The sequence below is a fragment of the Meriones unguiculatus genome, chromosome 5 (genome assembly GCF_030254825.1).
Source record: "Meriones unguiculatus strain TT.TT164.6M chromosome 5, Bangor_MerUng_6.1, whole genome shotgun sequence".
Taxonomy (NCBI): domain Eukaryota; kingdom Metazoa; phylum Chordata; class Mammalia; order Rodentia; family Muridae; genus Meriones; species Meriones unguiculatus.
Window position 1 is genome coordinate 109,810,022 of NC_083353.1, and position 242,733 is coordinate 110,052,754.

Genomic DNA, 242,733 nt, shown 5'->3' on the forward strand with positions numbered 1-242,733 from the left:
GCTCACAATAGCCAGTTAATGGAAACCTACCTAGATGTCCATCAATGGACAAATGGACAGTTTGAATGTGGTGCTTTAAAACATAGCATGTTTTCTCTCTTATGAGGATGTCAGGCGTGTATGTGTGGTGATTTGAATGAAAAATGTGACACACAGACTCAGGCATGTGAACTTGGTCTCAGTGTGTGGCACTGTGTGGGCTGATATGGAAGGCGTAACCTTGCTAGAGGAAGTAGTCACTGGGGTTGGGCTCTGAGGGTTTATAGTCTTGCCCCTGCCACCATACCTGCTGGCCGCCACCATGGATTTCGGTCATGATGGACTCTCAGCCTCTGGAATTGTAAGCCAAAACAAACTCTTTGTTCCATAAGTCACCTTTCGTCGTGGTGTTTTATTCGAAATATCTATAGCGGTCAGGAAATTAGTGAGGAACAACAATGAGGGGATGTTTCCAAGGAGGGGAGCTAGAACACAGTGATATAAATGAGTAACGGCAAATAAACAGAACTGGAACGGGAAGACAGAATAGAGGAGAGAATGTGGGAGGGATTCCTGGAAATAAAGACTTTCTGAAAACTTCAAAACATGGAACATGGAAACTTCCTGCTCTAGAAGCTTCCTAAAATCTATGCGTGCACACATATAAAATGAGTTTGAGTTGAGTTACCCTATAATGAAGCAACAATGCCCTCCAAGACACCAGAGGTTAACAAATCAAAGGGTCTTTTGAGGTTGTTGGCCAATCAGATCTCACAGACTCACAAACCTCACAGGCTATGGCCATTGTTCTGGGCTAACCTCTAACCTAGCCTATTGCTGAGTATAGCACATCCTTGAGTAATAGGGTGTAAGCGAATCGAGCTGGTACCCACTCTCCTGGAAACCTCATCCCTGCTAGCTCGCTTTCAAGGCGCTGGGAGGTGCTGTGCACAATAATGGAGGAGAAAAGTTATCCTCAGGCTCACCCAGCTGTGAAGCCTGAGGACTACAATAATGATTGGCCTGACAAGACATCCCCAGTGGTGTAATATTTCCATAAGTGTCATGGGAGTAAACAACCACCCTCTAATTGAATTTAAGGCCTGACCCACCAATGTCAGGACCAAGAAGAATCTATAGTTAAGAACAGGTCGCGGGCCCTAAGGGCATAATATGAAACCAGCTTTTAATGGCTTATTGTTATACCCATTTCTAAGCGAATCTATCAACCCTCACCACAGAAGCCTCTTGTAGTATTGGCAATTAATACAAAGGCCCGTAACTGGTCAAGATGTAGAGAATAAAAAGGTATGGAATGCTCAGCCTTAAAGGAGCTGTCTACATCACACTCTCCCTTCAAAGGCCCGGGGATCCATTGTAGGAGAGGTGGAGAAAGATTTTACGAGCCAGAGGAAGCGGACGACCGTAAGGAAACTGTTTTCAACGCACAGCAGAACAATTGGGACACCTGAATCCATAATAATGGTGCCAGCATGGACGAGACCTGAGAGTTATGAGAGTCATGAGAGCTAGCTTAGGGGTGAGGAGCACTTGGTCTTGAAGAGAATCCTAATTCTGTTCCTTGTACCTACACCTGAAGGTTTATAAGTGCTACTCCAGTTCCAGGAGATCCAACCTCTTCCTTCTGGCCCCCTAGAAAACCAACACACCCGTAGCAGACACAAAGACATATATGCACATAAACATCGATAAAAAGAAATCTTACAAAGAAAACGAAGTCACTCATTTCCCAACTTTTAAAAGGCAAAGGAAATCCTTTTGAAGGAAGTACACTGTCTTCCACTGCACCAACGGCCTCCTTGGATGATATTGGTGGAAAGAGCCTTTCAGGGGGCTGGAGAGATGGCTCAGAGGCTGAGAGCACTGGCTGGTCTTCCAAAGGTCCTGAGTTCAAAATTCCCAGCAACCACATGATCACTCATAACTATCTATAATGAGATCTGGTGCCCTCTTCTGGCATGCAGGTGTATATGCAGACAATATTGTATAAATAATTTTTTTTTTTTTTTAAGGATTAAGGAAAGAGCCTTTCGGAGAAGATATGATATGTGGAGTCCAACCCTGTATGCCGTTGCCCCGTAACAAGAGCCAGTCACTTGTTTGCAAAGCGGGTCCGTTGTGCTTTACTTGTAATCTTCTAGTCAACCTTCCACCATAACCTTGTAGGCATTATAAATAACCTCATCCCGTGGAGAAGGAAGCGGCAGTTGATGCACACACAGGAGTTGCTCCATTTCCGTCCACAGCCCCAGAGCTCAACGCAGCTCTTGACCCAGAGGCTACCATACATGCTGTCCGGCGGGGGGCTCTGCTTCCAGGCTGTGCGCAGTTAGAATCCCACAGAATTTTGCCGACCTCCGAGTCTGACTGATTTCGCTCTGCCAGCTGTGGTCCTTGGCACTTCTTTGCAAAGGCCTTCGAGCAGCTCCGGCGTGTGGGCAGAGACGGGAGGTTTGGCTCCGAGTCTCTCTACTCCACCCTAACGGGAGCACCTGCAAGCTGCTTCAAAGTGCTGGTTTCCTCCCTACAAAGAGTGGCTGAAACCTCTTAGCTTAGCCGTAGTTCTAGCCTGAGCGTCTGAAAATTCTTCCTATTCCTCCTCTGCCCCAGCCACGGGTCCAAGAAAACAGGGGACTCCCGGAGCCCCATACGCGGCTTGTCAAGAGTTTGCCTGGACTTTTCGGCCTCAAAAAAAGAAGACTTGGAGCTGTAAGAACCTAACGCTGTTTCATTTGTGATGTACACTAACAGAAACAAACGTCACATCACTCCTTCGCTAGCCAAGAACTAAGTATGGCTCCATAGACATATGCCTTGTTGGTTCCACTGGATGGGACAGAGGGTACCAGACGCAGCTGGCCCTTTCTAGGCTGACCTATGTTTCTGCCGCTCCTTTGGAGTGTGAAGAAGCAGTCATTCCGGTCTGCTATCTTAAGAAAGGAGCAAGAGAAAGCTAGGCAAGTGACACCGTAGGCCGTTCAAGCAGGCTGGACACTTGGTCCAGACCTGCAGTCTCTGAGTGGATCGCCCTAATTCTGGATGCTTTTAAGGTGCTCTTTCCTAGTCTTGTACGCCCCCGTGCCAGTGGGGGCCAAGGTGGCTTTAAGATGACACCTATGACCTTACTCAGTCAAGTCTATAGATCCTTTAAGAGGCCTCCATCCCAAACCAGACGAGAAGAGTCTGATGTAGAAGAATAAGCAGGACCAGCCTGTGGCTATCAGGGCCACTCTGCTCTGGTCTGGGTACAAAGACAGGATGCAGCGTCTTCATTTTGTCACATTACGGTAATTCATTTAAAGCATCTAAAGCCTATCGTTGAACTTCTGTTCCTCTACTAGAGTACCCCAGACTTTTGAAAAAGCCATCTCCTCGCATTATCCTCATCACCTGTTCACATCTAAAGAGGTGCTAAGCCACAAGAGGGCAGGGGTGTACCTGTGTCACTCACAGAAGTACTCCCGATTCCAAGCCAAGCATCCTTCCCAACACAAAGCCATAACAAGCATACATGGGGCAAGTAGGCAATTAAACCTCAAGGTTATCTGGCATACAAGAAACACAGTAGTACTTCCTCTTTCACAGGGGAATTGCCAGGATGGGCTAATCTCCCCATTTATATTAAACATGGCTCACTTGTATTAAAAAAAAAAAAAGAAAAAAGGATATTCACCTTTCTGACAGCTCCTTGTCTTCTTTTATAAGTCCATACCATTCTTAATAAAAACAAATAAACCAAAAGAGCAATTTTTTTAATTATTTGATAGGTACCTTGATGCTAGAGATTCTAGCGACAGCCCCGCCAGGATCCTGGGATATGGAGTGGAGTTCTAGTCACCGTACTTGGGGGTCTCCATTACACAGCCAGGGTCAACACGCTAGAGAAGACCTGCTTATTAGCACCTGGAAATGTGAAAAACTCTCTGCCCTTTCATCCTTAAACCAACACACACACAAAAAGACCAATACTACATCAGTCCTCATCCATGCAGAACCTGCTTTGAAAGCCTTGTGTTTTATGATTATATCAAAACACTTAAACTCTCTTTCAGAAATTCTCACAATAGCCACAAAAATAAATGTTGTTATCTTATCACAGATAAGAACTGATGCAGTCTCTGCGTTCTTCTCATACCAGCAGAGACAAAAACTCCGGAGGCTGACTCCTCGTCACCAGCCATACCTCCAAAGTCATCTGCTACCATCCCTGAAAATGCCAGAATCTTGCAGCAACTTATCCAGGCAGATCATTATTTGAACTTTTTGCATCGTGCTCCCTGACCCGGCTTACCTAAGAACATCGCAGAGATACAGCAGAGCCTGGTGATGTGGTTATATAAAATCACAGCCAATAGTAAACAAAAAACGAGGAACAGCGCCTCTGCAAACTGCCTTTTTACATTTCAAATACTATACAACAAGCTGCTAAACTTTTGTTCTGGAAACCACGCTGCCCTCTTGTCCATGATCTAAATGTTGCCATGAAGCAGGAAACGGTTAAACAGCTAAATGCGTGTGGAGACCCATCTTCCTAACGGGCGCTTAATATTCTAAACACTTCACAGGCATTGTGCCTCTCAGTTCTCATGACAGCTCACGAGGTTGGCTCTCTTTTTTTGGCTTTGTTTAGTCATTTATTTATTTTATTCATTTTACATCCTTGTAGCCCCTTCTCTCCTCCCTTCCCAGTCTCACCTTCTTTTCCATCCTTCTCTTCACTCTCCTCCTCTTTTCCTCAGAAAAGGGAAGCTCCCTTTCCCGTCTACCCCAGCTCATCAAATTGCTTCAGGACTGACACATTCTCTTCCCTGGTGGCCTGTCAAGGCAGTCCCGCCAAAGGAAAGTGATCTGCAAACTAGCAAGTGAATCCATGTCCAATGCAGTCTCCATGAGGTTGGCTCTGTTAATAGCTCTGTCTTATACTGAAGAAACTGAGGGCCAGTGTTTCCAGAGACCTCCTAGGGCCACACAACTAGGAGACAGAGCCAAGATTTAGAAATGGGTTTGAAGATCATTTATGGAGATTGTCTCCATGGAAGAACATTAAACTCTATGGGTAAATTTTCTGTATTTTTGGTAGATTGAAGGAATTCCAAATCCCAGAAAAGTCAATCAAATGAAGTTACTCAGAAATATTTCTGGTCAGTAAGGTATCTCCTAATCACAAGACCAAAAATAACAGTGACTTAAATGGTACTGGAGTAGAAATACAGGACAGGTAGATTCCAGCGTCTCTCCAGGGTTTCTCCAGCGTCTCTCTAGACTCTTCTTGTCCTGGAAATTCATCATGCCAAATACAACCTTCTCTTTCCACCAAGGGTATCTCTGTCCCCACTTTCCTCCTCCAAATTCTAGTACTTGCCCATATACCAAGCTAAATTCATAATTATATTGTGTATGTGTGGGGGTGGTTCTTGTTGTTTTACATGTGTGCTAGTCTTTGTCATATCGTTTAGATTTTTGCTTCCTTGAGAATAGAAACTGGGGATATGTTTTGTCACCCTTCCTAATCTAGTGTGTGTTCACAATACACACAAATTGTATGTCCACTGGGAAGGTACGATACTATCTGCATAATGTCTTCCTTAATTTGTTTAAATGATATAGACCAAAAACTTCATCTGTAAAGGCCCAGATAGCAAACACTTTAGGCTCAGCACATCATATGATTTCTGTTGCTGCTGCTCAGTGCCATTGTTGTGAGTGCCATGTGCTGTGGCTGTGTCCTAGTAAAATTTGCTTTACAAGACAGATAAAAACCAGATTTGGCCCAGTGGGCTCTCAGAGATGATCCCAACACGGACCATTGATAATGAGCTGAGAAGACTAATCAGGTAAATAGTCTCCACCCTGATTTTGGCAAACAGCTTCTTTACCTGTCCCTTTTCCCTTTGGTCCCCCAGTTCTCAATGTTTTCAGGCTCTAACTTTTGACTGAATCACGTCGTTTTCGAAAGCCTCTCACTTTGGACTTTAAGTCAGTTCCGTATAATCTTTCTACCTCCTCTTCTGGAGAGAAGCCTGAGCCCTGAGGGAAGAGGGTGGTAAAGATGATCCATTTAAGGGTGGGTACCCCAAAGTCTCTCTCTGCACACAGTCTACTTGTGAATCTCTTTGTTAATTACCACCTAATGCAAGAAGAAGCTGCTCTTGTTGAGGGCTGAGCAATGATCTGATCTGTGGGTATAGGAAGGTATCATCAGGAGTCGTTTTATTGTTATGCTTCTTTCGTAGAATAGTAGGAGGAGGTTTTTGCCTAGGCCCATGACCCATCTAGTTCCAGGATTTCAACTCCTTTAGTAGTGCAAGGTATGTGTTCTATCTTACAAAGCACACCTTAAATCCAATCAAAAGTGGCTGGTTAGCGTCCATCACATCTGTGCCACTATTGTAATGGTGTATCTTTCAGGCGGGTCTCTGTTGTGGGTTCAGGGTTTATATGTGAAAGAGGAGACAGAAAGATCATAAGAGCTAGAGACAGTAGAGGACTCCAGGGTAACAGTGTCTTCCAGACTCCACAGTGCTGACACACATATGAACTCACACAGACAGTGACAGAATGAACAAGGTCTGTGCAAGGTCAAAACAGACAAAATGTCAGCACCGAGAAGAGAAAGTAAACACAAAGGTCCTAACTAATAAGCTATTTGCAATTGATATATGCTAGAAAAATTAGTCTTCTACTATGGAGCGTTACTGTGTATCAGTTACACTCTAGGGTACCTGTGCCCAGGAGTAGTTGGCTAATACAAAACAAACTCAATGTTCTTTCTGGGGTTTTTTCTTATTATTATTATTGTTTTGTTTTATTTTATGTGTGTGTGTTGTTTTGATTTAGTATGTTGTCTTATTAATCTTTATGTTTTTTGCCTGACTTTTTTTTGGGTTTTAGGTTTGGTTTTTTTTAAGAAATACAACATAAGCTTGAGTGGGAAGGGAGATGGGAAAGATCTAGGAGGAGTTGGAGGACAGGAAAATATAAAATATATACAAAGAACATTTAAATAAAAATGTCTTTTAAAGTTCAGCTCTGTGCATAAGATACTACAAGTTCAATTTCCTTCAGGTTTTATACATCCTTTTAGAAAAAGAAAAAAAAAATCAAGCCTAAGTGAAAGCTAGCACGGTAGGCTGTTACTACACGTGGTAGTTAGAAAACTCTCCCACAGTCCCCGATACTCTTTCCTATTGTGCTCATGGACTGAAAGCCAACTGGCATATGTGCTCACCTGGTTAGACAATCTGGAAGGAAGGTGGTTCTCCCTGGTAGTCAGCCACTCAGTAAGTGGCAAAAGTAAACATTTTTTTTCTTTCCACAGTAACTCTTTTCCTTGAGAATAAGGAAACACAAAAAGAAAGAAAGAAAGAAAGAAAGAAAGAAAGAAAGAAAGAAAGAAAGAAAGAAAGAAAGAAAGAAAGAAAGTCTTTTCTTGTCCAAAGCTCACAGCCTCAGTTCTGCATGACAGTAAGACATCTTTAATGGGCTGCCGCCCTAACCTAATTTCACTCTGTGAAAAGATCGTTCAGCTTTGTTTCTAGACTAAGCTACATGTCTGTAAAAAGTTGATATGCTCAGATGGCATGCAATAGGAACCACTGAATTGGAAGCTGGAAGCAAACATCTGACTCCTTTACTCCACACAGAAGCTAGCTGACGTGCCCAGAATGGTATTTGCTCAAACCAGACAGTCAATGAGAATAAATCAATGTAAAGAATGGTCTAGTAACAACCCTCCCCCTCCCCTCTGCCCGGGACAGGACTCCTGCATGCAACCACAACAATGAGCAGCGTGGCGTGGTAACACTAATGGCATGATAGTGCCATACATTCCGTGGGCAGTAACCAACAGCTCTCTAACTGGACTCAAGAACCACCCAACAAGAGAGAAATCATGCTGAGTACCGGAATCCAGCCAACGTCCTGGAGCTAGTGATGTCATGAACCCATAACTGGCACTTTACTTAACCAGCACATCCTTAACTACATTCTAAATATGTGTCCTGTGCCCACAGAAAAGTGTAGTCCTCCCTCCTCATCAGGGAAACTTCTCCTAAGAGCATATAGAAGCCATTTCAGAAAACTACAACCAATCAGAATGAAGAGTTGTGGAGCCCAGTCTCATGGATTTACCTTCCAAACAACTCCTGCACATAAGGCTCAGGGATCATTGCCGAAGAGGGGGCAGAAATATTGAGAGAGTCAGAGGAACAGTAAGTTTGCTGTGAGATGGTGTCTCCTAAAAATGTCAGAGGCGCTAAACCCATGAAGCCTCACAAACATGGCTGCCTAAACAAGACCTGAACAGGGATGACATCAGTGGACATGCTGACGTGGAAAGGGGAAAGCTCATGGGCACTCAACCCTAAACGAAGAACTACTACAGGCAATTAAGGAATGTTAAGAGCAGGAGAAAGGCGCCTAGGAGCACACAGTGCAGCACGTGACACATGCGCTCTCCCAAAGTCGCCCCGGTTTGATGCACGTGGCACCAAACTGCTTGGCTTAATTTTGGATGAGATTATTCTTGCATCAAGATGTTAATAAGCCAAAATTTAGCCTTAGATTGCAAGCAAGAGAAATCAAGGTCAAGATCTGGAAGCAAGAAGAAAATGCTAACATTACCTCATGGTGCTGACGAGGTATACATCCTTCGATGCAGGTTTTGTGGCCTAGCCTTTCCGGGTCCACTGTCTGTTCAGGAAGACTGGATTAAGCACTTGCAACGACACACTGTACATGCGAATCTTCCACGGACTGGAGCTGGCATGGTGGAAGTCACCTCACTACTTAAAAAACCAGCCTCTATCACAGAAACTTCTTTTTCTTTGCTAATGGCAGAAGCAGCGTCATAGAATAAGGAGTCCCTTTAAATAGCAAGTTTAACTGGATGTAAATTAAAAATTTTTGTCTTTTTTTTTTTTTGTAAGCCACATGAAAGTATCCATTTATAGATACCAAAGTAGGAAAAAATGGGGGGATGTGAACCACAGTGACATGAGAATAAGACAGTAAGTAGCCTGTATTTTATATAGGATGGAAGGGTGTTCTCAAGGGTCACTAAGCTGTTGACTGAGCTGACTCAGCTAAAGATCTCACACCTGAGAGCCACTTGGCAAAGGCTGCACAAGGGTCCTCGTGGACAGATGTGCTGAAAGTGATGTTCTGCAGTGCTACACAATCAAGGCTCTGGTTTCCCCTCACTTGCATAGAAAATAAGATACTATATTTTGTTACTAGGTATTTGGTGTTTTGTCTTATACCAGCAACTGCTAACTAAACTTACTCAACGTAGGGCATTAAATATCATGTACTTCATAGTTTGAGACTGTTTACCCAAATAGGGCAGAGTACTATTCTATCTAGATGTGTAAATGTTTTTTTTTAATCACATGGAATGTTTTTTTTTATATACTAAAAAGTTGGAGGGAGATTTGTTTAAACAAGTATTTTTAAAAGAAATATGTACACAGTCCTGGAAATTATTTGTGGTAAGGAAGTTTTCTTTACTCCAGTTGCATTTCTCAGACAATGATGTGGTACATCCATGTGACCTACTTTGTCAACAAAGATGCTATTTACCCTTTCCATTTTTGTATCATAACAGATTTAAAAAAATCTAATGTTCTTTATTGCAAGACACACTTTTGTTAACAGACTTGTTTCTTCGTAACGTTTTGTGTACAGTTTGACATGCCTAAAGGACAGGATTGTCTCTTTATTTAGCATTGTAGAAATGTAATTAACAAAGCTCACTACACAATTTAGAATAGGCTTTCTCATTTATATCATCTTCCAAATTTAATCAGTTAGCAAATATTAATACTCAAAATATTTCTACATATGATGAGAATGTTTAGAATTTCAAGTTTAGAACTTGTTTTGGATGTGATTATATGTATGAAAATTGTGTAACACTTTGCTCATGCTAAGAGCATAATGGATATTCCGACATAATGGAGTTACTGAAATAAATGTGCTGTGAGGAATGGAAAAAAAAAAAAACAGCAGGAGAAATAGTGTTCCAGGAAAGAGCACATCAAATGGTTATCCAATACAAATGGTCAGTACTGAAAACAATTATACACGTGATGTCATACAGACTACACAGGTTGTATTTATATAGCTAGGAACATATGTACATCATATTAGCAGTTAAAAGAAAAGCAGCAGGAATGAATTTGAGATACAGCAAGGGGGTACATAGACAGAGAAAAGAGAAGGTAAGAAATGATATACTATAATCTCAATTTTCTTATAAAGAAGGAAAAGATTAAATCATTTTTTTTTCCTTTTGGGAGTAGATTGCTTTCTGCTGTCTTCAGCTGCCTAAGAAATAAGTGAGCCATGCATTGAAAACAACCAATACACATTTCTTCCAACTGTTTCTCTCCTAGGGGAGAGAGTTAATAATTTACTTTCTACTATTGTTTGAAATAAAATTCCCAGCAGGCAGGTTACAGTTACTTTCTAATATCCAGTCCTCAGAACAGTCTCAAAGCGACTCTTTTTCTGCTACAGTCTAACTTAGAGGTCAATTACGGCACAAAGAAGAAAGCAAGAGAGCAGATTACGCATTTGTATTTTTAAATTATTGTGAAAAATAAGTCCAGTTTTATTTGTGTGTAAACATTCATACATGATACAAAGAATCTTTTTCTATATTGTTGTGTTTTCAAGCAATTTTAGCATTTTACATTTACAATTACCTTGTTGAATTATGTGGCCAAATTTGTCCTATCATCACACTGGTATAAATATCCCAGACACAAACACTATCTTTTATCACTCCACGTACTTATTTTGAATTGTAGTATCTAACCTCGTAGAACAAAGTCCTGGCACATACTTAATCACATAATGACAATTACAGGCTAATAATGAAACCTGAAGGCACACTGTTAGCCTGCAGCCTCAGGCTGAGGACTGTGGAGACACAGTGGACTCCCGCAGCTCTGGGGAGCCGATGGAAGTGGAAGGGATGTGGATTCCAAGGTCTTTGTTTGAAGTGGGCCTACGCTGATCTCAAAACTACAGTGTAGACATGAGCGGTGATAAACTAATTCTAAAAACACAGATTATTCAAACAGGAAGTACACAGGCTCCTGGCACCGCCCTAGAAGACCAGACTTTGGGCATTTGGGAGAAACAAAGAAAAAGATGCTCTGTGGGCCAGGGAAATGAGCAACCTGCCAATGGTGCTGAAGACTTTTCAATGTCATTTGTGTTTTTCTTTTGCCAAACATGGCTTCTGATATTTAGGGCTTAAAAATTATTTGAAAAATTATAACCAAGATGAACAAAAACTCTTTCCATCTCTTCTTATATCCCTTATAGTTTAACTTGGAAAGCTCAGAATTCACTACCATGGGCTCCTTTATCTCAACTTGGATTTCAATGTTCTGTAAATCCGGGCCTCTTTAAAAACAGATACTTAATGTAGAAAGTCGGCTAATTCAGGTTTTGTTCAATAGAGTTAGCATTTTCTAAGCTTCCACTAAGCACAAGGTGTTAGACCGAGTGGTAGAGAGACAACAAAGGGCATAAAAAACAAACACGTATGAAATAAAAATGTTTTTGTATAAAATCTGTTTTTATTTGCTCTACTTACTTATTTGCAAAGAAACTCTAAGCTAGGTTTGTGCAAATGTGAAAACTGTTCTTAGGCTTTCTGTAGCAATTCTCTTTTATCATGGCAATCCATGTTACCCCTTTTAGAATTATGATTATATATATATCATATAAATACATTAATAGCTCTAATTCAGGGTCTACTAAGTTAAGCCCCACAAGAAAGGTGACAGGGGGGCACGTGGAGGTTTTAAAAGGCAGAGAGAGTTCCACGGAGAAAGTAGGCAGTGAGTGAGCATTCTGGGGAAAAGGTCATTCAAGGAGGAGACGAGGAAAACAGATGGCAATGTGAGAGGTAATCGGGTGAAAACTGCCAGGCACAGGGAGATGGAATAGAGGTGGGGGGCTTCCTTCATTAATTCCAGTAGCAAACAAAGACAAGACACAAATCCTTCACTGAGACTTGCCTGTGAATCTCTAAGCAGGTGGCGGGATGCTCTTTTTAGTGCTTATGAGGTCAAGCCTGAGAAGCGCCTGGTGTTGAACAAGTCATGGAGAAGGGATGAATAGATGTCATGCAGTGTATTCTCTGTAAGCGCCCAGTGGCTGTGGCTGTATTGGTTACTCAGGTAATAATACCTGGATGTTTTTATGAGTATTTCTGGTACTATAATGCTGCCTGCATGGCCTGACTTCTCTATTGAGCTCAAAGCAGCCTGTTCTTTGGAAAGCATGGTTAATTTATCTCACTTTAAACCGGGGAAAACTGAAAATTAAGAGAAAAATGGTCTGTGGGGACAATGGGAAAAAAAAGACTAGGAAAAAGTAAACAATGTCCTGCTATAAATGAGGCAAACACACAACAGAATCTGTGTGCTCTTGCCAAATGAACAAAAACAGAAAAGCTGAGGAAGGGCTAACCAGAAAATTCTACTTTACCCATAGGACAAAGTCAAGTTTGTTGCACAGTACTAGGCTCCAAGCAAAACAGCCATTATTTCCAAGAGTTTAGCTGTGCCTACCTGTGAGAGTTCACCAGAGCTGGGCCTGTGGACTATTGACATACCCTCCAGGAAGGAAGGGTAGGTCACTGGACCTTCACCTACCAGTATTCAGCCATTTATATGCAGTTTTGCAGTGATGCCATATGGTCTTGTGACGGGACTTATAACATGTAGGCTAGGAAAAGAAAAATAAGGGGGATTCATCTAGGTGACTATGAGGACACACTGCTATCACCAATGCTGTGTGGCAACTTTGCAGTGCTAATTCCTGCTTTAGGTTATCCTTGCTCTTTAAGTAAGCCCAATAAACTCATTGGTTCCCCATTGTGAACTCTGGTGGAATCAACCTTTGGTTTATAGTTAGGACCTTATGAGTAGGGTGTAGACATTGTTTTTCTCTTCAGGGTAGGAATTTTGTGACTTTGAGAAGCATGTGGCCAGGAGCACAGAGCTTTGTAGAGCCAGCAGTAAGTTAGTGGGCTAACACTGTCTAGTCAACTTTGATGGCCACTTGAGAGGAGTAGAAGGCCGTAAAGACTAAATGATATTTAGACAACATGGTTTTGTTCTGTTTCTCAAACTACAAGTCACATTCCTTCAGTGAATCATGAAATCAACTTTAAAGGGTCAGCATTTTTAAACAAAAACTGTGTGTGTCCCATTATCCAACTCTCTATCTACCTAAACAGTTAATATTTGTGACCACAACTTACCACAAATTACAATCACCTGAGTAGGGAGCCTCACCTCAAGAATTGTCCTGGTTGCCTTGATTGATTAATTGGTTGGCTGATATGGAAAGATCTACCCCAAGTATGAACATTGTCTTCTAAATGCAGCCCAGATAAGAGGGTGTGGCAGAAGGAATATTATTCACCTTTACTTGCTGGCCTTCCCTCTTGCTACAGGATTGATTTGCTGCTGATACTGATATGAGAACCCGTGTTTCTAGGCTTCTATTGTTGAATAGGGACCAGCAGCAGTTGCCCGAGTACCCAAGTTTTCAGTTCCATATTGGGACTCATGGGGCATTTAGCTTTATGTACTGAGCAACTACCAGACTCTCAATATCCCAAGTGTGAGACAACTGATATTATTGTTTTAATGTAAGATGCCTTAAGGAATCTCTCTCTCTCTCTCTCTCTCTCTCTCTCACACACACACACACACACACACACATCCTATCAGTTCTATCCCTCTAGAGAACCTATCCTAATATGATATTTCATGAAATTTTTAGTTAATAACTGATATCAGTCACCTTGGCTTCCTTTCCTGTTACTGCAACAAAAGAAACTCAAAAGGAAAAAAGTTTATTTCATCTCACAGCTCAAGGACAAGTGGTGGAATAATCAAGGCAGCAGAAGCCTGAAGCATTTGGTCACTGTGGACCCTTGCTGTTAAGCTTGGCATTTCTGGATAGCCTCTGAGCTCGGTACAAGGTGACAGACTCCCTTTCTCAGCTGGGTTCCCTCTCCGCCTGATCTGGGGAACCCCAAATCCTTTAAGGAGAGTCACATAGCTCTCAAGGAAAATACAAACTTGGCCCTTTCCTGATAAGAAACCCATTCAGTGTGCACTGAGGATTGCTGGAAACACCCACCCTATTCTAATAAGATGTCTTGTTGTCTTGGCTTGCAACCAATGACCTTTGACCGTACTTGGAGTTCTTTCCCCAACCATAGGATAATTAAGTACTGCTTTCCTCCTCTTACGATAGGACTGTTCTGTAACATATTGATGAGGTATCCCTGGAGCCCCTAGCCCCAGCAAATCAAACACATTCGCCCTCACAACCCCTCCCACTGACCATGGTTTATAATGTCCCTGATTCATGAACTAAACGCTCTCTCATTCCATTCCTCTACCTAAACCATCTGATATTCGTCACTTATTCTGGGGAATGAAGGGCTCCCCTCCTCCCTGAAAATATGTCATTGAACTCCCAGGACTTAGCTGCCGGCCATAACTGCCTAGGTCACCCCTGGAGCCTGCCTGTCCACCATGAGCCTGGTCTGACGGGCAGAGAAGCACACAATCACCAGGCCTGTGTTTCAGCTGCGAGATGACCAGGCATGGAAGTTCCGCACCCCTGCCGTTAATACATGGGCTTAACCAAAGTGCTGTAACACTGAAGCAGCATCCCATGCATTTGGAACCCCTGAGTTTCCACTGCCGTCTGATACCTGCAATCTCATTTAAAAGAGCTAACTGTAGCAACCAGGAGAAAACTAATTTCCAACTCCCTTGGTGAGACTGAAGCCTTGGCTATCACAGGGGCCTGGCCCTGAATGCTTTAGCTGTTCCTGAGAGAAACAGAACCTTTGATCTTGAGGTTCCTCTGTTCCTGCCCAGAAACTGACAGTTCCTGAACTGTCCTGCTGGAGGAAGGCACTTCTGGTGTGGTGCTCAGCCCAGCAGCAGACCATCAGGTCACATGGAATACAAAACCAGGAAGCAGAGAGCAAAGAGAGCAATGGTCTGGCTTACCTTCTCTATCTCATATAGTCCAGGATCTCAGCACAGAAAATGGTCCTGCCTGCCACTCGGGCTTCTCATCTCACCCCAACCAACCTCATCAAGATAATTTCCCATGAGCATGTCCGAAGACTAGCCTAGCTCATACTGCACAGGTGCGGCCCAGAAGCTCTAGGTGTTCTAGAGCCTGTCAAGTTGACAGTTCGCACTAACCTTTACACTAATATATGAATGTATGTCCCGGGTTAGACTGCTAATTAACCTCAGGCCCAGTTTTAAAACTTCTGGAAGGCCCTGCTCTACTCTTCTGCATTGGGGGCCTATGCTTATATTTTATAAAACCATTTAAAATGGAGTTTAACCAAAAAATGTCAATTAAAAAGAAAAGTGTAACTATGAAAATCATATTGTCTTTTTATTGCTTTGAGAGGCCACATATGCTCACCTTTCTGCCAGTTAGGTCAGAATTCATAAATGTGGGTTTAGGGTTCTCAACGCAAAGCAAACCGTTTCTATCACTGATTCTCAACCTGTTGGTCTAAAAGCTTCATAACTTATAAAGAATTCTTTCAAGAGACTTTCATTTACGTGACTTATGCCATTGTGTTGGAATTGAAGCCGACAGCTACAGAGGATTTATTCGCTTGTAATAGAAGTAAAACGAGTTGCTGAGATGGCCAGTGGATAAAGTGCTCATGAGACGACGTGGGGTACCTGAGTTCAGATCCCCAGAACCCACACAAAGCTGGATGTGACGGTGCCGATCTGCAATCCCAACACACTTGCAGTGAGATGGAAGGCAGAAGCAGAGGAATCTCAGAGGCTTGTGGGCGAGCTATCCTGGTACATCCTGGTATATACAGTGCTGAACAAGAGGTCTTGCCTCAAACAGCGTAAAAGGCAAGGACTGACCCTGAGGCAGTCCTTCAATCTACACACACAAGCCATGCACAGTCGAGAGTCTGTGCTCACATACATTTATGCATATATACGCTACCTACACATCAGACACAAACATACATAATTTTATCCTAAAGAGTTTTTAGTGTGAGTGTGTTTTTGTTTCACCTGTATGTATGTATGTGTGTATGTATGTTCCAAGCACATGCCTGGTGTTTGGAGGCCAGAAGAGGGCTTGAGATGCCCTGGGATTGGAGTTTCAGACCATTACAAACCTCCAAATGTAAATTATTGGAATAAAATCTAGGTCCTCTGCAAGAGCAGAAAGTGCTCTTAACTGCTAAGCCAGCTCCACATTTTTTGTTGTTGTTGTATTTTAGTTTTTTTTAAAAACAGGGTCTCACTATGTAGCCTGGCTTGCCTGGAACCCGCTATGAGAGACCAAAATGGCCTGAAACTCACAGAGATTCATGTGTCTCTGCAACCCAAGTGCTGGTATTAAAAAGCACGGCTGTAAATTTTTAAAAATAAAAATAAGGGCACTAGTGCAGAGATCTCCCATCTCAAAGGACAAGGTAGAGAGTACACAAGGAAGGTACCCAATGTCGACTTTTGCCTCCCCCACAAAGAGTCACATGTACCTGCTCACACATGTGAATACATACACACAAATGCATAATCACACATAAAGGAGCAAATGAAAACTAGTAAGCTGGGGGTAGTGTCGAACACCTGACACTTGCAAGATGGAGGCAGCAGGATCAAGAACGCAAGGTCAACATTAGCTATACAGCGAGTTAGAGTTAGCGACATGAGCCCATTTCACAATAAAAAAAAATAAACATAAAGCCCAAAATAGAAAAATAAGCATAAAGCTATTAAATATAGATAGGATTCATGAACATATTTTCTTATTAAAATGAGAAAAATAATATACATTTTAGAAAGTTTCTTTCATGTCGGCTTGGTAGACAGTGAGACTGTGTTTGTTCCTGCCTATAATCTACTGCCATATGTACGTCCTTTCACATACATGGAACAAGCCTTAGCCTCACAAACACAGTGTAATTGTATAAGGGATACATCTTTACTGCCTTTTTAATGTAACTATGAATATTCTCTGATGATATATCAAAAATTGACACCCTGGAATCCTATCAACTTTTCCTGTTTTGTGGGGCACTGAAGTCCATTGGTCCACCTTGACCCTCAGTGGATCTTTTACCTATGCATGAGTTTGTGACGCTATCTTATGTGAAAAGCGTGTCGCTGAGCTAAGGGAGTAATATCCTTCAAATGCTGACAGTTTCCATTTAGACTATATATATATATATATAAAGTGCTATCACCACAGATCTCATCTGAAAAGACCTAAGTATTGAGATGTTGTCAAGCTCATGGCCAATTTTTAAGAACTAATCTCAAAAATTATCCTTGGCAACAATAGTATCCCCTGTTTTCTTGAAAGCGACAGGAAAAATCTCAGATGTGAAAAAGCCTCTCCAGTATCTATCTGAATAACCAGTTTGTTCGTCTTCTTTCACGTTAAACTATTGCTCTGTGGAGGTAAAAACTAAACCCCCAGGGTTGGATGGGTGACAGAGCCGGATAATCCAAGCACTAGAGACCCAAGACAAAGCCATGACAGGTTGAAGCCCACCACAGAAATCTATCTCAAGAAACAACAACCCTCCTCCCCATAAAACCACAAATTCAGCCCGACTCAAGCACAGAACATTTTTTCCTAGAGGCAAATACGGCGTGCAACAACTCTGTTTAATCCATAATACTTTCTAGCCCCCCCCCCCCCCACACACACACCCCGGGAATATTTTTTAAAGTATATCCAGAGCTTGGATTTTAACAAAATTAGTAATTTTATCAAGTGACACCTGGCTTCAGCTGCATGTCAACTTTTCCAGAGAATGCACAGCAGCAAAACTACAGTGACTGGTGATATAGTTTGGGGTCTGCCTTGGTTTAGTACTGGTGCACCCGTCCTCAGTGTGCACACATCAGGCAAGTCTCAGCATTGCAGAGGACAGTCTTAACCCCGAAGGCCTCTTAGACTCTCCAGGAATCCCTCACAGCTATTGGAGAGCACCCTTTGAGAATCCTCAGAGTTCTTCTTGGAGTTGTTATTTTTGATTGGGTTTGCTCCTCGAAGAGCTAGGTCGAGGCGAGGGCCATATCCAAGAAGGAAATGCACGCAGCTCCTGAAAAAACCAGCGGATAAAATGGGCTTCGGAGAGCAGGCCTGGGCTTCCTGTTGCCAGGGCGACGATCCTCCGCGAGAGGGCCCGGGCGTCGATTGGCAAGCCTAGCCTGGGTCCCCAAGTGCCGGAAGGTCGCCCCGCTGCGGTCGCTCGTTCGGCAGTCGATTAAGGGGGCTTCCTGGAGGCCGGGCAAGAGGGCGGGTGGGAAGATGGCGGCCTCGGTGGTTGGTGGCCTGCCTGGGAAGGGGCATGGTATCAGCCTGGCAGCCCTGCGGCGCCACGACCCCTACATCAGTCGCATCGAGGACGTGGCCAGCCAGGTGGCTCTGTACACTTTCGGCCATCGGGCCAACGAGTGGGTGCGTGCGGACGCGGCGGCCGTGCGGACAGCGGGGAGGGGCGCTGGGGGAAGGATGCTGGGCATGGACAGGCGGGCGGGGAGCGGTCCTGGCGGAGGGCGGGCTGCGCGACCCACCGGTGGGTGGGGAAGATGGATACCGAAGGTGTGGCCGGTGCCGCTGAGGCCGGAAGACAGAAGCTCTCCGGCGGCGGAGGGCAGAGCGGAGCCCCTAGCTTAGATGGGTGCAGAGAAGTCCAGCCTCGCCGAGGGGGAGAAGCCAGAGTCAGAAATGCAGGGCAGGCACCCACTTAAGAGCAAGCTTGGGGGAATAAAGAGGAGATGGGTATGGGTGAGAAGCCCCAGACTTTGATGTAGGCATTCATAGTTGGTAGGCTAAACCGTCTCAGTGCATTTCACAAGAGCGAGCCCCAGCCTACAGTGACTGGATGAAGTTTGGTTTCCCTCACAACTAGAATAGAATTGGAATGAAAAAACAACTTAGTTTTGGCGTAGGCATTGATTCATATCATTTGTAAACCACCCCTTTGAATATAAAGGTGTCATTTCTCCCTCATTTGTAACTTTTGTCCAAATATTTATTCATCTGTATATAACCATCGGTCTTAATACGGTTCAATGGGATATGAAGAACAGTTTGCAAGGATTTCAAATGATTTTTTTTAATTTGGTGTGTTCACCAACTCTGAAACAAACATCAAAATTTATGCAAGGAAAACTTTAATTATTAAGCAGATTTATTATTAGGTAAGCCTCACTAAGAACGACATGAAAACCAAGAACACAAAAAGGATGAAGAAAGGAGTGGAGACGGAGCTTGGGGCTCCATCCCCAGCACCCTTGAAAAATGGTCGGGAATCAATTGCAATAGTTTTGTTCTAAGTTATTAACCGAGGCGAGGCAAAGGATTCTTGTCTCTTCTAGTAGCCAGACCGGAAGGGAAAATGTTCAGGGTTCTGACTGCTTCTGGCTCTGTTAACTGGGGCTGTTTTTTTCTGGTCACCAGAGGAAATGACCGTATGGGTGTTTATGTAAAGGGAGTTCCTTCACTAAAACATGCATCTGTGTGAAGATACTCCACACGTAGGTGCTTCTCTCTAAGGCAGTGGTTCTCAACCTTCCTGAGAGAAGGCCAGGACCTTTTTTAAATACAGTTCCTCATGTTATTTTCCTCACTACTTCATAACTGTAATTGTGCTGCTGTTAGGATTGTAATGTAAATATTTTGGGAAATAGAGGCCTGCCAAAGGGATTGTGCCCCACAGGTTGTAGTTACATGGAGGTGTAGATGGTGTAGGACCCAATAAGGGTTAGTGGTGTAAATTGACTGAGCAGGAGGCTCATGCTATACATCAGAAGCTGTTGAAATGTCCAGTGGAGCATTCCCTGCCTGAGTAGCAGGTTTCCTAGAGCCTCTTCCTAGCCCTGTGTGGCAGAGACCTTGTAGAAATCCCTACAGAGGCAAGGCCAGATAGCCAGTGAAGGCCAGTCACAAACACTGCATCCAAAGTGTGTCATGACGCATTATCTACAGGACTCTTGTTTTCCTGCTTCCTGGATTTGTTTTCTTCACATAGGGCATAATTCATTCAGTAAAAGGTCGTTCTTTCAAAGTACTAATCTTCTAGGCTGTGGTTGCCTGGCAAAGGAGAGAGGCCCTGTTGAACAACAGAGCAGTCACTGGGGGAAATCAAGTTGTCACTGCCGTTTTCCTGTGCTGTGTCAGTCAGATCTCTGGGTGGAAGCCTTTCAAATGTGAACCTAATAAGTATAAAGATATTCTTAGGAATGAAAGAGAAAGTATTTGCAAGAAGGTCAGTGGGGTCTAAGCAGGGGAGTCTGTGTTTTGTTGGACATCTACATCTGGTATTCAGAGGAGAAATGAAGGGTGCACAGAGCATGAGGATCAAGGGACTGCATGTGCTTAGCATGTAGATCATGTACTTAGCGTGTGTACAGCCCTTGTTTAGTCCCCAGAACACACACATAAAAGCACAAAGTATTAAGAGTTTTGCCCTAACTAGAATAGGAATTTTAGAACTAACTTTACTCCTTTTTGCCAAGAAAGACTCCTCCCCAGAAATACCCTGTTGGTCAATGAATATCTATAGGTAGTCAGACCATTTGTTCTCAGAGGATTTGATTCTCCCCACCCCCAGCTCTGGTGACATTTGACAGTGTCAGGAAACTTAGAGGATGAGGGTGCTGGCAGGATCTGCAGAGCAGAAGCAGAGGTGTTGCCAAATGCCCTGCAGTGAGCAGGCATCTATCTACATAGGAAGTCCAGAACATGAGCAAAGCAAAGCTGAAGGCATGTCTTAGAACCACAAGTGTCCCTTATTTCCAGTTAACAGTTCTGAGTTTCCTGTGCATCACAGTAGCTGAGTTCAGAGGTGCAATTCATCAGATCAGAGCTCTGGATGAGCCCTAGACGGCTGTGAAGTGCCAGAAGCTGCAAAGGTGGCTTTGCTGCTATGTGTGCAATGGACAGGGACAGCTTCAGAAAAATAAGGTGGACCCACTTTTGGTTATTTTAATTTAGAATGTTCAGAAAAATTGAGATTGCTTTCAATTGTTTCAGATGTCAGTGTATTTACTTCTAACAGTTTATGAAACAGCATTATTTATACTCTTCATTGTTTTTAGTAATGAACATGTGTGTGTGTGTTTCCACCTTTACTTTCAGAGTTTACACTAAAATACTTCAGAACTGTGAACTTATAACTTTAAGTCTGCCTTATCTAGAGGATCTGAGGAGAGCTAATAAAAGCCTGTTTTAACTATTGCCATGTCCTAAATTCACTGGTTTGTACAGAAAGAAAGAAAGAAAGAAAGAAAGAAAGAAAGAAAGAAAGAAAGAAAGAAAGAAAGAAAGAAAGGAAGGAAGGAAGGAAGGAAGGAAGGAAGGAAGGAAGACACCTGGCCACCTTTGAAAATCAGTTTGAGCCAACATGGCTCTAACAGCAATACAATACATTTCCAGAGCTCTTTTTAGCCAAGTATGGGCTCTTAAAATGCATTTTCTTAATTATTAAAAGATTTGAGTTGTGTAAGCCAGTTATCTTTTTAATGTAGAAGATGAGACAGAACAGTAAATGAATTATCCCAATGTGATCTGGCAGGAACTTCACTCCAGGCTCATATTGTGATTACTGTGCCTTCCCATGAATACCCATGTAATTCCTTCCCACGAGCAACTTCAAACAACACTCAAGTTTGAGAATTGTTTTTGAGTTATAGTTAAACTTCTGATTTTGGATTATTCTAAACTAAAGTCGTTAACTTTTTTTTTGCTTTTTAAGTAAAGAGAATCTTTGTTGCAAGGGAAGAAAAGCAATCAATTGGAAGCATTCAGCTTATGCGCGCAGATAATATGGAAGGTTTGATTTGCATTCCAAAGTGAGGAGGCCCAGGTCAGACACTGGGAAGCTGCTTTGATCTTGTAGGAGCCTAACAGTGCATGCACATAGCTCTCTATACCTGTCTCTGCTTCGGTTTCCCATCAGTGTAACTCATAGTACCAAAAAACTTGGCTCTTTCAATTTCCTCTTAAAGGTATTGTATATTGCCTAAACACTTGCTAGCTATGCCAGTTCAGCTCTGAATGGGTTTGCTCAGAGGCCTAAGAGTGTGTTTCTAACGGGCTCCGGGTAATGTAGCTGCTTCTCTTCTGGTGACCACTCTTCAAAACTCCCGGCACCAAGTCACCGAGAAAACAGCGGTACTCAAGTACATTGCTTGAAAAGATCATACTTTCAGTTCTGTGCCTTTAAAAAATTGTTATTCCAGTGTTACATGCAATTTTTAAAGAGTGTATCTTGCATCAGAATTATAGAGTACTTAGTTTTAAATGATTTGGGTAGTGAATGTTATAAAACATTGAGGCCTTAAATAGGATAATAGAATGCTTAAATTAAATTATGTAAATGCCAAAAGCACACGTTAAATTCCGAATTACAATAATCCCATCACTGGTTAAGCAAAAGAACTGCATTGTGCTGTGCTGATGAACAGGAGCCCAAGTAGCCAGAGTTCCTGTTGTCTTGGAGAAATGGAAGGAAAGCCAAAGAGCTCAAACTTTCTTTATAACTTCACCACCTCCCCCAGATTTCCCCTGGCAGCTCTTGAGTCCTAACTTGGTAGTATTTCTGTGTAATGTTATTTCAAGTCTTTGGCCAAAGTGACTGCAGTATTTCATGCCAAGAAGGTGTTTGTTCACTTGAAGACTCTAGCGTAGCCTCGTCCGTCTCACAATCAGAGTATAGTTATTGACATCATCTGTGCTCCTCGTGACAGGACACGGCAATGAACACAAGATAAAGTGGAGGGAATGCGGCACAGATCACAGCTTACTGTAACAGCTTGCTGGGCTCGCACGTAGGTGGCTGGAGGAGAGGGCGCACACTTGCCATCTCTTCCTTCTGGTTAAGTCTAGAGCACACTTTCTCTGTTGCAGGCGAGCCACTCACGGTGCTTGGGAAAGACAATAGTGACCAAGTAGTCCCCACAGGCCCTGGTCGCGTCAACCCATGCCTTCCCCTTCCTGGGGGCCCCTCTTGTTCTGTATTGCCAGGGTGTGGCTCCCTGGTGCTCTGTGAGTTCACACTCTCTGCCTTAGAATAAAGAGAACGTACAGATGGGATGTGTCTGCTTTGTTTCTAGGAGAAGACTGGAGTGGAAGGAACCTTATTTGTTTATACAAGGTAAGAGTATCCATTTTTAAAAAAAGAATACTTTTTGAAATATTTTAGCTTAATTTTGTCACTTCTTGAAAGGCAGTTTTCTTTCAAAGAAGTACAACAACCAAATCCATCTGAACTGACTGGTTGGCAAGGGGGAATAAAATAACACACAATGTCACCTGGCACACTGAGATGGTACTAATTTCAGGCTGTAATTCCAACCTAAACCGTAATACTTGGTTTAGCAGTACCTAGTCATCGTCTGATGCCAGCGACTTGCACACGCTTCGCTAACACGCTGCACTGCCAAGAGATTAGAGGTGCACTGTTAGGAAAGCTAAATTAGTCGGCGGTTGGAAAGGGCTTTGTGGCTCACCTTCCCTCACCTTTAACTGCCTAAAAAAGCACGCCCCAGAACTGAGTCTGTCTCTCAGTCTTCCACTGTCTAGTTAATGCTGTTTCAGAATTAATTTAATTAACAAGCTCGTGCTTTTAATCATTTCTTTTTTTATCAGATATCATTAACACCCCACATGCGTGCAGACACACAGTATGTAGATTGTCTTAATGACTACATTTTATCCATTCAAATTGCCACATAAATAACTTACCTGAACTCTGTCACCTAGTGGGAGCACATAGATTGAATACAAAACTAAACATAAATAAGCAGGGCACGAAAATAAACCCTAACCAATGCAACGGTTTCACTGAAGAAATAAATGTATATTTACATATATTCAAGTTTAAGATAAACACAATACGGGATACACCGTCCCAACAACTGGTTGCTGTATAAGCCGCACTGGGCTGCTGTGGCTGTGGAAGGCATTGTGCAATGACTGGCCTTACGTTGGGCTTCGTGACAGGAAGTCTCAACAGGAAGAAAGGCAAAAGTAGAGACACAGAGCTTCTTGTATAAAGGGACAGTAAGAGATTTATTCTGATATAGAAGGTTCCTATTACAGGAACTCCAAAAGGAGACCTACAGAGCCATAAAAACTGAGCCCTGGGGGCCCTGAAGAGAATGATACCCCAGCGGAAGACAATGCATGGAGAGGACCTAAAACTCCATCTCAGATGTAGTCCATAGACTCAGTCTCCAAGTGGGTCCCTAGTAAGGGGAGCAGGGACTTTCTCTGGCATGAACTTAGTGGCAGGCTCTCTGATCACCTTCCCCTGGGGATGGGGGGGGCATGCAGACTTGCCAGGCCACCGAGGAAGACAATGCAGCCAATCCTGATGAGACCTGATAGGTTAGGGTCAAATAGAAGGGGAGGAGCACCTCCCCTATCAGTAGACTAAGGGAGGGGCATAGGGGGAGAAGAGGGGGAAAGAGGGTGGGATTGGAAGGAGATGAGGGAGGGGGTCACAGCCAGGACACAAATTCAATAAATTGCAATAAAAAGGAAGGTTCATATTAGCATAAGTGATGCTATTAGACAGAATGGCGGACTAAGGGTTCTGAAGTTTATTTTTCTAGCAGTAGGGAGTAGCTGAAGGCTTATGGACACCAGGATTCTTAATAAGCTGTGAAAATGCATGGAGAGTCAATGTGTTAGCATCACAAGGAGGCACTTGTTCTAAAAGAAACTGGAGTTAGGCACGATGTTAAGAGGATGATTGCCTTGAAGTAGGTAGGGGATGCTAGAGTTGGGACCAGAATAGCTGTAGCTGAGATGAAAGTCTGTGTGAACAGAGGGTATGGTGACATTGAGAAATGGAGCCTCTAAGTAAATGGCAGCATTTGAACTGAATGACAGAATTGTTGGTAGAATTCGAACAGCCAGGGAGAGAAGGGGTTGGGTGTCACAGATCAGGGTCTACGTTTCTACTTCATCTCTGTGTATTTTGCAGAGCAGGGGATGTGAGGGCCTCAAGCTTACACACTCTTATCACTGAGCTATACCCCCAGCTTTTGGTCTTCAGGGTTTTGAAGTAGCACAACAGTGGTCTCAGTTCATTCAAATTCAGGAATCCAACCGCTTGGCATAGGGCAATTGTTGGAGAGGTTGACATTGTCTAAGAGGACTGTCAAAAGGGAAATGGGTATAAGTTGGGAACATAAAAAGCAGAACTAGGACAGCCTTAAGAGGCCATTTGGAGGCATAGTATAGGAACGGTGGGAGAGGGTGGCAGCTGCCCTGTCGTCCAGGGAGAGCAAGTGGACAAGAAGGAATGGCTAGCCAGGCTGCAGGCTGGGCAAGTCAGTTGTTTCAGGTCATGAATGCCCAAGAATTATTGGCATTTTAGTCCATGTTATATTCCAGAACATTCCATAAGCACCAAGTAGATTTGTTCGGCATGAATACTGTTAGGAATGTAAAGTGTAAAGAGAAAAACTAAAGCATTCAGTCTGTATTCTCTTTCATTTTGAGGAGGGTTATTTTGAAGGGAGAGAGTCATTAATATATATTGGTGATGATTTTAAGGACTTTTCTGCTGAATTATACAATTATTTTCTCCTTTGTGCCCAAACCAAGTATGTCTTTGCATTTTCAAGTCTTTTATTTTTGAGGTAGTGTCTCATGTAGACCAGGTGGGCCTCAAACTAACCGTGTAACCAAGGATAGCTTTGAACTTCTGATCCTCCCAAGTGCTGGAACTACAGCCATGTGCCAATTTTATGTAATACTGGAGATGGAACCAGGGCTTCGTGCATGGTAGGCAACTCTTCTGCCACTTGAACACAACCCATCACACAAATCAAACACGTCTTAGTATGCTCCATATTGCTAATGGAATGATAAGTTACACCATTAGGCTGAGAAAAATAAACCCTCCCTTCCCAAAACTATCTCTTTTTATGATGGAACCTACTCCTTTCACCCCTTCCCACGCGGGTGCCTGCCCATCCCGCGTGTGTGCTCATGCCTGGTCTGGAGAGGCCGTTACCTCGCTGCGAGGATGACAGCAGTTTGAGTTAAGGACATGATGCTGGCTGCGCTCCACCTTCACTTCTCTTCCAGGAGTGTTTTTAGTGCACCTGGCATCTTTGATTCTGGGCCTGTTGGATAAACTGTGGTATGGTTCCATGCCATTTATGCCATGAGACCTTTTGCTATTGAAATGCATGGAGATGGCTCATCCTACTTAAAAATCATATCTGCTTGTGATAGCGTTCATGCAGACACAGTCAGTGGGATTTCCGAATTTCACTGAAATTTCTGGAATTTTATGTGCATGGCCCCCTGTCAGGCTTGGGAGTTCATTTTTATCTATTCTTAAGTTTAAATAGAAATTTCTGGTTTTGGAATTGAGGCTGTACCTACCAGTGCTTTACCTCTTTGTAGAATAAAAGTGCATCAAAGATTGCCTTTCATCAATTAGAAGGTTGGGGGGGGGTTAAAAATAAAACCCTGTACGTGGCAAAGTAGCAATGTTGTACTTTATCGGTATAAAGTGGTTAAAATAAATAAAACTCATTCTCTCCCAGATTGTTGGTGATAACCCTAGCAGCCTCCTTAACTTGAATGGATGAGTGCTGCTTGCCTCTGTTAAATGTGGACATTGTGCTTATTTGTCACCAGAGGGTTCTTGGTTGAATTATGATATGGCTGTCACCCCAGCACAGGCAAAGGCACACATGATGTATAACGTGGGTCCTTGGTACCTTACTGAGGAGGTATTCAAGATTTATTGAATGAGTTGAAAAATAAGGTTATCTAAAGGTCACAGTTTTACTGAGAAAAGTTTTATAGTAGCTGGTCCAGACAGCCATTTGCTTTTTATCAAAGAGAACCTGTCTCCCAGGTTTGTTGACAGTTGCCTCATTTTCCTGAGGTTCTCAGTTTCAAACTAACATTTATACTTTCAATAAAAACTATCTTTTTGTAATGATGTACACTCATTTAGCTCTGAAACCCCTTGAAAGTATCTGTCAGTAGAAGTTTTTTGTTTTGTTTTTGTTTTTTTTTTAAGCAGTTATCATCTTTGTCTTAAAGGAATGTACAGCACAGGTAGGAAGATAAGTTACACATGCAAGATATACAGTCGCATATGTTAAAAATGATGACCCTAAGGGCAGTCTGTGGTACATAGATATATAGGTGTGTGTGTATATATATGGTGTAGGATCCCAGGAATAAAGAATGTTGCTTCCTGTGTGTGCAGCCTGGGAAACTGAATGCACACAGCAAAGGTGGTAGACGATGTCGGAATTTGGCTACCCTGCAGGTTTGGCATGCTTAGCAATTTGTCTTTCCCCCTGCTCCGTGATTTCCAGGTCTGCCTCTCCAAAACACGGATTCACCATTATGAATAGGCTCAGCATGGAAAACAGAACAGAACCCATTACTAAAGACCTGGACCTCCAGCTCCAGGACCCTTTCCTTCTCTACAGAAATGCCGCATGTGAGTCTCTTAATACAGTGGTCGTCTATTTCTGACATCTGGCCAATGCCGAGAGTCACGGTGTCCTCCTTATATTCTGCATTTAGTGTTAGTGACTAGGGGGTTAGCATTTGTTAGCTTGGAAGCAGCTTTTTTCTTAGAAAAGTTCAAGCGAGAGTTTTCCTAATCCCTGTCTTGAGCAGCTCTTTTGCCTGTAGAATGAACCAGTCATTGACCCTAATCTTAAGTAGGAATGGGGGATGTGGGTACTTGGTCAGGAGACAGTAGAGGGACACATACATAGCATCCCAGAATTAATGATTTGTTTGGTGGCAGTTTTCCCTTGTGTATCACCTCTGACCAAGAATAGTGAAAAGAGATTGAGAGAAAGACAGTCTTTTGAATATTTAATCATTGAAAAGTCAAAATCTAAAGAATTTTGGCCTTTCTGAGTTGTAACTATTTGTACTGGTGAGATTGCAGTAGGTAACAAAATGGTCCTTGATGGACTTGAGATGAAGTAGCAGTTGCCTGTATAGTGTTCTGTCCTCATTTCACGCTTGTGTCTTATCTGACACCTGTGTTGAACTAGAGAAAGACTAATGAAGCTGTGAGCTTCAAGCTCCTTCACTGTAGGAGCACACTGCTTGAAAGGTAAGTATGTGCGTGCTCTTAGGCTCTGTGGGTGACTGCCAAAGAGACTTCGCAATCTAGTAATGGCTTCTTCTCTTTGAATTTAAGATATAGGAAGCTGTTACTAGGAAGATGGCTCAATAGGTAAAGTACTTGCAACATGAGGACCTGAGTTCAGTACTAGCACGCATGAGCGTGTGTGCACGCACACACACACACACACACACACACACACACATACACACACCAGGGATGGCGGTGTGGGAAGACAAAGTGAGCTGGGTCCCCAGAGCTTGCGGCCTGCCAGTCTAGCTAAAAGAGAGAGATCCAGGATCAGCGGGAGACCCTGTCCTGAAAACTAAGGTAGCTGACAGAACGCTTCAGCAGATAAGGCCTTGCTGCCAAGCCTGAGAGCCGAGGTGTGATTCCTGGAGTCCACATAAAGGTAGGAGAGTGCCAGCTTCCACAAGTTGGACACACACACATATTGCATACCACACACATACAAAAAAGGTTGGGAAATGGCTTTGTGTTTAAAGTGCTTTCTCTGCAAGCATGGGGACCTGAGTCCTGATCGCTAGCACCCAAATCTAATCCAATGTGGTGGTCTGTGTCTGTCCATCAGCGATGGGGACAGAGACAGGCAGACCATTTAGTCTAGCCTAAATGGTTTGCTTGAGGTTCTGTGAGACACCCTGTCTTTAAAAAAAAAAAAAAAAAGAGGTGGAAAAGTGGTAGAGGAAGGCACGCTGACTGCTGCAGCCTCTGGCCTGTATACGTTGCTGCACTGGGGGTGCACCTGTGCACGCATGCACACACACAGCCTCTCAACATGCCTCCCAACACTCACAGAATTTGCCTACTGTGTATGATTCAGAATTTTAGTAATGTAATACAAGTAATATTTGACGATAATCCCAATGAATAGTTTAAAACTAAATGTAACATTTAATACATTAAATATGATGCTATATTTAATTGTACATAATTAGGTTGTCATGATAAATGCCCATTCCTTAATTTTTTATGAGAAAAGTTAGAGCTATTAAAACTGTAACATGACATACCAATGGTAGGTTCCATGAAAAGAAGGATTTTGCAATACTTTCAAAAATGGTTTATTGCTGTTTCTTTGCTGATGCTTATAGTTATGTTAGAATATTTAAAGGAGATTATATTCAGGCTAAGGAGCTAACTCATTAAAGTACTTGTGCAGATATTATCACCTGAGTTTGATTCCCCAGAACCCATGTGAAAAAGCTGGGTGTCATGGTATGTGTGCTTATAATCCTAGGAAGCAGGGACAGGAGGGATCCTGGGGCTCACTGGCCAGCCAGCCCAGCTTACTTGGTGAGCTCCAAGCCAGAGAGACTGTCTGAAAAACAAGGTGGACAGCACCTGAGAAGGAAGACACTGAAGTGCATGTCTGGCTTGTGCATCCAAAAAATACTGTGTTCTGTGTCAAATTAACATATTCAAATGCTAATAAAGAAGCCACAAAGATTAATGAAGAAGAGGAGCTGGGGAGATTCCTCAGCAGTTAAGAGCACTGGGCCACTCTACCAGGGGTCCAGGGTTTGATTCCCAGCAAGCACATGGTAGCTCACAAGTGTCTATAACTACAGTTTCAGGGGACCCAACACCCTCTTCTGCCTTCCACAGGCACCAGGCAATAAATGGTACGTGTGTGTGTGTGTGTAATAAAAATATTTAAATATTAATGTAGAATAAATGATACTAGTGATCTAACATAATCTTATTTATGTTAGTTGTCCTTATTTTGGACAAGTAATTGATCTAGTCACTATAAATATTTTGAATTCTTATATATTTCATTGCATCATAGATTATACCAAAAATTTACATTTCTTTAATGTGTTGATTTATAAAATAGCTTCCCTAAGCTTCCCAGGGCCTGTCTGACAAAAACTGCTGTGTGGAGGTAGTGAGCTCATAGCAAGCCTCACTCTAAGTTTGCTTGGGATGATAGTCAATGGTCCCGTGGGACTGTTGACCTAGAGTGTGGCTTGTCTGAAGGGACAGGACTGTGTGCTTAAAGCACACAGCGTGTTTCAGAGCCTTAGCAAAATAGATAGATAGATAGATAGATAGATAGATAGATAGATAGATAGATAGATACTTTAGAAACCTTATAATTTTATATTGGTTAATGTTGAAGTGATACAATTTTGGATAATTGGGCTAAATAAAGTATATGATTAGATTTACTTTTACCTTCTTTGTTATTTCTAATTTAAAATGTGAGGTATGGCCGGTACCTGTGGATCTTACACTTCTATTGATGAGCCTGCTCTGCTCTTACAGATGAGGAAGTTGAGGCTTGGGGGAGGTGAGAGCCCGCATGGTCACCCTGCTCCCGGGTGCTGTTCCCCACCCCTGCACTGCTCCCTCTGCTGTTACGCATGGGTACGAACGAGAGCAGTCTTCGGATGCCTGTGTGGCTGTTTCTAATTGGCCCCTATATACAAAAATCAAATCGGTTAAACAGAGATTTGAAGGCAATGTCTTCACTCTCCTGCATTTGTTTTTCTCCATTTTGTCTTCCTTAATATCTGATGCTTGGCTGCCTCTGACACAGTCGTTTGGTCGTAGTTTACTTCTCAAGGCTTCTCAGCCCCTGACATCCACGGTCCACAGAAGGTTTATCATGAGTTTGTCCCGTGTGGGTACCTCTCAGATGTTTCTTAAAGCTCAGATATTATGTAACTGTTGCTTTTGGCTTTCTAAGTCTCTGCTAATGCCCCTTTGGCCTGGGAGCCAGGCTTCATGCAGGGTGTTTTTCCTGATGACTTTCTCATTGGGGTCTGTACAGACCTCTAGAGGGCCTTGGGCTTTGCCTGCCCCACAGACATGTCTGCCGTTGCAGTAGAGCAAAGGCTGGAAGAGCTTCACGTGAGTTTTCTCACAGAATTGTTTAGGCTCATCGGATGAAGAAAAAAGGTAACTAGACGAATCTATAATAGCGAAATAAGAAAGCAGAAAATCCCAAACTCTCTTCGTTTAATTATTAAAGAAAAAAATTCATAGGTAAGTTTGAATTTTAATCAACACAAAATAGATTACTTCATTGTAGTAAAGGTTTTATAGTCAGAGCTTCACTGGAGTTATTGAAAAGAAATTTGACCTAAGTGAGCTTTAATTTATTGTTTGTTTGGGGGGGTGTATCATATACACATGGATGAACAAGGATGTGCACCTCTGTGTGCATGCAGAGACCAGAGGAATAGGTCAGAGGTCAGAAGTCCTCCTCTATTGCTTCCTTCCCTAGCCCTTTGAGACAGGGTCTCCCACTGTGCTGGAAGCGTGCTGTTTTCAGCAGGATGGCGAGGCTGCCAGCTCCTGGGATGGGCCTGTCTTTAATACCTCCCCTCCTCCTCCAGGGCCTGGATTCTAAAAATAAGATGTAGAAAGCAGATAAGGCAGTTATTACATCGGAGGTGAAGTTACATGCATTCATTTGTTCAACAGACATTTCCTGTCTGCCAGGCACTGTGTTGGACTTTGTGGGGACTATCCTATTAAATTCTTGTAACTTTTTGTTGGAAATGCTGTTTTCTCTTTTCTACCAATGAGGATACTGAATTTGGAAAAATAGTTCAGCAGTTAAGAGCACTGGCTGCTCTTCTAGAGGACCTGGTTCAATCCACAGCGCCCACACGGTGGCCCACAACTTCAGCTCCACGGACTCCAACCCCCTTTTCTGACCTCTGTGGGCACCAGGCATGCAAGTAGTATACGGACATACAGCAAAGCACCAGTACACATGAATTTAAAAAAATAGTAAAAAATCCAAAATATTTTAAGTGCTGAAGTGACAGCCCAAAGGTTTGGATTTGGGGTTTTCAATTGCTTCTCAACAGGGGTTAGATCAAGTGCAGGTTGTGGGTTTTCAGGTTAGAAATGAATTACAGGTGAAATCTATGCAAATATTCCAACATTAAAAAAAAAAACTGAAATCTGGAACTTTCTGGCTCAAGTATCTCCCATAAGGAGCATACAGCTGCACAGGCAGCTGAATTCAGTGTTGATCAGGAAACTAAAAAAGGATCTATATACTGAAAAATCTTTCCTTCCCTCTCTCTCCTTTTGATCCCTTCCTCTCCCTTCTCTGTCCTCCGTCCCCTCCTCTTACTTGGGCATGATGGACAAGACTGTACCACGCAGCCACACCTCAGTCCCCTGCTGGACATCTCTTGTATAACTGCCTACTAATACTCAGGTCAGGAGATTCAAGACTGAGTGAGACCTATCTGCATTGACTTTTTGTCTTTGTTTTTCTCACAAAATCAACTTTCCTTAAATTGTCAATTCTTTTTAGCAGAGATTTAATTTTCTAACATCTTTTCTGCATCCTTCACCTAAAACAGTATATAAGTAATAAGTAGTTTTAAAATATAATTTTAAGTATTTTCTTGTTGGTTATTAAAGTACATACTTTAATTTATCCCAGAGCTTCAGCTAAATTGTACCTGTATATATACCCACAATAAATAGCAGCAGTAAGAAAGTAAATTTACAAATAACGGGTGGGCATAATTTGGAAGGAGCTTTGCTCACTCGACTAAGAATGTGATCTGTGAAACCTTTGCTCTGCCATTATACTACCATAAATCATTTAGTTACTGTGTAGACATGAGTAACAAATTTCAAGTCCCTTGTAGACAGAGGCTATATCCTATATTTTAATTGGGTTCTGTGATTCCGCATGAGCCTGGAAAAGTGAATGAATCAGGATAAGAAATAGACATGCAGACTAAAAGTAATTCCCAAATCATTTGTGCCAATTTCATAATTGGGGTTTGGTGTGTGTATGTGTGTGACTTCTAGCATTCTAACCATCAGTGTACGTAAGACAAAGCTTTGAAGATGCCCTGCTTGGAGTGATTGGTTTGCAGTGGACCTTGCCCAGCTTTCAGAAGCTATTCCTCACTTGGTGTCAGAGTGACAATCCTGCCTCTGAGACCAACACAAAGCAGCAAGCAAGACTGAGCTGTGTGGTCCCCTCGTGGATTTGGGCTCCTGTTTGGGGTTTTGGTTTGCTTTGGTTTGCTTTGGTTTTTGAAATCGGATTTTGCTGTGTAGCCCTGGTTGTCCTGGAACTCACTCTGTAGCCATGCTCTCTTCAAATTCACAGAGATCCACTTGCTTCTGCCTCTCGATGGGATTTAGGCTTCTTCAGCCTTCTAGTTTCCAAGATATTTAGCAGAATAAAAGTCTTCCAGCTTAGCATATTCTGAGATTTGTCACCTCTCACCTTAGAATCACCCAGGCCATCTATATAAAAGCAGATAAAAAGGTTAAAAGCAAACCTTATGCAAATGTACTACAAAGAAAATGAAAGCCTCATTACCATCCCACAGACAGCTGGGCTTATTTTTTCCATTTTAGGATATTCAGTGGTGTATTGATATTCTCAAATAGTATTTTTTTTATTTTTAGAATTTTTAGTATTTTTTTAGTATTTTTATTTTATTTATTTTTTATTTTTTTCATTTATTTTAATGAGTATGAATTTTGCCTGCATGTATATCTGTATACCATGTGCATTTCTGGGTGCCTGTACCGGTGAGAAAAGGGCATTGGATTCTCTGGAATGGAGTTACAGATGGTTGTGAACCACCATAAGGGGTTTTGGAAAATGAACCTGTATCCTCTATAGGAGCAACAAGTGCTTTTAACCACTGAGCTATCTCTCCAGCTGTCTCAAGTTGTAATTTGTAATCTTGTTTGGGCCATGGAATCTGATTCCTCTTTTCTTTTCTTCTCTCCCTCCCACCATCCTCCTTCCCCCTCTTCAGATACGGTTTTGATTGCCTTCCATGAACCAGGCGTCCTTCTGAGATCCATGCTTTGTGCTTCAGTTATGCACACCATTTTACAGACTTAAACTCTAGGGGTGTAGTTGAGCTCCTGAAGCCATCTAAGGTCAACACACATCTTTAAAGTAATTAGCTAGAAGTCCTTGGATCCTTTTTAGACAGAAACTTGATATTTTCAAGAATAATAGTAGCATGCTTTTCTCTTCTAGATCTGCCTACTAATACAAGGTCCTCATGGGAAGCTCATCTCAATCACAAATAATGTGGAGCAGGAGACAAAGACCTTGACTTTTGGTATTCAGTCAGAATAGGAACCTGTACAGATCGAGACCCTCCCTTTATGTGGTAGGTGTGATTGCTGCCCTCAGCGACCTTTAAGGACTGCAGTGTATTTCTTAATAAGAGCAGAAGAAGGTCCGTGAGAGTTAAAACTTTCTATTTGTTCAGAGAATATCAGTTTGTGTCTTTAAGCCACCATTTCCATTCCATGAAGAGACCGGCCTCTTTATTATGGCCCTTTGTGCAGAGCGCTGATATGCTTTAGTAAGTGATTAAGGACTGCACATCTCCTATGACTTGAGTGATGAAACTTGTCACTCTAACCTTAAATCCAGAATCATCATTTATTCTGTCTGTACTGTGCTCATGCTGAAAGGATCAAAACTCTAAAGGAGACGATTTATGTAAAAAGCTGGCATTCTGTCAATTACAGAAAACTCTGGAAGAGTCAAATATGGCAATATTTCACTTTTGGGTACTGAGTGTCATAACTTTGGTTTCCATGCATTGGGAGGAAACACCTGATAGCTCCCAAAACAGGTTCCTGTCACCACCCCACACCACCTGGGCAGGCACTCAGCCTTAGGGGGCTGCGCTTCCACTGTAGAAGGTTAGGGGACTCGTGGGTGGGTCTTACATGAGTTTGGTGGGGAGATTATTATATATATATAGAAGCTCACTTGGCAGAATAGTAAGTCATGCTTGGGTGAAAAAGCATCTGTGGGGCAAAATCACATATTCCAGGTAATCTGCAGCTACTGCGGAGTGAAATCTAGATGAAGTCACTTCTGCTCTGTCCTCAGCCATGCAAATGCAGGACTCTTGGCGTTACACGGAAATAAGCGTCGCATAGTGAGGCTGCTTCAGTTCATATGCTGCGCCTGTAGCTTGTAGTTGTACAATATTTTATATTTTGTTTTAGAGAGCCAAATTTGATATATGATAAAAGCCTAAATCTTGGCAGAGAAAGGCTCTATTCCAAAACCTTCTCCTCCGTGTTTTATGAGAGAAGCATCTTTCACTTTTCCTGCCTCAGCATACAGAGAGTGGGCAGCAGGGCTCCAGAGTGTTGGTGTACATTTTGCATTCTATTTCTGTATTGCTGATTTTTGTTCAGAAATCACAAGATAATTTCAGATAATCATGTTCTAAAACCAAGGTTAGTAGATTCCAAAAGGATTCTTATATTTGCCCCACAATCTGAAGGGTCCAGGGGAAAGGAGGCAATTAGGCCCTGAGCCGGCTGGAATCATTGCATACACAAACCCTAGATCTTATCTCAGAACAGACCTGAAACACGACTTAATTGTTTTCAGCATAAAGGGCTTTGGGAACACTTGGTCTCCCCTGTGTCCACAGTAGATAAAGGTCAGAATGACAGTGCAGAGCCTCTGATTCACTCCTTCCATCGCTGGCTGTGTAGCCTCTGTGCCAAACCTTAGAAGCTTTCCGGTCATCAGGTGGTGTCTAGTTAAACTATTCCAGCAAAGCCATCCTGCCCTCATCAAAAACTTGATCAAAGCATCCAACTCAAGACATGAAAAAGTCTGTGCTTCTGGGATTCTTGTTTTGAAAACAATTTTTGACCTTTAGAAATATTGTTTTATGTTTAGCTTTAAGCGTCACAAACTCTAAGTATGAGACAGGATTTATTTCCTTTTGTTGATACTCATTTATGATAATAGCTTTTCAGAATATTATTGGAAATAATTAAGATAACTTAGGTGCATGTAAGCTCGGGGTTACTATCATAACACGTGGCTGGCATGTGAGTATCACAGTTGTTTGCTATACCACGTCCTAGTGATCATTTGTCTCTTAGTTGCCAGTGGGAGAAGTAGTCAGACAGGAAGATGATGGGGGATAGAACTGTTGCAGTCATAAACACACATAAAGTAAGTACATTAGTGTCTGCCCAGTGCCTCTCAATAGAACCGTATCTTCTCTGAAACTCACTTCTGAATGGTGAGGGCCTATCACCGTTACTTACAGTGATAAGAATGTGAAGTGCTTGAAGCAAAGTCAACTCTTGGCCGAGTTAGAAGATTCTCTGGGCCGTATGGGGAACAGCTGCCTGCTCTCTGGTAGAGCAGGTCGCTTGGCAGAGCACTCCAGCTGAGCTGGTTCACGATGCTTAATTAAGCCAGAATGGATATTCACCACGGTAAGGGTCATCGGTAGAATAAAGCCTTCGGCTGGCTTAACTGAGCAGACGCTTGTTGCCTGACTGTGCAGGCTGCTCACTGTGCTGCACTGCAGAAGTCCTCCAGGGCCTTGCGGTGTGTAAACACTTAAGGGAATACACTTAGGGAGGACTATTTCATAGGAAGGTACACAAAAAGACTGGGAGCAAGGAGAACCGTTCAAAGTTTGTCCCAGGAAGAGTGAAGAAGGATGGGGTTTTCAAGGATAAATAGGAGCTCAGAGACATAGGGAAATGGCATAAGAAATCCATTTGGTATTTGTGGCTCAGATTTTGAAATTTATCAGCAAAAATTATGAATAAAATGGAAACAAACTGTCAACAAAACAGTAAGTTGTTCCTATTTCTATTAGGATTTTTTAATCTAGGATTTTCCTGGTTCTTAATTTTCTTTACATGTTTCTTTACTCTGTTAAACTTCTTAGAGTAAAGTAACTTTCTCCTGAGAGAAATAAAGTGAGGAAGTTAGTGTATGGTGAAGATGGCCCTGCCCCTGGTAGAATGTTGTTTCTCCATTGAGGAGGGCAGGCATTCTGGGATGAGGAAGACTCATGACAGGTGTGACCTTTGTTACACATAAAACTCTTTAAAAGCTGAATACATCTTTTACCTTAAAGTAACAAGTTCTTATTGACAGTTGGAAATGCATATTAGTTCAGGTTATTATAATGCTTTAGGTGGAAGGTTTTTATTTAGTTTTAATAGTGTTTACTTCCTAAAACAGTTCGTTTACTTGGAAAGGGGAATTTGTTTTTGCAAGAGAGGTTTTCTGCTGTTTGTTCCAAATGCTCAATGGTGTTACTTGCCATTAAATAGCAACCGCTTCTCATCTGCTATGAACCTTCCCGTGTCCCAAGATCATGGGATTAGGACTGCTGATTTGTGAGTAGCAGTAAAACTATGTCATATGAGAAGAACCAGACCCAGAGCCAAAGATAACAATGCTATGTAGCTGCTCGAGGCCAGTGAAGATTTTGTTTTACAAGACGTGTCCGTGTTTGGTCAGTAAAGCCAGAGCGGAAGGTGAATGAAAGAACATTACTTTAAAGGCATTAAAGAGCATGCCAAAGGGAAACAGAGTTTAGTGCAGGCATTTTGACAGGAGTGACGCAGAGTCAGCCAGCCACAGCCTTGGTTTCCCATCTATGGAGCCAGGACACAGCCCTCAGGTGCCACTCTGCTTCCTATTGTAAACACCACAGCTGACAGAAGTCTCTCTGGCTTACCTCCCTCCCTCAGACGCTCTCGTTACATTCTTATTCTGAAAATCCTGGCCAACTCTGCTTTTACAAATCCCAGGTAATCCGCGATGTAAGATTGCCATGAGGTCAAGGCCAGCATGGACTACACAGTGAGTGACATTCCAGCACAGGCTACATAGCAAAACCCCGTGTTGGAGCAAAAGGCTGGTGAGATGGCTCAGCAGGTAAAGGTGCTCATTGCCAAGGCTGCTGAGCCGAGTCCGATCCCAGAGGACACCTGGCTGAAGGAGAGAACTGCCTCTGGCTGCTTGTCGTCTCACACACACAGATACACCCAAATAAACAGAATGTGACGCAGGTCAAAACAAACCCCAACACAGACTGGTTCCAGTCCTTCATCACCAAGCTTAGAAATCAAATCAAAGCAGGTAGAGGGCTGTGCAGGAGCATAGTTTAGAAAAGTAGGTAAAGCTGGGGAAAGTGCTTCAGCTGGCTTGGCTTGTGGAGCCGTGTGGAGGCTCTCATGAAAAGGAGTCCCTGAGCTGCACACTGCCGGTGGCTGCAGCTCCTTCATGACTGTCTTTCTCCTCTAAAGCGTGTTACGTCTTTGAGAAGGGTGGGTGCTGTGCGTGCGCTTGCCGCCAGCTTTGGTCAGACACACACGGCTTGAACTGAGTAAATGAGGCAGTAAATAAAAAATACTGTGTTTGAACAAAGTCCTTTGGACAGATGTTTACACCATTTATACATCTGGACTAGAGATTATTATTACACTCATTTGAGAAAGCCCAGAACGTAAGTGGGATGTGAAGAGATTTCAAAATTTTTTGAGTTATCCTCAGTCACCCATACAAGTTTACAGAACTGATTCCTGCCAGGTTCTCAGTAAAAAGAGAGCTGAAGGCTTTTGAAAGCAAACAAATGGCCTGACCTTTTATAGGAGTAAGTGAAGAAGGGAAAGAAAGAGAGAGAGAGAAAGAAAGAAAGAAAAAGAAAGAAAGAAAGAAAGAAAGAAAGAAAGAAAGAAAGAAGAAAGAAAGAAAAAGAGAGAAAGGAAGGAGGGAAAGAAGGAGGCTTCCAGGTGAGAAAGCATAATCAAATCAGAACCGCTATTTACATTTTTTATGCATCCCTTAACGTATTTATATACCACTTGGTAACTGTATGGGTACATCCTTTCTTTAAAAATTTTAGCCCAAATCTTTATTAAATGGTTTCAAGTTGAAAAGTACTTGGCATAAAACAGAGAACAAATGGTAAATTCCATATTAAATAGAAACATTCATTAGCATAAACAGGATTGGGCGAGGGGCCCTATCATCATTCAACCAAAATGAACTGTTGCACTGTATAATAGAAGTCAGAAGGCCCAAGTGAAAATGTATATTTAAGTGACACCTGACACTACCTCTAACAACCGTTTAATTGGCCCATTGAAACGTGATTGACTTTCAAGTTTCCTCCTGAAGAAACTGAAGAATTGCTGCATCCGCTAGCGCAGTCGGCTTGCTTACCCTTGCCTGTATGTGCCCACAAAACTCAAATACAGACTAGAATGCAGAAATATTGCTCTCCTAAATCTTTCCTAAGGAATTGGAAGGCCAGTGGAAGACAGGTATTTTACCGTGCAAAGGCTATTTTCTGTGGAGAATTGTCTACACGTGACATCTGGGACAGGGCAGTGCCAGGCAGCACTCCACACCAGTGCGATGGGAAGTCCCGGTTAGACTGCAGGGTAGACATGCAGGAGCACGTGTGGGGAGAACCGTCTGGGACCCTCCTTTCTCGGGTAGCTCTCAAGTCACTTGTCCTTTTCTCTAATCCGCTCTGGTTTTCTTACCTCCAGGAGAGATGTAGAAACAGTTGAGTTGAGCTTCATGCACCACCTTGCCCTTGAACTTCCCCTCTGTTTCCTCAGACAGGTGACTGGAAAGCGGCTGGTATGGGGGGGTGGATGGCTGAACGAAGGCTCGAATCATTGTGACTTCCAGTTGGGTACTGAAAGCTAGTTTCACAACTAAACAATTATCCCCCTTGTAATTTTTTTTTGTACCTTTTAAAAAATCAGAAATGATTTCTGTGGCCACATTTGAGGGCCATAAAATCTCACACAGCCCTATCACTCCTCTGGGAATCCGGGCTTTTGCTCTCAGATTTAGAATTCGGAAAGCACGCCTCCCTTCCTGGGTCCTTGCTGCTGTGTTCGGACCTGTGCAGAGACAAGCCCTTCCCCAGTGGAGCCCTGGATGTAAATGGGAAGCAAATGGCTTCTGTCAGCCTGACAGCTCGTCACCTGCTGAAGATGATGAGCTCTGGTCTTTGTATATCACCACAAGCTGTCTGGCACAGCCTTTTGTGTAGAAGGGTGATAGGCCCGGTGGGGAGGGGACCTGGGCCCTCGACACAGAGAACTGGAGCTGGAATGTGCACTCCCATGGATTCACAGTGCCGCTGAGCTGTGAAACTATTTTAAGGAGAGAAAGCACAGGCCCAGTCCTCTCTATCTGGCTCCTTTTAGTAGCCAGGAATGCTGGTAAATTTGTGTTTTATCTTTCCCTCTCCCTGCCTATTTAAACCGTATGTTCAAGCTAAATATTAACTAGATAAAAAGAGCTGTTTCAAATGATTCCATCTGAATGTTAAAAAATATGTTGCCTCATAGCTAAATCTTCATGAGGTCCTAAATAACAAACCCGGATTTCCTTCATTCTGCCTCAACATTTGATGGTTTTCCATTGCTTTTCTGCCCTAAACTCGTGTGTCAGCATCTCATGGTAATGAAGATGTCAAAAGGCTTTTGTTCCTGCCAACAGTTCCTTGGCATCCTCCCCTTATGGAACTCCTAGTTCCTTATGTCAGATGTCACACAGGAGGAAGAATGGCGCCCAGAATGCTTGTTTGTATGATTTACTGGTAAGACACCATTGCCATTTTTTCTGCAATCGGCTTTAGTTTCTGGTCGCACTGTGGGCTCTGGGCTTTCCTTTGGAAAACTTAATCTCCAAAGAAGGAAAGTTTTCACTGCAGCCGTGCAGCCCAACGCACCTACTGTAACTAAGACACAAAAAATTGGGCACGTAGATGCACGTAGATTCCTTACAACGGGGCTGAGTGCTGGGGATCCCTGGAGGTTCTTAGCGGGGCTGAGTGCTGGGGATCCAGCCTGACCTTACACGTGCAGAGGACAGCAGTCTGTGAAAGCTGAGTGGGAGTGACTGCTGGTGGACAGGAAGTAGCCTTGAATCCAAGTTCCCACAAACACATCTAGTCCTGATGCAAAGCTTTCGTTCTGATGTCAAAGTGCTCACAGCATATTGAGTTGTTCTCATTCATTTCCCTTAGATTTGTCAGAGTCGCTAGGACAGATGTGTGTGTGTTTCTGTCTGAGAGTAACCAGGTTGAAAAAGCCTGGGGTTTCATCTCCCTTTTCCATATATATATATATATATGGATCTGAAATACAGGTTCTGCATACAGGGCCTCTCAGGGCAAAGAGCATTTATTGCTTTTCCAGAGGAGCAAGGTTTGGCTCTCAGCACCCACATCTGGAGGCTGACCCTCCTGCAACTCCAGCTCAGATGTCCTTTCTCACTTGTGTGTGCACTGCACACACGGCACATGCACATGCTTGCTGTGTGTGCACACGCACAGACACACATAAAAAAAACTTTTTTTAAAGATTCTTCATACATTTGATCAGTACAGAAATGAAGTTTAAAATCTCAATGGTGACTTTTGGCAAGGTGGTGATTTAGATTCATAAAGCTTTTTTCTGCCTGCTTAAAATAGCACTAAAAAGACAGTTTCTGTTCCTTTGGATATTTATGTCATTATTGTCCCGAAGCAGAAAGTTCATTTCTGGGCATTGGCAAGAGGAGTGAGGAGAAAAAGATGTGCTTAGACTATCATAGCTGTCTTCATACAAAATAACTAAATGCTTTGAAAGTTTAAATTTTGTGTTTTCCTTTGCTGATTTCCATTGCTTTATCATAATATTGCTGTTGTTTTCAATGAAGTTTTGTTTAATGCCCATGTAGTTTACGTATTATTTACATGATTATTTGTATATATGACCAGGACCTAAAATAGGTACTTAGAAATGTAGCCTGCAACTATTCTAATGTCCACTACAAAGTGATGGAGCTAGATACATCCTAAATTTAATAGACAGCTTAGCTGAAAAATTATTAAGTGAATCAATCACAGTTATGTTATTTCTATTCATTGCTAAATAGCTACACTCTAGCCATACCTAATCTTCCAACACTTGTAAATTTTCTGTACAGACATTTTAAAGTGAAACTTATTATTAAAATATATTTCCTAGTTTCCTATCCTGATAACTCACAGCCAATTTTTCAGTTAACATATTCCTCGGAGAAGGAGAGGGAAGGAAATTTCTAGGCATAATTTGAGCATCAGGTTTGTGAATATTTAAAATAAAGATGAAATGTGTTTTGTGAAATGTACAAATGGAATATAGAAACAATGAAGTCTCAAAGCCAGGAAGTTTAGAAATCCTGGCCTCGTTTTTGCTCTATAGCCACTTATTTAAGAAGTGTCATTCAGCAGCTGCCTGTTGGGTTAGAGGCCGCACTGCCAAGGGCAGCCACTGCGGCGGACAACAGCGTGTCCTAAGAGTGGAGGTTTTTCCTTTTGACACAGACTGTCATGTAACCCTGGCTTTAACTCCGGTGACTGGCTTCATTTATTTAATAATTAATTGAATGAATTAACTCTGTAACTAATTATTATATATTTTCATCTAAGACAGAAAGGGAATTTCTTTCCATTGTGTGGCTTTGAAGATGCTTATGGTTTGTTTGATGTGTTTTTTTCCCAGTGTCCATTTATGGAATTTGGTTTTATGATACAGAAGAGTGCCAGAGAATTGCAAAACTGATGAAAAAGTAAGTATGAAAAAGCCACGTGTTTCCTAGGAGCTAGCACTTTGGTTCATATTTTCTGAGTGTGTGAAGCACACTAACTTTACCAGAAAGTGTCTCTGAGCCACCGACTTCAGCGTGATCCCCCAAACACTGGACACCGCTCAGACTGTGAGAGGAGTGAGAAATGGCTTTGCTGTGCTTTCTCTAGGTCTGCCCTAGAGAACTGTGGCGTGTTGTTCCACCCCGTGTGCTGTGAGCCATTCTGCATGGTGTTTTTCTTTGGTATTTTCCTCATTTGTGAATAAGTCACTTTCTCTGGAGAGTTATGTGTCCATCAGTAAAAGGAACATGCAGAGTCAACCTGAAAGGCTGCCACAGAGCTTTTCCTACCCTCCACTTCCTTCCTCCCCTTTAAGAGCTTTTCTTTTCAACCGTTTAACTCAGCATCCCCAGCACCTCAAACAGCAAGTGCTTAGAATCGTCTTTAGTTCTCAGTCCACACTCAGCCTCTCTGTCTCTCTGTCTCTCTCTCCGTCCCTCTCATTACTGGCCCTCTTAGTAGTGTCTCCCTCACATGCTGCTTCTGAGATGATTCCGTACTATCTTACTATCCGCGTTTTCTCCTCTTGGCTTCCCTAACTGCATCAACAGGAGGCCCAGGCGGGACTGGCACAATCTGGCCAGCTGTGGACTTGGCTGCCCAGTTTGGCTGCTGTTTATGCAAATAGCCAAGAGCCTCAGAATGCAGTTTACTAGTGAAGCTGGGTCCCTGCCTGGGTAGCTGTTCCCCACGTGGATGTGATGCTCTGTCTGCAAAGAAGCAGTGTTCATTTCCAAACCCCAGGGCAGTGAAATGAAAAAGTGACCCCCGCAAGGAAATGAAAACAAGGGAACACATTTTTATAAATAAAATTGACTCCTGAAATTCTCGCCTGTGAGAGCTAATTTTAGGCAACCAGCTCAAGTCACAGATGGTGATTAAGTGTGTTCAAACTGGTAGTTACCACCATAACAACCAGTTCTTAAACATTTCATGTTGTTGTAAATTGTGCAAGGGGTAATAATAGCAGGATTTCGTATGGGTTAAAAAGTACCCTAACCTCAGCCAAGCCATCATGGCAGAGCTGGTAGTGTTGTGCAGTGACTGCCTAAGAGCACAACAGGAAACTGGTGTAGAGCCATGTGGTCAGTGTTAGGATGGGACCTTTATGGTATCTCCAAATTTCCAGAGAACTGCAGGGTCTGAGGTTGTACAGTCCACCTTGCTGGACCTCAAGGCATTTCAGAAAGCGGCAAATCTCTGTGCCATGCTGACCATCCCTGTAGAGTGTTCTGTATGAGGATTCTCTTTTCTGCTATTGTCATGTAAAAGCAGCCGTGGCTGATGTGTCCAGCAATGAACAGGCCCGGATTTGTTATTCTCTTTATAAAGACAGGTGGGTCAGGCTGGAGTCTGAAGCCATAACTTGCTGACTCCTATCCTGGATTTATATGTGTGGCCAGTTGAGTCAAGGCCTCGTCTCTCATTTTCTGTTTCAAATGCCTGAGCAGTCTTTCTAAGATGGTTCTAAAGGGATGCAAACCGTTGGAAGAGAATTGGGGTGATAGCGTTGGTTTGACTTTAGTTTCCTGATGTGCGTCTTCCCTTGTTTTTCTAGACTCACTCAGTGCGAACAGTTGAAAGCCTGTCATGGAGCTGGAGCAGAGTGCTCCCCGGTGACCCCAAGTTTAGGAGAGAGCCGCGAAGTCGATATCCTACAGATGCTCACCAAAGCCAAAGATGAGTACACAAAGGTGAGTCTTGAGAAGCCGGCTAGGTGAAATCAAGGTAGTAGACTGGAGACTGTTTGCTTTTTAAGTAAATTAGAGGGTAGCCTAAGAAATTAATAGCTTTCATACAGACAAAGTGTATTCAGTCAGAGGACCTGCTAGATTTACAGTGGCAATGTATAAATAAAATTCATGTCTTTGTTGGTGGGGCAGACCTGTAATCCCAGCATTTGGGAAGCTAAAAGAGGAGGGTGGTGAGTTTCGGAATAGCCAGGATTACATGATGAGACTTCTCAAAAACTCAGAGCATGAGCCCCAGCAACATGGCTCAGTGGGTAAGAGCATCTGTCACCAGGCCTCATGACCTGAGTTTGATCCATGGGACCCACAAGTTGTCCTCTTCTGACCTCTACACATGTGCTGTGAAGAAATAAAAGGTGGTTTAAAAAATTGTAAATCAAAACAAAAACAATAAAAGTAGACTTGAATTTGAATATCCTCTAAGCTAAGGTTTAAGAAGATTGAATGTAAAGTTGTCAGTTCTCCTTTAGTCTAGAAATTTGAGGTGATTTCTAAATAAATGCCACTGTTTTCTTTTTCTCCTTTTCAGAGAACGGACAAGCTGACTATAGACAAGAAAGAGTAGTGGAGTAGGGGCGCTATAATATTGACCAGCAATACTGGCAGGAGCTAGAGTAGGGGTCCAGGAAGCAGGCTTTACTTGATGATAGAAACTGGTTATGAACATGTAGGCCACCGTGGATTGTTGGTACTCATACATAGTAGCCAGACAGGCCGACAGGATAGGTGACGCCAGAATTAAATGTGGTTACAGATCAAGTTTATGATATAATACACAACAGTTTCAGGCCAGTTATATGAATGGATTCTTAAATAAACTGTGTTGAGTCAACTGGTACCCATTTGGACAAGTACAGAATTCAAACTAAATGTATTAGAAAATTCAGGTTCCAGAAGAAAACTTACTTGGATCTCTTTGCAATCTAGGGGGAAAAAATAAATCTTCCTAACTGTGCCTTAAAACTCAAAACCAATTAATTTTAACTATATGAAAAATTACCATTTTGCAGATTTAAAAAAAAAACAAACAATAAAATTTTGTTACAAATGAGAATATTCATACCTAAAAATGAGGAAATGGGTTAAGTCCCCTAAAAATTGAAATGTTCTCTAGAAAAATGGGAAACATAAAATAAAATTAAGGAAAAAAAATCTTAGGATTTGGAAACTGAGTAAAAAAATAAGAAAATGTAACTGAATATTATATTATGGCATAATTAGAAAAATCATGACTTCAAGTCACGGTGTTTAAACTGAACAGTCTTAGTAAATTATTCTTTAAGGATAAAAAGAACAACAAATTAATTCAGCAGTCTTGTTATTAGTAGGAATATTGGTCTTATAATTTGTCAACTGTTTACAATAAATGAAAATTTACTTCAGTGTATAATAATGTATGATATTATAGTAATGAGGGGAGAGACCGCATGGACAAAATTCAACCAAAAATGAACTATTAGTATCTTTTCTTTTAAAGTACTCAGACACCAGTACCTGCCTCCAACACTGGTATTTAATTGGGGTGTGTGTGTGTGTGTGTGTGTGTGTGTGTGTGTGTGCGCGCGCGTGCACGCAGTCACAAACAAGCCACAGTTCACATGTGGAGGTCAGAGGGTGTCTTTCAGATGTCAGATCTCTCCTCCTGTCATGTGGGTTGTGGGTTCTAGGAACAAACTAAGGTCATTAAAGATCTCAGGGTTAAACTCAGGTTGCTAGACCCCTTTTTCCCCCCGCTATCCATCTCTTAGGCCTCACACTGATGGTCTTCCCTGTCTCCATTCTCGTTGGTTTATGAACTCTTGGACTCTTCAGGCTTTCCATAACATGGTCTTCAGGGTATTCTATAAATATTTGAAACTAACATCTGCTTCCTGAAAGTGCCTTCCCCACCCATCCAAACAAGACCAGCCCTTCAAAGTCCATTTCATATCCTTCCCACCATGAGTCGTGCCTGACCTCCCCTTGTTAATATCAGTTGCATTGCACAAACCTTGTCTTGGGGATGCTGTCACCTCTCATACGTGCATGGAGGCGTTCAGACATGCTCAGACAATGTACAGACCATCAGTAAAATGGGTCTGGTATGAAGAAGTGGGAAATGGAAACAGTCATAAAAAACACGGGATTCTTTCCCTTGAAGTTGTTCTTGTGAAGCACGTCTCCATTTTTGGACATGTTTAAGAAGACATAGAGGAGATGTTAGAAAAGAATTTCATGTTTCTTGATAAGAATTAAAGACTTTTCTGACTCTGGAATTTGGTGGGGAGTTCAGTTTTATTTTGAAATTATTTTTAATTTAATTGAAAAGTTAAAGTTCTTTAAATTAAGACATACAACATGATGTTTTGATACATGTATATTGTGGAATGGCTAAATCAAGCTAGTTAGCATATATATTACCTTATATAGTTAGCATTTTTTGTGGTGAGAGCACTTAAAGTCTCCTCTCAGCACCTTTCAGAGATGCTATTATTAGCTGCTAGTCACTGTGGTGTGCAGTGGATCCTTTGATCCACTGTTTAAGACACCCCCGTCCGGTGTCTTAAACATCCCCACAGTGGCCTGTCCCCCCAGGCCTCTGATAGCCACCATTCTCCCTCCCGTGTGAGTTCTGCTTTTCTAGATTCCACATAGAAGTGGATTTATGTCTGTTCTGGATTGGCCGAACACAGTATCCTTCAGTTTTATCCATGTGATCACAAGTCGTCAGACTACTTTTTTGAAAATTAAATATCCCATGTGTTTGCCTGCATGCATGTATGTGTGTGTTTGTGTGTGTGTTTTATTTATCCATCAATCTGTTGTCACACATTTTATTGATCCATGTCTTGCTTTTTATAAATGGTGCTGCAATAAGCACAAAAGTGCAGCCGTCTCTTGGACATAATGGTTTCATACCCTGTAGTTTATGCCCAGAATCTGATTGGTGGGTCTAGTAGTTACTTTAGATTTTGAGGAACTTGAATAGGAATGGTCTACACAGATTATCAGCAATATTGTACTAGGATTCCCTTTGCACCACAGCCCCAACAACACTTTGTTAGGTTTTGCCTTTTAAAAAAATTTTTTTTTTTATTTTAGGTATGTGCATCATCACATGTATGCCTCATGCCCACAGAAGTCAGAAGAGGGAGTCAGATTTCCTGGAAATAGGGTTGTGAGTGTGAGGAACCAAACCTGGGTCCTCTGGAAGAGCGAGTGACGGGTGCTCTTGGCCTTTGAGCCGGCTCTCCAGCCCTCTTTGGCCTTTTGAGCATACACACTCTAACTGGGGTGATATAGGGTCCCATTGTAACTTTGATTAGCATTTCCCTAACGATTAGAGTTGTCATTTTGAGTCCAGACTGAGCTATGTAGTAACACTCTGTCCAAAAAAGAAAAAGAAAAAAGGACTAAGGAGTGATGTATAATAAGAGGTGAAGTTACTTCTCAGTGCGTAGGAAAGGTAGTGGAAAGTCTATTTTTTTGTTTGTCTTGTTTTGTTTGTTTTGGGGTTTTTTTTTTTGGTTTTGTTTTGTTGTTGTTGTTGTTTCGTTGTTGTTGTTTTTTGCTTAAAATAAAGTCATTCTGTAGAATTAACATCCACCTTGTAAGTGGGAAGAAGGGTGAGGCCAGCACTTTCTAAGTCAACATCTTACTGTCCTTATGGCCTGGCCTGCTCTGAGGACGACAGCAGTTGGCCAGGGCAGCGCCACCACCCATCACTATCACTCACTTACGAAGAATGCAGAAATGACACTTTATGCCTTAAAAGCAAATCCACACTCTTTTCCGTACGAATACCTAATGGCCAAAAATTGGCAGAACTCTTGCAGAACATAGTTAGACTTTTGGGTGGTTGACCTAACAGACTGGTGCACATGAGCCCGTGCCCCAGAAGCTGGGAAGCCCGCTGAGAACTGTGGGCACTCAAGATGGGAAATGGTGCCTATCACTTGTGCTTAGTCAGATGCAGTGACAGTGTTTTCCGGCCTTAGGCCTTGACTGGGAAGCTGAAGCAAAAGCTACAGAGAGGCTGCAGTGGACACGGCCCTGTTGCATTGCATGTTTTAACAAAATAAACCCCAGCGTCGTCGCCAGGGGCTTTTGTAAAGAATCCTGCTGTTAGAGATGGCACGGTTGGTTAGAGTAACAGGTGATAATGAGCCAGTATTTGAAGTGATGAGGCTCGTCATTCTAGTTTGTAGTGAGCGGCTCAGAACACTTCGTTTAAATTATTCTGTCTATGCAAGAAGTCATCTTTTAAATAAAGATGGTGTTAGCAATTTTTTAAAGATTTAATTATTTATTATTTATACCGTGTTCTGCCTGCATGTGTGCCTGCGCACCAGAAGGAAGCACCAGATCTCACTGTGGATGGTTGTGAGCCACCATGTGGTTGCTGGGAATTGAACTCAGGACCTTTGGAAGAACAGGCAGTATTCTTAACCTCTGAGCCATCTCTCCAGCCATGTTAGCAATTTTTAAATCAGAGGTGTAAGGCAGCTTTTACTTTTTAGTTTGTAGCCCAAAGGTTTAGGTGCTTGGGTTGGATATTTTTAGTAGCCTCCCGTATTCTACTCTAGATGTGTTGATTCTATGAGTACTTTCTATTGAAACCTGTTAGAGTAGTTGTTTTAAAACTGTCTTCTTAAGCAAACACATAGCCTTCCAAATACCCAAGAGCATGTGGGTCCTCAGGGCTCGGTGACAATAGTGGTGGGATTTTAGGGCACTGAATTACACACACAAAATAAATTTGTGGTTGTTTTCTACCCAAATACAGTTCCCATCAGAAAGGAAGGAGAGATTATCCTTCATGCATGAAAACTTATTTTAAAATGGCCATTTGCCAGTTAGACAAGCAAGAGCCAATGTAAAGGCTCTAAAGCTTTTTTTCCATCAAAAATGAAATATTTGGGTTTTTCCATTTCAGTGTAAGACCTGTTCTGAGCCAAAACAGATAACCAGTTGTTCTGCCATCTGTGACAACCCTAAACTTATCAAACCCGTCCCTGTGAGACCCGGCAGCAGCCAGAGGCTACAAGAACCCATGCCCAGCAAGGTAGGAGTCCTCTGCATGTTTTGTTTACTTTTTAAAGACTTCTATTTTTTTGAAATTAAAACATAATTACATGATCCCTTCCCCCTTTTCTTTCTTCCCTCCACCCCCTTGCCTTCTCTCACTCATGGCCTCTTATTTCTTTATTTTCTAAATATTATATATTCCTAAACTGTATGACTACAACTTGTTCAGTCCAGGTTATTTGTTAAGTTCATGTGTACAATGTGACTCGCGTGTACATGCTTTCAGGACTAACCATTTGGTGTGGGTTAGCCACTTGGCGTGCTCTTCCCTGAGGAGGACTGTTTCTCCTGCCCTCAGCATCCCTTAGTCGCCTGTAGTTTTTGTCTAGGAGCAAGGCCCCGTGAGATCTCCCCTTCCACGTCAGCAAGCCTTCCATCGGGGTCGTGCCACTCTAGTCACAAAAGCTCGGAAATGGAAACATCTTAAGTGTCCTTCAGCTGAGGGATGGATAAGGAAAATGTGCTGCACACACACTATGGAGTGCCGGTCAGCTGTAAAGAAAAGTAAAATCATGAAAACTGCCGGCAAATGGCTAGAACTAGAAAAGAGAATACTGAGTGAGATAACCCAGACCCAGAAAGACATATGCCACGTGTTCTCTCCCATCTGAGGCTCCTACCTCCACATCTCCCGGTCTGAGTATGTAACCTGGAGTGACTACACAAGCCAGGAAGCCCTCTGCTCTTGTCTGTGGCCTCTCTGGGGTTCTCAACGAGCTATGCCCACCTACCACAGGGGAGGGCCTGGCACTGCTGAAGGACAGCAAAGGTCAACGGAGAAAAGCAGATTGGTTACACTGTGTACCTGTACTTTGTAGCACGAATAGTCTTCCTTGGAGACTGTAGCATTTACTATGCGTGCGTGTGTGTGTGTGTGTGTGTGTGTGTGTGTTGTGTGCTATTCAAAACAGTACAGCAGAGACAAAATCCACTGATTAGCAGGGCCCACTGTTGATTGTAAAGGAAGTGTGTTCTTTCCTTGTAGTCATTCCGAAGTAAGAGGTGTTTTTCAAGGAACCAGTTTAAATCAGTTCTGAAAATGGGCATGAGCCAAAGACATGAAATGACTGACTAACAAAAATCTTGTTTTGAATTTTTCAAAAATAATGTTTTCTAAATTAGCTTTTCAAGAGAATTTTTTATCTCATTTTAGTAGAAAAAAACAAGATACATTAGCTTTAGAATGGCACTTATGTTTTCAAGCAGAATGTGCAGGAGGAGGAAGGGCTTAGGGGCAGGAGGATGGGGCAGTGTGGCAGCCGGACCAAAGCACTGTGTAATGTCCTTGCACGTTAGATTGAAATACTCGTTTCTTTCTGGCCTTGGCTCTCTGTAACTCTGTGAAAAGCTACCAAGAACCTGGAGATCTTACATGCAGCTCATTTTCACTATGTCCTGTTCTCAGCATCCCTAGGTGGACCCTAGCCGTAGAGATGGGTTGCCATCAAGTATGTGCCATCTTCTCCTGTAGAGCATAATTTTGTACCCTAATCTGTGAGGTGCGGACCCCTCAAGGATCACACGCATGTCTTATCAAGTGACCAGATACTGTGGTGTAACAGCAGTCTTGGAGGCAGAGAGGGGAGAATGCTGTGAAGATATTAGACATCGCAAAGGCCTTAGGCTTTTCAAGTTAGCAAACTTCACCCCCTGTCACTGATCCTTTGTGAAGAGAAGAAACCATCAGTTAGCTGAGGTATGCTCCACAGCCGCCCCCTCCCCATAACCAAACTATGTGAACCTATTTTTGGTTATCTTTTTTTTTCCCTAGACCTTGGACCCCGAGCCCCAACACTTATCTTTGACAGCACTATTTGGGAAACAAGACAAAGATACCTGTCAGGAAACTGCGAAACCCTCTCGTACCTTCGCCCACCACCATCACCATCACCACCACCACCAGCAGCAAGAGAAGCTTCCCATTCATCACGGGCTTGCATGCTCCCTGTCCTGTAAGGAGCCCAGAAAGCTCTCACTCCCCGTGGAGAAGCAGCTCTGCCCAGCCATCCAGAAACTCATGGTCGGGAGCACAGGGCTGCACCCCCTGCCACAGCACCATGAACAGTGGCCCTGTCAAAGCGGCAGCCCCAGTCCTGCAGGAGGAATTCTTCCTGGTCCTGTCCAACTGGGGTCCCCCTGGAATGGCGGGACTGCCCACTGCACACAGAGCGCTTGCAGAAGCCACAAGCTTTTCGAGCAGCTTCAAGGTGCCCCTGGGGCAGCGCATAACCCCTGTGCACCTGCCAGCCCAGCTGTGGCCACTCAGGTGGCTCCAGACCAAAGCGTGGCCCAGTCACAGCTGGTGTATTTCAGTAGTCCCCTTCCGCCTCCTCCACCAGGACCTCAAGCGCTCAGGAAGGAGCAGTGTGCACCACCAGTACAAGCCCTGGCCCTCTCTGGCAGCCAGGAGAGCAGCCCCTGTCTGCTCCCCACTCAGGAGCTGCTAAGAAAGCTCCAGGTAGTCCAACAGGAGCAGCAGGTGGCCCCCCGGCCTGCCTTGGCAGCCAGGTTCCCCGTGTCAGCCCAGGGCTCAGGGACAGAAAAACCCTTGGAAGCCTGGGTCAGCCCGACAGCCAGCATGGAGAAACGGGCTCCTCTTCTGCAGGTAAATATGTCCTGGGGAGAGCACTGCCATAGTATTGCTGAGGAATCTGCAGCTGGCTGCTATGCTACAGGGAACGTGGGTCCCGCTGGGTTTCCATTTAGAACAGCTACCCAAAGGCCCCTCGGTGTGTCTCTTTGTCTTTCACCTTGCCTTTCTGCCTGGACAGAGAAGCTTCCCTCTGTTCACAGGCTGCCGCTCCTCCACCATTTAGAGGTAGTTTGTTTGTAGAGTTAAATCTTTAGCCTGTCATAGGCCTGAAGACCAGGCCAGATGTGGAAAAATACCTAGCCTTTGACTAGAAGACCCGTGGCAGTTGGCTCTGACATTTTGGGGTGTAATTACCTGGCTGATTCTTGGTTTCCACCCCATGGTTGATTGTTGCTTGCTCGTTGGCTCGTGTGTGATTTTGAGTACTTCTTACACGTCTGTGGCCACTTTACTGTACAGCAGTGAGAAAGCACACTCCGGATCTCTACACCCAGCAATCGTATAGGTTCTTGAAGTGAACAGAAATAACAGTAGAGACCCTGCTATTTTCATCATCTTCTAGGTGATCAATATTATGAAGACCAGGTAGGAACAAGTGTTCCACCCGCAGACTGCCAGAGAAGGGAACGTAGTGTCATTTCTAGAAACAGTGTATCTTTCTGGGAAGGCAGTCGTCTGTACCCATCAACAACTGGAACAGTGAGGAGCCAGGATCTGCTGACTGCCTGCCTGTGGTGGCATCTGAAGGTCCAAACAGGATAAGATCAGAAAGTTCCCCCTACTTATTTTATTTATATGTATAAAACTTGGTCTTTTGACATATTTTATCACATAGCTCACAGTAGGTCCTCAGAAATTGTTGCCACTTTCTAAAACACCTGGGCACACGTGAGATATGTTTGCGAGTGTGAACCAAGTCAGGGTGTTCTTTTTTTTTTTTTTATTAAATCCATTCTGATGCAAACTGAGGCTTTGTCCTCACTCTCCCTGCAATGCAGTACTGACCCCTTTTTAAATGTCCGCTTTTCATTTCTCTTTGATGATTTGGAGTCAGGAAGTCAGGGTTAATAATCAGACTTAATTTCTGCATACACAATTCTTTGTTTTTAGTTCTCACAAATGTCAGGAACCAAATAAGGAAAGTGTACATTCTGTCAGCCCACGCTGTGCTCTTCCTGACGCTGTGACTCCTCCCTTTGGGAGCCTTAGCTCTCAACACCTCTCCTTGGGATATCAAATAGGGAAAGCTAAAAGAAACAACCGCCTGTCTTCCTCTAGGCCATTTTCTGCCCCCAAAGATGCCAAGAGAGTGATGATAAAATTATAGCCACTTCTAAATTGCCACTTCCCTGTTCCTTCTCTCGAGTTTTGGAATGCTTTAAGGCTGAGGAATCAGATACCTTTTTGTTACCTGAGCCAGAGACACATGGCAGCTGTAGGAGTCAGTCAGACCCAGTTCAGAATGTCACTTGCATAATTGGGAAAGCCATTTGAAAACTTGGTTTTTAGACCTGCCAGCCAGGGGATTAGGTAGACTCAGCACACAGAAGGGTCACAGTGTCCCATGCCCATGTGCCCAGACCTTGCTCTTTATCCCATGATCTACCCCTCACCCATTCCCCACCCCACACCAGCCAGGAAAAGTGGAAAGCATGCTCTCTGTAGATAATCAGAGAAGGAATAGAAGGGGCAAAGGCATAAATCACAGTTCTTCCTAGTGACAGGGGAGGTGTCTCCTTGAAGAGCCAGGGTTGGGAGCTGTGCGTGCTTCTGACAAGCATACTGCCACTCCCACAGGTGACAGGACCTCAGGTCAGGGCAGTGGGCAGCTAGTGCTGAGTAAAGTCCGCAGTCCTAAGCGTGTGTTGCCTAAGAAACAAGTCCTCACCCACCCGGGGGCCTAGTTCCATACACAGAGATCATGGCATCAGCAGGTGGCTCCAGAGCTATGTAGTCACCACTGAGGAAAGCGCCGAGGGGGAAACAGGAACAGACTGTCAGCCTTCCCCACCCACGGGATCTGGGGGTGATTTCCACTGAGGACCCCTCTAGCACCATTGTGAACTTGGCCCTCGTTTTTGGAGCTCCATTGTGGGGGCCGCTTCCTAGCCCTGCCTCGTGTGCATGTCCTTGCTGTGAGCAGGCCGTCTCATTTCCGTGTGTCCCTGCTGCAGTGGCTCCCCTGCTCACGCCCCTGTGGTTTTCACGCAGTCCACCTGTGCCCCACTGAGGGAGGCTGACAATGGACTCATGCCCCTAGGAGGCCAAGAACTTCCTGCTGCCTCCTCCAGCCTCCTTCTGCCCCTGCAGAACTGGGAATCCTCCACCGTGGCCAGCAGGCCCCTCACCAGGCTGCAGCTCCAGGAGGCACTGCTGAACCTCATCCAGGTAAGACTGTTGCCTAATGGTGGGCACCATGGCAGACTGAGTTGACTGATGCCCTCTTTGGACTCCACAGAGTGCTACCCCGCTCCTCCAACAGCTTCTAAACTCACTTAACTGGATGATATTCAGACTACTACTGGTGGCCTGAGTTGTCTCAGCCTTCAAGGGGGAATGCGTAAGGCCTCCTAGCTCCAGAAGCCAGAAAAGAAGGGAGCATGTGATGAGTGGTTGGCTAGTCAGGACACTCGGGGAGCTCAGTATTGAGAACAGTCGTGGAGCCATTCGGGCAAGCTGCATTCTTAAGCCACACCAGCTGCGACTGCGGGGAACACAGGTCAGCTGTGGTTCTGCAACCTGCTGCTTAGAGCAGGGTGGAGTGAGGGGACGCCTTGTCAGCCCCGGCTTGAGTGCCTGTACCGTGGTAGTACAGGAAACCCTATTATATGGACCAACAAGATCAGGTAAAGGTCCTTGCCACCAAGCCTGATGACCCACGTAATGGAAGTAGATTCCCAAATGTTGTCTTCTGACCACATGGGCGTCATGGCATGTCCTCACCTGCACACATACTCACACACACTCACATCATACACATACACAAAGTAAATCTGTGTAAATAAATGAATAAGACCATCTTATTTGTATGACTCTACAGACAAGGAAACAGGCTTTTGTTTGGTCTGCTGTTAGCACTGAGCCAAGCTGCCCTGTTCCCGTCTCCTCTTGGACCATGTAAATTAATGTTCCAAGACTAGACCGCCCGTGTAGCAGAGCACTCTCCCGAGTGCTTTGGAAAGGGTAGTGCATGAAGCCACACGGGAACAGACACTTCAACTAACGTGTTTAGGACTCTTCTTAAGCCGTCATGAAAGTGTTAGTAGGCTGTGCATAGTCACATGACGGCTGCAGGAGAGCAGGCCAGCCTTCGGGGATGTCTGGTTCTCCAGTGTGTGTTTAATCCCTATTAGTGAGAACATTCTAAGATCACGTTTTAGAGAGAATGAAAAGGATGGGACTGGAACTGAGCATCTGCCAGAAAGTACAATGTCGGTCCGGTATGACTGAGCCTTCCTAATGTTCTTATGTCACTCATCTTAAATACACACTAAGATAGAAATATCCACAATAAGTTCATGAGAATTTAGAACAAATATCTGCAAATTTCTATAGCAGAACAATAAAAAATCTGAACGTAAGCTTAGATTTTAAAGATTCTTGCCTTTTCTGGCTCTTTCCACCCTGATCACATTACCCCAAGGCTGTATGCTGTGCCTTAGATGGCTCAGTCCTGTTCCCTCTACTTCCTGTGCTGTGGATTTTGTATTCCTGATATGATGCTAAAAGTTACTCCGGGCGCCTTTGTAGGAAAAGCTCTGTTCACGGTATGAGAATGCCGCTGACGGGTAGGGAGGGAGTGAATTGGGAGGGTGAGCGTGGGTGACTGCAGAGGCTCCGTTAGATCTGGGTAGGAGGGGAAAGCCTCGTGCATGAATCGAGAGGACCGCTGCTTAGATCCAGAGTTTGCCCCCCCACACACCCTAGTCAGACAGAAGAGCTCTGAGACCAGCTGTCCACTCTTCCTTGTCAAGGCCAGAGACTTCCCACAGGTCATGGGAAGGGCCGTGCTGACTTGGGTGGCTTTGGTAAGGTACCAAGGTGCCACGCTGTGGGTAAGATCCCAGGGAATGCCTGAAACAGAGCACAGACATCACCGCAACCTGGAGGATTTTTAGGAGGGACCAGCCGACGCCTCCACTGTTGCCAAGGCACTGTGACTCATCCCTCCCGGCCCAGCCTGCACACAGCACAGCTGGACTCCCAAGTGGTGGGCCTGCTGTCTGTGCCGGGAGCTGTGAGCGCAGGAACTTCACAGAGGGGCAGTGACACCGAGCAGCTCTGCCCAGCCTTGCCCCCAGCCCCTTGCCATCCACACTCACGGGGGCAGCCCTGCCAGCCGTCCACACAAACAGCAGTGGGAGGAAAGGCACCGAACCCAAGGCCAGTTCATCTTCAGGCAGGCAGGAAGTCTTGGTTCTGCTACTCAAGTAACAGTCCCCTGGGCCTATTGGCTTTATTTTCCAGAATGATGACAACTTCTTAAATATAATCTATGAAGCCTATCTCCTGAGTGTGACACAAGCAGCCGTGAGAAAAGCCACGTAACCAACGACATGAGAGCAAAGACTTTGAGAATTGATTTTCCACGTCCTTCATGTGGACTGGTGCAACCAAATGCATTTCTGCTTTTTTAACAAAGTATACTAATACAAAGTAAAATGTTTTGTACTGTCGAATATCTTGAGATGTTCCTTGTTTTCCTTGTTTCCGACAAATCACAGCTCCTGTATATGTGGCACTACAAATCAAGTAGGTAGATGGTTTTGACTCCGGTCACGTAAGATTAAATTTTTCCTACGTTCATGAGGCCATTTTAAAAAGAATCGGGCTCTCGTGGGAAGGGATGTTCTCGGATCTATTTATTAATAGCTAAGGTTAAAGAAGGCAATTTTCCAGTGTTGGGCGTTGTATGCCATGGTACCTGATAACCACCAGGGGGCAATGTTAGCCCACAAGATACCTACTAAGCAGTCGGACACTTGGAAGCAATGAGGACTTAAAGGAAAGTCAGCCTTTTATTTGTAGAGCTCCCTTTGGCATGTTTGGTCTGAGCCTCTGTTGGCATTTCTGTCCAGGTTCCATTAGAAGTGGCCCAGGCCTGAAGCAACACTCACACTTCTCAGTTCAGGTGACTTCCTGGGACCAAAACAGCAGGACCAGCCTGCCCTGGCTTTCAAACGACACATCTAGAAAATGTGCTAGAAGGGAGGTCACATGAGGATAGGGGCAGAAGGACAAAAATCCAAGCTCTGTAGCGGTCCTGATGCTGTGTCGTGTGCAGAGAGATAAGAAGCGCAGTCCTAGAGGGAGGCAGCAGAGCCCTGCACTCCCCAAACAGTGTCGTGTGGGCATCGGCTCCCGCTGAGCATGCACAGCGAAGAAAGCTTTGTGTTTTCACCGCGCTAGTTATTCCTGGATCATAAGAAGATCTTTGGGTTAGGGCTTTGTAGTCAAATCTTATCCTCTCCATGCAGAATTTTAAATGGAGGCTGGGGGTGAGGAATGGGGTAGGGGGCCGGTTTCCTTACAGCTCCTGGCCTTTGCTCATCCCTCCCAGCAGCAAGGGGCTGCTGGCCACCACCTCTGCTGTGGGAGGGCACACACCTTGCGGAGGAAAGGTGGGCCAAAGAAGATGGACCTCTGCTGCTTCTCACTGCGCACCGTGCTGTGGCCTGCATCTGCCGTGCCGGCCTCTGGAAGGGACGCCTCCCACGTCACCCAGCACAGTTATGAACCATCTGAACCTGTCAATTACTTGGCAGTAATTATGCACCTCTATAGTCTCGTGAGGAGAATGAGGCAAGAGAGACGGTCGCCGTTCTGTGGTCCCCAGTCAGGGAGAACAGCATCCCTTTGGCAACACGTCTACTAAAATTGGAGCAGTGTTAGGCTGGTGATGTGCCCTCATGGTAGAGCACTTGCTAACACACAGGGCTCTTGGTTGAACCCCTAGCACTTAAACACTGGGGTGGGCAATGTATTTGGCCAATGACCAGTCTTTAAAAATAATCTGTGAGGGCTGGAAATGTGGTTTGGTGATAAAAATAAATAAAAAGTAAAATAATGGAAAACATTTACAACTATAATTTCATCTATAAAGTTGCTTCTATAGCCAAGGAAAGATAAATTTCATTCTTAAAATTTTTAGCATATTTGCAACAATAAATAGCTTTATTTCATAAATTAGTTTCCCTTTTTTTTACATGAATAAGTAAAACAGAAGCAGCAGCAGAGTAAGCCAGGACCAGCAAAGTCAGAGGTCATGCAGCCTTTTTAGGCCAATGCTACAGTGATCTGGTTTGACAAAATGGTACATTCTCCATCATCCACTGTAGTAAGTCATCTTAAAGGCTGTTGCCAATTCATTTAGATCAAAGATGGCCACCTGCAGGACAGTCAGGATGGGGTGCATACCTCCTCGCCTTGGCAGGACAGAGTTGCCTTCCAGAGAGCTTCTCCGAGAACACAGGAAGAAACAGATCAGAAGGATTTTCTAGGCACCCACAGCTGAACTTCCTACGTAAATGTCCTCTTCCCATGCCCCTTCCAGAACTCAAATTCAGGGTGTCAGCCTGTACTTGAGGGTCTCTGCCCCAGCAGCAGTTTTAGTCTCCTGGATCTCAGGGAGAGCAGGGAATACTGTGGCTAAAAGCAGCTTCATCCAGTACCTGAGTGTTACCTTGCAGAGCCAAGGGAGTCAGGCTGCTGGGCGTAAAAGGTGGAGCATGAGTGGAGTCCCTCGACCCAGTTCAGCTCCTGGATAGATCTCTTTACAAGACACCTTATTTATGAATTGAGAGACCTCACAGAGTCCAGAGGGATAAATTGTCATGGTCCAGGGCTGCATGCCAGACCTTGGGAAGGACCAACTGCTGGAGCGGCTTCTTACCATCACCTCAACAGTCTTTGCCTGAGGGCCACCTTGCCATGCCCACCCCTTACCATCACCTCAACAGTCTTTGCCTGAGGGCCACCTTGCCGTGCCCACCCTACTTTATTGATGCAGTGGAAGCAGTCAGCCCCTTCTTTATGAAGGGGCTCCATGGGCTTCGGTGCTGATGTCACTGTAACCCTGGATAGAACTCCGCCTGCCCCTGACATGAGGTAAAGTGCTGTGTTAAGTTTCTGTCATTGTGAAGCCAACCTGAGGTGAACCCACTTAAAGGATAAACCGCTTTGCTTCAGCACACAGTTCCAAAGGTCTTAGTCTGCGCTTGGCTTTGCTCTGTTGCTGTGGAGCCCATTGATACGAGGCGGAAGGCTGTGGGGGAACAAAGCTGTTTGCCTTGTGGCAGCCAGGAGGCGAAGAGGAAGAGGAGGGAGGTCTGTGCTGGCAGGATGTCTGTCAGCTTACCACAAGCTAGAGTTACCTGAAAGAAGGAAAGCGCAACTGAAGAAAGGCCTCCATAAGATCCAGCCATAGGGCATTTTCTTAATTTGTGATTGGGGGGGGAGGGCCCAGTCTGTTGTAATTGGTAGGCTCTGGGAAAGGGTCGATTTTAGATATATGGCCACCGCTGAGCTGCCAGATTCCTACAGGTCAGATCTATGGGCACACAGATGTGTGATTTCACACATGGATAGGTGGGACCATGGATTTGTGCAGAAGAGGGTTGACAGGGATGGAGGAGGGTGGGGGTAAGGATGGCTGGTGTGCATTGCATACATGTGTGAAATAATCTAAAAAACATTTAATCCATAAAGAGAAAAAAATCCTAGTACGTAAAGTACAGAAAATTTAGCATTAAAAAGAGAGAAGGGCCCAGGGCAAAGCCGCACCAGGTTGAAGGACTCAAGGTTGGGTTGTTCTGCTTTCAGACACGGGTACACTTCCAGAGGCTGGTGTGAGTCCGAAGACAGTGTGGACAGTGTGCCTCTCTGTATGAGAATTGTGGAACTTTGGTTTCTTTTAAAAACAGAGAACTCTGGGAATGTTTTCGTTTTAATCCCGGATGCAGGGATTTGGAGCCGCCTTGCTAGAGCTCGAGAGCTGTGATTGCACCAGCTGCAAATAGTTTCTACAGCTCGGGGATTTGGGGAATTCTGGGTACTTTTCAGAGGGTATATAAATCCAAGGGCCCCACTAGGTGTGATTGTTGGTGGGTTGTTGGTTGCTGCTGGCCACAGTCTTCTTCCTTCATGAGTGAAGGAAGAAGAAAAGTAGTAGTGGTGGTGGTTAGATATTCTGACCCCAAAAATCAGACTTGCCCCAAGGAGTCTGATGCCCCTAATCAGCAGGAAGTAGTCTAATGGTAACTCCGCCCCTTTCTAATCCCTGACTTTATTCAGGGATCTCTTTCCTCTCTACCCATTTTTTTCTCTCTAGTGTTAGGAGGTTGAACGGGTGGAGAAGAGTAGAAGAAAGAAGAACCCACAAAGTAGCAAACGCCAGCTACACCTCCCTTCCTTGAGAAACCCCAGCCCGAGTACCTTAGCCCATCCTGCTCTCTCTCATGGGTGTTTAAGAGAAACACATAAAACAGCTAGGCTACTTGCCTGAGCCCTGTGAGTGGTACTGATGGGAAATGTACGCACAAATGAGCCCCCAGCCATCAGCCAGCTCAGGTGCAGAGGAGACGAGCCCAACTGGTGTGCTGGGGTGACGCAGAGGACTGAGGTCTCCAAGCCTCATGGACAAACCCGCTGCTCGCCCATGCTTCAGCATAGAGGCTTCCCCTCTGCCCTCCTCAAATGATGTCTGCTTCGTCTAGACACGGCCTCTTCCCCTGTTTTCAGAGGAGTCAGCTTGCTTCCCAGCTTTGGAGAATTGAGCCACGGTCAAGGTTAACTTACCGTGTGCAGCCAGCCGGTTGTAGCCATGCTTTGTCATGCAAAGTTGGCTGGCTACACACACTCAGTGCAGTGCTGAATACTTAACTTGCAGATTGCAAGCTTGGCACCCCAACCTTCTTACCGTTAGGGAATGAGAGGGCCGGTTACAGATCCTCGGTATGTTTACCCCAACCTGGCTTATCCAGACAGATTTTCACCAAATTTAGTTCTGAGTAATGTCTTCCAACAGCTTTGGGCTCCAAAGAAAAGTACACAAATAAAAACCGAGTGTGCAGACTCTGGTCTTAACACGCGAGCAGGGAGAGAAAAGCAGATCACTGTTGGTAATGAATGATCTCTCCAAGGGCCAGGCAGGCAGCATGGGGGGAGGGTGGCCCTGAGCCAGCTCTGAGTGCAGCTGAGACCGAGTTCCAGAGCTGCTGAAGATGGAAGCGAACAGAACTCAGAGCCCGGTAAGCTGGCTAGAGGCCTGGCAGGATGGAAGTAAAAGGGCATGAGAAGGGTTTATGAGCCAACGCCGACAGTTTCCCCAGAAGTGTGAGGGCTGAGAGGAGCCCCCTAAGTATTTGTGCAAAAGCCATGGTGAGCCTTTCAGTCATATGGTGAGAGTCGGGTTAACTGGAGTTAACGAGAGTCCAGCTTTACAGACACTGGGCAACCCAACTCCAGGCACTCTCTGCAGCTTGCCTAGCGGCTGTGCACACCTACCAGCCTCTCAACAGATCCAGCTCCTTCCGGAGATCTGCCCTAACTCCCCACCATCTGTCTGGTGTACCCGGCACACTGGCACCTACCCCGTTCCGGGGCTTGTGACCAAGATGGCAGGGCCAAGGTCTGGGCTGTCATGAGCTCCTTACCCCAAGTGAGGCTGTGCCAAGAGCTGCCCTGAGTGAGAATGACCTGGATTCCAGCCCCTCCCCCTTTCTCTTCCACCACATGAGGGGGGGGGAGGAGGAAGGAGGGGAGGGTCATGAGCCTGGAGTCCATGCAGCTTGAGCACAGGTGTTTCTACAACAGTGATCCTGTTCACAGCGGGTCTGCAATGTGCCTCACTCAGCCTCAAAGGGGAGGCATGGCCTAGCTTTCTCTTTATTGCCGCCCAGAGTCCTCTCTTAAATGCCCATGACGCTTTTCTAGGCTCCCGGGTTCCTTAGGTTCATCCCCCTACTGTGTTCTTCCAGTGCATCCAGAGACAGAGAACGGAGACTTGCACAATATCATTAATGACAGACCCTGGAAGGATAGGGGCCTCTTCTGTGGCAAGCCTCCTCGTGTTTATGGTCATGCACCATCGGATGCTGCCATCTTACCTAGGTCAGAATGTCATGCTAGCTGAGAGGTAGCTGCGTGTTTGGACCTGGCTGTTCCCACACAGCTGGGGCAAGGCCGTACTGGCAGCTAGGCAGAGGCAGGGGTGGGCAGAGATGTCCTCAGCACCCAGATTCCCTCTTTCTAGGTCCCAAGACAGAAAATAATGGAGGGAGTGGTAGCTGGGGCAGGTGAAAGGGCTACAGGACTTATAGCAATGCCTGCTGGGAAATGGAGAAATACACAAGCCTCCAGCAGAGGAAGCAGGGGCCTTCTGGAGAGAGCTTACTGAGTAGTGGGACCATCACAGGGCCCCCAGCACATAGCAGACATGTGCTCACAAAATGTCACGACTGGAGCCTGGGTGGTTGTCTGCCTGGGCCTGGGAACCCATCCCCTTCTGCCATCATCAGCTCTGGGGAGGCTCTGGGTCTTGGTGACACTTGTGTGGCCTCCTCTTAGTCCAGGCTAGCCTGTTTCCATGACAACTGGCACCGTGGGAAGAACATCTCTGCCTCTACGGAGCTTGAGGGCAAAGGTGCACAGAGGAGACATTGACTCTGATGCAGGTACCTGCTACTGCTCATTATCATTAGCTCTAGCCAGCATTACTTCACTTTGCCTCACTACCATGCTGATGAACATCTTCTTGACTCTACACACACACCTCAAGACATCAGTTTCTCCATTTGAAGAATAAGGTAGAGGACTTGATAATAAGTATGTCTCTACAGTTTGAGAGTTCAAGAGCCATGAACGAGGTAGTCTAATATGCCATGGATAATGACATTAGAAAACTGGAGGGTCAGAGAGATGGTCCTTGGCTTAGGAACCATGGGAGCCTTCTCCAGCTAGCTCAGCACCCTACTCTGATGAGGAGAGGAATGACTAGTCCATGTCATGGCTCCTGGTGAGGCCTGTAGTACCCCCTGGAGAATTCCCTACAGAGAGAGAGATGCTCCAAGTTAAGGATGCTGAAGAATGAAGCCGTCTCTCTTCCTGGGTACCATCCTGTCATCTACCAGAAGTGGCAAACATACCCTAACTGGAATGCTTCTAAATGTCAACCATTTAGGTCATGGCGCTAGATAGAACCTTGGACTGTCCTTGGAAAACAAGAACATTTTGGTCACTGAATAGACCACCATGGACACCCAGTCACACATTCAGCCCTGGGGACTGTTGTCACTCAGGCATGAAACTAACACCAGCCTGAAAGAACCCAGCCTACAGACAAGTGGTCCACCTCAGGTAGAGAGCCTGACTTCCAGCCAGGCCGAGTCTCTGCTTTTCTGTGGTGAAAGTCAGGTGGTGCAAACGCTGGGAGGCGCTTTTCTCTGCTGAAGGAAGGCTTAAACCACATGTGGCATTTTTCAGTCTCCGTATCCAGCCCCTCTCTGTTCAAGCCTATCTTTTTGGTTAAAGTGTAAGGTTAGAGAGGTCACTGCCAACAGTGGCCCCCAGTCCCCGGTGGAGAATGGCCATTGCTTTCTCCACAGTCACTCAGAGACAGCCTCTCCAGACCAAGGAATGGTCTCCTGGGGGTTCAGTGGGTGGCTTCCCAGTCCCGTCCGGCTCTGCCATGCACTGGAGTCGAGGACTGAGCCTCTTTTGGAAAGCCCAGCGTGGGTCCTCCATAAACAGGTTGCGTGGGGGCGGTTCTTAGCCAGCATAGAGCATCTGCACATGGGAGCCACTCACCAGCCCCTGCCCACTTCTCTCGGTGCCTTTCATGCTCAGCCTGGTGCAACTGTACCACCTTGGCCATAGGCGCTAGGTAGGATGTTGAGTGTCAGAAATGATGGCACAGACACCAGCTCAGAGGGGAGTGTAGGCTGTCCAAGGAGGCACCTTCAGGGTGCAGAACCAGGCCTTGGCATACCTCCAGCCCTCAGCAACCCACTTTGGGCTGGACCCTTCCCCAACAACACACACCTTTCTCCTCCAGCTAAGGGCTCAGGCATTAGTCAACTCTTAGAAGTCTGGGTTTATTTATAAAGCTGGTGTTCCTTCTTCTGGCATCTAAACTTACCCTACAGGCATTAATTAAGAAAGCAAGCCCAGGAGGAGAGAAGGAGGAAGTTGGGGATTCTTTAAAGGGCCAGTTCCCCATCTGGGCCCCTCTAATAGCTTTTTCTTTAAGTTCTCAACTTCTCCAGAACACAAATAGACAAAAATGATGATACAAACATTCAGGCCCATTGATACATGTACATACATGCACAATTACCCATATACTTATACACCCACACATGTACAAACACATACACAGAGAGAGAAAGAGAGTTCTTCAGGCTGTCCCCAGCATCCTTCACAAAAACCTTTACCATCTTTTCTGTGTGCATTCAAAGCTTTAGCACCACTGGGTTTGCACCAACCAGCTATTCCTAATGGATGCACAATCAGAGGGAGACACTCATCTTGCTTGACCCTTCTCCTCCTCTAAAAATCCCACTTCTTAATGCCCTATACACGCCATCCTTTCTGTAGAGAAGTGACTCTTTGCTTTTCCTCCCATGAAAATGGGATGTGTGCACAGAGGAAGGTTAGTACCAAGAAAGGTGATTTGGTACACTGCCTCTCTTTCTGGGAGCTTCCTTTAAAAAATGTCACAGACTGGGCCCCTTTAACAATAGAAACTTACTGTCTCACAGCTCTAGAGCCCAAAAAACCAGACCAAAGTAACGGTAGGGCTGTCTCTCTCCAAGGCCTGGAAGAAAACTCTGCTCTATGCCAGTTGGCAGCTGACAGCTGGCATTCTTTGCTTGCAAAAGCATCACATTGTCCCTGCCTCCATCTACACACGTTGCTTGCCTTGCTGTGTCCAAATTCCCCCATTCTGCAAAGCTATGAGCCATGTTGGGCCCTCCTTGAATCTCTCGCAGATGGGGAAATGGAATAGACAGTGGAAGAGGAGGCAGAGAGGGAACCGGATAGGAAAGAGTGTGAGAGGGAAGCCACAGGTGAGCTGATGTGGAGAGAGTAGAGAGAGGAAGTTCAAGGGCACAGAAAGAAAAGGGAAACTGAAGGTGGGGCATCATGGAGACATGTTATAGGGTAGGCTTAGGGAGGATATGGGGATGTCTCTAGCTGAGCCTCCTAGGGAGACACACGAGACGTGAGGAGGCTGTCTTCTAGCCAGGCAGGACCTATGTTGGTGAGAGGAGAACGCCAATCCACCTAGAAAAACTTCCAACTAAAGTTTACCCTACCCACAAGATGTGCAGAGATAAAGAGAGAGACAGACAGAGGGAATGACCAACCAATGCCTGAGATCCACCCCATGACACCATTAAGCCAACCCCTGACACCATTAAGGATACTCTGCTGTTTACAGACAGGAGTCTAACTTAACGGTTCTCTGAGAGCCCCTCCCTCCCCCAGCAGCTGATGGAATTTGATGCTGAGACTCACAGCCAAGCATCAGGCGCAGCTCGAAGAGTCCTGCGGAAGAGTGAGAAGGAAGAATAGAAGGACCTGAAGGGGACAAGAATGCTGCAAGAAGACCAACAGAGACAACTAACTAGGCCCGTGGGGGCTTACGGAGATGGAAGCACCAACCGAAGAACATGCATGGACTGGACCTAGGCCCCCTACACATATGTAACCGATGGGCAGTCTGACCTTCGTGTAGGTCTCCCTAGTAAGTTGAGTGGGTGCTGCCTATGAAATGGTCTCTGTTGCCTGCTTTTGATCACTTTGCCCTAGCGGGGCTGCCTAGCCTGACCTTAGTGGATGAGGAGGAGCTCAGTCCTGATGTGACATGATGGGCTACAGTGGGTTGGAGGGGTGTCTCCCCTTTTCTGAGGACAGGGACAGAGGGTATGGGGTGAATAGGGTGGGAGGAAGGTATTAAATTCAAAATAAACTTAAAAATAAAAGAAGAAGAGGGATCCACTCTACTACAAGAGCTTGCCTTGAACAACGGCAGTGGCCCTGTTTCCAAACAAGGACACACTCTGGTGTGCTGGAAGCCAGGACTGGAACATGTGCATCCAAGAGGGGACACCATTCGACTCAAAGCAACTGTGCTTATTGGCAGGTGACCTTCAGGGACTCACGATGACATAGCGGATGTTTCTGGGCAGAAACCAGGATTTTGGCCCATTGGCTATGCTAATTATATCTTCAGTTGGAGAACTCAAACCAAGTGCTCAAAGCGCAAGTTTCTCCAAGCTCGGGCCATGTGTGCAAGTACCTGGAATTCCCCAGCATGAGGTAGCCCGACTCATGCTGTCACGGATTCTTATCTTGAGCTTCATACTAGACATGTGATTGTGCAACTCTCTTCTTTATTATCCGACGGCTTCGCTCATCGCCGTGTTTATTTGCTTTGCTGTGTAGAATTCGCGTTTGAATTGTTGGACCTTGGTAGACCTTGGATGTTTCCAGACTTTTGACTTTTATGAGTAAAGCAACGAATACTTTTTACACAGAAGGTGTGGTGGCCCTCTCAGCCTATTTATTCCCTAGGACGGTAAGACACAGAGCTGCAGACCTTCGCCAGCCCCAAGACACTTCCTTGGGCCACACATGAACTCCAATGGCTACACATTCACATCACAGCAAGATATTACCCGCCCTTCCAGCCCCTCCAGACCATAGCTCATGGTCTGTGCCCCTGCTGCAGACGGAATGATGACCATTTGTAGATGATTGTGTGGGAAAAGCCTGACCAATGTACGCCCCCATTTTCCCGTGGCCCATTTGCTTTTCCACATTGGTTGTTCTTCATAAACTCTCACATGAATCGCTTGTCAACACTCTTCCCATTTGTTGTTTGCCGTTACCCTCTTAATAGCTTTTCTGGTACACATGCTCGTATTTTTAGTGAAATACGTTATAATTTTTCTATCAGTGATTTCTGCATTCTGAGCAATTGTTCCCTATATTTTTCATTTCTGTCAATGCTGTTGTGTTATAAGCTTGCCTTTGTTTTTCCCACCAAATGCTACATTGCTGCTTTCAGTCCTTGTTGCCATGCATGTATCTAATCAACCGCTTCTTGCCATTCTGTTCTAGGGCAGGCAGCTGTCCTTCCCCACCCCACCTCCATCCAAGCAAACCTATTTTTTTTAATTGCCTATGTGGCCCCAGCCCCATCCATGAAGGAACTGCGGCTGTTCTAACTTAGTCTTGGTGTCCTAATTCTTGGCTGCCCCCAGCATGGGTGGAGAATGCGCCTGCTCCTTTCAGACCAGACATACAGTGTTCCTCGTGACCTTGCCTCCACAAGCCAGCATCCTTCTATGAATCCGCTGTACAGGTGGCAAGAGGTTGTTCAACCCAGCCAACCCACAGGCATTTGAAAACCTTGGTCTCTACCATTGATAGCATCCCAATGCAGAAGCCCTGTCGCCCACATCTTGCCACCTACCTCGCCCTTTGCAGTGTTTCTCCAAAATGCCCACATCTCGGAGGTTGCACTCAGCAGGTCTAGCTTGTCCCTGGGGTGTCACTGACTTCCGTAAGGCCTAAGAAAGGGGTGCTCGCTAACTAGAGAAGAGGGAAGCCTAGTGTACATGCTGCAGATACCCTGAAAGGCTGGTGGCAGTAGCTTCCACATCCTGCCTCCATTTTAGATTTTTCTGGAATTGCCTGTGTGGTTACATTCCTTTGGTGGTGGCCCCAACCCCATCCAGGAGAGAACATGATTGCTCTAACTTGGTCTCGGTATCCTATTCCTTGGCCACCTCCAGCACAGTGGAGAATGCTGTCTGCCCAAAGACAGGTACATGGAAGTCTACTGGGCAGCTTCCACGGTATTGTATTTACCAAGCACAAGAGACCTACGGAAAAATTAGCCACTCTCCTTCATCAAGGTGTTATCGTGTGTACAGTGCCCGGAACAATGGCAACATCTGGACAATCCAAAATCCTGAGCATGACAGATGATGACAGCACAAGTAACTTGGGTCTTTGGTGACATTTTTGACCAGCATTAATCAATTCTGGGACCATCTGCCTCTAGCCTTCTGGTGAGCTATGGAATTCTCATTATTTCAGTAGCCTTGGCCATTATTTTTTATTACAACAGAAAAGAAACTAACGTAATGTCCATGTATATATAAAGGTTTGTATGTATTCATGTGTGTGTGCGCGTGTGTGTGTGTGTATGTACGTGCATCTACATGTAAATGTGTGTGAATGCATGTATCTTTGTGTTTGCATACACGCATGTATGCACTTGTGCTTGTGTGCACATGCAATTGTGCATGTGTGTGCATATCTGTGTGTGACTATCTATGTGTGTTCATTTGCGCTCAAGAGGTAGAAACAGGAGGATCAGGAGATCACAGTCACCCTCGGCTACATAGTGACTTCAAAGCCATCCTGGGAGGTTGGTCTCGCCTGAAAGATGGGACTCAGAAGTGATGGCTCTGATCAGATCGTCTCAGATTTCAAATCCCTGGTTAGAAATATTTAACTAGTATAACCACTGCAAATACACCCAAACTAGAGAAAAAGAAAAAAATCCTCTAAAAAGGAAGTAGACACAAAGTCCCAGCTCTGAAAGAAGCTATTTGCTGTTGATATCTGCTGAGATGGGGAAAATCATTTTTCTCCAATGGAACATCACTGGGCTTATCAACCCCACTCCAGGACACTCCCCATGCCCGGGAGTATTTATCTGGCCAGCACAAAATGGATTCCATTGTGGCATGTGCATGTGCACATGTGTTTTGGTTTGGTAACTTTTTGTCTGTGAGCCTCTCCTTCCCTTCGATTTGTGCAGTGAGAAAGGCAGCATGGGCCCACACCAAAACCCAGTGTCCTTTCTCCAGGACCATGGACAGAACCCACTGTCTCCATTTCACACCTGCTGTCACAGTAACAGAGCAAACTGCAAGATCCCGCTGAATGACAGCATTGTGAGCAGAGCCACTGAGCCGGCCACAGAGTCCCCGGTTGGAGGCCCTGAAGAAGAGCATATCCAAGGTGCCCAAGGAACAGCAGGGACCAGAGCAGGAAGGGCGACCAAAGCAGGGAGGTATGGGACCTTGTGACCTGCAGTTAAAAAGGTCTGATTCTTTAAGTCAGGTGGCAGCCACATGATCCCCTAAGCAGGGTGAGGACAAAAGACTTACATTCTCAGAGTCCCTGAGCCAAGGAGACCAGCTGTCAGACAAGAGCCACAGGAAGTACGGGGACTTCTTGAGGTAACCCGTGCACGGCTGATTGACAGGCATGCTTGTTGAGACCAGATACAAAGAAAGCAGGGAGGTCAGGCAGTGACTGAAGGATGCCAGCTGGAGCTGACATGGAAGTAAAGAGAGCTGACCACCCAAGGGCCACCACAGACCGAGGGCTGCAAGGTAGAGGGACATCTATATAGGGAGACAACTGTTTGCCAGCTTTCTGTGCAGGAATCCCATGGTGGATTCCTGATGGTGGATCCATGGATGGAAAAGAGTCCTGGATTCCAAGGGGTGGCTGTACCAATGAACCTCCAGAGGGGCCCATAAAGGGCAATCCAGAAGAACCCCCAAGTTAGGCCATGGAAGGTGACTGGCTTGTAACCTAGAGAGGAAAAAGATATACAGAGAATTTTGACTAATGTGATGGTTGACCAAATGTCTATTGGTCATGAGGGCTAAATAGTCAAGCAAAACATACATACTCATGGTAAAGGAATACAGCCTTAAAAAGAAAGCCGTCTGGTACATGTTACATGTGTGAACTAAGGACACTATGCTAAGTAAGGTAAGACAGTGATAAAAAGATGACAAGGACATTTCACTAAAATGAGGCAGTCAAAAAACAAAGACAGAAAGTGGAGCAGTGACTTCCAGGAGGGAATGGGGAAACTTTGTCTGATAGGTTTGTTGTTGTTGTTGTTTGTTTTTTTGTTTTTCAGCAGGTCAAAACTCTGGTGAGAAACACTGTTTATAGAGGGATGTGTGTGCACAGCATGGAAGTGCTTGGTTGCCAAATGCATTGTTAGAAAAGAGGGATATGTCCCTCCCGGGCAAGTGAAGCTCCAGGTTACTAAGGTTAGCTCTATGCTTGCCTGCCTCAATTGGCTGGCCCTAGAGCTCCAGGCCTGGAAACATGAGCCATACTGCCTCCTCCCCTCTCTCCCTCTCAGCACCCACAGAGCCTAGCCCCTACAGAGTGGGATGGCTGTGCTGTCCTAAGGATGCTTGGAGGATCCTTCAGGGCCTTGGCCTAGCACAGCTCTGAACAAACAGCTGCCAAAATGGGCAGACTCATTCCACTGAGTTCGGAGGATACAGGTTGGCCTCTTTGAAACAGAAGGACATGCTGGGCCAGCTGCTCGGAGCTGGAATCAGGGCAATCCTGCTGAGGTCACCCCACTCCTGCACCAGCCCCCTCCTCTGACAACAGAAAGGATTAGAGGAGAGGCTGATGGATTAGATGGGGGGGGGGTGCTTGCTCAGGGCCTCTCCCTCTGGACGGCCAACGGCAAAGCATCTGATCACCTGGGGTGGACCCTCTGCTGGCTGCAACTGGAGGCAGTTTCTTTTACTTGGGACTGGCCAGCAGGCAGAACACTTGCATGCCCGCCCAGGGACCTGGGTGGCAGCAAGCACACTCACTGCTGTGTCTTCTTCCCCTGCCCCATGCCTGGAGGAAGCACCATGCCAAGATGCCCCACAGCACCTTCCAGCCACCACCGGGACCACTGTGGACAGTGGACAGCAGCGTGGACCTTCCTGCCGAAGATGCCAGTCATCCTGTGGCTGCTGCTCTTGGACACCTCCCTGCCTGCTGTGAGGGGCCAGACCACAGTTCCTCTGGAAACGTGAGCCTCGAGTTTTGAGCCTACCCTGAAGACCCTTCTTGTAGCCTCCTCCCTCTGGCCAGCTGCTCTGCCTCTGAAACACCCTTTCCTCCCTATCTCCTGCCCTCCTCATACCCTTGCTGACTCTGGAGTCCACCTGCCCTTACCTTCTGGCTTTGTGTGGTTGATGGCAGGGCTGGATGAGGAGGCAGGCATCTAGCAGGGAGGATAGCTACAAGATAGTGTGGGGTTGAGCTGCAGTGTTTCTGGAAGTGACTACTGTGCCCCACCCCCACAGGACTCACTGACTGATCTCTGCTTGAACCCTGAGAAGGGGCAAAGTGTCTGTAAATGGACAGGCGGCTGTAAACGTACGGGCATGATGGTACCTACAGACACACCAGGGCCTTGTCTAGGAACTCAGGATGGGTTTCAATGGTCTCGTTCTTTCTATGCCTCTCTGCCTCCTTCAAGGCTTTGATTCTACACTGCAGAGTAAGGCTGGTGTTTGGGAAGAAATTGGCACCCATAATTTACACCTGATACAATTCTCTCCGGGGATTTGTTTTCAGTCAGGAGCATTCCAGATACTAAAGGGAGCTGAGCATCCTAGACCATATCTATGCAGCCCTCTCTGCTGACCACTGTCCACAATGGTCCCGGTGGTGGCTGGAAGGTGGTGTGGGGCCTGGTATTTCCACTGGGGATGGGGCAGGGTAAGAGGGCAGGGCCCCTGCTGTGAGTGCACTGTGAGCCTCGCTGTCAGGACAGGGGCCCGTGAAGTACCTGTGATTTGGGAAGAGTGGGCCTCCGTGACATGACGTGACCCTCCCCCCTTGCTTTGCTTAGCACTGTCACAGCGATGGCTCTGGGCCAGGCAATCTCTCGGTGAGGGAGGTACTACCGTTCTCCAAGCATGCAGGCCCCCAGATGAAAGTGCTGGAATCTGTCCTGCTGAGCCTGCCTGGCTTTTGAGACAAGCCCCTGCAGCCTCGCACAAGCTGAGCAGTTATCTCAGAAGGCAATGAGTGGCAGGGGGCCAAGAAAAGATGGCTGGCATCCAGGGTGGCCATCCACACAGAAACCTCAAGAGCAGCATGGGCTAGCCACCTCCACATAGCCCTGCTGCTGCCTTCCTTTCCCAGGAGGACAGAGCTCTGCCACTCCCACTCCTCCCTCTCTCACCAGGTCCTTTGCAGTCCTCTCCCCTCCCCCATCCTGTCCCGATGGGCCCTCAGCCACTGCCACTTGCCCTTTATACACAAGCCAAAAGCCTCCCGGTGACTGATCCTAGCGATCAGGGGTGCCCCCCATACCTGGCATTTTGGAGTGCTCCCCTTTTCTCTTGAACACAGGGACTGGCTTCTCGTGGTCTCCTGAGTGATTTCTCTGCCACCCTCAAGAGAACCTTAACATCTGCGTGTCCCTGAAACCACAAGATGCCCCACTGCCTGTCATCACAGATCAACCCATACTACACAGTTTCCTTGACGAGAGTCCATTTGCCTTCAGTGTCTCAGTCCTGTTCCTGTCCTGTGGCTCCACCCAGTCTCTTACCTGTCAAATTCCCATACTCAATGGGTATGCACACTTCCTCTTGAGCATCATGGGAGTTTGTCAATGTTTTGGTAGCTCCTAAGGCACACTCGGTGGCCTTGTGTCAGAGGTTCGCATTTAACATGGCCCAAGCTGCATGCATCACCTTCCCCAAGTCCTGATTCACTAAGGCGACCTTCCTTATCTTCTCAGCTACAGTCAACAAGCCAGGCTGGAGGCCTTGAAGTCACTTCCCACTCCTCCGAGCTCTCTATCCCAAACTCTCTTCCAAATCTCCTCACCAGGCTAACCTTTACTTCTCTTTAGATGCTGAACTCAGAGCCTGCCTCCTCCACCCCTTCCCTCTCCATGGTTACTATCCTCCGCCAAAGGAGTACCACACTACTCCATGGGAAAGGGTGTCCGTATGGGGCGTGGCCACTGTGGAGATAGTGTGACCTACAGTCACAGCTCAGTAAGTGCCGGTGTCAGTGTGTGCTGCTGACCTTAAAGGAACCACACTTGCTCTGGCTGCCTGTTCCCGAAAGACTGGGAGCCTACCTTCTAGGAAGGAAGGAGGGGACAAGGCCCCCACCAGTTTACCCTCCCAGCCTGCCCTACTCTTAGAGCCCAGACAAGCACTTTGAGCCATTCCACACCGCCCCCAGGGCCTGTGGGGGTTCAACAAGGCAGGGTCTTATGACCTCAATTAGACACACGGTATTGGCTTGGGAAGTTGCAGGCTGGTTCAGGGCTTTCCCCGCTCTGGTCCAGACCTTCACAGCCTTTCCCTCCTCCTTCCTGTCTCACCGAAAGGTCCTTGATACCATAAGGGCAGGATTCATTCTGAGCCCATTAGCTCTTTGGCCCTCTGAATCCAGGCAGAGTGTGCACGGTGCCCTGGAGCAGCCACAGACCCCCATGAGTCCTCTAGTTTCCCTCCTGGGCCAGGCTGCAACTTCGGGGGACAGGGTCTGTGCTAAGTTTACTTTCCGTCGCTGTGATAGACACCCTGACACAACTAGCTTAAGGTAGAAAGAGGTTGCTCGCCATTCTGGCTTACAGTCCGTGGTAGCAGGGAGCGCAACATAGCACAGAGAGGAGTGAATGCATGCTTCCTCGCTTGCTCCCTTGTGCTCAGCTCAGTTGCTCTAGTTTCACGCAGTTGGGGACTAGTGCCTAGGGAATGGTGCCATCCACAATGGGTTGGATCTTCCCAGATCAGTTAATTAAGACAGTCCCCCAAGAGGCATGTAATACAGACAGTCCCTCCTTGAGACTCTTCCTGGGTGGTTCAAGGTTGTGTCAAGTTGACAACTAAAGCTAACCATCACAGGAATGTTGGGCGTTGGTCAGTGTGTGTGTGTGTGTGTGTGTGTGTGTGTGTGTGCGCGCACATGGATGTCTGTGGGTCACAAGTGTGCCTATGTTTGAGACGCCTGCTTTGTATGTAGGCAATGAGGCTGTCACCTTTGAGGGTCTGGCATCCAATCCTCATGAGAATGTGCTCACGGGCTTCCCTATCTTGCAGAGTGAAGCTGTGGGCTGATGCCTTTGGCAGGAATCTGTACAAAACTGTGACCAGATACTCAGGCTCTCTCCTGCTGCAGAAGGTCAGTGCTCTTCTAGGAAGCTCGAGTATGGTCAGAGGGCCTCTCCCCAGGCAGGGATAGAACTCCCAACATCACAGCTCTAGGAGGCCTGAGAGACCATCTCTATCAATCTTCTCATATTCAGATGGGGCCCAGAGAGGCTCTACTCTGAGGGCTAACCAGCTTTGACAGTGGGGTCAGGAGCATTCTATCAGTTCAGATCCTCAGGAAGCCAAGGACGAGATTAGACATGCAAGAGGTTTATTGGGTGGGTGGTGGAGGCTTGGTGTGAATGCCTGGGAAGGAGCCAGAGAGAGCTGATCAGAGCACGGACAGGGGGCCAGAAGGGGCAGCAGGCTGCCAGCTGCAAGCAGGAGGTGTCAATTTCCTCTATGCAAGCATGGAGGTTCTGGTGGGCACTGGCACCCAGGCTGTACCCAGGGACACAGCATCCCCCCCCCGTGCCCTGGCAGGCTGAGCCTGTGCCTGGCTCCCAGCAGAAGTGGGCCTGACAGGAGGGCAACCTTGCCACCCTTGTTCATTAAGTGCTCAAGTGCAGATCCATGGCTGACCTGTGCTCAGCCAGCTCTTGAGCTGGCATCGGTTTTCTGGTACCCGACTCCCTGGACACGTTCTCAAGGGTGTTGCCTTCTGTTAGCACCATAACCTAAGAGACTGCAACATGCTTTAATCCAAATTTCCACAATCCCAAGAGGCATCTTCTCCATCTTGCAAATGATGGCATCCTCAGCTTTTATGCCAGCTCTATGCACACTCTGAGAGGGAGCTCTCATTCCATTTGTGCTTCAGAAAGTGGGAGGAACCAGGGTGGACCCTTGGGGGCTCTCGAAAACTTAAGAGCCCTCACACTACTCCACAACAGCCTGTTTGATTTCCCTCTTTGAACCTGCAGCCGCCGGTGAGGAAGATGAGAAGGGATTATGCAGTCATTTGGGGTAAAAGCATTATCTAATCGAGTCTATGCACTCTACAGCACTGTCAAAAGCTAGAGAAGCATCACGTCTTACAGAGGAGGATGCTAAGTAACCTGCCTAAGATCATAGGACTAACAGGTTACAGGGCTAGTCAAGAGTCATTGGTGACTCATTCTGGATTTTCCCTGAGCAGACAGGAATTTGAACCTGACTCCCTGGGCTAGCCTGGACTCACTGGCATCACTTCTCCTGGAAGTGTCATTAGGTCCCTCAGTAGGATGCAGGTACACACACACACACACAGAGAGAGAGAGAGAGAGAGAGAGAGAGAGAGAGAGAGAGAGAGAGGATTATTGTTCTCAGGAGCTGACCAAAGGAAAATGGACACTGAGGCTGAATCTCAGTCACCTTCACAGGCGTCTCATTAGGCATCAGAAAAGCTGTGGATTGCAAGGAACAGGGACTGCTGGTACCCCACCTCCTCCAGTGTCCAGTCTCCCCTAAGCTGCCCATCTCACTCCCTCTGACTGGTTTAATGTCAGTTGACTCCCACTGAGGATAAACACTTTCCTCCGTCTGGAGGCCTGAACAGAGGACATTTGAAGACAGACACTGAAGTCTATGATTAGGAGGTCATGGGGTGGGGTGGGGATCTGACTGTAGGGGAGCCGGTAAGGTTTTAGGACAAGAATGACCCTGCTGTGTTCAGGTATAGGCACCCTGGTCCGGAGCAAAGATATACTTCTTTCCATCTTTGCTCTTCTCAGAAGTACAAGGATGCAGAACCCAGTCTGAAGATCAAAGAGGTGGATGGCTTGGAGCTGGTGAAGAAGTTCTCGGAAGACATGGAGACCATGCTTCGGAGGAAAGCCGAGGCCGTTAAGGTGCCACTGCCCATCCCCAGCACTGGCCTTGTGAACTGACTGTAGATGGCCCTCTCCCGGCTGAGTGCAGTGCAGACTGTTATACTAACCAGGTCACCACATACATACATATGCGTCAGGGTACATAGCCTACAAGAGCCTCCTGTTCCCAGGAAGGCTTTGTAGACGTTCAGGGACAAGGTCACCCGAGCACCACAGAGCACCTAGGAACCGTGGAGGTTGGGTCCTCATGGCTGAAAGGGCGAGAGAAGCAGAGGGTTGAAAAGGAGAGAGAAGAGCAGAGAGCTTGGGCTGGGGTGGCAGAGGAAGGCAATTGCTGATGACTCTCCCTTCCTTTTGCGCTCCCTCCCTCAGAGCCTGGTGGAGGCCGCCGAGGAGGCTGACCTGAATCATGAATTCAATGCATCTCTGGTGGTAAGTCTAGGGAGTGGGTGCCAGGATGGCTGGCCCTGCCCCACCCCCATGGCAGCTGGAGTACCAACTGTGAGGGGAGCCAGGCAGCAGCCGCTCAGTCTATGTCCCCTGTGCCAGGCTGTGCCCTGGCTTGGTCTGCGAGCCTTTCTCCCTACTTCCTGATGCTGTCAGAGATGGTGCAGAGAAAGCGTGGGGTTGGGGGTGGAACAGCGAGCAGTTGGGAAGCAGATGGGAGAGGGAAGGCTCAGCAGGGGCAGCCCTGGGGAAGGCACTTGGGAAGCTGAGGTGCTGAGGAGTGCCTCTGTGCTGAGAGATAGGCGAAGGCCCAGGAAGAAGAAGGCTCGGGTTGGTTAAGGATGCAATGAGTGTAAGCCCTTTGTCTAGGGGACAGTAGGATGGGATATTACCTGAGAGAGGCCTGGGTCCAGAGGTGGCGTGGGGTGTTGGGTGTCCGGTGTCCTGCTTGCTTTCCATCACTGTGGCAAACGCCATGGCCAAGAGCAACTTGGGAAGAAAGGGCTTATTAGGTTTACACATCACAATATGTCAGTGGGGGGAAGCCAAGGTGGGGAATTCAAAGCAAGAATCTGGAGTCAGAAACTGAAGCAGAGCCGTGGAGGGAAAATGCTTACGGGGTTGCTCCCTTGGTTCGCTCGGTTTGCTTTCTTACATAACCATTCACCATCTGCCCAGGGGTGGCATGCCTCTCCCCAGTGCACTGGGCCCTCCCACACTAATCATTAATCAATGAAATGCTCCCACACGCTTGCCTCCAGGCTGATCTGATGGAGGCATTTTCTCATTTTGGGATGCCTCTTCCAAGATGGCCCAAACTTGTGTCAAGCTGACCAAAAAAAACTAAGCAGCTCTCTAGCGTGTAAAAGCTGGAGTAGTCAGGGAGGAACCTAGCTGAACCTGAGCTCACAGAGCTAATACTGACCCAGGGGCAGCAAGATGGAGCTGGGAGGGGTGTTGTGGCCACAGTTCTCGAGGGGTCAAGGTATGAGGCTTGTAGTGTGGAGGGAGTAGGGAAGAAATGGCTCTGATTATGGTCCCTTGGGTCACAGCCTTCCTGCCCCGTGGGGAGGAAACAGAGCAGGACACAGGTCCGCTTGCAGGGCAAGGCCCCAGAGGCTCTTCAAACCATCTGACTCTCCAGGACCCTCACCACCTGAAAGAAACTGGCATGGTCTTTTGCCTCCACTGGCTCCTTGATTCTCCATCTGTCTGTCTGTCTGACTATCTGTCTGCTTCTGACTTGTGATTTTTGCCACATACACTAAGCCAAGTGGAGAACCAGAGCAGTGATTGGGCCAATTGGGCCCCCATCAGCCAGTGAGGCCCCTCATCCAGTTATCTTCATGTGTGTTGTGACCTCGTCACTCCATCCCCCAAGTGCGGCATCACTGGGCTCTGGCAACCCATCCAGCCCGGCCTGGCCTCACGTCCTCTGACCTTCCTGCTCCCCTCCCTCCCCAGTTTAACTACTACAACTCGGTGCTAATCAACGAGAAGGATGAGAAAGGCAACTACGTGGAGCTGGGAGACGAGTTTCTCCTCGAGTCCAATGCGCACTTCAGCAACCTGAGGGTGAATGTCTCCATGAGCAACGTCCAGCTGCCCACCAACGTGTACAACAAAGGTGACTGTGCCCTTGCCACTGGGCAGCCTAGGGGGCAGGGTGGGGATCCTGGAAGGTTTTAAACGTTTCGTGTCCGTTTTCCCCGGAAGCACTACAGGGCATTAGCTGTTCCCTCCAACCTCCCTGAGAGGACGAGAAGAGAAATCACTCTACACAGGCAGAGTGTTCTGTTTTCCGTTGCTGTGACCAAACTTCTGAAGCTAAACAGCATAGGAGAGGTTTCCTGGGCTCAAGGTCTGGGCAGCTGAGTTTAGCCAGCATGGCAATGCTTCGGTGAGCCTCCCGGCTGCATCCGCTGTGGCAAAGGGTGTCATGCTGGGGGTCTGTGTAAGGGGGCTCAACCATGCAAGGAAGCAGGAAGCTGAAGAGTGGGGAAAGCTAGCCTCTCTCTTCTACAGAAACACTTTCAAAAGAACTCACCAGAGTCCATAGAATTCTAAAAATCTCTGTCCTAGGGCAGCACCCATGGTGGTCCAACCACCTCCCCGATAAACTCCATCCTTTCTCACACCACGCATCCAACCCAAGCCCTGGATACACACACACAGGCTGCGTCCAAACCTCAGCACATGGGCTGGGAGAAAGGCGATGCCTCTGGATGAGTGAGCACAGGCTGCAGATGCAGCCCTCAGGGAGGCAGGCGAGCTCACCCGTGTTTTCGTGTGCAGCCCAAGTCGCGCGCTTCTAACTCCATTCCCCCCTGAAGCTCCTTCTGTGTTCTCACCTCCAGACCCAGACATTTTAAATGGGGTCTATATGTCCGAGGCCCTGAACCCCGTGTTTGTGGAGAACTTCCAGAGAGACCCTACCCTGACCTGGCAGTATTTTGGCAGCTCAACTGGGTTCTTCAGGCTCTATCCAGGTGAGGACTCCGGATGACATCGCTGTCACCTCTGGGCTCATGCAGAATAAAGCACTAAAGACAGGTCCTAGCACTCAGACCCCTCATAGCCCAGGCACTTTCAATGCGCACTTAGCCTTCTGTGAATAGTCACAGAGCACAGCAGTTGTCACTGATGTCGAGTGAGCATTTGACCTGGGAAAGCCTGTGGGTGATACCAGGGAGGACACTGTTCCTAGTTGGAGAGCAAAGTGTGGTGGGAGAAAGGTCTCTTGTCCACCCAGAAACAGAAAGGGGGTAGGGAGAGGCTCAGTGGTACACAAGCGCCACACAAGCATGAGGATCTAAGTTCAGATCCTTAGAACACACGTGAAAAACTCACTGGCATGTGCACACCTGTAATCCCAGCAGGGGTGGAGGCAGGAGGGTCCTGGGAAATCCCTGAGCACCCACTCTGATGCAAATAGTAAGCTTCACATTTAGTGAAGTCTGTGTCTCAAAAATTAAGGTGAAGGATAACAAAGGAAGACACACATTGTTGGTCCCTTTGCCTCCACAAGTCAAGTGCACACACTGGTGCTAGCCCCCGCATACACATATGTACACACACACACATATACACGCACTGCATACCAAAACAAAAATGAAAAAGGAAAGGAAAAACAACAACAACAACAACCACAGTGTTTGTGGGTCTTGACTTCCGGTTTCTTTCACCTCCTCTCAGGTTTCTAAGTCCAGGAAGACTTGTGGTGTTCCCTTTTCTGGGTAGACAATGGACTGGCAAAAACAGGCCTCTCCATGGCCCCAGACCAGAAAGCCAACCCCTCTCACAGGGTGCAAAGAGCCGAGTGTGGCTCCCATCCCCAGCATTCTCACTGGTGTCTCTGCCAGACATTCCCAGTCAGCTGTGGGTTTCTACGTCCGTGACCAGATTCATTTAAATCTCCCCTGATGCCTAAGGAACTCACACTGTCCCCAGACTCCTGTGAAGAGCCCGCTTGGCCCATTTTCAATTGGATTTTTTTTTTCTTCTTGTTGAGCCTCAGGTGCTCTCTGTATATTCTGAGTATTAATTCCACGTCGGCCTAATGACTTACAAATATTTTCTCCCATGTTGTGGGTCGCCTCTTTTACCTGTTGACATTTTCTTGTAGTCTTTTAATGGATGGATTTTTAAATCAGTCCCCCTTTCTCTTGCTGCCTATGCCTTCGGTGTTACAGCCAAGAAACCGCTGCCGACTCCAGTGCCACGGGAATGCTCCGCTCTGTGTCTAGTAAGAATTCTGCAGCTGCGAGTCTTTACGCTTAAGCTTTTACTCATCTTGAGCTGATTCTGTATATTGTGTTAGTAAGGGCCCAGCTTCTTTCTTTTACATGTAGCTGCCCAGTTTTCTCAATATTGTTCGTTTAAAGACTGTTGATTGCTCTCTAATACGCTCAGCATCCCCGTCAACAAATATTTGGTCATGATGCTTCAAGGGTTTCCGTCTAGTGTCTCTCTCTTCTATTTCATGGGTCCCGTCTGTATGTTCATAACACACTATTTTGATGAGCGAAGCCTTGCAATAAGTTTTAGGAGTAAAAGATGTGACTCGTTAGAGTGTCGCTCGCTTTTGTATCCTAGTGACAAAACAGCTTATGGGAGGAAAGATGTATTCTGATTCATGGCTTCCAAGGGTGTCAGTCCACTGACAAAGGAAGGTATAGCAGAGTTCATAGCAGGAGGAGCATGTGCTCAAGGCCCCTCACCTTACAGCAAACCAGTAAGCAGAAAAAGCATCAGTATTGGGAGCCAGACAATATGATTTTTATCTATATGACTGACTGTGTTATCTGCACATATGAATGTGCACCACGTGGGTGCAGTGCCCATGGAGGCCAGAAGAGGGCACTGGAGTTCTTGGAACTAGAATTACAGATGATTGTGGTGCTGGGAATTGAGCCTGGTCCTTTGCAAGAGCAGTAAGCACTTTTAACCACCGAGTGGTTTCTCCAGGCCCCCAACAGTTTATAGTTTTTATTACACTTTTTTTCTTTCTTTCTTTTTTTTTTTTTTTTTTTTACTTCTTTTGTGATGTTACTGAAAATTGAATGATTTTGGTAACTTCCTCTCCAGGTTGTTCATAGCAACTAATTTTGTTTGCTATGTTGCTCAACTCGTTTAAGAGGTCATACTCCTTCTTTATGGACCCTATGGGGCATCCCATAAGCCAAGCCTATACAATATGAGAGCATAGAACATCTTTCTGCTTCCCTTTCACCTTTGCCTTTTTTCTTTTCCATGCCTAATTTCTATGGCTTGAACTTCCAATACTGGTTTTAACATAACTATTTAAAGATGTTTTATGACACCTACAAATAAACACTTTCAATCATAAGTAATGGGTTTTTTTCCATTCATGGCTTTTGTTCTGTTGAAGTGGTTTTCTTCTGCCACCAGTTTGTTGATTCTTTTTGTCATGAAAGTGAGTTAGATTTTGCCAAATTTGTTTTATGCTTCATTTGAGATGATAATGCTAGGGCTTCTCCCCCTCGTTCTGTTAATGTAACATTTTATATCAGTCAATTTTCACGGGTTAGAAAATCCTTGCATTCTAGAAAGAGCATATTGCCATTTTAATTTGCTACTGGACTTACTTTGCTGGGCTTTATTGGTGTTCCTCATCAGTCAGTTCTGTTTTGGGAGATATTGTTCTATAATTTTCTTGTAGCATCTTTCCGTGTCATCAAGGAATTGCTGGCTTCATGTACTAGGTTGATAAACAGTATCTCCTTTTCAAATTTAGAGAAAATTTTGAGGAGTTGTGTGAAATTTTCAGTTTTCATCTGGAGGCCATTGGATCTGGACTTAACTTTGTTGGGAGATTTTTAATTTTTGTTTTTAACACCCTATTAGTTATGAGTCAATTTAGGTTATTGTCATGATGTAGTTGTGGTAGTTGTTGTGTTTCTAGAATTTGTCCATTTCACATGGGCCGTCCAACTGGTGGACATTCAGCTGTGCACCAGCCTTTCTTTTACTTCCACAGAATTAGGATGAACATCCCATTTTCACCTTTTATTTTAGTAATTTGAGTCTGTTTTCTTAACATCTTTGTCAATTTTCTTGATCATGTCAAATAACTAAACTCGTTTTCTCTGTAATTTTCTATTATTTCACTTAATTTCTTCCTAATCTAATTTTTCCTTCTTATATATTTGATTTCTTCTGTTTTATACGTTTTTTTTTTTTTAAATGCTTTATTCTTGCTAACACACAAACACATCACATAGGCGGTTTAAAGAAGCCACTCAAACGCTTGCCCTGTCTTAGGCTCCACACTTCTCAGTGAACTGAGCCCTAGCTCCTGCTTCATGGACTCCTGCCTTATGGAACAGTCAGAATGGCCACTGGAAGCCATGGAGCTTCACTCAGGGTTTTGAACTTCCATGACCAGTTATTTTATTCTATGTTCTTTGCATCAGTGTTTTTCTGCATGTGTTTGTGTACCACGCACATGCTTGGTACCTACAGAAGCCAGAAGAGGACATCAGAGCCCCTGGGACTAGAGTTACAGATGGTTGTGAGCTGCCATGTGGGAATAGAACTTGGGTCCTCTGAAAAAGTGGCCAATATTCCTCATTCCTGAGCCATCTCTCCAGCATTACATTTTTATTTATTTATCAACCTCAAAAAAACGAGTATTGCAGAGGTGAATTTTTTTTAATTAAGCTTTACATACTCTGTCATGAGTTAGGTACCCTTGCTTGCATGTTGTCCCTCCTCATCACCTAGTATCACCCTCTCTTGCTCTCCTCCACACTTAGGCCTGGTTACATATATACTTGCACACGTTGACGGCTAGGATCCATATCTTTCTGAGTTTGGGTCAACTCCCCAAATACTGTGCCTTCCACGTCCATCCATTTCTCTGTAGATGTCATTATTTCCTTTGTCTCTACAGGTAAATAACATTCCCTTTTGTATAGGTACCACACACTCTCTTTACCCATTCATCTACGGTTGGATAGCCAACTAGGTTGGTTTCACTTTCTTGGTATAATAAATAAAGCACCAATAAAGATGCATATGAACATGTCTCCGTGGTAGGATAGGGAGTTCTCTGAGTATATGCCTAGGAGTGGAATAGCAGGAATAGTCTTATGGTAGATCTATTTTTTATTTGTTATGGAACTTCCGATTAACTTCCATATTGTCTGTATTGACTTTCCTGCCTGCCAGCAGTGAATAAAGGTTCCCCTTTCCCAATATTTGCTTTAGATCTGTTGATAACTCTGGCTAGGGTAAGCAGGTATCCCAAAGCACTCTTCTTTTGCATTTTCTTGATGAGGAGGGATGTTCAACGCTTTTAAAAATCATTACTGGCAACTTGTGTTTCTTCTTCTGAGAACAGTGTTCATTTCATTCACCCAGCTGACTGGCAACTTTAGGGGATTTTGGTGTTGAATACTTGAAGTTCTTCATAAATTCCTAATATCAGCCCCACTCTCACCCAGAAAGATAGCTGGTAGATCTCCTACCATTCTTTGGGCTGTTTCTTTGGCCCATGTCTGTTGATGGATTCTTTTACTGTGCAGAAACTTTTTAGTTTCCTGTGGTCCACACCCCCTGTCAATACTTGGGGCTTGTTCTTCTGCTGTTGCAGGTTTTTTTAAAGACAGTTCTTGCCTAACCTATGTCTTGAAGAGTATTCCCAGTTTCCCTTTAGCAGTTTCAGCATTTCAGATTTAAGACCGTTGATGCATTTCCAACTGATTTTTTTGTATAAGGTGAAAGATATATATTTACTTTCATTATTCTCCTGGTAGGTGTCCAGTTTCATCAGCACCATTTGTTGAACAGGCTCTTTTTCAAATTGCAAATTTTGGCCTCCTTTGTCAGCATATTTTCAGGTCCTCTTTTGTTTTTTTTCTCACTGGTCTGCCTGTCTGTTTTTACATCAGTACCAAGCTGTCTGTATCACTAGAGCATCATAGACGCTGCATAAGCCTGTAGGGTAAGTTGAGGTCAGGTATTGTGATACCTCCTGCTGTGTTCTTACTTAGTATTACTTTCGGGGTCTGTGGTCTTTTGTGGTTCCATATGAGTTCTTGGATCCGTAAAATATAACATCAAAATTTTGATGTATTTTATACTAAATCTATAGATTCATTTTGGTAGTATAGCCATTTTCACAATATTAGTTCAGCCAATGCATGAACAACAACTTTTTTCAACTTATGCAGATCTGTCTGTGAGTCCTGGGATTTGAAAACCTTAAAGAATGGGATGGTCTACAGTCTAACGCTGTAAGCAATCTTGCTTCTGTTTCAGTGTTCTTTTATACACTAATGTAATAAAGAAAGCAGTCATCCAAGGAAGGTTGTTTAAGTTCAGAAAATATGTAAATAAATGCCAGTAAACACATACTAAATATTAACAGAACAGTCCTTTCCCAGAACTTTCCTGGGACAAACCAACTTAAACACAATTGCCTGGCATGTATTATAGGTTATATCTGGGAAAGTACAAAAAAGCAAGGCAGACGGCCATATCCAGACTCGGGGTACGCTCACCAGATTGGGTTCTATAGCTATATTCTGACATCCAACAAGGATAAGCATGTCTTATAAACTGATGAATGTTTAACACAGGAGGCACAAAATCACATCCAGGGAACAAAATGTACCTGAGGTAGAAGGCCCTCTCCCTTTTTCCCTGGAGCCTCTCTCACAGTTCCCCAAGGCATTGTTCACCACACGAGGATCTTTTTGTCATCTAGCATCTATTTTGATTTCCCTTTTCAATGTCTTAATGTTTTTTTGTAGTAGAGGTCTTTCACTTATTTGATTAGGTTTATTTTTAGACACTTAATTTTTTGAGCCATTATGAATGAAATATTCTTCCTAATTTCTTCTCCGGGAAGTCACTGTTGAGGAAGGTTTTGTTTTGTTTTGTTTTTTAATATTGATTTTTTTTCCCTGAAACTTTGATGTAAATGTTTCTTAGATCTAGAGTTTTCTAGTAGATTCTATAGTCTGTTAAGTAAAAAATCACGTTGTCTGCAAATCAGGACAATTTGATTCCTTTCTTTCCTATTATGTCTTTCTCTTGTCTAATTGCTGTTGATGATACCTGAAGCGCTATGTTGAATAGCAGAGGGGAGAGTGGGCATCCTTGTCTCATTCCCGATTTTAGAGGAAGTGCTTTCAGTTTGTCTCTGTTTAGTATAACGCTGGCAGAGGTTGGTTTTAAATCACCTTTATTATTTGGAAGCGTGCTCCATCTATTCCCAGTGTCTCCAGGACTTTTATTATGCAGGCGTGTTGAGCTTTGTCAAAAGCCTTTGTGGCATCAATTGAGATGATTTTGTGGCTTCTGTCCTTCAGTTTGTTTGTATGGTGCATGACATTTATTGATTTACATGTGCTGAACCAGCCTCGCCTCTCTGGAATGAGGCTCACTCGCTCATGACGTCTGATCCTCTTAATGTGTTTCTGAATTTGTTTTGCAGGGATTTTGTTACGAATTTTTGAGCTAGGTATGATAGGGCATGCCTTTAATCCCAGCATTTGGGGGCAGAGGAAGAAGGATCTCTGTGAGTTCAAGCCCAGCCTGGTCTACATAGAGAGGTCTAGGATAGCCAGGACTACATTGAGAGACCCTATCGCAAAAAAACAAAAACCAAATGAAAACAAGACTTCTTGCAGCTATGATCATCAAAAAAATTAGTCTACAATTATCTTTCCTTCTTCCTTTTTTGCCTTTACATGGTTTGGGTACCAACATAACATTGGATTTGTAGAATGAGTTTGGTGGCTGACCTTTTCTTCTTGCTTTGTGGGATGAAGTAAGAAGAGTTAGTGGTAAGCCTTCCCTGAACAGCTGACAGAATCAGCAGTGAATCCACCCGGCCCAGGCCTTTTCTTCTGGGGAAGAGGCTAAATTGCAGTTTTTATCTCATTGCTTGTGATGGAGATCCTCAGGTTATTTGTATATTCTGGTTTTAATTTCGGGAGGTCACTTGTCTTTAGAAACTGCTTTGGGAGTGTAAGTTATTGAAGTGTCCTCTAATCCTGTCCTGGCTTTTATTGGAGTCTGTTGTAACAACTTTTCCTCTCTAATTTTGTTGATCTGGGTCTTCTCCCTCTTTCTTTTTTGTCAGGTTGGCTAATGGTTTGTCGATCAGAGGAACATTTTCAGAGAACAAACTCTTGGCTTGGTTGATTTATGCGTTAGTGATTACTTTATTAATTTCATCTCTAATATTTGTTACTGTTTTAGAATTGGCTTACTGTTTTTTTTCTTTCAGAAGTCTTGAGATGCATCATTGGATTATTTGAGACCTCAGGGCTGGGGTATATGTGAGTGTGAGAGTGTGTGTGTGTGTGTGTGTGTGTGTGTGTGTGTGTGTGCTGTACTTGCTCAGGTCTTGTTTAGGCAGCCATATTGTTGAAATATCGTAGGTGAATACCCCTGTCATTGCTAGAAGGCACAATCTGAGAACAAACCCTCTGCCCCCTCTTTTACAATGTTCTTTGAGTCTTAGGTGCAAGAGCTCTATTGTGGATGTATGTGTGCCTCAGGGCTGGGGAGTCCATGATCAGTTGTTCTCTTATTTAGAACAATTGTTTTCTACAATGGCCTCTCTCTGTTGCAAAGAGAATCTTCTTTAATTAAGAATGAGAGCTGCACTTATCTGTGGGTATAAGAATAAAGGCTTAGGATGCAACCATGCTAGTTTAATGAAGTGATGGTAGAAAGTTCGCCTCAGAGCCCCGTTACCTCACTAGCCCCAGTAAGCTAAATAGGTTTCCAGAACCAGACATGATTTCCCCCTGTTGAGAGGACCTTAAGTCCAATTAGACAGGTGTTGGTTACCACCAAGACATGAATGCCATTATCACACTCTCAGGGATATCTTACCATACTCGTCATTATTGTGGATGGTGGGTGTCACAGCTAGGTAGGGCTCTTGGGATCTAGCACTGAACCTTCTGGCATTTTGAAAACAGAGCCAGCTCAGATCTTCTGAGTCCTCTGTGAAGAGTATGATGTCGTCAGCAGTAAGGACTAATGGGAAGTAACCAAGGACAAGGACAATAGCCAACATAGTTTTGAGAGTCTTACAGAACTACTGAGCAGCAAATCAAAAGGGAGTTTCACATGTGGTACTGGAGGCTTTGTCATGGCTCATAAGGAAAGCATTGTCAGCCCAAGTGGCATAATGTGTGTATGTTATTTAGACATACATGTATGTATAAATATACATAAAGTTTTGTGCTACGTGTAATTTTAGATGACTTACTATGAGTCCTTATGGCTTTTCAAACATCCTTAGGGTTCTTTTCTCTTCTTTCCTCCCTCTTCTTCTGTACTGACCTCTCTCCTCCTCCCCAATTAAAGTCCCTTTCCATGTTTTTCCCATTTCCCTCTTCATAACACCTATATTTGCTGACTCCCTCTATAGTGCCCCTGCCATGGTCCCTTTTTATTTTCTTAGTTTCTGCAGTTACTCCAGATTGTATAGTCACATCTGCATATTCAGAGCTAGCAACCACACATGAGAGAGAGAGAGAGAGAGAGAGAGAGAGAGAGAGAGAGAGAGAGAGAGAATGTGCAACATTGTCTGTCTGGTCTGGCTTACCTCACTCTGTATAGTTTCTGGTTCTTCCCATCCATTTACCTACAAATTTCATTATTTTATTTTTATTTACAGCTGAATAGTATTCCAGTGTGAGAATATACCACATTTTCATTATCCATTCATCATGGGAAAATGTACCACAGTTTCATTATCCATTCATCAGTTGATGGACATCTGGTTTGTTTCTATTTCCTGGCTACAATGAACAGAACACCAATGAACACAAACATCTGTATAGTGAGATACAGAGGGTTTTTTTGTTTTTTTTATTTGTTTGTTTGTTTGTTTGTTTTACGTATACACCAAAGAGTAGCATAGCTGGATCACGTACTACAACTGTGTCTAGCTTTTTAAGGAACGTCCACCATGATTTTCATAGTGGTTGCTCCCGTTTGCATTCCCACCGGCAGTGAATAACTGTTCCTCTTCTTCCACATCCATGCTAGCATTTGTCATTGTTAATGTTGTTGCTGTTATTTTAATCTTAGCCTTTCTTATTGGGGTAAATTGAAATCTCAAAGTAGCTTTAGTTCACCTTTCCCAGATAGCTAAGGATGTAAAACATTTTAAAGAAATGTCTCTCAGCCATGTGTACTTCATCTTTTGAGAATTTTGTTTTGTTTCCTATCTCGTTTTTTTACGGGTAGTTTGCTTTCTTGTTGTTTAGTTCTCTTTTGTATATTCTAGACATTAGCCCTGTGTTAGATGTACAGCTGGTAAATATTTTTTCACACTCAGTAATCTACCTTTTTCACACTCTGGAATGGAATATTATGCAATGTATCAGGTCTTTGGTTGAGGCTTTTATGCATCTGGAGTTGATTTTTGTGCAGAGTGTTCTCCAGTGTGGACTGTTGGCCTCTGTCAAAATTCAGATGGCTGTAGGAGTGAGGGCTCACACGTGGGTCCCCCTGATCCAAGTGTCTGTGTTTATGCCCGTGCCATGCTGTTCTTTATTGCTGGAGCTCTGTACTGTGACTTAATCCAGGATTAAGCTAATGTATGTTTCCCTTTCTACGCGCAAGCCTTCCCTTAGTGTGTCGTGGAAGGCAGAACTAGTAGCAACTAACTCCCTCGATATCATTTATTTCTCAGAGGATTGTCCTAGTTCCTTGCCCACTTTCAACCTTTTGGTACTAATGTGTAACTGTGGTGTTGTAATATTTCCACACTGGCACACCTTTAATAAATCAGTCCGTTGACTTCTGGCCTCCTAAGTTCTGATGAGAAATCTCCTGATTATCTTATTAACAAATCCCTTCTTCTCTGATGCTTTAAAAATTGTCTCCTTGTCTCTGATTCATAGAATTTGGCCCTTTATGTTGATCTTACTTTAAAGTTGAGGGGGGGTTATATTTTCATACATCATCAATGTTATACTTGGGCAATTATATTTATATACTTCATGAAATCTGAGACACTTGGGGGCATTATTTTTTCAAATAGCCTGTCTTTCTCTTGGTCTCACTCTTCTCTTTCTGGGACTCCTCCAAAGAACTGGTGGTCAGCCCAGTGCTGTCCCGTGGATCCCTTAGATCTCTGCACTCTTTGCTAAACTTTGTACTTCCTTCCTTCACACTCAATAATCTCTATTGTCCTGTCTTTGCTTTCACTGACTGTGTTTTCCGTCTGTCAGAATCTACCTTTGAAACTGTGTAGTCAGTTTTTTTGTTTTGCTTTTTCCTTTTAGACTCCAAATTTTCTTTTTTATTTCATTTTTGAACTTCTTTTTTTTTTTTTGCTGGTATTTCATTTTGTTCATATGTTGTTGCTCGACTTTCCTCAGACCTTCCTTTGTTCCTTTGCATGTCTTGAAGACTGTTGCAAAGACTTTGTCAATATATCTGTCATGTGGTGTTTTTCATAGATAGTTTCTACAAACTCTTCACCCCACCCTTGAATGGGCCACACTTCCCTGTTCCTTTGTCTGCCTGGTGTTTTGTTTTTGTTTTAATTGAAAAGCAGGCATTAAAATCCAGTACGGTAGTAATCCTGGAAATCAGATTCCATTCTCGATGGTTTGCTATTGTTTGGTCTTTTCATTGCTCTAGGCTAACTCTGAACTGAGGATCAGTCTGAAGTATAGATTTCAGGTCTCAGCTCTTTCTGATCACATGCATGGTCACCTTACAATTTTCTCTCTCTTTTCAAATTAATTTCTCTATCTATTCACTTCACATCCCTCTCAAAGCCCCTCCCCTCCTTCCCCCTGGTCCCGCCCTCCCTCTCTCCTCTCCCATCTCCTCAGAAAACAAGATCTCTCTCTCTCTCTCTCTCTCTCTCTCTCTCTCTCTCTCTCTCTCTCTCACACACACACACACACACACACACACCAGTTCATCAAGTCTCATCAGGACTGAGCTTATCCTCCTCCCCTGAGGTCTGGTAAGGCAATCCTGCCAGGATGGAGTGACCAAAAAGCAGGCAACAGAGTCCACGTCAGAGTCAGCCCCCACCACTCCTCTTACTAGGGGACCCACATGAACCCCGAGCTGTCCATTGTTTATGTCTATGTAGGGGGCCTAGGTTCAGTCCATGCATGGACGTTGGTTGTTGCATCAGCTTCTGCAAGCCCATCTGGGCCCTGGTTAGTTGGCTCTGTTGATCTTCTTGTGGAGCTCTTGTCACCTCCATGCTTCTTGACAACTCCACTCTTTTACAAGACTCCCTACACATAGCCCACTGTGTGGCTGTGAGTCTCCAAATCTGTTTAGATCCAATGCAGGGTGGAGCTTCCCAGAGGACAGCTATGCTAGGTTCCTGTCTGTGAACATAGCACAGGAGACAACTTCCTGAACAGAACACCAATATCTCAGGCTCTAAGATGAACAATTAATAAATTGGACCTCTTGAAACAGAAAAGCTTCTGTAAAGTGTAGGACACCATCAAATTAAGCGGAAGGGAAAAGATCTTCACCAATCTTATATCCAACAGAGATAGTATCCAAAATATACAAAGAATTCAAGAAATTAAACACCAACAAACCAAATACTCCAATTGAAAAATGGGGTACAGAGCTAAACAAGAGATTCTGCTGAGGAATCTCTAATGGTGGTTTTAAAATATTCTTCCCTTTAATGCGTGGCTCCAAAAATAGCAAAGTGAGTCAATGGAAGGGATATACCTGGTCTTTAAATTTCCTAGAAGTAACTCGGGCTAGGAGAAAGGACTCACACCAAAGTGGAATGTGCAACAGAGATGGCCAGCGGTCTTCATGTGTGTACCACGATAACCGGATTCAGCAACCAGAGCAGGATCCTGTTTTTGGAACACAGGGTCTTTGGGGCCAACCTCAACTCCTGTAAGCTATGTTAGCTCTCTAAGAATACCGGCACAGCTGCCTGCCACAGGGCTGACAGGGGAGGTGGGCTGCTACTATGCCAAAAGCTGGAACTGATAGACACTAACTGCAATTTACCGTCAAAGAACTCTCCCCCAAGTGGAAAGCCTTTAATAGACTCCAAAGCTCCAAAATAGTGATATCAGACATACTCAAACCGTGCAATTATTGTCTAGGTGGGCCGGCTCCCAGTGCCTCCTACTCTGCCATCTTATCTTCCAGAATGTTTTCTCTGCTTCCCTTGTTTTAAATTGTAGAAACCCGGCTTAGTATACTCCCTCTTAGAACTTGCTTTTTCATTTAGTTGGCTGCCACCAGGATTGGCCTGGGTTTTTGCATCTTCAATGTCACCGTCTCTCCAACCTCTTTATCACCTATGGGCTGCTTCGCACTCTTGTCTTTCACTTTTAGGGTCAGTATTGCTATATCTATCTATCTGTCTATGTATCTATCTATGTATCTATCTATGTATCTATCTATCTATCTATCTATCTATCTATCTATCTATCTATCTCTCCTGTGTGTGTGTCTGTGTGTATGTGTGTGCAGGCACACGTGACAAAGAGGATCTCCAGCATGTTAAGAGTTCCACCACTGAACTCTGTCCTCACCTTGTGAGTGTTCTTATGCATGTCACTTGAGGCATATTGCAGGAATTTCCCTTGAGGCTGTACCTGGGAATAAATTTTCTAAGTCTTAAGATATTTAGGTATCCAACTTCGGAAGACATATTATTTTCCAAAATGATTGTATCATCTATATTCTTTTAAAGTAATGAATGAGATATCCTGCCGATTCACACTCTGAGTATTGTTAAACCTTAAAATTCTCTGTTAGTCTAGGATGGTACTTCACTGTGATCTGACATCACAGTTTCCTGATCATGCAGTAAGAACAGCACCGCTCCAATCATTATTAGCAGTGTGCATTCCCTCCCTGTGAAAGGCAGATGGCATTTTGCCCACTTAACTCTTGGATTTTCTGATGTTGACCCCTACTTGCTTTCGTATGGTCTTAGTGTTTCTGTTGCTTTTTTGAAACACCATGACCAAAAAGCGAGTTGGGGAGGAGAGGGTTTATTCTGCTTACACTTCCACATCACTGTTCATCACCAAAGGAAGTCAGGACAGGAACTCAAACAGGGCTAGAACCCAGAGGCCGGGGCTGATGCAGAGGCCATGGAGTGGTAGTGCTTGCTGGTTTGCTCAGCCTGCTTTTCTTATAGAACCCAGGACCACCAGCCCAGGGATGGCACCTCTCACAATGAGCTGAGCCCTTCCCTGTTGATCACTAATTGAGAAAATGCCTTACAGCTGGATCTCATGGAGGCATTTTTTTTTCAACTGTAGGTCCTTCCTCTCTGATGACTCACTGTGAGTTTTGACACAAAACCAGCCAATGCATCTATTAATAACCTGACTTGATTTCAGCAAATCCCTTCATGCATTGCTCCGTTGGACTCATTAATATTTTGTTTAAGACTTTTGTATTTATACTTTTGTGGTGGTTTGAATAGGAATGCCCCCCCATAGACTTATGTGTCTGAATGGCACTGGAAGTTGGACTGAATGTGTTTCTGCATTGTGGTATGCCTACAAGCCTATGGGGGCCAGGGAATGTGGTGGTTTGAATAGGGATGGTCTCCATAGACTCATGCGTTTGAATGCCTGGCCCATAAGGATTAACACTATTAGGCCCAGAGGCAGAGGCAGGCATATCTCTGTGAGTTCAAGACCAACCCAGTCTACACAGTGAATTCTAGGCCAACCAGGGATACACAGTGAGACCCTATACTAAAAAGAGAAAAAAGAAAAAAGGAAAAAATTAAAAAAATATATCAGTGTCATGTTAAACAAATTGAAATTGTAAGTTTGAGTTTCTACAAACATGATTGAGTAAATGTACTTGTATACTTGAGCATATTCTGGATATATGCCCAGAAGTAGTATTGCTGGATCTTGAGGTAGTACCAGTCCTATTCTTCTAAGAAAGCACCAGATTGATTTCCAAAGTGGTTGTACAAGTTTACATTCCCACCAGCAATGGAGGAGGGTTCCCCTTTCTCCACAGCTTCTCCAGCATGTGTTGTCACTTGAGTTTTTGATCTTAGCCATTCTGATGGGTGTAAGATGGAATCTCAGAGTAGTTTTGATTTGCATGTCCCTGATGACTAAGGACGCTGAATATTTCTTTGTTTTTCTGCCATCCGACATTCCTCTATTGAGAATTCTCTGTTTAACAATGGTTCTATATGTTTGTTGTTGTTTTTTTTTAATGACTAATCATGCTTTCAAAAGAAGAGTCATTCTAGTCTTATTCAAATACTTCCAGAAACCACAAAAAGAGAAGACACTTTCCAACCTAGTCTATAAAGCTAAGAAAAATTTGAAAAAATCTAGTAAGGACAGTACAAGAAGTGATTTTTTTTTTCAAGATGGAAAGACTGACAGACACACAGGAGAGAGAAAATGAGAATGAAGCCCAGTCTGTAGTCCAGGTTGGTCCCAAGGTCTCTATGTAGCTAAAAATGATTTTGGATTCTTTTTTTTAAAGTTATCCTTTTATTACATTTGTGTGTTCACTTGGCTGGCACACACATACCATAGCACCAGTGCAGAGGTCAGAAGACAACCACAGGACTCACTTTTCTCCTTCGTTCTATGGGCCCCCAGGGATTATACTTACCATCATGCGCCTCTGTCCCATAAGCCAGCTCACCAGCCTGGCCTTGGGCTCTGGATCCTCCTATCTCCACCTCCTTAGTGCTGGAATTACAGGCATGCTCCATGATGCCTGCTCTATGTGGTGCTGGGAATAGAACCAGGGCTCTGAGCATCCTAGACAAACACTCCGCCAACCCTGCTACCTCCCCAGCCAGATTTTCCTGATTTCTCCAGCGACGTTCTAGTTATGTGAGGTGTATTTTTAATTTCCAAACACACAGAAATTTCAATTTTTTTTTTCATCATAATTTCTTAACCCTGGCTGGAGAGACAGCTCAGTGGGTAAGATGTACATTATCCATGAAGAGGAGCCAAATTCAATTCTCGGCACTGGTTGTCAGGGTGGCTCACAAAGGCCTGTGATTCCAGCTTCAGGGGTATCCTGAACACTTGGCCTCCTTGGAAACTGGTAATCCTGTGCATAGAATTCACACACGGACCCCCGCACATAGACCTAAGTAAAAACAACACAGTAAATTTCTAGCTCAGTTGCTCTGTGATCTGTGTGGTAATAACTGAAGTTAGTGGAAATGAATTTTAATGGCCCTGGTACATCTCGAGCTGTTGAGCATCCTGTGTGTGCTTAAGAAGGATACGTGAGATCGTTCTGTCAAAAGCAGACCCTATGTCTTTGGCCCTGTCGTATTGAGTGTTTTGCTTTTGTTTTCTATGTCTCCGTTGCTTTGTATGCTTATTGTCTGACTTTTCATTATTCCCCCGACACTTCATTTTAAATTTCTCTCTTAGATGTCGTAGAATGGCACCCACATGATATATTTTCCATCCCTTTGTTTTTAGCCCTTTAAAGTCATTTTACCTTAACCATACCTCTTAAAAATACTTTATAGCTCTCACATTTTTACCCAAATGGACAATCTTTCGTTCTCCCTGACAAGTTAATGGTATTTGCATTTTTTGTGCTTCTTGATCTGTATGATCTAATTTTTAAGTTTCTTACTAGTCCCAATGTTTTTACTTTTTCTTTTTCAACTGCTACCCCTTTTGATAAATCTCCCTTATCCATTATCCTCCCCCCTCTCTGTGTAGCCATTTGAAAATCAGCTCCCCACCTGTTCCAATCCTTCTGGCAATTACTCTACAATCTCATCAGACATTTTCAACACAACAGAACATTTCAAATTCGTATTATTCTCTTCCTCCCAAAGGAATTCCTTCCAAGAAAGGACTTCAGAACTTCCATGCTCCTGACCCCTTCCCTGTCCTCCTGACCCCGCCCCTGTCCTGATTTCACTCTGCCATCCCATCAACTAACATTTCAAAGTTTTCGTCCCCACAGACGATCACTGGGACTTGACTTAAAAACTGCTGCTTCTGTTCACCATCCCTTTGCGCATCCTGGGCTGTTTCTTCCAGGTTATTTTCCCCCTTGCAGAAACGAGCTCTCCGAAGAGTCCTCTCTAATGATAAATGGCCTCCAAGTGCGCCTCCCTGCAGATGAATCCTCCTGCCCTCACTCTCCAGTGATGCCAGTGATGCTTCTAACAAAGAGCATCCCCACCGCTAGAGCCCTGTCCTTTCAGCATCCTAAAACTGCGTTTTCTCTTCTGGCTCCCGCTGGTGCTGAAGAAATCTGCTATCCATTTAGCTGCTGTTCCTTTTCCAGGTGCTTTTTGAGATGTGACTGTTTTCCCTAGGACGTTCTGCAGCTTCATGCATATTCATGAGGACATCTTTTTTGACAGATTGAAATACATTGTGCCTTCTAGATATGTAAGTTGGGTTATCTATTCTAGAAAATTTGTCAGCATCTCTTTTTTTGGGGGGAGAGGGGTATATTGTGTTTGCAAGTATGTGTTGTATATGCATGTATGTGTTGTGTGTGCTGTGTGTGCATGTGTGTGCAAACATGCAATGATCATGTGTGTGGCGGATAGAGGTTGGCAACAGGTGTGTTTCTCAATGTGCTAGGTCTCATTAGGAGGACAAGGTCTCTCACTGGACCTGGAATCTACTTATTTGGCTGGACCACCTGGCCAGCAAGTTCCCAGGGTCCTCCTGTCTCTGCTTACACCAGCGCTGGGATTACAGGCACAGGAAACTACAGCAGAGCTGTTACATGGGAGAGGGTGCTGGATACCCACACCCATGTTCTCAAGCACGTGAGGCAGGTACTTTACTGATATAGTCATCTCTCCAATACCCCTCCCCCAACATCTCTTTAGTCATTCTCTTCCTCACAGCTCTCCCTTTTTTCCTTTCTGCACCTCCAGCAGGGTATTTGCTAGATCTTCTCATTCTAGAATCAACAAAACTCTGGACAAATCTTCCAAATGTTGAATTTTCTCTTTCCCTGTTTCATTTTCTTACTAGGATATGTCTTATCACCTGAACTTTTTTCATTTTTAAAAGTCCCATAATTTTAAAACCATTTCTTCTTTCTTTCTTCTCCTTTTTCTTTTTCTTCTCCTCCTCCTTCCCCTTCCCCTTCCGCTACCTCTTCCTCCTCCTCCTTCTCCCCTTCTTCCTCACAGGGTGTTCACTATACAGCCCTGACTGACTAGCCCCCAACTCATAGAGATCCTCCTGCCTCATCATCTGAGTGCTAGGATTAAAGGTGTGCTCCGCAATGCTCTCTCTCTCTCTCTCTCTCTCTCTCTCTCTCTCTCTCTCTCTTTGAGATAGGGTCTCTCTATTACATACCTCTTGTTATCCTGAAACTTGTTATTTAGACCAGGTTGGCCTGGAACTCACAGATCCACAGGCCTCTGCCTCCCGAGGGCTGGAATTAAAAGCAAGTGCCATCATGCCTCCATGTTTCTTTATTCTTCATCTTCTCTCATTGGATGTCCTGTGGGGCTTCTCAAACACACTGTGTTCATCAGTCTCTCCTCGCTGTGACAGAATACCTGAAATAAGCAGCTTTATTTCAGTTCATGCTGTCAGAAGTTTTAGTCCATGGTCACCTGGCCCTGTCACTTTGGACCCGTGACAATATAGGACATCATGGTAGAATACGCAGTAAAACAAAAGTACTCACCTTATGGTGTCAGGGAAAGCAAGAGGAAAAAAAGGGGCAAGGTCCCAATACCCACTTCAAGGTATACACCAATGACCAAGCTTCCTCCCACTAGAGAACCACTTCAAGATTCCCTTCAGGACACCATGGGGTGGAGACAGGCCTTCAGTAGACAAGCACTTGGGAACATTTCAGACCCAGATGATGTCACATGCCCAGCCTGTATTTTGCGTTTGGTGGCTACACCATCTGTAACTCTCAGGAAGATGCATCCGATAGCCTTGATTTCACTGCCTCTCACACTTGCTTCTCGTGGCTTTGCTATCTTCATGTATGAGCTTCACGTGTGAGCCAGTGATGCTCATATGTTCTCTAAGGAAATCCTGTTGGCATGAAACCATACGGGGAGGAGGGATAGAGGGCTGGGGAAGGAGAATGGTTGAGAGAGAGGGAGAGAACTTTTGTTCCTGTTTTGACTTGAACGTAAGGCATTCAGGACTGTCAATGCCTTCTTCTAAGGTTTTGATTCAGGCTGAGAAGATACGCTCAGCTACTCCTTAACACTGTTCTGAGACCAACTTTCCCATGACCCCACTGCTGTCAATCTGAGAATAAGTTTCCCATGACCCCACTACCATCAGTCTGAGATCACTTCCCACAACCTGGCTGCTGTCAGTGGGGTCTTGGGAGGGCTTCTCTCTTCCGGTCACCTGTAGCCTAAGCCAACGCCAAGCCACACACATCCCATCAAGCCTGCCCTTTGCTCCTGCCCTGTTTCCTTCCTTCAATACCTTGGCTTCTGGCAGTCCCGTTCCCCCCTCCCTCACCCTTAGGACTCCATTCATACTTGGTGATCTCCGGAATGGCCCTGAAGGCTCGGCTTCTTTTCATCCCACCTGCCTCCAAGCCAGAAGTCCCTCGGAGGCAGCTAGACTGCTGGGTTCACTGCAGGGCTTTGTCTAGCCCTAGCACTGCAGATTACAGTCCTGTCTGTCCTTTTCCCTCATTTTGAACCCATTATTCCTGATTATGAAGGTCTTTGTGTGTGTGTGTGTGTGTGCACTTATCCCAATTAATGTTTCGATGCAAAGACAAAATCCACCCTCTGAGCTCTGCTAGGGTTCAAGCGAGGTCTCTCATGCCCTTCCTTTCCTCCAGGAGACAGCTGTTCAACACCTACTCCGCTTGGTGCCTGAGTTCCTGACATCAAATTACTTAGTACCATTTTTTTTTTCTCAGCCCAGGAGGGACCATACATGCTAATGAGCCACCTGGCTGGGGTGAGAGCAGGTCACAGCACTGGCTCTCACAGTGATGCCAATGGCCAGATGGCTCTCACATCTCTTTTTCCACCATCTGATATGAGGCTTAGCCTCACAAATGAGCCCCGGGCACGTGCAGGGGTCCCTACTCTGGGTTTTTACAGTTTTGATAGTGGCCTCCATCCTTGCCTGCTGCCTTAGTTTTCAGGGTGTCATTTAGTGTCCTCACCATTGTTCTCAATATTGGAAGCCGAACCTTCCCTGGAGGTCCTGGAAATTCTGGGAGCCAGAAATAGCCAGGGCCTCCAGGCAGCTCACTGAGCTGGTGAGAAGTGCAACCTTTATTTCCCCAGGGATAAAGTGGACACCTGATGAAAACGGAGTCATTGCCTTTGACTGCAGAAACCGTGGCTGGTAAGCATTCCCAGGGAAGAGGTACTGTGCCCCAGCATTTATCTTTCCTCCCTTAGGCTTCACCCAGCTTTCCTGCCCCCTCCCCTACCCAGAGGCTTAGGGAGGAACATCCCTGACTTAATCCAACCCAGGAATGGGAAGATTTGCTGGCTACACTCCTCACTCGCTCCCCACTGTCTCCAACCCAGACCTCCTTCTAATACCCAAGCCTGTCTCCAGATCAGCCTGCCTCCAGCCCTGCTCTTGCCAAACCCTTGACCTGGTAGGTCAGCCTCATGTTTGAGCCCCCTTCTTTCCTGCTGCCAGGCCCTCGGGGGGCCTGGCTGTCCTCTGCCAAAAATGAGAGGTCTTACTTCCAATCTCCCTATGCCAGTAGCCTCAGCGGCCAAAGGTTACAGCACACAGTGAAACCTGGGGACAATGGGGCACTGCCTAAGCTTGGGGAAACCCATGGGCCAGACCAAATTAATGAGCTGGAGGCTCCCAGCCAGGTGGCAGCACCGGCCTTGGCCTGCTTCCCATTTACGTTTCCCTCTGCTAAAGGTACATACAAGCGGCCACTTCTCCCAAGGACATAGTGATTCTGGTGGATGTGAGCGGCAGCATGAAGGGCCTGAGGATGGCTATCGCCAAGCACACCATTACTACCATTTTGGATACCCTGGGGGAGAATGACTTCGTGAATATCATTGCGGTAATGGCGGCCTCACGTTCTGCAATTGCTCTTTGCTCTTACCTGTTCTGGGAGAAAAAAAAATTGTTTTTCCTGTACCGTAAGGGCCTGTGTTTCCAAGTTCAGGTGCTTCCCATCACATAAGGACACCTTCCTCCACACTGGGAACTCTTGAACCAGCACCCATAGTCTGTCTTGGGGTGGCTTTATGAGGACCCTTAAAGTATCAGAAATATTATGTGAATGTGCACATCTCTCTTGGAGACCGCATTCTTCATCACTTTCTTGGTGTCTGGGCTCTGATACAGACCACCAGCCCTTGCGGTGCTCCCGTACCCTCCATGGGCTCCTGGCAGCATCACTGCTGGCAGCCTCCCCCCCCCCCCCCATTCACAGAAGGTCAAGGTCTTTGCCCCTTGATGTGTTATGAGTCCAGTTCTCTGGCTTTCCTTGTCCCATAAGCCCGGGTGCATAGGCAGGAAGGAGGTGCTTAAAGAAAGGGGGAGAGTGCTTTACAGTATATCAAAATAGGGGACCGCTTCAGCTCCGTGGAAGCAGCATTGGCAATCACAGTAGGGTGTCATTTTGAAGGCCACTTGATCGAGAATTCCTTGTCAGTCTGCATAGTTGCTGCCATTCTAGGCTGTTAGTGGAATTGTAGCATGTAGACATGCTTAGGCAAAGGGGTCTTGCTTCACAATGATCCTGCTGGAGACCCAGGTCCTGAGTTGCTACCCAAGTGTTGCCCACGGTACCACTCCTAGTCATCACCCTCCCCGGGTTGACTTCCACCTCCATCTCGGAGCCTGTACAGACAAGATGGCCACAGAAACAGGTTCCATACTCTACCAGGGAGTGAGGGAGTACTGTCCCTCAGAGCCTGCAGCTCTCTGACCCATGGTCTGCCCTGCTTCCTCAGAGATACTCCTAGGAAGAACGCTCACTCCCAGAATTCCCGGTGTACCCCACAGCTCTTCCACGATGTAGCTACCTAGTCCTCTCTCTCCCCCTCTTACTTAAGCAGAAAGTAGATGAGGTACCCTAAAACAATCTATATTCTTACTACCAGGGAGATTAAGAAAAGGGGGCAGTAATAATTCATGTTTCTCCCTGTGGCTAGCTGAATAAACTGCCCATATGTATGCAGGCCAAAGAGCAAGAGCACGTTTGTAACTAGCTGTAATATAGGCTTGGTGCAAGCCTATACTATCAGGATTCCAGACACTGAGCCAATAACCATAAGTTAAATTCCAGGCCAGCCTGGGCTACATAACGAGGCCTTCCGCCAAACAAACAACAACAAACAGTAGTTTGGAATTCCCTGCGCAGGCTGGGGACGGATCTGTGCCAGGGAGGCTCTGGGGATTCATGGAAGGTGCCACGGCTGGTCTGAGTGCACGAAGGAATCCCCTCAGAGTGGCAGGTTCTCAGCACACCCTAGAACGCGCACCTCGCATCAGAACAAGAACTAGGGGAGCAGTTTTAGAGTCGAGAGTCTCTGCTTGCTCTGTTCAGACACCCCAAGACAGTACTGCGCAGTTCCCCGGGCGAGACACCCGTGTTTTCTCTCTCTCTCTCTCTCTCTCTCTCTCTCTCTCTCTCTCTCTCTCTCTCTCCTTTCAGTACAATGATTATGTGCACTACATCGAACCCTGCTTCAAAGGCATCCTGGTCCAGGCAGACCGAGACAACCGCGAGGTGAGTGTCCACCACAGCCAAAGCTGGGTTGGAAAGTATCTGTGAAGGCTGCTAACCAGAGCCCTGCCCACCACGCGGCCCCTGGGAAGAGCAAAGCAAGTCAGTGGTTACCCTGGACCGTCCATGCTCTGGTTAGCCTCAGCCTTGGCCCTTCTAGGAGGAGACATAGATGGGTGGCAAGCTATCCACACTTAGTCCATCTTTGGGCATTGGAGAAACGCGGACTCGAGGGAATGTGGTTGGCTGCACCGTGGAGCCTCTGAGCCTCATCTCGAATTTACCCCGACAGCATTTCAAGCAGTTGGTGGATGAACTGATGGTCAAAGGCGTGGGCGTTGTGAGTCAAGCCCTGATCGAGGCTTTCGAGATCCTGAAGCGGGTACCAGATGCTGGCGAGGCCTGGGAGGGCGGAGGGAGAGGGATTCCAGGTCATGTGGCCCATCGTGACAGACTCACCCCTGATTCCTCAGTTCCAAGAGTCCAGGCAAGGAAGTCTCTGCAACCAGGCCATCATGCTTATCTCTGATGGGGCCGTGGAAGACTATGAGCCCGTGTTTGAGACATATAACTGGCCAGACCGCAAGGTGACTCCTGCTGGAAGTCGGGGCGGGGAGGGGGAGGGGGGAGGAGGACCTCTCCTGATGCCAGGGGAGAGTTCTAAATCATGGTAATCTTGCGTTCAGGTATGTTCTCATAGCTGTAGCCACCTGGGCCCAGAGGAGGAATGCAAGAGGCTGTGGGGCAAAGGAGCAGCATGGTTTTGACACATAAGAACTGCTCCATGCTCACCAGGACCCTGGCAGTTCATGTCCTTGTCAGGGCCTCCGAACTTTCTCTAACCCAAGGGGATTCAACCAGAGTGCCCAGAACAGAGACAGGCACGGCCCTAGCTCCAAGCCCTTCACCCATGACCCCGATGCTGCCTGCAGCTGCTGAGCCCATCTCTTGTGGACAGGTCCGAGTTTTCACTTACCTTATCGGAAGGGAAGTGACGTTTGCTGACCGCATGAAGTGGATTGCCTGCAACAACAAAGGTAAGGGAATTTAGCTGAGTGCCCAGCAGTCCGGTGGGGCGGCAATACCTCGGGCAGGCTTCCTCAGGATGCAAAAGTCCATCCCCCACCGTTTGGAGAAAGTGAGGACAGACTTCTCTGAAGCTGGAGGAGAAAACCATCCGAAATGCCAACGAGAGGCCGCTGACCCAGGGTGTACCCAAGGGCGCTGTCTCCTCCAATAAAGCCTTGTGCAAATACACAACACAGAAGGGACCTATGTTTTCAATGTCAGCTCTCTTATGCCCCGCCCACCTTCAGTCCTCCTGTGGCAAATTAAAGCCCTGACCCTGTTCGAAGACAAGAGCGAAAGGTCACCTTTCTTCTTCTTCTTCTTCTTCTTCTTCTTCTTCTTCTTCTTCTTCTTCTTCTTCTTCTTCTTCTTCTTCTTGTGCACACATTAGTGAAATGCACGAATGTGTGTGTGTGTGCATGTGTGTGTGTACATTTGTGGAGGCCAGAGGACCTCAGGAGGAGTCGTTCCTCAGGAAGGGCCATCCATCTTGGTATTTTGAAACAGGATTTCTCCTACCACCTGAGCTAGACTGGATAGCTGGAGAGCCTCGGGGATCTACGCCCTCCTGCCTCTTGGCACTGGGATTTCAAGGGCAAGCCGCCACACCCAGCTATTTAAATATGTGTGTTCTGGAAATAACACTTGAGATGATATTTATTTATTTATTTATTCTGTGTGTGTGTGTGTGTGTGTGTGTGTGTGTGCATATGTGCGTGCCTGTCTGTGCACATACCCGAACACATGCATGCAGAGGTCAGAAAACAACCTGCAGAAGCTGCTTCTCTCCTGGAGATTCCAGGGATTGAACCTACTGGGTTGTCAGACTTCTTGGCAAGTGCCCCTACCCACTGAGCCATCTTACCAACCCGATTTAGAAGTTTTATGAGAAAAGCTGTTGTTAGGTAGCCCCAGATGACCTCAAGTCATGGTGATCCTCCTGCCTCAGCCTCCTGGAATTGCATGTACAGGTTACCACACCCAGCAGGTCAGCACTTCCTCTGGGATCATTGTGTGTGTGTGTGTGTGTGTGTGTGTGTGTGTGTACCAACAGTTCTCTTCTACCTGGGATCAGAACCCAAGGCCTGGGCTTGGGTTGCAATTCTGTTGATTCGACAAAAATTTCCTGAGCATATACTTTGTACCTGGTGTTGTTTGAGGGATGTGGCTCAAGGGTGATAAGACAAATGGCTCAGCCTTGGTCCTGATGTAGCCAGCACATAGACCTTGGTTTCAGTGTGATGTAAGTGTGCCATCATGGCGCTGAGGCGTGGGCTGGCCAGGGTTCAGGGCAACAATGGCAAAGATACTTTCCCCAGTGGGGAAAGGCCTTGCACGTTGAGGGAAGAGCACGCTCTAGGAGTCTGTGGCAGGAGGCACGGTAGAGAGGAGGGCTGCCCCATCTTGCTGGCATGTGGAGTGAATATGTTGGCGAAGTGGTGGGCCATGAGATTAGAAGGTGCTAGACCATTCACAGCCTCGCCAGCCAGGTGCCCTTTCCAGAACCGCCGCAGCTACCCTGAAAAGAACGAAACAGACTGCTCCATAGCCTGAGCAGGGCTGGAGACGGAGGAAACCTAGGAGCTATAGACGCAGGAGGACAAGGGCCACCACCTTGTTGGGGTCCCCGAACAGATTCTCAGAGAACATAACATGTGGGCGACTCGGTGGGCACCACTGCCACAACCGAGGCCCCCACTAGGGTTTGGGGGGGGCATGAGCAGTGAGGAGATTCCTCCAAGATCTTCCCAATGGAGCAGGAAAGGCCTTCGTCTTGTACTAGGGGACAAGCCATTTCCTCCAGCAAAGAGGGAGACCCAGCTAGGAGCACCCAGAAGCTGGCAGTGAGTAGGGCCCTGTGCAGGGACCAAGTGGACCTCTTTTGCATCCCACGATCACACCACCTTCTCCTCTCCAGGCTACTACACACAAATCTCCACACTGGCCGATGCCCAGGAGAACGTGATGGAATACCTGCATGTGCTCAGCCGTCCCATGGTCATCAACCACGACCATGACATCATCTGGACAGAGGCATACATGGACAGCAGGGTGAGCATGGTGATGGCCCCAGAAGGGCAGGGAGGTCCCGAGTTAATAGAAGGCGCAATGCTGGTGCAGAGAGGCCAATAGTGTGCCCCCGTAGGAGGAAATATGAAGGGTGATGACAGCCCTCTGTACCCTCCTTCTCCTTGAAGCCCTCAGCCCACCCCCAGCACCACTTTGTGCCCAGTTACCACAGAGGCCTAGATCCCCACCCAATAGATACCCCACCCCTGTGTTCCTTTCTACTCTGCATTACCCAACTTATTGTCCCTTCCCACCTATCACGGAAGAAAATGTTCACACGGGTGAACATTTTATGATGGCCATTCTGTGCTTCCTGCATTTCACGGGCCGGAAGAAGCAATGTCTTATACCGAAGGATAAATATCCAAGATAGGAGGTCACTGGAGATGTTTTGGGTAAGGGAGACCTACCTGCCTCTTCCCAAATCACATCCTGTATGCAGCCACCTACCTGCCTCAGAGACAATATACAAACCAGGATTTAGACCTGACAGCACTGGCTTAGAGAAGACAGAAGTGGAGAAGGAGCATAGAGGTTTAGCCATGAGCATCTTAGCTGGTCACAGGGACCCAGGTCCTTCCTGTAGCCACCTCTACCCCCAGGCTTAGCCCCATCCTCCTATTTCTAGGGGCTAGTGGTGGGCGGTTATGCTTCGCCCCTTGAAGGAGACCCCTCAGGGTCCCTCCTGGCCCACACACACGCTTACCTTTTACTGACCTCCATCCCAAGCTGACCTCCCCACCCAAGCGGCAGAGGTAGTGAGAAGACACACTTTTCAGCTTTTTCTTCTTTTGTTTTCTGTGTCTGAGGACAAGGGCATACTTATTCTAGCATGTAAACCATCTTGCCGTGCTGGGCACAAGAGCTTCAGGAATCCATTCTAAAATTCCTCCATAGTAAGAGGAGCGCTTGACTGGCTGGTGTGGGCTCTTCCCTGAGGCCTTGCCCAGGAGATCCCATTTGTCCCCCGCTGACAGCTACTCTCTGAGCTGAGGAAAGAGCCTTCTCCATCTGGGCAGGTTCCCCACTGTTGTCCAGGTGATCATTGGTCACAGGCCATCTCACCCTGGCTGGAGAAAATGGGAGAGAGGGAACAAAGGAAGGCAAGAAAAGAGAGGCTACGCCCTGCTTTGGTATCATCATGGAGCTGTGGGTCTACAAACCAGGCTTGGCCGCTGTTCCCCTGAAGACACCCCCCTGGCTTGTAGACCCACAGCTCACAGAGGCCTTTGGGTAACTGGAGCTACAAGCAGCTTACACAGCATGCTTGCTTCCACTTGGTATCATCTTCGTTATAGTTCAGGGCACACGTGTGGGCTGCTACTGAGGCAGCAAGGTAGTCCCTTCCACGGGGACTGGACATGATTCTAGTTCTGGTTCTGCCTTGAGGATGGAGAGAGCTAGGTGTCTGCCCGTGTGTGTGAGGGGTGACCTGAGGCAGATGATGCCCCAGACTCCCTGACCTCAGCCGTGGCTCCTAATCCATGTCTGTATGTCTGAGTGGCTCTGCAGAAACGTCTTTCCTTCTGTTCACTAGCCTGGGCCCATGGGGTGCAAAAATCCCGGGTCCCGATCAGAGGCTTCTGGAAAAGCTATGCTGTTCTGTACAGGCACAAGACAGCCTGTTTGCTGGGCCTGGGCTCATCCCGGGTCTGGCTGGCTCAAACAGTTTGGCTCACTCGCTGCTTTTGCTTTTGACGTGGCCCTTGCCTGCCTCTCCTCCCGGCTCTCCCAGCACTCCCCTCACGCTCCTGATAGCCCTGAAAAGACAGGACCTCATCCCTCATCCCCTGCCAGTGGAGGGAGTGCTAAGAGTGCGGGTTCCCTGGGGTTCCCGTGCTGCTCTGCTGCTCTGAGCAACAAGCCGGCAGACTCCTGGGCCCACTCCTCTGATCTCTACCCCCTCCTCCCAGCAGCTCTTCACCTCAGAGGCACAAAGCCCAATGCTCCTCACCACAGTGGCCATGCCAGTCTTCAGCAAAAAGAACGAAACAGTGAGTGACTTCTCCCGTGCTATAACATGGAGGTCAGAGCTCAGGCCACTGAGCCTCACAGCCAACTGCAAGGGTTGAATGCAGATTCCCAAGCCCAGCCCTGGGCCAGCCATGGAAAAACCTCCTGGGCAACTATGGAGCTGAGAGTCCATGTTTTCCTGAAGCTCCTGCAGCCAGCTCTGTTCTTAAGACAGAAAGCTACGGCATCTTCTGCTAGCCTTCCAGATTAACCATACTTAACCAGCCGAAGCGGGTAGACTCTGGCTTGTATGTGAAGGCCCCTAGTGACCTAGTGAGGGGATTTCTAGAGCTTTCCATAGTCTGTTTGGTCAGAAAATGCTTCCTATGTAGCACTTGTGCTACAGAGGCTATATAAGTTATGATCCTTATATTTCATCCTCTGGTGTGAATATTAATATTTCACTTAGCTTTGTATTTCGTTTAAATGTTACCATTTAAATATTAATGCAGGACATTAATCTTCCTAACAGCTGCGCTTGCCCCTGGGGCCTCATCTGACAGAGTCTGTATTGTTATTTGGGGGAACTGGGCCTACTGTCTAACTGCAAAGGAAGAGGAGTAAGCCCTTCCTCTTCCAGGCTCTGGGGAGGCCTAGAGTCTAGTCTGGGAAGCCCGGTTTCCCTGACCCTGGCATTTTTCCTTCCAGCGATCCCACGGCATTCTCCTGGGTGTCGTGGGCTCTGACGTGGCCCTAAGAGAGCTCATGAAACTGGCACCCCGCTATAAGGTGAGCCTGAGTGGGGCCCTGGGGGGGCACTGCCTGAGCCAAGGCTTTCAATCATTGTGACAAAATGTCTGAGAAAATCAGCCTGAAGGGAGGAGAGATTTACCTGGGGTCACGGTGTCCGTGGCTTCGGTCCATGATTGCTTGACCAGAGGCCAGTAGGTGGAAGAGTGACACTAGCTCACCATGATCCCTATATAAAAGCCACTGCTGGGAACGCCTGCTTTCAAGCTCCCTTGCCCCCTTCCTCTACTCCGTAGCCCTCGGACATGTCTAATGCCCTCAACCCTTGGCTTTGGCAGCTTGGGGTGCATGGATATGCCTTTCTGAACACTAACAATGGCTACATCCTCTCTCATCCTGACCTCAGGCCTTTGGTAAGTACAGATCTCTGCCTTGAGATTCTAACAATAGGAGATTTGAGGGTAGTTTCTCTTTCTCTCTCTCTCTCTCTCTCTCACACACACATACACACACACACAAGTGGTTAAAATCCCTTGGATAATACACAACAAGAGTCAACGTCGTTGAACCTGTTTGCAAATTGTTTATTATCTAGCAGGATGTACGTGGCAAAAAGTACACGAAATGATCATGGCCACATCAGAGAGTAGCTAATACAGGCTGGGATTGTGAGAGTGGAGTCCCCGTATGACAGCCCACTTTCCATTGCTGCAATAAGACATCTGAGATCACCATCTTATAAAGAAAGGGTTATTTCGGTCCACAGCTGGTTGAGCATATTGCTTTATGCTATGGTGGGGTTTCACAAAGCAAAGCATGATGGGAACGTGTGACAAGGTGAACCTGTTGACCCCAGGCAGTAAGATGAAAAGGAAACTCCAGTTCTATAACCCTCTTCAAGGACATTAAACGTCTCACAAGGCTTCATCTCCAGACAGTCCAGCCTGCCTTCTCCACAGAGGCTTTAGAGAGATGTCTAAGAGCCAAACCACGAGGGAGAGATGGCTCGGCAGTTAGGAGCACCTGAGTTCAGTTCCCAGAACCCTCTTCAACCGGCTCATAACCCCCTTTAGTTCCAAGTCCCAGAGGACCTGATGCCTCTGGCCTCCACGGACACCTTCGTCCACATACACACACCCACACACAGCACACGCATACACCTGATTCAAGGTAAAATCAGTCTTCTTAAAGCCTAATCACTGTAGACCTTTATCACAAACCCCCACTGTCCCGGTGACTCCATCCCTCCTACAGCCTGACAGATGGATCAGCAGAGCCCCAGAGGCCAGTGAAGGGAATGTGAACAATGAGTTCCCAACAAAAATAGCAAGGCCTCGTCACAAGGGCAGCGAACGGCCCCCTGAGCTTGCCTGTGATGCTGCCCGGGACCCCCGTCCCCTTCTGACTCTGTCCAGGGGCTGCGGGTATGAGTTTCATACGAGTTCTTCTGAGTACCTGGCCTCTGAAAACTCTACCTCCAGGGCACCGGCACTGCCCACAGTGACAATGGATACACTGCCGGCGCGATGGCTGGAGGGATAAAGAAAGCTAAAGTCCTGGGGGTATCTTCACCCTACTCCTCTTCTGTCTTCTAAGGAACCCCAAGAGAGGCTTGAGTAGCAGGAGACTTTGCGAGGAGGCTTCTCTGCCCCAGGAGTCATCTGGGCAAACAAGCTGAACCAAATCTCGTGCCAGTTAGCTCACGTGGGTACAGAATATCTCCTAAGTCACTTTACTGAGCCACCTAAGGCAAATGCTAGGGCTCAGCGTGAAAACACATTGGTCTATCCCCTCCTCTGTCTTGCCCATTCAGATTCGGCAGGGTATGTATCTGAACCCATAATGGACAGTCTTAAACTATCGGGTTCCTGGGGACCGATGCTGTCAGATAGCCTGACAGTGAGAGAGCAAGTAGGTTGATCCCAGAGCTGACATGCAGAATTAAGGGGGCACGGATCAGAAACCCACATACCAGAATCCATCCAGGCCACTCACAAGGATAATGCTTTCACCAGCCAATTCATTTTGTGGACCTACTGTGTGCCTGGCATTATCGTGCTAATAAAAGTGCTGTAAACAGAAGAACATATGTAGTTAAAATCTAATACCTGAAGGCACATAAGCAATGTGAATTGTTTACCAAAGGACACACACAGTAAGGCTAGTGCTGTGTACCGTGCGAGAAAGGTATTACCAGGAAAGCAAATGGTGTGATTTCAGAAATCAAAATAATAGAGAATACTCCTAGCAAGAGGACAAAAATGATCAAGAGGGCAACGATTGTCTACAGTCTGTCGGGTGGAGCTGGGACTTGGGAAATGGTATTAGAATGTTGCCAGAGAGAAAGCTCGGGCAGAAGACAGGGGAGCACTGTTTGGTGAGTGTGGGTATCAGGAAGGCTGAATAGAGCACTGTGTGTGCCATGGGTAAGGAGGCAATGGGAGCAGGGAGAGTGTAGGGACATTCGTACTACAATCCGGACAGAAAAATATAAAACAGAAGTAAACGAAGCAAACATAGCAGAAGCAACATAGTCAGTGACATTGACTTCAACCCCCCAAACATCTACTGAGGACTCTTCCCCAGAAGTAGATGGTGCTATTTTTAATATGCTCTGATGATAAACTCTCCTCTTCCCCTTATTGATGGCACTACTAAATCAATCTAGGGAAGTGCCATGGGTGTAATTACAGATAGCATGATGATATCTGTCAGAGAGAGAGAGTAAGAGAGAGCAAGAGAGTAAGAGAGGGAAAGAGGGAGAAAGAATAAGAGAACGATGCCTCTCCGGAGAGTTGGTTCATGGATCTGTGTCAAATTTTGTAGACAAGTTGTTATTAAGCGCTGTAGATCTGCACTTGGATCTGACCAATTTAAAAAAAAAAATCTATCAAGATGAAACGCTTCTGCAGATGCCTTCAAATCTGGAGGAGAAAATGATTGCTCATAAAGCATTCTAAAATGATCATCTGGGATTAACAAGATGAAATATATGAGAAATAGGTGGGCGCTCTGCAAACTGAACCCCCACGTGTGGGAGGGCACCGAGTGAGAACACCGAAGGGGATTTGCCTGGCTGATGGCGCCATCTGGGCTGCCAAGCTGGCCTGGCGGCCCAAGCAGCCAACATCACAGGCAGAGCATGCAGCGCTTTTGCTCACAAACCACCTCCTGGCCCTGTGCGACACTGATTTCCTCCACCGCAGCTCTGCTTTCAGGGTGACATTGACAGGGCTGAGCGTGTTCAGAGAGCGGAGGTATCATCAGACTGGAAACGTTCAGCTGGAGACACTCAAGTCTTAGGAGTGACAAGACTGAGCATCCCAGGCCTTGTCGGGATGGCTCCGGAAGAAAACTGACAGCAATAAGTAAAAGTCAGAAGGAGACAGATTTGAACTCCGTAGGAGGAAGAACTTTCTAGTAATCAGAGCTGTCCAAACTGTGACAAGCTGTCTCACAAAACAGGGAGATCCCTGGCATGAGAAATGTGAGAGCCCACTCCCCACCCTCTGCCCCCGGGGGGGCTGGGAGTCCATCTGTGGAGCATATTGGCCATGGAAGCTTTGCACTGAATAGAAGTTCAGCCTGGGTCATCCTGGGAGACAGTGGCTTGCCTTAATCCTATGAGGCGGCTTGAAAGATTTTAGAGAAGAGGGAAGGGAAGCGGGGTGTGTGCTGACCCCACCTTTTCCATACGGTCTGACCCACACCAGTACCGAGAAGGCAAGAAGCTGAGACCCAAACCCAACTACAACAGCGTGGACCTCTCAGAAGTGGAGTGGGAGGACCAAGCTGAAACTGTGAGTGGGGGAACAAGGTGGTGAGAAGCTTTTCACCCAGTTACCGTAGCCTGCAAGCGAGCCCTGGGGGCCCCGGGGAGGGCTGCGGCCACTGGGCAGCCCGGGAGTAGAGCAATGGTTCCGAGCCTGCGAGTCTCTCAGCAGCTAGGATGTCAAGCCATGAGTCTTGGGTCGCAGGGTTTGCTGAGACAGACTGAAATTGTGTCTACCAGCCCGGCATATTTCCAGCGATGTGCTTGGCTGCTAGTCTCCATATCACATCCTAGAGAAAGCCATGTCCCTGCAAAGCTACGCTGTACCCCAGAGCGCCCATCCCCTCAGAGAGCTGCCTCAGTCAAATGTGAGCTAGTGGTACCTTGACCCTGCTCCATCTTCCCTCCTGGAATTCTGCTCAGGGGAGAAGGGGAAAGCCAGTGCACTAGGGATCCTAAGACACCATCAAAGCCCAGCAGCTCCCTGCTCCAAGTGACCAGGCGCCAACGCCCTTTTCTTTCCTCCTGAAGCTGAGAACCGCCATGATCAACGGGGAAACGGGTTCTCACTCCATGGACGTGAAGGTGCCTCTGGACAAAGGGGTAAGGAGCTAGCTACAGTGCCTGTGAGGTCCCTGCAGACAGCGCTGAGCCTGGACTTGGATTTCACAGCGGCCTCCGGGTGTGAGGAGAGAGGGGAGGCGGGAAGGGTGGAAAGTGCTCTGCTCCTGTCCCCGATGCTCCATTCTTAAACCGTTGGTTGTGAGCCTAGCCTTTAACAGCTGAGCCATCTCTCCAGCCCGATGCTCCGGTCTTTAGAGGCCGCTGTGTATGAAGCGTGCCCAGATCACTTGCAGCTCTTTCTTTCCTCCCTCTGCTGCCTGCTATTTGGCCCTTTGGTTGTTTATGATAGAAAGGGAGAAAGTGACAGTTAATTTTGCAAACTGCCAGAAGCTCTGCTAAAACATGTCACATGGGGAAGAGTTGGAAATATTCACTACTCCCTATAGCTGATTTTCATCCAGACACAGAGGGTGAAAACAAATACCCTTACTACAGAGAATCAAAGCTGGAAACCCCTGCTGTCTGTACAGACCCGTGTGTCATTAGAGAAGACCATTTCATCTTCTCACTTAAGCGGTTCTGACGTGTCCTCTGGATTCACATTGTCCCTTGGCATATTAACAAATATCACCTCCTCCTGTACAACCACCCCCACAACCTCCTTCATTACCCGCCTGCCTCCGCTCAAAGAGCACAGCATCTGTCTGCGGCAATTAGACCTGAGTCCTTCCCTACACACCCAGCTCCACAAAGGCTGAACTGAGATGCGCTGGCCAGTGTCCCTTCTAGAGAGGGGACTGGTCTCTGCCAGGACTGCTGTGGGGCGCTATCAGGCACACTGGGAATGTCAGTAATGCCAGGCCACCTGAGAACGGATACCCAGAGTGTCACGGCCCCTTCTCTGTGCCTTCAGCATGTCCTAGAGCTCCTGATGAGACTCAGCCTGCCAGGACATAGATCCTAGCATGAAAAAAACCCATGTGCATATGGCCTCGGAGAAGCCAGCACAGTTGTGGCATGGCCATCATACAGGTACACCCAGAGGGTGAAGACCGCCTTCACCCTTTTCTCCCAGGGCCAAAGTCCTCATGCTTCCCCGTGCTTCTCAAAGCCAGCAGGCAGAGTCCTAACTAGAAACAGCAGTCTGAGCTTTTACAGAAACTTCTCCCTGCTTGCGAAATTGGCCGATTGCTGCTAATAAGGCATTTCAGTGTGTTAAGGCTTCCTGAGACATGAGGGCATCAGCGAAGCAGCACGGTAACTGCGACGCTGGCTTCGCAGCACACAGCTGCTGTGTCTTCCTACGGTGACAGTCTAACCTACTCAGAAGCAGGCCTGAGCACAGCACACATGCCCAGTTACTAAGCAGCCCTGCGAGGCAGGTTCCCGACTATCCACATCTTGCAGATGGAGACAGTCAAAGACTCCAGAAACGTGCCTAGGACCCCGGCAAATCACAAGTTCTAGACTGCAGGCTTTGAGCCCTGTGTGCTCAGAGTGCTGGCCTTAAATACTCCCCAGGGGTCTGGAAAAACATTTCTTTATAAAATTAAACTGTGGAGTGGCAGGCTTCCTCACAGCATTTTCCTACACACTTCCTTTTAATCAGCTCACTCCGCTCTCCCTCTCCATTCCCTCCCACTTTTGTGGTACTTTTGTTCTATTACCCTCCCTACGTCTCTCTTTTAAAGTCCTTTCATGGGCCCCTTTCATGGGCCCCTTTCTGACTTCCTGGCCTCTGTGTGTGTGTGTGTGTGTGTGTGTGTGTGTGTGTCTTCGTTAGGGTTTTATTGCTGTGAAGAGACACCATGACCAAGGCAACTCTTATAAAGGAAAACGTTTAATTGGGGCTGGCTTCCAGTTTCGGAGGTCTAGTGCATTATCAGCATGGTGGGAAGCATGGCAGGCAGCATGCCGGCAGATATAATGCTGCAGAAGGAGCTGAGACTTCTGCATCTTGGTCCACAGGCAGCACAAGGAGACTGTGTGCCACTAGGCAGAGCTTGAGCATAGGAGGCCTCAAAGCCCGCCCCCACAGTGACACACTTTCTCCAGCAAAGCCACACCTACTCCAACAAGGCCACATCTCCTAACAGTGCCACTCCCCATGGGCCAAGTATTCAGACACATGAGCCTATGGGTGCCATTCCTGTTCAAACCACCACAGTATGTATCAGATATAATGATATGATATATTATATAACACGTGTAGTGTATTATATAATCAAAAGCTAGAACCTACATGAGATAGAAAACACGCAGTATTTTTCTTTCTGGGCCTGGGCTACCTCCAATTCTATCCTTTCCTTTTCTGGCTAGTTCCCTTCCTCCCCCTGATACCCCCTCACCTGCTTCACGTCACTTGTGTTTCATGATCCTCTTTTTCTCCCTCCTCTACCATGTCACCCAGCCATCCAGAATTCCCTCTCAAGTTTTACAACCTTCACACATGAATACATAAATGCATTTATATAGACACCAAATGTCGTTTTAAATCTAGATCCCACATGTGAGTGAAAACACAGACTTCTTATTTTTCTCAATCTGGCTTGTTTCATTTAACATAATGATCTCCAGTTCTATCCATTTTCCTGCAGATGTCGTGATGTCACTTAGGGAGTTTCCAACTCCCTTTGTGTGTGTGTGTGTGTGTGTGCGTGTGTGTGTGTGTGTGTGTGTGTACCACCTGTTTTTAAGTCATTCATCTGATAATGGCCATCTAGGCTGGTTCCATTTCCTAACAATTGTGAACAAAACAGCAAGAAACAAGAAAAATACGGGTGTCCCTATGGTATGTTGACATCAGATGCACACCCAAGGATGGTATGGCTGTGTCCTATGGCAGTCTATAGTGTTTTGAGAAACTGCCATACCGATCTCCATAGTGACTATACAAGTTTCCGTTCACACTGGCAGAGTATAGTGGTTTCAGTGTGCAGGGTTTTGTTTTTTGTTTTTTGTTTTTTTTTTTGGGGGGGGTGCATGATCTAGAAATTAATCCTCTTCCTGATGAGTAGTTGGCAAAGATTTGTTCCCCTTCTCTAGGCTGTCTCTTCCTGATGGAGACAGTTTTCTTTGCTGTGCATAAGTTTTTTAACCCATGTGGCCCCATTTGTCAGTTCTTAGGGTGCTTTTCTATGCCATTGGAATCCTTTTCAGAAAGCCCATCTTATGTCTGTATCCTGAAGTGTCTCACCTATGTTTCCTCCAGCAGTTACTAAGTTTTATTAAAGGTCTGTACTGAAGGTCCTGATTTGTTTTAAATTGACTACTGAGTCAGGCAGCTGCATGAACCTGGGTCCATTAATTTGCATAGAGGTTTCCCCAGCACCCTTTGTTAAAGTCTGTCTGTCTTCTCTCCGATGTATGTTTTGATGCCTTTGTCAAAAATCAAGTGGCTATGTTGATTGATCTTTAGATTCTCTGCTCTGTCCCACTGGCCTGCATGTCTGTGTTTGTGCCACTACCATGCTGTTTTAGTTACTGTAACTCTGCAGTATATGTTGAGATCAGAAATCGTGATACCTCCAGCATTATTCTTTCTGCCAAGAATTGTTTGGGACAATCAAGGTCATATCGGTTAAGGTTCTCTGGAACAGAACTGACAAAATGAAAAATTTTAATATATTTTTATTTTTAAATAATTTTATACATTCACTTGTATCCCAGCTGTAGCCCTCACCCTCTTTCCCTCCCAATCCTCCCCTCCCTCCCTCAGCTCCTCCCTGCCCCCTTCCGAGTCCACTGAGAGGGGGTGTCCTCCTCTCCTTCCATCTGGCCCTAGCTTATCAGGTATCTTCAGGATGGTTGCAATGTCCTTATCTGTATCCTAACAAGGATGCTCCTCCCTCAGGGGGGAGGGGAAGCTCATGAGTTCATGTCAGAAACAATTCCTGTCCCCCTTACTAGGGAACCCACTTGGATACTGAGCTACATGGGCTATGTCTGAGCAGGGGTTGTAGGTTATATCCATGCATATTCCTTGGTTGGATAAACAGTCTTATAGAAGACCCCTGTGCTCAGATATATTTGGACCTTGTGGGGCTCCCTGTCCCCTCTGGGATATACTAATTCCTCCTTCATATGATTCCCTGCACTCTGCCAAAGGTTTGGTTATGGGTCTCAGCATCTGCTTTGATACACTGCTAGGTAGAGTCTTTCAGGTGCCTTCTGTGGTAGGCTACTGTCCTGTTACTTGTTTTCTCCTATTTCCAATGTCCATCTACTTTGTCTTTCTAGATGAGGATCGATCATCTTACCCCAGGATCTCTTTCTTGTTTATCTTCTTTAGGTGTACATATTTCAGTATGTTTATCCTATCTTACAGGCCTACATAAGTGAGGATATACCATGTGTGTCTTTCTGCTATACCCAGAATGAATTTATATTGTGAGAAGAAATGGGTACTGATTCTAACCCCTACAATCTGTTCTCTGACTCCATGTACTGATTTGTAGGATGACTTTGGCAGTTCCTTCCATCTCTGTTTTATGGAGCAGCCTGAGCAGCATCAGTCTTAGCTCCGTTTTGAAGCTTAGGTAGACTGTGGTGATGAATCCTTCTGTCTTGGGCTTTTTCTTTGTTGGGAGATTTTTTTTGTACCACCTCAATCACATTGATTGTGGCAAATATATTTAAATTGTTTCTATCCTATTGATTTAGTTTTGATTGATCATATGAGTACAAAAATTTATCTGTTTCTTCTAAATTTTCTAGTTTAAATATTTTAGAATATGAGTTTTCCTAATATTCCCTAATGATTCTCTGGATTTCATTGAACTCTGTAGTAACGTCTGCTTTTTATCTAATTTTACTAATTTAGGTCTTTTTTTTTTTTTCCTAAGGGCTTATCTTATTTATTTTTTCAAAGTACCAAGTTGTTTAAGTCTATATATTATTCTCTTAATATTATTAATTTTTGTTCTGGTCTTTATTATTTCTTGCCATCTACTGCTTCTGGTTTGGATTCACTTTGGCATACCATTAGGTTATTTATTTTGAATCTTTCTGGCTTTTAAAGATGCATTTATTTGTTTACTCGTTTGTTTTATTTATTTAACGTGTGTGTGTGTGTGTGTGTGTGCGTGTGTGTGTGCGCGCGCGCACACGTGTGTAGCACACACATCCCGCTGAATGCCTGTAGAGGTCAGAGGACAACTTGTGGGAGGAAGAGTTCTCTCCCTTCACCGTGCGATTCCAAGAACGACCCTCAGCTCGTCAGCCTTGACAGCAAGCTGCCCCACCCCTCAAGCTGTCTCACTAGCCCTCTTCTCGTTTATAACATAAGCACACATGGCCGTAAGCTTTCCACTCACAGCTGCTTTCGCTGCATCCCAGAGGTTCTCCTAAGATGTGCTTTCATTTCCATTTGATACTAGAATTTTTTTTTTAATTTCCCCTTTGCTTTCTTTAATGACTCTGCAGTCACATAAGAATGTGTTGCCCGGGACTCAGAAACTGAACAATGCGCTCTTTGAATGTTTATTTATTTATTTTTCTATTTATTTATTGTGTGTGTTTTCATGTGCACGGAAGTCAGAGACCAGTTTGTAGAGGTCAGTTCTCTCCTTATTATGTAGTTCCTGGAGACTGAAGTCAGGCCATCTGTCTTGGTGACCTGCCCCTAAGATGGCCTCCTACCCAGTGTCCAGATCTTACACTCTTTCTGCCCTTTCTCCTTCAGTGTTCTCTTGGAGGAGGAGATATGAGTGACCTGTTTAAGGCTCAGCAGTTACTTGTTCTCAGCACTTTGGCCATGAGTCCTGCATTAACCACCACTCTCTGCAAAGAGAAGCATCTTTGATCAAGGCTTAATTAATACAGCAGTAGTGTCTGGGTATAAATAAATATTTAGGAGGCAGTCTGGGATTGCTATCATCCACCTATACATGGCACCCCCATTCAGAGTCTTTTTGACATACTTTTAAATTAGCTTACAAAATAGTAATCTCCATATGACTTCTTACATCTTTAATTCTGGCTAACTCGGTTATCAACTGCCGTAATCTAGAATCACATGGAAGGAGAGCCTTCAAGGGGGACCATCTAGATCAGGTCTGGGTGTGATTGTCCCGATTACATTAGCTGAGATGGGAAACCCTTCCTGGAAGTGGGGAGCACTATTCACTGAGTTTGAGTTCTAGACTCTCTAAGAGAGAAGAAACCTGTGTGGGCTGTGAGCAGGCTTAAATGAATTCACCCTCTCTCTGCTGCTGACTGGCTATAACTAGCTAAGTTCTGGCCAATTCCCCCCCACCCCCGTCAGGGTATTTTATCACATTAGCACAAATGAAACCAGGAGATCACACTCTCCCCAGGCTACACCCCTTCCCTGTTTAAACCTTGTGGTCCTCAGTGTTCCCTCTATTTTCATATCATGTGTTCTGCATCCCCCTGGTTTTTGTTTTGCTTTGTTTTTTAAGTTGGACAATTGTGTTTTGGTTTGGTTTCCTGTTTTAGTTTTTGGGGGGGTTGTTTTGTTTGTTTGTTCGTTGCTGGTTTATTTGTTGTTTTTGGGTTTTGAGACATTGTTTCTCTGTGTAGCCCTAGCTGTCCTGGAACCCCCTCTGTAGACCAGGCTGGCCTCGAACTCAGAGATCCGCCTGCCTCTGTTTCCCTGAGTGCTGGGATTAAAGTCATGCACCACCACCACCTAGCTTACAAGCTTGTGTTTATTGCTGCTTCAGTCTTGTTGCTGGTTATGGATCTGCTTAAATTAATTTATTTCATCTTGGTTTAATTTTAGTTGGTCATAAGAACACAGAAACTCATCTATTCATTTGCTACTTTCCAATTAGGGTTTTCTGAATTCCACTGGTATCTGTTGTTATGTCTCCCCTTTATTCTCTAATTTTTATTAGTGTGGGTTGTTCTCTTTCATTCTTTCTTGTGGATAATTTAGTTAAAGGTTTGCCAATCGTGTTTATCTTTTCAATGAACAAGCTCTTCATCTCATTGACTCCTTGTTTTGTCTTTGTTCTCTCTGTTTCATTGATTTATGCCCTGATATTCAGTATTTCTTCCCATCTACTGTTCTGAAGTTTGGTCTGTGTTTTTTTTTTTCCTAAGTCCTTAAAGTGCATCATTAAGTTATTTAAGTTCTCTCTGTTTGCCGTGTAGATGTTTAGTATAAGCTTCGCTTTTAAGCCCATCTTTGCTGTGTCCCATAGCTTTTTGTGTGTCTTTTTCTTTTTATTCTAGAATTTTTCACTTCTTACGTGACTTCTTCGGTGGTCATCATTCAATAGTGGGTTGTTTCATATCCATGAGCTTGTGTGCTTTTACAGCTTCTGCTGTTACTGATATCTGGCTTTACCTCATTGTAGTCACATGGGATACAAGATGTTATTTCAATTTTCCTGTATTTGTTGAGATTTGCTTTGTGTTGTAGTAGGTAATCTGTTTTTTGAGACTGTTTCATGGGCTGCCAACAAGAACATGTGTTCTTTAGTGTTTGAGTGGAATGTTCTGTAGATGCTTGTTAAGTCCACTTGGTTTATGATGTTGTTTAACTCCAGAGGGTTTCTCTGGATAGTTTTTTTCCCTAGATGACCTGTCTATTGGAGAGATCGAGGTATTGAAATCACCCACTATCGCTGAGTTGTGGTTTACCTGTCCTGTGGTTGTTCCCTCATCTTAGTCCACCAGGGATGCTTGGTTTTTAACACTGATTTATTCTCAAGATGGCCCTGGGCTCCTGCCCTCCCAGCCCCAGGCCATACACAGGGACCAAATGGAATTTCTGTCTGTCACCTATCCTTCTACCAGTCCACTGGAGGAATCACTGTTTCACCAAAGTCTTCATATGAGCTCACTGTGGGGGCTGTGGGCTTACAGTGGGGGCCATGGCATACCAAGAGCAGGATTGCCAACTTTCCTCAGGCTGACCCTTCAGGGCTGTGGTTTCTGCTTCCCTAGCCACCTCCACCCCTGTAAGATGCCCGGCTGAAGCTGAGTCCTGCTGGCTTCTCTCTGTTGTCCATCTCTTTTTCGGTGTCCTTTCACTTCCTCTGTGGATTTCTGAAACTATCCTTCTCATTCACTCTTTGGAATAGACTCTATTTTTTTTTTTCTAGCAGTTTTTCTAGAAGTTAAAGAGGTGGGGCCCGGGAAGAAAGGTGTTCCACTCTTCTCCCGGAAGATATCAGTCAAATGTACACATCCCGGCTCTAGATGTTTCCAGTTCCAGGGTCACCTCATTGTCCCAAAGGAGGCCTAGGCTCACTCTGCCTGAAGAGTACAACATGGCGGCCACACAGACAATCTAAGTTACATTGGTGTTGGTTAAAATTATCTAAGATGTTTCAAGTGCTGAGCTGGGCTCGCATGGGCTGGGCAAGCCTAGACCTTAAAAGTAGCACCCAAAAAAACAGTTTGCTGAACTGTGAAATGCTTCTGTCTGAAAAATGGGACTGTGATGGTTGACTGGAGAAGTGGTGAAGAGTAACAGAGGCACAGAGTGATGATAAGCAACCCAAGGTGTGGAGCAGGGGTGGGCAGCCAGCACCACTCTGTCACCCGGATACTTTTCTTTTGCTTTCAGAAACGAGTTCTATTCCTGACCAATGACTATTTCTTCACGGACATCAGTGACACTCCTTTCAGGTAACGGGATAATGTCCCGAGCCAGGGATTTGAGAGAGAGAGCACAAACCCCACCAGCTCAAGATAGAATTCTGCAGCCAAACTCCTAGTTTAGATCCCAGCTCCACCACTTACAGGCTTCGTGAACCGAGTCAGGGCACTCTCTGTGCCGGGAATGTGTCACCTGTAAAATGTGAAGGATGATAATAGCAGCTACTTCTTGGCTTGACACAAGCTATATAGATGTCGAGGCAGGGTGGTAGGATGAGAGGATCAAAGGAAAATAGTTCTAAGGTTCCCTCCCTCCTTCCCTGGTAAAGCTCAGGCTCCTTGCTCTAACAGCCTACTGGAATACCTGAGAACTTCTCAGGACTGCTAACGCATCAGCCCGTGCCAACCAACTGCATCAGAACTGCAAGGCAGACCCAGGCACTATGCTTCAAATGCTCCCCAGATCCAAATCTAATGTGCTACCAAGAGCTGGGGTGCAGTAGGAAAGGAACCTAGGGGGATCCTGAGACCGCTGAACCTTTCAAGTGGTCCCTGGAAGCTACAGACCTCCTTGAGTAACATGGGAGCTGCAGGGATCGTGGTCCGTGGTGTTTCCAGGGCCCTTTTTGGAAAGAGTGACTGATAAATTAGCAGTTCTCCTGATTCTCAAGGGAACAACCTATGAGTCCAGGCTAAAGGAGGCGAGCTGAAGGGGCATATTGTCCTGTGTCCAAAAGCTCCTTGCCTGGTGAGCAGCTAGAGTAAACCCAACTGGTGTGGGCATAGCTGCCTTCTCTTCTCTCTAGCTTGGGAGTGGTGCTGACCAGAGGCCACGGAGAATACATCCTTCTGGGAAACACATCTGTGGAGGAAGGTAAGTCAAGCCGGGTGCTGACTATGATGTGCTATGTGGCAGGAGATGTACTTTCCTAGGTGGCTGAGCAGGGCCAACCCTGGTAGAATCAGGGTGAGCATTTCCCACCAGGTGGGGTGGCAGAGAAGGGCCTTACTCCTAATCCCAGCTGCCCATGACCCTAACTGCCCATGACCCCAGCTACCTGGGCACCTTAAGAGAATCAGGATGCCTCTGGGAGCCCTGAAAGATGGGACACGTGAACACCTGTCCATTCTCCTTTCTCATCCTTGGGGTGCAGCCCATCATTCCGTCACTCTGCCATCACTCTAATCATAGTCCCACCGTCCTGAGACAATCACAGCGGCCTCCAGCTGTTTGCCCCGCCTCGGTCTTTCACTTCATCCACAGGCTCTTTCTAGAAATGCCTTCTCTCCTGGTGGTTTCCTGCCATCTCTCCCAGGTTCACTCTCTTAAACTTCCTATCTCTTCCACAGATACGCTCAAGTTCTGACTCCTGTAAACTGTGACTGTGGCCTTCTCTGGGGTTAAGCAATTGGCAGATGTGATCAAGCCAAGATGAGATTATTAGGATGAGCTAGGCTCCTACGATTGACGTCCCTAGCAGAACAGACAGCTCAGGCCTAGAGAGAGGTGGCTCAGCAGTTAAGAGAGCTTGCTACTCTTGCAAAGGACCTGGGTTCCCAGGATCCACATGCTAGCTCACAGTTATCTGGAACTCCAGTTCCAGGGGATCTGATGCCCTCCTCTGGCCTCATGCATGTGGTAGATAGACATACATACAGGCAAAACACCCAGATACATAAGACAGTAGCAATATTTTAAAAAAAAATAGACAGCTAAGGGGATGACGCTCTGTGGTGACAGGCAAAGGTGGGGATGGAGGCAGGGGGCTGGCTAACAGACTGGGAGAGTGTCTCTGAAAACCCCTTCTCTTAGACCCTTCCTCGAGCTCACTCTGGCCCTATCAGGCGCCAGAAAGGCATCACCCCCTCCAGCTTCCTAGGCTGCCCCTGCCCTGTTCTGGCCCCTTCAACATCCTCCCACCAAAACCTCTGCTAGAGCTCCCTCCCCTGTCCTGTCACCAGGCCTTCCGTGTGCCTCTTCTTCCCCCCACCCTTCTTCTGCTGCCCAATTAGTCCCAATCACAGTACTGAAAGGCACAGAGGGAGCTGTCCCTCACTCACTTGTGAAGGCCCTGAGCCAACTCACTCAGCTGTTTGCCCACTGTCTCTTCCTACAACATCTCAAAGCTTCAGTGAGCACCTATCTATGTCTGAGCACGGAGCTGCCAGGAGCTCTTTCGCCCATTCCATCAGCAATTGTACTGAACGGCACAGCAGACAAGCTGAGAGCCCGGTGAGGCTCCAGAGCTCACTAGACAGGCACAGCCGGTCCAGGGCTCGTCTGGGGTAGCTGGCCACTGTAGCAGCTGCGTGAGATAGAACCAGAGAAGGCAAAATCACTGCTTTCAAAGTGTGAGCTCCTTGTGGGGGAGGTGTTAGGAGTGCGGGGCTGTCCAAGACAGTGGTATCTAAACAAGTTTAAGGCTGTAGCTACTAAGACACACATCAAGATGCTGAAGGTGTGCTCAAGCAAACCCTTCCGACGAAGGTGTTTGCAGTCAGGGGTGTGTGCCCACAGCCACAGGGTACCCATCTGAGCGTGGAATCTTCTTTCAGGCCTGCACGACTTGCTTCATCCGGACCTGACCCTGGCCAGCGACTGGTAGGCAAGGAGGAAAGGGTGGGGGAGGAGAAAGGTGGGATTTGAGGTAACACGGGCTCTCTGGGTTTCCAGGATCTACTGTATCACGGATATCGACCCAGACCACCGGAAGCTCAGCCAGCTGGAAGCTGTGGTCCGCTTCCTGACAGGGGTGGATCCAGACCTGGAGTGTGAGTGTCCCAACCCATGCCTCTGAACTTGAACTCTGGGCCTCAAACAGCTCGGGGCTTCCTAAGTGTGGAGAGCGCTATCAATCCATCCTGGGATCTCCAGGGTGGTTTGAGGAGAACAAGAAGAACCCCAAAGAAACAGGCAGAGTTGGCTGGGGCAGGGGCCAAGTGGGACACGGGCATTCTGGGAACTGTAGTCCTGCACTCGGGCTCCTGTGTCAGAGGCTAGGATCTTCCTTAGCCCCTTTCAACCCTCCTGCTTGCCCAGTCTGTCCCCACCGCCATCTCGCAGTGGGCAAGGAACAGACACTGCCTTGAAGCCCTCGGGTTCACCAAGCATAGCATTTGATCAGGCAGTCTCGTCAGTCCTGTGGTCTGCCTGGCAATGCTCTCAGCATGCCTCTTTGACCTCTTCAGTTGTCCTGCCTTGTATGTGTTCTCCCTATGAAAAGACCATTTCCCAAACCAACCTACGAGGGTATCCATCCATCTATTCATCAGTCAACAATTCTGAAATGAACATGCACTTGAACCAGACCTGGGCAAGGATACAGACAACCCAGCCAAGGGCTGGCAATTTAGGGGAGAAGCCAGGCGGTGATCAAGGTTGCACACATATGTAGTGTCACCATCATGACAGGTGCCATGGATGAGTGCTGATGGGGCAGGGGGATGGAGACAGGTGAAAGTAGGGTCGCTATGGATGAAGAGGAGCCCCAAGTGTCTGGGATCCTCTTTGAAGGTGATGAGGGTATTTTGGAAGTAGAAGGAGGCGGGTTTACAGTGAAACACATGTAGCCGTTGAGTTGAATACCGTAAGCGAGTTTTGTGCTATGTGAATTTCCCTTCGATTAAAAAAAAAAAAAAACAGTTCTAAGAGAGAGAGAAGAGAGCGCCACCTGTGGAGAGTGGGAGAAGAGCAGCCAGGTCAGGGGAGCAGCAGGCGCTGGGGCGCTGAAGGTTACCGCTGACAAGGCAGCTTTGAGCCAGGGCAGCACCCACAGCCACTGCATGTCCCGCATCAGGGAACAGAGAAGGTGGGGGCTGACGTAGGCTGAGCAGGCCCCCGCTGGCTCAAGGAAACATCTACACTCCACAGTGTTGAAGTGGGAGGGCCTTCAATGTCCCAATGTCCTCTCACATCTAGTCTGTGGTTGAGAACCGGAAGACAGAACAGGGAGGGTTGATATATTTATGTCCGCTCAACTCAGACGGCTTTGACGCCCAGAGACACCTGCATGCATCTCATCTTCTTCCTCCTCCTCCTCCTCCTCCTCCTCCTCCTCCTCCTCCTCCTCCTTCTCTTATAGGATGGGGCTGTGTTGTGGGCGTTGTCGTTATTGTTATTGGACAGGCTAGTCTCCGACTTGCTAGGTAGCCAAGAAGTCACCACAACCGAGCTTCCTCCCCAGCTTCTAGGAGGTGTGCTGTTCTGAATGGGGCGGGGGTGGAGGAGGGGTGGGCTCACAGATGACATGGCGTTCCTGTGACCCTGCCCCCCAGGTGACGAGGAGCTGTTGCGGGAGGTGCTGTTTGACGCGGTGGTGACAGCTCCCATGGAAGCCTACTGGACAGCACTGGCACTCAACATCTCTGAGTATGTACAGGAGGGGGCAATGGCTTCGGGAGAGCAGGCGGCACCTTCAGACCCAGCACTCTGTCCCCGGTTGTGTCAGGCCTCTTGGAAAGACACCACCTGATCTGAGGGAACCGTGATGAGGACAGGGTCGTGGGGATACGGTGGAATGGGGGTGAGAATGCCCTATCACAAGCATTCTATCCCACAGCTCCTGCCAGCTCCTCACCCCAAACCAGCAAGCGCAGCTTTCCTGGGTAAAAGCCCTAGTCCCCGCTGCAGCCCAGTCAATGACCTACTCTGGGTTTGCCCTCTGGATTGGTTTCCAGCCTTGGTCTCCCTCCCACCAATAAATGCTCCACTTAGCTCAAGACAGACAAGTACAGACTTCTTTCCAGCTTCAAAAGAAAAGGTTACCACCAGCCTTGACCTCAGTGATTTCCAGACTCCTAGATTTTTCCCCATTCTCTTGCTGGTGTTTTTGTTGTTGTTGTTGTTATTGTTGTTATGTGTTTTGTTTTGTTTTTTGTTTTTGGTGATGTTGTGTTTCATGGCTAGACAGAAAAAGAAAAAGCATTGTGTGAGTGGCAGGAGAGGTAGGGGTCAGAGTAACGTTAATGAGGTGAGGGTTCCAGCCCTTGTTTCTGAATAGGGAAGTCCAAAATCACAGATGTCAAACAACCCTAAACACTCAAGTTTGTTGTCGCTCCTCTAACAGAACAACAACGTGCTCTGTTTCTTCGAGAGAGAGAGAGAGAGAGAGAGAGAGAGAGAGAGAGAGCGGCCAGAGCACAGTGTTCATGTGCCTGAACTCCACTTCTGCATCCACAGAAGGTGCTCAGGAAAGCTTCTAAGCGCTTCTCTCTGGTTAGAAAAAAAGGTGGCTGGAACGGGGCTTACACCGACTGCAACTTCAAACCATAGAAATGTAGACACACAAACGAACCTAAAACAAAGAAAATCCATAGGACCAGACACTGGCACACGGCGTGTGAGAGGGCAAATGGTCTTCACTAGTGTCTACACAACAAAAAAATAAGGCTGGGGGGGGCTGGGAAGACAGCTTGATAAGCGTTTGCCACACAAGTGTGAGGACCTAAGTTTGGACCCCCAGAGCCCATGTGAAAAGCCAGGCTTAGCATCCCACTTCTATAACCCGTGCTGGGGAGACAGAGGTAGACAGATTCTTGGCGTTCGCTGGCCATCCAACCCAGCCAAATCAGTGAGTGACCTCTTTCCAAGATAAACAAGGTAGAGAGAGCAGTTAAAGAGGACCCTCAGCATCAACCTCTGACTACTCTATGCGTCCATACACACATGCACGTTCACACAAACACATGTATAACACACACAGAAAATTAAAAGCCATCATGTTGCAGGCGTTGGAGGCTCTTCCACTGAAGATAGGAATAAGCACACCCCACCCCACTCCTGTACAAGGTCAGAGAGCACAAAAGCAGCCAGGCAAGAAAGCTCTTGCTTCCGATGAGAACTGGAAAGGGGAAAAGAGAGTTGTCTCCGGTTAAAGATGACATCATCAGGGAAGGGGGAAAGGGCATGGTAGAGTGCCTGCCTAGCATGGATGAGGCCCTGGGCTCCATGCCTAGCAGTGTTAAATAAATAAATAAAATCTTGTATGCCAGAAAACTGCGAAAATAGAAAAAAAATATCACCATAGCCAATAAAAGGATATAGTGGCAGGCTATAATACCAGCATTCAAAAATTAGCAATGCCTGGGGCTGGAGAGACTGCTTAGTGGTTAAAAACACATATTGCTCTTACATGGGACCTGAATTTGGTTCCCTGCACCCATTCTCAGTGGCTCCCAGCTGCCTATAATTCCACTTCCTGGGGATCTTCTGGCTTCCATGGCTACCTGCATTCTCATGCATATACACACAGAGAGACATTCACTTATTCCTCAAAAATAAAAAGTAAAATCTTATTTTAAAAATTAATAATACTTATGTTTATAACTGCTACCCCCCGAAAGAGAGATGCAATATGAAGAGACTTCTTCTTTTGTTGTTTTTTTTTAATTCAGCAGTTTAATTTTTTTTTTTACATGTTACATTATTACTTAAAAATTGGTGGCTTTATGTTTTGGTTGCTTAAGAGACTTCTATAGGATGGCAAAAATAAGAATGTTGTTCTGAGGAATGTAAGGACATATTGAGCGTAGAGTGTGAGTACTGTTAAGACATATGAAAGGTTGGGCCTGTGGCGCCAGCCTGTGGGTCCAACTACCCGGAGAGCTGAGGCAGGGGGATTGAAGGCCCTAGGCCAGCCTGGGAGACAGGATAAGACTCAATCTCAAAAAGTAACACGGGATACAGCTCAGTGTAGCAGGCATGAAGCCCTAGGCTTAATCTTGGGCATCGAGGAGTGGTGGTATGAAACATTCCTCTAAGACACTAAAGAGGGGTGAACACATGGCAGGGCTCACGATGTCTCTGAGTGGAAAGACAGACACCATGAAGCTAGCCATCCTTCCTAGCGTTTAAACCTACTGCAGTCTCAAAGGAAACGCCTCTGAGGCGGTCTTTCTGCAGCCAGGTGACTGACTGCAAAGTTCATTAGAAGAAGATCAATGAAGAACAGACCAAGGTCTCAATCCAGGGGACGGACCTTCCTAGATGTGAAGACATCATCAGACCTCTGCCCGCTGTGAATTGTTCTGGTTTACAAAAGAGTAGCCAGGCCGGGGAGGCAGCACACATCCCAAAGCACTGTGTCACATCGGTGAAGGGAGGTGGGTTTAATAGCTGGAGCAGGAGCCAGCAGGACTAGCACCGTTGGGCAAGTTCCCTCACACTACGCACCTGGATAGAGTGACTCGTATTCAAACACACAGAAAAGAAGCCGTGTAAGCACCGACAGAAAAACTGTGAACCTGCTGCTCTGAGATCTGGGAGTCAGCAAGCTTTCCCTAACACAGAAAGCTCAGAAGCCATGCGAGAACCACTGGTAAATTTAACAGCCCGAAAATGTCTCTGTGAGCCGGGTGCAAAGAAGTGATGAACGGGGAAGCAGCAGCCGTGAGCAGGTGAGGGTACCATCTCCCCAGCTACTGTGTGAAGGACAAAGAGCTTTGGGGACAGACAGACAGAAGTGCAAAACCACACGGGAACAGCAGTCAAACGTGTAGTGACCCAGCTCTTGATAAAAAAGAAACTCGTATCAAGCCACTCAACTGAGGTTGGCAGGCCCCCCTGCTGGTGGGATACTTAGCAAACGTGTGTGGGCTGGAAGCAGAGACCGATAAAGTGTGGCCGTGTTTGGTAAGCACAGGGCTAGAGAGGATGCTGGCGTGGCTTGCCACGGGTTAGGTAACACTGTCTTAGCATCAGTAGGAGCCAACGCTTCCGGCAAAAGGAGACACAAGTTTCGCAACTCAAAAGTGTTTAAATATAAAAGCTGAACACGAACTGTAAACATTCACCTGTGTTTGTGATCTATGTTCTCTTAAAGAGACAAAAGAGGCTACTCCTAGCCTGTCTTGTTGGGGAGCACAGCCTCTGGGCCCCCAGCCTGTCCTGTTGGGGAGCACAGCCTCTGGAGTACCCAGCTTTCACGGGGATTGGCGATGCTTGCTGGTCCTCAATGAACTGAGTCTAGAGACATCTCTGACTGTAGGACAGGGGCAGGAAATAAAGCAGGTGAACAAGGACCATCCTGTCACAGCAGGAAGGGAGAAGCTAGCAAAAGACCAATGAGACTCAGAGGCCTCTGCAGAGAGCTTATGAGCCAAGGGTGGGAGGAGAGCAGAGGGTACCCAGGCTGCAATTCGCTACACTACAAACCCCGCAACGTGAAGAGTCTGCGGGAGACAAAACCCATTCATTGGTCGCCTTCGGAGGCGTAAGACAGACACTAGTTTAAGCAAGCAAAAAGCATCAGTTACTTATCTTGTCCCTTCCATGCAAATTGTATTTTCAGTAAAAGCAAAATAAAGGAAAAAAAAAAACTGAAGAGGTATGCCTGTGAGTGCCAGCCAACAGACAGTAGGCACTTGCCAGTCGGGACTGAATCACTTTTGTATTAGCTTCATAGCATCATGATAAAATTATGCGCACATACACACACACACACACACACACACACACACACACACATAGATGTAGACAGAGAGAAGGAGAAAGCAAAAAAGAGACAGGGAGAGATTGAACTTAGAAAGGAGAGCATTCATTTGGCTCCCAAGTCAGTCACCTGTCAGGCTGACCCATAGCTGAAGGGCCTACGCTAAGGGCAATCCATCATGGCAGAGTGCAATGCTTATGTGGATGGAGGGCAGCAGGGTCCCAGTGTCCCTTTGAAAGACACCCTCTCCCCCAGGCACCACTTCTCAAAGGTGCTACAGCCTCCTGATAGGACCACCGGGGAACCAAGCCTTCCATAACTGAGACGCTGAGGGCACTCACCCAAACCGTAGAAAGTAAACGCTCACAGCTGGCTATGGTGATGCCCAGAGGTAATTCACGAGAAATACCAGGGACAAAACAAGAGTATGCTAAACAGTGCTTTAACAATTGGCCTCCCCCAGACTGGTGGTCTGGTGTGTGCGGAGAGCGAGCTACAGCAAGAAAAGCTGGGATGAGGAGACCCAGAGCCAGGTTAAAAAGACTAATGACCTCCACGTGCGTGGAGTTTCCTTCAGGAGTGACAATGAACGGTCTAAAGTCACAGTGGCGATGGCTGTGCCACAAGAAACGCTTTACATGGAAAAACTGTGTATGGTGTGCGAATTGTAGCTCAAACCAGGGATGAGGGAGAGATGCTGAGCTACCATATTGAACAGTGGTCAAGTTCTGATTCACCCAACTTATCTCATGACACTGAGCATCATGGATTTTTTTTTTTAAGGTATGACAGTGGTACTGAGGGTGTTTTGGCTTTGTTTTGTTTAGTTCCTTATATTTTGATGATATAAATTAAAATATTTACTGACTAAATACCTGAGATTTGCTTGGGGATACGCAGGTGCTGTAGTGCCTTTGGAAGCCCGGATTGGTGTTTGTGAAGATAGGTTATGAGGGAGCTCGATAGACTCAGAGAGCAAATTGGATCGGTGCTTTTTAGAGATGCCAACCCAGGGTATGACTCAATGCTGCTGCTGCAGGGGGCTGGTACCTACGACGTTTAAACCCCCAGTGACCCAGACACCCACACGCAGAGGCCCCCATCCCTCTAGGCCCTTCTCTTCAGGGACTCCCCAGTCTTCTAGCCAACGGTGTTAACCTGGGCCCGGTGCTGTCTCCGGATCCTGCCAGTTTAGACCATCCGGCCATGGCAATGCTTTGGTGCTGTTGCCTCATGTCCTCCTGGAGCCGCAGACCCAGGTGCTAGGAGAGACAGCTTACACACGGTCATTGCTTTGCCCCGCAGAGAGTCGGAGCCTGGTGTGGATGTGGCCTTCCTGGGGACCAGGGCTGGCCTTCTAAGAAGAAGCTTGTTCGTGGGATCTGAGAAAATCTCTGATAGGTGAGTCCAGCTGGGGTGCAGGGGGCCTCTGGGAAGGAGGAACATGGCACAAGTTTTGGGATCCCTTGGGGTATGTAAAGCAGAGACAGCCTCAGTATGCTGTGCCCTGTGAATCAATGGAAGGCAGAAGACTGGGTTTTAAAGACCAGGACAGTAAAAGGAGGAGTTGCCTGCTTGGGTTAGTGTGTCCTGGAGGACCTACAGTGGGCCCAGAAGGGGCCTATGAGTCTGGAAAGGTAGCTCAGACATTCAGCTTACAGGCATCACAAAGGGAAGCAAGGACTGTGTCCTTCCCCAGGTCTAGCCGGGGGAACAGTTATGTGGTCCAGTTCTACCTCCTCATCTGCGGGTCTTTTCCCATCCTGGGAGGGGATGTTTTTAAAGTCCTCGGCGCGCAGAGATCCGAATGAGGGTCCCCCCTGCTCCAGAAGCAGATTTGCTGCTGCTCGGTCCCCAAGTTGCCGACCTACTTCAGCTAATGGCTCCCGAGGCTTGGGATTTGCCTCCCGGCCCCTCCCCCAACACCACCACCACCATCGTGAGGCATGTAAGGCAGAGGCCTTGGGAGACCAGTTCTCAGCCACTGGTGTTTGCACGTGAAAATCTCCAGAGACGGTCTGCGTTACCACACTGGGAAAAGTGGAGGAGACTACTATCACGGATGGAAGCCGTGACACCCAGCCGTGCTGCTGGGTGTCACAACAGCCCCTGCAGTGATCATTCACACCCCCCAGACCCTACTCTAAGCAACATGCAGACTGTGGGAGAACCCTGCTAGCAAACCCACATACTGCCCAGTCCTCTACCCTGTCCCCAATGGCTGCTGTCTTCTGGATGACTCAGCATGGAAGGTGAGAGCCCAGAAGAGGGCAGGGCAGCACCATTTGCTGTCCTGAAGTTCAGAAGGCTCAGGGAAGCGAAGCCCCAGGCACCTGGAGAATACTCACTCACAGCCCCTCTCACTAAGTCCCAGGGCATTCAGCCACGGGGCTTCCCAGTGCCTCTCTCAGGACTTCAGTGGCGAGTCCGCATATGCTAAGCCAGGTTGGAGGCTTTCTAGGAAAACAAACTTGGTGAGGTTTTCCTCTCCTTCCTTCTTTCCCTCCCTGAACTCCCGGAGGGGGCGGGGGAATGGCACCATCCTAAAAGGGCTTTTGTAAGGATAGGAAGACATGGCAATGTAGACAGGCCTTCCCCAAGGCGATCAAAGACTCTGGGAAGCTGGGATGACAGCTGCGTGAGGGGACACAGGTGCAGGGAGAACTCCCCAGCAATCTGTTTCCAGAGCAGGCGAGCCACTCTCTCAAACGCCAGTCTTCTGCCTGTGAATTTCCCACAGGTGCCATTTCCTTTTGTACCCCACCCAGCTCCGCCCACTCTGGAGTCTGCCTCTGGACCAGCCTCCCTCTGTAGGCTTGGGAGTGTTCAGGGAAAGCAAGCCCATAATTAGCAAGGAAAAGCTCCTCCAAAAGGAGACTAATGTTGCACATCAAAGCCTTTCAAAGTAACCATTTAGGGTGATCCATGCCTCTTCACTACAGTGACAGAACTGACTGTAGGACTTCCTCACTCAGAGCTGCGGGCGAGCCAGACTAAAGAAATTACCTATACAATACATCTGCATATCCACGCTGGGCACCAGCTCCGCCTCTGCTGGCCTCCCCTTCCATCCAATGCTCCAGTGTTTTGCTTCTAGAAAAGGCAGGAACTGCCTGGAGCAATGCCAACTTAGGAGCTGATAATTCTTTTCATTCTTTTTTACCGGGTTGGGAGGGGAGGGGGGCCTGAGACCGGTCTTGCCAGGTAGCCAATGTAAGTGAGAACCGTGGACTTCCTCCCTAGACCTCAGAGTGCTGGGATAACAGTGTGCCTGCTGTGCTGGGCTCAGAGGCTGTTTTCTACCAGCACAGAGGGGAGTCTTGGTTTTGACCCCATCAAGATGATCATGTACGGCACAGGGAAAAGGGATAAACATCTCCCCAGATTTGAGGAGGTCCCATTCCTACTCTTGCAGGAAGTTCCTGACACCCGAAGATGAAGCCAGTATTTTCACCCTGGACAACTTCCCGCTGTGGTATCGGCAGGCTTCTGAGCAGGCCCCAGGCAGCTTTGTCTTCAATCTCTGCTGGGCAGAGGGACCAGGTAACCTACACCTCTGTGCTCTTCCCAGGAGTGGGAAATGGAGGCAGGGTGATATGGAAGAGAGTAAGGCCCCAGGGAGCCTGTGCTCCTCAAGCGGCTGCCTTCCCTCCTGATACTGTAGCTCGGGACATGCCTGGTGTCACACACAGAATGTAGGACTAAGTGTTCTCATCCCCAGCCAGCACTCAAGCTCCAGCATGGAGCAAAAGAAAGAGATCTGACCTGAAGGCCAACCTAGCTGACTCCTGGCCCACATTCCCAACGTGAGATCAGCAGGGCTGATGGACAAGAGGCTTCCGTTTCTAAGAACCTGAGCACTTTAAAGCTCCGTGGCCTCTGGAAGGAAGTCCCAGGCTCCGCCTCAGAGGACTTAACCCTGTGGCTCTTCCAGTCTCTACTCCCCTCAGATTACCCAGCTGGCAGCTCCCTGGGCGTAGGGGAGACAGTCAGGCCCCACCAGCAGACCCCCACAGGCTCAGGCCTCTGGACACGGAGGAGAGGTAGCACCAAGCTGGGGACTCCAACTTCCAGGCCTGGTCACTGTAGAAGATGGCAGGGAAGAACACCAGGACCTTCGCTGAGTGTGAGGAAAATCCAGCTGCTGAGAACCCCTGGGGCCCACTGCTCGGTGCACCCTTAAACTTGTAGTCACCTTTGAGGAACTGGCCCAGAGAGGCTGAGGGGCTTGTCCGGGGCCCACGAGTCTTAAGAAGCAGCAAATATCCACCCAGTTGCCTCAGGGGGACTGAGCTCAAGGTAGAGAGGTTGAAACAGTACCCACTCGTGGATGGGTGAATGAAGTGGGCAGGAGGGCAAGAGGGCCAGGGTAGACGTATCAGAGATGACAGCTCTTTGTGCTGTGTATGTGTGTGTGTGTGAGCTTGAACTGAGGAGGGTGTGCAGGAAATGGTGGCCTGCAGAACACTGTGGCTGTACACACTTGCACACATTGGAACAGACAGACCACATACCGTGGAGGGCTGCTCCGGGGCTGTCAGCTTCAGGAGCCCAGCTTTCTAGGGTTCTTCTTCTAGGCTGAAGAGAATGAGGGGAAAGTCTGCTCTACAACCCCGAAGTTTCCTTACTATCCACTAAGCCTGTCGCTCTAGCCTGTGTCATTCTCTCCACCCACACACCGGTGTCTAATGTGTTTAATAAACACTTCCCTGCTAAAACCCTGCGAGACAGCACTATCTCTCATCTTACGTGGGGAGAATCGAAGGCTCAGAGACTCAAGGCAACCTGCTCAAGCTACACAGCACAGTGGCAGTTTACACGGCAAGCTAGAGCCAGGTCTGCCTCACAAACAAACATCCAGGTCGCTCTGACGCCCTAGATAGAGGGCGGGAGGCAGAGGGAGAAAAGAGGTGTTTTCCTTCCCAGGAACCCCAAGGAGGCTCTCAAGGCCAAGCTGAAGGTCTTCCCAGGTTGCACACCTAAGGCAGGGAGGCAGCTCCTCCCACCACACGCAGGGTTCCCAAAGGAAAGACACCCACGGACTCCATAGATGTTCCCTGGGTGAGACCCTGAGCCCCGCCCAGCCAGGGTGACAGCCTCCCTCCTGCCTGCACTGTCACCAGGACTGCCTGCTGGCTGCTAGGGGAAGCTTTATGTGTCCACGAGGTAGGAGGGCAGGTGGGTGGGGAACTGAGCTGCCAGGAGAAGAGAGGAAGGCTGGCAACCCAAAAGGGGACTGCTGAGGAGGGAGGCAGGAGCTCGCTCCCTTCCTACGCCCTTGCACACTTGCTCAGCCCAAGCACATGCTTAAAGCCACGTGGACACTTCTGGGCCTCGCATCCTCCACCAAGAGATAGAAAATAATTTCATTTCCATGGGGGTGGGGTGCTGAGAAGGCAGAGGCGGGGGGGGGGGAGGCCAGCCTCTGAGCTGGCCTGAGGTCTGGTAGGTTGCTGCCCTTCTTGAGTTGCCCCTGTAGCCAGAGCCTATACCACATGCCGGCACACCTCAGTCCGCCAGCACCAAGGGCCATGTGACTATTGGCACTCATGTTGAAATCAAGGTCCCCAGGGATCAACTGAGTGTTCCCCACAAGCCTGTGCTAATTGGAAGGCAGGCTACAGAGCTCAGGACTCCTGCAAAGGTCCCCACCCTGTGTCTCATAAATGTTTCCAGAAAGAGAATCAGAGATCTGGTCTGTTTCTACTCTGGTTCCTTTGGCTCGGCCGTGGTAAACTTCTGGACTCAAGGACACCTTGTGTGTCACACGCTCCCGGAGTCCCAGTATAGTTACAGTCTCGTGACACGTTGAAGATAACAAGGTATCGAGGGAAACCTTAACAACACAGTCAATATGAAACCGCTTGCTACCTTTACAGAAGACTGCTGCTCAGCAATCTCCATGAGGCTCTGAGAGCTGGTTATCACAGGCAGCCTTCACCACTAGGATGTTTGACAGAATAGAGCAGCTCATGATCCTGGATTATATAATGAAGTCCGGCATATAGACAAGAGGCCTTTGGAAAGTTGGCCCAAGGACATGGATGGACAGAAGTCAGAAGCCACACAGCAGCCTGCTGGAAAGCTGCTCTCATGTAGACCTGAAACCACCCTCTGACCTTGCTCCCAGGACGGGCTGGTCCTTTTAAAAGAAGTGAAAGGCAACCCAGGTCTCCAGCAGCCAGACAGAAAGTTCTAGAATGGCAGCATCGAAACGGGGAATCATGGTGGTGAGTTGGGCACCACCAACTAGGCTCCATGAAACCTCACAGATGTGTCAGACACCATCCACCGCATCTGGCTCCTGAGCGGGACCGTCACGGTCACTCTCTGCAACTCATAAAGGCAAAGCAGGGTCACCCAGCACCCAGGCCTGCGATGCCTACAGCCTGCCCCTCAATGTAAGGTGCATTTATTGTCAGCTTGACAGCATAGAGTCACCTGGCAAGAGGGCAGGGAACACCAACTCACACACAGCCTTGCTCAGATCGGCCTGCGGCACAATCTTGTTAACGGTAGGAGGGCCTGGACTACTGTGGGCAGTGCCATCCCTGGGCAGGTGGTCCTGAGGTGTGCAGGAAAGCAGGCTGAGCGTGAGCCAAAGAATGATCTAGAGAGCAAGCCAGTAGCCAGCATGACTCCGTCATTTCCGTTTCCCTGACCTCCCTCAGAGATGGACTATGACCTGGAAGTATAAGACAAAATAAACCCTTTCCTCTTGCTTTCGGTTTTGGCTTTTATCACAGCAACAGAAAAGCAAACCAGGTCACAGCCCCTGCTGGGTAAGACACACGTGGGAGGACAGGCCGTGGCAGGGTCCTGTGGCAGCCCCAAGGATGAGCTGAGCAAGAGCAACAGGCAGACGGGGTTGGCTGCCTGGAGGTGGAGCAGAGTCGCCGTGTCAGTGTGACGCTAGTCTCACTTGGCTTAGGCTGGCAGAGGCTTGAGTTTGATCTGGCACTCTAGGCTCAGATTTGTTCAGATGTGGGGACAGCGAGGGACCTTCAGGTGGTGGATATCAACAACCCGTGAGGGCAGGACCCTTCCTCCCCACCTCACCTATTCTAGGGACAGCTTATCCTGGCATTTCTATTCACCTCATGTTCCAAGAAAGAAACAGGCTCACCCCTCCCCAGCTCCTACCTGCAGGCACTGAGAGTGACGATAATTCTCCTTTTCCCAGACAGCCCAGGCAAGCCAGTGGCAGTAAGGGCCAGCACCGCAATAACTGTGACAGTGGACGGGAAGACGGCCATAGCGGCAGGTAAGCGCTACCCTGAACTGCTGTTGTGGGAGCTATAGGGCAATGTCAAGGTGAAGGCTGGCAGAGCAGGGCTGGCTCAGCTAGAGCACCTGTCTAGCTGGCCTGGGGCCATTTCATCCCCAGCACCACGCACACAGGAAGAAAGAATAAGGTGCCTGGATATAGAGACTCTAAATTTTTCCAGGAGAAATGCTGGAGGAAGGAAGGAGATGCTTATGTCATTTTGTTTATAAAATGAAAAAAAAAAGATTCATGGGATAAAATGAAACCCAAAGAGGTTAGGAGACCTGTTCAAGGTCACACAGGGCAGCGACAATCTAGACCTCCGTCCTCTCCCTGGGACACTGAGCTCTAGACCTGACCTCATGATACTGCCCTTTCAACACGGAACTCGGGGTAGCCGGGGGAGGCCATATTACAGACCAAGAAACTGAGACGTGGAGAAGTCACTTGTGCAAAGTCCCACAGCTAGTAACAAAGCTAGAACTACCTCTCTTTGCCACCAGGAGTTACTCCCATGGTGAGTTTGCCTTGGCTTTTAAGAGGAGCGCTCCCAGTGGCCCTCCTAAGCTTGGCCTGACTTTGCAGTTTCTTGGTGGCTAGGACGGTCTGTGGCACCTGTGTCTTGCTGTTTGAGCCTCTACGATCATGCCCTCTGTGCTCCTCAAGAAGGTGTGTAATCCGTTGGTCACTCAACCTGGTGGGGCTGGGGAACTAGGCGCTTTTCTCACACCCCAGATGGGAGCCTGGTGGCAGGCAGGCTTGGCCTGGTCTCTTCCCAAGGCTACAAGCGTCTAGGGGGAAGTACGGGAGGAGCAGGCCTGAGTTTCCTCAAGAAGCATGCACTACGCAGAGTTGGGGTTCCTGTGTATTCCTTTCTAGGCTGAGGTAGGGAAGGCGGCTCAGTGACATGCCCACTCCGGCATCCCTGGCAGTCTGTAAGGTGCTTCCAACGCTGTAGAGGGGACGTATTACATCCCAGCAGCACAATTCTTCCAGAGCCCATGGCATGCTAAGCCCAAGCCAGAAGCAATGCCCGCTTGTCTCCTGTGGCTTAGTCCCAGCAGACCAGCGGTTACCTTGTTCTGCCTGGAGGTGGCCCCTCTACCTTGAAGACCTGAGAAAGGAGAGAAGGGGTGTGAGGCCAGGCCGCTGGCTGTGCTTCCCCACACTCTCCAATTATCTGATATAATTTTTAACTCAGAAGCTGAGTTAGAGCCAGGAGGGGTTGCCATAGAAACCGTGTCCCAGTGCCTCGAGTTGAACTCCTTCAGGCAGTCGCTGCGACGCTCAGGGTGCACGGCTGTGACAGGGAAAGCATGAGGCGCTAGAGACCTGACGCCGCCAGTTCATCCGCATCTCATTCTGTATTCTCCTTTCCCTGGTCCCTGGCACAACCTCCCTGATCCTGGGACCAGCTGGGACCTTCAGCTCAAGGAGGAGTAGGCGGTGTGTCTGCTGTCCCTGGAAGCTGGGGCCTGGGGTTCTCTTCAGAGCAGGCGGCCCTGGTGCACGGTGTCTCAGCTGGGGCTGTGTCGGAGCCCTGTACTGCTCTCTGGAGAGGCTTGAGTCACAGTAGGGGTCTGGAGAGACAGGACTGTTGACCTCTGTGATCTCCTTCTAAGAACTGTGCCTTAGGCTTCGGTAGCAATGTGTGCTGTGCTGTCCTGCTCCTAAAGGGGGCTCCAGGGAGACCAGATTCGGCTATAGAGGAACTAGAAGAGGGTGACCCTGACCACACCTAGGAAGAGAGTCTCTCCATCTGCGTGGCTTTGTATACCCTGGGGGTTCATATCTCCCTCATCCTGCCTTCGTGAGTTGTCATCCCAGGAAAACTCCCAGGGTGAAGGTTCTATGTGAGCCTCTGAAAGCTAAGACTTCAGAACCACTGCGCCAGAGGCCAGTTCTGCCCTGGAGGGGACAGGGCCACAGGGATCCAAGCTTTTCCTCCAGGGCTGGACCAGCAATCCCAGAGGCCATTGCTCTCTTGCTCTTCCTCTCTTCAGTGCTGCATCTCCAGCTTTCTAGTCCCAAATCCTAGTTCCTCGCTGGCTGAAGAGGCACATTCATAAACCTAGTCCTGTCTAGGTTTATGTAGCCAGTCCTGAAAGGCCGACGTGGCAGGCATTGGCTAAGAGAGACTACAGAAAACCCACACAGAGCCCAGGTGAGGTCTAGCTGTGTTTGCTCGCCTCTGCTACACAAGATTCACTCTGCCCTGAGGCTCACATTTGTTACTGCCAGGCGGGAGCACAGATAGGTTTAAAACCCCAGCCCAGCCCTGCCCAGTGTTTGCTACCCCTGTCCTGAGCCAAGTCCTACCCAAGATGCTATTTTCACATCCCTCCCTGCCCTGAGGTCCTGGTCCTGGGCAGGGGGGCCCATCTGTCACATAGAGCTCTCGGCATTAGGATGGCATATCTCCACAAACTGCTTGGCTGCCTGGCACAGCAGGCAGACAGGGCACCCTCCTCCCAATGCCCACATCCCCTCCCACCCAATGAAACAAGGAAATACATAGGAAAATAGTCTTTATTGGTCTTCTGAAACGACAAACCAGAAATATAATTTTGCCTTTAAAAATCTCCTGTCTCAGGCTAAAGATATCACCACTGACAACACCCTCCCTCCCCCAGGCCCTTAGAAAATCCCGGCTCTGGGATTGGCCCACTAGCCAAAAGAGGAAGGAAGACTGTGGCCCGGCCTAGAGGATCCTGGGATCCTGGACTGCTAGCAGCCTGTGCCCTATTTCTCCTAGCCAGAGGACAACCTTGAAGCCTCTCCTGAGACTCCCAGAACATACCCCTACTAGCAGAGTAGGTGACAGAGGAGAAGGAGAAGGGCTACCAGGGGCCCCCGTAGGAGAATCATCAGTGTCTAAGTGCCTGGCTGGCCTGTTTCTGGCTACCACCAAGACCCTGCTTGGGGCAAGAGATCAGCCTGGCATCTCCTGAAGAGGGATACCACTTTCTAAGGAGGGTACAGTTGAGAACAGAGGACAGTGACCCTGAAAATGTGCCCAGCCCAGGGGTAAGAGTCTCCATACCAGTTAGGACTGCAGCACTTTTTTTTTTTTTTTTTTTTTTTTTTTTTTTTTTTTTTTAGCTCAGATAGTCCAGGTGCAAATTGCATGCTCCCAGGAAGCCAGGCAGAGCCGATGAGCCCCTGGGAAAGGAAGCCCGGTCGCTGAGGACTCTGAACAGAATGCAGCCATCCTGTTCCTGTTCCTGCAGTCTGCTGGGGATCTGCTGAAGGCAGCCAGCCTCATTGAGGGCTTACTGCCTGACATCTGCTCTCCTTAAGGTGTGAGCCTTAAGGAGATCTCTGAGCACAGCCGAGACCCAGCCTTGAGGTCACAAACAAAAGATGCAGATGACAGAGGAGACAGGAGAAGCAAAGGAACAGAACTGAGGCTTCGGGCTGCAGGAGTAGAAAACCTGGCGGGGAGGAGGTTCCCAGGCATTTCCAGGGGTCTGCAACTGAGCTCTCAGAAGCCCAGAACCCATCCTGCACGTGCATGTGTGTGCGCGCACACACACACACACACAGAGAGAGAGAGAGAGAGAGAGAGGGAGAGAGAGAGAGAGAGAGAGAGAGCTCTGGTAAACCTGGCAGGAGAGGTGTTAGGGTTGCCGTGGCAACGGGCAATTCCTCTAGCAGCATACTTGGGCCCACTTTAGAGGGTCTCAAAGGATCCCTGTGTTACTGTCCAGGACCCAACCCCTGATAACATGGGAAGACTGTAGTCAGGAAGTAAGAGAGACAGTGGCCTTTGGTCTCAGGGGACAGCTGGCCTCTGCGCCAAGTTCTTATGGCCTCTGTTTCCACCTGACATGTGTGTGTGTGTGTGCGTGTGTGTGGTGTGAGACTTTGATCTGTGCGACTGTGACAGTGATGCCATGTGTGTGACAGAGAATTAGTGTATAGAGTAAGACCCCGTCTCAAAACCCCACACTAGAACAAAAACGTGTAATTACTAAACTCGGAACAATGTAGTCAGAGGGGCCTATAGCAAATAAAGGGACATAATGACATCCACCTAAGGAGGACATTATAGTCACTTTGGTTTTTCTAAGCACTGGACCCCGACCACAGGGAGGGGGCGTTTGCACATTGGCACCAGCCGCTGAGAGCTGGGCAAGCTTCACACTGCAAGGACTTAAGACTATCTTTCTGGCTTTGAAAGGAGTCACAGAAATCTACCTCTGGCTCCCCTGTCCCTCCCTCCCAGGCCCTAATGCAGACTGAAGTAGGAATGAGTGAGAGGTAGGGAGGGTCCCTGGCTGTGCTGGCCCTGGGCAGGAGGGAAGGGCTCAATGCAAAAGGTGTCTCTGGCATAGGCCCTTTCCTCCCTGTGGCCAGAAGCCTACGGGGAGGCCCAGGTGTTCCTTGCAAAGACAGGAAGCCCAGAGGAGGCCTTCCACGGGAATCTTTGGCCCAAGGGAAGCTTCTGAGAAACTTGGAAAGAGACTGGAAGGCTGCTCTACTTGAGGCAGACGAGGACCGGGGAGCTGAGGGGAGGCAGTACCAGTGTCAGGCTGAGACAGGGCCTGTGATGGAGGGAAGGGCAGCCCTTTCGGTAGCGGTCCCATGGAGTCTCCTTGCTGTCCTACCTGGGCCAGACAGACAGCTCTCACGCCACAGAAGAGATCTGCTTCTGATCTTCATGCTCACCCTCGGGGTCCCCCATCAGCGGCTGGCGCTTCTTGAGCTCTCGGTGGTACTTGGCCATGAGGGAGGCATAGATGCAGCCATAAGCAGCAGCCACCACCATCATGATACAGACAATGCCGCACACGACCCCCGCGATGATCACTGTGCCGATGGCTCGCCGAACGCTCACGGGCCGGTACCTCTGCTTCTGAGGGCAGGCAGTGCTGGGCTCAGGCTCAGGCTCGGCCCCAGGCTTGGGTTTAGGAGGCTCCGGGCTGGCCTTGGTGCAGGGCGGGCCTGGAGCATCCAGCCCGGCAGGGTTGTTCTCGTCCTCCAGCTGGGAACAGTAGTTAAACATCTCCATTGGGACCGCACGCATGTCCTTCCCCCTTAGCTCCTTGGGTAGGGTGCAGGCAAGCTGGTCCAGGCGCCCCCCTGCATCCAGCGGGGAAAAAAGAGAGAGAGGCTGAACAAGCATCTAGAACTCAGGTGCCCTCCCCTCCCCCAAGATGTCCAAATGGAAAGATACAGCCTTGCCAGTCACGTAGTCAGTCCCGATTACAGAAGAGTAAGTAGGAGGAGGCAGAGAGTAGCAGCCATGGGCCAAGGGTTGTGATTGATGTATGTCATAGAGGAGGGTCAAAAATGGACATTAGCATCACTTTTATTTCACATATTTCACATCCATCTCATTCAATCCTATCCCTCCAAGGTCACACTGACCTACAGGAGGACAGCAGTCCTAGCTGGGGGCCTGCTCAGGACATGGCTTTGGTAACAGAGAGCCATGTCCCTGCTCAGACTGTCTTCTCTGCCCGCTGATGTCTGTGAAACCTTGCCACTATTTTCAACACACAGTACCTTCGCCCGTGTCCCTTCTCACAAAGAGAATGAACGCCAAAGCCACTGCCTTCGTCCATTCCTCCACACAAGGCCTTGGGTGGCCTGAGGACACCGAGAAGCGGGCATGGTATCTTCCTGGCTTTGTCAGGTGTAATACACAGAGATATCTAGGGAGCAAACCTGAGTGTTTGTCTCTGTTTTTTAAGGAGTGCCAGGTTGGAGACAGGATCTGGGAAGCTGGCTCCTGCCTGCTGTGTTAAGGGCAAGAATGTGCCTTAAGCCAGCACCAATGAGCATGTACCCATGGCCATCCTTGGTTAGAATGGCAGAGAGCTAGGGAGTGGGAAGGGAGTGACCTCCTTTTCCTGGGCTGGAGACCCAAGATTGAATCCTGGCTGTCACTTGAAAATTATTTAACTTATTTAATTATGCCTGAGTCTCAGTATTCTTAACTGCGAAATAAGGATATCTATCTCAATTAGCTGCTTGAGAGACTAAAATAGATAATGTGCACAAAAAAGGTATTTGTAAACTGAAAACTATAGACAACAGCATTAATCATTTCTCCATTTACATAAACAGAATTATCATAGTGACTAACATCTCAAAGTACTTTATAGTTTGGAAAATGTTTTTAATTAATGCATCCAAGTAGCATGAAAATATTGAGTTAGTGGCTGGGTAGGAAATGAGCGAGGTAAGAGTGAGGGAAAACATTGTGTTATTTTCAGAATTTCAGCGCTGATTCGTTAGTTCCACATACACAGGAGCTGCCATGCGCCGGTCACTGGCGGTGTCTTACCATGCACACTTGAGTCTATGAATACCACTCACTAATGAACAATGAGTCAGGGCTCCCCTGAACACTTCCTTTATGCTGGGCACTTTTCAAAATACCTCGTAGGCATTGCCCTATTTCGGTTCTCACAACCGGCTGTTCTCACCTTTACGGATCTACCACAGAGATGTTAATCAGCTCCTCAGGATCACACAGCTAGCAGGTGGTGGGGGCCAAAATTCTAGCAAGATCTGCCACTTTTAAATGCCGTGCTTATTCATTCGCCCTCCCGTCCCACTCCATTTCCTCTCTTCTTATTGATTCACCTATTTGTTTATTTTTAGACAGGGCCTCTTGTAGTCCAGGCTGGCCCTTGAACTCCTGATCCCTGCTTCTACCTCCCAAGTGCTGGGATTGCAGGCATGAACATAGCTAAGCATTCGTTTGATCGATTAATTTGTTCATTGCAGAACTTTATCAGGTTAAAGAAAGGCTGGAGAGATGGCTCAGCAGGCAAGAGCACTTGCCGCTCTTGTAGAAGGCCCTGGTTCAGTTCCCAGCGCCCATATCACCATATCACAACTGCAGGGACATCCTCTCCTAGCTTCCAAGGGCACTGCATGCATTTGGTACACATAGTACGCTTAGGCACACACACATATATGTAAAGTAAGTAAACAAAACTTTTTAAAAGTTGAGGCAGAAGTCAGGGGTATTGCCTCACAGAGTTTAGGTTCAGCCTGGAGCACATAGTGAGTTCCAAGCTCTGACCTAACAATAAAGAGCTGTCAAGATGGCTCCGTGCGTAAAGTCACTTGCTGACAAGCCTGGTGAACTGAGTTAGACCCCTGGAACCTACCTAGTGGAAGGAGAAAAACAACTCCAGAAGCCGTTCTCTGACTTCCACATGTGTTCTGTGGCATGTGTCTCACACACACACACACACACACACACACACACTCACACATACAAGCACGCATGCACGATGTGCAAACAAATAAATAAGTGATTTTTTTTTAAAGGAAAGGGAAGCAAGTAAATCTAAAACCACTCATCTGCTTATTAGGTTTTTCTGTCAGATTTTCTTGGGACTGGAAGCTAGTACCACCCTCAGAGGAAATGGTTGTGCCTGTGGGTTTCAGTTATATTCGCCTTCATGTAAGAGGCAGGTGACCTTATTATTCCCAGGAAGGGCGGTTGTTCCTCTTCCTGTCCTGCCAGTGAAGCCCAGAGGCATACTGGTGGGAATGAGAGCACAGAAAAAAATATCGTGTATCCCTAAGTTCCTGTACGAATCCTAAGAAGGAGAGGCAAAGGGTACCGTATGCTCTTCCCCCTGACCTCACCCCGGCTCCCCTCTTATCTGTGGGGCGGCAGGCCTCACCTCTGTAGGAGAACCACTCCAGCCAGTGTTTGAACTCCCTCAGGTTGCAGTCACACTCCCACGGGTTGTCCCCGACCTGAAGCAGCTGCAGGCTTGCCAGGGGCTCAAACGTCAGCCGGTCCAGGCTCTGTAGACGGTTGGAGCGGAGGGACAAGGACCGCAGGGCCAGGAGCCCGTCAAAAATCCCTTGGGGCAGCTGGGCCAAGCCATTGATAGACAAATCCAGATGGCGCAGCAGAGGGGCGTGCTGGAGCAGGTCCCTGTCCAGGGTCCTGATGCTGTTGTTCCGCAGCTGGAGCTCCGTCAGATTGACCAGGTCCTCGAAAACCGATCGGGGGAGCTGGTCCAGAAAGTTGTTGGACAGGTCCAGCCGCTGCAGGTTGGTCAGGTTGGCGAACGCCCAGCTTGGCAGGGCACTCAGTTTATTGTTGAGGAGCAAAAGGCTTTGGGTGGCAGCGGGCACGTCTGGGGGTACAGTGGTGAGGCCCAGGCCGCTGCAGTCTACCTCCAAGCTTCGGCTGTCACACGTGCAAGAGAAAGGGCAGGCAGGGAGCACCTCCACAGCACACAGGGCGATCCAACAGGTGATCCCTAGGGAGGAGTCAGGGGGAAGGAGTAACAGGCTGGGTCTTTCCTGCCTCGGTTTCCCCCTTCCCGGCTCATGCCTTCTTGGCCTTCGGCACAAGCTAAGATCAACTCATAGGTATTTACTGACCACACAGGAAGGTGCTCGGTAGTCTGAAACATCCATGTTAAAGGACATCCCCCTGTGACCCAAAAGTTACTTTTGTCAGTGGAGCGGCCTAGAGGATGAGCCATGCTGGTCCTCAGTCCCTGCTCAGAGCCTCCAATGACAGGTGTCTCAGAACTTAGACGCCACAGTCCTCCAAATGTTTATAAAATGTAATATTTTCTAATACCGGGGAAACTTTCCAAAGACAGTGGCCATAGGCTGGGTCCTTCCCATGGAAACCTCATCTGCACCCAAAGCCACATCACACTGGGATGTTCTTTGTATATGAAAGGAGAGTCCAGAGTGTCCCCTACAGCATATGAAATTCTGTCCTGTTTACCAGATCCCCGTATCTAAGGTGGGACCCAGGCCTAGCTGGGACCCACATCAGAGCACTGTGATGATGGCAGGGTAAACCCCACAGCTGCCTCCAACACTGTCCAGTCTGGTTCCGTTGGTACCTGGCCTCTGAAACTGCCAGGCCCATCCCGTACTTCTAACCTTAGGGTGCAAGGTAGCATTTCTGGGTGGATCCAGTAACAGGGTTCTTACCCTGTCCTGTTTTTGCACAAGACCCTTCTGAGTGGGGGACAGCCTGGGGACAGCCTGGGGAACTGAGGCCCAGAAAGCAACCCTTTCTGAGGGTGGCCCTGGAGTCAGCCCCGCCCACCTCCCTGGGAAGGTAAGCTCACACAGTTCTGTTTCCATCCCATCAACCCCGGAGTCCTGAGGAAAGCCTCCGGATGGAGGACGGATGAGGTTCAAAGGCAGCCGCAGCCCAGCTGGCCCTACTTGGATGGCCAGCAGCCAACCCAGCCAGGACACATCGCTGAGACAGTCTCCAGCCTGTCTGGTGGCTGTCTGGTCATCTAAAGCCCCAGAGAGCAGAGCGTGAGGGGACAAGATGACACCCTCCCTGCCCTTCCTCGAGGGATTAATGACAGTGAAGGACACGCTAGGAGGCTGACACCTGAGCTACTTCACTCTTGGTGGGAAATGAGCACAGCTTGGCTAAGCAGTCACCTGGAGACCTCTCCCATGCTACCCGAGGCCACCTGAAATGACCTCCCGCCCCTCTGAGCCCATCTACAGGGTCAGCCTGCCCTATATCCCTCACACACCCACACACACCCATACATACACACACTGGAACACACACACACATGCACACACACACACACACACACACACACACACCATCGAAAGGCAACACTCTTGATGTTTTACTTTCAAGGAGAAGCCAAGCGTAGTTCATACAACTGTACTCAGCACTTAGGAGGCTGAGGCAGGGGCTCACACGTTTGAGACTAACCTGGGCTACGTAAATCTAAGGAAAAGGAGAGGAAGAATGGAGGGGGCGTGGAAGGAGGAAGAGAAAGAGAGGAAAGGAGATGGAAGGGAAGAGGAGAGAAGGTGAGGAGAAGAGAGAAGGGGAGTTGAGGGGAGAAAGAGGAAAAGATAGGAGAGGGGCGGGGAAAGGAGGGGAAGGGAGGAGAGGAGAGGAGCCCTTGAAAAGGACAATCAGCCAAGAGCCACACTCCACACTCCCCCTGGGGAATAAACTGGCCTCTGGCTAGGGGGAAAACAGCTCCCCTCCAGCCCTACCCACCAAATTCAGGGTTGCAGTGAAGCTCTAGTGACAAGAAAACATAATCCTGAACCGAGAGGTGTCAGCGTGATCCTAGGATGAAAGGGATCTGAGCCCGTCCGATCAGCCATTCACCTGGTGAATAATTCAAGCCGCTCCCTGCTAGGGCAACTGGACAAAGGCCAGGGGAGGTCAGGCAAAGCATGGTCCCTTTGGGCCATTACTCACTTCTTACTGAATAGCCCATGGGCAAACCAACCGTGGCTGACTTTATCCCTTTGAAGAGAATTCCCACTGACAAGGCTGCTTTCACTAGCATGTTACCTTAGTGTGCTGTGGGGAGAGGGGGATGAACCCAGTCGAGGTTTATCATTTATTCCACTGCTGCACCCCAAGAGCTCACTAGTACCCCTACAGGGCTAGGAAGACTGCGGCATACAGATCCTGCCGGACCTCTGGGTTCCTCCAGCAGACAGGAGGACTGAGGCCAAGTGGGATGGCAGCTTCCCTTCTAGCTGAGGCTGGCTGGGACTGCAACCCTCATAGGACTGATTTCTGTCCCATTCAGCACGTGCCGCACACTGCAGATCCCAGGTAAAAGCGCCGAAGCCGGCAGACTCTCCGACAGAACTCTCGGCTTGTAACTGCCGGGGAATGAGAAGCATGGGGCAGAACTAGCTGCCCAGCTTCATTCTCCCATTCTTCCAGCCTCAGAAAGCCACCTTGCATGGTCTGCCCTTACTTGGCAAGGCCCTGAGTCTGGCCTCCAATGCAAAGTCCTGAGGATCCAGGGAGGTCAGACAGCAAGCTGTCATCCTGCCGGATACACACACCCTGCCCCCTCACCAGGCCCATACTCACAGGAGACCTGCTTCCACTGCAGGGCAAGCTTGCTCCTCTGCTCTGAGCCACTGCCTGGTGCCAGCATGGTGAAAGCCACACGCTCTGCAGCTCCGGAGAGAGAGAGCCCCTCAGCATGCGCCGGCTTGTCAGTCCTGAGAGAGAGAGAGAGGGAGAGGGAGGGAGATGGGTGGAGCAAGACATTTGGAGCCCCGGTCCAGCCCAGGGGTTAGGGACAAGGCCCAGGTGTCTCTTTACACTCTTCCTCCCCTCTCCTGTTGCTCTCATTATGATGTTCAGCAGGGAGAGGGCCAAGAGGATCAGCAAGATCCTCTTGGGGTGTGGGCTGGAACTGCCATCTAACCCCAGCTCAGCCCCCTCTCCACCCCCTGTCCTTCCCTCACTCCCCTGAGGCCTCTCTGCACTCTGGTGGGCTTTGAAGATGATTTCATGGCACCGTCACTTCCTCCACCCAGCCACTGTATCACAGGTGGGAAAATCAAGGTCGGTCTCTCCCAAGCAAAGAGTGAGGTCCCCAACTCCCACTTGTGCCAGCCCTGTGTCCCCATCCCCAGCTTACCATAGCTGTGGGGAGGCAGAGGCCAGGCCCTTCCCTTCGTCGTGCCTGCTGACAGGTTAGGGTATGAGTCGCTGCACACACCCCTGCTTTTGACCCCACTGTCACCTTGAGGTGATTCACAATGCTTGGTCTCCTGCCAGCCAGCCGGTCTACAACTACTGCAGTTCGGGGGTTCCTGTGCTTCAGCTGCTGGCCCAGCAGACCTAGAAGAGAGGGTGAAACAGGGCTAGCAGTAGGCTAAACATAGGCACCAGGTCACTCTTCTGGAGGACGAGTGGGCTGCTTGCCCTTTCTAGGCCCTGCCACAATCCATGCCTCCTAAAGGGGCCCCAGACTTCCCCAGTGGTCTGCTAGATGTGATTAGGAGCTACTGGATAGAAAGCCAGAGCCTGCATCCTGACAGCTCCATCCGAGGGGAAGCGAACACTACTGCAAGACCCCCCAGGATGGGGTCAGATAGGGGAGGCTGTGTTATTCCCCGGCTGCTCTTTGTCTGGGACCACTCTTCCCAGGATAGCTGCAAGGTTAGCCTTCCTTGGCTGCCGAGTTCACGGCCCCTGTATAGCTTCAGTTGCACCCCTCGGAGTTCTCTTTAGTCCTAGAGCTCCCTGCCAGGGGCAGAGCAGAGATGACGCTGAGGAGGTGAGTGGGGCTGCCAGATTCTTGGACATTCGGTCTAGAAGCCCGAGCAGCCTGGTCCAGGTTTCCCTCAGGTGTTTGGGGAATGATCGCATTGCCTTCTCCCCACCCTAACCCCATCCAGTTGCTGTTTTGTTTGTTGGTTGAACCAAAAGCTGGATGGGAACTTGTGATGTAGATGAGGCTGGCCTCAAATGCACAGAGATCCACCTGCCTGTGCCTCCCAAGTGCCAGGATTAAAGGTGTGCACCGCCATGCCTAGCCCCATTTTCTATTCTCTACCTCCACTCGGGGCCACCCTAGTGATCTTCAGGAAGCTACCAAGGTGGCCTGAGCAGCTTTGCAACCCTCAGATACTCTGCTCTGCTCCGGGCAAGGGAGGCTCAGGAAGCAGGGCTCACCTCCCCACTTCCCAATTAGGAGGCAAGCGCTCATAAAGGGCCCAGTGGAGGTTGCACTCAGTAACTGAGCAGGGCTATAAGTCAGCACAGCTGTAGGCTAAGGCTGTGCGAGGGCCCCAGCTCTCAGTGGTTACAGTGGCCTCAGTTCTCCTGCTACTCTCCCGGCTCAGGTTCACAGGCGAAGAATCCCCGAGTTCAAACCCATCCTGTCCCCTATCCCTTTCCAACACACTGCTTAAACTCTGCCCCCACCCCCACCCCGCTTTCCAACCCTAAAAGTGATAATTAGATGCCCAGTGGGTGGAAACAGAGTTGCACATGTGAGGCACTCATCACATAAGGAATATTAGGCAAGGTCTCCCACCTGGCCCTGAGCCTGTGATGAGCTTCTTCATCATCAAGAGAGGCCAGTCTCACACGTGCCTGAGCCTGCTGCAGGCTGTGGCTGGTCACATCCCATGTCACGCTCACCATATTCTTCTTCGACAGATGTCTGCCCCTCGTGTGCAATGCCCAAGCAGACCTGCCACCTCAGTCTCCCTCTCATCAGGCCCCCCCAACCCGTTACGTCTAAAACGTCAGTCATACCACAGGTCACCCGTTAAAGAGCCAGCAGGTTACAGCCACCCAAAGGTCACAGATATGATAGCCAGCTTGCCAAGGTTACGTGGTAACCTTCCGGGTCACAGGCTTCTGAGTCAGGCTGCTTCCCCACTTCCTGATGGCTGTCAGCCTGCAGGGGACCCTAGTGGAGAAGCGTGTGTGTGTGTGTGTGCACAGAGCTCTCAGACACAACCTTAAAGCACCATATGCTGCCGACTGAAGTGAACCCGTACAGAGAGGACGTTCAACTAAGCTTAGCACAACACATGCACACATGCACATACACACACACACACCCCCGTGCAGCCAGGCATGTGCTGGGATACATAGGCACACGCACACACACACCCACGCCATACACATGCCTCACTGGCAGCACCCCAGCCTTTCTTAGATGCTGTCACTCAGGCAGCAGAGGGATGCCTCACGGTTCCAGCATGCCCCCAGCAGGGAGGCACAGGGGCACTTCCAGCCTGGAAGGAAGATCCGACTGAGAACCCCACGAGGCAGCCTCAAAGCCAGGCCAGTTCTCTTCCTCAGGCCCAGGCCAGCCTCTGCTCCCATGTCTGTGCCCTCCCACAGGAGGGGTAGGCTGTTGGAGAAGCCTCATTCAGGTTGCCCTCCACCTGAGATTCCAAAAAGGCTCTTTCACCCACTTTGCTCACTCAGTGCCTGTGACGCCCAGGGGCCACGAGCAAACAGTGCAGACTGGGGTGTTGTCTGCTGAGGTGGCAGAAAGGACTCCGGTGATGGGGTCCTCTAGAGAAGAGAGGCCAAGGGGTCTAGGAGAAGATACCCCCAGCTCTTTCTAGGTAGCTGACCTGCCTCCTCTGATGGATGTCAGTGCCTTCCTGCTCCTCGGGGGGGGGGGGGGGCCTGTGGGGGAGGGGCACTTTCTGGCCTCTCCAGCCTCGGGTCTGCTCACTCACCTCCCAGCAAAAGACCCTTCTGCCCCTGAATCAGCAAGGATTCCTCGGGAAAGGGGTGACCTACATTAGCAAGCAGAGGACAGCTGCTGCAGCAGGCACTGGCCAACTGCTGGAATAAATTAACACTCTGTGGGAGTGGGAGACAGGGTAGAGGTGGAGGTCCTTCCGGGAGGAAACTGTGTCCTTGCCGCACCCTCACCCCATCCCGTCTTACAGCTCATGAGCACTGGGTTCAAGACCTGCTCCAAAAACTAACCTGTGTTATGTCCTAGACCCAGACCCAGCAGGGTCCCTGGACTCCTTCGGGCTCCAGGTTAGAGAATGGGGCTGATAAGCTAGGAATGGCCAACCTTGGACTCTCCCAAACCAGAGACATGTGGTTTTGAGTCTGATGGACCAGTAAGATCAGCTAGCCTGGGACCTTTCAGAAATGCTGACTCTCAGGTCCCACCCCGGACTAGCTGAGGGAGAACCTGCCACGTAGCAAGGTCCTAGGCAACTTTCGGACATATTCAAGACTGAGCTATAATGCCAGCACTCTCGGCCACCAAACAGCTACCCAGGAGGCCATGTGGGTCCAGCTCTAGGCCAGGCAACCGGTGACAGCATGGGTTGTATACGCTGAGCTGGGAGGAGCTGGGACAGAAAATGGCAGCTATGAAGGAAAAATTAATTGGCTTACCCAGAAATCTTAGCTAACCTTGCCTGAGGCAGGGCAAGACAAGGGCACCAACCTGAGGGCCTCCTACAAGCCTTTACACAGGGAGACGTTAACGGCCACCGTCAAAGGGCTACAGTGTCATGTCCTCGACAGTTATACAGTTCAGTAAGGCGAGTTACTATCCACATCCTAAGGAGACTGAGGCACAGGAAAGCTTAGACAAATGGAACAATATATATTGGACCTGTTTCCTGGCCACAAAGCTGCCCCATTCCTCAGGTAAAGGCTGAGTCCGAAACAGGGACATACAGCCCTCATTCATATAGAATTTTACAGTTTATAAGGCATGTCCTCATCGCAGTCTGAGCAAACAGCCATTCCTATCTCAGTCTTATCTCCTTCTGGGTTGAAAGAAACCCAGAAGACTCCTCCCGGCAGGAAGCTGGGGGCTGTGGTAGGGCAGTTGGGGAGTGGAGGGTTGGAGCAGCCAGCAAGTGAGACAGTAGCAGGGTGCAGCCAGGGGCTTCATGTGTTCTTGCTAGCCAATGGCTGCTGTCCCCACTAGAAGTGGGGCATGGGAGCGGTTCCCCCTGGAACTCCGGCTGCCCCCTCCTCCAGCTTGGAGCAGCCAGCCAGGCTTGTTCTGCAGAGCATCAAGGCTAGGATGACAGAGTGCACCTGTCCTCCAATTTCTCCCACAGATGTAGGCCTACTCTCTCCACGATGTGGACACACACACAGACACACACACAAAACCACCTCACCCCAGGCCTGGGAGCTACAGGATATTCCTCTAAGCTCCTTCTCAGTTTCCCTCAAGTGAAGTGTTTACAACATGCAGCCAGTGAGTGCCCTCAGCCTCCTGACTCCTGGACCCATTGCTGTACATAAATATCCTCCCAGGTCTCTCTCCTGGGTCAAGGCTTCTGCACGCGCGCGCACGCACGCACGCACGCACGCACGCACACACACACACACACACACACATGACTCTATACACCTATGGAGGGAAAGCAGAGAGGGCATGCCTGGTCTACTCTGCCTGCTTAGTTTTTCAGGGAGGCTCAAGGCTAGCGAGTGGCCTACAGGTCGTTCTGTCCCATCTCAGAGGACTTCCAGGGAGTCTGGACATCTGGTCTGAGCAGCCGAAATTCCTTGCAGCCCAGAACACAGGAAACGGAACTGTCTCCTGGGCTGCTGTCACCTGTCTGGGCACGAGGCCCTTGTAGAAAATACCTCCACATCTGCCCCGTGTCAGTCACTCCTGAGCATGCACTGCCCAGTGAGGCAGTTTCTAAACCCCTTCTGTTCAGAACAGCCACACACCCTCTGAGTGCTCTCAGTATGACGTCCTCACTTCCAGCTTCTTGGACCACATCTCCCCTCGTCAAACCCTCCCTGTCTCTGACAGAAGCCCTAGAAGGCAGAACAGGAAGCCCAACACACACCAGGGTCGTTCTGTGAAGCCAGAGGGTCAGTTGAGGACCCGGGAGGCTCCCACCGTTCAACCGATTCCCTAGGCAGGAGCCTAGAAAGATCACCCAGCCTCATCCTGGCTCCCCCTTCTTTTCAGCCTTACACGCATGTACACCCATCCCAGCTCCCTCCTTTGCCACCCACCTGACTAAAGCAAAGCCCTGGCTCTGGGTCTGGGCACCTGGAAAATGAGAACAGGGTAAGCTTGTCCTAAGCACAGACACAGCCTCTAGCCAGACCTCAAAGAGCACAGCTAGGGGGCTTAAGGAGGCCGCCTCTTTGCCTGCCCTGCTCGGTTTTCCCCGGCTCCCTCTTCTGGCAGAGCCAGGGCCCTCCTGCGGTGGGAAGGTGGGGGTGGGAGCGCTGGGCTCTTCTTGGCAGCTTGGAAACTGATGTTGGATTTCCCTACCAGCTGGACTTCCCCCGCCCAGTGCCACATGCTGGCTCCTTCCCCTCCCCCCACCTGCTGTAGTTATCTAAGCTGTGTCAATCTAAGCCTGTCAATCTGAGTCACACGAGGCAATGCCCAACAAACCCTGGCAGCCTGGTGCCAACATCCCCACCACCACCCTGGAACGCAGACAGCTGGGGGTGGGAGGCAGAGCAACCAATCAGAGCCCAGCCCCAGACCTGCCGGCCATACAGGAATTTGAACTGCAGATTCCTGGGCAGAATCCAGCGTTATGAAATGGGCCTGGGGCTCCCGAAAAACCCAATGTCCTGCTTCGAGTCAGGCATCCGTGCCCACGGGAGCCAGGCAAGCCAGGTGAATGTCACCTGGCTGTCCACTGCCCCCTACACTGAATGTCCAGTGCTCCTGAGGCATCTGGCCACCTGCTGCAAAGGCCATTATGCAGAGGCAGGCCACCTAAGCATCTCAGGTTCCTGGCTTGCCTGGCCATCCGGTGTGCTCAAACCAAGGCCTGGGTTTGGAAGGGAGAACCACCAGACACCCCTTCTTCACTCCCAGCCACACCCCCACCAGGGAGTAGACTGCAAAGACAATTCCAACTAAAAAGGGCTCCTTTGCACCCTTGTCCAAGGACAGCTACCTGAAGGCCAGTCACTGTTATAAAGGTCCAGCCCTCGCCTTCCTCCGGGGGTCCTCTACTCTCCACCCCGACTACAAGCCTCTCTGAATGCCAGCCTGTCTCCAGCACCCAAGCTGTCTCCCCCTTCCCTGGCTGCTGCTCCTCCTGCTGCAGGGACATTTCTATGCTACCCGGGGCCATCATGTGGCACCAGCACTGTTCTCCTCCCTGTCCCCTCCTCCCAGCTATGTCCCCAGCTGAGGGGTCAGAGTTCCTGGTGCTCTGTACCTTTGGATTGCCTAGGTGCCTGGTCCTAAGTGGTTCCCCCACCCCACTACAGCAACAGCCCTAGGAAGAAAGCTCTGCTAATCGTTCAGGGCCAGGTGGTCGCTCTTTCCCATACCCAAGCCACCCTCCTTTGGGACCAACCCCATCCTCTCACAGAAGCCGCTCACAACTCACCTTTTTTTGCACTGGGACCTGATGCTCAGACCCTGTAGCTGGACATGGGTAGCTTGGCAGGCAGAACGCGGGGATATCGGATCTAGTTCCGGGCACTGGGAGCCTGGGCAGCGCCTGTGAAGGAGGCGGAACCCGCAGGCTGAGCTGCCGCTGCCGCGGAGGGGGCTGCGGGGTCAGCCGCAAACTGAAGCGAAAGAGGGAGGGCGGGAGGAAGACAACCCGAAGACGGGGAGAGGCAAAGGGAGCGAGCGCGCGTGCTCACCAGCGAGCGAGCGAGCAAGCGAGCGGAGGGAGGAGAGCGCGCAGCGCCGCGGCGGAGGGACAGCTGGGGCGCGCGCACCGGCCTCTGAGGCTCTGTGGCAGCAGGAGCCTCAGATGAATGAATCAACACTGCCCCAGACCAGAGATAACCGCGCCTCTTCTCACCTTCCGGCGCTCCCTCAAGCCTCCACCTCTGTATGTCCGTTCAGAAGGCAGGGCCTTCCAAGAGGTACAGGACCCCCAGACCACAGCTCCCCGGACTGACTCAGATCTCAGACCTGCTCGATCGCTGGGTCTGTCAACCTGTTTCAGAGCTCAGCTGTGAGAAGGGAAAGCCGGCTCCTTAAAGGCTGAGTTCTCCTGCGAGAGGAGCGCTGATGGTCCTCGGAGATGCCAGGGCAACAGAGCGCCCTTTAGACAGGGGGCCGAGTCTCTAGATGTGACCACCCTTGGCCAGGACAATTTGGGAGAGTGGAGTGTCAGGCAGGCAGCTGTCACCTGGAGGACCAGGTGTCCAACAAGTACAGAGACCAGGTGCCTCCATGCCCACAGGGAACCCCGAAGGAGCCACAGCTTCTTGCTGATCTAAAGGGATGGGTCAGACCCGTGAAGGGAAAAGCTGCATCCAAGCATGCAAAGGCCTGTCTCCGAATTAAGACAAAGCAAGCCTAAGGAATTGACGTTTATGAGATGGACAGTGTTCCATCTGAGGCTAAACTGAGCCAGAGGCTCAGCCTGGAGAGAGACGGCCTTGACATCCTGCCTGTCCAGCGAACAGTCTAGCTTGTAGGCAACCCAGCAGGAGTGTGTGTCCCAGTGTCCTTCCTCTGTGTTACATTAGGGCTGGGGCCAAGGGCTGAGGGGTCCTTGATTCGGGACTGCTATCCAACAGTGCTAAGAGAGAGTCCCCGTCTACTGTGAAGTCCCTTGTGCCTGCCCTACCAACAAGGCAACCTGCCACTCCCACCTCCTGTCAGGAGCCTGGTGATCTCTGCCCACAGCCATCTATCCCGGCCTTAAAATCTCAGCTCCAGGCTGGAGGTCATTCCGCTTGGAGGTGACGGCCCTTGCCATCAAGCCTCATGGCCTGAGGTCAAACCCCAGAACCCACGTGGTAGAAGATAACAGACTCCCGAAGGTTATCCTTGGGATGCACATGTACACACACACAAATAAATAAAATTAACACCAACATCCCCTCTGCAGGGACCTTTTCTTTGGCTACTTTATGGTTCTGATCACAGAGACATCTGGGTGGCTGCTTTTTGTCACGTACTGTTTGCTGTTTGGGAATAACTCACCTTGCCCTCTCCCTACCCCACCCCAGCTCTAGGCCCTCCTGTTGGTTAAGTCTACACCTTTGCCTCTCAAGCAGTTCTAAGTTTAGTGGCTGGTAACCCCCAGCCTTGCTAAGTTCTTGCCTTATAGAACAAGCAGCTGGGTTGCCTCCAGCCCTGGAATCCTGTGAAGCTGGTTCTTACTTAGTACCTGCCAGGGCCACAGCTAACAGCTGCAGAAGTCAAGCAAGGCACCCTCCCACACAGTCTCTTTCCGCTAGTCACAAGGCCAAGGCCAAGAAGGATCAACACAGGTGCAGGAGCCAGCAGGGAGAAAGGGAGAAGTTGGTGCTCCAGAGGGAGAGAAGAGAGAGAGAGAGAGAGAGAGAGGGAACTTGGTTTTGCCATTCCTGATGATAAAGCAACACCATAGAGCGAGGATGCTACATCCCATGGAGGCTCCAGCTGCCTGTGGTCTTGCTGAGGCGTTCTCTGAGGCCATGAGCCCGGCTGAGAGGATATTAAAGAACTGGGGTCTTAGAGGAAGACACAAGGTCCTCGTGGAGGGACAGCAGGGTGGGAAAGAAGGAGACAGCCTGGGGCAGGAAGGACAGAGGAAGGACCCAGGTGAGCTATGGCAGGTGGAAAGATATCTGAGATTTAGCCTTCATCTATGGCAGGTCCTTCACAAACCAAGGTCAAGGCCTAAGATGGGGACCAAAATGGCCCAACGGTAAGAGAAGCTCTCTTAACTACCCCAGGGAAGCCACTCAGCAAGGTTTCCTGCCCTTGCCGCTTTGCATGTTTCTCCTCATCAAAAATTCTGGGCAGATGCAGCCGCACAACAGGTAGCTCAGGAGGAGACTCGGGGAGATTGTCATTCCAGGCGCTAGGTGAATCTGCCAAGAACCTCCCGTCCCTAGAGTCCGCCACCGCGGCGGAACAGGGATGCTGGGCCTGAAGGCTGAGCTCTGTTGAATGTGCTGTGACAGGGCCACTGCCTGGGAGTATGAGCTGCTGACAGGGCAGATCTGTGACTGAAGATGCCCTGTGCCCCTTGCTGTCCTTCCGCTTCTGGATCAGCAGCAGAACCTTCCTACCAGAAAGAAGGTCCGTTCTGCTGCTCACTTAAATCTCCCATTTCTCCGTGGATTACTAAGGAGCTTGGGGCACACAGATAAATCTCTAAGGTGGCAGGTCAGTGTGAGTGATGGAGTCGGCCCCCATAGAGGAGGAGGAGTCTGGGAAGGTCTGAACCTCGCAGGCAGGGAAACGAGATCACCATGAACTTGCCTCCCAGTCAAGTGCTGACATTTATGTACTTAGCCCAGGAAACATTTGTTGAACGCTGTTATATGCCAGCGTGACTCGAGACCTAAGAATCAGAGCTGAATCTGCTTGCCCTCTATAACTCAGACCCGTGTGGTGAGGCATCAACCGGATAAACCAATTGTGTCACGTAGAAAATAAAGCAGCAAAGAGGAAAAAGAGAGAGCAAATGATGGGGGGGGAGGTAAAGGGAGAAAGGGGAGGGAACAAATGGACGAGGGAGGGGAGGGGAGAGGGAGAGGGAGGGAAGAAAAGAGGAGAGGGGCAAAGGGGGAGGAAGAGAGAGGGGGAAGAGAGGGAGAGGGAAGGGGAAAAAAGAAGGGAGAGGGAAGGAGGAAAGGGGGAGAGAGAGAAAAGGGAGAGAGAGGAAGCGAGGGAAGGAGGGAAAGAGGGGGAGAAAGGGAAGGAAATGGGAGAGAGAGAGCAAACGATGGTGGAGAAGATTGCTTTATCTGTGGAGGCCAAGAAAATCTCTGCCAGGTTGTGAGGTCTAAGATGATTTTATAGAGTTGAGATCTGATTATATCAACCAGCCATGTAGAGTTCTAGGGTAAGAGCATTCCAGAAAGAGAAAACCGATGCAATGTCCTGGAGTAGAATAAGCTGGCCACGTTTGGGAAACACAACGAATCAGGCTGAAACCAAAGACACCAACAAGGCTGCCTCATGGGGTTTTCGGGGATCTAAATTTTGCTCTAAATGGAAATGTGGAATGAGGTCAAGTAAAGAAATGATGGGGTTTGACCTTCTGATCACTGTGGTCACATGGATCACAGAAAGGCCAGAGTGGGAAGCTGGGACCCCAGAGGCATATTGCAAGAGAATGTTGGCCTGGTTGCAGCCGTCACAGCAGAAATAAGCAGAGTGAATACTCATTTCTATATGTAGTCCCAGAAGCAAGGTCTCTGGAACCAGGTGAACCCAGAGAAACGACAGCCATGGGAAAGAGTGAGCCTTGAAAGGCAGACAACGCAAGGAGACCAGATCTCAGGTCGAGAGTGGGGTCGGCTCTGCACACGAGAAAATGCTTGTGGTTGCTCACAGGGACATAGGGGCTGAGGAGGCTACCGGAATATACCAAATTCTGCAATGGAGAGACAGCTGGCCTCGTAGAATCTGGAGGTGGAACCACTAGTCTGCCCTCCTAGCCCACGTTTCTACCCAAGGAGCCCTGAAGCCTGGCTATCACTGCGGGAGAACCAAACCCTACCTTCTCCAGACTTCACGTATTAGTCATGAAGCCTTCTCCAGCTTGGAAGCTGCTGGGACCCTTTGACCACTGGAGCCCAAGGAGGAAGTCAATAAACTTGTCCCTTCCATCCCAAGGGGTTGACTGTGGTCAGCATCAGCACCACGGGCCCCTGCTAGCGCCTAGAAGCAGGCCCAGCCTTGTTTCTGCAGGTGAAGGAAATCTGTGTGCCGTGAGCAGCTAAAGCAATCCTCAGTGAGAAAGGGCAAAAGGGGGGCCCACGCACCCTCAAAGAAAACGGTGAGAGGCGAGGCCCACTGCCCTTGCTGGGACAGAGAGCTTTCCAGCTCGGGATGGTGTGAGGTGTCTGTGTTTCTCATGGATCTGCCTGCCCTCCCCCCACCTCCTCCTTTAAGCCAGTTGGACCTTCAAGCCCAGCTGTCCCTTTCACAGACATTTTCTAGACCGGCCTCAGAAGTCCTGAGACGGTGAGGAAAACTGTGAGGGAGAGGAGGGGCCTTCTGAGACCTCGGTTTTTCTCCACTGCAAACTCACTAGCTGTATGGCTGTACTGTCCGACGTGGAAGTTGCCCCGTATTTACATTAAGATGAAATAATATTAACAATTCAGGCCCTCAGTCTCACAAACCACAGGTGGAGTTTCCAGCAGTCATGGGTAATTGGGGGCCACAGTTCGAGACAGGACAGGTGTGGGACATCTCCATCATCCTATAAAACCCATCTACATGGAGAGGCTTATGGGTCAGGGGCTACTCGGACCTCTCGGACCTGTTGTCATAAGATATGCCCTCCAGGATGTTCTGGCCTAGAATCCAGCCCTTGTACCTTCTGTCCCCTTAGCCTCAACAGTGGCAGCGGTACAGGTTTGTAATCACAGCTACTCAAGAGGCTGAGACAGACACATCGCAAGTTCAAGGCTAGTCCAGGCAACACAGCAAACCCCTGTTCAAAATGAAAAACAGCCAGGCATGGTGGGGGTGCTCGCCTGTAATTCCAGCACTCGGGGAGGCAGAGGCAGGTGGATCTCTGTGAGTTCGAGGCCAGCCTGGTCTTCCAAGGGAGTCCAGTATAGCCAAGGCAACACAGAGAAACGGAATCTTGAAAAAAAATACAATAAAATAAAAACTAAAAAACATAAAAAGTCTGGGGATGCAGCTTAGCAGCAATGACAATCTCGACTTATTACCAGAACCGGATTGTGGTGTTGGAAAAGCCAGTATTATAGCCGCTCTGGCTGGAACTCTGTGGACATGACTATTCCCTAATTTCCTTCCCGTTAAACCTCCCAGGCTCGTACCAGGCTGGATTCACATCTGTAAGAAAAGATGCAGGTCTAGCCTCTTATGCCATACTGGGACACAAGCGCATAGTGGAAGAGTCGCCAGGCACTGGAATCAGAACAGGGCGTTGAGTGACTTTCGAATTTCTTAGGCAGGTGGCATAATGACGGAGAAGCCAATCGTGTGCTCAGTGTGCATGAGAGGGCTGCCCACGTGCTGCAGGCCATTTTGGCTGCCAGGCCTCCCACCCAGATACAGAGGGAAGAACTCAGAGCTACGCCTTACAGGCTCAGGGCCCCAGACCGCAGCTAGGCTTGCTACCTCCTGGCTGGCAACTTAGCCGAGCCACGGAACCTCTACACAGCTTCCGTTCTCTCTCAGCCCGTGGAGTCTAAATGAGGCTAGTGCCAGTCTGTGAAGAATTAGACACCCTCATGCCTGCAAAGCTGCCTGACTCACCCAAAGCACCCAGAATGCCTTTAATATCATTCCAGATGCTAAGAAGTTGGCCTACTTCGGAGACTCTCTATTCAGCATAGCCTGCCTTTTCTTTCTGTTCTTTGGCCCCAAGTTCTCCTGTCGCTCTTTGTCCCAGATTTCTCTTAGGATGTGAGTGCCCCCTTGGGTTCTCCAGACCTATTTGGGAATCAAAGAGGCAGATGGCTCTTGTGATGGGAGGCATCAGAAGGGAAGCATCTGGGCGCTAATGGCACTCCTGGTCCCCAGGAAATGGCCTTGCAAATGGGTGGTCTGTGACTCGGCCTTCGGCAGCTCAGCTTTCTTCCCCGTGCGCCTAACGGGGACCTCGTTTACCGAGGATGCTACACCAGGACTGAGACCCACGACGCCTGTGAGTTGCTAGACTCACAGAGGCCTTCATTCCAGACTCAATTTGCTACTTGTGGTTCCATGATCTTACACAAACTGTGCTCTCCCCAGACTCTTTTTTTCACCTGTGTCAAGGGGAGAAGAGCCACACAGTGAGTGTGCCTTGCCCTCCCAGGGACCCAAGAGGAAACCATCCTTACGGTTGTCTGGCCTTAGAGCCTTACCTTTCTTGGGCATCTCTTGGCACAGCCTTTCCCAACAGGGAGACTCCACTGGCCTGGATTTTCTCTCCCACTAGACTCCTTCTCCCAAAGGCCCTAGATTCTCCTTGCCAATGACTCAGCCAGTGTTCCCCCCTGCCCTTCTGCCTCTCCTCTCAGCCCCACTGAGAATCTTCCTCTCTTTAAGTGGATTCTGTTATTTTCTTTTCTCTGTCTCCTCCTTCCCCAAACATCCATCTGGCCTGGCCCTCTTCCTTCCTGGTCCTGGCAGCTGTGGGCATCCAGATGCAAGCAGATTACCTCCAGAGTCAGTTCTGGGCAGCCATGCAACAGGTAGGTGCCTGGGGACTCAGAAGAGGGTGGGGGACTCAACAAGCCATCCATAGGAATGGACTGTCCCCACAGCCTGGCCCGTCAGTCCCACAGGAGACACCCCTATTTTATTTCAACCTTCTCTGACCTTTCCCGAACCCCGAATATTGTCTCTGTCCTCCCCACCCCCTGCCAACCCCAGTGTCCTGTCCTTGATTAGACCGAAGGCAGAGGGTAGAACAGTACCATTGCTGTTGCTCCCGAACCACCCTAGCCTTGCCTGCTACTGAGGAAGGAAGAGCTTCAGTCTGTCTCTCCCTCCAAGACCAAGGCCCTGTCTGCTATCCAGGCTCCTGAGAACTTTCCCTGGCCCTGTCATCTGTACACACACACACACACACACACACCAGGAGCTGTCACTGCCATGCAGGTGGCCCATGTTTGTCCTCGGAAGAGCACAGCCTGCCGCTCAGTACCCTGTCTGCTGCGGCACGCCCACATGTATACACACGCCTGGCACATGGAGCGTGCCCTCGTGTACTGACTGCATCTCCCACAGGCAGGTCCTCCACGCACAACAGGCACTCCACAAATGGACCACACGGTGTACATACACAATCACACCTGCCACGGACAGACCACCCACATGTAAGACACAGCCCACAGGCATCCACATACAACACATGCTTCAGATCCCTGGCACACCACACGTATACAGATACACGCCTGCACACAGAACATACATGCCTACCACATGTATACCACACGTAAAATGTGTTCAGATACTCCGCATACACACCACACATAAACCTACCTGTATCACATGTGCATTGTGTAGATACGTGTATACATACACACGTACCTCATACTTGACGCCACATATAGGCACACACATACGCGAGTGTGCTTGCGCCCACGCAGGCGCACCCCGTTCACAGCGTCTCCTCTTCCTTCCAGTGCAGCACTGTAGAGGGGCCATGCCCGAAGAGCTGCGAGGACGCCGTAAGTTCTCCCCGAGAGCTCAGAGTCCTGTGTCTCTCTCTGGACTGTTTCTCCCCCAAACGCCTCCTTCCTGCCTCCAGCAATGGCCCTGGCTATGACCTCCTGTCCTGGCTTCTCCCACAGGATCTGGACTGCTTCGTCGTAGACAACAATGGCTTCATTCTGATCTCAGAGAGACCCCAAGAGGTAAGGGACGGAGGAGCCACTCAATAAGAACACTGCCCAGAGAGGACGGGGCTGCGCTGCCTCCGTGTGTGCTGGCCCCTCCCCCTCACAACCATGAGGGACTTTTGAGCCTGAAGTATTCCTCCTGCCTGCATCTTGCCCTCCTCTATCCATCCCCTCATCCCTTTCTACCACCGTGGTAGCCAGAGGGACTTTCCCCACCTCTGTGTTCCTCTTTAGCTATTTCACTCTAGCCAGCCAGCCAGGGCACCCGTAGGCTAACAAGGACATGGGAGCCATTCTTGCCTCACACAGTAGCCTGCCCTTCCTCCAGCCACCCACTCAGACAGAAGAGGAAGCCACGATGGGAATTTTATATCTGCTCAGCCACAAATCAGACCCTAAAATTAGCCAGGAATTATACTTTAAAAGAAGCCTGTTCAGCCAGGGACTAAACCTGAACATATCCACCTGAGCCAGCTCCTTGACCGAAGCCTGAAGTTCTGGTAATCTCTGAGAGGAACTTCCAGAAGGCATGTGTTCAGGTCAGCTATCGGCTTCCAAGATCTGTTGTGACTCAGTTTCCTCCCCCTTGAAAGCCAGCGGCTGGACCACCTTATGTAAGGATTCAACCCCAAGCTGGATCGGCAGAGTTGCCAGGATCTGAGATGACACCGACCAGGGTCATAGCTGAGGAGTCTCTGTCACCCCAAAGCCATACTGTTTCCTCAGGCACGTGAGGCTGAGGGTCCATGGAAATTGTCAGAACATGATAGGGAGTTGAGCTATAGCACCAGGAGTCTAGGCACAGATAGAAGCCCAAGAGAAAGCACTATGGACCCGGCTCCCTGGGGACAGTTCTCTTTTGTTTTGGTTTGGTTTTGGCTTTTTGTTTGTTTGGTTTTTGTTTTCTGGTTTTTTGAGACAGGGTTTCTCTGTGTAGCCTTGGCTGTCCTAGAATTCACTCTGTAGACCAAGCTAGCCTCGAACTCAGAGATCTGCCTGCCTCTGCCTCCTGAGTGCTGGGATTAAAGGTGTGCCCCCACCACTGGTCAGGCACGACAGTTCTTAAATAACATGCAGCAAGAGCTGAGATGAGAAAGCTGCTTTTGCTGTTTCCTCCGACTGGAAAGGCCTGGTTGTCAATCAGGACACTGCCAGAACTCTGGCCAATCATTATTCCTGGTGCCTGGGTGATGCTTTGGCCTCTTTCCTTTCCCTGTCCCCTCCCACACACACCCTTTATAGGCCATTGTGTCAGAAAACAAAAGTTGACTCTGGCTGAAGAAGCCTAAGGACCGCAGAGCGTCTCAGTCACCCATACCCTAGTCCCCCTGCCATATGACCCATGACGGTGGGTCCTGGTCTCTTGTCAAGTGGCTCAAGGGTCTGAAGTCTGCCCGGAGCCTGAGGAGTAGCAGAGGGAGTCAGGTGGCTTGGTCAGGCAAGGTAAGATTACAGCCAGGCCCAAGAGTGTACCAGAGCATGGGCAGTGGGGACCATGGAGGGGCAGAGAGCTTTCGGGGGCATCAGCCTTGTTAGTCAGTGGTCTCTGATGGCAACTGAACAAGAGCTGAGACACAAGACGCATGGGTGAGCAGGCACCATTTCAACAGGATCTGCTATGGATACTGAAACATCTCATGTAATGTTCATGAGCTTGAAATATTAATGGCCTTTTGATTTTTTTCCCCCTAACCATTTGAAAACAAAAAAGGCCATTCTTTGAACAAGAACCCACGTGAGCCCCCAATAGGCCAGATGGAGTGCACAGCTCTACCTTACCAGTCTTTGCTCCCCAGCCCAGATCACCTGAGACAGGCAGCATGTCAGTGAGGGAGAGCCCAGGGTCCTTGAATGACACATTGGGTTGCTTTGCCCCCATTCTAGCTCATGAATTGTAATCCTGGGACACGGCAGAATCAGCCGGTTTGTTCTGAGACTCATATCTGATGCGACATACATTTTCATTCTCTATTTTAAGTAGTTAGCTTATGTGCCTTCATTTTCTCGAGTGCTGTATTATCTTATGTTTTGCATAGGCTTACGAGCTATTCCGAATCCTTTATGAAATTAAGCAGAGTATAAATGAAACTAGCTTCTGGAGGCTTCTGCCAGTTCCAAGACACACGCACGCACGCACGCACACGCACACGCACACGCACACGAACACGCACAAACCCCTGCAATGAACAACCATGACCAGAGCCTGTGTGATGCTATGGGGTAGAGACATGTCTTGTTATCTGTGATAGTTAGTGGCCTCAGAGCAGCTTTGTCTGCGGCACATATCGAGGGTACAAGTCCCTATCCCCTGGTGGCCATCCTGAGTCCTTCAATACCCTTGTCCAGGTTGCTCTATCACTACTCAAAAGAGTTCTTATGCACTTGGCTGGGTCTCATAGAATTACAGCCAGCCCTGGAAGCCAAGCACTGACCCCTGGGTTAGCTCTAGGATTCATGTCAAGACCGGAGCTGCAGCTCCTTGACAGAGCTCAGTATTTCTTTCCTCATCTGGACAAGCTGTAAGCTGAGCTGTCCTGGATGGTGAGGCCACCAGATCCAAAGGCCTGGAGCACAGATAGGAGCGCATCAGTGAACATTCGATGGGCAGCCACACAGCAAGCAAGGTAGCCCCGCATCAATCCCCACAGGCAGGGATTGACTCCCAACTAAATCCTTTCCTGCCTAAGCCATCCACTGGATTCCAGGCTCCAGGGCAAATCTCATAGGACCTTGACCCCATCCCAAACTCACACCAAACGAAACACAGGCAAGCGTAGGCCTTTGGATCTTCCAGAGCTCTGCCAGTAGGTGGGCCGTGCTATGCCTGGGTAATCTCTGGTGCAGGCTGCCTTTAAAGTCCCCCCTCCCCCCGCCCGCCAGCACTTTCCCTGGTATAGCCACGTGTTAAAAATCTGGGTCCTGCAGTGAGAAGGGACCCAAAATCCACATTGGAACCTTCCCTTTGTAGGTCCAGAATTTCTATCTGAGGCACTACTTCATTTGGATAAAGGCAAACAGGAACTGTATCCATTAGGAAAGTTGTCTCTGTTGCTTCGGCTTAAGCATATCACAGGTTAAATCATAGATAAAATCAGCCTAGGCCTAGCATGGCTTCCTGAAGGCCCCAGATATCCCCATCCTCAAGATGGCATCATAGCAAGGGGAACTCTTGCCTTCTAGACTACTTCCCAAACAGGAGGGCAACAGTGGCGTTCAGGTGCCCCCTAATACAGTCCTCTCACTTTAAGTAGATTCCCAGAAGTCCTCATCTGGGCTTTGCACCATTTCATTGGCTAGCCCTCAGTACATGGGTTTCTGGGAAGTGTAGTCTTTTTGTGGACCACATTGTCACCACTGTTGCAGTCAAGCTCCCTTAATAAGGGAGAGTGGATATTTTCTGCTGAAATGTTCCATGTTCCAAGGGCATGGCGTTTTGCTTGCAAAGGCAGAAGTATTTTCCAGTGTCCAGTGTTTTGTTTTGTTTTTTGAGACAGGGTTTCTCTGTGTAGCCTTTGCTGTCCTGGACTCACTTTATAGATGAGGCTGGCCTCAAACTTACAGCAATCTGCCTGCCTCTGACTCCCTGAGTGCTGGGATTAAAGGTGTGCACCACCATGCCCAGCTCCCAAAAGTACTTTCTTACTGTCAGATCTCCCTCCTCAGAACTGGGCATTTAAACAACAGGGTTGGTGATGAATAAGCCTAGCATGAAAGCAGAGAATGGGATGGCCTTACAGGAATTTGCACCAGCCTTCCCTGGCACCTGGTCTTCCCTGGGAAGCAGGGTGCTTCCTGTCTTAAAGAATGTTCAGTTTCAGGTTATGCACACACACACACACATACACGCACATGCACACGCACACGCACACACCTTCAGTGAACAACCATGAATGAGCAGGGCCTGCGTAGGGTTGGGGGGTAAAGACTCGTCTCTGCATGGATCTTGGTATCCGGTCCTGGAAGAGGAACACATCCAGCCGCTGGAAGAGCGAAGAGCTGAGCAGAATCATCCAAGCTGCAGGGCCAATGAGAACTCCAGGCACCTTGGAGGATGCTGAGCAATAGTTGCACAAGCCCCCTGATCCTGACTGATGACATCATGAAGGGAGGAATGATTTGTGTATGTGTGTGTGTGTGTGTGTGTGTGTGTGTGTGTGCGCGCGCGCGCGTGCATGCTCACTTGCGTGTGTTATTTCTGGGGTGGGATGGCGAATGGCACTTTCCAAAACTCAACCTGTCTGATATTATTTTGGCAACAAACCCAGGGACAGGGAAAGTGATAAGTAGAGAAAGCGGAGAGGCCCAAAGTGAGCTTGAGCCGAGAGGTGAAAGACGAGTATATGCAGATACATATATAGAAAGACAATGTTTATGTGTGTATGGGTATATATATATATAATGATATACATATATATAATCGATGCAGAGGAGGGAGAGGGCATGGAGGGCAATGCCAGGCCTCCTACCCTCCTTGGCTGAAGAGGCCGGTATGACGGAAGCTCACAGCAGAGCTTGCCAAAAAACTATCTTTAACATCACACTGCCACTACTATCACAACCACCATTACCACTGCCACCACCATCATCAGTACACACACGCCATCACCACCACCACCATCACCATCGCTGTCACCATCATCACCCTCGCCACCCCGAGACACCCAACAACAAAAAAAAAAAAAGCACGTGCGACAAATGGCGGCCCACAAACTCATCTCCTTGAAAGTCCCGACTCTCGGGGATCGTTCGAAGGACCTCTGTACCAATTTTTGAGCCCCCTCTGGGTTGATTTCCCAGGTGGCTGCGATCGGATAGCAGCATGATTTAGAAAGCGTCGCGACGGGCAGTTGGGGGTGGGGGATGGGGCTATGGGGAAGAAGAGCGTCTACGGGGACAACCTGGTGGTAGCTCTAGCCCCTCCCCCCACAGATGGGAAGACTTCTGGGGGAAGTGGATGGCGCTCTCATGACGCAGCTCCTCAGCATGGGGGTGTTCAGCCGGTAAGTGGAATGCGCCTCTCCCTGGTTCTCAGACAGCCCTCAGTCTGACCTCAGGAGGCCCCAAAGATGCCTTCAGAAAGAGGCCAGAGACCAAAGTCAATCTAGGGATGGGTGTGAGGATGGGTGTGAGGATGTCTCTCCCTCAGAGAGACTCTTCAGCCTCCGCTCTGTGCTCTGAGGGAAACCGCAGGCCCAAACAGCAGGCATGCTATTTGTGCTCATGAAGCCATCCAGGCATGGCGGGGGGGGGGAAGGGGGGGAGACTTCTGGCTCACTGCTCTAACTTGGACCCCAGTCAGCACAAGCTCTGCCACCAAGGCCCCCAGGCCCGGGCATGGAGTGGTCTTGGCTTCGACATGGCTTGCTTCTGCCTTTCAGTGTGACCATGTACGACTACCAGGCCATGTGCAAGCCTCCGGATCATCACCACAGTGCAGCCCAGCCCCTGATCAGTGTGAGTGTCACCCCAGGCCTTCCCTCTACCGGGGCACACCCTCCGCCCCATACTTCAGGGTGTCACCTGGTCCCTGTTCTCATCCAGCCTCAGACCTTCTGGCTCAGGCTACTCAAGACTCTGTCCTGGTGTTCACCCCTTCCCCTGGGGCTGTAGGGCTGTCTTGTCCTGGTGGGTGGGACTGTGTGATAGTGGGGTCCAGGCCCTCAGAGCACGTCCTCAACCTCCCAGCCTGACGTTAAGATCTTCAGGGGTCCTCAGCACGGGCCCACCAGAGATGGGAAATAACCGGACACCTGAAGGGTTTGTCAAATCCTACTGTGAGGTGTCTGACCTGCAGAAGGAGGACTCTGCCCTGGTGAGCCTTCTGCAGGGACGGGCAGGTCGGGTCTGGAGGGTGGCTGTTACGGGGCATCCCCTGGTAATAGCTTTCCTCTCCTCCAGCCTCTCTCTGCCTTCTGGATGGTGGCCAGGTGGCTACTGCATGAGTTTCTGCTGTGAGTAGGGGTGAGATGGAGAACCACCCACGCCGGGAGGATTGGGGGTGGAGTCAGGGGAAAGGAGAGCTCCCTGTACCTGGGAACTGGATCATGAGGCTTGGATCAAAGAGGAGGTCTCCCTGTAGGTAGGGCAGGAATCTTGGGGTTTTGGTAGGGAGGGGGTCCCATGTGAAGAGACTCCCCTTTGGGGAAGGATCCAGTCATGGTTAGGGATGACAGGCAGGAGAGGGTACCCTTGCAAATGGAGACCGGAACATAAGGATATCTTCAAAAAGGGGCAGCCTATGGCCCGCCAGACAGCCTGGCTCCCTAGCCAAGGGAGGAGGGAGGCATGCAACTCCACCCTACACCTTCCTTCACTCATGCCTTCAAGCAGAAAAACAGGTTCCTGCAGGGGGGCAGCTAGATGCAGTGGCACCCCAAGAGCCACCCTGGCCAGCCCCCAAGACTGGGTCCTGTATCCCTCAGGTTCCTGCTAGAGTGGAGCGCTTGGGGATCTTGGCACGACAAAGGGTCAGAGGGTAAGTGCCAGGAGGCAGGCATGCGCAGTGCTTTGGCCAGCTCATCTGAAAGCTTTGGGGAGGGGTTGGGTGACAGCGAGGTGGGTGCGGAAGCCTTCATGCTCATAATCTCATCTCATCGCCTTCCCCTCCCCTCACTCCGGGCTCCCTCACCTCTGTGTGTGACGTCACATCACCTCTGATCCACCTTCGCTCCATGTGACATCATCACTGCCCCATGACATCTTGTCCTCGTGTGGTACTGTGCCTTTCCCGTGCCATGTCCAACCCTGTGGTGGGTTCATATCCCGGCCAGCCAAAGCTGTCTTCCATCACTGTAAGTAGCTCGGGCTGAGAGGTCCTGCCTTACCCCATCCATCCCCACTGCCGTGAAGCAGGGAGCTGGATGGGCTTGCCTTTAATTCTGTACTCTGGGAGTACAGAGTTTCTTTACCTTAGGACGATCCTTATGGGGGGGGGAGCCCTTAATGGTGCTTAAACTTTAAAGCACCATTTCTGGGAAGCAGGGAAACCTGGACCACAGCCTGCCTTGGGGAACAGCCATCTCCTCTTGAGAGGTTCCAATAATTAAAGGGAGGTGTGTCTTCTCAGGCAGTTGAGATGTCACCAGGTCACCCCAGAGAAGAAAGCAGTGGCACCCGTACCCAGGCAGCAGCCAGCCTTAGCGAGGCTCCGGGCTTGAGGGCGTGTCCTCCATGTTAACAAGTCCTTGCATGAAACTGTGCCTGTGGGCACAGTGCCCCCAAAAGACACTGACGCACTGAGCCAGACCCCACACAAAGCAAAGAAAAGCTTTGTCCCAGCTGCCGTTGACACCTGCCACCAGCCTAGGAAAGGGAGGACACCTGTTCTCTGTGAACCGAGACACACATGGCACTCGGGTTCCCCCACCCCTGTTCAATTTCTCTGCGTTCTGGACTCCCAAGTGGCCAGAAGGCTCCCACTGCCTTCTTGTTTGGCTTCCTCATAAACACGTCCCCTCCTTCCCCTCTGCCTCTCTAGCTACTAACCAGGGCAGGTCCTTGGGCTTGTGGTTCCTGTAGTTGGGCCCCTTCATGATTCCAGGCTGTGGTGGGAAGTCTCTCTCTCTCTCTCTCTCTCTCTCTCTCTCTCTCTCTCTCTCTCTCTCACATACACACACACACACACACACACACACACACACACACACAAACAAACACACACGTACCAGCATACCAGCAGCATACCGGTGCTTTTCTGGCCCTCGGGCACTGTTTAGCCTGCAGCCTGCCTCTCCTCTTAGCTTCACAGTCTGCGAGGGAAGCGTCTATGTCCAGGCATTGAGGAGGCCCGGGACTCTGCTCCTCACTCCTTGCATGACGTGACCTTGTGAAAGCCATGTCGTGCCTGCACCTCCGTTCCCAGGTGTTTGAAACGGCTGCTGCTGTCTTCCTTCCCTGCCTCCTTCGCTGCTGGGCCGTTGATGCCCTGGGACAGCGGCGTGACACAGTGGCGCCCACGGGTGCTCTGCAGATAAATCTCAGGAGCTCTGGGAAGGGCCACAGAGCGCCTCAGACCACTGTGCCTCCTGCTGAGTGCTGGTCACCGTAGCCAGGCCCTGGTAGCAAGCCAAAGGGCGCCACGCTTGTAGACGGGCTTCCTAAGGCCTTTGCGACGTGTGACAGCCCTCCTCTCATGCTCCTCTCCTGCAGCCCACAAGCATAAGAAACAGGACCTGCTGCACCCCTGTGACACGGAATACCTGGTGTTTGTACACCAGACCGCCATTCAGGAGGCCAACGGGATCATCGAGTGTGGGGCCTGCCAGAAGTAAGTCCCCAGGAAGCCAGGAAGCCCAGCCAGCTTGAAGGTCTCCACACTAGGAAAAGGGGTGTCACCTCAGAGAAGAGTCACTCTCCTCACTTCCCTGCTCTCCAGTACAGCAAACACCCAGGCTCAGGCAAAAAGAGGGGCATGCGCGTGGACAGCTTGGTGGTCCGCTTTAGGAGACACAGGGACAAGGGGTCCAGAGGCCACTTCGTGAGTCTCTCCGACTCCAAGGCCACCATGCCTCTCTCAAAAACCCTACAGGCTTGCTTCCCTTCTGCTGCGGCCAGACCAGCCACAGCAAGCTAGTGTCAGGGCCTTGCACGCTTACACCACAGGCCAGAAAAGAAGCAAGAAGTTCTGCCCTGTACAAACTGGCAGCTACATGTAGCGGGCTGTTCTCAGCAAATGCACAAGGTAGATTGGTGGGGCCTTGGCTTCTAGAACTGCCAGACTGGGGCATCGCCAGCCCAAGCCGAGAGTTTTTAGGCAGGACCCAGTCAGCCGAGCTCCTGGGGAGAAGCCCCTTGCTCCATCCAGACTGGCCCGGAAGACCAAGCCTGCTGACTTCCCACCCTAAACCTTGGAGGAACCAACCAGGACACTTCTGTCCCAACGCAGGAGGACAGTACCTCCAGGGAACTCCCTTAGCCAGTCTAGGCTTATGCCAGTTCTTTTGTAACCTCAGATTCTTGCATCAGACAGATCTCGATTTCCGTCTCTTCATCACGTGTCACATCTTAAGCGCGCACACAGCAGGCTTCCTGGGACTAGCACTATTGGCTTGCTTATCTCAAGAACTGAAAAAAAAAAAAAATTTTCATCAGGGCATGGTAGAGAGTAAGGGCTTCCCAGCAGACTCTGGTTCTGCTCCTTTCCACCTCTAGCATAACCTTAGGCAAGCTTATCTCCACGAGCCTGTTTGGTCCTGTGCAGAATGGGAACTATACCAAGTTCACATAACGGTGTAATGACCACACAGGAGTTCGTATGTGTGCTATCTACCTGTGCGTGTGCGTGTAACACTACCCACCCCGTACCAAAGTGCTTGGTGACTGCCTTTCACCGCTGTGTATATAAAACACCTGCCTGTCCAGTGCATTAAAGGCCTTTCCTTCCACCCCAAGCTGTGTATAGGAGCATTGTGCCACCTTGTGGCCAAGACCAGAACTGCAAGTTCTCTGGCTCTCAAGCAGAGACTCCTGTTTGCTGGGAATGGTGCCTGGTAATGAATGACAGCTCCTTCACCTTCACCGGACTTTTGGGAATAGAGGGTTGTGAAACCTTCCGTAAAAGTACTGGGCTATTGGCCCCAATGTGCCTGGGCCTGCATATCTTTCCCCATGCCCCAGAAGTTCTCTCTCCAAAACCCCTCTCCTGGTGGCTGCATTCCTACTATCCAGCACCCATCACCCTCTCTGCCGCAGGACATTTGTGATGCAACAGATTCCCAGCAGCAACCTGCTCCTGCTAGTGACAGACAGTACCTGTGACTGCAGCGCCTACTCTCCTATCCTCCAGGAGGCCACAGAAGTCAAATATATCCTTTCCACCCTCCGTGGGGGAGGGGAGGAGGTTGTGGAGAAGCTCAGATTTGGGGTGCCGAGTCGAGCCTTTCACCATCCTCCCTTGCTTACGGCACTATGATTTGTGGGCCAGCCCCAGAGGGTGGTGGGGGTGTGGAGGAGCTACCCACCCTGAACTGTGGAGCGGTGTACCTTGACAGTGAGCTCTGCACATAACGCCTCAGTCAAGTGTGACAGGATGCGCTCCCAGAAGCCCCGGCGACGACCAGGCTCCTGCCATGCCTTCCATCCAGAGGTGCGGGCTGCGAACTAAGGGTCTCCATACACACCGCCCCCCCGCCCTCCCCCAGGTTTTGTGCTGTGTGTGACTTCTTAAGATACGCTCGTTTCTGGATGCTGATAACGCAAGCGTCTGTCTCCGTCCTGCTGCAAGACCCCTGCATTCACCATTGTATGTAGTGTGTGACACAAGACATAGCGGGTGGTAGCAAGCAAGCGAGTTCCGGGTCAGCTTGGGGGGCGGGGAGGGGGGAGAAAGGTGAGAGGGAAGAGGAGCAGAGAGAAAGGAAGGAAGGGGAAAGAATGGAACAAAAGACTCGAGGGTATCTGGGCCTGGGGCCCACTAGGTTTCTCTTTAAATCTGTCCATCCTCACTCCTGCTACCTCAACGCTACTCGCCATGCTAAAGTGGCTAGTGACAGCAGTGATTGGCATTTATTTATTTTTTAAAGATTTACTTATTTATTTTACATGTATCGGTGCTCTATCTGTAACACCTGCACGGCAGAAGAGGGCATCAGATCCCAGTATGGATGGTTGTGAGCCGCCATGTAGTTGTTGGAAATTGAACTCAAAACCTCTGGAGGAGCAGACAGTGCTCTTAACCTCTGAGCCATCTCTCCAGCCTGCGATTGGTATTTATTAACCCTCGAGCTAGGCGCCTTACAACCCTGTCTCGGTTGGGTATGGCTGCCACAGACCACCTCCCTTAGATATGCTCCTGGAGAGGAGGGCTACTCCACACCATTGTGAGAGGAAGGCCCCAAAGGTCCAAAGGCCCCAAAGTAAGCCATTTCTACTGTCCCTAAAAAGAGAAAGTTTCTCCTCTGTGAGACCTCGAGGCTCCCAGGCTCTCAGTTCGTCTGCTGCTGCCACGCTGTGCATGCTAGTCCTTGGGTTGGGAGGGCCGCCTCTCTCCTCATGCCCCTTACCCCTCTGGCTTTACAGGAGAATGCTCAGGACTGTGGCGGTGCTTCAGACACTGTACCTTCGCTCCCTCTGCTCCTGCTATCGCTGTGGGCCTGGTTGCTTCTGCTCGAGCTTCTGTGGTGACCCCAGCCCATCTGACTCCCACAGAAGGGGGACCCTAAAAGAGACATTCTACAAAGTCACCATCTGATGAAGGCCCAGCTCATCAGATGGGCGTGCCCTCGGTTTCAGTCCTGGGCTACTGGTCTCTGCCTCTTAGAGATTGCAGGAAGGATCCCCACGGCTCTTCAGGGTGCAGGGTACCAGCCACCCCAAGCTTTCTACTCTTGTCTCTGCTTCAGGACTCCAACAAGAGCTCAAGTGGAAGAAGGAGAGAAGTTAGTTACTCCTGTTTACCAAAGGTCAGACCCAGTCAAAGGGCCGGCTGTTTCCCTGGCTGGTCCACTACAGAGCTGAGGAGTTCTGGGGGCTGGGACTGAATGGTGAGGCCCATGCAGAGGCTGTGGCAAGGACATGCTTGCTACAAGTGCAGGAGTCCTTGGGAAGGTACTTTCACCCATCACAGTGCAAGGAGGGTAGGCAGAAGGAAAGACAGGAAGATTCAGGGAGGAACCAGAAGGGAAGAAATGGAAAAGAAGCCGAGCATGGTGACACATGCCTTTAATCCCAGAATTTGAGAGGCAGAGGCAGGAAATCTCTGAGTGTGAGGCCAGCCTGGTCTATAAAATGAGTTCCTGACACAAGGGGAGAGGTACAAAGAGAAACCTTATCTTGAAAACAAACAAGAGAGAAAATTCAAGCTTGGAGAAGGAAAACTGGTTGTAAATCTTAGCTTCGTGAAGATACTACTTAATAGGCAATGTCCCTAGAGCTGTCTGGCACTGACAATATACTAACTGTTCTCACCCTAGCACCCAGCTTCACGGCTTGGAAGGTAGTTAAGGTTGGAGGTGTTTGCCCAGCCCAGGTGAGGTACCAAACTGTCACAGCTGTGCTTCTTCATGCTACCAAGACACAGTATGGTCAGGCATGGCAGAAGAGATCTTTCCCAATTGCCAGCAAAGCACCTGCCTTCCTTGCTTTGTCCTTTGTACTGATCTCTACTCCAACAGCACTGGGTCTCAAAAACAAGCACAGGCGGGAGGCCTCTTCACCCAACCAGGCAGAGCGTTTGGGAACCAGTTTATTGGCTGCCACAGAAGAGAAATGCTAAGTGTAAGATTCCAGGCAGCTCCTGGCCATGAGTCGTGGGGCTCTTGTGCCTGGTGCTGCTGAGGGACTAAGCTTTACAACATTGCCAGGGCAGTTAAAGAAAAGGCATGTCTGATAAACCGTCAGGTAAACTGATAATGCTGTCTCCATAAGCGAAAAGTCTCCCAAGGTTTGCCTGCCAGTCAGAACTCCATCAAGAGGCCAGCAGGTGGTAGCCTGGCTTAGGCTAAAGATCCAGCACCTTGACTTCAGGAGTGAAGCTGACACTCCGGCAATTTAAAAAGCAGGGTATGGCATCCTGGCATCTTTCCTCATTTGTGTGTCACCTTCAAGAGTAAGAGCTCAAGGATGCTGTTAGAAGCACTTCTCAGCCCCAGGAAATGTGCTATTGAGCTTGCCTGTTTTAATAGAACCAACTCAAATAAAAGGCTTCAACACTATTTTGTGATGCTGACTCAAGTTTTGATTCCAGGAACATAGGGGTGGACAGATCTTAAGGTCAGAGAAGCAAGGATAGGGTTAGGAGGGGCTCGATACAAAAAGAACAGAGCAAGGTGTTGGCAGAAACCATGCCAAGCTCAAGGGCAGGTTCAGAAAGTCTATGATGGACCCACACACCAGGAAGGCTGCAAAGCAGACTTCCTTTTTGCCATGTGGGACGGTGGCAAACGACAGAGCTGAGTAGGATGTGTATCTGCCCCTCAGTTCTTAGGCTGGTGTGGCCAAAGGACAGGAAGGAGGGTAGCTGGGTCACAAGGGCAGCCTAAGCCCTTCTTAATAGTTTTTGAGGGGGCTGAGCCAACAAGTACTTAGATTAGGGGTGGGGAAGTACCAGACAAGCTTGTATCTAGTAAGAAATGAAAATCCAACTAAAGCAGAGCATGCTCTTGAGTTTGAGCAACACCGTCCAGAGCCTTCTCGAGTGCAGGTGGCTCTGATAACACATGGACCTCGTGTGGGCTCCACTTAGCTCCCAGACCTTTATGGTCGTGTTAACCAGGTGTAGAAAGAGGGTTTTGTTTTGTTTTTTTTTTAACACAAGGTCTGTGTAGCCCAGGCTAGCGTTTAAACTCGTGATCCTCCTCAAGGCAAGCAAGCTTCTAAAAATTCCTTAAACTTCCTGACTAAATTTAGGGTGGTAAAGATAACCCAAAAGTGAGCTAAGTTTTTAAAAAAAGGAAAAAAAAAAAAAAAAACACAACAAAGTTCATCTTTCATTTGGCTCTTTTTATTAGAGAAATTGAGAAGACAGCAAGTAGGGAAATCCCATGGTGAATGGAACCATCACATAGATGCCCTTCTGGAACCACAACCTTCTATGATCCCCAAAAGTGTGCTTTGTGACTTCAGCAACTTATAAAGGGGAGAGGGAAAATACTGAAAAAGGCCACTATTCAATGATCAAAGAATGAAGGTGTACAGATTCCTAACCATCCTAGGGCCTAGGGCCAAAAAAAGAAAATGAGACATAAATGTGTGCGCAGAGCAAGCAAGCCTCAGACTGCTGAGAGTAAGGCATTCAGGTGCCAACCTGGTGAGTTCCTGGAGGCACCACAAGGTCAAGTGCACATGGAGGCTGTTGGTAGTGAGCTGCGCGGACAGACAGGGGCACACACATGCCCACACACCCCCCCCAGAAGGGAAGTTATTGACTACACACTGGTGGTGTGATTCTTCTCCCTACGAGTTTGTGCTATGTTGAACCAGATTCTCCCTGCTTTGGGAAGAGGGATGACTAGACCCAAAGACCTACTTCAGTAGGTGTCACGGGAAAGCATCTCAGCAGTCCCAAAGTACACAGGCAGGGAGTAAGCCTGGCTTCTGATATGTGCTGTTGCTACCACAGACCTAGGTGGGCTTCCCTCCAGGTGGACACTGTCCTGCCCAACAGCTTCTTGAGGGATTAACACTGTTAGTTCTGTCCGCCACAAGGCTGTTCATCCAGTTTTCTGTTTGGTGTACCTAGGGCAGTCACCCTATCGACAACCAAAATACTCCTAAACTCTTCTCAGGTTTTACAACGGACTCCTTCCTGGATCCCCAGCAGTAGCTGGAGATTTGAAGGTAAAGGAAGGACAATGGCCAAGAAAACCTAGTGAGTAAACAGAAGCTTCTCGCATCCCAGAGACGCCCGAGGGCCCGTTACGCTGCAGTAGCCACCAGCCCCAGGGTGTGACGCCTGCCTGATGCCCTGAAGACTTAAGTACTTGGTTTCTCACTTAGGAGCCAAGATCAGAATTCTCTAAGCCAGACCCAAGTCGTTCACTCCCTCTAAAACCTGTAACAAGATGCCCTGGGACACAGAAATTACTTCTAACTTCTAGCAGCCATTCAAAATTGTGGGCTTAATCCCATCAGGCTACCTGGCAATAACATGCCACTTCCTTTTAAAGTCCTTGCAGATGGCACTAAGCGAGTGCTAACAATGCCACAGCAGGTACTGCTGACGTTCTTATTCAAGGGGAGCGGAAGAGTCTGTTCTATCACTCCAAGCTTACCAAGACAGTGCACCAGAGAAAAAAACACCATCACTCCTAGTCCAATGGGATGGCTCTCCACACCTGCCTATATGACTTCAGGCGAGACCCATGAACATCCAAATCTCTCTAGTGGCTGGCGCCAAGCTAGGAGCTATGACGCCAAAGGGGGTGAGGGTAGGGGATGGGGCAGTTTTTTATTTCCCGGTGGAAGGACAGTTAGGGCAGTGATTCTCAATAGAGCAAAGTTTGCAGAATGGCTCAGAACTCCACAGAGAAGGTCTGGAAAATGGCCACACCTCTAGTCAGGTAAGAACTAACACCTGGTTATCCGGGACACCAGGGAAGAAGCAGACAGCCCTGTGCTAATGCTTGTAGAGGTCCTCCTCACCTCCATCACCGCCTTGTACTACATGTATGGTGGAACCAAGTGGCCCCACTCTTCAGAAAGGCTCATTACTAACTACATAACAGCCTTTCAAATTATCCCTTCTCTAGAGCCATTAGGACAACCTGTGCTGCGTCCACTGGGAAAGCACACACTACCTCCTTCTACTTCCCTCCCCCTCGGGGTGCCTCAGGGCTCGCAGTCTTGAGAGTGGCCAGAAAATCCCTGGCTAGAGCTGTACCCTGCCCCAGCAGGGTCCAAGGGTTACCGGCCTATGGAAGGCACCTTGGTGCACAAGACATCGTGCATTCTGGGGCTACCACTTCATCTTCCTTCTATCACTTTGTGCAAATTGAAACAGTGTGTGGTACTTGCGTGTTTCATCCTTTTTAAAAAAGTCTCCCTCCCTCCCTGCCCCTATGTTTTAAATGTTTATATAAATTCTTATTTAAACAGTAAATTAGAAATCTTATTTACATTAATTTCTTGGTTCTCCCAAAGGAGTGCCTAAAATTGCACTCCCACCCTTTTACTGATATAAATGCTCACCTAAATTGGTTTTGATTATTGTTTTAAGGAGCTCCAGTGGCACAATCAATTAGCGCATAGTACTCATGTGTATTACTGCGTTAAGGAGAGAGAAAGGGAGAAGAAAGAACCATCAACTAAACTGTTTCCCATCTTCTACAAATAAATACGGTCCCATCAGAAGCCAGTCTGTGAGGCAAGGGTCTTGCAGAGTTGCCCTCAATTGGTAGATCCCAAAGGGGAGTCAGGGATGAGCCATTTCTCCTTTTCTCCAAATCGATGCACTCCATCCTTTGAGGTATGATTTATTTTTGTTTTTCTCTTCTTAGTCTTGTACCCCATGGAGCCCTTGGGCCATCACAAGGCCCACGAGGCTGTCCAAGTTTTGGGGCTTCTCTGGCACTGGCACTGACAGCCAGCAAGGAGGCCTGTGGAAGCTGCAGGCCTGGTTCAGGGTCACAGTCCCTGGCTCCTGGAGAGTATCACAGTGCGTCCTCTTCAGCGCAGCCCCCACCAATCATGAAACGAAATTCCTGCAGGTTTGAGACGCCGTGGAAGTGAACGAAGGCACCAGCAACCACAAAGATGTGGAACAGCTGATGAGAGTGAAACTAGAGAGAGAAAAGAAACCAAGTGTTACAAAGCCTGCTACAGACAGCTAGGAAGGAACCCTGCTTCCCAGCTTGTACTGTCAGTGGAAATGCATTGATAGAATTCAAGTTTAAGGTGGGCACAAGAGCATTCAGTGGGAACCTCACATTCTCCTGAGACAAAAGCTAGATCTCCAAAGAAATACGGGTATTGCCACCAACATAGCGAACTTGGGGGCAAATTCTATGCAGGCCTTGCAGTTAGGCCGCCAAATCCCCAAGGACCCCTGACACCAGCAGCAGGGTATGATTCCCTGATACATTTAAGAAGTTACAACATTCTCTCATGGTTTCAAAATGAAATGCACAGTGATATTTACCAAGACACTGATTTTAGAAGTATAAAGAAGAAAGGTAAATTGGCTAACCTGAAGTTAAGAAGATGGAGTTCAGGATCACCTCCATTTACAGACAGCTAACTAGCCTTAAGAACATGGGTGGCCAACTCAGCATACAACTATGGGCAATGATGAGAAACAGAACCCTACAAGTCAGAGTTCACTTTAAGATCATTCCAAATGCATTATACTGTTGAAATGTTTCGGATCCTCTTTGGTTAGAAATGTCTATCTTTAGCTGGGCATGGTGGCACACTTTTAATCCCAGCACTCAGGGAAGCAGAGGGAGGCAGACTGATGTGAGTTCGAGGCTAGGCTGGTCTATAAAGCCAGGACAGCTAAGGCTACACAGAAAAATTGTCTCAAAAAAATAAAATGTCTATCTTTATGTTCTTTCCTTCCCTTCTCTTCCTTCATCTCTCAATATTAGCCACAATCTAGATATCTCCCTTTCCTTCCCTTCCTCCACCAGACATATAGAGACTTGGCCTCCTATCAATACCACTGGGTTTGGGTACCTAGAAGAACCAGCTAGCAAGATGATTTAACAGGTAAAAGCACTTCTTGCACAGGCCTGGCAACCTGAGTTCAGTCCCTGGAACCACTGTAGCAGAAGACAGCCTACTCCTGAAAGGTGTCCTCCGACCTCTACATGGCATGCTCATTCTAACACACATACTTCAAACATACAATAATAATAACTAAAATAATCAATAACACATACATACACACATACACACACACACACACACACACACACACACACACACCTTGGTATTTTTTTGTTGTTTGTTTTTCAAGACAGGGTTTCTCTGTGTAGGCCTGGCTGTCCTCAACTAGCTCTGTAGACACACTGGCCTCAAACTCAAGGATTTGCATGCCTCTGCCTCCAGAGTGCGGGGATCAAGGGTGTACACAACTACACCTGGTCTCATCCTTCTCTTCTTAAAAAAAAAAAAAAATGACCTCGGTAGAAGATTGTCCTTCTTTCATAGTGAGAGTCAGGACAGACAACATAAAACGACCTAACAGCCAGTAGTCTCTGTGTACTACAGTACAGCAAAAAGAGCACACACAACACTAAGCCCACTTGATTCCATTTCTGTGTTTACCACTTAATGCCCACTTGTTGGACAAGCTGTTGAGCCTTCCTAAGCCTTAGCTCCCTAATCTGTGAAGTTAAAACTGTGAAGTTAAAAGCTAGGACCAGCCTTGTGGGACTGACACAGCACTCACCACTGTCAGACACCAAGTGCTCCGTCACTATAATTATCCCCATGCTCAACTGTCCACAGAAACCAGACAACAAGGGCCAGAACCATGACTGGAACACAAACCTCTTACCTTTCAAACTTTTGATTACATCACTCCCAGTGTGCCACTGACCCGCTACCAGGAACATACCTTATCACCACTGACCACACTTACCCAGATGTCACATTTGCCAGGAAAGAAGCGTTCAGGAATGCGGGCCGCATAGAGGGCAGCTCCTGTGATATAGAGGCTAGCCATGAGCATTAGCCAGCCTATCTGCCCTATGGTGGCAGCCTTCAGGAAACCTTCTGAGATGACATAGTGCAAAGTAGGGATGATTCCACTCAGGCCTAAGCCCACAAACACTCCTAAGACATCAGAAGAACAGAAGAAAAAGAGAACACAGAAAAAGAAGTCAATATTACAACAAAGTTTTATTTACTTTGATCAACTTGAAATTTCAAAGAAAGGTCATTCTTGTTTTAAAGAAAGTCCTTCAAACTTTGAGACACCATTCATCACACAAGACAACACAGCTAGCTATGTTCTACTTACAGATAGAAGTCTCATGATAAGGCAGCCTGAGGGTTGGTCAGAAAGAACCACATTGCCAAGAGCAATGTTAGGAAGGAAAGGCACGGGGCACTGGTTTACACTTCCCTGAATGTAACCCTTTCACAGGCAGAGTACAACAGACTGTCATCTGGTGAGCTTTCCCCAAAGACTCTAGAGCTGGACCAGCATCGCCAGTAAGCTTCTGGCATGCCACAACACATATATGAACACACACAGGACACACACTCAGAAAACATGTGCAGCTAAATGAGAAGAGAAAATGGCACACTTAACTACATGAAAGTTGGGGACTAAAAAGACCCAAATAAAAACTAATTCACCCCTCTACTATCCTCCAAAGCACAGCTATATACTCTGTTCCTTTCCTCTGAATGCGAACAGAGGCTGCTGAAAGTGCTTTTCCCTCTGAGAGTCAAAGCCTCAGGACTTAACCTTCTACTGTTTATAAATAGTAGAATGCTCAGCACCGCTCAGCAAAGATGGTCTTAGCTCATGTACTCAAATAGGTTTAACACCATTGACCTAGTGAACAACCACAGAGCCCGTGTTGGCCATTGTTTATTTGCTCATGTGGACACCTCAAAAAGGAAGACAGCAGAATGCTACAGTGTCACCAACATGAGGTTAGTTCTGTTTCTAGCATTCTAAGTACATGCATATGAATCAGGGCTTGATTTTTATAACAAGAAGAAATACGGGTTGTAATATTGCTTGGGAGGCATTATTTTGGGGACAGAAAGCAGAAGACACAACTGCAGACACAGAATTTATAAAGATTTTGTCAGAATCACTCAGTACAGGCTACTGCTTTCAAAATTAAAGGCCGTGTTTTTCAAACTTCTGGTTCTGCAAATGCAACAATGTCACAGGACACTCAGAAGGCATTACCCAAATATCAAAGGTTATTGGAGCATAATTAGCATGAACTCAGACCTTATTTATCAAAGCAATTTAAATTAAAATCTAAAATACTAAATATGACACAAAATACATTAAGCTGAAAGAATACAGAAGTTACTATATTGCGTTATTTCCTCAAATAAACAAAATATATATGTGGCCAAAATATATGTGTGCCCTCCTCTTACCACTGCCCCTCAGCCCTGTGCAGTCCCACAACTGACCTCCGGGCGAACGACAAGCTCAGTGGTCACTGCCTCTCCGCACTGAAACCACAGCCCATGTGCAATGGCACGCCTTACGTGACAGGTGATTAACCGCACGTTCACATGCACTCACCTGCTCTGACCCCCCGGTACTGAGGGGTGGCAAACATGTCCCACTGGGAGACGATAATGGCTGCAATGCCCAGCACACAGATGACAATCAGGTAGATGAAGCAAGGTTGTGGGTTACAGTAGAAAGAATAATAAAGCCAAGGAACAAAACTTCCCATGATCAGAAGAGCAATACCAGAGTAATCCAATCTAGGATTGAAATTTAAAAGAACTCCATTTAATGCTAAAAATTATCATCCATTATAGGCTCCAATTAATCCCCCATGACTTATGACATCAGTAACAACTAAGAAGCAAACTGGGCTGTCTGCATCAATTAAAGGAAGACGCTCCCATGCAGTAGCATGGGAATCCTGCTGGCTCTGGCGGTTGTTCCTGTCCCACTAACCCTAAAGCACAGCTCCTAACAGGAAAACAGAAATACTTACTTAGAGAAGAGTCGGGAGACCCCTTCTGAGTGGCAGTAGACTGTGTGGAAGAGCCATGAAAATGAAAGGCAGAGAATGGCTCCCAAGAAGAACAACCCAAAGACTACTTTCTCTTGCAGAGGGGCCACAAAGGATATATTTGGGCGAAACATATAAAAGATCCCCAGGCACAGGAAGAATACACAACCTAGGAAAAGAATACAAGGAAAGGATAAAATGCACTCTGACAGAATGGTGTTGTGCACTCACTGTGTTTTCAGTTTTTCCTAGTAGCAATGATACCAAAACCATAAATTCTGTGAGAAAAAAAACTTAAAAACAACAATGTTTATCCAAGATTTTAGCTGGGGTCATATACAGTAATTGAGGATGTAATGAGTACTTGCCAGCACACGCAAAGCTCTGGGTTCTACCTTTAAGAACCACATAAACCAGGGATGGTGGCACATACCTTAATCTCAGCATTTGGGAGGAAGAAGCAGGAGGATTACAAGTTTAAGGCCAGGAATGAATCTAAAGTAGCCTGGGATATATAAGACCCTGTCTTAGAAAGAAAAAAAGAAGATGAGGAGGAGGAGGAAAAAGTAATTTTTCATTCATCTAAGGACCACTCCAAAAGGAAGCCAAAGAGTACAACTGCCTCTTGGATTTTAGCAGAGACTTGTACAGTGTTGACACACATGCTGTAGGTGCTTTCAGAGCTCTACTCTCCATCTGTTTACAGAAGCTGAAGAATCCTGCGCGGTCTCTGGTCCTCACTAGCTGACCCAGCACACTAGTGTGAGAAACTCCACACTAACCATTTGCCTTGTTTGAGAATGGGCCTCACTACTATGTAGTCCTGGCTGGCATGCAGCTCACTGCATAGACCAAACTCAAGACACCTGCCTGCTTCTGTCTCCTGAGGGCTGGGATTAAAGTTATCTTGCCAGCACAACAGGCTCATATCTAGTTTTTGTTGTCTGGTTTTTGTTTTTTAGTTTTGTGGACGTTTGTTTTTGTGCTAAAGATTGAACTCAAGCCCTCATAACATGCTAGGCAAGCACTCACCGCTGAGCAGTCCTCCTTGCTGTATTTTAAAATGATTTCTCTATTGTTATGTGTATGAGCATTTTACCTACACGTATGTCTGTGCAACATGTGTGTGGTGCCCACAGAGGCCAGAAAAGACACTGAATTGTCTTGTTGGAGTCACAGATGGTTTATCAGCTGCCATCTGAGTGTTGGGAATCCAACTTGAGTCCTCTGCAAGAACAGTAAGTGCTCTTAATCACAGAGGCATTTTTCTAGCCCCTTTTTGTTTTGTTTTTTAATTAACTAAGAGAAAAGTGCATGCACCATTTTACCAGGCCAATTTTTCCCACTTTTCCAGATACTTTCACTGAACTGCCCAAACACATTCTAACCTAAGCAGACCTTGAATTTATGATCCTCCTGCCTCAACCTCCCTTAGAGCTGTGCCACTAGGCCTGGCTGATACTCAGTTCTTAAACTTGTCTCCACAGTAAGATACCATGTTCTTGTTGCTTAGCAAAGGGCTAAGGGATGTATAGGCAGAAGCTGGTAAGTGATTCTACTTTAACATTTTAATTCATTCTAATCAGGTAATTTAAATTAAAAAATTATCTGACTTCAGAGATTGTCTCTGACATGAACTCAGTGGCTGGCTCTTTGACCACCGCCCCCTGAGGGGGAGCGCCAGGCCACAGAGGAAGACAATGCAGACAGTCCTAATGAGACCTGATAGGCTAGAATCAGATGGAAGGGAAGGAGGACCTTCCCTAACAGTGGACTTGGAGAGGGACATGGGAGGAGATGAGGGAGGGAGGGTGGGATAGGGGAGGGAATGAGGAGCTGGGATACAAAGCAAACAAAATATAATTAATGTAAAAAAAATAAAAATTTAATTTAAAAAAATGAAGAAAAAAAATACCCCCAAACAATGTCTACTTCCATCAGGGTATGCCACACATACTGAGTTCATCTATTCAGCAGCTGGTTGTTTACATAAATAATGCTGCTAAACCATCCATGCACATCTTATTGAATACTCAACAGAAGTAAAACACCCAGTGACTGTTAACTTTCTGACAAACTTCCTACTACACTGTTTTCACAGGTACTGGCCCACTTTTCATTTCTACCAGCAACACTAGCAACATTTCTCCATATTCCTGATTGAGATTTACTTTCCATTTTCTTGATCATAGCAATCCTGGAGGGAATAAAATGGTATCTCGTTGTATTTATCTTTCTACCTATCTTATATTTCCTAAATGACTGATAAAAATACACCTTTTCCAAGTACATGTTTGCCATCTATCTATATACATAACAGAAATATCTACAGAGAAGTTTTACCGCACCCCCACAAAAGGGTGGGCTGTTTATATTGGCTTATAAGAGTCCTATGGTAGACTAGGTATAATATGACCTGTAAATATTCTCTCGCTCTGTGGGTTATCTTTTTAGCTTTCTTGACAATATTCTGTCACATATACTTTTTAAATTTTGACAAATCCAATTTGTTCTTTCTTTGGATGCACACACTTTAGGTATCAATTCTAAGAAACTGTTACCTAATTTGGGTCACCGAGACTTAACATCTGTGTTTCTGCTTTTTTGCGGCTGAGACAGAATCTCACTACACAGCACAGGCTGACCTGACACTGACAATCACGTCTCACTTCCCAGGTGCCTGGGATCACACACATATGCTACCATGTCTCACCCTACTTCGGTCTTCTGTATATGGCTACCTCAGCTATACTGCTCCTTCTACTGAAAAGATTATCCTTTCTCCCACTGTATTCTTTAATGAAAAAAAATCATAGTTGAAAAATATCTATTTCATATTCTATTCATAGCAACTGAAATTTAACTGTAAATAACCTAAGTAAGACTGAAAAAAAATCTGCTTACTTTTTAATACATATTCCTCTCATTGCTTATTAAAATACCGTATACTTTATACAGCAATTCTCGCCTCTCCTTTGAGGCCACCATCCAAAGATTTAGGAAGAAGACAGGCATGAGGTGCACACCACCAACTGCAGGAACTGCTGAAAAGGAACTGAGGTCCAGACTAGCCTGAGATACATAGTAAGACCCTATCTCAAATCAAAACTCTGGGAGAGAAAAAGGTAAGTTGGTTGTAATAAAGTCACAGGACAAGTTAGGATTATTAAAGAGTGAAAAAATGAGAAATCATCACTGAAACTCTGAAGGGAGGGAGGTAAACTCAATCATATTTTTCAAGTCCTCACTCCCAATATATATGAAAATCAAAGAAACTAAAGTAAATCACTAATTTCATTATACCACTGACCACTGACATTACATACCTAGGAGATGTGTCCAAATGTTGCCCGTCTCCGTGTGTATTCTGAAAATACTCTTAAAACAGGCCCGGAAAGAAGGCATGGGAGGCCGGTGTCCGTGGAGAAGGAAATCATTATCCTTAAGCCAATCTGGTAGCACATCATGAGGGATCACTCGCCATCGCCCTTCCCAGACCTATAATCCATTGAAAAAAAAAAAAATCCATTGTTATTACACATATTCGGACGTCAGTTGTCATTTAGCAACACTGTTCCCAAACAACTTTTACCATAACATCTTATATTGTTTAAAAAAAATGACAAAAATGTATTTCTAAGTGGTAGGCTTTGTTAGGAATTAAGAAAGCATAAACAAACATACAAATTATGTCCTAAAAGCCTTTTGTTGTTGTTCCAGCTAAAAGAATGAAGAATTCAATGCCCCAGCTACACAGACCTTCATCATCAAAACAAGACGTTACCTAAGAAACATCAGTCATTAAACATGGTCATTTTAATGTTCATGTTCATACAAAAAATTTAGAATCAGTTTCATATGTTTTTCTAAAAGGTCTCCCCTCTTCTTTCTGCTACAAGAAAACTCCGGTGTTAAATGAAAAAGTCACAGAGTTTAAGAAATTTGGGTTGGGCTGAAGAGATGGCTTAGCCATTAAAGGCTGGGCTCACAACCATAAATATAAAAAATTTAGGGTCTCTGCTATTAACTAGTATGAGTTTAATCATTTTAAAAAATCTCCAAGGCTTACTTAGTTTCTTACCTATAAAATGAGGATAACAGTGAAAACCTAATGAATTCTAAGGTTCAAATAATTGGCATACAGATCTCATAGTCTACGTTGCTAGCATTCCCCCTGGGTTGGATGCACCTTTTTTTTTTAAACCTCCCTGGCAAAATAATCGCCTCTGCACAATCAGAACTGCACCCCACCCAACCTACTGAGGAAAGAAAGATCAGGACCTTTATACTGCCTCCTAAGAAAGTCTGTTCGCTGTACCCTATTTATTTTAACTCTACTGTCTCAGCCCACACCTCACACCTTGATGATCAACTTCACCCAGAATCCAGCAGTAAAGAAGTTTCCGCTACTGTGTCCCGCTGTGCTTCCATCTAATACACTATAAAGCTAAATCCCTGCCCTGCAACTGTCAATGCAGATGCTGAGACTTATGGGCAACCTTTGGGCAGAGTGCAGGGAATCTTAGGAAAGAAGTGGGAAACAGTAAGATCTGAAGAGGACAGGAACTCCACAAGGAGAGCAACAGAACCAAAAAATCTGAGCACAGGGGTCTTTCCTGAGATTGCTATTCCAACCAAGGACTATGCATGGAGATAACCTAAGACCCCTGCACAGATGTAGCCCATGGCAGTTCAGTATCCAAGTGGGTTCCATTGTAATAGGAACAGGGACTGTCTCTGACATGAACTGATTGGCCTGCTCTTTAATTACCTCCCCCTGAGGGGGAAGCAGCCTTACCAGGCCACAAAAGAAGACAATGCAGCCACTCCTGATGAGACCTAATTGACTAGGATCAGAAGGAAGGAAAAGAAGTCCTCCCCTATCAGTGGACTTGGGGAGGGGCATGCATGCAGAGGGTGGAGGAAGGGAGGGATTGGGATGGGAGGAGGGAAGGAACCACAAGGGGGATACAAAGTAAATAAAGTGTAATTAATAAAGAATTTTTTTAAAAAAGCTAAATCCAACTACAAATTATTAAGACTTGAAAGACTTCTCCCCACTATCCCTTGGGGGAGTCTTGGCACAAAGCAACCAGCTAAGCCACATAAACTGGGCTCTCCTCCCCATTACACAGAAAGATTGTCACTTGTCCACTACTGTGCCCCTTTCTTTCACTCCACAACCTCCTGTTCTCTGACCTCTTATTTCCTTACTGGAAACTATAAAGTGTTCCTCACTGTGACACTTCTATTCTCCCAAGGAAAGTTCCAATTTCAGAAGAGATGCAACCCTCCTATCTATTAAATCCGTCTTATCCCTTCCCTCACCCCCTTTTATCTCTTTTACACTCCAGTTCAAAATTCAGGGTCTATGCTCACTGAGCCTAACCTGGTCATTCTATAGACATTCTAAAGTAAAGTAAAATAAAATAAACCAAGATGACTCTCATCTTGAGTGTTTCCTGCTGGCACTTCAGTAGTCCCATGTAGCTATGGAAGGCTGCTTCCAAGACCTTCTGTGGACTGAACGTTCTGCAGGTGCCTAGGGCCTTCAAAGGGCACAGTGCAAGACCCAAGGATAGCTGTGCAGATGACAACCGACTTTTCTAAATATTTCATTCTTCTCTTAAAATTTTATTTTCCTCAAACAGGGTCTCACTACACTGCTTAAGATGGCTGTGAATTGATGGGCTAAATAAAGTGATCCTCCTGTCTCAGACTATCAAAAAGCTGGAATTAGATATAATAAAACTACCATGAGAGGGAAAGGAGACAACAATATTTTTTTAACACTAGCCACTTCCCTCTCAAGATATAGAAAAGAACTTATACCTGTATGTACACACATATATGAACACAAGGGTAGGAGAGGGAGGAAGACTTACAATGACTTGCATACCTAGTTGTGATGGTTAGTTTTGCTAGAATCACCAAGAGACTCTTATTGAGAGGTTAACTAGATCAGCTTGGCCTGTGAATGTTTGTGGAGGACTGTCTTGATTTTATTAACCAAGTTGATTACATAACTTGATTACATTAATTGAAAAGGCATGTCCCAAAATTGTAGGAGGTACCATTCCCTTGGGTTGGGTCCTGAACTGATAAGAGTAGAAAATGCAAGCTGAGCCCAGGCATGCATGAATTCATTCTCTCTTTCTTGACCATGGGTGTGTTTCAAGTGCCAGATGCCACGGCTCCCCAATTAATGATGAACTCTAATCTGGAATTGTGAGCTAAAATAAAACCCTTTCTCTCCTAAATTGTTTTGTCAGCGTATTTCATCACAGCAAAAGAAATGGAAGAACAAAAACTAGTACCAGAAGCAGGATCACTGCAATGAACCTGACAAAACAATTCTTGCTCCCTTTGAGTTAGTTTTTGTATGTTTTTACTGGAATGTGGAAGAGTTTAGAATCACAAGCTAGAAAATCCACTGAATGCTGTACACAAAACTTCGTAAGTTGTCCTTGTGACTGGAAAGAACGCGGAGAGAAATACAAATAGCAGAGGCTTGGTTTGTGAGCTCTCAGAGGGGAGCAAGGATTCTACCAAGAACTTGCAGAGTGGGAATCTGACCAAGAATCTGGCTTCCTTCTGCCCAGGTCCTGAGAACCTAAGTGAGGTTGATTTTCTTGTAATAATAAACTATAACTTAGAACTATGGCTAAAATAAAATCTTTCTGTCTTAGGTTGCTTTTTGTCAGGGTATTTCATAACAGCAATGAAACAAGCTAACAGATAAGCAGTTGCTTATCTGACTAAAAAGACCACCAGGTCTCTTTTGTTCTTCAACAAGGAACTTCAATTCTAGCTACCATTTGAAAAAGAAAAATCCTACAATGGAGGTTAGGGACTCAGACAATGAATCACAAAACCACTTAAGAGAAAAAAAAAAAAAGATACTAGCTGCACAAAAAATACTAAATGTACCTGAAATTTTTGAAGTTTCAACCTCAGCAGCTTTATTACCTGTAGAATCTCCAGAAATAGCAACAACACTGTCCACATTAAACAGAGCAGCTCTGGATATGAGGGTTGTTTTTTTTTTAATAGCTCTAGCACAATCACTCCAAATTATTTCATCCTGTCTTACCTAACCTACATTTATTCTTCCAACTTTTATCAGGAGAGATTTACATCCCAACTGGACATTCTGGTTATGTAACAACTTTTAACACTATGTTTTACGTGTGTGATGAACAAAGTTAAAGTCAGGAGAATTCTTTGTCCCCTTCTTGCCATGGATTTCTCCCTCAAGCAGCACAATAAGCAAAGGCCTGCCATCTTTTTTCAATGGCTGTTTGGGAAAGGCTGAATCGATAGCATGAAAAATCACAAGAAACTGTAATCTTACCTTACAAACGAATTCTTCCATTCTTTCCATTGCATGATGGGCTTGTAGGAGAGGAGACATGCCCATAAACCCTTCATCTTCCTGGGAATTGTCATCATTACACTCAAGTTCCTCGGAGCTCTGCAAAGACAGTAACAGTCAAAGATAGGACCAGTCAACATGCTTTTGCAAATGCAAAGGTTTTAAAGTCAAGCTCCAGTCAAGCATCAACAATACAGTGGGCAGTAAGTTCACTGTAAACCTATTAGTATTAAAAATGAAGTCAGATATGATAGTGCACATCCCAGAGGAGGCAGGCTGATCTCTATGAGTTTCAGGTCAGCCAGGGCTACATAGTGAGAGCCTGTCTCAAAAAAACCAGACCCAAGCCAAAATAAGACAAAACTACAAACAAGTCAAAAACACATTTCTCAATTCTAAGAGATAAACAACAGCCTACTATAACAGCATCCCTATGCTCACTTCACAATCTAGTCCTCAAATAGCTGTATTGGTTTCCTTTCGATTTTCCTTCCACGGGCCAGTCATAGTTGGATGACCTGAACTTGATCCCTGAAACCCACATAATGGTAGATGGAGAGCTCAAACTCCAAAGGTTGCATGCTGACCCCCACATGTATACCCTGGCACATGTGCCCCAACCCCTCCCACATCAAGCACTTACACAGATAATTTTAAATCACCTTTGACAAAGTTCAACATCCCCTTGTGATAAAGGCAAGGAGAAACTAGAAGCTGAGGTAGGATGATTATGAATCTCAGAACAACTAGACCCTGGGTTGAAAAAAAGGAAGAGGATGAGGAAGAAGAAAATTTCTACTTCCGCACCTCAATTTAGGGGCTCAGCAGACAGCTTATCAAGACCGACCTGGCTGCATGAGACCCTGTCAAACACTGAGAACACCACCAAACAAACAAAAAACATACAATTAAAATTATCAGGAAAGGAAAACATATATGCCATGATCCTCATCTAATGGAATTACTCTGAGTATGTAGTTCTGAAATTTCAGTCAAGACAAAAATAAAGGTGAAGGTACAATGGATCATGCCTACAATTCCAGCACACAAGAGACTGAGGCAAGATTTCTTCAAGTCCCAGGCCAGCCTGGGCCACACCCTGTTTCAAAACCCAAATACTACCCAACACACACACACACACACACACACACACACACACACACACACCACCAAATAGTTCCAACCTCCGTGAGGGGTTGAAAATGCATCAGTGGCCAAAATGGAAACACCTTGTGCAGATGTCAATTTTTTCAAGGAGTTTCACAGCAGAATAGAATACAGCTAGATAGGAATTACAGCAGGAAGGACTTACTTCCAAGCTGAGAACGGCAGAAGGTGGGTGCTCACAGGAACTAATAAAGCACAAGGCCTGGGAATGCACTGAGCTCACTGGAAACCAGCTTTTCTTTTTCTTTTCTTTCTCCCTACAAACCCTGAGGTTTTGTTGTCGTTTTATTTTGTTTGAGATAGGGTCTCATTATATGGCTCTGGCTGTCCTGGAACTATGTAGACCAGCTGGCCTCAAACTCACAACAGAGATGCCCCTACCTCTTCCTCCTGAGTACTGGGATTAAAGGTGTGGGGCACTACACCTGGCTGGAGCTTTTCTAAGAGGATAAACATAACCTTTCTACTACGATGAACAGCAAAGATGATAGAAATGGTCAAAGTAGGTTTACAGAACTGGAATGAAAGAAGCAGAGGTCTTGGCTAGTGATTTCTGACCTCTCAGTTTTAAATCAGATAAGGAGAATGCATAGAGTACGGATGCTTGAAAAGAATGAAAAAGGTGCTGCTGTGGTATGAATGAGAAACACCGCCCATAGGCTCCAGTAGATGAATATATGATTCCCCACTGGTGAATTTTGGGAGGTTTAAGGGCTGCAGCCTTGATGTAGAAAGTATGTCACTAGGGATGAGCTCTGAGAGCTAAAGCCTTTCAATTCACTCTTCTACCTAGGATAAAGGATGTACACTCTCAGCATCCTGTTCATACCACCATGCCTACTACCTGCTGCCATGCCTTCCTGTCATGGAACTGTAAGCACAAATTAACTAACTTCCTTCTATAAGATGCTTTAGTCATGGTATTTTATCAAAACAACAGAAAGGTAATTAATACAGATGCTGAAAGCACTGGTGAATATGATGATAGGGTCTCCCAGATTCAGACCAAAGAGACAGATTCAGAAAGGAATGGCCCAGGGCCCTGGCTCAATCTTCAGAATAGGCTCCTAGCCCTAATCTATCCTTAAAAATAAAAAAAGTCATTATTTTAGATATATAATTGTTTGTCTGTGTGTATGAATGTGCACCTTATGCATGCCTACTGCCAGCCAAGATCAGGTGTTGAACCCCCCCCTCCCCCGGGACTGGAGTTACAAACCATTTGTAAGCCACCATATGAATGCTGGGAAGTGAGTTCAGGTTCTCTGCAAGAGAAGTGTTCTTAACCACTGAGCCAACTCTCCAGCCCCACCAAAATTCATCCTTATAAACCATGGTCTATGTGTGTATTCCCTTCTCTTGTTATACATGTAATGATTGGCGGAGCCCAGAAAGACTGGCAGGTGGTACAACAAATAGGGCAGCTCCCTGAGAGATTCCAAGGCAGTTGACAGAGCAGCAGTTTGGAAGGCATAGGGAAGTTCCCAGTACAGAAACAGGCTTCTCCGAGAGGCTAAGGGATTCAGCTGTGGCCCCAGCAGCAGCACAATCTAACTGCTAACCGGCTGCTTTAGAAGTAAGTCTTTTAAGCAGAAATTGGATCTCAGTTTTCTAACTTATCCAACAGTAATGGCTGAGCCCAGGTTGTGAGGTCATTCTAAAGACTGAGTCCAAAACTGTTGTGTCTGTAGGAAAATGCTCCATGAAAGCGTAGTTTCTCCTTGTCCCCCTCCGCTGCTTTGGCCCTTCCTGATCATCCAGCCCGTTTGGCAGGGCATCAACTAGTGTGGTGCCCACCTCTCCTGCCGCCTGAGCTTGAACTGCTCCAGTGCCCCCTGACGCTTAAGGAGTGATAATGTTCACACAGCACATTTATGAGAAATCTTTTTTCAATTTTTTGTAATGCAGTCTTATCACACTGTAGGCTCAAGCTCTCCTGTTGCTGTGTAGCCCAGGCTGGCTTTAAACTTGCTGCACTCCCTCTGGCTCAAGTTCCTCAGTGCTGGTATTACAAGAATGGGTGGGTAACTATGCCTAACAGACTTTTTTTGTTGTTGTTTGTTTGGTTTGGTTTGGTTTGGTTTTGGTGTGTATGTGTGTATGAGAGAGAGAAAGAGAATGAGACTATGCCACAGTCATGTGTAGAGGGCAGGGGTCAGCTCTATAAAACTGGTTCTCTCCTTTCACTAAAGGTCAGGATTATACAACAAGCACTCTACCCACAAGCCACCCCACCAGCTCTGCAAGAAATTCTGAAGTGAATTCTAACATTTGGTCCAGCATGGACACACACTGAAGATTTCATGTTAAGTGAGATTAGCAGTCACTGAAGGATGAATACTCCAGTATTTCACCCACCTGTAGTCAAATTTGACTAACAAAAAGCAAAATGGTGATTCTCAGGGGCTAAGGGATATGGCAAAGGTCAAACAATGTTTAACAGGTTGCGTTTCAGTTTAGGAAGATGACGAAGTTCTAGAGATGGATCAGGCTTGTGGTTATGCACTTAACTACCACAAAAATGCACACTTAAAATCATTTAAATCCGGATTTTATATCATGCACACCTTACAACAACTTTTAAAAACTAAGGTATTTATTTATTAACCACTTCAAAGCTAAAATTAAATGAATGGTATTCTGTAATTTTTAAAAATACAGGTAAAGCTGGCAAGTCAGAGGGGTGCACACCTTTAGTCCCAGCACTTGGGAGGCGGAGGCAGGCAGGTCTCTGTGAGTTCGAGGCCAGCCTGGTCTACAGAGAGAGTTATAGGCCAGCTGTGGCAGTTTGAATAGGTTTGGCCCCCACAGAATCATGTGTTTGAATGCTTGGGGGAAAGGTGTAGAGCTCATCAGTAGAATACGTACCGGGCAAGCATGAGGTCCCTCTCAAATACATACATGCAGACCCCACACCACACATACATGTGTAAAAGAAGACAAACAAAATTACCCAAGAAGTTAAAAACTTTTTTTTTTTTCAAGAAGACTGAAGAATAGTTGACCTTTCTGTAGAGATAACGCATGCAGCCCACCAGCATGAGGCTCCCTGAGTGGGCAGTGCTATCACTATGAAGTCAGGGTGGCAGTTTCACCTAAAGAGTTGAAGACGGAAGAGGAGTCATGTGCTCTATGTACTGCCTAACAACACAGACAAGGGACTACTTAGAATTTTCTTAGCAAAGGTCTACAGAGATTCTTTTATGAAGCCTGCACTTGTCCGAAGGCTGAGAATACACTGACATGTTTTCCTTAGGTACTGATGAATAAACTGAGGGCATTATGCTCACTAGACTATTGGGTGACTAGAAATAGCCGTATACAGTGAGAATTTCTAATGTTACTTGTTTCTTCCGTTCCTCATTTATCAAATATAATTATGTCCACATTAACAAAATACGCTATGCTGGATGATATGGGCTGTGTAAACATGAAGGCAACCCTTCATAATCTAAAAAGAAGAGATGAGATCTACACTTCAGATTTCAATTTGGAGGGGCTGTACCAGAGGAGTCTGCCATAGACTGAACCAGGGGAGGAGGAAACATACATGGTAGAAGGCAGTGTTGCTTGTCTAGGGGCTGCACAGCCAGGAAAAACTGCTCAGAGATATGAAACTTAAAACAGGCTTCTTCGACGGGTTTAGGTTACTCAGCAACCGCTCACTTTCTGATCTTTTTCCCTAGTGTTGTGTGCGGGCACAGGGGGTAGAGTGGGGAATAGGAATACGAATGAGAATTTGGGCACGTGTGTGCATGTGACAGTACACAGGTGAAGAAAACTTTAGATGCAGGAAGGCCTCACCTTCTACATTGAGACAGCATCTTTCTGTTATATTACCACTAGGCCAGGCTTCCTCACCTGCACACTTCCATGGAATCACCTGTCTCTGCCTGGCATATCCCAGAAATGCTGGCACCACAGACACTCCCATTATGTTAGTGTTTTATGTGGGTTGAGGGAACTCAAAATCAGGTCCTACGGTTTGTATGGCAAGCACTTTAACCCACTGAGCCATCTCCACAGCTCCTGATCCTGACTTCTTGCCTTGCTTTCTTTTCTAGGTGTTGTCAAGTATCTGGCCTTTCCCTGAGAAATAGGAGAACATGACGATAGTAGTGACGATTGCGATGCTCCCTGTGCTGTACACAGTGGCAAAAGAAAAATCTGGCTACTACATTGGGCGGATACTATGGCTTGGCCTCTCCTACATATACAGCATATTGATATGTGTGGTCCAGCTCCCCTGGAACAACATCCATGAAGAGTTCAAGTGCCATGGAAATATCACCTACCTCTGTCTTGTGGAGTGTTTTGAACAACTGTTTAGTATTCCTATCACAGGAATGTGGTACTATTTCTACTTCATCTTTATAGCCTTCCTCTTTCTCATGGAATTCTTAATGGCTCAGATTAGACATAAACACGCCAAGGTAAAGGTAAAGTCCATGCAGGAGACAGAGAACAGTGAGGAAATGGAGGCAATCAAAAATATATTCTTCGTAAACTTCCACCAAGAAAAGAAGCTGTTATACTTGTATCTCCTCCACTTCCTCCTGCAGGTCAGCATCCAGGTTGTGTTTTTGTGCGTCCTCACATTCAAACACTTGCCCATAGTAAGTCAAGGCAACATTCACTGCAGCACCAACAGCTGTTCTACCCCCTTTCACTGCGTAATGACATACACCGCTGTCAAGAAGATGACCATCTATACCCTCATCACCATGTCCATCCTGATCATTGTCTTTGGCACAGGTTACTTCATATACTGCATCCATCACTACCTAGTGGCAGCTCGTTCAGCTTCCAAGATTCTAATTTACTGAAATTTGTAAGAAATGACATAGTTACTAAAGTTCTTTCTCCTTCACACAAGGAAGTTTATGTCCCTCTCAATTTTGTTATTTCAGAAAAAGCCTCTTCCTTTTCACCTTCTTTGGGTTTTGACTTATAAGAAATAAGCATCTACCAAGAGTGGCACATACCTTTAATCACAGCACTGGAGAGGCAGAAGACAGGTAGAATTCAAGGCCAGTCTGGCCTACATGGTGACTTCCAGGCCAGCTAGGGCTACAGAGTGAGAGCCTAGCTTAAAAATAAAATTAAATAAATAAATAAATCATAAATAAACCAATAAGCCAGGTAAAGTGGCTCATTTGTAATCCCAGCACTCAGGGAGGCAGAAAGAGACGGATCTCTGTGAGTTCGAGGCCAGCCTGGTCTACAAAGTGAGTCCAGGACAGCCAAGGCTATACAGAGAAACCGTGCCTCAAAATATAATAATAATAATTAATTTTTTAAAAAAGCATAAATAAAATATGACTTAAAAAAATTCACCCTTCGTTTTTATCTCTAGTGCCAGGTTAGGGTCATCTGATTCTGAGAGGACAAGAACATACATTTCTTCAATAGTCACCTATAGGGTGGCTTCAGCTCCTTTTCCTGAAGCATAGGAAGATAAGTAGCTAGTAAAGGCCATTTGCAGCCAAAGAACCCACTTTAAGCCTGGGCCTGTCACCTCAGAACTTCACTCCACAGGAGCCTTCAGATGTCAGCTGCTCAGTGGAGTCAACGAAACTGTGCTTAATCTCAGTTGTAGCTGAAAGCAGAACTAACTTTTGCTTTCTGAACAGTTTCCATGGAAGAAGAGAATAAGGTTAACCAGTGGAGGCAGCTTGCCAAAGTGTGGTCACACCCTTCCCAAGCCAAGGTTACATCACCTTCCTCTCCAGTCTGAGATGAAAGATCCTGGATGCTAGCTCCTACTAAGGTGTCTGTAATCCAAGAGTGATCCTCTAGGAAACATATCCAGGTGAGGACAGGGCAGGCTAGACCAGACCTGTACTCACCCATAAGCAAAGAAACAGAGGATATCAAGTTCCATTAATTGACAAAGGCTGGCTCCATGGGGTGACCACCCACCTTCATTGTCCAAAATGAACAGGGCTGAAGTGGGGACCTGGTGCCAGAAAAGGTCAGTGTCAAGAGCTGGGAAAAAAGAAAGAACAAGGAGATGGCCCTGGGAACCACTTGGGTATGAAGTGATGTGGAAAGCCAGAAGCATGTGACCCTGCCAGCTCCTCCCAAAGGCTGGAGGAACGGTATGTAACATTCTCCATAACATAATCTTCCATAACACCATGTTGTGTGCTGCCCTGTGGCTGCTTTCCCGCAATGATCTATTCACTTAGTCAGTGTGAGCCAGTACTGGACAGAGATGGCTTTGGTGATCTCAGAAAGCAAACACTAGAGGGAGAAGGCAGTAACAGCAGAAGAGGCTAAAGAATGCTTCAGGATCCATAAGCTGCTCAAGCCCAGAATCAGATAAGAGGAGTAAGGGCCATCTTCTTGACAGCTAGACTAAAACAAAGAAAAACTGAGAATGAAATCTATGTGGAAATATCTGAGAATAGTAGCCATGCAACATAACCTATGACTGTTTAAACTGGTATCCCCAATTGCTACCATCCTAAATTATTATGAAACAAGCTATATGAAGGACTCATTCCTGATTTACAGAAGTGATTTAAACAATAGGGAGAGCTGGAGTGTATTTAAGTGGTACAGCACTTGCCTATCATATACAAAGCCCCAGGTCTGACCCTCAGCACCTTAAAACCAAACCAAATCAATCAAACACAAAGTAGGAAATTACTTTTTCTATTTAGAATGTATTAAGTATATTATAAAAAGCCAACTTTGATCAGTGCCTACACATTGATTCTGCTTCTTGCGGCATGAACTGTTTTTATTGTTTGGTTTCGTTCCAAAAAAGAAAAAAAGAGGGGCTGGAGAGATGGCTCAGTGGTTAAGAGCACTGCCTGCTCTTCCGAAGGACTGGGGTTCAATTCCCAGCACCCACATGGCAGCTCACAACTGTCTGTAATGCCCATTCCAAGGGATCTGACACCTTTATACTTTAAGTTATTAAAAAAACAATGTTTTCATATACTATCTTGTATATGCATGCACATGAATATATGTATATCCATGTACTATGCATGCACATAGTACATGAGACCCAGCCTCACAAACCAAAAGGTTTTAACTTAAAAATAATTTAGGGGATGGAGAGATGGCTCAATGGTTAGGAGCACTGTCTGTTCTTCCAGAGGTCCTAAGTTCAATTTCCAGCACCTGCATGGTGGCTAACAACCATCTATAATGGGATCTGACGTCCTCTTCTGCCATGCAGGCATACATGCAAATGGAGTCGCTTGTTGCTAAGCCTGAAGACCTAACTTTTTGGGTTTTTCAGATTTATTATTTATACAGTATCTGCCTGCAGGCCAGAAAAGGGTACCAGATCTCATTATAGATGGTTGTGAATCACCATGTGGTTGCTGGGAATTGAACTCAGGACCTTTGGAAGAACAGCCAGTGCTCTTAACCTCTGAGCCATCTCTCCGGCCCCTTTTCCATTTTTTTTTTTAACTTTTTTTTTTTTTTTTTCCTGAAGGCCTAACTTTAACCCCTGGGATCTACAAGGTAGGAGAGAACCAACTCCCCAAAGTGGTCTTCTGATTTCTACATATGTACCATAGCACATGCATTCCTGGAAAAACAAATGCAATTTTTAAAGAAAACACTTAGGGGCCGGAGAGATGGCTCAGTAGTTAAGAGCACTTGCTGCTCTTGTAGAGGACCTGGGTTCGAGTCCCAGCACCCTCATGGTGAATCACAACCATATGTAACTCCCAGTTCCTGGGAATCTGCCCCTCTTCAGACTTCTGCATACACAAAACACACATGTGGTACAGACATACACAGACAAAATACCCATACATAAAATTTAAAAACATATTTTTACTAAATCAACATCTCTACCTCTCCTCTGGAAAACCACACACATTGTATATTACACATATGTATTCTTTTATCACCCTCATCTCCATAAATGTTTGTTTCACTTGAAACCCTCTGATCATTTAACTTACATTTTCATAATAGGAAGAACAAACAGGTGTCTCTAAAATGGGCTCCAAATCTCCTTGGTGGTTGTCATTATCACCTCCCCTTGTGTCATCAAGCTGGTGCCCTTTTCTGAGCCTTATATCTGGCTCTGGAGTCCTGGTGCACCCCAATCGGTGTTCTGCTGGCTCGTTCATGGGATACCAAAGCCTTTCTTACAAAGTGGTCTTCCTTTCTGTCCCTTCTTCTTGGGAGAATGAATTTTTAAGGGATAGTGAGTTGACCCTAAGAAGAGAAAAGTTATACACATGAGTGCCGGAAAAACACTTGAACTACATTATTATATACAAAAGCAACAGAAAATTCAATCACTAAAAAGAACAGTATTCTTAAAAACTTATACCCACATTTGACAAAGTTCAAAATGCCTTTCTTGATAAAAGTCCTGAAGACACTGGTAATAGATGGAGCATATTTCCAAATAATAAAGACATTTACAACAAACTTATGGCAACATTAAATGGAGACAAACTGAGAGCATTTCCTCTAAAATCAAGAATGAGAAAAAGATGCCCACTCGCCCTCTCTTATTTGATGTAATGCTCAAAGTCTTAGCCATACAATTAAACAAGACAAAGACATAAGAAGGATAAAAAATAGAAAAGGTAAAAAAAAATACCAAACTATCTTTATTTGTAGATGACCTGATTTTTTCTAATTTTTAAAAAAGATCTACAGGGGCTGGAGAGATGGCTCAGAGGTTAAGAGTACTGCCTGCTCTTGCAGAGGTCCTGAGTTCAATTCCCAGCAACCACATGGTGGCTCACAACCATCTATAATAAGATCCAGTGTCTTCTTCTGGTGTGCAAGTGTATATGCAGATAGAACATTGTATACATAATAAATAAAACATATATTTTTAAAAAAAGATCTACAGGATATAGTAAAAAATGCTTAGACCTAATTAATATGCACAGTAAATTTGCAAAATAAAAATCAGCATTAAAAAAAAATTTTTTTAACCCAGGCAGGCTCAGCAAGTAAAGGCATCTGCTGCCAAGACTAATGACCAGAGTTCATATATAGGACACACTTGGTAGAAATAAAGTCAATTCTTACAAGTTCTCCTCTGACCTTCCTACATACATGTGTGCACCCACATAAATAAATAAATATAATTAAAAAAAAAAACAGTGGCCCTGATATATACCAATAATGTACATTCTGGAAAAAAAATAGGTAAAATAACTCATTCAAAGCCACCAAAAAATATATATATATGAATACACCTAACCAAAGACAAAAGTCCTCTATCTGTTGTAAAAAAAACTTCATGACATCAAAAATGGAAATCAAAAATATACTAGATGACAAAAGATCTTCCACTCTCCTTCATCAGAGTACTGTGAAAATAGCTACATCACCAAAAAATATATATGTAAATAAATGTATAGATTCAATGTGATACCCATCAAAATTCCAATGTCATGTTTACAGGTTTAGATAAAAACAATCCAAGAAATCACTGGAACCACAGTCAAAGCAATACTAAAGAGTAAGAACAATGCTGAACCTCAAGCTATACCACAGAGCTAACAATAAAAACAGCCTGGTACCAGCATTAAAAACAAACAGGTAGGGCTAGAGAGATGGCTCAGAGGTTAAGAGCACTGGCTGTTCTTCCTAAAGGTCCTGAGTTCAATTCCCAGCAACCACATGGTAGCTAACAACCATCTATAATGAGATCTGGTGCCCTCTTCTCTCATGCAGCTGTACATGCAGGCAGAACACTGTATAAGTAATAAATAACTAAGCCAAAAACAAAACAAAACAAAACAACAAAACAGGTAGACCAATGGAACAGAAGACTCAGCAATGAACTGACAAAACTACATACCTAATTTTTGACAGCGGAGACAAAAACAAACATTGGGGAAAAGACAGCTTACTCAACAAATGGTGCTGGCAGAAGTGGGACCCACCTGGAGAACAAAACTAGGACCACTATCTTTCACCTTGTAAAAGAATCAACTCAAGACCTTAATTTAAGCTGAGCACAGTGGCACATGCTGTAATCCCAGTGCTCAGGGAGGCAGTCAGTGGATCTCTGTAAATTTGAAGCTAGCCTGGTCTACAAAGCGAGTACAACAAGATAGCCAAGGATACACAGAGAAACCCTGTCTCAAAAAACAAACCAAAAATAGTAAAAAAAAAAAAAAATTTAAGTCCTTAATTTAAAGTGTGAAACACTGAAAGTTCTAGACCTTCTAGGGGAAGGTCAGGCACCAAGCATGGTGGCACACCTTTAATTCCAGCATTCAGGAGGCAGGTGAATCCAGGTTCAAAGCCAGCCTGATCTGCAGAGTGAGTTCCAGGACAGCCAAGGCTACATAGAGAAACCCTCTTGAGAAAAAAAAAAAAATTAAGAAAAGGAAGGAAGGAAGGAAGGAAGGAAGGGAGGGAGGGAGGGAGGGAGGGAGGGAGGGAGGGAGGGAGGAAGGGAGGGCTGGAGATGCAGTTCAGTGTTTAAGAGCACTGACTGCTCTTTTAGAGGACCTGAGTTGGATTCCCAGGACCCACATGGTGACTCACAACCATTCACAACTCTAATTCCAAGGAAATCCCTTTTCCAGCCTCCTCAATCAGTTCACACATATGGTGCACAAGAAAGAATACATGCAGGCAAAACACTCATACACATAAAATATTAAATCTCAAAAAAAAAAAATTAAAAAGAAGGAGGTAGCAACTGGGCATGGTGGCACACTCCTTTTTGTTTGTTGATTTTGTTTCTGTTGTTTGACAGTTTCTCTATGCAGTCCTGGCTAGCCTGGAACTCTTTAGGTAGACTAGGCTGGCCTCCAACTCAAAGATCAGCTCGCCTCTGCCTCCCAAGTACTAGAATTAAAGGCATAATGCCAGCACCACAGGCTGATTTCTCTGAGTTCCAGCAGGCTCAACAAAGCAAGTTTCAGGCCAACAAAAAAATATGGTGAGACCTTGTATGGGAGAGGGGAAGAGAGAGGAGAGAGAGAGAGAGAGAGAGTGAGAATAAGAATTTAGGTAAACCTTCAGGTTACCAAAAACTTAAAATAAATATCCTAATTTTAGAATGTTCTAGAGAATCAAATTTTACTACAGTTTGTCTATTGGCCTTGAAGAAAATGCATTTGTACTAGAATGGGAGACCTTGAAACCAAAAACAGACGAATAAATTAACAGATTTGAAGGGTTTCTTTTAGCAACACTACAACTTAGTTCCGCCCTACAGATTAAGTATTTAAATGATGTGGGAATGAGGGACACAAAAACTGTAAAAAGAAAGACAATTTTCAGGTTATTACATTAACTAATAAAGCACACAACAGTCAGGGCTGGAGAGGAGGCTCAATGGTGGCGAGCACTTGCTGCTCTGGCAGGGGAACCGCGTTCGGTTCCTACTGTCCACAACTACCTGTAACTAGTTTCCAGGAATTCTGGCACTTTTTTCTGGCCTCTGCAGACACTAGGTGCATGTGTGGTACACATACATACTTGTAAAGCAAAATACTCATAAATATGAAACAAAACTAAATAAGTATTTAAAAAGTAAACCTGCCAAGCGGTGGTGGCTCACGTTTTTAATCCCAGTGTTTGAGGGGCAGAGGAAGGCAGACCTCTATGAGTTCGAGGCCAGCTTGATCTACAAAGTGAGTCCAGGACAGCCATGGCTGCACAGAGAAACTCTGTCTCAAAAAATAAATAAATAAATAAATATTTTTAAAGTAAACATGATAATAAACCATTATAAATTATAAAATTCATAATGTGATTGGCTTATAAAAGGTATATATATATGTTCCCAGAGGAAAGCAGAAGCAGACAGAGAAGGGGAGAGGAGAGAAAAAATGTATTAGGAAGAGTGGGGGGCAAGACAGGTCAGTGGTTAACAGCACATACTCGGAGGCTGGAGAGATGGCTCAGAGGTTAAGAGCACTGGCTGTTCTTCCAAAGGCTCTGAGTTCAATTCCCAGCAACCACATGGTGGCTTACAACCATCTATAATGAAATCCGGTGCCCTCTTCTGGCCTGCAGGCAGAATACTATATACATAATTTTTTTAAAAAATCTTTAAAAACAAAACAAAATAAACAAACAAACAAAAACAAAACAAAACACACAGCACCAACTCCTCTTGCAAACGACCTAACTTTGGTTCTCAGTTCTATGTCCGGCAGCTCACAACCAACCCTCTGTGACTCCAGCCTGGGTAGGGGTGGTGCACCTCTGAACTCTGAAGGCACCTGCACTCACATGTACAGACCCCACACAGAAAAACCTGCAGACACATAATTTAAAATAACAAAAACATTTTTAAAGGTGAGTGCTATTTAAATTCTTTAAGGTTTACTCCCAGATATAGTTTTAAATATATATATATATATTTTTTTTTTTTATTTCCCTATTCTAAAACTAAGAAAGGTTTCTTCTCCAGAACAGATATCAACACTTCTTGTTGTTCCCTGTTGGTTGTCAAGCCTAGTTCAGAATCAAGTGCCTCCATCAGCTCTGCTCCTACCTCCTAGAATCCTTCCCTCCCTCCTTAAGCATAAAATACAAAAGAGTAGTTCTAAGAATCCCTGAGGCAGCTAAGGAGGCCATGGTTCCATACCAGAAGCAACACAGGCTACACACCATCTCATAGAGCATGGAAGGTTGTTTTTTATTTTTATGTTTCAAGACAGGATTTCTCTGTGTAGCCCTGGCTGTCCTAGAACTCACTTTGTAAACCTGGGTGGCCTCTACCTCAGGGATCCACCTGCCTCTGCCTCCCAAGTGCTGGGATTAAAGGAGTGCACCACCACACTTGACTGGGAAGATTTTGTCCAGGGTGAAAAACAGAAAAACACTTTCAAAAAAGGTGAAGACGCCCAAGCCTAAAAAGAACAGAGTGCCGGGGATATATCCCAGAATATGCACCTAAGCACCTAAACGTGGATCAGTCCCTATTAACCTGAAACACCCTAAACAGCCTTTGGGAATAGAATCAAGATATGGAGCAACTTGGACTTTAGGAAGTAAGATAGAAAGTAGAACCAGAACAAAAATTAAAACACTAAACTCAAAAGTAATTTTTTCAAAGAAAACAGCATTTGGATCGTTCTGCACAACAATTTACAATTTAAACTAGGATAATGGTAGAAAGCAAAAGATCAACTGCACAGCAATTAATAGTTTAGCAACTTATTATGATCCAGGAAAAAAAGCCCCACAAAAAAACACAAATATTGTTCCCTGGGTAATTGAAGGCACTTCAAAAAACTATAACTCCCTGAAGAATGCTAATAGAGGCTTGTGGGAAGTAGGGGAAAGCCCTGAGCAAATGTGGACCCCAATGACTCAGACATAGGGAAACTGATTGGCAAAGCCTCCTCCTGGTCTAGCAACACCAGCATCCTGCAGCCTCCTCCTCCCAACTGGATGCAACCTAAGACTGCCCCCTACAAAGACCTCCAACTGAAACAAGCTAATCCTCTTCCTGTGCTGTAAATAAAGGAATGTATGGTACCATCAGAGAGAGCACAGGCCACTTAATCCTAGCTTTTCTGCACACATCTGGGTCTTTCTTTACTTCGTTCCTAGCTGCCAGGTTTCCAGGACCAAGAAGTGCAAGACATAGTAGAGGTAAATAGATTTCACTAAAACAAGCCTATTAATCATTAAAGAAATAAACCAAGTACTTAATAATCCTGAAGGAAGGTTTAACAAGTAACCACATCTGCCACAATATATTATCTAATGTCCTAGTTTCCAACAAAAAACTACAAGGAATATAGTCATGGTCTGAATAAAAACGGCTCCCTCTAGGCCATTGGGAATGGCACTATTAGGAGGTGTGGCCTTGTTGGAGGAAGGGCTTTGAGGTTTCAGAAGCTCAAGCCAGTCCTAGTGGCTCAGTGTCTCTCCCTTCTGCCTACTGATCCAGATACAGAACTCTCAGCTACCTCTCCCCAGCACCATGTCTGCCTGTGTGCCACTATGCTTTCCACCATGACTAAACCTCTGAACTATAAGCCAGCCCCAATTAAATATTCTCCTTTATAAGAGTTACCATGGTCATGCTCTCTCTTTAGAGCAACAGAAACCCTAAGACAAATATACAACATTAATAAACTTAAGGCCACATCAGGTGTAAGAATACACCCCTTCAGAGCGCACAGGAAAAAAAAAAAAAAAGGCCTTCTTTAGAACTAGAAGAAGCCCTCTCCACACACCAAAGCTGCCAGTACCTTAATCTTGAGCTCCCTTGCTATGAGAAAATAAAATTCTATTCTTTACCCAGTCTAAAGTACTTTGTCATAGCAACACAAAACAGATTAAGACAGGAATTTAACTTCAACTGCATTACAGATGCACTGCTGCAGGGCTCCCCACCTCACCCCCTGCTTTATGTCTCTGATCTTTCAGGACAGGGACAAAACTCAGCTGGCAGAGTGCCTGCCTAACACCCACGAAGCCCTGGGCTTCACCTCCATCACCGTGTGAACTGGCTGCTGTGACACGTGCCTACAATCCCCACACTTAGAAGGATGAAGCAGGGCCAAAAATTCAGATTCAGCTCTACAGCCCAGGCTAAAATAAACAAATAAGTAGATGAGTAGCTATACGTATGCTTATGGCACTGTATAGCATTAATGTATACAGTATTTTATCCCTTCATCTTGTAATCCTATAGAAAGCAGATGAATTACATAGAGAGCAACTGTTACATGCTGCTAAATCTAGTGACCTCCTCAATTATTTTATTCAATTTTTTTTTGGTTCTTTTTCCTGATTATTTCCGTGAAAGTATTCATATCGTTTTACTATAATACTTGTGCATTTAACACACACCATTTATTTTACATGGCTCCAAGCTACCAGCCAGTGACTCACTTCAGCATGAAGGTCTCTCTTTTGGCTTTTTTTTTTTTTGGGGGGGGGGGTTCAAGGCAGGGTTTCTCTGTGTAGCCCTGGCTATCCTGGATCTCACTTTGTAGCCCAGGCTGGTCTCAGAGACCTGCCTGCCTCTGGGATTAAACTTGTGCTGGGATTAAAGTTGTGTGCCACCAAAGCTCAGTCTTCTGGCATTTCTTACAGGGAAGATCTCATGGTAATAACTTTTTCAGCTTTTGTTTCTCTAAGAATGCCTTAATTTCTTTATTTTTGAGTTTTGATGCATACAAAGGACCCAAGTTCAAATCCCAGCACCCACATGGCAGCTCACAACCGTCTGTAACTCCAGTTCCAATGGATCCGACACCCTCACACAGACATACATGCAGGCAAAACAGCAATGCCCATAAAATAAAAAGAAATCTTTTTTTTTTTAAAGAAAGAAATCTGCATTCAGAATCCTTGCCACTCTTCTCTTGCTACTTCCAAGATTCCCTGGTTTTCAAGGGTTTGATTAAGTGTCTCAAGGTGCATCTCCTTGAGTTTGTTACTTATAATCGATTAAACCTGGTGAATTTACAGATTCATCTCTTAGGTCAACTGGAAATTTTAATCATTTATTTAAAATAATCTCTTTGCCCTTTTATTTTCTCCCTCTGAACTCATAATGTACAGCTGGACTGCTTGATAGTATTCCACAAGTTCCTTAGGCACTGTTCATTTCTCTTCATTTGTTTTCTTTAAACTTCTAAATAAGACTAAATGCCATCTCTTCATGCTGACCAAATCATCTGGCTGTTCAAATCTGAGATGCTTATGAGATGGACATGCTTTGGACCCTCAAATAAGAGCAAGTAAAAGATTCTCTTTTTTGAGAATGTGTCTTGCTTGGGCCTATGAAGTTTGTGATTTAAGCAGGTCCTAATTTCCCAAAATCTCACGGGAGCTTCATTTAAGACATTAGAAGGTCTATAGTATGAGTGCATCTGAACTCTTCTGCCAACAAGCATCTGGATCTGCAGTCGTTCTGTGCCCTTTTTGAATGGTGCACCTGTTGTCTGCCTAAACTCCTAATTATGCTGCCTTCCCAAACCAGGTAAAGTAGAGACCAGTTTTTCTGGCACTCCCTAAGGACAGAAATTACAAGAAAGGGCTACCCAGATTCCTCCGGCTTAAGAGAGGGAATGGGAACATAAACTTCCTCTAATCAAAACTGAATCAAGGGGGAAGATGAAGGATAAAAACAAAAACATGACAAGTTTTCCTGTTTTTCTTTTTTTGAGAAACAAGAATTTTCCCTATAAAGCCCAGGCTGGCCCTTAATTCACATCCTCATGCCATACCTTCCCAAGTACTACCATTCAAAACATAATCTTTTCTTGGTTGTTTCCTTACTATTAGTAAGCTTTTCACTGCTTTTCCAGAACTCTTACATCATTCCAGCCTCCCCCAGGACTTTTGTTTTTCAGGTTTAAGAGGGTAGGATTACGTTTCTAGAATGGAATGAGGACCTGCAGCTTACTACACAAACTTATAAATATGGCACAGAAGCACTTTGTAAAGGCTATTAGGATTGCTATATTCTCCCTTAAGAAGAAAATAGCATAGCTAGAAGTGGATACCTTTAATCCTAGCACTCAGGAGGCAGAGGCAGAGGCAGGTAGATCTTTGAGTTGAGGTCAGCCTGGTCTACAGATTGAGTTCAGGCCAGCCAGGGTTACACAAGAGAAATGCTGTCTCAAAAAAGAAAAAAAGAGAGAAAGAGAGAGGGAAAGAAGGAAGAGGAGGCAGAGGGAGGAGAGGGGAGGGGAGGGGAGGGGAGGGGAGGGGAGGGGAGGGGAGGGGAGGGGAGGGGAGGGGAGGGGAGGGGAGGGGAGGGGAGGGGAGATAACATGACTAAAAGCCAAAGAGAGCTTGCTACACAAGCATGATCCACAACACACATGAGGAAAACCTGGGCATGCTGGTGTGTGCTAATAATCCCAGCACTTAAAAGGCAGAGGCAGGCAGAGCTCTGTGAGTCTACATAGCAACTCCAGGACAACCAGAACTAGAGACCTTGTCTCAGAAAAAGAAAGAGGGGTTGAGGAAGAAGAGAGAAGAGGCAGGAGGGGAGGGGAGAGGAGACAGAAAGAGACAGGAGGATCGCTCCAAGTTCCATGTCAGCAGGGTCTACATAGTGACAATCTGCCTCAAAAACATCAAAAACTTGCCTGAGGTACAATGCACACTACTGGGAGAAATCTGTCATGAAAAGCCTTACTCATCTGTGGACTCAGTATAAAACAGTATCAATTGATGAAGCAAAATTAGGCCAGTGGTAAAACTGTGGCAAGTCTACTACAGGAGTAATCAACCATTTTCTGAATACATGTAATGCCCACTCCACAGATGGAAATTCAAACTCCAGCAAAAGTCCATGGCTAAGGAGATTATTATAGGTCCTAGCAGGGGAGCTACTGCTGCTGTTTTATTAAATGGACATAACATACCTCTCAAACTGCCTTCTAAATAATTGTTTATACACAAAGAACAGAACAGTGCTGCTGTCAGTATTGGTTAGTTTCTTTTTATAGACTTAACTGGCCACCTGAGAATAAATGACTATTGAATGTCCAGCCAAAAATGCTACGTTTGTGTCACTTTCTTCAATGCTCAGGGAACACCAAGGAAGAAGTAGAAAGAGAGAGCCAGAGGAAGGTGGAGAAGAGGCATGGAAAACTGATTTCCAGGCATGGCATGGCAGTTAACACTCTCGAACTCAAAAGTTCAAGAAAAACTGAGCTCATCAACAGCTTGGCATGGAAGGGGCCCCACCCTCCCAAGGGTTTATATACAGTTAACAATTATTGGGTGGAGACTGGAGCAATGGGTACCTGAGCGATGGGTACACACACTATTCTTGCAGAGGATTGGAGTTTGGTTTCCAGTACCCGTATCAGGCAGCTTACAACCGCAGCTCCAGATCCGAGGGATCCAACAGTTTCTTCTGGACTCCATAGGTACCTGCACTTAAATGTGCATAAGCCCACAGAGACACATACATACATGCATATAATTTAAAAATAACTCTTCAGTCAGACATGTTATCATAGTCCTTTAAGGCTAGGACCTGGGAGATAGAGCCAGGCAGTTGGATTTCTGTTAGTGTGAGGCCAGTAAGGCTACACGGTGAGATAACCCCACATTGCCCATCTCTAAAATAATAAGTAAAATTAACAGGGTGGGAATGGAACATTGTCTTTACTGGTAAGCAAACTCTCACCAACACTCCTGTAAAATTCCCTAATGAAACTCATTAGTTTATCCCAACCCCCCAAAAAAGACATGAAAGTAGAGGGCTAGTTGAGAAGAGGAACGCGATTAAGGGAAGGGGAAAGGGGATAAGAGGGTGAGGTAAATATGATCAAAATGTATTATGCACATAAATGAAAATGTCATGTCAAAATCCATTAATATATTACTAATATACTGTACTTTTATAAATTAAAAAACAGGTTGGCTATGGCAGTTCATGCCAATAATCCCAGAACTGGGAAGGCTGAGGCTGAAAGTTGCCATCAGCCTGGGTTATAATAGTGAATTCAAGGCCATGACCAAACATTAAGGTCATATCTCAAAAAAATTCGGCCAACCATACAAAAAACAAATTGATAATCCTTTTAAAGATTACTTTAAAATAAAGGTTACTCTCACCCATCTCTCTTTCATAAATTTCATTCTCTTCCTATATCCCCATAACTTAAGAAGTAAAAACAGAAGATCCAGAAATCCCAGGTCATCTTCAGCTTACATGAGACCCTGTCTTAAAATTAAAACAAACAAACAAACAAAAAACAACAACCTGATAGAAAGTGTTCAAATTTTCATCTTTATTCTCTCCTGGAATAAAGGAGAGAGAATAACAACATCAGTTCTTAAGAAAACTACTTAGTAACATGAACAGTCATTCTAACAAATCTGGTATTCATTATTTATAGTATCTGCTAGGGCTTTTACATTCCAAACAGGCTACTTGCCTCAAAGGTGCACTTCCTGGCAAACTATGACCCTGGTTCCTCAGTAGTTGAGCCTATCTGGCACAATGATGGCATTACTTACTTGCCCTGTCTTTCCTATGCCATGCATGTATTAGTCTGTGTTAGTTATTTTTTCCCATCACTGTGACAACATACATGACAAAAGCATCTTAAGGAAGGAAGGGTGCTCTGGCTCACAGTTGAGAATACGGTCCATCAAGGTGAAAAGGTCACCACAGCAAGGCTCAAGGCAGCCAGTCATATTACATACAAGTCAGGAGGTAGAAACATAGTAAATATTGGTGCTTGGTTCATTTTCTCCTTTTTATTGAGTCCAAGGTCCCATCCAATGAAGTGGTGCCACCAACATTTAGAGTGAGCCTTCCCATCTCAATTAACCCAACCTAGACACCCCTTCAGAGACGTCACAATGACTTATTTTACCTTTCTAAATTATATTCCATAAAGTGTTGCTGCAGCAACCTCTAATCTAACACTCCAGGTTTCCCTCACAGCATACAGTGTTACACTTCTTTTCCTCTTCCCCACCACTGTCAAGAGTATCCTTGACCTAGAATAAATGGATCCTCTAACCAGTCTCCCTTCTCTACTTCCATACCTGAAGCCCCATTTTGTCTTTTTCAGACAAGGTCTCACCCTCAAACTACTGGTTTCTCCTGCATCCCAAGCACTACAATTACCAACATGAGCACCACATCTGGCCGGTCTCTTTGCTTTATTCAACAGTCAAAGTGCTCGATGAAACAAAAATCTTCAGACAAGCATCACGTGTAATTCCTTCACTCTAGGAGACTGAGGCAGAAGGATTGCCACAAGACTGAGGTAAGCCTCGGCGATATAAGTCAAGGCCAGCCTGGGTTTCATGACAAACACGACTCTCTGGGGCGGGGGGGGGGGGGGGAGGGGATCATTCCTCTGCCAAAATCCCTCCAGATTTTATTCCTTGCACCCCCCCCAAAAAAAAAGAAAAGAAAATCTTTACCATAATTTCTGCAAGGCTGTTCTTTATGTCATTCCTACAAACTTCTCCAATCATGGTCTAACAACATATGTTAGGGCTGGACAGATGGCCCAACATAAAGAGCACTGGCTGCTCTTCTAGAGGACCCAGGTTCAATTAACAGCACCTATATAGCAGCTCACAACATCTGTTAAGTCAAGTTCCAGAGGGGTCTGACACCCTCTAGTGGCTTCTGCAGGCACCCGGCGCACATGTCATACACAGACATACATACCAAGCAAAATACACAAATAAGTTTTGTTTTTTTTTTTTTAAATATCATCTGTTGTTGGGCAGTGGTGGCACATGCCTTTAATCCCAGCACTTGGGAGGCAGAGGCAGATGGATCTCTGAGTGCATCTTGGAGCTGGAGGCCAGCCTGGTCTACAGACCAAGTTCGAGGACAGCCAGGGCTACACAGAGAAACCCTGTCTCAAAAAACCAAAAAAGTAAAATCACCAGTTAACTATTTTTTGATTCTTTGATTCATACCAATCTCTTGTTTTCTTCATTCATTCAAAACAGTATCTTCATGTAACCCAGTCTGGCTCTGAATTTACAATGTACCTGCACCTTTTGATCCTCCAGTCTCCATGTTCTCAGTGCTGGAATTACAGGCATTTGCCTACAGAATCAGCTCCCAATCTTATCAGCATCATGATCTAGAAACAGGCCTGGGCTCATAATTAATTAGACCTCTCTTACCATTTACCTCTAGGTAAAAGGTCTCCTTTTGGGCAAAGGCTAATTTTTCCACTTTTACCTAAATACAACATAGCTCACTCCTCCTAACAACTGTACTAATACTTTATGCTGTTTAATGTCTTCCTAGCTCTTACCACTCTTCTGGAACTATTTATTCAGGTTTTCATTTGGGTCTTTCTTGCGCTACAGTCTCGTGAAACCCAGGTTGGCTCACAGTTACTACATAGCTGAGACTCTTCCGTTGTTGGTTTGGTGTTATTTTTACATTTATTTATTTACTTACTTACTTATTTGGTGGGTTAGGGACATACTTGCCACCCTGCATAGGTCAGAAGACAACTGGAGGGTACTGGCTCATGACTTTACCTTGTGGGTCCCAGCAAACTACACTCAAACCATTAGGCTTGACAAAAGGTGCTTTTCCTTACTGAACCATCTCACTGGCTCCCTAGAATAACCAATCCTCCTACCTCCATCTCCCAAGAGTTAATAGTAAAGCCTTGTGCGACCATGCCTGACTTTTCTGAGGTTATTTTCCCATCTCCCTACTCCTCCAAATTATCAGTTCCTCATGTGTCAAACTGTCTATCTTGTTCATCATCCATGAACTTAACAGCACAAAGTTTCCAGTAGAAATTCCTTAGTGATCAAATCATATCCCCTTAAAAAGCCTACGTTGAAACCCTAACCCCCAGTGCCTTAGACCATAACTACTTTTTTTTATTTTTTTTTATTTGACTTTTAAGGGTGTGGGTGTTTTGCCTACATATTTGTCTATGCACATGTGCGCAGTATCCAAAGAGGCCAGAAGAGGGCACTGGATTTCCTAAGACTAGCGTTACAGCTGGTTGGGAGTCCTCTCCGCAGTGTTGTCTCTCAGTCTGTCCCAGTACCACTATGCCTGTCCTACCACCCACACCCCCGTAGGTGCTGAGGATCAAACCCAGCCCTCTGGAACTGCAGCAAGTACTCTTAATTGCCAAGTCATCTCTCTGGCCTCTATGACTATATTTAGACAAAGACAAAGGGCCTTTAAAGTGGTAATTAGGCTAAATGAAGTATTAAGAGTAGGACCCCAGGCTGGGTGTGGTAGTTAGGCCTCTAATTCCAGTACTCAGAGGCAGTTTGAAGCCAGCCTGGGCTACAGAGTTGGAATCTGTCTCTAGGAAATGAGGGTGGGTGTGGGGGTGCCTACCTCTAATTAAATCTGTCTATGTAAGAAAAAAAGACACCAGGGATGCATGCCCAAAATAAAGACTCTATTAAGACAAGAGAAACATAGCCCATCGGCTAATATTTTAAACTTCGAATTCTGGACTCAAGATCTCAGAAAACAAATTTGTTGTTTGAGCCATTCAGTGTTATTTCATTGGCAGCCCTAACAACTTACATACCTGGCTTTAGACAGATTAACATTGCTTAAGTGTTTTCTTTTACTTTCTTTTTGTTTTTCGAAACATGGTTTCTCTGTGTTGCCCTGGCTGTCCTGGAACTTGCTCTACAGACCAGGCTGGACTAACTCAGATATCCCCCTGCCTCTGCCGGGATTAAATGTGCTATATAAAATGTGTGCACCACCACATCCGACCCAAGTATTTTCTAAACACTAGTGAGAGACCTAAATCCCCAACCTCAAGGACCTAATTTCTAACTTAATAAGTATACATATTATACAAAAGTTTGTTTCATACATTTTGTCTAATTGCCTACAATCCAACCTACTACTTATGTTTTCTATTTTAATCCTTAACTGACACCACAACCCCTAACAATTCCCAGTACACTTGCAAGGCTAAACACGTCTATGATCTCAGCACTCTCATGGCAGAACTGGGGTTCAAAGTCAACCTGGATTGCATACCAAGTTAAAGGCCAACTTGGAATATACAGCAAGATCCTGTCTCAGAAGCAAAAACATTTGCAGTGCTTGCCTAGCATGCATGAAGCCCTGTACTCAAATGCAGCAACACACACATACCAACAACCTGCCAAAGATCTTAAATACAGAAGCAAGAAGTCTTGATGAGAATGTTCGATGTAGTATTAGGTTTTGGGTTTTGTTTTAAACGTCTCGTTTGTTTGTTTGTTTGCTTGTTTGTGAGAATATATGTGGACAACTTGCAGGAGTCGGTTCTCTCCTTCCCTCACATTAGACCTTGGAATCAAACTCATATCATCAGGGTTGGTGGCAAATACCTTTCTCTGGAGAGCCATCTTTGGCCCTAACACTGATATTTCTAATTGTTTTTGGTAGTACCAGTGACTGGACCTAGAACCACACACACAACGCAAGTTCTCCACCACTGAGTTATATGTGACAATACCAGTTTTTCTATTTTTTGCTTTTTGAGTCAATTTCTTTTGTCTTTTTTTTCATTCGAGACAGGGTCTCACTATGTAGTCTTGGCTATCCTGGAACTCACTCTGTAAACTAGGTTGGCCTCTAACTCAGAGATCCACCTGCCTCTGCCTCCTGGAGTTAAAGTGTTGGAGTTGGGCCATCACCTCCTGGCCCGAACAATTTCAATAAAGTATACAGTCAGGCCTTGAATTTATAATTCTCCTGCCTCAGATTCCCAAGTAACTGGGATCACAGGTCTGCTCTGGCAACAATCCAAATGCCTATCAAAACCAGAATAAATGTTAAACGACTATATTCATACAATACTGACCAGGTGTGGTGACTCAGATCTACACTCCCAATACTCCTGAGGCCACTGAGTTAAAAAGTAACCTCAGTTACATGGTAAGTTCTAAGAAAAGAATAATGGGGTGTGGTACAGGTCTGTATTCTCAGTACCCATAGAAGAGAATTATAGGATTTGGAGTTTCAAGCTCATCCTCAACTATATACTGAGTTCAAGGACAGTCTGGGAAACAGGAGACTTTCTCAAAAAAAAAAAAAAAAAAAAAAAAAAAAAAAAAAAAAAAAAGGGCAAAGACACAAACAAAAACACTAGGAAAAACTAGATATGGGTGTGGGGGGAAAACATGGCACATGGTTATAACTCCAGCACTTAGGCTGAAGAGGGAGAATGACAAGTTGATGGCCTACCTTAGGCTGTACAATAAAACTATGTCAAAATACAAAGAGAACATCAGCAGCTAGAGATGAAGAGATGAAGGCCAGTAGCAGAGTCTTGGGTTCAATTCCTACCACCACCAAAACAACAAGCAAATAAGCAAAAATGTGTATATGACAATTTTTTGACCCAGAAAGAAATCCCTAAGTATTTTTTAACGTGCTTCTGTAAGTCAACATCTCATCCAGAAGCATAATTCCACGCCATAGCCAAGGAGAGAGAAACCAAATTAATGAAGAACGGATCTATTGACACTGAAGCTGTTCGGACACTGCTGCCCCAGATTAGCTAGGTAACTATCCCCAAGAGCTGACCATCTACTTTTTTCCTACAATTATGCCTTGAATATGGACCTTCTGCAACATTTTACAAAGCTATGATCTCACTAAAGAATCCAGTAATAATCAAGTTTGCCAGATGCCTTAGTGAGTCTCTGAAATTATATACTCTTATCATGACTGATATGAAGAATGAAAATGGATAAAATATGTAATTTCATTCATTCCATGCTGAAATGTTAATGCCCACAGCTAAGATCTCTGGCTGTGATGTCAAAACTGGCAGTGTTACCATAACTGCGTATTTCTCTAAGTCACTAAGGAAGTGGTTGCTGCCCCAACCTTTCTTTTTCTTTAAATGAGACAGTCTTCATACTTCAGCCAAGTTGGCCTAGAACTCTGAATTCATGGGCTTTAGCCTGAGACAGGTAGGAAACAGTACAGAGCATTCACTGCTTTGACTTCTCCCTAGGGTACGAGAAACAGAAACAGCACAGAGCCTCTAAAGGTAGGGCTAAAGAAGCAACAGACCTTAATACGCCACAGGGAAAAGAGGTACAAACTACAAAGCTGAAAAGGTTATTAACATGTCCAAAAAACAAGTTAAGAAAAAAATGGTTTTAATTTTTCAGCTATTCACATGATTTGCAATCCCTGAAGCTTTGCCCAAAAGACATTAAAGCAACTAAAAAACTCTATGGGAGAAAAAAAAATGTTTTGTGTGTTTTTGTTTTAAAGAACATGAGGCTTTAGGATATTGGGGGGGGAGTGTGCTCTTTCACACTTTGAGAGTATATATGTGCATACGTGCCATGGTGCACATGTGGAGATCACAGAACATCTTGTGGAAGTGGGTTCTCTCCTTCCACCATCTCCCTATCTCGCTGAACCAAGAACATTGAATACACATTTATTTGCATATATTGTATGTATGTATATAGGTAGGTGCCTGTGTGTCTGCATGCATATGTGTGTGCGCGTGTGCATGTGTGTTATATGCCAGAGGACAAACTCAGGTATCATTCCTTGGAAGCTTTCCATCTTGGATTTGGAAACAGGATTTCTCACTGGTACCTGACTATGCTAGGAGAGCTGGCCCGTAAGCCTCAGCAACCCACCTTTCTAGCCACTATACTCAGCTACTTTCTGTGGTTTCTGATGATTAGGACTAAGGTCCCTACCCTTGCGTGGAAAGCACTTTACTGAGCTGAATATCTAGCAACATGGCCCCACCCCCTTCCTGGTTTTTGAGACAGGGCCTCATGAATCCCAGTTTGGCCCTGATCATCCTATGTAGCCAGAGGATGACTTTGAACTCCTGATCCCCTAGCTTCCACTTCCCAAAAGCTGGGTCTGTACCACCATACTCAGCCTCTAAAGAGGAGTTTAAAACAAAGACAAACATCTGGGGAACTGAGAAGACCAGAGAGGTAGAAATTTATAAACAAATTTCTTTGTCTTAGGGCAAAAACAAAGTAACAAAAACACCTGTTAACTGCATAAGCATTTCATCACCTAGTAGTTCCGATGATCAGTCACTCTTTATGACTGTGACCAACCATGTTATGGACAAGAATTCTGTCACCTGGACATAGTGACAAACATTTATAATCAAAGCATTTAGGAGGGCCTGGTGAAACAATCAAGAGTCCAAAGGCCAGCTTGAGCTATATGACCAGATTCTGTCTCAGAAAAAGAAGAGAAGAGAAGAAAGAGAAGAGAAGAGAAGAGAAGAGAAGAGAAGAGAAGAGAAGAGAAGAGAAGAGAAGAGAAGAGAAGAGAAGAGAAGAGAGAGGAGGCAATCCTAACAAAAGTCATCTATATTATATTTAATAATAATAATAGCCAACCAAGTCAACTCAGAGCCATCTCAGCAAGTAAACGTATTTACTTGCTGAGCAAGCCTGATGACCTGAGTCTGATCTCTGGAACCTGCATAAAAATCAAAGCGAATCAGCCCCAAAATTGTCTTTTAACTTGCATATGTGTAACATATCAAGCATGCTCCCTAAACAATTATGCACAGCCCACACACAACTTATTCAAAAAACAAACAAAGCTTTTTAAACATAACACCCAACATCTTCCAGCCAAGTCTGAAAGACCTGCCCACGAATTAGCCTAGCGTAAAAGTTTAAAAAATGATTGTGACTGCAGTGCATATACCCTCCCTATCTTCCTCCTTCCCCATCACACACCCCAAAATGATAGCGTATGCTCTTACACACTTTTAAATCTTCAAATGTCTGCCTTAGAAGTTTCAGGCAAGCTCACAGAAGACTACATAAAAGCAAAAGATGCAAAAATATGGAGAGCTGAGTGCTAAAGGCTGAATTCCAAGTCCTAAAGGCTAAGAAAAAGGATGAGAATGCTGACCATGGGAAAACATTTTAGTGAAGGGCATCAAGGGTGAGTGGGTTGCCAAGGGCTACTGTTTCAGGAAGGTGCAGCAAGAAATCTCCAAGAAGCCAATCATGCCCAAGGACAAAGAGAGCCAAAGCTGTAATAGCTTTCAGAAAATCCACAAGTACACACACACAAAACAAAACAAAACAAAACCTAACCATCCAAGAAAGCCCAAAGGGAAATAGACTAAAATAGACAGGCAGAACTGTGTATGCACACATGTCCCACTTGGGGGGAGGGAGAATATCCACATGCACACGGCAGGAGGTTGTGCATTCTCACCTACCGCTCTCCACCTTGTGCCACATGGTCTTACACTGAACCTAGAATCAGGCTAGCTGCTGCCAGCAGCCCCGGGAAACCTCCTCTTTGCCCCTATGGGCCATTTACAGCCAGGCTTTCACGGGTTCTCGGTATCCAAACTCAGGTCCTCATCATGCTTATACACCAAGTAAGGGAGCTCAACAAGTTACTGTTAGCAGTATCTCTGCCCTTCATTTAATAAGAAAAGGGGGGAGGGGACCTGGGCTAGTGAGGTGGCCCAATGAATAAAGGCTTTGACCACCTGAGTTCAATCCCTGTTACCCAAGAGGTCAAAGCCAGCAGAATGGGGCTAGAACAATGGCCCAAAGACCCAAGTTCAGCTCCTAGAACCCACATCTAACTTCATCTAACTTCAGTTCTAGGGGATCTAATGCCCTCTTCAGAACTCCATGGACACCTGAACTCACACATGCACAAACACTCAAAGACACAGACACACGCACTTAAAAATAAATATTTTAAGTAGAACACAAATATTTAACATGAGCCATTTACATAAAAATTATCATCAATAGTCTACAAGGATAATCACCATAATAACCTCTTAAGTAATTCAGAATAATTTTTACTTTTCTTTATATTTCCTGACTCATTTTAATTTTGTACACTCCCCCTCACAATGCTTCTGAGACAGGGTCTCTAAAATATGAAGCCCATGTTGTCCTTAAACTCACAGGCCTGCCTTGGCCTCCCAAGTACTGGGATTATAGAAATGGACAACCACAGCCAACATCAGAAACCACCATACCTGACTTTTTTCTTTCTCTATTGAGGGCTAGATAATAAAAAATTTTAGACTTTACAGTCTACGAGTCTCTATGACAACTATTGAAGAATTCAACTTTGTATTCCAACAGCAAAACACAGATAATAACCTAAACAACTGCATGTGGCTATATCCCAGTTAAGCCTTACAACAGGCCGCAGGCAGGACTTGACTGGAGTTTGCCAACCTCTGAAATAAAGGAAATAAAGTCATTTTCTTCTTAGAAAGCAAAACATGACTTACACTAAGTGCACTATGTAAACTAAACGACTCATGAAAAATACTTCATTTGTTTGTAAGTTGATACAGCAAACACAAGGATGGAAAAACACTCTGACAGCTCTAGAAATCTTACTCTCATCCACAGAAGATAAAATCTGCTACTGAGTAGCCCAAAGCCTGAAACATAAACTGGTGGGTAGCCAGTTACAGACACTGGAAAGACATCTTTCAAATTTAATTTGAACTTCTCAAAAAAAAAAAAAAAGTCATAATTTACCACCAATATGCTGAAGCCTAGGGTGGAAGTCCCTGTCGCTAAGATAGTTTTAATTTACAGTTCATTCACAATCAGCACTGTGACAAATTTCAAAGAATGAAGTAAGAATTACACTCTCCAAGCAGTGTAAAAGTGAACAGGATGTGTGACAAGATCTTAAAGTGGCCTCTGGTAAAAAGACACTTGAAAATATAACTGATAAACTTATAATTCCCCCCCCCTTTAAATATTAAGGTTTTGAGCTTTATTTTTTGAATTGTGGTGGTGGTGCATACCTTTAATTCCAGCACTTGGGAGGCAGACGTAGGTTTATCTCTCAAGTTTGAGGCCAGCCTGGTAACATAGTGAGTTCCAGGACAGCTATAGCTATGTAGTGAGGCCATGTTTGGAGGTGGGAGTAAGATCTGAGTAAGACATTTGCCCATAATACCAAGATTCTGGAGTCAAGGGAAGATTTAAAAATTTAAGGCTTGCCTAAGCTACATAAATACAGCCTGTCTCCCCCCCCCAAAAAAAAAGCTATTGTGAAAAATTTCTTTTTAACTTTTTCATTAGGGCTCAGCGAGGTAGATGATTCATGCCAAGAAGCAAGATTCTTATTAGTTTAGGCTACAGAGTAAGACCCTGCTGCCACTGCCTCCCCCCAAATTTAATTGGGAAGTATTTTATGATCAAGTAATTTTAAATATCATAAAACTTTGCACTATTTTTGTTTCTTGGAGATTAGAGGTAAGTACTCTGCTTTAGGAAATACAGTGAAAACAGTAACACAGGAATTAAAGATGGCTAATGAGTAAAGCTTCCAATGCAAATTTTTAAGGCCTGACCACCTAAGTTCGATTCCCGGAACCCACATAACAGACGAGAACCAACTCTGTAACAGTTGTCCTCTAACCTCCACTCGTGTAACACACACACACACACACACACACACCATGCGCACATACAATAATAAACTGATTAATGTTTTAAGTTTTTTTTTTTTTCCTAAATGAGACATCAGAGTAAAAATTAAACAGAACTAAGAGATCATCCTGCTAAGATATTAAAACCTCCAATGACACTGTACCTATCAACTCCCGGTTGGTCGTGTAATCTTTCCAACCAAACATTCACTGCTCAAACCTCTCAACAAAGTTTTCAAACTCCAGAAGCAAACGCTTAAATCAAGGTCAAAATAAATAAATAAATAAAAGCCAGAAGAAACGCATCAAGCCTTCTGATCCAACGCTCTCTCAGACCTCTCAAAACTTACTTTATAACCGTTATTCCCTAACAAGCTGACCACTGGATAGATAAAAGCCCAAAGGGGCTGAGAACTGGGCCCAGGGACTACCCCGCGGCGACCGCCTGGGAGGCGCCACCTAAGGAAAGGTGACGAGGGCAACCTTCCCGAATCCCGGCGGTTGGAAAAGTGGTGCTGGGCACAACCCATCTGAGGCGAGGCTGGGCAGAGAGATCCCTACAAGTAGCAGAAGACACCAACTCTAGAGTCCGGGCGGGAGGACTCCCGTCGCGGGCCGTCACGGGGGGCACCGGCCCCGTCGACGGGAGTCGGAGCGCAGGGGCTTCGGACCCTCCGCCCGGCGGCGGGCAATGGGCAGCGGGCGTCCGCCACCGCAGCTGCACGGAGCGCGGCCCCAGGCCCGCCCCGGTGTCGCCGCTCGGGCCCCCGCATCGGGCGCGCGGCCGCGGGTCAGAGTTCCGGCCAAGCTCGGAGCCGGCCAGGCGCGCGCTCCCGGCCCCGCGCCGGGGACACCTGTCCCTCAGCCCTCACCTCCTTCCGACCCCGGCAATCTGCTGAGCCCGGGAAGCCGCGCTCGAGCCCCACAGCCCCTCACCCGAGTTGGCCGCCGCCTGGTCGCGCGGCTCGGGCGCCTCGGGAAGCAGCGCCTCGGGGAGGGGAGAGGGGGAGCGGAGGGAGGGGGCCGCTCGCTGGAGCCGCCAGCGCCGCCGCCGCCACCGCGGTACCGCGTCGGGACTGTGCTCGCGCCGCCGCGACCGCCGCCGCCGCGTCTCCCCGCCTCCGCGCCCGCGCGTAGCCGTGACGCGCATCGCACGAGGCGGGCCGAGCCAGTAAGACCACACCCCGTGCGCAGCCGCGTTGGTCTAAACCGGAAGTCTCTCCTTCGGTGGCTCTAGAGCCACGGTGCATCTTGGGAGCTGTAGTTCGACCGGGGACACAATGTAAACAGTGCGGGCAGAATGCCTTAGCCGCGCTCACCCTGCTTCCTCGACGTTTCGCGAAGAGATCAGAGGTGGAGTGGGCCACCGCGGCCCGGGATACTTCCCTCGATGCCCTCGGGTGCAAGCCACAGTTTAAAGATTTGGGCTGGAGCTTGTGTCTGTGTCAGCAGCCAAAATAATGCTAGGCGTCGTCTTGTGAAGGTTTCGGGATTCCGAAAGCGTTAGTCACCTCTTCCTCAAACAGTAGGGCTTATTTTTATTACTCTATTAACTTATGATGATTTATGCCCTACTACTTCTACAAGATATGTACGAACCCTTAATATGTATAATTCAATTTTTTTTTCAATGTTCTTAACGTAGTGGTCGATTACAAACGACTTAAGCTTTGGGTCTGTTGACTCAGAAGGAGTGATTTGCGACAAGTGAGCTTTCCTATTGAAATCTCCCTTAACAGAAGCCAGAACAAGGGACTATAGAAACTGATTTGCAGAGAAAAATGGTTTCTTCGTGTTCAGTTGTAAGAGGAATTTATCTTTCACACTCTTTAGGTCAAAATACCCATTAAAGTAAACTCAGAAGCTTTAGTTTAGATTTTAGAGGAAGCCTGTGACCGCGGCTTATTGTCCTTGCCATTGGAACACAATAGGTCTTATATCTGAGAAGCTGAAGTCTGATGTTGGCGGGGAGTGAGCGGGGACCGGGGATACATGGACATGGAAAACTCTTCAACCAGAGAAAACACTAGAAAACACTGCAGAGGTTGAAGCAGGAGGATCTTGCATGTTCCACGTCAGCCTGATCTACATAGCAAGTTCCAGGCCAGACTTGGCTATACAGAGTAAGACTGTGTCTCTTAAAAAAAAAAAAAAAAAAAAAGAAGATACGAAAGACTATTATACCTTTCCACAAATGTAGGCATTTGGGAATTACAAATTTGGCCCATAGCTGGAGATACAGATAAATGTTAGTGTGCTTGGGAAGCACTCTTGAAGGCCTCAGTTCTGTCACCGACTTAGGAAGGATAAAAAGGTCCGTAATATCAGCTTAAAAAGGGCAAAAATGAGATTTTTCAGGCTTAATATAAGAAGTGTCCCCCACCCCCTGCCCCAAGGAACGCAAGCTTAGAATAGACCAACCAAAAACAGTAGTCAAAGATCTCACATCTTGCAAGGTTATGGCAGCTCACACCTTAGTTCCCAGCACTTGGGTAGCTGGTATAGAAGGACTGCAGTGAGTTCATGGCCAACTTGGGTCCCAGATCAGCCAGGACTAGAATGAGACCCTGCTTCCACGAAAGAAAACAAAACTCCCTGTCAAATCTCTCCTGCATCGATTTCTTTTAAAGAGCTAACCCAACGAAGAACTCTACCCTGGGAAACAATCCATCTTGTGCCGAAACAGGTTTTTAAGAGAACACCGTCCTTTCCCCTCCCACCTCTCACCTTGTCTCTGTTGAAGTGATCTCATTGTCAATCACTGCATGCAATTTCTGATGCTTCTATAATGATGAAACAAACCACCTTATTTCCTCAAAATGCTCACACCTTCTCAGCTAATAAGGATCTTTGCTACTCTCCCTACCCACAGGGGACATTCCTGAGTCCCACTGCCACCCTGGCTTCACCCTTATCCTTACCTAATTGACACCACCAGATGTTTCAAAGCAGATTTTTTTTTTCAGATCTCTTTCCCTGACCACAACCTAATCTATTGATTATGGGTTGTCTCCTGATTAGCTCTTCACGCATCACAGAGAATTCAGCAATATTCAGTATCTCCCAGTATCAGCTGTGGATCTTCAGAATCAGAATCTTCCTGTGCCTGTTTGTTGGCTTTGTTTGTTTGTTTTTGCAGCACTAGAAACTGATCTTTGGGCCCTGTGGATGCTTAGGCAAGCCTCTTACTGCTTTGCTTCATCCCCGGCCCTTCTCTCAGCTCTTTCTTTTTGTTTTTTAATGGGATTTGGACGCCGTAATAGAGGACAACTTCGTGGAATCTGTTCTCTTTCCATCATGTGGGTCTGGGAGTTGAATTCAGATCATCAGGCTTGGTGGCAAGTCCCTTTACACCCTAAATCAGCTCACATGCCCAGTCTCTCCATTGTTAAGGTGTTATCTTTTCCCCAGGGAGTAAGTCCTGCATCTCCTACAGCAACAAAAGACGTTTCCTTCTTCCCTACCCATATCAGTAATCATGACCCAGCCAAGCCCTCTGGTAAAGCCAGTTTGATAGAGTCACCTATAATTTGTTAACAAGGAAGACAAAACACTGGTTGAGTAATATTCATAATCCAGCTGTGGCTTCAATGACATGTTGACATGTTATTGGCATAATGACAATGAACTTGCTTCTAGGATGAACTTAGCCGCCATTGTGAGAGTCAAGTCAATAGCCAATGAAAATGGAAGATGCATCTAAAATTCTAAAGCCATAAGCAAATGGTAGGGCGACTCCTAATTCAAAATAAAATAAAAATTCTTAATACCATTGTGAATTTAAAACCACTTTGAAATTGGCTTCTCCTTTGAAGTAAAGTTATTTTCTGCTCAAAACAGTTGCTTTCTTTCAAATTTTTCAAGATTGATTTTTATTTTCTGTGCGTAGGTATTGTGTCTGCATGTGTGTCTGTGTAGCACATGTATACAGTCCTCAGAGAGGACTGGATTCCTCATGCAGGTGCTGAGACTCGAGCCCAGGTCCTCTTGACCACTGAGCCATCTCTCCAGCCCCACAGTTGCTATAATTAACTGGAAAAAAATTATTCTGTCATTGGAAACCAAAATTATTATATAGTCTTGAAAAACTTGTAAAAAAATCTGTGATTTAAAATTATAAGCAGGCCATGGAAGTCCATACCTGTAATTCCAGGACTGGGAGGCTAAGGCCAGCCTGAGCTATATTGGGAGAGCATGCCTCAAAACAAACAAATAAATAAATAAATAAATGTAATATCATGAGTGTGCTATGTCAGAAACATACAATTTATGTCTTCCCACGTGTCAGAATTTATTAGCAATAATTTCACAAGGTATGGAGATTTCAGTGGCATCAGTTTGCCCAGTGTTCCTACTTTCCGTGATAATCATGATTAAAGCTGTAAGGGGTTAAGAGGTCACAGCAGAGTTCAAAAGGTATAAGAAGTCCTGAGAAGCAGGGAAGCTAAGAAAGGTGCAGGGAAAAAAGAAAGAGAGAGAGAGAAATGTAGACAATACAAAAGGTGAGCCAAAATAAATAAATAAATAAATAAAGCTAGCAACAGCTGAAACAAAAACAAAAATAAAGCAAAAAAAAAAAATACTAGGGACCACAAGATGGTTCCCAAGGAAGGGTCCACTGGGCCTAATGACCCAGGTTCAATCCTTGAACCCACATGGTGGAAGGAAAGTACTGACTTCCAAAGGTTGTCCTCCAATGTCCACATAAGCACTGTGGCCAACAGAGGTGCACAGAATAATAAATACATATATAAATAATGTTAAGGGGCAAGAAATAGCACATCAGTCGCTGTGACTATCTCATCCATAGATAAAATTGTTCCAGGTAACTAGGATACCATGGTGTTAACTGATTTGAAGATGTCTGGTATAGAGTCTGTATTCTAGATGAGTTGTATTGTCTTGGCACTGTGGAGATGGTTCAGTCACTAAATGCTTGGTGGGCAAGTTCAGGGAGAGCCTCAAAAATAAGAAAGTTGTTGAAGAAGACACTCAGTGTTGGCCTCTGGGCTACACATACCAGACGCTACCCCGCACATAAACGTATACATACAAGTTCGTACACACACTGACCACACACAAGAACTGTATTCTGTGATACTTGTATTTACACTGCCGTCAGTCAAGTATCTATACTGTTTAAAAGCACATTGATCTTGGATTTGAACGTTTACAAGCAGTGCATTTCCAAACACTTGCAGAAATGTCATAACATACTAAATTCCCATTTGTGCCAAGTTGCCCCAGCGTTGAAAACCGAGAATTAAGATCAGCATAAACACTCTCATAATTATATAAATAGCATTAGCAGCTCCTCAAACACAGGTAGTTAGTGTAGCCCTGGGGAAGGCTCGTAAGACAGAACATTATTGCCGGCAATGCCGCTGACTGACTCATTGCTTACGCGCAACCTGTGCAGCCGCCTCAAACAGCAAATGTGTCTATGGGTGCACGTAGCTTTTGTTGTTGTTCTTGGTCAACCAGGGCCTCTTGTATGTTGGGTAAGAGCCCTACCCACTGAGCTTCATGCTTAACCCAAATACGTGTCCTGAGTAGAGAAAAAGGGACACAGACAACTAGATGAATACACTTGGCAGTGGGAAGGGGTGGAAAATAGGTCTGAGAACTAAAGAGAGGTAAACATTTATCTGTAATTGATGGTTTTTCCCTATGAAAGAGACCAGGTGAGTATGTTTAACATTTAGTAATGCTTGATGGATCTGTACTAGAAGCGTTGCTAACGTTTTGCAGTTTATAAAGTCAACTTTTTTTTTTTTTTTTGCGATAGTGACTCTCCTTGGCTGCCCTGGAATTCACAGAGATCCACTTGTCTCTGCCTCCCAGAGCACCCGCACACCCAGCTTAAATCAGCTTTTGAACATCTATGATTCTAGTTCATTAGCCCACTCCCACCCTTTGAAGTACCTTTTGAACACTTTTCCTAATAAACCACCTCTATTTCTGTCACTAAAAAGAAAACAAAAGCTTTATTCATCAGACACATCTGTAATCTCAGAGTGAGAGGGTGTAGGTAGGAATTGCAGAATTTAAAGCCAGCCTGGTCTACATAATGAGTTTAATGTTTACCTGGGATACACACTGAGACCTGTCTGAAAAGTCTCAAAAATGGCCAGACATGATGGTGAATGCTTCTAATCCCAGCACTCAAGAAGCAGTCAGGCAGAGCTCTGTGAGTTCAAGGCCAGCCTGGTCTAAAAGTGAATTCCAGAACAGTCAAGGTTACTGTCTTTATAAAAAGAGAAACACTGTCTTTATAAAAAGAAAGAAAAAAAAAGAAAGAAATCACCAAAATGGAACTGGATGGGCTAATGGGTAAAGGCATTTGCCACTTGGCCTGACAACCTGAATCCAGTCCCCAGGATCCATGGGATGGGAAGTAAGGAAAAAGCAGACTGACACATTGGCCTCTGAGCTCCACAGTGTACACCCACACACATATACAAAGACACACAAAAATAAGTAAGTGTAGCTTTTAAAAAAATCTTTAAAACAAAATGAAACAAAACATTCACACAAAATGCATTGAGGTTTGCCTTGCGTACAATAAAATGCACTCCTCTGTAGTCAGTGAAGTCTTTCCCAATGTCTGGCTTCAGGCAGACATTGAAATGTTTTGGTTACCATCCCTGTACTTGGGAGACTGGGACAGTAGGAGTACCATGAGTTCCAGGTTAGCCTGGGCTACAGAGTAGGACCCTTTTTAAAGAAGGCTATCAGAGTTATTATTATTGTTGTTGTCGTTTAAGGAAAGAGTCAAGATGTGTGTTCCACTATTGCTTAATCTCACCCACAAAAAATACTGGGGGGGGGGGGAAGCAACACTGTGTTTGCTGTGCTGAATTCTCTATGTTGCCCTTGAACTCAACTCTGTAGTGCAGGCTTGCCCTGAACTGCCCTTGCCCCCACCACTAGGGTACTGGTGTTGCCGGCAATGGCCACTGTGCCTACTGCTATTGCTGGGTTGAAAGTAAAATCCATAATATCAAGAGGGTTCTTCACCTGGAGGTAGCTTGAAGGTAATGTTCAGCTAAACCAAAACTTGGAGCAGACTCAGTTTTGGTTTTGGGGGATTACTTGTTTATTTGGGGTTTTGGATGTGGATTTTGTTTGTTTGTACACTGGGTCAGAGGTCAGGATCTTGCTGTGTAGTCTAGACTGGCCTCAACCTCATAAATCCTGCTTCAGCTTCCCAAGTGCTGGAAAACAGGCATGAACCTCCCAGCTGGGTTAAAACCCAGGTTTGTAGGATTATTTGATGAGAATTCTATCATCAAATTACCCAGTTTTTGTTCCTGCACCTGTGTAATCTGGTAAAGGTTCGATTTATCGGAGTAGAAACCAAGAACTGGCAGGCATTTGCTGAGAGAAAACAGAACTGATCTGGAACTGATTTCAGAAGACTAAACGATCTCCTTGTGCAGGGCTGTGGGGCCAAGGCAGTCCTCTGAGCTGGTTCTCTGATTGCTTTTGCTTTTCTCTTGGCTTAGATAAGAAGCAAAAGCAAGAAGACATAATTCCTACAGAAAGAGTAAGACGATCTTCTTTTTTTTATTCTTTATTAATGACACTTTATTCACTTTGTATCCCTAAAACCATCTTCTTGAACTCTGTTTAATAAGGTCATATGTCGGGCCAGCGGCAGTGGCTTAGTGAGAAAGCTTGCCCAAGGCCACAGGTTTCAACACCAGCACGGCAAAATAGGAACTCACACAGCTGTTTGTGTTACTAGCCAGGTGTGGCTGTGCCAACCTACCACAGACGGACCCTGAACAAACGGAGAACAGAAAGCAGAAGGGAGGGGGGGAAACACAGAGTGAAAGAACAGAAAAAAGGCTCAGCATGTCTCCTGCTGTCTTCTAGTCTAGCCTTCTTGGTGTTGCTTTCGCAGGCACTTGCAAACCTGTCCCAGGACCTGGTTCTTTTTCAAGCCAGTCTCTGTAATGGCTTAAACGTTTTGACTTCAGGGAACCTGGTCTCAAGAATTTTGATTTGAGGCAGGCCTGGTGGCACACATCCTTATTCCCCAAGCTTGGGAGGCAGAGACAGGCGAATCTCTGTCAGTTCCAGGCCAGCCTGGCCTGCAAAGCAAGTCCAGGACAGCCAGGGCTTCACACATATAGAAACCCTGTCTTGAGGAAAAACAGAAAAAAATAAAATAAAATAAAATAAAATAAAAATTTTGATTTGGAGCTGGGGATGGAACACTAGGCTAGAGCACTTGCCTAGATGCATATGGCCCTGGATTCAAGCCCCAAATTACACACACACATTTTGGTTTAATACATCTTTTTTTTTTTTTTTTTTTTTTTTTACAATCGCACAAACTCAGTCCTGTCAGAGACACACGTTCCTGCAGAAACAAATGGCAAGCCCACAGAGACCCCACCCTTCCCCGATAGACACACAGTGACACCAGGGCCTCTCATGAGTCAGAGCTTTCCCCAGCTGGCTGGCACGGTGCCCATAACCTCTGCCTTCACGGGGTTGCCACACTTCCTTCAACCCTCCCTCCTGCTCCCCACAGCCCTTCCTGTCTGCACACTTGCCTGCCGCCCGACTGAGCCACCCTGGATCACAGAGAGTGATCTCAAGTGTCCGGCATCGCTCTTATTAGGATGATAACTGCCTTGTCATTTTGGGATTTTTGTGTGTGTGTTTTGTTTTGTTTTTTGTTTTGTTTTGTTTGTTTTGTTTTGGCTGGCTCCTGCAGGCTGCCATACACAGTGGGTAGAGGACTGGCATTACCCTTACCTCTACCTGCCCCAAGAGGTAGATAACTGATTATTGTTGTTTTCATTGTTTTCTGTTTTGTTTGAGACAGCATCCTTTTATGTTGTCTTGACTGGGATAGTACTCACATTGGAGCCCAGGCTCACTTCAAACTCATAATATTCTACCTCAAGTGTTAGGATTACAGATGTATGCCACTGTGCCTCTTAAATAACACTAGTATAATATAATATAATCCCAGCTCAAGTTTGACAAACTATGATCTTGATCAAATCCATGGATTATCCTGGGAGTCTGACAATGGCCACTAGACTAGAGAAAAAACAGAGGCTTCTCTATTATTGGAATATGTACTTGGAATATGTCTGTGCAAGAAGTTTTTAACCCTTTACAAAAAAATTGGTCCAGTACAGTAAGAAAAGAAAAGGGCTACAGTGCTACAGCTCATGTCATTGGCAGTCAAGTCAAAGACTTCTCGAGATCTGTTTTATTTCAGGGACAGTGTATACTCCAGCACTGGTGCCCATGGAAGCCAGAGGCATCAGATCCCCCTGGAGCTGGAGTTACAGGTGATTATGAACTGCCCAACCTGTGGATGCAGGAAACTGAACTCAGGTCCTCCGGAAGAGTAGTATATATGCTCTTACCCAGTGAGCCATCTCTCCATCCCTGAGGTGTTTTTCCTTCTTTTTTTCTTCCCATGCAAGTGAAGAAAATAGGAGGCTTGGATTGTTTGTTTGTTTGTTTGTTTGTTTGTTTTTGAGATAGGATTTTCCTCTGTAACCCTGGCTGGCCTGGAATTCACTATGTAGGTTAGGTGGCCTCAAGTTTATAATGCTCCCTGCCCTTCTGGCTCCTGAGTCCTGGGATTACAGGCATACACCACCACAACCAGCCCAGGTTCTCAGGCATTTGTGTACAAAATCAACATCTGGAGAGCTTATTAAGAATGTTAATTCCACGACTATCGTAGCTGCCGTCTGAGAGGCTCCACCCAGCAAAGGATCAAAACATATCTGGGAAGAGAAACAGTAGCTACCGAGGGTGAACTGGGGGTGGGTAAGGATGAAAACAAGAGGGAGCAGGTGGGGGGATGGAGGGAGAGAGACCTGGAAGAGACGACTGGAATTAGGAGGCATTTCAGAGGTGAACTAGCAACCTAGTGCAGTGGAAACTCCCAGGATTCTACAAGGGTGGCCCTAGCAAAGACTCCTGGTGAGGGGGGATACAGAGCATGAACCAGACATCTTCTGTGACTAAGCAAGGCTTCCAATAGAGGGATTGGGACACCAACCCAGCCACAAAACCTTCGGCCTACAATTAGTCCTGCTTGCAAGATGTGCTGGGGCAAAGGTGGTGCAGAACTTGTGGGAGTGGCCAACCAATGGCTGGTAGAACTTGAGACCAATGCCACAAGGTGGGGATTCCACCCCTGACACTGCCTAAAGGGCCAGGAGCCAGGGTCTGAACAGCCCAGAGACCTAGGATAGAATCAAATAAGACTGTTAAGAAAGAAAAGTCAATGAGATTATTTCTAATGATATTCTGCCATACTCACAGACTGGAACCTAGCATGATCATCACCAGAGAGGCTTCAGCCAGCAACTGACAGGAGCAGATGCAGAGATCCACAGCCAAGCATTAGGCAGAGCTTAGAGAACTCTGAAGAAGAGGGGGAGGAAAGATTATAGGAGCCAGAGGGGTCAAGGACACCACAAGAAAACTCACAGAATCAACTAGCCAGGGCTCACAGGGGCTCACAGAGACAGAAGAACCAGGAAGCCTGTGTGGTTCTGACCTAAATTCTCTACATATATGTTATGGTTGTGTAGCTTGGTGTCCTTGTGGAACTCACAAGTGGGAGCAGAGACTGTCTCTCACTCTTTTGCCTACTTTTGGGGACCTTTTCCAGCCTTGATGTGAAGCGATGTGGCTGGTCTTATTGTAACTCGACATGCCATGTTTAGTTGATATCCCTGAGAGGCTTGCCCTTTTCTGAAGGGAAACAGAGAAGAAATGGACCTGGGAAAGAGGGGAGATTCGGAAGAGGGACTGGGAAGAGAGGAGGGAGGAGCAGCTGTGGTTGGGGTATAATATATGAGAGAAGAATAAAGAAAAAAGAAAAAATGTTAATTCCCACCAGGTAGTTTGGCTTATGCCTTTAATCCCAGCACTTCAGAGGGAGAGGCAGGCAAATCTCAGAGCAAGAGGCCAACCTGGTCTGCAGAGCAAGTTCCAGGGCAGACAGGACTACACAGAGAAACCTTGTCTTGAAAAACCAAAACAAAAAAGAAAGGGAGAGAGAGAATGTAGATTCCCTCTTACTATGAAAATGGTTCACTGCTCTCTCAGAAAACCCTATGAAGTCAGGTAAACCAAGAGGTTGAATATTTGAACCCCTTAAGAATATCAGTGAAGCTGGTACACATTATCTGAAAAGCCAAGTATCTGAAAGATATCCCTGAGAAGAAGCAGTATGTAATATTCCGGAAGGACAATGATGGAGTTGGGAGCCACACGATGAAACTTGGCAGGAGATCGGTGGCCCAAAAAGAGTGCTGAATTTTTACAGTACATGCTTCAGAATGCAGAGAATAGTGCTAAGCTTGAGGGCTTAGACAACAGATTGTCCAGTCATCAAATATACCCATGGGAGCAAAGCCCACAAGATGCATAACCACACTTAGAGCGCTCATGTTCAGGTCAACCCCGGATTCCCTACCACACTGAGATGACCCTCACTAAGAACGAGAGACTATTCCTAAGCCAGAAAAGGAGGCTGCACAGAAGAAAAAGACACCCCCGAAGAAACTGAAGAAACAAAAAGAGCACAAGGATGAAGTCAGTATAAAACAAATGCAAATAAAAGATTTTGTAAGTATTGGTTTAAGAAGCAGACACAGCAATGCACTGAGAGGCAGAGGCAGGCAGATCTCTGAGAACTGGAGGCTGTTTTAGTCTACACAGCAAATTCTGGGCCAGTCCAGGGCTACATAGTGACCTCCTGTTTCAAAAATAAAGTTGTTTCCACTGGGCTGGTTAGGCGAGGTGACTCGGGAGGCAGGGCAGAAGGACTGTAGACTGTATTATTGAACTGTAGAATTAGACTGTGTTCTAGCTTCTTTCTGTTGTGTGATAAAACACTTGACCAAAAGCAGCTCAGGGGAGGAAGGGGTTTATTTGGCTCACACTTCAGGAAATTCAGGGGAGAAACTCTAGCAAGAACTTGAAGCAAAACTGTGGAAGAATGCTGCTTTCTGGCCGCCACACAGACCCGTGCTCAGGCAACCTTCCGTTGTTTTCTTTTTTGTTTATGAAGCAGGGTCTGGCTATGTAGTCCTGGCTGTCCTGGAACTCACTCTGTAAACTAGACTGGCCTCTAACTCAGAGATCCACCTGCCTCTGCCTCCCAAATACTGCGATTAAAGGCGCTCACCACTCACCCAGTTTAAGCAGCTTTGTTTTACAGCCCAGGACCATCTGTACAGACATGCCCCTAGGCCAATAGGATGTAGGCAATTCAACTGAGTGTGTCCTCTCAGAAGACTCTGTACTGAGTCAACTTAACAAGCAATCCGTGGAAGTAGAACAGACCTTGTCTTGTGGGTTCTGGGTTGTCAGGGAGGTCCCTGAGGCCTTCTAAAACTGCCACAGCTATTGTCCGCCCACCAGGGCTAAATGAAAAAGCTCTGTTGTTGAAAGTAACACATGCCTTGTCCCAACAGATAAATCAGGCTTGAGCTAGTCTAGTATTTCCTTCCCTGTGGGCTATGCGCATATTCCTGGAAGGGGCTATGCTGGGAGGAAATTGTCAGTAGCAGTCTTACTCAGCTATTGGTCCTGAGTACTACAGTATCAACTGGCCAGGCAGAATAAGGCCCTACTGCAATAGTGGCAAGTCTGTCACGAGAGTAACCAACCACTGATTATCCAACCCAAGGCCTTGTGCATAGGAGGCAAGCACTCTACCAACTGAGCTCTGTTCCCAGCCCCAGGATTGGGAATTTGAGGCCAAGCTGAGCTATTCTGTCTCAAGTAAAATAAAATTCAACCAAATAAAATAAAATGTCTCTCAGATTATCTTAGTGTTTGGTAATAAATGAAGAAAAAAAAAACTTTTAAAGAATTCAGTCAAGGGGCTGGAGAGATGGCTCAGCAGTTAAGAGCACTGTCTGTTCTTCCAAAGATCATGAGTTCAATTCCTGGCAACCACATGGTGGCTCACAACCATCTATAGTGGTATAGTGTGAACTTATTCCCCCTTCTGGCAGGTGTAAATGCAGATAGAACACTCATATACATAAAATAAATAAATTTAAAAAAAAAAAAAGAATTCAGTCAAAGCCAAGCATGGTGGCACAGGCTTGTAATCCCAGCACTCAGGGAGGCAGAGGCAGGTGGATCTCTGTGAGTCTGAGGCCATCCTCCTCTACAAGGTGAGTCCAGGACAGGCAAGACTACACAGAGAAACCGGTTGCAAAAAAACAAAAAACAAAAGAATTCAATCAAAAAGTTTCAAAAATTGAACCAATTCAAAAATTGAGGCCAGCCGGGTCTACAGAGGAGTTCAAGGACAGCTAGGGCTACACAGAGAAACCGTGTCTGAAAAACCAAAAAAAAAATTAAAAAAAAAAAAAAAGGAAGTTGCCTAGTACGTGTAGGGCCCTGAGTTTAATCCCCACCACAAAACCAAACAAACAAGAAAACAAAAGAAATGAAGCCACAACTTGAAAAAGGAGGCCACCACACAGACAACCTATGAAAACAACCATAGGCCGTATAGAACAATGTGAAAACCATGCAGCCCAGACCATGAGGGTTGCCATACCAACATATAACCAAACAAACACGTTGTCCTATTAAGACACTTCCAGGGTCTAAAGAGTAGGCTCAGCGGGTAAGAACAGAGGACCAGAATTTAGTTCCAAGAACCCAAATCAGTCAGCCCATAGCCACCTGGAACTCCAACACCGGGCATTCCAGTACCTTCTGCCTTTGCAGGCGCTTCTTTCACTGGCACAAACTCACGCACAGACACACAGTTAAAAATAATAAAATCGTTCTCCTTAAAACGAGAAAGTAACTAAGATTAAAGGTCCAAAGCAATAGTTTTTGAAGATCCTGCTCACAGTAGAAGCAAAAAGAAAAACATTGCATTTACCTTTGCTGGTTTTGGAACTTATATACCCTCTTAGAGTTAGTGATCTGCTTTGCACTGATTTCCCTAGTTTTTATTAAGAGTTTTAGATTAAAAAAAAAAAAAAAACAGTTTTAGATGTGCATGCACGCGTGCGTGCGTGATGGCAGTGTGGGGTGTATACACATGAGTTCAGGTGCTTTCCTATATATATGGGATTTGGCTTACGAGATACTGTTCGAGTCATCCAGCAATGGCCGTCTCACACTAAAGAGGACAAGAACGCAGTAGTTGTTCCATCTGTGACGCGCGCGGGATGTCTCAGTGGTCCCAATCTGGTGCTGGAGGCCTGGAAGATTCCTGGAGAGCTGTGCTCTCCAGTCTGTGTTGGAATCCCAAATAAATAGGCTCTAACGTCAGCAAAGGAGTGCAGGAACAATAGGACAGATGGACCTGCCAGTGAGAGAGAGGGCAGCAGGCAAAAAGCAAGGTCCCCTTCCACGTCACCCTATCTGGGCTGCCACCAGGAGGTCCCACCCGGATTTAGAGTTTGTGTTCCTGCTTCAAATAATGTGATGGAGAAAAATCGCTCACAGGAATGCCCAGCAGCTTGGGTTTTAGTCGATCCCAGATGCGGTCGAGTTGACCACCAAGATTAGCCATCACATGTAGGTTAATTATCAGCAGGCACTTCATAAGTAGCATGTGACTCCGGCAGGGGCACCATCGCATCTCCAGGCATCTGTGGTGCTGCGCCACTGGGAAACAGCTCCACTCCGGAGAGCGGGTCAGACATCTGTCTGCGCACCGTCTCTCAGCCCCAGTTTTCGTCTGTGATTACACTTTGGGTGTTTCAACAGCCCTGAGACTATCACTCCTTAGCACTGTTACATGTTTCCAGATGACAGCGTGTAAGTTCCTGGTAGGCCTTTCTGTCATCCGTGTCTCCACCCTTCCAATGCACGACTGTCGATACTAACTTTTAGTTATTTACCTACTTACTTTGTGTGCGTGAATATTTTGTTTACATCATGTATATGCACTGTGTGTGCCTGTTGGATCCTTTGCAACTGGGGTTACAGATGGTTGTAAGCAATTATGTGGGTGCTGGAAATGGCATATTAGAGACAGATTGTGTTCGGCTTAAGGGAATTTGGAATTTTGAGAGCTTCTGAATAGTTTTTGAACTTAACACAGCTTAAAAGTTAGCATGGGGTGGGGGGGGGCATTGGAGGGATGGCTCAGAGGTTAAGAGCACTGGCTGTTCTTCCTAAAGTCCTGTGTTCAATTCCCAGCAACCACACGGTGGCTCACAACCATCTGTAGTGAGATCTGGTGCCCTCTTCTGGCATACAGGCATACATGCAAGCAGAACACTGTATACATAACAAATAAATAAATCTTAAAAAAAAAAAGTTAGTGGGGCTGGAGAGAGATGGCTCAGTGGTTAAAGCACTTGCTGCTCTTGCAAAGGCCCTGTCCCTGATAGGCAGTTCCAAAAATTTACTTCGATTACCCCATGTACCAAGTGTTATCTTCCAGCCAAACTGACCATTTACCACTTGTGACAGAGGGGAAACTGGAGCACTTTGCACCCTGTTCTGTGAGAGCACATGCATGCTTCATTTTGAAGGAAGGATTGTGAATGTACACATGGGTAGTGACCCAACATACGTCCTCTGCTAATGGTGTGTTTCCTCTGGGTTAACCTTCAAACTAGAGGGCATCCAAAGGGAAGCTCAGGAGGAGTGCAAAACTGGGTCGCCTTAGTGTACGTTAGCCTTCTGCAGCCAAACAGATCATTAGGAAAGAAGAGTGGAATCTCAGAGAAGAGGCCAACTGCCTAGCCAGACGGACCAGGCTAAACTGATTTATTGCCCTTGTTCTGATTCCCTGTAACCTATGCTAACGGGAGATGATTTAGGGAAGGCAGATTTTTCCTCCCAGGTTGCCAGCTCTCTGAATAAAGTAGAGCTTTAAAGATTCAATCCCTGGTTTTTATTTATTGTCAACAGGCAACACAAACGGAATTCTGATTTAATTTCCAGGATGCGCCATTCATTTACTCCTTGTTCATTCTCTATTATTCATTCCTCGGAAATGAATAGTCCACACTCATAATTTCAGAACTCTGAAGACTGAGGCAGGAGGGTCACTGGGAGTCTGAGGCCAACCTAGGCTTCATTATGAGGTCCAGGCTAGCCTACCCAGAGTCGAAGGGAGAGGGGGATGGGGGAGAGAGGAAAATGACGTACGGATTGGGGCAGATTGATCAAAAAAGTCAGCTATATGGCTCCTGATATTAACTCTTAATGTTTGGCCATAGCTTCGGCTTGTTCTCAACTAGCTCTTACCTTAAAATGCCCCCTTTATATTAATCCACTTTCTACCTCACGGTTCATCAGCCCCGCACCCTGTTTCTTCCTCCATGTCAGACTGGCGATTCCTTTTCACACCTGAGTCACACCCGAATTCCTATCTCTTCCCAGAAGTCCTGCCTCTCTTTCCTGCCTTTGCTATTGACCATTCAGCCCTTTATTAAACCAATCAGAAGGTGAGGTAAGGGTATGTTTATAAAACATGATGCAGCCAAAGGATAACAATATAAAGTCTGGCCTGTACTCAGCTCTCTGCAATAATATACAAAGACAATCTTTCCACAATGAAAAAAAAAAAAAAATACTCCAACAGGGCAGTAAAGATTTGGGCTGAGAACACCACTTAGCAGGTAGGAACACTTGCTATACAAGCACAAGGACCTGAGTTCAAATCCCCAGCACCCACGAAAAAAACTTGCATGGTTTCCTGCACACCTGTAACACCAATGCTGGAGGGAGTCCCAGGAGGATGGGCGAGGCTTGCTGGCCTTCGGTGTAGCTCCAGGTCAGTAAGAGCCCTTCTCAAGGAATTAAGGTGGGAAGTGTACATCCTCTGGCCTCCACACAGGCACAGTCAGGCACCCCTGCGCATGCGCACACACCATAATGCCTACATCTAAAGAATTAAAAAATTTAGAAATTCCTATCACCTGTGATTGCATAACTGGGCAAACTGACTCTGAAACGCCTATGAAAAGGGATAGGGACAAGCCAAAACAATCTTGAGAAAGTGGGACAGTCAGAGGGCTCACATTTCCCAATGCTAAAGCTGCAAAGAAACCTGATCCCCAGTGCCACACAAACAGCACGGTGGCAGCACAGCTGCCAGCCCAGCACCCAGAGGTCAGAGAGAGGAGGATCCAAAGTTCAAAGTCACCTTTGGCTGTGTAGAGAGTTTGAGAGGAGTCTGGGCTACATGAGACCCTGCCTCAGAAAGCAAGAAATGTTAATCCCAGCATTCTGGAGGTGGAAACGGGAGAACCTCTGTGATCTCTCCAGCCTAGCCTTGCCTACATATCAAGTTCCAGGTTAGCCAAACCATCCCGCCCCCTCCCCACCAAAAAAAGAGAAAAGGAAGGAAGGAAGGAAGGAAGGAAAGAGCAGACTGAGGGGGACTGAAGAGGAGGCTCACAGCACCGACATGTGCATGGTACACACACATACATGCAGGCAAAACACTCATATGCATAAAATAGAAATAATCCTCTAAAAAAAAACTGAAAGAGGAGATTTATTCAATGCGGCCACACTGGGGAAAGGAATAAGTGAAGGGGTCCAGTGGACAGCCCATCAAGCCCACCTCTAGGCACTGACCCGAGCCTTAGGTGTGAAGAAAGCTCATGCAGAGGATGGGAGTTACGAAGAACCAAGCAGTCCTTGTTTAGGTGTGGGCTCCTCCACCCTTATATCCGCTCTGGTTTTCCAGGATGGCCCAAAGATGATAACCACTTGTTTGTATCCAGTTGAATTTTTAAATTTCATGTCCTCTTTTGAGACAGGATCTCACTATCTGGTCCTTTTTTTTTTTTTTAGACTAGGCTGTGTCGCCACCATGAGCTGAACAAGATGACCACTTCTGGAGCAGATAACTGTGGATAGTGGCCCTCTGTCCTCTGAGAGTCATCAGTGACTGGAATCCATGGAGTTACTTATCTCTGCCTTCACCCTTGAAAAGATTGGATAGACAGATAACCCTTGAGTGATTGACATGCCTAAATACAGAGGTAAGCAGTTGATCCAAAAAACACAGATGTAAAAATGAAGGCAGAGAGGCTGGAGAGACGGCTCAGAGGTTAGAGCACTGGCTGTTCTTCCAAAGGTCCTGAGTTCATTTCCCAGCCACCACATAGCGGCTCACAACTATCTATAGTGAAATCTGGTGTCTTCTTCTGGCATGCAGGCATACATGCAGGCAGAGTGCTGTATAAATAATAAATCAAGAGAGAGAGAAAGAGAGAAAGAGAGAAAGAGAAAGAAAGAAAGAAAGAAAGGAAGGAAGGAAGGAAGGAAGGAAGGAAGGAAGGAAGGAAGGATGACAAAGGAGTCTGGTGTTTCCCTCTGTTTAGTTATAGCTGCCTTTGGGTCAGAAATAAGCAGTGTTGCTCTTCTCTTGCTCTCCTCTTTATCTTTCTTCATTTCTCCTCCTCTTTCTCTCTCTCTGTCTCTGTTTGTCTGTCTGTCTCTCTTCCTCTCCCTCTCTCTCTGTATCTTTGCATGCCTCTCTCTCTCTCTCTCTCTCTCTCTGTCTTTGCATATCTTTCTTTCCCTCTCTCTCTCTCTGCTCCTCTCCCTGCATGGCAGCCAAGAACTGGTCTGAATAAACCTGCATTTATATACTTGAAAGAAACAAAGAAAGAGGCTGGACGTGGTGGCATGCGCCTTTAATCCCAACACTCAGAGAGGCAGAAGTATTGCTGTGAGTTCAAGGACAGCCTAAACTACAAAGCAAGCCCAGGACAGCCAAGGATATACAGAGAAACTCTGTCTCGAAAACAAAACAACAACAACAACAACAAAAAAGAATGAAGAAGGAACTAGGGAGTAAAGCATAGTGTTTATAATTCCCACTAGGGTAAGTGAGGGAGGAAGGAACAAAAGAAGGAAGGAAAGGAACAAATCCCATCCAAGCTAGCCTAAGCTATAGGACCCTGTCCTTAAGTTTTCTGAGTCATTAGCTAGGTAAACTACTCAAACTTGAAAAAGGAGAGGGAAGCGGGATACTGGGCATTGAAGTACATGCCTTTAATCTCAGTACTCAGGAGACAGAGAGAGGAAGTCCTCTGTGAGTTCAAGGCCAGCCTAGTGCATATAGCAAATTAGCCAGCCAAGGATATGAAGTGTCTTCGATAGATGGATGGAGAGAGAGAGAGAGAGAGAGAGAGAGAGAGAGAGAGAGAGAGAAAGAACCCAGTAAAAATGCTTCAAGAAATCAATGAGGAGAAAGGCTGGGGTTTTCTTTAGGTACACTCCCAGTTTCCTCCCATTAGGCCCTTCTCCTTAAGGTCCCAATATTCCCAATAGAGCCATTCTCTAGAGAGTAAGTCTTAACTAAACATGGGCCTTTGGGAGGACATTCAACACTCAGTATTCAACTGTGTACAATGAAAAAAAAGGGCCTGTTTCAATTAAGCCCGCTCAAGAGGAAGGGTTGGCATAGCTCTTCCATGGTAAATACTTCCCGCCCCAAAGTAAGGAGTCCAGGGACCCTGAAAAGCCCAAGTGCTACTCCCTGTGCCCCCGACCGCCACCACCACCCCACAACTTACTATGTAGCCTAACTTAGAGTCCTTGAGCTTCTACCTCCCAAGTGCTAGGATGTTGCATGTCACCATACCCTGTTGTTATGTGATAGTGGGTGCTGAACCCAAGGCTAGACAGACACACCACAAGAGGGCTGCATTCCCACCCCACCCTCCTTCCTCGGACCTGTAATCTTGACTACCTATAAAGTGTACACGCACACACACACACACACACACACATACATGCCTTTGTCCTAATCCCTACCACACTTCCAGGAAGGAAGAAGCCCAATGTCACTGCCGGGCTGAGTTTTGGTGACCAGGGAGAGCTTGTGATTCTCACCACAAGGAGCATGACCCAGGGAAGGTCTGTGGTTTGTGGAAGGCTGGACCTCAGGGACTGCTTGTGACACACAACCTGTTACAGTTTATCTGAGGGGTTACAAAAATAACATATACCAATACATGAAGGAGCCTAGTGCTAACCTTGACCCATTGTTACAGCAGCCTGCCTCTCCCTGCTCCTCTTTTCCAAATCAGACTTGCCAGTCAGGTGAGACACAGCTGAAGTAAAGGTGTCCTTAGACAAGAACCAGAAGAGGTTAGATTTTTTGCTTTTAAAGCTAGCCTTCTGTTTTATTTTGTTTTATTGATTCTATTTTATGTTCTATGAGCAGTTTGTCTCTACACTACGTGTGTGTGCAGTGCCTAAGACAGCCAGTAGAGGGCGTTAGATCCAAGTGGTTGTTGGCCACCACTTGGATGCTGGGAACCAAACCTGGGTCCTCTGGAGGAGCAGCCGGTGCTCTTAATTACTGAGCTGTCTCTGCACCCTTAGGTGACTAGTTTTTGAGACAAGGTATTACTTAAGTAGCCCTGGGTGGCCAGGAATTCACTTTGTAGAACAGAGTGGCCTTGACCTCCTAGAGATCCATGTACCTCCAGAGTGTTGGAATTACAAGCATGCAATACACAAGCAGCTAAACTAAGCTTCTTTCTTTCATTTTTTTTTTTTTCTTATCTTTCTTTTTTCAAGACAGAGCTTCTTTGTGTAGCCCTGGCTATCCTGGAATTCACTCTGTCCACTCACTCTGGCCTCAAACCCAGAGATCCACTTGCCTCTGCCTCTGAGATTAAAGGCATGTACCACCACTGCCTGGCATTTCTTTAATTTTCCAAACGTTTCCCTGCACTAGAACTTTAACCGAGAACCTCAAGCATGATCATCAGGCATACAATCCATGAACTATTACTTATCACTGGGGTGATAGGTCAGTGTTCCCCCTGGCCTGAGCCTCATAGGTGCTTCCAAGTCATTTACCCTTATTAGGGTCTGTGCTGGGTCCAGAGGTTTTTGGTGTCTGGAGCTTATTGGTAGAGACTGTAGAGTGACTTAACCACGAGACACATTGGCTCACAGCCTGACTGTTTCAAAGGGGAGACCAAGTTAAAAGAGCTGATTTGAGCTGGGGCCAATGGGGGACTGGGTCATGGCTCCAGGGAGTTACGAAACCTGTATTGGCTGGAGAAAGGCAAGAGCAATATCTCTCCTACATATCTGTGCAAGGTCCAAAGGCCAAGCCTTGCCTTGCCATCTAAGATCTCCAGACAGGCTCGGTTTCAAAAGGTCAGAATGTATCGAAACTCTAGCCTCCCACACTTTGACTCCGGGTGGGAAGATGTGGGTGAAGGTTTTTCATGTGATTTTTTTTTTTCAAGTATTTGGGTTTGGTTGGTTGGCTTGTTGGTTGGTTGGCTTGAGATGGGGTCTTGCTATGTAGCCCCTGCTGGCCTTGAAGTCTCTGCCCTCTTGTTTCAGCCTCCAGAAAATTAGGTTTGCAGTCACCCACCGTACCTGGCCTCGGCTGGTTTTTCCATCATTTGATTGAGTTCCTTTCTCCATCTTCCCCCCCCCCCCCCCGCCAGATATCAAGTTTAATTCTTGTTCCCTTATGGATCCTTTAGATTCTTTTAGATTGTTTGTTGGCACAGCTGTCAGCTTGACACAAACCTAGACAGAGGCAAGTGGGAACTCCATTGAGGAACTGCTTCCATCCGCCTGGGCATGACCATGGGGCGTTTTCGTAATTGCTGGATGATGTGGGTAAGCCAGGGCCACTGTGGGAGTCCCATCCCTGCACAAGCGCACCCCGGCCGTAGAAGAAAAGCAGCTGAGCAAGCCGGGAGCAGCATTCCTCCACCATCTCGGCTTCACTTCCTGCTCCTGGTTTCTACCTTGAGTTTCTGCATTGGCTCCTTCAGGGCAGGACTGTACTCTGCCAGCCAAATAAACCCCTCCCTCCCCGCACTGCCTTTGTGAGTGTTTAATCACGGCAGTGAAAAGCAGACGAGGACACCACCACCCAGTTCCGCCGTGAGGAATTTTTAGCGTATGTACTGCACCTGAGAGAAATATCTATAAGATAATTTTCTTTGTTTATTTGTTTTAAAACTCACTGATGTGAGGATGTGCATGTATAGTTGTGTTGACACACATGTGCCATGGGCACATTTGTGGAGGTCAAAGGACCACTTATTGAGACAGTATGTCTCTGTGTAGCCCTGGCTGTCCTGGGATTCCCTATGTACACCCACCTGCCTCTGCTGGGATTAAAGGCATGCACTCCCTCGCTCAGCTATAAGGCCATCCTTGAGAGTCAGTTTTCCCTTTGATATCAACGTCAAAAGTCTTGGCAGCAAGCACTTTTGCCCATGAACCATTTTCTCCAGCCCCTGGTTTATTTTTGTTGTTTGTTTGTTTGTTTGTTTGTTTGTTTTTGAGAGTCTTGCTAGTTAGTCCAGGCTAGCCTTGAACTTTCAGAAATTTTCCTCCTAAATGACAGAATTGAGGCATGAGGCCATACCTAACCTCTTAGAAAACTTTTCAACTTAGAAAACTCCCCGATGGAGCCAGGGTTCTCATGGTCACAGAAGGCAAACGGAGAAGATAACGGGCTTCAGAAGGCTGGGTTAGAATTGGAGGTACCACAGGTGTGAATCTTGGTCCGCTTCACTCCCTCCTTCCTTTCCCTCCCTAAATACAAAGTCCCTGGCTGTACAGGCTTACACCGTTGGCAGGTCAGAGCTGACTCCTTAAACAAGCGTGGGAGTGGTGCCGTAGCAAGCCTCCCTCTTGAAGGTCTGCCTGCAAGCTTAGTACTTGATGCTGACCCATGAGCATCCGGAGTTCAAGGCCTTCTGAGTACAGAGTACCAGGCCAGGTTTTCGGCCTACGCAGCGACACCCTCCTCAGAAGCAGCACTTGAGGAGCCCAGGGAGATAGGTGGCTTAGTCAGTGACATATCTGCTGAACTGTAAGCACAGGGGTAGGAACTCTGTCCCAGCACACCTGTGTAAAACCCGGTATGGCTGTGGATGCCTGTAAGCCCAGTACTGGGGAGACAGAGGCAGGAGGATCCCTGGCCTGCTGGTCTAGCTCACGAGAATTCTACACTCAATGAGAGACTCTGAAGAGAACAATTAAGGAAAATACCTGACGTCAAACTCTGTCCTCCACGTGCACACACATGCACGGATACCCACAAACACACATACATACATGTACAAACACACAATCAATACCAATCCAGTCATTATGGCCCAAACTGACCTTGAACTTAGAGCAATCTTCCTGCCTAGGCCTCCCAGGTGTGAGGATCAGCATGGTTTTGTTGTTCTATCAATCTACTGTGAAAAGAGGACATTAACACCATCCTGCCCAGATAATCATTGATTCTTGCAATTCAGTTTCGCCTGAGGCTCCTGACTCTGTACCCATTTTGATTTTTGTAATTTTTGTTTGTTTGTTTGTTTGTTTGTTTGTTTGTTATTCGAGACAGGATTTCTCTGGGTAGCCCTGGCTGTCCTGGAACTCACTCTGTAGACCAGGCTGGCCTCAAAGTCACAAAGATCTGCCTGCCTCTGCCTCCCAAGTGCTGGGATTAAGAGTGTGCCAGCACTGTGTTTCAGCTCCCCAAATGCTGGAGTTACAGCCACGTGTCACCACGCCAGGCTTCCTGTGCCATTTTCCCAGGCAAGGGACCAGGTGAGTGATATTCATGCTCCATAGGTGACTGCATCGGGAAAGGATCAGGTTCTCCTCACAAGGCCAGAGCTCCCCTTTTTGATACAGTTTCCTGCTCTCTCCATCACTCACAGGTGTGCTGAGTGCAGAACACAGAGGGGCCACCATTGCCCAGCAGACTGCACACCAGGCTTAAGGGGGGACTCCCATGTAGAAGAGTCTCAGAAGGAAAAGGACATGTTTGGCGTGGAAAAAAGTGACAGAAAATCATATCTTTCTGAATAAGTGCCAAGTGGAGTGTGTCACACAAGTCTGAAGGAGCCACAGGAGGAAAGGAACCTAACCACCCAGCCACCCGGCCACCCAGCCACCCAGCCACCCAGCCACAGAGCATGTGGTGGCACCACCCAGACTGGGAACCTTGAACTTATAAGGAGTGAATGTGCGTGTGTGTGTGTGTGTGAGTGTGGCAGAGACTGTCTCAGCCAACTGTGCGGTGGAGAGCAGCGGAGATGCCAAACTGAAGGATAGCCAAACGGAGTGCCTCAGTCAGGGTTTTCTTGCCGTGAAGCGACACCATGACCGAGGCAACTCTTCTTTTTTTTTTTTTAATTAATTTTATTTCATGTGCATTATTGTGAGGTGTCCTTTCCTCTGGAACTGGAGTTCCCCTGGAACATGAGCTGCCGTGTGGGTGGGTGCTGGGGACTGACCCTGGGTCCTCTGGAAGAGCAGACGATGCTCTTAACCATTGAGTCATCTCTCCAGCCCCCAAACAAGGCCACTCTTTTTCTTTTTTTTTTTTCTTTCTTTCCGATTTTTCAAAATAGGTTTCTCTGTGTAGCCTTGGCTGTCCTGAACTCACTTTGAGGACCAGACTGTCCTCAAACTCATAGATATTCACCTGCCTCTGCCTCCCTGAGTGCTGGGATCAAAGGCCTGTGCACCACCACACCTAGCCAAGGCAACTCTTATAAATGAAAACATTTAACTGGGGCTGGTTTACACTTCAGAGGTTCAGTCCATTATCATCATGGTGGGAAGCCTGGCAGAGTGCAGGCAGACACGGTGCTGGAGAAGGAACCAAGACTTCTACATCTTTCTTTCTTTTAGTTGTTTGTTTGTTTTTTTGAGACAGGGTTTCTCTGTGTAACAGAGCCTTGGCTGTCCTGGACTCGCTTTGTAGACCAGGCTGGCCTTGAACTCACAGGATCTGCCTGCCTCTGCCTCCCTGAATGCTGGGATCACAGGTGTGCACCACCTCTCCCACCCCCCAGATTCC

The 242,733-nt window shown here is 46.7% G+C and overlaps 5 protein-coding genes and 1 long non-coding RNA gene across 23 annotated transcripts; 4 read left to right on the top strand and 2 right to left on the bottom strand.

Annotated features, from left to right (window-relative positions):
* Positions 1 to 8,534: 8,534 nt before the first annotated feature.
* LOC110556681 (zinc finger protein 644-like) lies at positions 8,535 to 8,852 on the top strand. The gene has a single exon (XM_060383359.1). It carries the CDS (start codon positions 8,535 to 8,537, stop codon positions 8,850 to 8,852), a length of 318 nt encoding a protein of 105 aa, XP_060239342.1.
* A 9,266-nt stretch (positions 8,853 to 18,118) lies between these two features.
* Dcp1b (decapping mRNA 1B) lies at positions 18,119 to 56,774 on the top strand. Of its 5 annotated transcripts, none has more exons than XM_060384025.1 (9): positions 18,119 to 18,525; positions 23,187 to 23,227; positions 27,432 to 27,559; positions 42,539 to 42,605; positions 44,243 to 44,378; positions 49,351 to 49,479; positions 51,274 to 52,107; positions 54,356 to 54,483; positions 56,563 to 56,774. In XM_060384025.1, exons 1-8 carry the CDS (start codon positions 18,376 to 18,378, stop codon positions 54,470 to 54,472), a joined length of 1,602 nt encoding a protein of 533 aa, XP_060240008.1. In that variant the 5' UTR covers positions 18,119 to 18,375; the 3' UTR covers positions 54,473 to 54,483; positions 56,563 to 56,774. The 5 variants fall into 5 exon arrangements, with proteins under 5 accessions (XP_060240008.1, XP_021506244.1, XP_060240007.1 ...); XM_021650569.2 differs by having other exon boundaries at positions 54,406 to 54,483; XM_021650568.2 differs by having other exon boundaries at positions 18,130 to 18,525; positions 54,307 to 54,483.
* A 14,013-nt stretch (positions 56,775 to 70,787) lies between these two features.
* Positions 70,788 to 173,090, top strand: Cacna2d4 (calcium voltage-gated channel auxiliary subunit alpha2delta 4). Of its 3 annotated transcripts, XM_021650565.2 has the most exons (38): positions 70,788 to 70,966; positions 74,013 to 74,094; positions 75,776 to 75,892; positions 76,247 to 76,306; positions 77,786 to 77,948; positions 78,679 to 78,810; positions 98,076 to 98,136; positions 98,680 to 98,830; positions 100,433 to 100,507; positions 100,797 to 100,886; positions 100,978 to 101,091; positions 101,463 to 101,541; positions 103,491 to 103,624; positions 105,559 to 105,636; positions 106,304 to 106,384; positions 106,684 to 106,758; positions 110,059 to 110,145; positions 110,649 to 110,720; positions 119,224 to 119,285; positions 120,062 to 120,129; positions 121,812 to 121,857; positions 121,930 to 122,027; positions 123,531 to 123,624; positions 128,990 to 129,085; positions 131,100 to 131,227; positions 134,868 to 134,948; positions 159,227 to 159,288; positions 160,225 to 160,269; positions 160,393 to 160,455; positions 165,370 to 165,440; positions 165,819 to 165,894; positions 166,339 to 166,391; positions 166,863 to 166,915; positions 167,211 to 167,231; positions 168,589 to 168,706; positions 170,131 to 170,243; positions 170,442 to 170,524; positions 171,457 to 173,090. In XM_021650565.2, the coding sequence occupies exons 1-38, from the start codon at positions 70,803 to 70,805 to the stop codon at positions 171,559 to 171,561; spliced, it is 3,351 nt and encodes a 1,116-aa protein (XP_021506240.2). In that variant the 5' UTR covers positions 70,788 to 70,802; the 3' UTR covers positions 171,562 to 173,090. The 3 variants fall into 3 exon arrangements, with proteins under 3 accessions (XP_021506240.2, XP_060240013.1, XP_021506241.2); XM_060384030.1 differs by lacking the exon at positions 167,211 to 167,231 and having other exon boundaries at positions 70,803 to 70,966; XM_021650566.2 differs by lacking the exon at positions 106,684 to 106,758 and having other exon boundaries at positions 70,803 to 70,966.
* Positions 137,463 to 153,114, bottom strand: Lrtm2 (leucine rich repeats and transmembrane domains 2). 3 transcript variants are annotated; one of them, XM_021650567.2, is made up of 6 exons: positions 152,976 to 153,114; positions 152,550 to 152,663; positions 146,348 to 146,550; positions 145,789 to 145,922; positions 142,607 to 143,197; positions 137,463 to 140,036 (listed from the first exon to the last, which is right to left on the bottom strand). In XM_021650567.2, the coding sequence occupies exons 4-6, from the start codon at positions 145,853 to 145,855 to the stop codon at positions 139,582 to 139,584; spliced, it is 1,113 nt and encodes a 370-aa protein (XP_021506242.1). In that variant the 5' UTR covers positions 145,856 to 145,922; positions 146,348 to 146,550; positions 152,550 to 152,663; positions 152,976 to 153,114; the 3' UTR covers positions 137,463 to 139,581. The 3 variants fall into 3 exon arrangements, with proteins under 3 accessions (XP_021506242.1, XP_060240014.1, XP_060240015.1); XM_060384031.1 differs by lacking the exon at positions 152,976 to 153,114 and adding an exon at positions 152,812 to 152,830; XM_060384032.1 differs by lacking the exon at positions 152,976 to 153,114 and having other exon boundaries at positions 137,463 to 138,455; positions 139,562 to 140,036; positions 152,550 to 152,805.
* Positions 173,091 to 173,856: 766 nt separating the features above from the next.
* Adipor2 (adiponectin receptor 2) lies at positions 173,857 to 219,046 on the bottom strand. 8 transcript variants are annotated; one of them, XM_060384041.1, is made up of 10 exons: positions 218,856 to 219,028; positions 207,758 to 207,795; positions 206,790 to 206,919; positions 197,025 to 197,283; positions 187,900 to 188,019; positions 183,872 to 184,043; positions 180,528 to 180,714; positions 180,101 to 180,288; positions 178,460 to 178,653; positions 173,857 to 176,654 (listed from the first exon to the last, which is right to left on the bottom strand). In XM_060384041.1, exons 4-10 carry the CDS (start codon positions 197,193 to 197,195, stop codon positions 176,526 to 176,528), a joined length of 1,161 nt encoding a protein of 386 aa, XP_060240024.1. In that variant the 5' UTR covers positions 197,196 to 197,283; positions 206,790 to 206,919; positions 207,758 to 207,795; positions 218,856 to 219,028; the 3' UTR covers positions 173,857 to 176,525. The 8 variants fall into 8 exon arrangements, with proteins under 8 accessions (XP_060240024.1, XP_060240026.1, XP_060240023.1 ...); XM_060384043.1 differs by having other exon boundaries at positions 218,792 to 219,028; XM_060384040.1 differs by having other exon boundaries at positions 206,790 to 206,924; positions 218,792 to 219,028.
* A 142-nt stretch (positions 219,047 to 219,188) lies between these two features.
* Positions 219,189 to 240,149, top strand: LOC132654269 (uncharacterized). Of its 3 annotated transcripts, XR_009591930.1 has the most exons (4): positions 219,189 to 219,444; positions 225,428 to 225,468; positions 235,719 to 235,909; positions 239,393 to 240,149. It is a non-coding gene; the product is annotated as an uncharacterized LOC132654269 (long non-coding RNA). The 3 variants fall into 3 exon arrangements; XR_009591928.1 differs by lacking the exon at positions 225,428 to 225,468; XR_009591929.1 differs by lacking the exons at positions 219,189 to 219,444; positions 225,428 to 225,468 and adding an exon at positions 235,074 to 235,213.
* Positions 240,150 to 242,733: the final 2,584 nt, after the last annotated feature.

What these genes read in the sequence shown, in the direction of transcription:
- Lrtm2 (XM_021650567.2), bottom strand. Translation starts at nt 145,855, where the DNA reads ATGCTGGCACCAGGCAGTGGCTCAGAGCAGAGGAGCAAGCTTGCCCTG. An exon ending in GCAGTGGAAGCAGGTCTCCT is followed by an intron (nt 143,198 to 145,788) that starts GTGAGTATGGGC and finishes ACTCCTCCCTAG; the next exon opens with GGATCACCTGTTGGATCGCC. An exon ending in GGAGTGGTTCTCCTACAGAG is followed by an intron (nt 140,037 to 142,606) that starts GTGAGGCCTGCC and finishes CGCTGGATGCAG; the next exon opens with GGGGGCGCCTGGACCAGCTT.
- Adipor2 (XM_060384039.1), bottom strand. Translation starts at nt 197,195, where the DNA reads ATGAACGAGCCAGCAGAACACCGATTGGGGTGCACCAGGACTCCAGAG. An exon ending in GTTCTTCCTATTATGAAAAT is followed by an intron (nt 188,020 to 197,024) that starts GTAAGTTAAATG and finishes CTGTCTTTGCAG; the next exon opens with AGCTCCGAGGAACTTGAGTG. An exon ending in TGGAAGAATTCGTTTGTAAG is followed by an intron (nt 184,044 to 187,899) that starts GTAAGATTACAG and finishes AATGGATTATAG; the next exon opens with GTCTGGGAAGGGCGATGGCG.
- Cacna2d4 (XM_021650565.2), top strand. Translation starts at nt 70,803, where the DNA reads ATGCCAAGATGCCCCACAGCACCTTCCAGCCACCACCGGGACCACTGT. An exon ending in CTTTCGAGATCCTGAAGCGG is followed by an intron (nt 100,887 to 100,977) that starts GTACCAGATGCT and finishes CTGATTCCTCAG; the next exon opens with TTCCAAGAGTCCAGGCAAGG. An exon ending in ATAACTGGCCAGACCGCAAG is followed by an intron (nt 101,092 to 101,462) that starts GTGACTCCTGCT and finishes TCTTGTGGACAG; the next exon opens with GTCCGAGTTTTCACTTACCT.
- LOC110556681 (XM_060383359.1), top strand. Translation starts at nt 8,535, where the DNA reads ATGTTAATAAGCCAAAATTTAGCCTTAGATTGCAAGCAAGAGAAATCA.
- Dcp1b (XM_021650568.2), top strand. Translation starts at nt 18,376, where the DNA reads ATGGCGGCCTCGGTGGTTGGTGGCCTGCCTGGGAAGGGGCATGGTATC. An exon ending in GCCATCGGGCCAACGAGTGG is followed by an intron (nt 18,526 to 23,186) that starts GTGCGTGCGGAC and finishes CTTTGTTTCTAG; the next exon opens with GAGAAGACTGGAGTGGAAGG. An exon ending in AACGGGCTCCTCTTCTGCAG is followed by an intron (nt 52,108 to 54,306) that starts GTAAATATGTCC and finishes GTTTTCACGCAG; the next exon opens with TCCACCTGTGCCCCACTGAG.